Here is a 223,992-nt window from a genome sequence, read left to right on the forward strand (position 1 = left end):
GTTGGGGTGGATGAGGAGAAATTGGAACCCTCATTCATTGCTGATAGGAATATAAAATTGTGCAGCCACTTTGGAAAACAGTCTGAGTTCCTTAAAAGGTTAAACAGAGTTATATGACCCAGCAATTGCACTCATAGGTATCATCCAAGAGAATTAAAAACATGTTTGTAGTAAAAGTTTATACACAGATGTTCATGGAGACATTATTCATAGTAGCCAAAAAGTGGAAACAATCAAAATGTCTATCAACAGATGAATGGATAAACAAAATATTGTATATCCATACAATGGAATATTATTCAACCATACAAAGGAATGAAGTACTGACACTTGGTACAACATGGATGAACCTTGAAAAATAATGATAAATCAAAGAAGTCAGCCACAAAAGCCTACATAATGTATGATTCCATTTATATGAAATGTCCAGCATAGGCAAATCCGTAGAGATGGAAAGTATGTTAATGATTGCCAGGGTCTGAGGAGGTGGGGAGGGAGGGAATGGGAAATGACTGCTCTGGGGTGATAAAAATGTTCTGGAATTAGATAGTGGTGATGGTTGCACAATTTCATGAATGTGGCAAAACCCACTAAATTGTACACTTTAAAATGAAAATTTTATGGTACGTGGATTGTAGCTCAATTAAAAAAACACATGCATAGAAAGAAATCCATGAGACTTATTGTTAGAATACAGTAAAATATAAAAATCTGTAAATTGTGAAATAATTTTGTAAAAAATGTGAAAATAAATTGTACAAAATGTAAAATTAATAAATGTAAAATGTAAAAATAATATAAATAAAAATTGGGAGATAAAAGAGAAGAAATAAGAGTGCTAGTGTCATCATTTTTCAAAGTGGGGAGATAGACAAAACTGGAACATATAATTTAAAATAGAAACATAATGACCACAACTTTAATGTTTTTGTAATCTCTCCTTTAGGAATTGAGGGATATTTTAAGAAATTATCTCTTGAAGTAAAGACACTTTATTTGACTTTCAACAATTCCTTTAGTTTCTCTCCAGTTCCTCTCCAGTAAATTATAATAAAATAAATTTAATATTTTTAAATTAAAAATTGAACCTATAAAATAATCCCATTTTAACAAAATATTTCTATCTCATCTTCCTAATTTTACATCGGCATAGAAAGATGTTTCAAATAATGCTCATCTGTAATTTCTAGACCATGGAATTTGGAGTGATTTTTTTCCCCCCTACTTTCATCCTTTTCTGCTTTATTTGAATTCTTCACAATGGGGTTGTATTATTTTCCCAAAACAATAGAGATAATTTTCTAAATGACTGGAAGAAAATATGCCAAGAGATGCATCCATATCTTGCCTGATCATGGACACCGGAAAATTAGCAAAGTGAGAAGAGTTTTTTTCACTCCTCACGTAATTTATAAGACCAGCTTACCATTGGTGTCAATGCTGGTAACAATTATATATGTAACCAGAGGTACCCTAGAGTCTCTTGCCACGGGTGATCTCAGTAAGATTGACACAGATTCCAGCTCCATGGTCTATAGGCCCACAAAGCTCTCTCCAAGAGTCTGGAGACTCCAGGGGACCGCATGCCCAGTAACATCCTCCTCCAGGGCGCTGGTTCTGGCATGAATCTCTGTGACCTAGATGTGAAACTCAGGCACACACACAGACAACCACCCAAATCACAAAAAGCATTCATGCGTATAATTAGATTTCTTTTCCTAGTTGGTGAAATTTTTAAATACAGAAAAGAACAGAGTAATCTAACAAACACCCATGCCCTCCAACTCTCAGAATTTAATGTTATCATTTTATAGTATTTGCTTCTGATTTTTTTAACCTAGTAGAGTTAAAAGTGAAATCTCCTATGTATACTTCCCACAGGAACACCATCAGGAATTTGGTGTCTGCCCTTCCAAATTTGTTTTTATACTTTTACAGCATATAATGTATCCATAAATGCTTATAATACTGTTTTGTGTGGTTTTAAAATGCACAAAAAATGGTATCATAATTTCATTTTCCACAACTTGTTCTTTTAAGCAATGATTTTGAGATCTATCTTTGATGATATAGACAGACATCTAATTCATTCATATTAACTGTTATATAGTATTTCATCATATGAATATTTATAAATTCATCTATCTAAAGCTCTACTTGTAGACAAGGTTTTTCCAAATTTCCTCTATTACAGACAATGTTGCAAAGAGCAAACATTCTTGTACAAGTTTCCTGGTGCACATGTGCAAGAGTTTCTCTGTAAAAACCTAGAAGTGGAATTGCCAGATGGATCAAAGGGCATGTGCGTTTTGCACTGCACTAGATAAATACTACCAAATTGCTCTCCAAAGTGGATGTGCTAGTTTACACTTCCACCAGCAGAGTGGGAAGCTTTCTGTTTGGCAAGGAGATTTTCTAAAGATTGGATGGGATGCAAATAAACGGGGAAGTGGTTACATAAAGAAACGCAGAGAAGTTCAAAATAACTATTAGGCTCATCTGCTCTTAAATGTCCTTCTGCCACCCTATCTCCATGAATACAGACCCATACCCACTGGGGGATTTCACTTGCTGCTTCAACTCATATTGTTCCCAGTCACGTACCATCACGCTGACAACTTTCTCCTCCCTATCTACTTTTTATGCCTCTGACTCTAGTCTCGTCTTTCTACTTCCTTCATAGGGGCAAAAAATAAATTCCTCCCATTTTCTCAGAGAAAGTTGCTAAATTATCCCTTGTGTTGCTTAGGGCCTGATGCTCCTGCCTCCAGGGCCTGGCATCTGAGTCAATCTTACTCAGATCACCTGTGGAGAGAGACTCTAGGGTACATCTGGGTTACATGTATAGTTTACTTTCGATCTTATCAAGGTGGGTTCTCAAACACAGTTCTCTCTTGTATCAGTTAAGAATTGCTATATAACAAACCCACCAAAAACATAACAGGCTTAAAACAACACTGTTTATTAGCTCATGATTCTCCAGGTCAGCAATTTGGGCTAGGCTCAGGTAGGTAGTATTTCTGGTCTTGGACAAGCTCATTCATGCACTGTGGTCAGCTGGGTGGCTCTGTTTCTGGGGGATGGTTGGCTGTCGGGGGGGAACAGCTGTGACTTGGCCATACATCTTTTATGTTCCAGTAGGCTGGCCTGGGCTCCAAAAGTGAGAGCAGAAGCATGCAAGACTTCTGGAGGCTCAGGCTCAGAACTGGTATGATATCACTTCTGCCTCATTCTGTTGACCAAAGCAAGTCATAAGACCAGCCTAGATTCAAGGAGTGGAGAAATAGACTTCATCTCTTGATTGGAGAAGCTGCAAAGTCACATTCCGCTGGGCATGGATACAGTGGGGGTGGAGGACTACAGGTTGGGTTCTCTGGAAAGCAGACTCTGAGATAGAGATTAACGTGCAGGAAGTTACTTAGGGAGTGCTCTTAGGATCGACACCTGTGGAAGAGAAAGGACTAGAACGGAGCAGAGGAAGAAGCTGAACTATGATGTCAGAACAAAGCCTTCGACTGACCCCATGGGAAAGTGTGAAGCTGGGATAGGTCTTCAAAATTGTCCTGAGTTGGGGGGCTGGCCCCGTGGCCGAGTGGTTAAGTTTGCGCGCTCCGCCGCAGGCGGCCCAGTGTTTTGTCGGTTCGAATCCTGGGCGCGGACATGGCACTGCTCGTCAGACCACTCTGAGGCAGCGTCCCACATGCCACAACTAGAGGAACCCACAACGAAGAATACACAACTATGTACCGGGGGGCTTTGGGGAGAAAAAGGAAAAAATAAAATCTTTAAAAAAAAAAAAAAAAATTGTCCTGAGTTGGGGTAAGAGGACCAGGCCTCTATGCTCCCAAGTTGGCCAATCATTGTATGCAGGCTAACTCAAAAAGGCAGCAGCCAAGGAAATTCCCCAGGAAGGCTTACATTAGGGGTCATCTGCCAACACTACTCCCAGTAGCTGGCAGAATAAATCCTTCATTCCTTGGGTGGGTAGGTGGGTGGCTGGGGGTGTCTGTGTGGAATATCAGAGTACACAACACTGCCACATCCCCCTAAGAATTATTATCCTGATTTTTTTTGATAACACAGTTGTCACTTGTCATATACGTATACATTAAACATTTGTAATTGCTTATTAAAATGTTGCCTAAACTATGCATAGATTTTATATGATCATGATGCCAAATGCCACTCCTTTGAGCTCAGTTTTTGTAGTTTCACTGCTCATTTCTCTAGGTTATCTGCTCAAAACTTTAAGGAATGAGGAGAAACTGCTTTTTCCACCAGAAATCTAGGCAAGAACAATTTCAAACTGTGCTGGCAATGGAGTCACCCAATTGCAATTAGGGTAGAGACATGATATTGTTCTTTGCAGTAGGAGGAGAGAGAGGCTAAGATCTGGGTCATGGAGAGCGGATCTCTTAAAGTGGCATGTGAGAAGCCAGGATGGGAATTTGGCTGGAGGATCAAGTTGTGAGAGGAAAAAGAGAATGAGTGAGGCACGAAAGGATACAGAAACAGCCCCATCAGGGCAGCTCTTGGGATCTGGGCATTTTATGCCTTGAAAAGGCAAGATGCTGGCATTGCAAAATTCCAGAGGAGTCACCAAATCAGAATTTGGGGAGCTAGATGGAGAATTGTTTCCACCTGCAGCAAAGGAGAATTCCCTGTGACCACATAAAAAGTCTCTGCTTTTTGGAAAGAAAAGGTGTTGACCTTTATGTGGAGGCTGACATAGGAACGAACTTACAGGACAGGCCAGAAAGGAAGAAATTAGAGCAATGATCGGCAGGAAAGCCAGAGAGAACCACAAAATGTCAGGGCTCCTCAATTTCTCCTCAGGGCGGAGAAAACAGGGGCCGGCCCGGTGGCACAGCGGTTAAGTGGGCATGTTCCACTTCGGCGGCCTGGGGTTCGCCGGTTCAGAACCTGGGTGTGGACATGGCACCACTTGGCAAAGCCATGTTGTGGTAGGCGTCCTACATATAAAGTAGAGGATGATGGGCACGGATGTTAGCTCAGGGCCAGCCTTCCTCAGCAAAACGAGGAAGATTGGCAGCAGTTAGCTCAGGGCTAATCTTCCTCAAAAAAATAAATTAAAAAAAAATAAAGTGGAGAAAACAGTTCAGCGATTAAATGATAGGACCAAGATCACATTGTGGGTTGTTGGCCAATCTGTTTAGCTCTCCAGATCTACCTTCCACCCACCTCCACCTGGCGATGCTGTGCCCCACAGGCTCACCTGCATGGCATATGTCAACAGGATCCTTTACTCTCTGGCTTTTGTTGGATTTTCCCAATGGGAGTCACCTGCAGGAGACTAGGGGATGGAAGGAAAGAGAAATGAGGGTATTTACTCCCCCAGCTCCCTCTGCACTGGGACCTTGAACTGGAATCATTCTAGAAGACCCTATTCTACAACATCAGCTCTTTCCACATTCCCGTAAGCACTCCCTCTCCTTGTCTCTTCAGGCCTGGAGTCATAATGCCCTCAAGTGTTGCAATCTCTGGGGTGCTTCCCCATCCTTATTGGTTTTCTTTAACGCTTCTTGCACCTTTATACATTCTGCCTTTATTAAACTCTCCTTGATTACTCCATTTGAATGTGCATCCCTTTTCTAATGCAACCCTGATGATACATCACTTGAGCCAGCTAGCTTAAAAGTTTTGATGGATAGTTGTCCCTTTTGTCTGCCCAGACTCAGAAACTCATACTTACGTCTGGCGAATTTCCCACCGTATGAGTCTTGATGAGAAGTGGAGCTTATTTCCCAGTGAAGAATGTGGAAGTGCTAGCTGCTTGCTTTTCCAGCCTCCCTTGCAGCAAGAGTTTGGGCATGTGACCTAGGCTCAGTCAATCAGAGGTACACACCAGACTTAGAATGAGAAGCCAGTGACACAAAGACACAGGAACTGTGGAGAGGCCCAATCTGGTGATAGTGGCCATAGAAGCAGCAATATCCTGTCTCTGGGGTAGCCCAGGCAGGAGGGCCAGTGGCAGTCCCTAGTGTCCACGTGTGGAGTGTTAGCAGGGTCAGAGAGGTGAGCTGAAGGGTGTGGTACTCTGGTGGAGACAGTTTGGTCGTCACTAGACTAGCCCTGTGCTTCTGCCACAGTGGCAGCCAGGTCTGGTTCTCTAGTCTTCCCAGCAATGCTAAAAGCCCTCGAGTATCTTTTCCACTGATTCCTTTTCTGCTTAAATTTACCAGAGTCCGTTTCTGTTGCTTGCATTTATGAATCCCAACTGATGGAGGTTTCCTTGGAACCCAAGTGTGGAGTGCATCCAGGCCTCACAAGAAACCAGGAAACAGCCAGGGGCCACGGCAGCCACTCCCTGCCTCCCACTCTAGTGCCTCAGTGTCTCTCTCTCTGTGTATCCACCACATCCTTCTCCAGCTGCGGCTTTGTCTGAATTCATGGGAAAGCAGTATAGCCTGTTGGTTGGAAAGAGCCCACATTAGCCCCAGAATGCTTAGATTCGAATACTGGATGTACAGCTTACTGTGAGGCTTTGGCCAGGCATCTCTTTCCTCATCTGTACAATGATCATAGTAGGGTCTTCTTATTTATTTATTTTTTTTTGAGGAAGATCAGCCCTGAGCTAACATCCACCACCAATCCTCCTCTTTTTGCTGAGGAAGATTGGCCCTGAGCTAACATCCATGCCTATCTTCCTCTGTGTTTGATATGTGGGATGCTGCCCCAGCATGGCTTGATGAGTGGTACGTACGTCAACGCCCAGGATCTGAACTGGCAAACCCCAGGCCACCGAAGTGGAGTGTGCAAGCTTAACCACTACACCACTGGGCTGGCCCTAGGTCTTCTTGTTTTCAGGACTAAATAAGATAGTATATGTAAAGCTGTCACTATGCTACTTGGCTCATAGTAGCCATCAATAATTGTTGCTACTATGGTCTTCAGCAGCAGCATTATTTTCATCATCATGATTCAAAGCCCTTATGGAGACTAGATAGAGCAGATGTCTTAAACTCAAGTGCCTACAGAAGCCGGACAGGCAACAGGAATAAGTGAAGCGGAGCCATGTATAAGAACACACTGGGAAGGGGCCGGCCCCGCGGCAAGTGGTTAAGTTCGCGCGCTCTGCTTTGGCGGCCCAGGGTTTCTCCAATTCGAATCCTGCGTGCGGACATGGCACCACTCATCAAGCCATGCTGAGGCGGCGTCCCACATGCCACAACTAGAAGCACCCAAAACTAAAAATACACAACTATGTACCAGGGGGCTTTGGGGAGAAACTACGGGCAGGGTGGAGACTATGGAATACGGAAGAGTGTGTGCCTGTCGAGAGGGAACAGCCAATTCTTAGCAGCGGCCATTTATTGCCACATGGAATGTGGGCCCAGTGATGCCAGACTTTCTAATATTTCAAGAGAAGCCAGGAATGCATGTTTTTATGGGAAACTTGATGTTTTCAAACATCAATAATTTAAAAAAAAAAAAAAACACTGTACAGACCAAACAAAACCTTCCTAGGGCCACGATGGGGTGCAGATGCCAGTTTGTGTGTTCTGAATGCAAATCTCTGGGTCCAGTTAAAATTCTAAGGGAAAGAATCTGGTTGGGTCAGGTTTATTCCACTGATTCAATCAGCTATGTCTATGGCCCACTGCCTACCTAGCAAGAAATGTGGTGAAAACTCTCTGGGAAGTAGGAATGAGGTGACGGGCACTATTCAGAGAAGAGAGGCAAGGACTGAAGAGGTTTCCCAAGAGTTGCTCCTCTGTGGATCCCAGGGGTAATGAAAGCAAATATATCAGTAAGGTAATAAGCCCCAGTAACTGCAAACAAGTTGGGGGCTTATTTTTTCTCACATAACAATGTGTCTGGGGGTAGGCAGAACAGGGCTGGTACAAAGGCTCAGGGAGCCAGCCCTGATGGCCTCACAGTTAAAGTTCAGTGCTCTCACTGCTTCAGTGGCCTGGGTTCCTTTCCTGGTCACAGAACTACACCACCCGTCTGTCAGTAGCCATGTTGTGGTAGTGGTTCACATAGAAGAACTAGAAGGACTTAAAACTAGAATATACAATCATGCACTGGGGCTTTGGAGAGGGAAAAAACAAGAGGAAAATTGGCAACAGATGTCAGCTCAGGATGAATCTTCCCCTGCAAACAACAGCAATAACAACAACAAAACCCCAAAGGCTTAGATGTATCTGTGTGATTCCGGACTCCCTCCATTTTTTCACACCTCCGTCTTAGCATGTAGGCTTTTGTTTTCATGCTTGTCACCTCAAGGTTGCAAGATGGCTGCAGCCGTCATCATCATGGCTATGTTCCAGGCAGGGAGAAAAGGAATCAAGAAGTAAGGGATAGGGGCAAGACCTGTGGCCGAGTGGTTAAATTTGTGTGCTCTGCTTTGGCAGCCCAGGGTTTTGCTGGTTCGAGTCCTGGGCGCGGACATGGCACCACTCATCAGGCCATGTTGAGGTGGCGTCCCACATGCAACAACTAGAAAGACCCACAACTAAAAAAAAAAAATGCAATTGTGTACGGGGGTGGGGGGCTTTGGGGAGATAAAGGAAAAATTAAAAAAAAAAGAATTAAGGGATGGTCCCAGAAATTCCCAGCATATTTCTTCTTCTATCTCATTGACCAGAACTAGTTCATACACCCAAACCTAGCCACAAGGTAATTAGGAAGGTGAGTATTTTTAGCTTGGTACATTGCAACCCCAAACATTATCAGGGTTTTGTTTATTGGAAACAAGGAGAGGATAGACGTAGGTTAGGTAATTGGCAGCCTCTGCCACCTCCTCCTAATAGGTACCATGTGCCAGACCCTGGCTAAGCAATGAGGACACCAGGCTAAAAGCCGCAGCATGCACAGCAGAAAGATATAGAAGTGGTTGTGAAACCCAATGCAACTGGGCCTGGTTCCAAAATGAGAAAATCCATTTCTGGTTCCTTATAGCTCCTCCAGACCTCCCATCCCTCCTGACCTGTTCCTGGCCCTCCTGCTGTCAGGGTGGCCCACCATGGCCTAAGTGTGGTGGGAAGAATATGTGATTAACACCAGTAGCGGTTTCAGGAGGCACCCAAGAGATGTTCCAGAGAGAAATATGTAACTGGCACATCTGGTTTATAATGTATATTAATCCCTGACATGTAATTCGAGTAATATATGTAAAGCAAAAAGTCCAAGTGCTGACTTAGGAGCCTTATTATTACCCTGTCGACAGAATTCATGTTCTGTTTGCACAGCGCTCTGAGTCCAGCAACTCATCTAGGGTAGCAGGGAGGAGGCGGCTTTCTGATGGATGCCCGCTGATGGGGATGGGGCATCAGTCAAGTGCTTGGAGCCCCTAGTAGGGTTGGCAGGAGCTCATCATGGCAAAGAGGACTGTGGAACTAGACTGACTTCCGGCTGGGTCTAGGGGCAGATCCATCCCACCCCTCAAAGGAAGAAAGCTAGAAATCTGTGGGCTTTGGGCTTCAAAACCAGTTCTGCCACTGTTACCATGTGATTTTGGACAAGTTGCTTCAGTTCTCTGAGCCTCAATTTCCCAATCTGTAAATGGGAATCAAAGTAGCACTCATCTAATAGAACTGTTGTGAGGTTTAAATAAAAACAAACAACAACAACAAACCAACCAGTACTGAGCATTTACTACGAGCCAGTGGTATTCCAAGTGTTTTACATGTGTTATCTCATTGAATCCTCATAGCAACCTCATGAGGTAGATGCTATTATGAGTCCCAATTTACAGTTAAAGAAAATGAGGCACAGAGAGATGAAGTAACTTGATCAAGGTCACACAGCTAGTGACTGGCAGAGCTGGGGTTCAAACCCAGACAATCTGGCCTCAGAGCACGCCCTTTGAGATACTTTGACAGACTGCTATACTTTATAGGAAGCATTCTCTAAAGGGTAATTCTCTAGACCAATGATATATGATAGAACTTCCTGTGATGATGGAAATGTTTTATAATTCTGTGCTGTCCAATACAGTAGCCGCTAGCCACAGATGGCTATCGAGCATTTGAAATGTGGCTAGCTTGACTAAGGATCTGAATTTTTAATTTAATTTGATTTTAATTAATTTAAATTTAAATAGTCACTGTGGCTAATGGGTACTGTATTGGACATGCAGCTCTAGGCTCCCCTGCCCACTCTCACCCCTGCTAGAGGGGTTTAACTCCTTACATCTGGTGGGCTAGAATCTTGGGGAGATCAGTGGCCTGCCAGGTAGGACTCTAGTAATAGGATTATATGAGCTGAACAAGGAAGATGATGGTTGCCAGTTAGAACGTGTTCTGGGCATCACCATTCAGCACACTACTCCTTTAAGATGAGTGGGCTCAAGATCCCAAGCTGTTCAGAGTCCCTTGGCAGTAGGCTCTAGGATCCTAGACACTGTCCAGTCAATGAGATTATATGACAGACACGGTCCCTACCCTCCTGGAACTGGCAGTCTAGCGGGGGAGAAGGATATTAAACAAATGACTACTCAATTAATTATTTAATAACAATTAATTAAAATCACACCTGAGTGTATGCCAATGTCACAAGTGATAAAATGGCATTTAGAGAAAGTGCCTTGGGAGCCCTCAACAGATAGCAATTAATTGTGTATGGGGCCTTAGGAGACAGATTGGTCACAAAAGCATCCAGAAAGGAGGAGAACCTTGAACTTGCACTTAAGGAGTTGGAGACTGTAAGGGTGATGTGTGCAGGAAGGGCATTCCAGGCAGAAGGAACAGCATGGGCAAAGACACAGAGGTGTGACGATACTGCAAGAGTTCTTATAAAAGAGAGCGTCATGATTCAAGGGACGATGAGAAAGGGATGAGCCTGGAAAGATCAGCTGAGGAGCACGTTATGAAATGCCTTGAATGCCATGCTGAGCTACTGGCCTTTATCCTAGGGGTGAAAAAACTTTCTAAGCAGAGAGCAGTTAGATTTGTTTTAAAAAGCAGGTTAGGCTGTACTGAAGAGTGTGGCGCTCTACTGTTCTCCAGCTGAGTGAAGTCACTGTTTCCATCTCTCCAGTTCCACTCTTGGCCCCTCCAATCCACTTTCCACACAGCAGCTAGAAGAATTTCTTTTTTTCACTTTTTCGTATGGTTCAAAAGCCAAACATTATAAAATGTATATACCTCTCTCACCTGCTGCCTTCCCCATCCACCTCGTCCTACCCACAGGGATTCCTCAGGGAATCACTTTAAGTAGTTTCACGTGTATCCTTCCAGATTTCTCTATGATGCAAATACACTCACGCGTAGGTGCTGTGGTCAATAGTTCCTACTGAGCCCAGCCTTTGAGTCATCCCAGCCTAGTTTATACATACTTTTAGTCTTGTTTACTTATATTTTCAAGTTAACCTACTCTTATTGTTTAAATATGTCTTTAAAGAGGAACATTTTAAAGTATTTTTCTAACGCATATTCTAAGCAATTGCTACTAAAATTTAAAAATCATACTCTTGTACATTTCATCTAAAATCATCTTGTGACCACCCCCTCCCCCACCAAGGAATACATCCCACCTTCTAGGAATCGCTGCACTAAGCTTTTCTTCTGATCACAAGGGTCCCTTCTAACTTTTACATTTGAGAATTTATGAGGTTCCCTTTCCCAGGTTGGTGCTGATGTTGCCCCAGGGGGCCCCTGCTCTCTCATGGAGTTCACAAATTTCATTCTTGTGCAGTGCATTGGGACAGTTAACATTCATGGGAGGGGACTCATGTCAGGAGCTGTGACAGATCTGAGAGTTTACCCTACTTACAGGCTGAGAAGCTAGACTGTTTCATGGGTGCTGGCAGAAGATAGACTTCTGGAGCAGAAACAGGGACTGTATTAATCACAGAGAAAGTATAACCAGAGTGTCAGGCTTATGCTGATTCCCCATGTCTCCCAAGTCCCCAGGAGATGATACGGGTGAACCTTCACAGACAGTGAGTTGTGTTGTAGAAGAATACTGAGCTTGGAGAATCTATCGCTTTTACAGTGAATGGTAGCAAGTCTGCTCTTAGTCTGGAGAAGACATTTCTTCATCCTTCAAGGTTGGTTGCTACAAACACAATGCTGAGAAATGGCCTGGGTAAAGAGTAGTCAGGGCCTTGCATTCTTGGCATATCCAGCAAGAACTTGCATGGCTGTCAGGGCCCATGGATTGCCTCCCTCAGCAAACCACACTCATGGATATCCTGATCACAAGCCCCATGACCCAGTTCAGATAGGCTAACTGACGCCGTGAGGTCTCAGAGCTAAAACTCCACCATTCTCTGCCCCACTCCTGAAAGCATAGCATAAGCTCAGCAAAGGGGGGAGTATTATAGGGTTCACCCTAATTCCACTTAAATCTGTAACAATAAAAGTTAAAAGATTTGCTTACTTCAGCAGTTTAACTTTTATTAGTAAAATAACCCAATTGTTGCTGGACTTCACCAGTTTGCACATTCAAGGGAAATAACACTAATGTGTTGTATCAATTAGCTATCACTATAGTAATGCCACAGAACAACCAACCTCAAACTCTTGGTGGCATATGACAGCATTCAGTTTGGGGTTATGAGTTTCCTGGTCAGCCGAGTGGCTCTGCTTAACTACACAAACTGGCTTGGGTGGTTTTCTCCATGTGTCGCTCATCCTCCTAGAACCAGCGGGCTAACCGGCCCATGGTTCCTCTTCTTGTCATTTTTTACTCACACAGGACCTCAAGCCCTCTTTGCAAAGTCTTCCCCATATTCTCTCTTCAATCCCAAAGTATTAAAGTATAATTAACCCTCAAATGATGAATATGATGGATTCCTCCCACCACCCAGAACAGGGCTTTAGAAAAACTTACACTCATTTTTCTTAATTAACCAACATTTCTTCCCAATAAAAAAAAGAAATGAGGGGCCAGCCTGGTGGTGTAGTGGTTAAGTTTGTGTGCTCTGCTTCAGTGGCCCAGGGTTTTCAGATTCAGATCCTGGGCGTGGACCCACCACCACTTGTCAAGCCATGCTGTGGCGGCATCCCAAATAGAGGAAGACTGGCACAGATGTTAGCTCAGCGACAATCTTCCTCAAGCAAAAAGAGGAAGACTGGCAACAGATGTTAGCTCAGGGCCAATCTTCCTCACAAAAAAGAAGAAGAAGAAGAAGAAGAAGAAATGAAACATTAATTTCAAGTTTAGGCCTCTAAGCTCCCTCTTCTGCCCACCAGGCTGGGGCCTGCTTTTGGAGGAATTGACAAATAACCCCAGTGCTTTAAGTTCAAGCTTTTACATGTATACGAGGCCTTTCGTTTTAGAGGAGATATGTACGGTGTAATTCCTCACGAAGAATGGATCTGTTCTAGTTTTATGGTTATAGAAGGTTATAAAAGATAATAAATTAATTTAGAAATGACTCAGAAAAGAGAGAGAGAATAAGAGTCAGAACAATGGCTGAAGTGTGTATTTTCTTTGCTGCCCTATATAGTTAGAGAGAATATACATTGGGTCTGGGCTTTACAAGGCGGTTACATAATAAGTACCTGACTCAGACTGTTGTGTTATGGCAATACCTTTCCCTTAAAGCTCTTTTTCCTCTGCATCACTGGGGTGTGCGTATGTGTGTGTGTGTGTGTGAAAAGAAGAATTAAACAGGGGATATGTATATTCCTCCCAGAAGGTATCTCCTATATGCTCAAGTCCAGCTATTGGCAGTCATCTCTATGTGGCCCCTCCTCTCTTGTTCCAGCCCCTGCCTGTGAACAACTGTAGCCTGAGAGGCCACTTGAAGGCTCCTCATATTTTCCATTGCTGGGGATATCTGTATTAGTCAAGGATTCTTTGTCGGAAGTGACAGAAACCCAACTTTCACTAGCAAGAAAAGGGAATTTATTGGCTCACATAATCAAACCATGGAAGCACAGGGTGGGGCTGATCTCAGTGATAACCGGATTCAGATATCCAATGCCCTCAGGCTCTTCTCTCTCTCTCTCTCTCTCTCTCTCTCTCTCTCTCTCTCTCTCTCTCTTCTCTCTTCTCTCTGCTGCTCTTCGCTTGTTGGAGCCATTCTTGCCTATTACAGAAGGACTGTCTCCTCAGGGAGGGGGAACGTGGCCTCTGACAACTCCAGAATCATAGCCTTCCAGCTTTAGTAACTCCTGGAGGATAGATAACATCCCCTTAGCTCTGGTGTAAAAAATTCAAGGAGATTTCTCTAACTGGCCTGGCTTGAGTCACATGCTCGGGGCTTGGACCAACCACTATGACTCCATCTTCAGAATAAAGGTGGGGAATACTGGCATGGCCTCTGGGGAAATCATTGGGAACTATGAAACCACTTTAATTTGTATGAAATACAGTGCTCCTCATGAGAAATATGAAGTTGGTACCAAGTCCTTTTCCCAATCTGCGCCTTAGGACGTCCATCTGTACAATAGCAGGGGGTGGGGTGATCTGGAAAACCCTCCCACATGGATGTCCTGTGACCTTGCCATAAAATAACACACTAGTCCAAGAGGCAGCTCCTTCTCACACCTTCTTTGGGGGCCCTCTGGATTTGATCCCTGTGGGTCAGTTTCAATGCCACCAGGGTAGCTGGCCTGGGATGTGAAACAAGATAGCAGCTGCCCATCTCTTTGGGGCAATGTTGCTGGGAAACATGGTTGCTATCTGTGCCTGGGCCCCTGGGAGGGCTGGTTATCAGGCAGCTTCACAGCAATTGTGACTCTGTTTAAAGCTTGGGGCATTCTGACCTTGACACGAGGGTTGGGACTCATAAGCCTTGAGTTCTAGAGCTGGCTCTGCCATGCCATGGATCAATTCACTTCTGTCATCCTTTAAGCTCTCCTCAAGCATATCTCCACTCACCCAGAAGCCTTAGTGAGCAATGTGGAATTATCTGATCACCCCCTGTCAAAAGATTGGCACCTAACTACACTTATTTATTTTAAATTAAACTAAAATGTTTAAGCTATGTATGCATCATGTGTTATGATTAATCTACATTTGAAGTAATATTTTTAATGCACTAATCAAATATTTGTCTTGATAACAGAAGATAAAGGAGTTTCTATTATAATTGTTTATTGTCTATCATCCCCTCCCAAAATACATAACGGATATGACATTTTAAAAATATTAAATGTATGGCATTCTTAGAGTTCCCTCAGATGCAGACCTTAGAACCAGAATTTGAGATCAACTAGTTTATTTGGGGGATGATCCCAGGAAACACTGTTAGCAGAGTGGAGAGAGAGGCAGGGAAAGGAAGGTTACCAATAAATTGTGTGTGATCAGGGAATTTACCACTGTGGGCAACCGGAGCCTAATCCCATGGGGGAACTCTGAGAGGCAATTAAGAACACCCCTCAGAGTTATCCCATATAATGGGTAGCCATCAACTCCCCATTGGTCATTAGTTGAAGGACATTTCTGTGGGCATTACATTGCCAATACTTCTACCTTCTCCAGTGCATGGGCCAAGCGTGCTCCAGTGGCCAGGCCTTTGGGACATAGCTGCAGTAATCATCCTTGGAGCATGGGTTGAGTGCTGAAGAGATAGGGGTGGGGCTCTGGCAGGTGGCTACAGATGGGTTTTCCTTCCTCTAAACCATGATAACCTGGGGTTTCCCACCCTACCACTGAGTCAATGGGGATGGATGGGTGGTCCATATATGGGTCCACATGCTGTCTCTTGGCCTCTTAGATAACAGTCCCAGAGGACAGCACAAGGATCAATGTGTGAACTGGCTGACACCCAGACACCATCTTGAATAGAGGAAGGGGTGGGGGGCACAGAAAGATAAAACTTTTTCTCCAAAGATACTAAGTATTTACTTATGTGAGACTATTTTAAACTGGAAGAGACTGTTCCTGTTAATAATCAGGTTTATATGCAAAGCTGGAAGGAGTGCTGGTACTTTCTCCCAGACAATTAAGTGCTTTAGTAGAGAGCCAGGGTGTGAGGGGCTATTCTCTGTGCCCCACACAAGCCTGGCTGGACTTGTAGAGAATAGAGAGGCTGTCAGAGCACTGGCTAACACAAGGGCTGCACGTGTCCCTTCAATTTAATGCCCCCTTTATTAGTATAAATAATGGCTGAGTCGTCCCTCGTTGCCGCTGTTTCTGTCTCTGTGGCTCATTATGATCGGGGATGAACAATGCTCCTCCGACCCTTTACGTCTCCACAGTCATGGAGTAGAGCTGGATCCCAGGCCTAGCACTGCCCCTTTCTAGTTGGGCGACCTTGAGTGAGTTGCATTGCCTCTCTGAGCCTCAGATTCTTTATCTGAAGGAGGCAGAGCCTTAAGGATGAGGCTTTTCTCTCTGCATTGCCTCTCCTCAGGTGCAAACATATGTGACTATTTAACATTGCAGGCCACAGACCTCTTCACCCACAGGGATTCCCTTAATGATGTGGGTCTGCATGGAGTCAGCCAGATCTGGGTCCAAATCTTAGGTTCAAATTCACTACCTCTTCTTGGTTGTGTGGCTTTAGACAAGTCACTTAACCTCTATGAACTTCACTCTTTCTTTCAAATTAAGAAAAAATATACACACATACATATACATCCCCAGATGCCAGGCATTGGCCTAAGACTGCTGAGTCTGAATCCTGAATCTGTGGCTTGCTAGCTGTATGACCTTGGGCAAGTCACTTAACCTCTCTGCCTCTCAGTTTCTTCATCTGTTAAGTGAGAATAACAATAGCATTTTCTTCCAGGTTTGCTGCAAGGAGTAAGTGAGTTAATAAACGTGAAGCACTTAGAACTGTGCCAGGAACAAAGAAAATGCTGATAAATGTTTGCTGTTATTATGGCTACCTATCTCATTGAAACTTTACAACCCACTCTGGGAAGAAGTCTGACTTTTTCCACTTCTAGACAGAGAGTAATAATACCCACAGCATAGAATGGTTATAATTATAAAAAGTAACATAGGTAAAAAAGAATAGTTAATATTTATTGAATATTACAATGAATCAGCTATTACGCTGTATGAGTCAGAAATGTGCATGGTGGCAAGAAGCAAAAATCAAAACTAACGGTGGCACAAATATACAGGGCTTTATTCATCTTACATAAGAAGTCAGGAGGAGTCCAGGCGTTTTCTGTCTTTCTGCTTTATCATTCTTATCAAGACAATCTTTGTTCTCAAGATTTCAAGATGGCTGCTGTGCCTCTGTGCATCATATCTGTGTTCCAGGCAGAACAAAGTGGGAAGTGTAAAAGACTGAAGAATGCCAGTTGAGATGGTGTCTTTAAAAAAAGTTTTCTCGGGACAGGCCCAGTGGCATAGCAGTTAAGTTCGTGTGCCCTTTCAGTGGCCTGGGGTTTGCTGGTTTGGATCCCAGGTGCAGACCTATGCGCTGCTTATCAAGCCATGCTGCGGCAGGCATCCTACACATAAAGTAGAGGAAGATGGGCACAGATGTTAGCTTCGGGCCAATCTTCCTCAGCAAAAAGAGGAGGATTGGCACAGATGTTAGCTCAGGGCTAATCTTCCTCAGCAAAATTAATAAATTAATTAATAAAAATAAAGTCAAATAAATTTTGTGGTAAGTAACACCAAGCAACTTCCACTTGCATACATTGGCTAGAACTCTGTCACCTAGGTTGTATGGGCAGCTCTACGGGCTAGGGAGCCTAGGAAATCAAGCCAGCCCTCATGGGAAGGGAGGCTATAAACAATTTGGGGGTAGCCAATTCACAATATCTGCCACATATACATTTTCCTATTTAACCTCCACCAAAGCCTCGAGAGACTGGAAACATTCTTATTTCTGTTTTACAGATGAGTAAACTGAGGTTGGGAAAAGTGAGGGACAAGCCCAAGAATACATAGTTCACATGTGGCAGAGTTAGGATTCGAAGCCAGGTCTGTCTGAGTGAGCGGGTCTTGGCTCTTCACCACTACATGATGCTGCAAGAAGTCTACATCCTATAATGCTTGGCACACAGTAGGTGCTTAATAGGTGTTACTTCCCTTCCACTCATGGCCCTCTATGAGGCCCCACTAACTTGAGGCATTTGAGGCCAGGCCTCTGCATCCCTTTCCCTGCAGCCAGAAGAGTGAGAGGGCTGGTGTCCATGGAAAGAAAGATGGCCACTACACCCAAGGCTGCCCTGCTATTCAGGCTCTATGACCTGGATGGGGTGGAAGGAACTGCTGTGTGTGTGTAGGGAAGAGGTGGGATGGGTGGACATCCTTCTCTGACGCCAGCGTAAACTCTGGCAGGACATTTTGAAAGAATGTGGCCAAAAGATTTTAAAACAGCAGGCTGAAGGAGAAATGGATGTATTTTATTGTCCTACACAGTATTTTTTTAAAATTCAAATGAATTCATAACATTTTAATGTTGGGAAACTTCACACCATAACCTATATTTCCTGCCTAAGACAAAAAAAAAAAAGCTGTTCACAGTGCGCCCAGATTTCACACGGTAACACTGCTAGACCTGGGGAGCCACCACCCATCTTAGATGGGCATGTGCTTACCTGCCACCACAGCCCCCACCCAGACTGCTTCCCTTGTCTGTTATCTGCCTGGTTCCTGTGAGCTTCTGAGTTTGTTTCCCCCACACTGAACCACTGGAAAGACAGGCTCAGAGACGGAAGTGGTTTGATTTGTCTAAACTTATACAGCCAACAATGCCCAACTTCAAACTGGGCTACTGTGACTCTCAGTCCAGTGCTCCTTCTACATGACACCTCCGTCTGCTACTGTTTTTAAATTTATTCATCTGGACAAGAGCTATTGCAGTGGGGAATGCAGTAGAAGGAGCTGATTCAGAAGTGTAGGAGTGTGGCAGCTATGCCTCTGCTTGACTGGGGCTGTTGCTTCCCTTCTTTGGGCCTCAGCTTCCCCATCTGTAAAATGGGGGTAATAACAGTTCCACTCTCTCAAGTGTGGGAAGGCTTTGAGACCTCTTTGGAGCTAGGACAGGTTATTGAACATGACTGCTATTATGATTGGAAAAAAGCACCACAAAACTTGATGGTTTAAAACAACCATTTTATTTGTTCATGATTGTGCAATCTGGGCTGGGCTTAAGCGGGCAGTTTTTCTCCTGACTTTGCTGGTGATCATTCTTGTGGCTGCATTCAGCTGGCAGGTTGGCTGATGGCTGGGATTCTGATTCTCTCCATGTGGTCTCTTTAGCCACACTTCTTACATAGTTGTTCAGGGTTCCCAAGAACAAGCACTCCAAGAGGACCAGCCAGTGTGCAAGCATTTAAGCCTCTGCTTGCATCATGCTTGCTGATATCCCATTGGCTAAAGTTTGTCACATGGACAAGTCCAGCGTCAATGTAGGAGGAGACTGCATAAAAGTGTGGCTATCTGAGAAGCATGGTTCACTGGGGGCTATCAAAATAATGGTCTACCACAATTATTTTCATGGTGTCTGACCGATGGCTAGAGTAAGGAGAGTGCATCTTCACCTGCAGGATGAAGTTTGATAGTCCCTGAGTCTCCCTACTCAGAATTCTCTTTCCTGATGAACCTTTGCTTTGCAGCTTTGGTCTGGTAAGACCAAGATTTCAGAAACCAGATTAGGTTTTGACCCCTGGTACCAATCCAAATGATTGAAATGGCTGCCCATGTGTGGAGAAGGATTCCATAGTGGGCAGGGGGACAGAATGTCGTGATTGGCTAGGCCTGGGTCATGTGCCATCACCAGAGCCAGGGGGAACGGGGTGAGCCCATTCTCAACGAATAATAGTAATATTAATAATAGATGACATTTAATGTGTTTACTATGCACCAAGCACTCTTCTAAACATGTTATGAATTAACTGACAAGTCCAGCAACAACTCTGTGAGGTAGATATTATTCTCTGTATTTCTTACATGAGGCACAGAGAGGTTAAGGAACTTGCCCAGGTTCACACAGCTAGTAAAAGGCAGAGCCAGGATTCACATCCAGGCAGTCTGACTTTTGCGGCCACAGTCTTTTTTTTTTTTTTTTTTAGATTGGCACCTGAGCTAACAAATGTTGCCAATTTTTTTTTCTGCTTTATCTCCCCAAACCCCCCCACCCCGGACATAGTTGTATATCTTAGTTGTGGGTCCTTCTAGTTGTGGCATGTGGGACGCTGCCTCAACGTGACCTGATGAGCAGTGCCATGTCCGCACCCAGGATCCGAACCCTGGGCCGCCGCAGCGGAGCGCGCGAACTTAACCACTTGGCCACGGGGCCGGCCCCTTGTGGCCACAGTCTTTCTGGTGGGGACCAAGAATGGGAGTGGAGGTTCACAGGAAGGTCAGATAGTGATACCACAAAGAGGGGAAGATGATACTGTGCAGACAAAACAGTATCTATGACCTACAACCATTCATTCATACTGACAAAAACATTATGTACCATTTAGAGTACAATTTAAAGAACACTTTTATATTCTTTATGTAGACACCTGAGTAATCGGGTATCTTTCTCTCTACTCCAGCTGGGATTCTTTCAGTCCCAGGGTCCCCCAGTTGGATCCAAAGCTAAGTTCTTGGGCAACTTGGTCAAGAATTCCTGAGGTTCAACAGCAAATAAGAACATCTGACCAAGAACTCTTAAAAGAATATGGAGAAGTGGATTTGGAGAAGCAGATGGAGAACATGAAGGGGAATGTGGTGGATGACTTCTACAGAAATGCACCTGGGAGGCCAGCATAGAAGCAAGGTTGATTGAAAAGTCTCAGGAAGTGTGTGTGACACTTCCGAATATTGGAAGTGGGGAGGGGGTGGAAGACTTTGTGCATCTGTCATTTCCTGGGCACTCAATCCTTTTTGAATAAGATGCACTAGAGACGGTTTTTCTCATTAGAACAAATGCCACAGATGCAAAGCCTTCCTTGTTTATATTTCTCCTAATGTGCTTCTGCTTGAGCAAGTGAGCCCTTAATGTCAATTTCAGTTAAAGCCGTTCCCTCTGATATTGGTGTTGCTGCTCAAGGATGCAATGGGGAGGAGAGGGAAGATCATTGGGAAGGGGCAGGGAGGTGCCCCCGTTTGCTAGGAGGCTGGAAGGGCCTGGTGAGGGGGGCATTGGGAGGGAAGGTATGGAATGATTTGCTCCCTACTTAATGAAGACCATACTTCAAAGTGCCAGACTGTTTATTGTTTGATAAAAAACAAATTTGGAGACCTAGGAATAAGGCAGAGAGGAGAGACACGGCTCTGAGGGCTCAGCCAGTGAGGAATGAGAGACACACAACCTTGCATTGACCTATGGAGAGCTTCCCTAGTAACCTTGAGCTGCCAGTAGTAGGGGTGGGGACTGTATGCTCCGAGCCTGCTCTCTGCTGTCATGGGAGTACCCTGATTCTGCCACACGCACTTCCTTCCCTCCCAGCTAGGATGGCTCCAAGCCAGCGGTCTCACACCAGCAGTGTGACCTGAGCTCAGCATGGCAGAGGGATGGAGAAGAGTCTGGGGTAGGTGAAGCAGAGCAAAGTTCAGGGAGAGGAAGAGACAGTCGCAGCCTGCCAACTCTTCCTCCTTTTCTTCCTTCCTTCCTAACAAAGGGAATTCCTTTGTTCCTTTTCAAAGGGAATTTGTGTAGGAAAAAGAAGATACAGATTATGTTCTCCAAGAAATGAGCCTTAGGAACAATTCTCTTCCCTTTGAGAAGCCAGAGCTTTTGTTTTTCATCCTCTTTATTATGAATAACAATGATTAGAAGAGCTTACTATTGCTTGAAGACCATCTATGTGTCAGGGGACACCACACACGTTATTCCTAGTCTTCCCAACAATTCTCAAGGTAAACGTAATTTACGCACATTTTACAGAGGACAAAATTGGGGCTTAGAGAGTTTGAGGAGCTTGTCCAGTAAGAGGCAGAGCTGGGGTTGGAACCAAGGCCTGTTCACTCTGTTTCTGGCTCTGATGTCTTCAATTACTGAACACTTGCGAGGTCCGAGCTCTTGGCTTAAACTTGCCAATGGGTGCATCTGAAATGAGAAATGCCTTCTATTCAAGTCTCAGATATCCATATCGGCAAGGATTAAACAGAGTTTAACCTGCCCTGAACTAGACGTCAAGATGAGAGGGCCCCAGGTCTGGTTCTGCAACTCTCCTGACGGGCAGCTTTCAGCATACACCATATGTAAGTTCCGCTCTCTAGGCCTTATTCTCTATCTGTAAAACAGGCAAGTTGGACTAAATATCTCTAAGGGTTAATTCAGTCCAACCCAATCTGACAGCATTTATGGGGCCTCTTGTCTGACTGTGCTGGAAGGATACAAAGAAGGACAAGACAGGTCTCCATCCTCTAGGTGAGCTGGATGTGTACTCTAATAGTTATAAGTAAAGGGCAATAAAACTTGGAGAGTGGGGGAGCATTTCATTTAGACTTAGCTAGCGGCATGTGTGCGTGGCAGCGGAGATGACATAGGCTTCACGGAGGAGAGAAACGCTCCTTCTCCAACCACATGATTCCAATGGGGGCTGCTGTCTCATCTGTGCCACCTCCCTATCCACAATGATTGTTTAAGAGTGGGCACCTGGCTCAAGCTGGGCTAGTCACAGTACCTGGCCCCTCAGCCATGGATAATTGGTCTAGAGATGAACACTTACTCATGTTGGACCAATCAAAGTCCCTCCCTAAAATTCTGTCCTTAAGACCAGAAGCAGAAAGCCCCAGTCTCTCTGGTGGAGCACCTGAGTTGTGAGTACTGACAGCTAATGCAGCCAAGTGTCCAGGATTGAGGAGAAAAGCTCACAGGCAGAGGGAAAGAGAGACAAGGACTGGGGAGAAAGAGTCCTAGCAACATCCAGTTCCCTGATCCCATATCTTCAATTCTCTGTGCCTGGTTCTCCAGCCTTCCCAGTAGTTCTGGGAGCTCCTCCATACCCTTCTGATAAATTCCTTTTCTGCTCCCGTTAGCCTGAGTTCATTATTTTTTCCTCCTAATTTGCAGCTGAGAACCCCAGCTATATCCTGGGGCTCTGGGCAACGCTGGGGGGCTACTCTTCACCCGGGTCAGGGAGGGCCAAGAGAGGGTTTATTCTCAACCAGGTGGACAGGAGGAGGGAGTGGCACTCCCACTGTGAAAGTGCATTAGCCTGGGAGGCAGGAATCCCTCCCTGTCACTGAAGCTTAGGCAGATCTCTGTACCTTTCTGAGCCTCAGTTTCCTTATCTGTAAAATGGGACTTGGAATAGAATAGTGATTGTCAAACTGTGTTCTGCAACACCCTGGGATTTTGTGAAGGGACCACTGCTTAAGGAGGGCAGTTTGTGGCTGGTGAGGGGAGGACTAGTAGGCAGGACTCTGAGTTCCCCTCCTCCCAGTTCAAACAAAGTCACTCCGCTCCAGCATCTGTTTTATGCATTGCTTTAAAAGAACAGTTGGTGGTTACCGGAGCGGAATGTGCGTGTGTGTGGGAGGGCGAAAGGGGTAAAGGGCAGATTTGTATGGTGATGGATGGTAACTAGACTTTTGGTGGTGAACATGATGTAGTCTATTCAGAAGTTGAAATATAATGATGTATACCTGAAAATTTATAGACCAATGTTACCTCAATTAAAAAAAAAGAATAATAATGATAAAAAAAGAAATAAAAAGAAAAAACAAAGAGGGCTCTATAGCTTAACAGGTTTGAAAACTCCTGGACGAGACGTCTTTGAGGACTTTTCCAGTTCTTCTGATGCGGGGTCGGTGAGCCAAGGAGTTGAAAGAAAGATTTCTTGGACTCTCAAGATCTGGCAGTAGTGCTCTTTTATTTAGAGAATAGTGTGGAATAGCATGGGGACAGGACCCATGGGCAGTCAGGCTGCTGCGTGGGGACAGGGCCCATGGGCAGGAGGAGCCACTGCTGCTGCCCTGAGTTGAGGGTTAGGGCTAATTTTATAAGGTACAGGTATGTGAGTCATCTCTTTACAAGACAAAGGAAAGAACATGAAAAAAAGTTAAAATGGTATCACTGCAGGTGGGGTCTGGTCATTGGGTGATCCCATGACTTTTAGACAAGAATCAAATTGAATTAAGTAAAGGTCAGAAGTTACCACCCTAAATCAGTTACATGAGATTGCCAGACAGCAACCAACTTAAGTTCTTGCCTTCTCCATTAAGAGTTTCTAGGGACAAGGTCATCTCTCTTCTTCTTCCTGGTACAGAGAGGGAGGCATCTTTTACAGATAGAGATTTACCTTACAAATGTAAATATGTCCCAACAAGGGCAAGTACCATTCCCCAGAGCCTCCCTCCCTGTTCCTGTTATGAAAAGCAATCAGCCCCAAACAATCCCGATGCCAAAGAGATATATCCTGGGGTGGCCAATTTCAGGTCCCTACAAGGTCATCCCCCCTTCCTTCACAAATGCAAATATCTCTCAAAGAGCAAGCAAATTCCAGTCCTCGGAGCCTGCTTCTCATCTGCAGTTTTAAAAGTAACCAGCCTAAAATCCTCATCACTTCTAGTTCATGATTTTATGGGTTACAGGAGAAAGAATAACTTTCACAATGATAAAACTATTTTGTGTTTGCTCTATGTCAGGCACTGTTCTGAGTACTTTACATATAATTATCTTATTTTTAAAAATCCCAGGGGCCAGCCTGGTGGCGCAGCAGTTAAGTGTGCACATTCCACTTCGGTGGCCCGGGGTTCGCTGGTTTGGATTCCGGGTGCAGACCTATGCACTGCTTGTTAAGCCATGTTGTGGTAGGTGTCCCACATAAAATAGAGGAAGATGGGCACGAATGTTCGCTCAGGGCCAGTCTTCCTTAGCAAAAAGAGGAGGATTGGCAGCAGATGTTAGCTCAAGGCTAATTTTCCTCAAAAAAAAAAAAAAAAAGAATCCTTACAGCAAGCCTATAATGTGGGGAATTAATTATCCTCATGTTGCAGGTAACAACCTGGGACTTGAGAGGTGAAGTAATTTGCTCAAGAGCAGACAGCTGTAAGTAGTGAAGAGGGGTGTGGACCCAAATTAATTAGAAGGGATGAACTGGCAGCCCACAGGCCAAACCCAGACTTAAGGTGTATGTGTTTCAGGCCAGCACAGTGGTTTTTTTTCTTTTTAATTTTGAATTAGTTGCCAGCACTTAAAAACAAGATGATTTCATACAAAATTTGAACTTAGAGCTTTTTTTCTTTTTAGACCCGGCAACTTGCAACACTGGGCCTGTGTATTCCCACGAGTAGTAGCTGCCTACTTTAGAAGGGGCATGAACTCCCAGCTTGCTACAGACCCCATTACTGCCTATTTTCTTATACCTGACCCACTTTGCTCATTTATGGTATCTGCCTGGCCCTGATTTTGCAACACCTGTTCTAATGACAAGCCAGTGTCTTCCTCAATGACTTCTTCCTACTTATATTCCTCTATCTCCATCTGCTCCTTCTCCAGGTCCTGCTGATTCTGCCCCACCACCTCTCCCTCATCTGCCACTTCTCTTCTTTCATTCACCTGCCTTCCTTATCCGCCTTCATTCTTTGCCTCTGTTGAAGATACCTGTTGGGTCCCTCTACTCTCCCCTTCCTCGAGTCCATCTTCCTAATCCTAGCTCCGGTAGCTCTACAAACATGATTGTCAAATCTCTGAAGAAGGATTCGCCCATTCAGGGTGAACTCAGAGGGAAGGATTAATTCCAGTGGTGGGAAGAGGAAGTGGCTGAATGCATGCCCTGGGGCTCAGACGGCCCTGGGTTCGAAGAATCCTGATTCCTAGACCTACCATCTGTGAGACAATGGCCATGTCACATTTCCTCATCCATGAAATGGAGACAAAAACAGAACCCAAAGTTGAGCCAGATTACTTTTAAAGCTTCTTCCAAACTTGACATTTTATCATTTTAAAGCAATCTCTGCTCAAATCCTTTCAATGATTCCCACCACCTACCAAGTTGAGTGTAGAAACCAGTTTCTCCAGATGCTAGCTCTAGCCTACCTTCTATATCTCATCCTTCTCAACTCAACTCATACCTTGCCCTGCAGAAACCCCTAGCTCTCACATTCCTGCCTTCATATCTGCTATTCCCTCTTTCTGGAATACCCTTCAGCATTCTATAAACAAACATTCCATAAAAATGTGAGGCATTAATATCTCTACCTGTTGAACCCTACTTATCTGTTTTCATTAGGAAATCTATTTTCAAGTTACAAAAACCCGAACTCAAACTACTCAAACTATAAAGATGTATTGGTTCATGGAAAAGTCCAGAGGTGGGGGCTGGCCCCGTGGCCGAGTGGTTAAGTTCGCGCGCTCCGCTGCAGGCGGCCCAGTGTTTCGTTGGTTCGAATCCTGGGCGCGGACATGGCACTGCTCATCAAACCACGCTGAGGCAGCGTCCCACATGCCACAACTAGAAGGACCCACAACAAAGAATATACAACTATGTACCAGGGGGCTTTGGGGAGAAAAAGGAAAAAATAAAATCTTTAAAAAAAAAAAAAAAGAAAAAAAAGAAAAGTCCAGAGGTGGGTCAAGCTTCAGGTATGGCTTTATCAGGTCCCTGACTCTTTTTTTGGTTTGTTTTTTGTTTTTCGGTGAGGAGGATTGGCCCTGAGTGAACATCTGTTGCCAATCTTCCTCTTTTTGCTTGAGGAAGATTGTCCCTGAGCTAACACCTGTGCCCGTCTTCCTCTATTTTGCATGTGGGATGCTGCCACAGCATGGCTTGAAGAGCAGTGCATAGGTCTGTGCCCAGGACCTGAACCCACAAACCCCAGGCCACTGAAGCAGAGCACAAGAACTTAACCACTACACCTTGGGGCTGGCCCCCTCTGGCTCATTTTTTCTGTGATATTTTCTCAGTCTGACCCTTCTCCACGTGATGGTTTTGTTCTCTAGCTAGCTTCTGTCATGGTGGCTGTGATGGTTAACTTTATGTGTCAACTTGACTAAGCTAACATATGCCCAGATAGCTGGTATAACATTCCTGGGTGTGTCTGTGAGGGTGTTCCTGGAAGAGATTAGCATCTGAATTGGTAGACTAAGTAAAGAAGATCACCCTCACTAATGTGGGTGGGTATCATCCAATCTGTTGAAGCCTAAATAGAACAAAAGGGGGGGGGGAGGGCAAATTTGCTCTCTTTGCTTGAGCCGAGACATCCATCTTCTCTTGCCCAGGATGTTGGACGTTGGTGCTCCTGGTTCTTGGGGTTTTGGACTTGGACTGAATTATACCACTGGCTTTCCTGGTTCTCTAGCTTGCAGACGGCAGTTGAGACTTGTAGGCTTCCATAACCGTGTGAGCCAATTCCTATAATAAATCTCTTCTTACATATTTCTATATATATATCCTATTGATTCTCCTTCTCTGGAGAACTGTGACTAATACAGTGGCTAAGAAAAAATTCTACTGAAACTCTAGGCACCATACCCTATACCACACTGTCCAGAAGGCAAAAGAACATCTGTCTCTTCCTCATTCTTCAGCTTTAATGGACCAACAACGGTAGGTCCTTAATAATTAGGAGGTAGGATGCTACAGTGATTCAGCATACAGGCTCTAAAGTTGGACTCCACCACTTACTAGCTGTGTGACCTTGGGAAAGTTAACCTCTGTGCCACAGTTTCCTCATCTGTATAATAGGGATTATAATACTACCTACCTCATAGGGCTGTTGTGGGAATTAAACAAGCTTGAAAAGTGCTTAGCAGAGTGCCTGGCAACTAGTAAACGCTCCACGTTAGCTAGTGTTGCCAATGTATTTCTTCAGAAACATCTCCCATCATGCTGTAATCTCCAGAGATTCTTCTGGACAACACAGTATTCCTAACATTTCTCTATTGAATTCATAGTCATTCATTCAACAAATATTAAATGAGAACCTACTGTTCTAGGTACTGAGGAATGAGCAAAACAGACAAAATCCTGTCTTTGTGGAGATGACACTGTAGTGGAAGGTGAGGATATGAGAGACAATAAACAAACAAACATAATATTTCTGGTGATGATAGGTGCTATGGAGAAAAATCCAGCAGGAAAGGGTGTGAGGAGGTGCAGAGGAGTAGGGTGTTGCAATGTGAAATGTGGGCCAAGGAAGGCCTCTCTGAGGAAGTAACATTTGAGCAGAGACCTGAAAGAGTGAGCCATGCCAATATTTGGGAGGAGAACATTTGGGGAAGACACAACAGCAAGTGCAAAGGCCCTGAGGCTGGCAGTGTGCTTGGCATATCAGAAGAGGAAGGAGATCAATGCGGCTGAAGCAGAGTGAGAGGAGGTGAGTGCAATACAGGGGATAAGGTCAGAAGGGTAGCAGGGGGCAGGTAACAAAGGATCTTATAGGCCATAACATAATCCTCAGCACCAGCAGGGAAGATATCTGTACAGGCAAGTTTTATAACCAAGGCCATGAGCAGGGAGGGGTGAGTGCCTCAACTTGCATGGTGGTGGGGCTGATGAGAGGTCAGAGAAGGCCTCTCAGAGAAGGTAGCTCCTGAGCTGAAGGATGAACAAGAGGCATCTAGGCAGAAGGAGAGGAGCAATCCAAGTAGGGAAAGTGCTATAGCAGAGGGTGCTGAGAAAGTGTGCTGTATTCCCGCAAACATGGTAAGACTGGTACTCAGAGAGGGACGTCAGGAGCCAGGGAGTGGCCAAAAACACAGCAGAGGTTGGTGGAGACCAGATTCATTAACTGGTTGATTGATTGATTCATTCACTCAAGTGTTTATTGAACACCAGTTCTATGCCAGACATTGCACTAGGTCTGGTAACACAGTGATGGACACAACAGCCAAAGATTCCTGGTCTCACAGAACTTCCCTTCTACTGGAGGAGACAGACCAACACACACAAACGGGCAAATAAATGACAAGACTATAAATGCCATGAAGGAAATGAACAAGAGGCCAAACTAGAGGACATCTTTAGGTGGAGTGTTCAGGGAAGGCCTCTCTGAGAAAGTGATATTTAAGCAGAGATCTGAGGTCTAAGAAGGAACCAGAAGTTAGAAGAGGTGGAGAAACAACATTCCCGGCCTTCGTCTCAGTGTCACCCTCTCTCTAATTTGATTTCTCTTCCTTTTGAAGAGAGACACGAGGTCATCCAACAACACGAGGGCACCAAACAACACGAACGGAGCTATAACGGCCGGTCTGGCGGAGTCAGGATTCACTTCAAACTCTGCTCCGTTCTCGGCAATCCTGTCTCTTAGGCAGGTTCTGGGGGAAGCGACGTGAAAAATACAGTCACGAAATCACCGGTTGGACGACGCATGGAGAATTTGCCTGGACAGTTCCCAGCCTTCATGGAAGTCTATCGCGGAAGACTGAAGGGCTCTCAGAAGACCCCTCCGGCTGTTCCGTGGAGGTTGGAACACTGATTTAGGTTATATTTTCCGACAGGAGAAATATTCAGGAGGGAGGACCGCCACCCCCATCAAGTTATAAAACATTTCCTGCACCCGAGAACGGTAACGGTACTTGATTTTAATTTTCCTTTTTTTTTTAAGTGGGAGTCGCACCTCTTCGCCAGACCCACCCTAACGGCAGTCCCTCCGCCCAGTCCCAGCCTAGGCAGCGAAGAGCGATCCTCGTCCAGGCCACGCGCCTGGTTCCTTGAAAGCGAAAGGACCCGACGCTCCTTCCTACTTCGTCTCTTCCACGTCTCTCTGGCACCGCCCCCCCGGCAACCTGTTTGGGCCCCATCTCCAGGCCCCGCCCACCTCCAGCACCACGCCGCGATCCTCTTTGGGGTCACGCCTCCTTCCGGCTCCTCCCCAGAATGGCCACCTTTGGGCCCCCTCCTCCCTGCTCGGCTTCCGGGCCCGCCTCACTCGGTCCCTCCGCAATCTTTCCTCCCTCCGGGGCTTCTCTTCAGCCTGGCCTCCAGCTCCCTCCACTAAGGGTCCCGCCTTCTCCAGCCTCGCCCAGGCCTCCCTCCACCCTTGACTCCTCCTCCGGGGACGGCCTCCCTCCGGCCCCGCCCACAGTCGCTCCTTTCAAGCCCTGCCCGGGCTCTTGGCTCCGGGAGGCTTCCACGGTCGTCCATACCTGTCTCACGCTCCTCTCTTCTCCGGTCTCCTCACCCTCTCAGCCCCGCCCCGCCTCCCGCTCCATACTGGTGTCAGCGGGTCTCTCCTCTCGCCCTCAGTCCCTCCTCCCCGTCAGGCCCCGCCCCGGCCGAAGCTCTGGACTTTTCCAAAGCCAGGTTGAGGGGTGGGGAGAGCCCTTGCGCCTGGAGAGCGGGCTGTGTCAGGGCGGGGCTGTGGACTGCTCGCGCTTGTGTGTCCCCGTGTCCTTCCCCGGAGACAGAGCGGGGCAGGGAGGGCCCGGGGCCAGGGCTGGGGAGGTGGGCGGAGCCGAGCTGAGGGAAGCCGCTCCGGGGCCCCCTCCCCCGCGCGCCTCGGTGGTGCCGGCCGAGGGAAGGACTCGCGGCTGCGGGGCGCGCGCGGCTGTCAGTGCGGTGGGGCGCGCGAGCGGCGCGAGCGCAGGGCGGGCGGAGCTGAGGGGGCGGTAGCGGCTGCGGCGGCGACTCCCGTGCGTGTGCTCAGCTCCTCACGCCGCGGCCGGGGCCGCCTTTTTCCTCCCTCCCTTCCGCCCCCGAGTGCGGCGGCACCGCCTCCTTTCGCGGCGCGCGGCTTCCTCCACACCTCTCGGCGCGGGTGAGTGGGGGCCGCGGGCGTCTCCCTAGGGGTGCGGGGGGGGGTGTTCCTTGTTCCTTTCCGGTCGCCCACCTTTTCGCGCGGGCCGCTGCCTATTTTTAGAAACTCTTTTCTCGGCCATTCTGGAAGTCCCAGGAGCCCGAGTAACTCCCAGGCCCCTTCCTCAGCACCTGCCCCCCACCCGAGCCCGCCGCCCTGGGGCGCCGACCCGGCCCATCCGCGCCCGCTCCCGGCCGCCCTGGCCTTCCCTGCCCGCCTCCTCCCCGCGGGCCCGGCCTGGGCCAGGAGTTGGCGGGGTGGGCCGGCGCCCGCTCGGAAGTTGGAGTCTTTTGTGCTCGCGCCCCGCCCCGCCCGCCGGAGGGAGGAGGGAGGGGAGCGGAGGCCGCGCCAGGGAGGCCTCGGGCGGCCCCGACTCTGGCTCTGGCCCGGTCCCCGGGCTTCTTCCGGCTCTGCCTGGCGGGCTGGGTCTGCAGGCTCCCCGGGGCGCGCAAAACTGGTCCTGCCTCGCTCCCCAGGGGCCTGAGCGCCTCCTCGGCCCCCGCCTTTGCCGGTCCTGGGCTCCTTGCACACCTTGGGCTCGGAGAGGAACAACAACAGGCCCTCGAGCCGGGGTGGGTGCCGCGCTTCACGCAGCCCCCTTCGCGCCGAGCCTCAATTTGCTCCTCTGTGAAAGGGGAGGAAAAGTCGCCTCGCAGGGTGTTTGTGGATTCATAGGGGTAACAAATAATGAGAGAGAAGCGTTTAATACCAACAGGTAACGTTGAATGGACTTAGGAACTTTGTAAGCCTTGTTTTTCGTTTAATGCTCACCACGGCCTTCTGGGGTTATCCCACTTACAAAAGCAGAAGTCTAGGCGCAGAGAGATTAAATAATTTGCACAGAAGTGTAAAGCTGTGGTGCTAGTCCCTGTTATTTCTTTCTTAGTATGAGCTTGTATGATCTCTTAGTGCAGAGGAGGTTTTCACTTGCCCTTGGGTGACACCGTTAGAGACATAACTCCGTTCTGCCTGACTGCTGGATCAGTGTCCACTGTACTATGGATGAAGGCTACGGGAGGTCCGAGGGAAAGGAAGTTACTATGAATTTCTTGCTAGTATTGCCCGTTGTAAGTTGATGGATGCAGGGGACTCCAGCTAGATCTCAAGCCCAACTAAGTTCCCTGGGGTTTTGGCTAACGAAGGCTTAAGTCAGTATCAACAGTGAGGTCCCGTCCTTTATTTTGTTTATGGGAAGTTCCTCCCTCCAAATCTTGCATATTCTCTATAGTATTTAGATTTATAGTTCCTTGTTGGGGGAGGGGGAGCAGGAAGTGGCTCAAGTCAACTGCTTCAACTCCCTGCCTTCAAATAGGGTTTTATTTCTTCTATTTTCAAATAAGGCCCAGAGGGCTGAAAGTGAACTAAAATTAACTTTGGCAAGAGTTCTAGTTTTCCAGTATGTTTGATCCCCGGTGTGAGGAGTGTCTGAAAATCAGACAGGGGAGTTCCTAAGCCAGGTCTTGAGGAATCTCCTGAAGTTTGCATTGGTTTTTTGGAGTTTGGAGATCTGCTGTGCTTTCCCCTTTTCAAGATTCTGGATTCAGGAGTTGTGGTATGTAGGAGCTGGAAGGGGTCTTACAGACCATGCGGTCCAACTTTTTTTAATCTCTTTTTTTCCCTTTCCCTGTTAACTGAACCTTGAATGGGGGAGTTGTCTAAATTCACAGACTGCCTTAGTGTCAGAATCAGAACTAGAATTCCCAGTCTTCTGCCTCCCAGTGCAGTTATATTTTTATTTCTACCATACCTTGCCACCTTTTGAATGGGTACTATATTAACTTATTCATGCCTTAAGACCAGGAATCCTGGGTAAATTGAAATCTCAAGGAAGTTGTTTAGTTCCAGCCACTCTCCACGCCTCAGGTTTATCATTAAAAGGAGGCCAAGTTTTGTGCACAGGTGTACCAGTTCTCATAAGTCATCACTTTTACTATATAGTACTTTATGGTTTATAGTACTCTTCTGTAACCATTATCTGATTTCATTTCTAACACTTCCATGAGGGAGTTCACAGAGTTTTGTTTATATTTCCTTTTTACAACTCTAATTGAGAATTGAGACACAGCAAGGTTAGGGCACTTGCATTACATAGATCACTGAATTAACAAGTGGGGAGGACTGGACACCTCTCATGGGCAGAGGATTTGGTGTGGCATGAACTGAGCCACTCATTGCGGCTCTCTGAGTCTGTTTCCTTATCTGTAAACTCCCACAGGGTTGTGTGGGGACTATGAGAAATGTCTGAAAGTGCATTGTAGAGGTTGTAGCAGTAGGAATAATAGCTAACATTTATTAAGTACTTACCATGTACCAGTCACTGGACTAAGGAATTTCTGTGGAGTATCTCATTTAATCCTCAGCAACTGTATGAATTAGGTACTATTATTATCCCTGTTGTTCAGAAGAAGAAACAGGCTTAGAGAGGTTACATGACTTGCTCAGGGTCAAGTAATTGATGAGACAATATAACTTTAAAGCTGGTGTGCTTTTTTAGTAAAAATATACATAAGATAAAATTTACCTTTTTAACCATTTTTAGATGTACAGTTCTGTAGCATTAAGTACATTTACATTGTTCTGCAGGTGTCACCACTATCCGTGTCTAGAACTTTTCATCTTATCCAGCTGAAGCTCTATACCCATTAAACACTAATTCCCTATTCCCCTCTCCTCCCAGACCCTGGCAACCACCATTCTATTTCTGTCGCTGAATTTGACCATTCTAGGTACTTCCTTTAAGTGGAATCATATAGTATTTGTCCTCTTTTGACTGTCAAAGCTGGCACTATTAGGGCTTCCCTTAACCTCTGGGTGCTCTGTAAATGCAAAATGATTATTAGTCCTCATCTGCAGTAGGGTGTGGCATGCAGCCCAGAGCAGGAACTCAGGCCTGGTTGTACTTCTGATTAAGCTTTCTCTTCCTTTCCCCCCACTCTGTGGATTGAAGTTCCTTATCACTGAAGCCTTTTTTGGAGATCTCTATTCACTCCTTCTGTAGCTTCCAAAGAGACCTCCTACCCTTGAAGTGGACCCCAGGGGACTTTCCACCCTTGCCTTATTTGCACCTGCCTTTCTTACTATCCGCGGTTTGGGCCTATAGGGTTGCAGTGATCAAGAATAGCAGTGCTATGACAGCAGCTTGGATCAGAACTACTCAGGACGATTAAATGGATTACCTTTATGAAATGCTCCCTCTCTGTGCCCTCTTTCCATAAAGGCACACAAGAGGGATTAGCTTTTGGGTTCCTAGAGGGTGTTTACAGATCCTCATTGCTTGCAGGTGGTTAAGATGGAGTTAAATGCTGCAGTTAGCTTTTGAAAATTCCCTTTGGTTTGACTGTTTCCTTATCTATGTATATTTTGGGGGCCTGGGTGGGATGTGGTGTTTATGTTTGTGAATGGTAATTGGAATTTTGTCCTGATACCAATAAGGGGTTGGGGTGGGAGGTGTTCCAGATATGGCTAATAAAGCAACAAGCACAGATGTGAGCATGTTGCACTTTCTTTAAAAATCTGATGGCCCAACATTGCCTGCATGTTAAAGTCCAGACTGCTAAGTGTGATAATGAGGTCAGAGTGTGTTGAATTGTTTATTGGATAGAAACTTGTAGTTGAGGGGCTTTAAAGTCGTTTAGATCAACCAGCCAGCCACCTGACCACCGTTTGAATTGGCTACCTGTTGAGATACTGTTTCACTGGGCATCTCATTATTGGAAAGTTTTCCATTCACTGAACAATTATTAAGCATCTGCCACACACAGTACTAAGCTTGGGAATTTGGGTGTATACAGCCTAGTTGGGAAGACAGGCAAGGAAACAGGCAGTGTGAGAAGTGTTGTGACAGGGACAAGCACCGTGAGAGCACAGAGGAATCATAACTAACCCAGCCTTGGAGGGTCAGGGAAGCCTTTCTTGGAGAAGTTGCCTATTCCTAGACATCAAGAAAAAAATTGACAGAAGCCAGCAAAAGAAGAGATTTGGGCTGTCACAGCGGAGACAGAGATAACACTGTTCTAGGCAGAAGGAATAGCAAGTCTCGATATGGTGGTCGTAATCAGTGAGACTCTTAGCCATATATTATATCTATCAGGTACTATTCTAAGCATTTAGTGTGTGCTAACTCGTTTCTTCCCATAACTACCCTGAGAGGTATGTACTATTATTCCTGTTCTGTAGGTGAGGAAACAGACCCAGGGGGTTAAATAAAAGATTTGTGGATGGAGCATAAGACATGAATGGGTGGATGTGGCAAGGTAGACAGAGTAAAGGCCGAGTCATGAAATGTCCTTGTCCAGCTTGAGGAGTTTGGACTTCATTTCGAGGTGAGGGGGCCATGATCCTGTGTGTATTTTAGAAGGTATGTCTGGCTACCTGTTTGGGGAGTGGATTGGTGGGCTAGAGCATCGTAGGCAAAGAGACCAGTTGGGAGGCTGTTGCAGTAATGCAGGCAAGAGGTAATGGTGTTTCAAATGAAGGTAGTGGGCGTGTGTGTGTGTGTGTGTGTGTGTAGAAAGGAGATGGAATTGAGCGATGAGACACAGTCTCATCTAGTATGGAGGGTAAGGAAGAAATCAAGGATGATTTCTACCTGGTGCAGTTGTATGGATGGGGATGCCTTTTTTTTTTTTAATTTTATTTTTTCCTTTTTCTCCCCAAAGCCCCCTGGTACATAGTTGTATATTCTTAGTTGTGGGTCCTTCTAGTTGTGGCACGTGGGATGCCGCCTCAGCATGGCTTGATGAGTGGTGCCATGTCCTTGCCCAGGATTCAAACTGGTGAAACACTGGGCCGCCGCAGCGGAGTGCCTTAACTTAACCACTTGGCCACAGGGCTGGCCCTGGGGGTGCCTTTTATTGAGGTGAGGACACAGGAGACGAGCACATAAGAGAGGGGGGAGGATTTCTCATGCAGGGTCTTCTTACGTCTGCTTTCATTTTCCTTCTTGTAATTATTGATCCTAGTCCTCTGTCGGGAGGGCCAGAGGAACTGGGATGAGGGAAAGCATGGCACAACAGATCTAGTAACTATCCCTGGTTAAAACAGATGATGTAAATACTAGTTTTGGAAAGGAGGAGATATTAGATCTTAGACATCCAGGCCCTGCACAACTGTGAAGACTGCTTATGTTAAGCCACTTACTTATTCTCCAGATAACGTCCTTTGACACTGCTCTGTATGCTAGTGTGTCTCTCTCTAAGTCACTTCTGCTTACTCTCTACTCCACTGGGGAAACAAAGATGAGTGAAACATAGCTTGAGGAGCTTGCATCCAGAAGGGCAGCAGATCTCAGTAGCTTAGATATGGTGCTGGAGGGAGAGGGTGAGCAGGTCAAGGTGGGACAGGCTGGGGAGGGTCCAGGAGAGATTTTTATTAGGGACAGGAGTCAGGAGATACTGCTCTCTGCTCCAGTCTTTTCATCAGGTGGTAAAGGTCCATCCAGGCTTATTCAAAGGTTTAGGTTTATTCATCTGAGTAATGATGGAAAATAATGACTGGATGACCCCAAGGATCTCTTCTAGCAATAACATTTTATGATTCTAGATGATGATTTAGATAATATACCTCTTGGAGAGGTACTTTCTTTCTTCCTTTCTATCTCCATCCCTCCCTCCATCTCCCCCTTCTTTCTTCATTAGGCAGTGGGTAGGGGGGTAAGAGTGGAGATAGAAGAGTTTTCATATGAGTGTCTATAAAAACCTAATTTTATTCCATTTTAGTTTCATGTATAAAATGTGGTACTGAAGGGGAGAAGATGGCAGCATTAATGTTAGCTGGCTGTCCTACAACTGCCCCTAGGGGCTGTAAGGAAAGTTTCAGACCCATGATGGGGTGCAGCTCACAGACTTTCAGGACTAGAGAGAGAGGGACAGTGAGATAAATTGGGAGCCTAGTCACGAGCTGGAGGGTCATTTGGTCTGGTCTGTGCTGCTAACTCAGTGTGTGGGCTTGGCCAAGCCCCTTTCCTTCTCTGGCCCTATTTCCTCATAGAGTAATCTGAGAGGTTCTTGTAATTTTGTAAAGACCCAAAGGGTAGGAGTTGGGGACTGAAGAAGGATTGGAGGTCCCTCTCTAGTCACCTTCCCCTCCCTGCTTAAGTGAATAACTAGAGACAGGCATTTGCCCAAGTATCATTGTTATCTTTTCTGACTGTTTCTACAGCCCTTCCTTTTTTCTCAGTGTTAGTGTCTGTTCCTTCATAATGGCCTTCATGTGAATAAATACGTTGTACCTCCTGGGAGGAGGGAAGGAAAGATGGGATATTATCCCTGGGTTCTAGTCTACCTCCCCAAAGAGCCATTCAGGCTGTTCATTGCCCCCTGCTCTCTATGCTGAGGTAGGTATGGGGAGTTTGTGGTTGAATACTCAGGTGTTCTGAGATTCAGACACATGTATTTGGAGTGCTCCACTGACAAAAGTGCAAACCTGGCTATCCTCCCAACATGCCCAGGGCAGTTGCACCGGGGAAGTAGAATTTGGTGGGCTTTTGAAGCTTGCCAAACTCAAATTGTAATTACCTAATACTCTCTCAGTCTTGCTGTCTGTAAAACAAGGGGATTGGACTAGATAATCTTTTTTTTTTTTAAAGATTTTATTTTTCCTTTTTCTCCCCACAGCTCCCCAGTACATAGTTGTCTATTTTTGGTTGTGGGTCCTTCTAGTTGTGGCATATGGGATGCTGCCTCAGCATGGCCTGATGAGCGCTGCCATGTCAGCGCCCAGGATCCGAACCGGCGAAACCCTGGGCTGCTGCAGCGGAGCGTGAGAACTTAACCACTCAGCCACGGGCCTGGCCCCTGGACTAGATAATCTTGAATGATATTTTTACCTCTTAACAGTCTGAATTTCCGGTTTTATGGAAGTGGCTTAAGAATTCATCTGTGGAAGGAGAAAAGGGTTTGCTAGAGCATTGAGAGTATCTCGGAGGGTTAAATTCTGGGTTCACAGATACCTTTCAGTATATATAAACAGATGGATATTGCTTTTTAGAGTGGACAGGTTGCTGAAAAATTGCTTGTGAGATGAATTTATCAAATTGTCTGCTGGGTTCCATTATAAACTTGGAGCTGTTGTCCCGTGGGACAGACTTGGAGTCTGAGACAGTAAAAATTTGTATTTAAATATGTAGCAAACTGTTTAAAATATAATAAAGGGAAGATAAAAAACACTCTGAGATTCCCAAACAGTACTAGGTTTGGAAAAACACTAGACCAGAAATTTGCATTTCCTTAGAGCTTTAGCTTTATGAGGTAGACACCTCTACTGAGGCTACCTGGCCCTTGACTTGCCATCTGTAGAGACTGAATAGTTCTGTTTATTTGTCAAGGTAAGAGTCATTGCTTTATTCCAAGTAAGTAGTCTCTTTTAGAAAGCCAGGTTTAGAAGCTTAATGTTATTGGCCAGATTTTCTTCATTTCAGAGGCATTTATCTGATATTTAGGTGTCTCTTGTTTATTTGTTTTAGTAAGGATTTCACTAAGCCTAGTTAAAGGGACTGTTTGCATGATGTCTGTTGATCTATTTGTCTAGTTTCCTTTGTAATTCTTTGTGCTAGTGAAGGCAAGCTCAGCAGTAGATTTAAAAGAATCATTTCCATCACTCATTATTTCTGTAGGTCTGTATTTCCTTTCTGAAAGTTATGATCACGCTACACTGAGAAGTCAAATGTTGTTCCCTGCTTACACAGACCATTTTAAGGCTTTGGGACTTTGTTCTTGCAGATACTGTAAGCTGGCACTGAGACATGATGTTGTTAGTGTAATAATGATAGTTATTCCTGAATCAGTTGAAGACAAGAATAGCTTTTCTTTAGACCTTGAAGACTCACCCTAAATTTATTTTCACACCAATTACAATCAACTCTTGCTAGAATTAGGGTCTTAGGTGGAGATACCATGCTAAGTAGGGTACCTAGGGGCTTTAATGTGATTATGCTTAGAAGTCCAGCTGCCTTCCATCCCTAAGCTCAACCATTCATTCCAGGAATTTGGAGTACCTACTATGTGTTCTCCCTGTGGAGAACATAAAAACCAAGCAAGACATGAATCCTACCCTCAGATTACTTTCACTCTTGAGAGGGAGATAGATATGTAAAACAGATTGTAGCTGCTTCTTACCCTTGCTGCCCTGGCCCAGATATTTGGGTTGAGGGTTCAGACTGGAAATAGCAGAATTGTTGCATGTATCACTAGGGGAGGAGACCTGTTCAAATATCTGACTTCCAGTGTTTAGCTTTATTTTTGGCCTTCCCTCCTTCTCTTCTTTTCTTGTGCCTGTTATCCAGGTATTTATTCTCTGTTGTTGTTAAAGATTGGCACCTGAGCTAACAACTGTTGCCAATCTTTTTTTTTCTCCCCAAATCCCCCAAGTATATAGTTGTATATTTTTTAGTTGTGGGTCCTTCTAGTTGTGGCATGTGGGATGCTGCCTCAGCATGGCTTGATGAGCAGTGCCATGTCCGCGCCCAGGATCCGAACCGGTGAAACCCTGGGCCGCCGAAGTAGAGTGCGCGAACTTAACCGCTCAGCCATGGGGCCGGCCCCTATTCTCTATTGTTGAGGTTTCCAACACCCAGTGTGTAAAGTCAGGAAGGTTAGGGTAGGGACAACATTGTCCTTCAGGTTTGGGAGTCCAGACATCTGCCTAGTGCTTTCTCTATCTGCTCACGTCAGTTGTCTGACTGGCTTCCAGAAAGATTTCATATTGTCTAGCTGCTTCTTTAGGAATGAAGAAAATTGTTTCATATTAAATTATTTTAAGTTTTATTATGCTTAATTTTGAAGTAAAATAACTCTCTGTTTGGCTTCAAGTTGAATTATTTGAGGTGTTGTTCCTGGCATTTGATCAGTTTGTGACTTATAAATTGTGATTACATTGTGGTTCTTTGAAGCCCATTGCCACTGTCTCTGCCAGCTTTCTTTGAACACTTTTTACAGCATGGAGCCCTAAGAAATGGAGAGAACACTGAGCTTACCCTGATCTTGAAAGGCTCTTCCTTTTCCCTCATTCCTACCCTTAACAAAGAAATGTTATTTGGGATGCTGTGTTGTGTTTATGATTTCTTCCAACAATTTAGCATTGCCTGTGAGGTTTAGAAGAAGAGGAAATATGCCTGTGTCTGTCCTCAAAGGTTGGGGACAATGTTGAAATCAATTGGTCAAACTGTATGGAGCCCACTGAGTGCCTTCCTTGGTACTGTGATTGATGTAAACGTGTAAGGCATACTCTTGCTTTTGGGGAACCTGTGGTCTCTTTGGGGAGATAAGATAATCATGAAGAGGTGGCTGATAATAGGGCAGTTTGGCGTAGAGAGGTTGGTTCCTAAGAAGATCTACTCTTGTTCCCTGGCACTAATTTGGCCAGGTAAACTGGAATAAGTCATTTCCTCTCTCTGAACCTCCATTTTCTCAACTATAACATGGGGTTAACATTCTGTATCTTGCCTTCCTCAAAATGTTATTGTGAGGAGCAAGTTAGATAATGTTACTAAAAGTACATTATAAAACCAGATGATGGCATTTATATGTGAAGAATCCACCAGTTATTTGTTAGAGGTAATGGGTAAATGGCAGAGTTTTCCATAGAAGGAGAGATCTTTTTGGGCTGGAGTGATCAGGAATAGAGGTCTGAACCAGCCTCTAGGATTGAGAGAAAGAATAATAGAAGCATTTAGACAGTGGCAATGATGGAGTAAAAGACTGTAAGCACAACTGTTTAGGGGGAACAGTGAGTGAGTGTTCTTCAGCTTCATACGCAAGTCATAGGGTAGGCATATGTTCAGCTTTAGTAGTTATTTCCAGTTTTCAAAGGCATACCAGATCACACTCTCATTAGCTGTGTATGAGAGAATTCCTGTTGCTCCACATCTTTGTCGACACTTAGCATTGTGTTTTTCATTTTAAGCCATTCTGGTTGGCTTGTAGTTCTAGAAGTGAATTTTAAGAACCATAATATGAACTCTCAGATAGGAGTACCATAAAGGGGTAAAGTGATTGGGAATTGCAGAGGAGGTTGAGATTGCTTTATTTGTGGGGGTGTACTGACCAGGGTACATTTATAGAGGAGTGAGCGTTTGAGCTGGGCCTTGTAGGATAAGGATAGGGACCATGTATGATCCCGACCATCCCAATTTCTAATATTTTGACTGGTTGTGCTTATAAATTATGAAACACCAATATTTCTATGTCTGGACTATATTTCCCAGACTGTCCAGAAGCAACATCCAGATATCTTGCCTCATTTGTTGTGCTCCTCTCCTCCACTTTTTCTCTAGAAGGTATGGTCACAGGAGATTTAGGCTGTAGAGATGGAGAGAGTACATTCTGTGCAATAGGAACAACTTGAGCAGAAACACAGATGAGTGACTATGTCGAGTGGCATCAATATTTCTAATGAGCAGAGAGGGGAGGACAAGTCCCATATTTTGGGGCTGGGTGATGCCTTCTCATAGCTTCCTGGAACAGATGGAAAAGGTCATACTGTTCCCAAGCCAATTTGTATTTATTTATTTATTTATTTATTTGAGGAAGAGTAGCCCTGAGCTAACATCTGCTGCCAATCCTTCTCTTTTTTGCTGAGGAAGATTGGCCCTGAGCTAACATCTGTGCCCATCTTCCTCTGTTTTATGTGGGATGTCTGCCACAGCATGGCTTGACAAGCAGTGCATAGGTCCTGCATCTGGGATCCAAACCGGTGAACCCAGGCTGCCGAAGCAGAGCATGTGAACTTAATCACTGCGCAACCAAGCCAGCCCCCAGTTTGTATTTAAACTGCATAGAAGGATGAGAATGACCTCCTTGTGCCTATAAGTACGTCATTTCAGGGAAGGAATTAATCCAACAAGCAGTCATACTGAAGTATGTCTAAAGAGAGTTGGTCTTCTCTTAAAATGGAGGGGGAGAGGGGAACGCCAAAACCTAAAGAGCTAATCTTAGTCTCACAGAGCTCATCTATTACTTGTAAATTTGCTCAGGGAAAAATTGCCATTTCTTTGTCAGCTTTTATCCTGCCAGGTGGACCCTCGCTGGGTGTTTATTTTCTGTAGTTTTACCAAATCACTTTGAAGGCTGGCATGAACATTGATCATGTCTTAGAGCCTTTCCTCTTTGTTCTGTCAGCAAATATTAGAAAATATACCTTAAATAACCTGGTTGGGGAAAATAAGATGGCCTGCCTGCTCCCAGAGAGCAGCACTTTCATGTTAAACACTAGTCAGCTCCTTATCCTGTGTCAGGTCCTGGGGTATTTGCCAGGAGAGACTGCGGGGGTTAGAGCTGCCACTGGGGACATTCACCAGAGGGTATCTAGGCCTTCTGTCAAGGAGGCTAGTCGAGTACTTGATTAAAAATCTGAACTGGGTTCTAGACCTAACTGTGCCTTTCCTATTAATAACAGCTACCATGAATTGGTACCCTCTGTGATGAGTTACCATACTTAGTACCTTGTGTTCATACTAATAAGCTGGTATTTACTGAAGGTTACTATGTGCTAAGCCCTGTGTGTGTGAGAGAGAGAGAGAGAGTGAGAGATAGAAGCCTTTATAATATATACATTTATATGTAAATCTTTTATAAGCTGTTTATATATATAAAATATATCTTATAGTATAAAACAGAAAATATATTAATATATAAAATTTATATTTTATATATAAATGTTTATATATATAAGATCTTATTTATTCTCACCTCAACCTTAAGAAGTAGGTTCACTTGATCCTCATCATATAGACAGGAAATTGAAGACACAAGGTGGTTGAGAAATACACTCCCAGTCACACTGCTAGTAAAGGGAATTGTCAGGATTTAAACCTAACCAATTCTTCTTTATTTTTAATATGGAAAATTTCAAACATATGCAAAATGGACAGGATAGGTTAATGAAGCATGATGTACCCATCATTCAGCTTCAACAGTTATCAATTCACAATCTTATTTCATTTATACCCCTACTTACTTCTTATTCTGTGCTTTGAAGAAAATCTTAGCTATTGTGTTTTGTCCTTAAGTAGTTCACAATGTATTTCTAAAAGATGACTTTAAAAACACAACCACAATGCCATTGTCACACCTTATAAAATTTAACAATTCCTTAATACCATCAAAATCCAGATTGTGTTTACATTTTCAATTGTCTCTAAATGTCACAATCTTATTTTTACTGTTTGTTTGATTTAGGGTTCATATAAGACCCACACATTATAATTGGTTGTTATGTCTTTTAAGTCTCTTTTAATTTATGAGTTCACTTTTATTTTTTTTTCCTTTATTTGTTGGAGGAACTGGTTTGTTTTTCCTATAGAGTTTTCCATGTTCTGAATTTTGTGTGTTGCGTATCTATGGTATGTTTAATATGTTTCTTTATCCTCTTTATTTCCTGTCAATTGGTGGTTGTATCTAGAGGGCAATATCTGTAAATCCTCATGACAACTCTACAAAAATAGGTGTTATTCTTATTTTGCAGATGAGAAGACATTGGGTGACTTGCCCAAGGCCTCATGGCAACCTTGGATTTGAACACAGATGTTGCCTCCAAAGTCTTGGCTCTTTTCCTTTTCACCACTCACCCATTCTGTGAGCTTGGGCAAATCATTTCAAGTTCTCTGGGCCTTCGTTTCTCTGATTGTATAATGAGAGCTCTTACAGTAGTAGTATTTTGTGTCCCTGAGCATTTGAGTGCCTGCCATGTGATGGAGTGGTGCTAGCTGCTGTGGGTGATACTCATGAGTAAGACTGTCTTCAAGGAGCAGGTAGCCAGCCAGGGACTGTAAAGCCATACCCTATTTCAGACATGGATCCTGTTTTGGCCATCATGGGGCTATAGCATCATTAATTCTCCATAGGAGCTTCCTAACTAGTCTCCCGGCATCCTGTCTTTTTTTTTTTTTTTTTTTTTTTGGTGAAGAAGATTGTCCCTGATCTACCATCTGTGCCAGTCTTCCTCTGTTTTGTATGTGGGATGCCACCACAGCATGGCTTGATGAGTGGTGTGTAGGTCTCTGCCTGGGATCTGAACCCACAAACCCTGAGCCACTGAAGCAGAGCACCCAAACGTAACCACTGTGCCATGGGGTCGGTCCTCCTGCATCCTGACTTGCCCTTGCCCTTTTACATGGCATGCTTCTCACTGCTGCCAAGCGCCTTTTACTAAAAACCATTGTTATTGTGTTCTCCCTGCTCGTAAATCTAGCTTGAGGGACCTGGTAAATAAGAAACAGTTTTTCTAGCAATAAACCTTCCCTCCTTGGATTGAGTTACTATTTCAAGGGCAGCTAGTCTTTTATCTTTTCTGTTTGGCAAAAGTATTATTGCTTATGGAAATGCTGAGGGAATCTGGAGATGATAGATGATGGAGTGAAGCATAGGGAATGCCATCTTGATTTGGGGGAGAGCGTACTTTTAGCATTGTAGTGTTCACTTCCAAGGACATCTGACTGTAATGGGACAATTGTGTTCTTTTGCAAAGAAAAAGAACTTTCAGTTGTGGAGTCCAGGGAGAAGAGTTTTAAAGGCGTCCCTTTGAGGAGAACCAAGCTGCTGAAACTTCATCTCACTGGCCAGCCATGCCATTAAAATAAATGCAGTTTAATATAGAAGCGAAGTCAAGCAGAGTAGTGGTTTGGGTCTGTAGTTATTTGGGTGGCAGACAGGTGGCACTGGGGTCCAGGCTGACATACAGCTACTAAAGGTAGTAAAGTCAAAAGTCAAGAGAAGTAAGGTTCAGGGTGTTTGTTTCCCTAGAGTGCCTTGCATATGATAGTTACTTAATATCTTCTTTAAATCGTTCTTTTAAAAAATCTTTGAGGGGCCAGCCCCGTGGATGAGTGGTTAAGTTCACAGGCTCCGCTGCGGCGGCCCAGGGTTTCGATGGTTTGGATCCTGGGCGCGGACATGGCACCACTCATCAGGCCACACTGAGGCGGTGTCCCATGTGTCACAACTAGAAGGGCCCACAACTAGGATATACAGCTATGTACTGGGGGGATTTGCGGAGAAAAAGCAGAAAGAAAAAAACAATTTGACAGTGGATCAAGCCAGAGAAGGCTATGGAATCATGGGTTCTGAAGCTCAGGATCCAAGTGACCTAGGACCTTGGATAGCTCCTTGGAAAAGCAGTTCTCTGACAGAAGTTAGGAGTCCTTAGGTGCTTTCTATTCTGGATCTAATCAGAAGATCTTACTCTCTAGATCAGAGGTTGCAAACTGGCAAATAGTCCCCAGTTCTTCTGCAGAAGGCTTCACTCCCTGAGCCATCTACTCGGGACTCCCTGTATTATGTATGACTCCTTGGGTACTGGCCTGCCCATGTTTTTTTTTTTTTTTTTGAGAAAGATTAGCCCTGAGCTAACATCTGTGCCCATCCTCCTCTATTTTATATGTGGGACACCTGCCACAGCATGGCTTGATAAGCAGTGCATAGGTGCATGCCTGGGCTCCAAACTGGTGAACCCCAGGCCGCCGAAGTGGGGTGTGTGAACTTAACTGCTGCACCAGCAGGCCAGCCCCCAGCCTGCCCATGTTTGAGAAGCTTGTAGCTTGGCTTTTTTAGGATTCTGAGGCAAAGGGACATGGCTCTGATCTTTGGGCAAGCCCTTGGAGCACCAGCCCAATTTGGCAAAACGGTCGAGTTTATAGAATCATGTTCTTCATTTCTCTCCTTCATTCCACATACTACATACTACTTCCTTAGTGACTGGCTTCTTTAGACAGAGTGTATTTGTTCTCCACTGTGTCAAAGTCCACACCGTTTCCTCTTGTCTCTTTGATACCCAAGTCCATTACCAGTTGCTATTTATCACCAGGTTAGCACTTTTTTTCTTTGAAACACTTGGTCACCTATACTCATTTTTGCTCCCTGCTTTGTCTCTATGGGTCAACCCAGCTCTAGATCGAACTCTCTAATATTGAAGGGACTTTACCCAATTACAATGCTCTTAATCCTCTGGAACTAGATGAATTATCTTCATTTTACTCGGAACTTTTGGTGCCCTTATTGGCTAGTAAGTCTGTCTCCTGGCTTGTTTTAGGAGTTCACAAGGACAGGAAACTAGTTAAGGCTCAGTGAACCTTGTCCTTGTAAAGTTGTATTTTTTTGCAGTCTCTAATACACACATGCTGGGGCGAAGTGGGTCTGATGCCTCATGAAAGAAACCACAACATCTAATACGAATCAAAACTGTTTTACCTGTGAGTTAGTACCTAGTCTTTTCTCCTGCTAGCTGCAATGAGCATGAGCTCCTGTGTGTTGAAAGTAGGAAACTTTCTAAGTGACTCTTCTTGTTGCCTATTCCCTTTGGCTTCTTGTAATTACTGTAACATCCACATCCAGTGTGTGGAGTGCCATGGTAATTTCCATGACAACTGATCATGATTTCCCAGATAAAGGGAGGAAGCTAACAAGTGTTAGGAACTTGAAAAGGATATTGGAGTAACTTCTTGTGATGCTAGTAGAATTTTGAGCTGGAGAGGACTTTTCAGCAGTAACTGCCTAATTAAACCTTTTGCTTCTACAGACAAGGAAACAGAAGTTCAGAGAGGTTAAACAACTTGCCTAGGGGGTCACTAGGTTGTGAAATGTACTTGAGAGCCTCAGCTTCATTTTTCTTTTGTGCCTCCTATTCTATATGGCTTCTTTCCATTATATCCCACTGGACCATGAGCTCCACAGAGGCAGGAACCATGTCTGTCTTGTTAAGTAATGTTTTCCCTTTGCCTACCATAGGACATAAATATTTTTTGAGTGAATGGATAAACTGTGTTGGAGTTTCTCAAACTGGGATATTTGGCTGCATATTGGATGATAACATGAAATCACAGGATAAAATATCTATCTTCCTGAAGTGTCAATATACTCAGGTTTTTTTGGAGTTAGATTAGTTTAAATATTATAACTAGTAATTTAAAAGCTTACTCTTACATTAAATTATGTTATGGAATGGATAAGTTAGCATGAACTTTTTAGATAAAATGAGAAGGCTTCAGATAAATTACAGGATTATAATAGGCCCTTTGACCTTTACCCCAGAGGGTCTAGTGTTGCCAGATCTCTGATATTTTTAAGAGAAGCTAGAAATCTAATAATAATAAAAAAAGAGATCTGATTTTAAATGTTGGCACTTAACTCTGAGGTTTTTAAACAAACGTGTTTGGGTCATACAAAACACATCCTTGGGCCTAAGCATCTGTTTGTGTCCTGTGAGATAAACAGGTCTGGGCAGGAACTAAACTTTGGATAGGGCCAAAAGGATGATGGTGTCAGGATGGCTTCCATTCTGAGTCTGGCTCATTCTTGGCTTCAAACTGGCCATAGCTCGGAGTATAAAGCATGAATTTAAGACTTGATAGGTTAGAAAAATTCCCACATTACACATCACCCTCTGTGGGAAGCAGCTTCTGTAAACTCACAGGCTATCTTGGTCCTTAGAGAGTGTCGTGTTTATTCCCCTTGTTTTGCAGACGTAACTAAGGTCCAGAGAAGGAAGCTGAACTTTCCTCTAGCATCCTAAGCAGCAGTCATAGGTCGTGGGCAGGCCCTGCTCCACACTCTTATGTTTCGTGCTTTTGCCTCACACCCTCTTAGGGCATGGAGCAAGGGGCTTCTAGCATACTTTAGGATGGTTGGTAGAGCTGGGTGAACTTCACTTCTCAGTACAGCTCTATCATCCTGAGCAAAGGGAGGGCTGAGGTGGGAATTAGTAATGTGCTCAGCCTCATCTTCATACAGAGGGTCTATTTTTGTCACTAGCAGCAGATTGACCTTATTTTTTCTAACTAGAAAGATGTAGAGGACAACTCAGCCACAAAGAGCCTCAGTGCCAAGATAGACCTGTCCCTCCTTGAGCCTTCCTGCCTCTTCTTTTCCTCTTCTGTCTCCTCCCCTCCAACTCTTGCCTCCTTGAGTGCTACTGCCCTCCTTCTTCATCATTGCCCCACCCTTTTTTTCCCCCTCCCCAAAGCCCCAGTACATAGTTGTATATCCTAGTTGTATGTCCTTCTAGTTCTTCTCTGTGGGATGTTGCCTCAGCACGGCTTGATGAGTGGTGTGTAGGTCTGCTCCCAGGATCCGAACCGGCGAACCCCTGGCCTTGGCAGTGGAGCATGCAAACTTAACCACTACACCGGTCGGCTGGCTCCCCCCCGGCCCTCCCTTTTATCCTTTGTTTTTCTTTCAGTGTTGTCCTTCTCTGTGGGAAATTCTTGTAAGGCCACTGCAGTAGACAGAGTCTGGAATTGGACCTGTTTTCCAGGGTTTTTGAGGGGACTTGCTTTAAAGTAGGGCAACTAAATAAGGGAGATTGGATGTCTTTAAACTGCCTTGCTTTTTCTCCACCCCTACCCCAGGTAAAGCATAAAAATCTCAACTCTGGGCTTAGCTACAAGACTCATATAGTCTGGTGCCACCTCAGTTTACTGCCTTCTTTCAACAGCACAGTGCTTAACACCCAGTTTCCCTGTGCTCCTGCTCAGTACAATGACTTTATTTTGACTATTCCCTCTTGAGTAGAAAGCTCTCTCAGATCCTTGCCCCCTTTACCTGACAAACTCCTATTCGTCATTTCAAACCAGTTTAAATGCCACCTCCTAAATGAAGCTTATCTGATGATTCTATAAGCAGAGTTAATTTTGATCTTCTCTGTACTTTGCTCTACTTCTTGAGTTGTACTCTGGTGATGTATCACACCTGAATCTACTCTCATTCATGAAATTGAGACCTTATGAGCCAGGGGACAGTGTGTTACTTATCTGTGTTTCCCTTGTGTCTCTGTAATAGGCCTGGCACAAATAGTACTTGCAGAATGAATGACAGAAATGTATGTATACCGATACCCAGGGTATAAGGTTGAATGTTGGGGCCCGCCCCGTGGCCAAGTGGTTAAGTTCTTGCGCTCTGCTTCGGCGGCCCTGGGTTTCGCTGGTTCGGATCCTGGGCATGGACATGGCACAGCTCGTCAAGCCATGCTGAGGCAGCATCCCACATGTCACAACTAGAAAGAACCGCAACTAAAAATATACTATGTTACCAGGGGATTTTGGGGAGAAAAAGGAAAAAAATAAAATCTTAAAAAAAAAAGTTGACTGTTAATTGCTACAGGTGAAGTATGATAAAGTGCTCTGGAAGTTTAAAGGAGTTTTTTTCTTTTAAAGATTGACACCTGAGCTAACAACTGTTGCCAATCTTCTTTTTTTTTTTCTTTTTGTTTTTTCTCTCCAAATCCCCCCAGTCCATAGTTGTATATTTTAGTTGTGAGTCCTTCTAGTTGTGGCATGTAGGACGCTGCCTCAACATGGCCTGATGAGTGGTACCATGTCTGCGCCCGGCATCCGAACCCTTGAAACCCTGGGCTGCCGAAGCGGAGCATACGAACTTAACCACTCGGCCACAGGGCCGACACTTTTACAGGAGTTTTTGAGAGAGAACTTCTAACTGGGAGAAATCTTGGAAGCTTCTAGAAGCTATAGCATTTGAATATGTCCTTGAAGATTCAGGAGTTCAGTTTGGCAAAGATGGTAGGAAGAACATTCCAGATGGAGGGAATGGTTGGAGTAAATGCAATGAGGAAGTACAGAGGTTAGGCCCCACCTGCTAATCCACCCATCCCCTCAGCCAGAATTCCTGCTAGAATGTGTGCTAAATTTCTAGGCCAGTCTGAAGAAATTTCTCCTGTGTTTTCTAACTTTTTTGTTTTTTTGTATTCTTCTTCTTTTTTTCCCTTCTTCCTGTGTCTTTTGACCCACTTGCCTTTTATTTTTGGTTTCTTCTCAACCCTTTTCTTTCGTCTTCCCATTTCTCCAGTTCTTTTTTTTTTTTTTTTAAACTTTATCGTTTACCTTTCTTTGCCTACTTTCTTCTTTCTTGCCCTCTTCCCCAGGTAACCCAGGAAATCTGGGCCTTTGGGTTGGGATGTGAATCAGCTGTACAATATTTGACTCCAAGTGACACCTCCCCTTGTGAAGCTGAGAAGTAATTGTGGCATAATTGCTTCTCATCTGTCTCTTATGTTTTATTGGCATTGACTTTTTTAAACCTCCCACGATGCTGGGGGTGTCGTTATCATTTTATTTTTTTTAGTAGTTGTCAGAATGTCAATTTTAATGAGAAGTTTCTGCAGACAGGCCTGCCCTTGAGTGGTATGAGCCTTCAGGCAAAGCCAGGGCTGGATGAGTCAGAAATGCTTATGAATCTGTTTTCTCACACATAAAGATGTCTAGGCTACACGGACACACACACTCCTTCCTATCCCTGCGGGTTTCTGTGCTTTGCAACACATACACACACAATTGAGTCATAAAGGTACGCACATTTCTTCTCTTCCACACACATCCGTACTGTCTCCCTTACACCTTCAAGTTATCTACTTCCTCCTCCTGCCGTGTACCCACACGTTTATCCTCCTATACCCCCGCTCCCACTGTTTTCTGCCCAGATACCCAGAATTGTGTATGCTAAGAAAGTATCTGCCAGCCTGTCTCAGACACCATGCTGTCCACTCCCTTACATATCCACACAAGTCCTACCTTACATGCAGGTACTGACATCTGCCCCCACCCCAGGTCCTGCACTTGAGTATCACACCGTCTCCCACTATTCCTTACACGCCTCTCCATAAGTATTTCTAATCTTTAAAAGAGACAGTTTATTTTGAGACTAGTTTTGAAAGGAAATGACTTTGCTGATTGCCGAAGTGGACTGTTAGGAAGTCTGAACCGTTTATGACAGATCCTTCAACTAAGGCCCCTAGAATAACCCTGTTATGGTGGGGGTGGAGTGAGGCTGGATCAGGCAATAGTGGGTTGCTTCTAAATGACACTCTTATGACCCAAGGTAGATTTGAACCTAGGTCCGAACCCAGTGTTGTGATTTCAGGGCTCATTTCTATTGGAAGATGATCATATACTTAGCAAAAGAGCCAGACCTACTGCATATGTTCCAAATCAGACTGTCTGGGGTGGGGCCTAGAAAACTATGTTTAATCAGTTCCCTGAGTTCTTTTGTTGTATAGCCTGCTTGGGGAACACTTATTGCGAGGAAAGAACTACAAGTAAGAAGATCTGCATTATCTTTGTGTACCATCATGGACAAGTTTTCTTTTCTGGACCTCAGCTTTCTCAACTGTAATGTAACAAAGCTTGTGCTTATAAGGCAGCCCTTCAGCTCTAAAATTTCATGCTGCTGTATGGTGAATTCAGTTTGGGATCCTTTTCTACCACAAAAGTGTCAGTTCTCTGGGTCTACCCTGGGCAGGGCATTTCAGGCTTTGGCCAGAGGCAGCAGAGGCACCCAAGCCCTGACCTTTTGTGGGAAGCACTGACACAGCTCCTCATTAGAAATGCATCGATATGGGCCTGCAGCCAGGTGTGGGGAGCCTGGGAGGAGACCTGAGGAGTGCTCCTAGCTGGGGAGACTCTGATTATCATGAAATGGAACTGGTTACACTTGTCAACCCAACAGTTCTGGTATAGCCGTCTTCCCCTGGGACCAGCAGGCAGGGCTGTCCTGAGCAAATGGGGAAATGGTTAACTTGTATCTACTTTTGATATGTTTTTCTCACCTTTATAAACTCATGCATAGTATGATGATTGGTACCTAGTACAGGCCCCCTCCTCAGGTGGAAAAATCACTTACTGAATACGTACTAAGTGTTAAATATTGGGTTAAGCCACTTTGTGTGTTTATTTCCTGTAACAATCTACTGGGATAGGTTGGAAAAGGAAACGAGCTCAGAGAAGTTCAGTGACTTGGCTGCCCTGTGTCATGTAGCATGTTCTCTGTTGTATTACACTACAACATTTCTGAGTGTTTGCAACACTGATTCCAAGCTGATGAATTGTGTTCTACAATGGCTGTCCCTTACCCTTCTACAGGCTGAACTGGAGCTCAAGCCCTCTCCCTCAAGCTCTTCGAAGACTGGGGGAAATTCTTTAAAATCAGTGGTGAGGAGGATGGGGGGAGATGCTCTGCTTGCTTTTGCTGTCTCATTTCTTTTCCAAGGACCTAAAGCGTGAACAGGTTCTAATGGGAGAGATCAGTCATCATTTGGGATCAATGGGAGGGCTTCCTCCTGCATGGAGTGCAGAGTCAGGTTTCTGAACTGGCCCTGTGCGGGGAGGGGGAAGGGATTCCATAACTGGATGTTTCTAGGCATTGTAGAACCTAAGGGCTTAGCATGTTCAGCTACCAGTATAGTCAGACCAAATTCCCCCTATAGTTGGTCATTCAACCAGTATTTATTGAGTATCTCCTGTGTGTCAGGGCTTGTGCTAGTGCTAAGGATTCCCTGATGAAGACTCAGTCTCTGCCCTGAAAGACCTCACAATCTAGCATCGGAGTCAAATAAGGAAACAAACCACAGTGTTCTATGTGTGTGCCTTACTAGAGGCATGTGCAAGGGACTCTGATTACAGAGGCATGAAGGTGGGCTTTCCTGGGGGAGGTAACTTTGATCTGTGCTTTGAAGGAGGAATAAGAGTTGAGGCAGGCAAGGCAAGGAGGGCACTCTAGACCAGGGAACTAGAACAGATGTCTCCAGGAACTCTTGATAAAGGGGTGGACGTTAGAGCACTCCCTAACAGGTAGCAAATCAGATTGACAGCCCTAGACTTAGGGCTGTAATAGTAGCCATTGAATGGCAGAAACACCAGCAGCAGGTGGGGAGGAGGTGGGTTTATTAGCAGGTACAGACTGAAACGTAGTTTCAGGGAGGAAACCAAGGGAGGAAAGCTGAAGAGCAGCAGCCCTCTGTCCTCTGGTCTAAGACTGCAGAGGTGCTGGGGGTTCTTGCCAGTGGTTTGAAACCTCGTCTGGCCCAGGCACATGGCTTTGCTTCTCTGTTGGCAAAATTTTCTGCTCCACTCAGCCTGCCCCTCCTTTCTGTGTTCTTTTTAAAAAAGAAATTAATGGAATCTATTCAAAATACCCCTGAAATGAAATTACATTTTTAACTCTAATTACCCTAATTAAAACTTGACAGCCGTAATCCTGAAATGGCAGATATGCTAAGTACCCCATGCCTGTGACAAGCTCACTTACCCAGATGGAATGTTGTTCTGTTCTGGGCTTAGGAGAAAAATTCTTTTGTGTGTTTGTTTTGTTTTTCCCCATCAGCAATTTAGTCTTTGGCCTCATATCTTCCCCAAGCTGAGATAGCCATACTTGTGGGCTACAGGCTTGCCCAGGACCCTTAATCTCAGTAGAGATCCCTTTGCATCCAGAGGTGATGCTCCTCGTGATTCTTACCACATATCTTTGAGTTCTTTCTTCATTTTAGGTCAGACTTCACGCCCTTAGCCTTTCCCTGAGTGAAATCCCTTGCCTTTGGTGACCAAGGATCTGTGCTAGAGGGCTGTCTGTTGATCTAGGGCTAAATCTGGATTTGGGATCAGTTTATGGCTGGTATTAAGGATACAGTTTGAGGTCAGGGACAAGGAGCTCTGAAAATAGGATTCCTCTTCCTTCGCATATCTCAGCACAGACTAGAGCCACCTAATGAAATGCCTGGTCTTGGCCCCTACATTAACTAGTTACCTGGCCAGCCCCAAGAAACATGATGGGGAGGGAGAGAGGGCAGCCCTAGAAGCAGACTAAAGGCTTCATTGATGCTGTGAGTCATCTCATGGTTCTGTTAGAATCAAAGTTCCCCATGTTCTAGTGACCTCCTCTCAGCCTAAATGCCTGTTCAGTCAGCAGACACTGGGTGCTATGTTAAGTACTGCAAGGGATACAGAGTTGAATAAGACACAATCCCTGCCCCTGAGAAGCTTAGAATTGTGGGGGAGTGGGGAGGCAGTGGTGGGTGACTGACAGCCATATGTATGACTTATTTTGTAAGGCAGAACAAGCAAAGACTTCTCACAGGTGTTGGCATTTGAGCTTGTCCCTGAATAGGTAATATTGGCGGAGAAATGGAGAGGGCATTGCAGGTGTTAGGGAACAGCATGGGGAAAGGTAGGAAGTTGCCAGGTGATAGCCCACTGTGGCTGGAGTATAGTGTGCAGGGAAGGATTTGGTAGAGGATGAGGGTAGAGATTAAACTTTATCCTGTAGGCAGAGGGGATGCATTGAGGGTACAGGACTGTGATATGAATGCGTATGATGGGAGACAGGATGTTTGAGACAATAGGTTAGAATAGGTGTCAGCAGACTGTGGCCTGTGGGCTGAATCCAGTCTGCTGCTGCTTTTCATAAAGTTATACTGGAATACAGCCACACTTGTTTATTCATCTATGGACTGCTTTCATACTACAGTGGCAGAGTTGAATACTAGAGACTCTTACTAGCCCATAAAGCCTAAAATACTGTCTGGCCACGTACAGAAAGTTTGCTGACCTCTTGAGTTAGAAGGTAATTATGAAAGTTTTCTAAGAAAAGATAAATGTCAGGACTAGGCCTGAAGTGGATTGGAGGTTTGTCAAATGAGACTTTTCAGAAGGGACAGCATGATTTAGTGGAGAATGCCTGCCCTCCCTACCTCTCAAAACTTTGTAATGGTCAAATTTGCTGAAAGTCACCATGGTCACAAAAAAAAACACAGGATGTAGTCAAGTCCTGATTTGCCCTTATTATCTGTGTGACCTTGGGCAAATCATTTAACTTTGCAGAAGTTGAAGTGAAAAAAGAAGAGACTCAATCAGAGTCGCAGAGCTCTTATTCTGCCACTTCAGTATACTTCACCCCCAGTTTATAAGTCTGAGGACCATCTAATGGGAAAGACAAATATCCTAGAAAACCTGGAACATAGTTTGAATTGGGAAGTTGGAGATAGGTGGGCGGAAGCTTTTGAACACCCGGAGCAGCTGGTGTTGTGGGAGAGGGGGCTCATGATGCTTTGAGGACACCCTGTACTCTCCCCCTCCCCTAAGTGCTGGCATTTGTTCTGGCCAGGTTGAACTTATTTCTGCCCTTCAACTTCCAGAGCATATTAGGCCCCTGCAAAACTAAAGGCTGGATGTATTTCTCAATCACTTTTCCCAGCCAGAAACTGCGTAAGTACCACTTGACATCCCTTGTGCGTCTCTCCGTGCCACTACACTGAACTCCCTATGCCTCACTCTTTTTCCTAGAACATTGCATCTATCTAGCCTGTAGGACAGAAAAACCACTAGATGAAGAGGCCACAGTGGTCAGTTCCAAACTCGTTTCTCCCTTCAGCTTACTGTGTGACCTCAGCCAATTTGTTTCATGTTTCTGGCCCTTCTGTAGGCTCCAGTACAAATGACTTTAGCCGCTCCTTGGAATTTCGGATTTCTTCTCTAAGACCCCAACTTCGGATCACAGCCTTTTCTCTTTTTTCTTTCCCCCCATATTCCCCACTCCTTTAAATCTAGAATATTACTATATGCCCACGCCTCTTTTCTTGAAATTTACTACCTTTGTGAAGAGAGTAGTCATATCTCTAGCTGTTTTTACTGGCGGGGTTCCAGGAGTTGGCACTCAGTCTAATTACTGGAGTGGAACAAATCCTGGGGGTCAGGTTCAGCTGATCCTAGAGGTTCAGCAAGGCATGATGTCTCTAGGATGGGCAGTCTAGTTCAGTACAGGAAAACACTTGGCCCTGGGCATCCATGATACAGTAGAGGAAAAAGGGCCAGGTACTGATTGAAGCAATTTACATACTTTTCTTTCATTTATCTCATAATTCTGAGATAGGTGATATCCCTCTGTTACAGATGTGGGAACTTAGTTTTACAGGATCATTCAGTAGACAGTAACTGACTCATTGAGGATACAGGGAAACAACTAACTATTCCCTGTTCCCAAGTAGGGGAGAATGGTAAAAGACACAGACGAGTAATCAGAGTGAGCAAAGTTCTAAGAGGATACATGAGAGAGTTAAGTAACACTGCTTAAGGATACAGTGTAGGCAGCAGAGCCAAGGCTCAAATCCAGGTCAGTCTACACGCTGTTTCTACTATACCATGCTGCCTTCTCTGCAGAAGGGTGGGCAGAGTGGCAAACTCAAGTGCAAGTCCAGGCTGGCAGGCAGTCTCTGGAGAATGGCCACTGGTGGGGAGGCCTGGCCTTGGGTTCAGACCTGGGGCTTTAGTCCTTAGAGGGCCTGAGGTGTCAGGCCGGTGACTAAGGCAGGGGCTCTCATGTGGACCTGGGCCCATTTATAAAATAGAGCACATGATTTTTTGCCCTCTAGAACACGAAGCCTGGTGTTCAGCACTGGCAGTATGTTGGAATACCACAAGGAGCCCCACAGTCAACTCTGTGGTACACAACAGGGAGGAAGGGTTGATATCCAGGCCCTGTGGGTAGGGGATGGGAATTAGGGCTAAGGCTATTTTAAATATCTCCTGCCTGGAGTCAGAATTAGTTTGAGGACTGGATTTGAGTTGCTGAATCCCACCTGAAATGATAGAGCTAGGACAGACAGAGGGAAGAGATTTTAGAGGCTGACAGGAGCCAGTCTTCAGGTTAAAAAAATATGCCATATTAGATTCTACAAATTATTCCGTCTTAAAAACTTAACCATTTTATGCTCAGCACAGCCTTTGCAAATGCTGGCTTCTTTTTCCAGAGATTGTCTTCTTTTAGGCGGGCAGGCTGTGGCTAGCTCTGAGCCCTAGGATCTTTCAGTTCTGCTGCTTCACCTTGAGTCCTCTCCTCTGAAGCCCCCGATAGTGCTAGATTCAATTTCTTCATCTTTGAAATGCAGGGATTGGACTAGCAGACTGATGTTGTAGTATCCTTTACTCAGGAGCTCCTTTATCCACCAAACCTGATGTTCATTCTTAAGGCTGACTCCGGACCCTGCCCTTGGTATCTACAGTTCTCACATAACTGAGCTGAATTTAAAATCCACAGATTCTTTTTTTGCCTGAGCATCTAATTCTGATTTTAATTTTTGGGTAAAATTGGCATTCTCTCTCAGATCCTGGCCTTCCACCCCGGAACCGGAGTTCTTGGGCTGAGGCCGCATGTGCAGAGCATTGTCATTGCTTTTAAAATACCTATTCAAAAACCGATATGTGAACTTGAAACTTTAACAGTTCCAGGCTCCACATTTAGGACACCTCCAAAGTCATTCTGTACTGTAGGAAGTCTGGATGATGTGGGAAGTGCCCTGATTGGGTGTAAGGAGACTGCTGGCCCTGCCACTGACTTTCTTCTGTGACTTGGGACAGGTCCTCTTCCCCACTCTGGTTTTACCACTTCTTCAATAAAGTGATAGGGCCTCTTCCAGCTCTGGTCTAATCAGGGACAGAAAGCTGTCTTCTACACAGTTCAGTTGCAGAGCACTGTCTGGCCTAAGCTTTGGTGTGTTGGTTACAGATTACAAAGCCTTAGATTCTTGCTTCCTACTTAGGAAAGGGAAGGGGAACCATCCAACTGTCTCATTAGCATGGAGAAAAGAAAACAATAATTACTTGTGCCTCCCTTGATGTTTCCTGTGGGCTTGGTTCTTCTAGGGAAGGAGGAGGGGAAAACGAGACAGCTTCAGCTGAGAAAAGAGAAATGCTGTTGGCTGCCCAGAAAATGCAGAGGCAAGAATAATTGTCTTGCATGTCTGTTGTATTCTCTGGACATTCCTACAGGCAGCCTAGAGACTTCTTGGATTGAGTTTCATCATTTATGGCATGTATAATGTTCTCATACATGGACATGGATTGCGCTCAAAAACCCTAATGTTACCTATCATTAAGAAACCAGCTGCCCTCCACGGCCTCCTTTTGCGACATACTGGGCATCCTGACACCTGTCTTTGTTGGGGAGTAGAGGAGGGTTTTACTGAGCCATTTTGTGACTATTTTTATTATTTTGTGAGGTCATCTGTGGAACCCCTACGGCAACACAGCCAGTTAGTTTATTATGCCAGGGCCTAGGCAGCCAAACAGTAGAGCAGGTCACAAGAGTCAAGGTCAGATATCCTTGTGAGAAGGAAGAATCTGGTAGAACTGCAAGACTGTGGGGTTTGGCCAAGGCTGGGAAAAGCAGGCCTCACAAGGATTGAGGCAATTAGAGTTTTCAGGCCAAGAGGTTAGAGGGCAGCTGGAACAGAACTAACAGATAGATTGGCAAGTGTGGCTCATGGAACCAGGGCTGTTTGCTCTGTGGCCAATCTTGTACTCCCTGCTGGATGTGGGCAGTTGTGCTGTGTACCCTCGAGTGCTGGTTGTAGCAGAAGTGGGTCTGAGGCCACCTGCAGGTAAGCTCTGCCTGATTGATCCTGGAGCTCCTGTGCTATGATTATCCTCTGTGGCTGCTCACTTTCTTTGGTTGCCACCCTGGAGGCCTAGAGAACCCAGTTTCCATTTTTCTTCCCCTCTCCCGAGGAAGATAGCACTTGAGTAATACCTCTTTCAGTCAGTCTTCCTGCAGGCCCTGGAGATTGCTCTAAACAGCAAGGATTCTGTAGGGACGTGCTATTTTTAAAAAATTTGTTTTACAAATGTAGGAGATAATTTCTTCTGTCAAAATCTCTCCTTAGTCCCCTGAAGCCCTCCCTTTCTCTTGTCCCAGGCCTTTTGCTTGGCTCCACCCTACCAAAAGCCTTTGACTTTTTCCAGGCCCCATTTCTTCCCCAAATTTTCTCTTAATTCACTTCCTGGCTCTTTCCCCCTAGTTGCCAGCTGTAAATTCCCAGTTTCTATATACTCCTGTGCAACCATTTCCCTGTTATAATTACTACTATTTTTGATGAGGAAGATTAGCCCTGAGCTATCATCTGCCACCAGTCCTCTTTTTGCTGAGGAAGATTGGCCCTGAGCTAACATTTGTGCCCATCTTCCTCTGTTTTATATGTGGGATGCCTGCCACAGCATGGCTTGATAAGCAATGTGTAGGTCTGTGCCCGGGATCCAAACCTGCAAACCCTGGGCCACTGAAGCAGAGCTTGTGAAGTTAACCACTACACCACTGGGTCGGCCCTTCCCTATTATTTTTTTGATGGAATGCTCCAAAATAATAGCCTGGCCCAGGAGAAGGCGTACTTCTTTTCAGACTAACTTGCAGTCATCTGGGCCACAGTAAAGTCCTTCCCAGAAATAGGGACAGTGTACACACCCAGGGCATTGTACATGCTCATTCTTGTGAAGGTGTACCCAGTATAAGGTGTTTTGATCAGGTATTTGAATTCAGCCCATGTACCTCTTATGGCTTCTTGCCTGTTTGTTACAGTCGTAGAACATCTTGTCCTTTAGGGTGTGTTATCCAGTTTGACAAAAGGCCCTGTCTCCTCTCTTAACTGCAACAATGGGCCGAGAGCCCCTTGTTAGGGCCTGGTGAGTCAAGTCTACAACTCTGGAACTTGTTGGTGCACTTGCATTCCACCCCTGCCCATCTTTTCCCCAGGCATGCAAAACCAACAGTTGCTTCCTTAAGTGTAAAATGGGAGAATTTGGTTCATTTCCTAAAAGTTGATTATTGGTGCCTGCTTTAATATGCGGGACGCTCCTTATTTTTGAACACGAGAAAGTGCAAGGTATATAGTAGAAAGAACACAGTCAGACCAGGGTTCCGGTAAGTTCAGTTTCCCAACTGTATGGTTTTAGACAAGTTGCTTTGCTTCTCTGAGGCTCAGTTTCCTGTTGTAAGATGGGGATAATTCTATTGACTTCAAAAGGTTTTTAGGAATAAATGAGAATAATTAAGGCTTTGGGCATCGGGAATGATACATAAAAATGCAAACGTACATGTCTTTCCTTTCTTTTAGGCCTTTTTATTGCTTCCGATTCATCCTTGTGTGGTATTTAAATGGAACAATAATACCACCTATCATTGAGTCACTTATGCAAGGTCCCAAGCTCTAAGGGCTTTCCCATGCTGTCTCATTTATTTCTCCCAAGAACACATTTATGAAGCGGGAACCTTTTTTAAACAAATGTGGAAAACTGAGGCACAAGCTCATGAAGCCAGTAAGAGACAGAGCTGGGATTCAGACCGAGGTTTCTGATTCTAGAGCCTGCGTGTTAACTAATGATCACTAAATTGGTCATTATTACTTTCTTTTTCTTTTCCTGAGCAATATGTGACTTATAGTGGTTCTTATTTTCTCTCTACTTGGACTTGTTGGGATTTGTGTGAATGTAGTTCTTGAGCTTTTTTAGTCTCGGTTGTTGCCTGACTGTCTTTTGATGGAGGTACAGACAGTGACATTGTTAGCCACAGCTCTTCCTAATTCTTTCATTTAGAGCAGATCCCTTCAACTGAAAGGTGGTACAGCCCTCTTTTTTTTTTTTTTTTTTCTTTAGAGACCCTCCCCTCATTCCTTCTTTACTGTTCATGTCAAACCAACTAGATTCAAGCAGTTAAACTTCTTGTCAATCTTGTTTGATTCATCAGAAGATCCTTCAGAAGAGCAGATGCTGTCACTCTCAATTTATAGATATGGAAACTAAGGTCCAGGAAAGTAAAATGACTTGTCCCAGGTCATATGGTGAATTAGAGGTAGAACTGGAACTAGCCTTTAGGTTTTCTGACTCTCAGCCCAGTGCTCTCTACTAATTTAGTAAGAAGGAAAGATATATGTGTATAATATGCAGGGTTAACAGCATAACACCTAGCCCAGTGCCTGGTGCGTAGTAGCCCATGTCTTTCTGTTACCCTGCATTAAGGCATGGCTTAAGTCCTGCTCCTTCCGTGAAGCTTCTGAGGCCACCTCTGGTCAGACTGATTTCTTTCTCCACTTTTACAATACATAGCACTCTTTGAACTGTTAGAGGCTGCCTAATATTGTTAGTAGTCCTTTGCAGGAAATTGACAGAGTCCCACTCTGGGCTGCAAGAAGTCTAAGGTTAAGGACTGTTCTCATTCATCCCTGCATCCTCTATAACCCCTAGCCCAGAGCTGTGACCATGACCAGCTAGGCTCAGGAAATACTTTTTGATTGATTGCATAGAAGGCTTGTATATATACGCAGTGTTTTCCAGCTGACAGAACTGTTAAAGAACTGCCTGGGAGTCTCCCATCCTAACTCTTCCCCTTTCCTTTCCTATCACATTTTTTTCACAAAATGCCTATATTGTAGGCAGGATGGGAATTATATCCCCATTTCGTAGCCGAGGAGTCCGAGGCTCAGATAGCATCCAGATCTCTTGTTAGGAGATAGATCCAGAGTAAGATAAGAGTAGCAGGAATGAGAACACAAATCTTAGCTGACTAGGTCTCCATTCTCCGGAAGCAGTAGGAATCTTTAAAAGAAGGAACAGGAGAACTGTAGTTTTGAAACCTTAGTTGATGGTGAGGGCAGAGCTGGATATAGTCACTGCCAGAGATGTTTCAGGAACATGACAGAGAGGGTGGTGAGAAAGGGTTTGGGATGACTTCATCAATTTGCTAGCCTTTGAAGATTAGGAAGAATTTGAATCTGTACAAACGAAGACCAGGCAGTCCAGATCAGACAACAGCTTAGACAAAACTGTGGGAATACTGGAAAACCCACAGTAGAGGTAAGGCAGGCAGATCATGGCATACCTAGAGAGGGAGGCTGAGGTGACTGGGAACCATGGCAGTTTTTTGAGCAGGGGAGTGGCATTAGGAACATTAGTCTAGCAGTGTGGGCCAGGTGATTGGAGCAGGCTGGGCTGGGGGAGACTCATGAAAGAGAGACTAGGGAAGAGGCTACTATAACGATCTGTTCTTGTCAATAAATTTTAAGAAATATTCCAACAGTGCAGGCAAGAGATCCTGAACCAAGAGGAAGTTGACACAGTAGGCAATAAGGAATGGTTTGGATGTAGAAACTTGTCAATTGTGGAAATGAGGGAAGTGGGGGTTAGAAAGCATGAACATTTGGAGTCTAAATACTTGTGAGAATAGTTATACTATTTACTGAACCATGTAGGCTAGGAAATAGGAGATGAGTTCAGTTTGTTGACATGTTGAATGTGAGGGTGCTGATAGTCCATTTCCCTTACCACTCACCCCCTAGTGCCTCTGCCTTTTTCCTTTGACCTGGGCCTGTAGAGATCCTTCAGTTCCATGTGTTTGCTGCTTTGTTCCAGGCCTGGTGGCCTCCCCACCCCCTGCCCCATCTCTCCACCAGTGTCTTAGAGCAACTGTCATTGTGTCTCTCAAATAAGATGTGCATGTAAGGTGCTTAGCCCCGGTACCTAGTCTATTTTCAAGTGTTCATTGAATGTTAGTGGCTATTTAAATGGCTATTGTTGTGGTTACCATCATAGCTTTGTCATCACAGTAGCTAGAGATTAGAGAAGCCTCTGGAACTACTTGGCTCAGGAGTCTTTCAACTGGTATTCAGTAAAAAGGCTGGACTACAAGTAGGTGGAGAGGATCTCAGGCTTGGGACTCTCAGCCATGTCAGCTAGGACTAGAGAACGTGTTTCTGGTCTTTTTTCTTCTGTTTTTGAGAAGTAGTATAGTGTGTGGTTAAGAGGGCAAGTCCTCGAGGTTGGACTCCCTGGGTTCAAGTTCTAGCTCTACCATCTATTAGCTATGTGACTTGTGCAAATTTACTTAACTTCTGTGCCTCAGTTTCCTCACTAGTAAAATGGGGAATACACCACCACACCAGTCCTTACAAGATTGTCATAAAGATTAAATGAGTTAATACAACTAAAGGGTTTGCAACTGCCTGGCATGTACTATTATTCTCCTTGCCCCAGAGACACCTTTATCCCACATTGCAGATAATAAATAGGAGTTTCTCTGTTGTTCAGCCATCCTCACCCAACAGAGGAGGGGGTGAGGGGAGAAACCTGAAACCAATCTCAGAGTGTTTGAAAGTTTGTTGCACTTGGGTTTCAGGTTATCTAAGCCTAGAGGAACTTGACCCAGGAGTGAGACAGAGTTAGAGTTGTCCAGAAGACCCTAGTTCTGTTCCCAGTTCTGCCACTGACTTCCTTTGATCTTGGGCAAGTCACCTAACCTCTGAAGCTCAGTTTTCTCATTTGTAAAATAGAGAGTATAATTAATTCTTCCACATGTATCTAGCATCTCATTCTTCCAGTACTACATTCTAGGTATATTGACTTTCTTGTTCCTTAAGCATAACAAGCTTATTTTGCCTAAGGCCTTTGTACTTGCTATTCTCCCTCTCTGAAACACTCTTCCCTCAGATCTTTTCAGATCTTACCCTTCACTTCATTCAGGTCTTTGTCCAGTAGTCACCCCTTGGAGAAGCTGTCCCTGACCATTTTATCTAAAATAGACCTCATTCTCACTCCTTGTCATTCTTTCTTCCCTTACTCTGCTTTATTTTTCTTTATAGCACTTAGCATGACGTGAAGTTATATATTTAATCATTAACTTGTCTTTTGCTAGGATGCAGGCATGTGAAGGCAGGAACTTTAAATGCCTGCACTGACCTAAGTTTGTGCCTGTTTTGAGCAGAACCCTGACTTCTCTCTCTCTTATAGGTGAGCCCTGTTCCCAGAGGTGCTGACCCTGTAACCCAAAGAGGAAATCGCTGGCTGAGCTCAGCCTCGGTACTGGTGAGTAAGGGTGCCTGGGCAAACTCAGACCAAGATACAGGGTAACTAGTTGGGGGCATATTTTTGCCCTTAGTATAGATAACTTACAAGTGATTGCTCTCCTACTCCATGTCTAAGATTGGCATAGGCAGCCTCCTGTACTGGGAAGAGATGGTCTGGGATCATTCGCCATGAATAAGGCAAAGCAGGTTTACTTAAGTTCCTTCTGGCTTCTGCCAGCTGCTTTCTGCTGGGGAGTATCCTGGGCCTGGCAGCTAAATCCATCCTCCCACAAGCTCTCTTAAAATGACCTCATAGCCCTTAGAGACTTTCTTGATTTCTTGACTGGAAGGAGATTCTTGACTGTGACCTACCAAGCCCATAGGTTAGCTTTAGAAAATCCTATAGTTTCAGCTGTCCTGCAGAATGTAATTGTGAACGGTGGTGAGGTTGGAATGATAGAGTAATGCTGTGTGAAGGGGAAGTCAGGAGAAGCTTAGAGGGAAGACCACAGATGGTGAGACAGGAAGGGAAGTCAACACATTAAGAACCAATTATGTTGTGGATCTCATCTAGACAAAACCCCATTTTATAGATGAGGGAATTGAAGCTCAGGAAGCTGAAATAATTTGCCCAGGGTTCACACCTAGGAATCCATAAAGCTGATGCCAGAACCCAGGTCAGTCTAACTGTAAATACCAGTTTTCTTCCTGACTTGGCAGGCTTTCCTTAGACTGCTAATCTCCCTCGGATCCAGATTTTTCTTACAAAGTTTATGAAGACAGACCTCCTTAGGGATTCAGGAAGGAGGTCCACTTATTTGAGGGACCCAGCAGGGCAGGCAGGAGTTGTGCGTCCCTTCTGAGCAATGGCATTTCTAGTGAGAGGGCCAAGAGGCTGAAAGATAGGAAGAACCTTCAAGCAGGCAGAGACCCAGGCTAAATAAGACTGGAAGGGGAAGAAAACATCTGTAATGTGTGGGATGCCATAAACACTTTGGCCAGCAAAGATAGGGACCTGGAGAGCTGGATTGGAGTTGGGAAACCTGGATTTTTATTTTCTTTCGACATTTGCCCTTGGATAATCTCCATTTACCTATTTGTAAGATTGGAGTGCCTCCCTCCACCGTCAGTGTCTGTTATGTGTACACCAATCGTGGAGGATGTTGTAGAGAATCAAATGAGAAATGCAAGTTGGAAAGCTTTGTAAATTGTAAAGCAGCATGACCAAAATGAGGGAAAGTGAGAAGGAAGCATTATAAGTATCCCTGGCATCTCAGTCCCTGACCTGTATGCCAGCCCCCTCCCCAAAGGTGTAAAAGGGAGGATTTTTTTCGTGAAATTTGCACTAAATCTTTTCCCATGCCCTCTCCTTCTTCTGCAGGCCCTACCCGATGCTCAAGCTTTCCACAAGGGAAAGAATTCCAGGGCACAGAGACAAAGCTAGGCAGCATTGGCAGCTATAATTTACAGCATGTGGGCTGCAGAGTGCAGGTTTAAATGCACTCACACAGCCTGATTCCAAGGCCACTGCCAGCACAGATATTAAAGCAGTTTTCAAGAGCCCATCCCCAGCATGTGTCTGCACTCACTGATTAGCACCACTGAGGTGTTGCTTTGTTCCCTACTGTCATCTCAGAAGAGGAAGGCTATTCTTGTTTTGGCCCTAGGTTCCCTGCTCACCCCCAACCCTACTCTTCAACTGTGAGTGAAAAAGGCACTTATGCTGTAGCCTCATATCTTATCAGAGGCCATGGTCATTCCAGTTTTCCCACCATCTCTCTCTTGCCGTCGGCCAGTGAAATCGGTCATTCTCTTCACAGTTTGTAACAATAGACATTCTGTTCTTCCCTCTTTCTGCCTGAGAATGCACACAGGAGTCTGTCCCCCAACCGGTGCTCTTGGAATTCACACTCGTCAACCTTCCCTCTTTTCTGAATCTCCAGGATCTTGCTGCCACCTCTTTTTGTCTGGTTATTCTAAAGTTCTGTAGCTTCTGGCCTTTCCACGGCCTCGGTGCTAAGCTTGGGTCTTGTTCTTGTAACAAGTGCTCTGTGAAGAAGTTCAACTATTGACTATTTTAAAATATGAATGATTCCATGTAAGAAAGTGCATAATATAGGGATGTCCGTATAGTAGCTTATTTATCTAACATCCTCAATTTTCCAGAGCCCAACTAAAAAGCAAGAAAGAAGCAAAGCATTGTCATTCTTAAGCCCTTACACAGCACTAATTTATTGCTGTTTTTACATGTTGTTATAACAATTTAGCAATCTGATTTCTAAACATCAGTCAGATTTATAGCAGCATATAAGAAAGGGGGAGGAGCTGCTATATTAACAGCAGCTAGAGCTGAAAGCTAGTAGTAAGGGAGGGGTGAAAGAAGAATGATAAGAAAGAAGTTAAAATGAGTATGGAGGCCATTTAATTTAGGGGCACTAACCCTACAGAAATCTATGTGCTTTAGTAAGGTGGCGCTAGGTAATTTTTAAGCTAGTTCTAGGTTCCTCTTGAAGGCTAGATTTATCAGAAAATGTTAAATTAATTATTTGTGGTGTCTGTTATCAGGTGCTATACTCAATGCTCTACATAAATCGATCTCATTTTCATAGCAGCTTGGGAGGTAGGTGGTAGTCTCATATGAATTACTGAGATTTGGAGAGGGACACACAAGCAGTAATTGGAAGAGCCAAGCTTAGAACCCTGAAGAGTCTGGCTCCAGAGAACTGAGTTTTTTCTATTATCCTACATTGGCTCTTTCCCTTTCACCTAAAATCTTGGTGCTTCTCAGCCTCTTGGGCCACTGGTTCCCCCCCCCTCCTTTTGTTGATTCTCCTGTACAAAAATTTTCTTTTTAAATATTCATTGATGTAGTATTTATTGCGTGTTCACTATGTGCTAGGCACAGTTTTAAGTGTTTGAAATGTAGCAGTGAAGAAAATAGTTTTCTCTCTGTAATTTAAATTCTAGTGGAGGAAAACAGGTAAACAAATGTATACATATGAAGAAAAATAAAGCAAGGCAAGGGAATAGGGAGGGAATTGCATGATGAAAGAAGGCCTCTGTGAGAAAATAAAATCTGTGCAGAAATATGCAGGAACTGAAGTAGTGAGCTGTGTGTATATCTTGGAGAATAACATTCCAGGCATAGAGTTCAGCAAGTTCAGAGGCCCTGAAACAGGAGGATGCTTATTGTGTTTGAGGCACAGGAGGAGGCCAGTGTGGCTAGAGATGAAGTGAGCAAGAGGGAGAGTAGAGTATGGAGAGGAAATCACAATGGTAGACAGGGACCCAGATCATTTAGGGCTTTATTTTGAGTGGAATAGGAAGCCACTGGAGAGTTTTGAGTAGAGGAATGACATAATCTGACATCCATTAAAAAAAAAGTCCCTCTGCCTGATTGCACTGGCTAGGATCTCCAGTACGTTGTTGAATAGAATTGGTGAGAGCAGATACTCTTACCTTGTTCCTAGTTTTAGGTTGAAAGTGTTCAGTCTTTCACCATTAAGTACAGCGTTAGCCGTAGGGTTTTTGTAGATAACTTTTATCAGGCTAAGTTCCCTTCTGTTCCTAGTTTAGTGAGCAGTTTTATTATGGATGGATGTTGGATTTTGTTTATTGTGTGGTTTTTGTCCTTTATTCTACTAAGGCAGCAGTACATTAATTGATTTTTGGGTGTTAATCCAAGCTTGTGTTTCTAGAATAAATCCCACTTGGTCACAGTGTATATCCTTTTTATATGGTGTTGGATTTGGTTTGCTAATAGTTTGTTGAAGATTTTTGTGTCTGTATTCATGAGGGATATTGGTTGGCAGTTTTCTTTTCTTGTGATGTCTTTGTTTGGTTTTGGTATCAGGATAATACTGGCCTCATAGAATGGATTGGAGAGTGTTCCCGCCTCCTCTTCCACTTGAAGCCGTGTGGGCCTGGGCTTCTCTGTTGAAGACTTTTTATTACTAATTCACTGTGTCTATTTTTCTTTGTTATAGGTCTACTCAGATTTTCTACTACTTTTTGAGTTACTTCTGATAATTTTTGTTTATGTTGTCTAACTTCTTCGCTTAAAGTTGTCCATAGTACGTACTTATAATCCTTTTAACTTCTGTAAGGTCAGTAGTGATATACCCTTTTTTATTCCTGGTTTTGGCAATTTGTATCTTCTCTCTTTTCTTCATGGTTGGTTCTAAGGATGTTGACTCTGGCAGAGAGGCAGGGTCCTGAGCCTAAGAATAAAGCCAAGAGATCAAAAATCCAAGATGGAAAACAGTAATAGATTAGGAAACCAAGGTCCATAAATTTTGTTGATCTTTTCAAAGAATCAACTTTTGGTTTCATCGTTTTTCCTAGTCCATTGATTTCTTACTTTAATCTTATCTTCTAACTTAAACTTGCTTTGAGTTTAGTTTGCTCTTCTTTTTCTAGTCTCTTAAGGCTAAGGTCATTTTTTTAAGGCACTGTGCAGCCCATACAAAACTCTTCTTCAGGCTTGACTGACCTGTGGGATGTCAGTTTGCTCCTGATGTAGTGGCCTCTGGAGAAGTATCTGGAGCCTCAGAGAGGACCTAACTCAGAAACAATGGGAGAGACAAGTGGTCTGCAATGTAATGCGTTACTAGCATGAAGAGGGGATTGGGCTAGACCTGTGGCGCTGAGTAGCCTGGATCCTGCCTGTCCTAAGTCGCCAGTGGGCAGGCGTGTGCTTCATGTGGGAGTTGAGGGAGGTGGCAGCAGGAAGTCAGGTAACACATGGAAAGCTGGAGCTCTCCAGGCTTCTGAGATTTTGCCAGAGCTGGAGGAGACAGCTGCCCACCTCACAGGCTTCAGAGCCTTCCAGATGGCTTTGGAGGCCAGTAGAATATCTCTGTTGCCTGTTCATGACTGAGATTCTAAGCAGAGATTTGTTTCCATTAAAGAAATAAGGCTTAAATGCAGATCTCATAGGTAACATTGAGGTTACCTCAATGAGCAATGCCTGGGCTTGCTAGGTACTTATTTGTAGCCTTTAGTTTCCTTATCTATAGACAAGGAATAACAGTTTCTACTCAGCCAACTTTGTGAGGCATGTTTCAAATCAGTGCTACATAAAACTATTAGATACTGTACGAATATAAGGGACTATTAATGTTAGTGATTATGGTGATAGGGACCTAGGACAGAGTCTGATAAGGTCCAGGATCAGTAGTAGTGCATCATCCTTCAAGTTGTGGAGATGAATGTCTGACCAAAGTGGACTTTGTAGCTTAGTAAGGCAGATGGTTCATTGTCTGCCAGTGTAATCATCTGATGACTCCTAGAGAATTCTATGGAGAAAATCTGAGGGAGGCCACCAGAGCAGCTCATATAAGAAGCAGCTGTCCCTGTTCTCTCCCCACCCAGGGATTTTGCCCACATTTTATTACTTTGGTTCCAGAAATAGTTGGCTTTCTTCAGGGTTGCTGTCACGGGAAAGCAGTAAGTTCCAGCTCACCTGGGGGGAAGGAGCAGTGTGCAAAAGGCTCTGAGTCCCTCCTTCCTTCCCCAGTTTTCATTAAAACTAAAGAGGATCTTTCTGTCTCTCTGAAGCAGCAGGCCAGACAGAAGAGGGACTGACAGGTCCTATAGGTCAGATCAGCTGGAGGGCAGTTCTAAGGATGTTGACTCTGGCAGAGAGGCAGGGTCCTGAGCCTAAGAATAAAGTCAAGAGATCAAAAATCCAAGATGGAAAACAGTAATAGATTAGGAAACCAAGGTGCATCGGCAACTATGGTGCTAGAATCCTGAAATGAGTAGAACATGAATAAAGGTGACTTATGATCCATTGGGGCAGATGCAGAAACAAAACAAAACAGAACTATCCTACAAAAGACCACATTAACACAAAAGCAGAAATTGCTTCTTTTGAATTGTCATTTTTTATAATCTGAGTCTCCACTCTCTGCCACTGCCCTCATTGCCCCGCCCCCCTCATCTCCCCAGTTAGCATAATCTGTCAAGAGTTACTGTAATAAGTGCTTAGGACAAGGGACGAAAGTTACCTATGGTATAACTGATGTTTGGGAAGGTTAATTAACTGCGTCTTTCCCACCATTCTGTATATTCTTAGAAACCTTAAGCCATATGATGCTGGAGAAACAGAGGAAACTCTAAAGCCAAAGGTTTGAATCCTTGCTCTGACATTTATTTCTATGTGGACTAACCTCTCTGAATTTTAGTTTTCTCATCTGCAAAATGGAAACAATAATGTCTGTATGGTTGTTGTGATGCTAATAGGAGATGATGAAAAAAATGCCTGGCCTGGATTGGTGTTCGTCCACCAGTGATTGAAATAAATTCTGATACCATGTGTTCAGTATTAGATTGTAGTAGAAGGTGAGTATTGTGACCCAGGCTCTTAACCCTATTGTACTAACTCAACCTTGGGAAAACGTTTAATGCCTGAGTTTCCTCAGCTCTAAAAAGAAGAAATGAGGTAGAAAGTGGATCTATAATTGCTGATAATTCTTCCAGTTCTGTGCCTCCAAAAGGCACATTGATCTGTAGTTCAAAGGCATCAAAGAGTCAAGAGGAAAAAAAAAAGTTAAGAGGAGGCCAAAGGAGAAGGCTTAGTAGCTTCAGTACTACTTAAGGCTGCAGCAGGGATAGTTACAAAGAAAGAGCCATTATCTACAATGAGAACATGTTGGAAGTGTCTGCTTGTTTGCTGCAGGGGCAGTGACCTACCTGTCTAACCCAGCATTTGGAAAAGAAATATCAAAGAGAAGATCAGAATGGCCTGGAAGGTTGGAGACTGAGTAGATAGCAAGTATGAGAGAGACCAGGAGGCATAGGACCCAGTTTGTGCTCTATTAGCCATTTTTTTGGTGTTTGCAGTCAAGCTGTTTCTCTCTCTGCAGCCTCCGTATCCCCATCTGTAAAATGAATTAGTCAGGTGATGTATTCTCCAAGGGCGTCTTCAGGGCTTTCTAAATTTCACTGTCCACTGTCTTCTGGCTCTCAAGTTGTGTTTGTATCCCAGCTTTTGTCCTAGATGTTGAGGATTTCATTTATATGAGAAGGCTTCTTAACTAGCCAGACTTTGTCTAGCCAAAGAGTATTTAGAATGCTCTTGAACCATAATTTCAGGCCACTAACAATCATAAATTTTCAAGTTCAGAAAGGCCTTGTTCCACCTGGTCCAACCCCATCATTTAACACTGAGAGATAATGCAGCAGGGTAGAAAGACTAAAGGCTTTGACAGCAGATCTTGAATTCAAATTCCTACCAGTACTAGCTTAATCTCTCTGAGCCATAATATCATCATGTGAAAATGAGGCTAGTGATAATAGAGTAGGCATATGCAGAATTATTGTTACTTGGAGGAGGAGAGGAAAAAACTGAAGCCTGAGAGATGAAGTCATGTGCTCAGGGTCGAGTTCAGACCAGAACTGAAGTGTCTTGTGTCTCATTCCAGGGTTTACTTCTCCTCTGGAGCCAAGGTCAGTTGTACCCATATGTATGTAATAGCAAAGATTAGTACTGAAAGCAGGTCAGCTTTCTTAACATCTCCGCCAAAAGCCTTCTTAATTCCCTGTGGCGTGTGTCAATAACACAGCCCGTACTTGTTTTAGAAACAAGCTCTTTATAAGCACTCCTGTTTGGTTTGCTTTGGCTGGTACAGGATCCAGATGCTCTTAGCATAGCACAACAGACTCTCCAAATCCGCCCATTCCCATTTTTGAGCCACTCGCAGCTCTGATCTGCTGGCTGAGGTTTGTCCCCAAGTCCTCCCTACCTGCCATGTGAATCACATTCCCTTGTCTTTTGCTATTTGTCCTTTTCTTCTTGGTGGAAGTAACATTTATTGAGTGCCTACTGTGTGGCAGGTATTGTGATAGGTACTTTAAATGGATTGTCTCTTTTAATCTTTGTAACTCATTAAGTTATTAATAGCTCCAGAGGGAAAAGTTGAGGCTCAGTGAAGTAAATGAATTTGCCTGTTGTCACATACCTAGTCTGTGAAAGAACTGGGGTTTGAACTCAGGTCCACCTGACCCCATAGACTCCATGCACTTAGTATACTAAGCTCTTTCCTGAGTACCATACTGCCTCTCTGGCCTCAGCCTTTCCAGGAAGGTAGAGTGTTCAGGAGTGCCCAGGAAGGGACATTCAATGGCTTTAATTTTTTTTTTTAATTTTTTTTTTTTTTTTAATTTTTTTTTTTTAATTTTTTTTTTTTTTTTTTTGGAGGAAGATTAGCCCTCAGCTAACTACTGCCAGTCCTCCTCTTTTTGCTGAGGAAGCCTGGCTCTGAGCTAACATCCGTGCCCATCTTCCTCTAGTTTATACGTGGGACGCCTACCACAGCATGGCTGCCAAGCAGTGCCATGTCCGCACCCGGGATCCGAACCAGCGAACCCCGGGCCGCCGAGAAGCGGAACGTGCGAACTTAACCGCTGCGCCACCGGGCCGGCCCCCTCAATGGCTTTAGTATAATGAGAATATAGAATATCTTTCATGCCTTCAGTGTGTTTTCTCATGAATTTCTGCTCTGCCCTGCCTCAAGCCAACTTCTCCAAGACCCAGATATGTGACCCGGAGATCCAGAGTATTAAATGAGAGGCCAGGTTTCCATCTTCAACATGGAACACCAAGTCCCTGGTGAAAAGTGTACTTGTCATTTTCAAAGTTGAATGAGGGCAATATTTCAAGCAATAAGCCCCTACTTGTATGCCCACCTCTGAAATGCAGGGAGGGAAGACAAAGGGCCTATACATCTCAAGCTTGGTGAGCCTCCTTTAGGGACCTGGCAGGAGAGGAGACACATATGTAAAAGATTTTGGAGTAAGATTATTCTAATAGGTCCTCAAATCTGTACTTGTTTTTCAGTTTACAGAGCACTTTACTTGCAGAGATCTTACTGTAAGGAAACTGAAGACACCTGCCTTTATGTGGTAGAGCCAGAGGCTAGAGTCCAAATCCTTAGTCTTGATAAGGCCAGTGAGTCTAAGCAGTCCCTCAAAGGGTTCTGTCCCTGACCTTGGGCCCCACCTAATCGTCAGTTGCAAAAGGGGCAGGCCCTTAGTCTCTGCCCTTTTTCCTCTGCCCGCTTGTCCCCTCCTTCACCTATTTCTACTCAACTGCTAGGGCCTTCTTAATGAGACCCTCTTCTAGTGATACATTTTGAGGCATAGGGTAAAAGGAGATATTTTTGACTCTGTATTTTCCCCAGGGTCATTTGCTATAAAATGATGGAATTTTAGGATATCAGAGTGGGAAGGGACCTTAACTAACAGTCATCAAGTTTGCAGAGGACCCCTTTATTTAAATGTATATTTTGATATCTGAAACAGAGCTGCTCTGTTTGAAGTGACAGCGAGGGGCCCAGAGTCTACCAGTTCAGCCTCTCCATTATCCTCACCAAAGACAGCCCCTGAGGCATCTACCTTAAACCCGCAGGGTTCCCAAGAACACAGTTTGTAAAACAATACTGACCTAGACCGACTTGCCCATTTTATAATTGTGAAATTGAGTGAATTAGTGGCAAGTCTCCTGACTCTCAGCGTGATGCCCCTTCTGATACACTGAGCTTTATGTCATTATGTCATTTCATAAGTTACCACCTGTTCCACTTAACATCCTATGCCTGGATGTCAGGCTTCTGTTACCTCCTGGCATCTGGCACCTGTAAAGTAGGCAGGCCTATGGATATATGTACTTTGTCAGGGCATAATTCTTATACATATGGTGAGCCCTTGTCAAGTTTTGTCCAACTCATTAATGTAGGAACGAGCAGAAAGAGAACAGCTGAGAAACTGGATTTACGTTGTTAGTGGAAAAAGGATTGCTGAAATTTGATTGCTAAATTAGATCCAAAATTGATTAACGTCCTAATGAAAACATAACCTTTTTTTTTTCCTGCTTTATCTCTCCACCCCCCCCATACGTAGTTGTATATCTTAGTTGTGGGTCCTTCTAGTTGTGGCTAACCTTTTTTTAAAGCAGAGAAATGTAATCTTCATCGCGTGCAAAAAGTGCACCATATCAATTTTCTACACATTAACCTCCAACTTTGCAGAGGGGGTTTTTTTTTTTTTGAGCAAGATTTGTGCTGAGCTAACATCTGTGCCAATCTTCCTCTATTTCGTATGTGGGATGCCTCCACAGCATGCCTGATGAGTGGAGTAGGTCTGTGCCAGGATCCAAACCTGCGAACCCAGGTTGCCGAAGCAAAGTGCACGGAACTTGAAGCCCTTGGCCATAGGGCTGCCCCCTAACTTTGCAGAGTTTTAAACATTTGGGCTCTAACCATTTGTCAAACAAAATTCCATTCTCCAAGAGTAATCAGATGACTCTCAGATGCATATTAACAAATGTTCCAACATGACTTTAAAAGATCAACAGTCATCTTTTTGCCTTACTTTCAAGTTTTGGTTAATTTTCCGTAACGTACCACCACTGAAAATGATTAGAGCCTCTTGTATTGAAGCCAGCTAGAGCTGTCCCAACCCAGGAAGCCACCTTTCTGCTCAGGGCACAGACCTGACTTCTTTGCTGGAGCTTCTGCAGATAATAGCCATCAGCAACATCTTGAGCTCTCTCCTACAGCCCTCCTCACTGGCCTGGAATTTGATGTTTATTAATCCTAGACTTGCCTGTTTTCCTTCCGCTGGGCAAGGAGACTTTTCCCCTACTCTTAGTTACCCTCAGGGCCATTTTGGATGCAAAGAGGTTACAGAGTTCCATCTGGAGGAAGTTTGTTTTGAGCACGGAGTTCTGCTCAGGTAGAGTAGGCAACTGCTGCCATTATGTGGTTTTGTCTCTGAACGTGTTTTGCCCATTCTTCTGATTCCCACTGCTACCATCTAAAGCCAGATCTTAATCCTCTCTCACTGGGACTATTTTAACTGTCAACTAACTTGTCTCCCCACCTCCAGTCTTTGCTGCTGAAATATTACCTCCTTTCTCTCTCCATGGGTTTTAAGATACAGATCTTATTCCTATCACTTCCCTGGTCATAAAACCTTTAGAATAAATCCAGTCTCATTAGCATGACATTCAAGGTTCTGCAAAGACTATTTCTCCCCTTTCTTTCCATCCTTTTCTCCAGCAGTCTCTTCTTCAGGCTCTCTGTTCCTTAGGAGTTCATACTAGTGGGTAGAAATATTAGGGAAACCAGCTTTTGGACAATATGAAGGAAGAACTACCTGATCAAGTCTGCCAGCGAAGGTTAGGAAATGTTCTTAGTTGTAGTGCCATGTTAACATCCAATTTGGTAAATATTTGTGCCAGGTACAGGGATAGGTCCTTAGGGATAAGAAGAATGCAAGCTCATGGTCAGGGCCTTCGGAGCCCATAGTTGGTCAAGGAGGACAGACAGGTAAAGTAGACTACAGTGCTGATCACTATAATGGAATCATGTGGAGCACTTTGGAAACATGGAGGAGGAGAACACTGACTGCCTGAGACATCAAGGAAGGCTTCACAAAAGGTGATATTTGAGTTGGACTTGAAAGATGAGACATTTGACAATTGTGAAATATGAGGTATTTGGCAGTTGTGAAGCAGAGTCTGTAGGTTCTAAGCAGAGACCAGTGAGGACAAAGACACAGAAGCTTACATGTGTGTTTCAGAAAAGAGTAAACAGCCTAATGTAGCCAGAATATAGGATTTCAGGAATGGAGTGTGGTTAGGGTTAAAGTTATCCAAGTAAGTTGGAGCTAGACTGTGTAAGGCCTAATATTCTAGGCTAAGGAAATACTGTGTGTGTACTCTGTTTCACACATAGCATACCATAATGATTCTTGAATTAAGTGATATGTATTTGTCTATTTGTGCATATGAGTAAGCTGTGTGTTAGGATGTGTGTGTGACATTTGGAGATGGTTTTTGAAGATCTACTTAGGCAAACAAATATGAAAAATAGAGCCAAAATGACAGGTTAGACCTAAGCTCATCTGGACTTGAACTTCTGAGATACTCACCAGTTCCATGAACCCATGAATTAATCATAGCATGCCAGAATTGGAAGGACTTTAGGGACTAATAGTTCATCCACCCATCCGTGCAGTTATCCATTCAACAAATGCCCGATATTACTCTTGTAGCTGAGGTATGGTAGTGAACAAAACAAAGACTGGCTTTGTGGAACTTGTTTTAATGGGGGAGACAGAAAATGAGTAAGTCATTACTTATTATATCATTTCATATGTGTTATGAAGAAAGATAAGCAGAAGTAAGGGGTTAAAAAGTGGCCAGGGAAGGCCTCTCGGAGGAAAAAGATCATTTCCAGTTGAGAGAAGAGCAGGACGAGGCCCCAAGGCAAGTGCGTGTTTGTAGAAAAACCAGAAGGCAGGCAGTGTGGCTGGAGCGACACCTTGAGGGGGGAAGAAGCAGAAGATAAGGTCGGAGAGGGGATAGCTGAGGCCAGAACATATAGGGTCCTGAGGTCCATTTGGCCAGTGAGAAAATGAGGCTGATAGCCAAGGCCACACAGCAAGTTAGTAGCAAGGGCAGGATTGGTACTACCCTGGTTCAGCTTCCCTTCTTTTGCTTCCCTGCTGTCTTCTGACTTATACCCAAGATTAAGTTGAATCCCACTTAATTCCTTCATTCTCTTCTCCCTCACCCAGCTTTCTTTCCCTCCCCTTGTCCCCAGGGCTCCTGTCACACCATTGTTTTGTTTCATTTCAGGCTGCTTTGTTTAATCACAGCATTAGTAGCATTTATTTCTCAGACCCACATTTGCACACATGACCTGGTAATAGAATGATTCCTGAAAGTCAAAGCTTGAGGTCTTTGGACATCTTTTAGTTCAACTCCCTGGTATTAGGAACTCAGAGAGGACAAGTGGCGTGCCCAAGGCCACTTATCTAGTTAGTGGCAGAACTTGATTTCCTTAGCCTCCTAGTCTCTGGCTCTCTATTTTCTCCATGCTACCTCCTTTTCTTTAGTGTCCAGCAAAAGGGAGTCAAATTGTGGCCCACATAGTCGGCAAGAGCAGCTAGCATTCAGTGGCCCTCTGCCACCTGCTCTTACTTTAGCTTTCTGTTTGGTTTCTGTCATGTGAATTTACTGTTTTATTCTGGCCAGGGTCTTTGAACTACCACCCTTTGCAAAGACGAGATCTTGCAAAATCCTGCACCCTTATGCTACCCCCACCCTGAGCTGGGCAGCCAGCTCTTAACCTCCAGTCTGTTACTGGGGTTGTCTTTGAAGCCCAGCCCCAGTCTTGTCTCCGGAGAAGCAATGTAGAAAGAACATAGGGTTCGGAGTTGGATATATCTGGATTTGAATCTGGGCTTTGGCACATACTGGGACATAGTAATCTTGGACAAGTTACTTGACCTGAGAGCAGTTTTCTCATCTGTAAAATGGAGATGTTAATACCTGCTTGATGGGGCCACTGGAAAGATTATTTAAGGTATTATATGTATACACCTCAAGCATTCCCTGAAGAGAAACTTCCTTACTCTTCCTCAAAGGCCCATCCTGAATGCCCTCTCCCTTATTTCTGGTTATCTAATAGCTAACACTTCTTGGGTGGGTCTCTATTTGCCAGTACTGTGCTAAGTGCTTTTAAAAAATGCTTATTATTGCACGTGAATCTACATTTATCTCAAAATAAAAAGTTAAAAAAATTTTGAAAAGCACTGATCTCAATTTTTCTGTATTTTTCTTATTCCTGCTGTATGTAGGTAGATGCCAGGTTAGGATTCACTATATACCTGTGTTCTAGTTGTTGCTATTTCTAGCTGTGTAAACTTGGACAGGCCTCTTGACCTTCACCCTTAAGTGTTTTTCTCATCAGACCCCTAAAATTCCATCCCAGAACTGTTGGGAAACTTGACTTGCTTACCTGCTCACCGTGGAAAATGTGCCTCTGTTGGTGACAGTAGCAGCTGCTGGGCTGGCCCTGTGTGACTTGGAGAGGACAAGATAGGAGACAGAGAACTGGGCACCTGGGAGCCATTAGATTAAGGATTGGCAACTCCTCATGAATCAAACAAATGAAAAGATTTCTGGGGTAAGATCCTGGGGGTAGTGTTAATGGTGATTTTATTTGCATTATGTTCTGGGGATAAGGGGCTTGCCAACTCCATTGAATGGAAGGATCAGGAGTGTACAGCCACCCTTGCTTGTACCTGGACAAAAGACAGTGTGTTGGTGGCAAATGTCCAGCATGGTTGTGGCTGCCCACAACCATCTCTGCCATTTAGGACATCAGCTCCTGGCCCTGTGTCAGCACCTGGACAAGGCTGCTGTGGTTTTATAGGAAGATCCCAGTCTCTGGAATTGCACAGATATGAGTTCAGATCTTTGCCTGCCAATTACTAATTGTGTTTTTTTTTTTTTTTAAAGATTTTATTTTTTCCTTTTTCTCCCCAAAGCCCCCCAGTACATAGTTGTACATTCTTCATTGTGGGTCCTTCTAGTTGTGGCATCTGGGACGCTGCCTCAGCGTGGTTTGATGAGCAGTGCCATGTCCGCGCCCAGGATTCGAACCCACGAAACACTGGGCCGCCTGCAGCAGAGTGCACAAACTTAACCACTCGGCCATGGGGCCAGCCCCACTAATTGTGTTCTTTAGGCTAATTCTTACTTTATCTCTCAGAGCCTCAGTTTCTCTGTCTGTAAAATAATGTTGTTAATACCTGCTATTGGGGTGGTTGTGAGAATTCAAAGTATCTTAGGTAAATAGGTGTCACACAATACCCAAGACTTAGTTGGGTGAATGGCAAGTTGATCTGTTGCTATTAGCTCTTTGAACACCAGTATCCTTAGGAAGTAGCAATAAAGTCAAGGCTGCTAATTCTCTTACCACCTCCCCACCCCTCTTAAAAATGCTCTGGACCCCCTCCTCTCATTCTTTAAGGTCAGGCCTCAGAAATGTTGGGTAAGAAGGAGCTTCCCAGGCCAGTCTCTATCTCACCAGGTGGCATATCTGAGTAAGCAGGATTGTTACATAGCAGACATACAGGGCCAGGGCAGGTAGCAGCTGATGAACAAAAGGCTTCTGTCTGTTCCCAATAAATTGGTCCTTGGGGATCCTAGCTTTGAAATTCTAATTGACACAGGAAGGAAAAGATTCATTAGGCTCTGGACTCATTAAAATGCTCTGCTGCTCACCTACGATTTATTCTTGGCACTTCATCAGGAGGAATTAAGTAAACCAATGGTGTGGGAGGCTGCTGACAGCAGAGTCCAGTGTGCCTGGTGCTACTCATGGGGTGGGGATGCTGAGCCTCCCATACTGTGGAGCACATAGCTGGCTTCAGAAGTTCTTCACATGTAGCACTTAGCATGAGTCTAAGTCTCATATATTGTCAGTACTGAAAGGACCTTTTGAGATCATTCGTAGATGATAACTCAGTTATGGATGGTCCACAGAAGGACTGGGGCTTGCCCAAGATCACCACACACAGTAGTGGTAGGACTGAAATTGGAATCAGGCCTCCTAACTTCCAGGCCAGGAATCTTCCCCTGCATCACCTTTGGATTTCTAGCTTCAATGTTTCATTCATTCAACTGTCGACAGATACTTTTGACACATTCTGTGTGCTAGGATTCTGCGATAAACAAAACAGAGATGAGGGGAGAGAGACTACCTGACCCAGTATTAGGGGAAATTAGAAAGGCCTCCAAGACAGAGAGGTGAATAGGAATTAGCTCAGCAAAGAAGATGAGGAGTGTTCAAGGCTGAGAGATCAGTGCCTATAAAGGCCCAGAGACTTTCCAGGAATGGAAAGTTGAGTCTTGCTAGAGTGGAGGGAAGAGATGAGAAGTTAAGATGAGTCAAATCTATGAGGTTTTGGCCACTTTATGGTTATAAGAATCCTAGACCTGGTATTAGGAGTCCTGGGTTCTAGATGTGTTTCTGCTACCAATATGTTGATCATCATTCAGATAATACTTATTTAACATCTTTTAGGTGTGCCATGTTGAGAATTGGGGTAGAAAAAGGCATAAGATGCATGTAGTTCCCTCCCTCAGAGATCTGTCATTTTAATGAGGCAAACAGACTAATGAACAACTCCTATAATAAATCAAAGGAATAATTACCTCTGCTGGAGGAAGTAGAGTTGAACTGTGTGTTACCATTTGTATTTTCTCTAAACTTTGATCACTCACCTGTCAGGTGGTGATAACCACTGTCCCGTGTAGCTCATGAGCTGATGGGAAGACAGCTTTGTAATGACTGGTATTTGTGCAGCATTTTGTGGGTTACAAAACACTTTTCCATTATTAATTAGTTGAATCTTCACCACAATATTATGGCTTAAGAAAATTCTCCCCAATTTACAGATTAGGAAACTAAGACTCAGGTTAAGGCTTGTTCATAGTCTTATAGCTTTCGATTAACAAAAGCTAGGATTATAAACCCAAATCTTGTGCTGTCTTTTGCAGTACAGTAAAGTTTCAAATAAACTTTGAAAAGTCGAAAGATGGCAATGTTTCCGTCCCCAACTTGACTGGCAAATTTCCTTCTCGCTTCACTGAAAATGCAAAGAACATCTCCAATGTGAGAAAAGCAGACATAAGTTGGCTGGGGAGAAAGAAAGGGAGCTTCTTTTAAGGCTTCCCCAGACTGGGCTCTGAACTTTTAAGACCATGTGCCCCAGTGTTCCATCAGCTCCTACTATTCCATCTCATGCCATTTACAGAGTACCGTCTCAACCGTTCTCTCATTGGCTACACATAGCAACTTGCAGGGTAGACAGAGGTTGCTTTACAAGTGAGTAAACTGAGGTCTACAGAAGTTAAGTAATTTTCTCAGTCGCTGAATTATTCATGCCAGAATGAGGGCTGGAATCCAGGGCTTCTGACACCAAACAGGTGCTCCTAAGTCATAGAATGTAGGCTCCTTTGATTCATTTATGCGATTCTTTTTTATTTATTGTTTTTTATTTTATTGAGGTCACAATAGTTTATAACATTGTGAAATTTCAGTTGTGCATTATTATTTGTCAGTCACCATATAAATGTGCCCCTTTACCAGTTCACACAATTCTTGAATATACCTTATCAGCCAGAGACTTTTCTGTACAAGAGAGTCTCTGGTTAGGCTCAGACCATCTTGGTGCAGTGCCTTCCTTAAGAGTAGGAACTTTTCTTATTTATTTCTCTGTCCCCTGCTAGGGCCTGGTTCCAAGAATGCTTTGCTGTTGTTTTTGGACTTAGTCTGCCAGAAGCTGGAGGGAGCAGATGGCCACAGCAATGTGGATCATGAGGGTGTGATCCCAGGCACGGCTGGAAGATGATTTGAGAGCCCTGTAGCCATCTACTGCTGTTTCTATGCCTAGGTCCCTGCCAAGGTATTTTCCATCCCAGAAAAAGTGAAGCTGGCCAACTCGACTCCCATCACCTCCCCTTGTCCTTCCCTTCCTCCCACCCTACACATACTTGTTGGTCTCCTAGATGGATTTCATACAAAGGCTTCTATGATCTGCTGTCCCAAATGACCCTTTAGACCAATTTCCCAGACATGTTCCAAGGTAAGGTTAGAGAATCTAGCCCCACAGCCAATCTGGCCTCTGTTCTATCTATAGGCCTCTCACCAGGCTCCTGCCCACTCTGCTGTTTTTACTTCCGACTCCTTTAAGCAGATTCGCTGCTTAGTGAGACAGACAGTCTGAAGAGTAATCAATACTGAGAAATTGACATGTTTCCTGTTTATCCAAAATCCTACCTGGAAAATTTTAAGGAGCACTGTTTAGGGAGGTGAGTGGGATAAGGACAATTGACTTCCATGATGGGAAGCCCGCAGGAACCTTAAGTATCTTATAAATCATAAAAGGAGATATCAACATTTATTTACAAGGTTTCAGTTGTCTCTCATATTCATATCTTTATACATTGTAGAGCCTTTTCATACCTGTTATTGCCTTTGAGTCTTGGAGCAGCTCTGTGAGGGAAGCAATGCAAGGATTATTATTCCTACTTGACAATTGAGACCAGGGAAGGTTAGTGACTATCTGATAATCAGGGTGACAGTGCCCCAGTCAGAACTGAAAGTTGTGAGACAAGTAATCCTGGGTTTGAAATCTGGTGCTCACCAGTTTGTGGCTGCATAACCTTGGGCAAGTTACTTAACCTCTCCAAGCCTCGGTTTCCTTCTCTGTAATAGGAGGAAACAATGTTTACGTCTTATGGTTGTCTAAGGATTAAATGATATATAATGTATGGGAAGTGCCGGCACAGTAAAGAATAGGTATTAGGAGCTCAGTAACTACAGGTTCCCATCTCCTTGTTTTAAGTATCTTGTATTTTGAGCCTTTGAAAATTAGTACTCACTACAATAAAGTAAACTACGTGTTATAAATTCCTATTTACCAGAGTATCATTTAAGTGCCTCACTGGGTTAAGACAACTGGATTAGAGGGAAGCAGGGATGCTCCAGGCACCTGCCTCTGGGTACTTCTGATACAAATCACAGGGGCTTAGAGCTGATAGGGACTCTAGAGGTCTGTTCTAGTATGTCTTCCTCAGAACAGATGTTAATAATCTGGGAAAAGTCAGATCGCATAATGCGAATTACATTTCTTTACTGCTGACTCCTCAGAGCCTTAGTGTGCATGTCATTCTTGGGGATGGGAGGGGGGAATGGAGTATGCGGAGTTTCCTATTTTTATTTGACCTTGGAGCCCCCTTTCTGAGGAACTCTCGTTAACGTCTTGAGGAACACAGGTCTTCCACAGAAGAGTTCCTGCAACACTGATCTGATCTAGTTTCTCCGTTTTCTGGATGAGGCAACTAAGGTCTGTAACCAAATTTACTGAGCTAATCCATGGTAGAACCAAGTTTAAAGTTCAGGGTGCCCGACTCCCTCTTGGGCCACACCGCTATTTGCATTCCACCATTCTTCCTCTTCTAGCTGGCAAATCATAAAATTACAGAGGGAGGATTCTGCAAACCACTAATCAGAGAGCATTGTCAGAGCGTCAAGCTTTCCATTTTGATGTGTTTATCCTAGTAAGCAGGAAAATGAGGAAACAACAGGCTTAATGACCACCAAATGTTTCTCAACAGCTGAAGGACCAAGGGTCGGGTAATTAGCTCAGTGTATGGAAAGGTGCCTGTAATCCAAAGAGTCTTTAAATCTGTTCTTGGTTTGAGAAGTTTCAGTTGTATTTGGGGGCTCATCCAAGAGGCCCTCAGTGCAATTCCCAATGATGAACATTCTGACACCAGTAACTATGGAAAAGATCCTGAGAGGGGTTTGAAGAGAATATGTCAAATTTCTGCTCTTCCTTTGCTATCTCCACCATGGAATTCAGTGTGTAGGAATGTGCTGCTGGATTTCTATCCAGACCCAGAGGGAGTTGTCCTTGGCATTTGTTGGGGGTATCCTTGCATTTACTAAGCCTTCTAGTTCAGATCCAGTAAAATTATAACCTTTATGTTAGCAAAGTTGTATAGTAGACTTTTGAAAACACATCTGATACTCAAAAGAATTCTGTGACACAGTGGTTATCTCCCATGTCATATGAGGATACTAAGGCTCAGAGAAGTCCAACAGCAAATTAGTGATATGTTCATTGTTGTGTTACAGGTGCCTAGTGCAAGCCTGAAATAGAGTAGATGCCCAAGAAATATTTATTAATTGAAACGTTAGTACATTCCCAGGAATGAACTTCAGGTCTTTGAACACTCCAGTGTTCTTTGCATTAAGCCTGCATGGTGGGGCCCATTGCTCAGCGTCACCATATAATTCAGAGAAGGAGGGCTGAGTCTCACTCACTTTGTTGATTGCTGACAAGGATCGCGGTGTTTCTAGCCTTTGCTGCTCTCTGCTTGGTGAAGACCTCTTACATATTCTCCACTACAGAAAGCCCAGATTCAGCAATCTCTGGGCTGCAGGTTGAACCTCTTTTGAGCCTCTGCTCCCTGTAGGAGCTACTGAACCACAGATACCAGTGGTCCCTAGCTTTGTACTCTGGCCCTCTTTTCTCTCTCATCACTGTCTTGCCTGTCCTTCTGCCCTACTGAAGGGTGAGGAACTTGGGCTCATCTTATGAACACCAACTATGCAGTTCACTTTTAAGGCGTTGCCACGTCAGAAATACTAGGAAACCACTTACAGTCATGTGCTGTATAATGGACATTTTGGTCAATGACGGACCGCATATACAACGATGGTCTCATAAGATTAGTACTATATGGCCTCAGTGTGTAGTAGGCTATACCATCTAGATTTGTGTAAGTACACCTTATGATGTCTGCACAACAATGAAATGGCCTCATGATGCATTTCTCAGAACATATCCCCATTGTTAAGCAATGTGTGACACAGCGCCCACCTAGGATTCTTTTACCTGTTTGTTAGCAGAAATTCACTGAGCATCTGCCGGTTGCCACGGCATTGCTGGAGGCTGGGATCACAAAGATTAATAAGAGTCTCTGCCTTTAAGGAGTTCAGAGTCTAATGGAGAGAGACAGATATGTGAATACAAAAATGCAGCAAATGTTGCTGTGGCAGAGGTCTATAGAACATAAGCAGGGTCCAGAGGAGCGAGTGACTGAATATGCCTGGGGGATGGGAAACAAAGGCTTTCCTGAAGAGTTTCCATCAGGGGCATCACATCAATGGATTTGTGCTCAGAAAGCTCCTTGTGGCCCCAGCCTTCATCACCAAATCAGAAATTGATTCTGGTCCTGCTTTATTGATGAAGCAGTCTCTCTCTTAACCTTAACTTAATGTTAAGAGTGTGATATTTGGAGCCATCTGTTAAATGGGGCCAATAGTAATAGTATTTTCATTTAGAAAATTCCTGAATGCTTAACTTGCTGGTGCATTATCTTATTGAATTCTCACAACAACCTTATGGGGAAGGTACTGTAATATTATTCTCATTTGTAAAATGAGAAAACTAAGGCACAGAGAGGGTAAGTCATTTACCCAGGATCATACAGCTAATACATGGCAAAGCTGGGATTTGAACCCAGATAGTCCGACACTGAGTCATTCTCCTAAAACGGCCTCAGAAAGGGCCATTGTGACCTTGATATAATTTTTACCTCAAAGAGAAGTTGTAAGAATGAGAAGTAATATACTTAGCAATGCATCTACCACATAATAAGCAATTAATAAATCATAATGATAATTTATTATATTACAAAACAGCCTTTCCTAAAGGCTGAGGTGGATTGGACTGCCCTGTACGGATGCCTCCTTCCTGTCTCTCCCAAGTCTGTCCTGGCTTTGTTATCTGTACAGCCTGCTTTTTTGTTTCTTAAAAAGCTTGGATGGGGACAGGGGCAGTGGTACATGGAGTTCAGTTTAGCACATACTCCGTGAGTGAGTACCCACTCTGGGACAGGGCCTATCCTGAAAGGCAGGGGGCGATGTTGTGCTGAAATAGGCTGTGGTCCCTGCCATCCAAGAATTCACAGTCAGTCTAGGAGGGGAGATAGCACAGAAACAGATCATTTTAATACAGTCTCCTCAGATGGATCTTAGGCAGTACATCAGATCCCACTGCCCACGGCTCGTACTGCAACTAGCAGGGCAAGAATGACTTGCTATTAATTGTTGAAATAATCACCCTATTAATATCCTTGTCATCATTAAAGCAGCTGTTGTTAATGTAGGAAGTAGTAATACCTTAGAGAAGGTCAGTAGCTACTCAAAGGAGACTTTTAACATGCTCAATTGGAAAACCCTATTTTATTTTTATGGGGGGAAGGTGGTGGCGTTCCTAAATTGCTGATAGGGCTGAGGGAGTCCTTGGCTTGAGGGATGTACTGTGGAGAAGGATTTATGTCCCTCAAGCCTCCCCTCTGGCCACCCAATGTGCTCCCTGGTTATCACATACTTTATAGCTTATTGTACCTAGGCACATTTTTTTTATTGGCAGAATGAGCAAGAAGGGGGAGGTAGCTCTCTGAGGCAGGACATCTGCCAAGAGAGGCAGTGACTGAGCATCTGTTGAGATTGGTAGGGGCCTTGCCAGGGCAGCAGGGACTTTGTGAATGTGTGAATTATTGCATGAGGTACCACCAACTGATCCATGAGTGTTATTGGAACTCCTGCCATGTGCCTAGCAATGTGCCAGGTGATGTAAAAAATACCCTGAAAGTTCGCTGCTGCTTAGTGAGAGAATACTAACACATAGACAAAAAGAAGTCAGCACAGACAAGATGCTCTGATCAGGGGTTGACTTGTATGGTTCAGTCTCTAAGAGCTATAGGGACTTGTGACTGCCTCCTTACTGAGCACTGTCCTGCATATGGCATAGGAGTGGGTCATGACTCCCGTGAAGTCCAGGCTCTTCAGTGGCTCACAAGGCTCTTTCTGATCTGGCCTCTGCCAGTCTCTCTGCCGTCATCTCCTGCAACATGCAGTCTTACGGCCTACACTCCAGCCAAACCACAGTACATAACGGTTATTCTTTAAATACGGAAGCTCTGTTCAGCTTCTGCAACTTTCCTCTTTCCTAAATGTTCTGTCTCTCATCTGTGTGTGGGCTAACTTCAATTCATTCCTCTGGACAAGATCAGAACTTCTTGATGACGCCTCTTCTCTGAGTCCCTCCTCTCCTTTCTCTCTGCTAAGTGACATGCCTCTGAGTTCCCAAGTGTTCCTGTCATAGCCCTTATCAAGATGAAACATAGATTCTGGTTTTCCTGAGATCTCCACCACTGGATTGTGAATTCCTCTGGGTCAGGGATTGTACTTTGTTCTCTTCTATACTTTGTACAGTGACAGTAATAGGTGCTCAATAAATGACTTTTTTTAAAGAAATGATTTTTTGATAAATGAGTAAATAAATTTTTCAGCATGTTTTTCTTCTGCCTAGGAACCTACAATAACTTCTTTGTGGCATCAAAACTCTGTAGACTCAAAAACGAGTAAACAAACACAGGAGACTATTATCTTCACATATATATGAAAACAACAGTGAGGATTTGGGTTTCCTCTACTGATTAACACCCCCACCCCTATACACACACATTATGATGATACTCGATTCTGGTGAGGTTGCCATGAAAGCAGCAGTCATTGGTGATAGCAGTGTAAATTGGTACAGCACTTTTGGAAAGCACTTAGGCAGTGTATCTCCAGAGCCATAAAAATGTTATACACTTTGACACAGTAATTCCACTTCTGGGAATCTGTCCTAAGGAAATAATCCAATATATAGAATAAACTTTCCCTCAGATGCTATTATTTATAGTAGTGAGTAGTCAGAAAAAGCCTAAATGACCACCTAAACTATGACCAAGCTAAACTATGATGAATCCACTCGGGAAAACTATGAGATATTAAAATTTGTAGTTATAAAAAATGATGATTTAAAACTGTGCAGCAATAAGGACAAATATGTTATAACATATAATATGTTATAATGTTAATTGAAAAAAATTGTTACAGGATTGAGTGAATGATCTAACTACATAATCCAAATATAATGCCAAAGAAAAAAGCCCTGCAAAGAAATAGACAAAGATGCCAACAGTAGTTATGTTCTATAGAAGAGTGGGGGGTTTAGGTGATTTCTTATGGTAATTTAAAAAAATAGACACACTAAATAGTACAAATACTCAAATTATTGGCTAAGAATTTTGAAATAATGAAGGAAAAACGTTAATTTCAGTTTTAAGCAAAGGAGTGATGCGGTGATACTATTCTAGTGGCTGTGTGCAGGATGAATTTGAAGAGTGATATTAAGAATGGAGAGACAGGGCTACCTTCTGAAAATATTTAGGAGGCCAAATCAGCAGGGCTTGGTTCAGTATGTGAATCAGGGAATGACTCAGTATGTGGGGGGAAGAAGTATATGCCTAGTAGTGAACACTGGCTTAGGAAATTTAAGGACTTGTCCAAGGTCACACACCTAGTAAGTAAGCAGTTGATCCTGGGTTTAAACCCTGGTCTGTCTCTGTCCAAAGCCCGTGCTCTTGCTCCTGTAGCTGAGACATCTATTAAAGCTTTGGGAAAACTTTTTTTTTCTTTCTTTCTTTCTTTCTTTTTTTTCTTTTTTTTTTTTTTTTTACCATCTACTGCAGTGTAGAAACTTGTTTAGTGTGGTGTCTTTTTTTTTTTTTTTTTTGAGGGGTAAGGGGACCAGAAGGAGTTAATTTCTTCCAAGATGATCACGGGGAAAAGACTGTAGATACCACAGCTGCTTCTGTCATGATCAGTTGAATTGACTAGTTTAGAAGCTCATTAGTATTGGATGTGTATGCTAGTTGTCTTGGGGGCTGACTAGTTTTTTGCCAAGTTGTACTGGATTTTTGGTTGCTTGTGGTAGAGGGTCTCTTGAACTTAGATATGCGAACGTGTACCATGTTACATGCAAATGAAAATTTTGGTCATTATGCCAAGTTTGTTAATGATGCTGCAGCTCTGGGAGTGAGAGAGGTCAGATTGGCAGTCTCCAACAAGGGACAGTGTCTAAGCAGCTCCCTGAGCCATACAATGCTCCATCCCCATACCTGCCTTGTATAGACTAGTCCAAGAAAAGGTTGTTTTGAACTTAAGTCTATACTTTGGAGTCTGATTCCCAGCCCTTCAGGAAGAACCCAGTTCATACTAACTTGCTCACTGTGTGACCTTGGTCAACTGACTGCCTCTCTGCACTAGGGTTTACTCATCTGTAAAGTGAGTGTGACTTATAGCCCCTCAGAGGATTGTTGTGTAAGGATTTGGTAGCCTTAACTCTTGAAGCGGCTTGTGAGCCACATTAAAGGAGTTGGACTTGGTTTTTGGTGGTAGGAAGAAGCCATTGAAGGGTCTTAAACAGGAGGTAGCACACTTACACTTGGCTCGATAGTGAAGAGGCAGATGCTTAGTAATGTTTGTGGAGTTAACATTGTTACCAGGACGACAAAGGCAGAGTAGCTATGACTATGGCGTCATTCTCAGTGGTCCCCTTTGGGCCAAACATAGGGCACTGTGGGATGATGCTTAGAGCCCTAAGTTATATTTAGATCAGTACCCTGGAGAGAGGTCGACTTTCTTACCTTCTTTTGTCTGACTGTGAGAAATTTTTAAAAAATACGTATATATGCTGTCTGCAGGATCAAGCTTTTGTGGGGCTGTGAGAGGTGGCATTCGGTGTTTTCAAGAAGGATTGTTGTAATGAGGAAAATACTGATTTCACATGAAAGGATTTTAATCAATTGCCTTATACCTGAGGGGCATAGTGCTTGACTGCAGTCCCAAGTTATGCACCATCCACCTCCTTCCGGACGACTGGCTTCCTGCCTGGGTGCCTCTGTCTAGGAAGACCTGTAGCAGGTGTCCACCCCAGGGAATATTCCTGTCCACAGTTACATAGCACATCTCAGGTAACAGTATACTTGTATATGCTGTCTCTTTTGACCCTCACAACAACCTGCACTGCAAGTGGGCAGGGCAGGGATTTTCATCCCCATTTCACAGATGGGAAACCTTGAACCTCAGAGAAGTGAAGTGCCTTCCCAAGTACGTACAGTTAATAGAGGTGGGATTCAGGACCCAGGGCTCCACAGGCAAGCAGGAATCCAAAGCTGATAATCCCCTTATTAGTGTTTTAACTTAGGACGAGGCCTGTTATGGGAGAGTTTAGGCCTCCCACTCTGTGTTCCTCGGAGAGTCCGTCACTTCATCTAATAGAGAAAATGGGAATGTGTACTCTACCATGGCACAGCCTTCTGCAGCCTTATTCAGAATAGAGTAGCCACAGAACGTGGGGGTTCCATCAGAGAGACAGAATAGTGAGCAAGCAGAAGTTTCTTGGAATATTAGCCCTTGAGGCCCCAAGCTCAGAAGGGGAGCCCAACCTGCCTTCTGGGTCCTCAAGGTACAAAGAGGCCTTTCTGGGAGCCTTCACTTAAGGGCATCTTCCTGACCCCTTTGTCAAGTTGTATTCTTTGGGGGCCGCTTAACTCGAGATACTCACTTATGTATTCATTCAACACTTAATGAGTACCTACTCCTGTGATTCCTTTTATGTTCAGGGCACATTTCCAAATACTAGAATTTTGGTGACACACTTGAAGAGACTTCATTGTACGCACAGTATTCTTTCCTTGATCACAATTCAGCTCTAGGGTAATGTTGCATAAACTCACCACCTTCCCTTTCATACTCACAAGGTAAGGTTCTTGCAGGTTCAAACAATAACAATAATAATAGCAGCAGTAGCTAATATTTGCATACTTTCTAATGTGTCAGACATTGTTCTAAATATTTAAATGAATTAAGTTATTTTATCCTCCAGCAACCCTAGAGATATGTATTGCTATTGCCGTTTTACAGGTGAGATAACTGAAGCATAAAGAACTTAAGACACTTCCCGAAGGTTATGTCATATAGCTAGTTCAGTGGCAGAGCGGAAGGCATTTTAGTTTCAGTGGTTACTCTCTTGACCATATTACATGGCCTCTCACATGGAAATAAACATTCAGGCTTTGGCGCCTGCTTGATGGAAGGCCACTAATCACAACAGCAGGTTGTACTCCTCTCTACACTGTGTCATATGACCCACTCAGCTCTGGTTGTGCTGAAAGATAGCACCATGTAAGCTCAGTTAGAACAAAAAGAAGTTTTGTACACTGATGAAAATTTGGCCATGCACCTGGAAGATTCAAGATACACTGTTGTGTCTTGGCACACTGATTAAGAGCTGCTCGTCTCCCCCAGCCAATCATACTCTTGGGTGTATGGTGGCATTCAGAAATGAATGTGATGTCCATCTTGCTCTCAAGAAACTCCCTACAGGGAGAGAGAAGACTGCTGTGTAAATAGCCATGATACAAGACTGAAAATCAGAAATATCAAAAAGAAAATTTACAGCATGCCTCCTCTTCCTGGCTGGTTTCCTCATGTCTTCTGGTGTGGGGAGAGAGAGTCCAAGAGTATTACTCTCTTCAGGAGTATACCTTCCTCTCAGACCCTCAGGCCTCAGGAAGGTTGTTCAGTCCCCTTTAAGCCTAGATCATCTTCCCTTGCAGGATATAGCATGACCTAGAGCATGTTACCAAGATAAATCACCTCCTAAAGTGTTTGGTGGAAAATCCTTGAACTCATCCTTGGCCTGCTTACCCTTCTCTCTCTTGAGAAAAGCAAAAAGGAAAAAGATTAGGATAGTTTTTGCAAATTAGTCTAACACCAAAGTCTAAAAGAAATCAGGCTAAAGGACTTGAAAGAAATTAAATAAACTCTATTCCTTGTTTGCTTTCCTTTTTATAGAGGTTGGCAGGGATGGGTGAGAGTGACTTAGAACTGTTCTACTCTAAGTGTAGTCCACTGAATCAATGACATTTCGCAAACTGTTGCTAGTTTGTGTTAAGCATAGAAATTGAGAGTAAGTGCTTAGAAACCTTTAGAGTAATTGGACGTTTTTATTATATTTTGCAAAGTATTTATCCTTAATGCCTTGAAAGTAAAACCAACAAAAAGCTAGTCCTTCACCACAAATAGTTTTGAGAAGTACTGGCTTATTTAATGTGACAGAGTGAGAAAAAGCTGCAGTCTTCTTGTCTGTAAAATGAGGTTAATAATACCTGCCTCGAATTGTTTTGGGAATTACTTGATGAGAAATAATATTTTGGGATGCTTAATATATGCCTGCATTGTGCGTTGTACTTGTATTATCTTATTTAATCCTCACCACAATTCTGAAATAAATTTTATCATTTCCATTTTTCTAAGGCTTGGATAGATTAGGGGATTTGCCAGAAGTCAAACCTGTAGTAAGTGTGCAGGGGGGATTTGAATGGGAGCTGGCACACTTAACTATGTCATGTTCTGCATAAAGAGCCTGGCACACGGGACGGCTCCCTGTCATTCCACTTTCTCTACTTCGCTAGAGGTCTGGAGACCTGCTTTCTCAATCCGTCACTGACCCTAACTTATTTTTGTGACCTTGGGCAAGTCACTTCTTTTTAGACCTTAATTATCCAGTCTACCCTGAGTGGCACTATGTTTTATTTGTCTTTGGTTCCCCAGCATTTAGCTGGACAGGGCTTGGCATTATAATGGTTATTGAGTACTGAGGCAATTGATTACACTAGATGATGTCTACTTTCTTTTTTTTTTTTTCCTGCTTTCTCTCCCCAAATCTCCCCAGTACACAGTTGTATATTTTAGTTGTGGGTTCTTCTAGTTGTGGCATGTGGGACGCCCCCTCAGCGTGGCCTGATGAGCGGTGCCATGTCCTTGCCCAGGATCCGAACCAGTGAAACCCTGGGCCACCGCAGCAGAGCATGTGAACTTAACCACTCGGCCACGGGGCCAATCCCAGTCTCTACTTTCTCTGAACATCATAGGTTGTTTATACTCTTCCCTTCCTCCTGAGCATCATATTCCCCACTTACGCCACCTGGTAGCATAACCTTATGTTCCTCATATCTGTTTGTGTTAGGCAGTCTTGATCCTGGGTAGTTTGAGGCAGCCCACAGGGTGCCCATGTTTTTACTCAGTTGGGAAATGTGTCTAGGATAGACCCGCCAGGGATAACACAAATAAGGAATGGAAGGGGCTGGCTTACGGAGTCAGAAACATGCTGTTACTCCATGCTCTTACCCAGTGGGGCCTGGGCCTTGGGCAGCTCTGCTGGCAGCCCTGCCGGGCCTGAGTAATGGCTGCAGCCTGGAGCAGGGTTTTCCATGAGCTCCACTGGGGTCTCTAGTAATTGGAACATGGCACCTTCCAACTTGTAATGGATGGCAGAGCGAGAGGGGCATTTGTCACTGCCTGACTTCCCTGTGGAAAAGAGGCTCATAAGTCACAGCTGACAAACCCTTTGATGACTTTTAAACTTCATTTACAGAAAAGAATAGCTATAATCAACCGACAGCAAGCAGTGACTAATCTTGCTACATTATCACTGTGAGGAGCCGGCCCCTTAAGGTGTGGGAAGGGGGAGGAGGCTTCCCTTAGGCTCACAGGATGTGCCTATTGGCTCTCAGACTTGAGAGTATGCCCTCAGCAAGGCGCCAGGAGTTTATGCCCAAAGGATCAGAAAGTGTTAGAAGCTGCGCTCCTGGCAGGTACAGGGCACTCTTATCACGAAGTCATTCTGGGCCAAAGTTAAGAGCACCAGCTCTGGTCTCATCCAGACTGGTCCCAGCTCTGCCATTTCCTGGCTTGTGTAGGACTGAGTTCCAACCCTTAGTCTCCTATCTGTGAAATGGACACAATACATACCATCACCCACCTCATAGCAAAAGACTTACAGCAGTTCCTGGTATGTAATAAGTGCTCAGTAGTTGTTGGTAATGATGGTCGCATGATTAACCCTGGAAGGGCCCTTTGTGGTCACGTGCTCCAAAACCCAAGTTCATGTGGCACATCAGCAGCAAAGTCAGGCCCAGTCTTCCCATGGGGGAGGGAGTGTCAGTGGGAGGAATCTAGTGGAGTGGGAAGAGCACAGGCTTTAGAACCAGACAAACTTGAGGTCTTTTTATCCTGATTATGCTGCTTAATGGACAAATTATTTAAGCTTTCTCTGAGCTTCAGTTTCTTCATCTGTAGAGTGAAGATGATACTTCTACTTATTTCAGTAGATTATGATCAGGATTATGAGAGATTATGCATATATAGCTTCCAACACAGTCCCTGGTATAAAGTTGCCGAAAATTAAATTGTGTGTTCCCCTTTTGTCCCCTTCATGACAAGAATTGTATGCAACTATCAAGGAAAGAGGAGACAGCACTGAAGAAATTCTCCTATTTCAGACTTTTATTTCCAGCCTTGCCCTGTATATGCAAGAGGAAGGGCAGAATAGGGGGAGCAAAGAGGAGAAAGCAGCATGTTTTGTACATTGTTCTTGCCAGGTGTAGCCTCTCCCCATGTCCCAATACCCAGTGGGAATTCATCTTATACACACACTCTTTTTCTAGAGCCTTCTGTGATGCTCCTACCCCTTCTCTGATATCCCAGACTGCTTTGCTTGGGCTGCTTCTGGGGCAGCAGACTCCAGCCAGGGCATGTGTGCTTTGTGGCCACGGTGGATGTCCCCTGCTGGACTGGAGTTCCTTGAGATCAGATCCCAGACCAGTTGCTGGATGAATGAATGAACGATTCGTTTGTTAATTACCACCTAGCCCATTGTTAGCTCAGTGGGTATTTGGCTATCTATTGTGATTGAATTGGTAGGTGGGTGTTTGGATGACTAGTTTTGGCAAAAATAAAGAGGTTGACAATCATTTGTAGGTCCCTAACTTTAACTCAGTATTGGGGAGTGTAGGCCCACGGTTATACCTATCCACCCCTTGTTGCCTTCCCCCCATAACTATAAGGGTTGCTTGTCACAGATGCTAAGCCTTAACCTTAGCCACAGTCAGGGGTAGAGTTAAGATACAAGATGTAGGGAAGATGGGATATATATATCCAGACCACATTGTGGGGAGAGATGACTGAGGCCTCAGCTCTGCCTTCTGTTTCTGCTTTGGAGTCTCCCCTCAGGGCCTACTAGATGCTGATACCAGTGTTACAGTATAGGACCAGAGACCTATGCTATAGCTGAGGGGTGAGTCAGTGGCCCAGCAAGGCCTGGAACTCCTCCCAGCCAGCGTTCTTTGCTTTCTCAGTCCTGTGTGGTAGAGATTTAACAGGCATGGGGAAGGGGCAACTTCATGAAGTTTCTAGATTTGGTTCCTATAGATACTAGGATAAGGGAGAGAGCATGCACAAGCCCCCTACCGTGACTCCCTTATTCTTTGCTGGAGTGTGGAGCATTGGGAGATAACATGGGTAAAGAACATTAGGGCTGGGATGTGGAGGATATAGAGCGCCAGGCTAGATTAATCACCTGTTTTCATAGGTCTTAGGGCATTTGACTTTCTTATGTAAATATACTGGTCCCAGCCAGTATACTGGGCACTTTACACATACTATCTCTAATCTTTACCCTATCCTGGGAAGTTGGTATAATTTCTGATTTGTACTTGAGGAATCTGAGGCCCAGTGAGGTTGAGAGACATGTCCAAGGTTATATCTCATAAGTGGTCGGGCTGGGATTGGAACTCAGTCCTATCTGATTCCAGAGCCTGCGCTGTTTCCACTATTTCATGTGCATTTTTCCTTTGTTATTAGGAAACAAACAGGTTCCTGGAGAGAGGGCTGTCTTAAAAAGGAAGTAGAGGACAAGGCCCATGAGCACTATTTCCCACTATCTCCACAGTGCCAGCACAGAGGAGAATACTCAAGAAATGTTTGTTGAATGAGTGAAAGGGATAGGAGTTGTGTAATAATAAAAATAGGCGTAATCCTCATATTTTTTTTATAGTATTTTACAGATGGAGCAGAATGCTTTCATTTCGATTCGCCTATTTGATTTTTTGTGTGTGTGTGAGGAAGATTGGCCCTGAGCTAATATCCGTTGCCCACTCCCTCCTTTTGCTTGAGGAAGATTGTCCCTGAGCTAACATCTGTGCCAGTCCTCCTCCACTTTTGTATGTAGGACGCCGCCACAGCATAGCTTGATGAGTGGTGTGTAGATCCGTGTGTGGGATCTGAACCCACGAATCCTGGGCCACTGAAGCAGAGCGTACAAACTTAACCACTATGCCATCAGGCCAGACCACTTATTTGATTTTTATATCAGATTGGAAAGGTAATCAGGAAAAAGATTTCTGTTTTCAGAATAAGGATGATAAGGCTCAGAAAAATTACATGACTTGTTGCAGGTCACATAACTAAGAACAGCAGAGCCAGGACTAGGCCTCCTGGACATGTAGCCTGTACCCATTACACTCTCACCAATCCCAGGAGCCGTCAGTGTTCAGCGTGCTGGGAACTGGGGTTTCTCATGGGAATGGGAATTGTCAGGAACTGAAGAGCACTCCTTGGGAAATTAGTCCTGTCTGCCCAGTAATGATTGTTTGGGCAATGCTAATGAGCTGGGGCCTGGCGAGTTTAATGAGATTAATAGATGTTCTGTTATCCCTGGCTGCCTGGTAAGCAGGAGCCTCTGGACCAAGGAGGCCTTGGGCACTCATCAGTCTGATTGCTTAGCTTTCTCTAGAAATAGCCTCCCCAAGACTGATAGCTGTTGTCTTTCAAAACTGCCCAGACGTACCCAGGGTTATCTAAGGGCAGAGATCTGGCCGCAGGCTGGTGTGACACCCCCCCCCCCCCCCCATCCTTATGCTGGAGAATAAGGCCAGAGGTATCCAGCAGGACTGGCCCAGACAGAGGCTCTAAATAGCACTGTAGGGGGCATCAGGACCAAGAGCAGCAGCTCCTCTTTTGAAATGAGCATTTCAAGAAGAGATCTGGTCCTGGGAGGATTTACAGAGTTGTGGGAGTGAGTGTTCTGATGGCTAAGTACCTCAGAGGTTAGGCTGAAGGCTAGACTTGATCCTGATAGGCAGGATTGGGAGAGCATGAGGGGTGACGTGGCAGAATCAGAGCTTTAGTACAGTTGTTGAGACAGTGGCATGTAGAATGTAGAACAAGAATTCTGGATTCAAGTCCCCTAGCTACCCCCTTCACTAGCTGGATGACCTAAGGTAAGTTACCTATCTTTGCTGATCCTCAGCTTTTTCAACTATGAAATGGGGCTAACAATGTCAGGATCAAGGATATAAACTGGCTTCGTTCATTAAAATCCTGTGCAGATGTGAGGCATTGAAGTAGAAAAGGGGAAGGGGAGGACCAAGGAGAGGGTGTGACTGGTTCAAGGTGACAAATTTTCACCATGAGAATCAGTACCCAAAGCATCTCTATGGATAGGTTTTTGGAGTCAAACAGACCTGGGTTCCAGTTTTGGCCTTGCTCTATTAACTAGTTACTTTGCCTCTGAGCCTCTGCTTCCCTACCTAAAATACCTCCTCATAGGGCTGTTGGGAGCATTAAGTAAGGTGAAGTATGTAAAGTCTCTGACACATCTTTGGCACTCAGTAATCAGAGGCTGTTCTTTTGTGGTGATGGCCCTCTGTGGGGTCTCATTTATCCAGAGTTCAGGGGTGGAGTTACCCTTTAGAGCTTTTCTACCTTTACAAAGCCATGTCATTTTACCACATGTTCAGGCTTGGCTCTTGTCGTCCAAAATGTAGCTTCCTTCTGAAATGTTTCAACTGGGAGAAATTACTTGTTTTTGCCAAATTTCCTCTATTCTTGTAGACTGGTGAAGGGCGCTCATCTCTTTGAGCTGTAAATTGCATTTCAAAGCCTGCGTCCCTGGTGGGTTTTAATTATCTCAAGCGCCCAGCTTTTATGCAGCAGTTGTTTCTCCAGCAGGTAAAGGTGAAGGCACTTACTTGGGAGCCAGTCCTCAGTTTTCTCTAGTATGTCTGGTCTGTTGCCTCCCAGCTCTTCACTTTCCTGGGGGCTTGTTTCTCACTAGCCCAAAAGGAAAAATGGAACATAAGAACCTTAGACTTAAGAGTCAGAGAAACCATGGGGTTCTTGGGCCTGCTACTCGCTGTGGCATCTTGGACAAGTCCATTCTCCTCTCTTCCTCAAAGTGAGGGCATATAAGCTCCATGCTCACTAAGGTCCCTGCCAATCTGATGTTGCAGAAGTCTCTGAGGAGAAGTCTGGTTCTCTCTCCCCTTCTCACTTCCCCTACTCCCACCGCCAAGAGCAATGACTCTACCCACCTCTCCTTAGTTCATTGCTAAGCATGGGGCCTCTGGGGGCTACAGGCACCTTGCTCTCAATTACACAGCTAATCTGTGAGATGGAGCTTGGCCCAGGGGTTAGAATAGCTTATCGAGTCAAGCAGCTTCTGCTGAATAGGATGTCAATATTTTCTAGGGCTCCCACTCTAAGCTAGGGAGAAGCTTGGAAGAGCCAATAAAGAATTACATTGGGAAGATTGAGTTGGGGATGGTTGGTCTGTGGAGGGATGTGTTTGGTTCAGAGACTAGAAGAGTATGCCTGGGGACCTCAGCCCCCAAGGACACCCCCCCCATCCCCCACCCCCGGCCTTAAGGCAGGGCCACAGCTAGCCCTTCTCACCACTTTCTGGGACATTATCCTCACCGCTTCTTCCCTAACATTTATTGAGCACTTACTGTGCCCCAGGCTTTGTCAGGCCTGACTGTAACATGTGCAGGGCAGAGCAAGAGAACAGATGGAGACCCACGTAATCATATGTCTAAATATTTGAAGCTTATAAGTGAAGCTAACAAATTGTTAAGTTTATGACAACCTGGAAGACCATGTCTGAATTTAGAGTTCTTGACTTTTGGGGATTCTGTACCTGAACCTAGCAGTTCCGAGTGAGCTATTCTAGGCATGCTTCCTTTTCATTTCCTACCCTCAACTCCATCCCTCACTTTGAGGCGCTTCATGGTAGAAACTCAAGCTTTTCCATACCTACATAGACACCTATCCCCTGGGACTTAGGCAGTACGAACAACAGCAGCACAGCCTACCCTCTGAGGAGTGTGCAGGCCTTGAAAGCAGATTGAGGGCTGTTTAGGCAAGAAGTACAGGGGTTGCATGCCTGGAGCATGCTTCAGGTGGACATTTCTCCTCAGTTCTGGAGATTCCTCACCCAGAGGGGCCACATGCTTACACTTCCTGAGTCTCTTCTCTACAGATCAGAAAACTGACCTTTGTGTGACATGGCTTCTGGCTACCTCTCCTTTGGCATCATTCAGAATGTGCTCCAGTCTGACCTTAACCCTCATCTAGAATGAACCCGCAAATGGCGGTGTTAGTAGAGTAGAGAAGCTTAACTAGTCAGCATAATTATTAGATTTGTAAAGAGCTTCACACTTTGCCAAGTCCTTTTATGTACATTGTCCCAAACCCCAGGTGATGAGAGAAAAGATTGGGTAGGGCCAAACCTGAAGGACTTTGCTCACCAGCCAGGGTGTGAGTACTGATCCCACCATAGCACCAAGCACAGGTGTTCAGCAAATGCTTCCTGCTCAGTTGTGTTAGAGGCTCCTGGCAGAGGTCTGAGGGAACCTACCAACTGTCCTGTCCCTACCAGGTCAGTGGCAGAGCCAGCAATCACCAACAGATTTCTGGACCATCATCCTCTCTTCTCCTCTTTCTGTCTTGGTCCCCACCCCAGGCCTGGTTGGTTCCCTTCAGCCAAAGCAGGGGGCATCTCCCTGGGCCAAAACTTAATGGCTTTGAGCTGAACCACCCAGGAGAGAGTTATCTGATGTCCGTGGAGGAGCCTCACAAACTTCTTATATACCCATGGATGGACAAAGAATTAAACTTGAATGGCCTCTCATCCAAATAGGAAAGGGATTGTCAGAGAGAACTGTGAGGAATAGGGAACCCAAGGAACCCACATACATTAAGCATTTCCTGCTACATATGGACACTGTGTTACGTGTTTTCATGGGTAATCTCTTGTGTCCCTCACTGCTTAATAAATGTTGATTGGATGCAAAGGCAAACTGAGTAACAAAAAAGAGTCTGTCCCTTCCGGGCCAGGTACAAAGCTGGCACTTGCTCCTTCATCAGTAGCAGTGCCCTCTCAGTCCCCTTCCTTTACTTAGGATGGTGCACACTTCACCCCAGTCATTCCATGGAGCTACTACTGCAAGCCTAGCCGAAGAGGCATGTTCTTCCTCAGCATCGTTCTCAGGTCCAGCCTATGGTTCCCTTGCAAACAGTGCCATCTGCTGGTCAGAACATGCCATATTCCAGGCTGTGAGGATTGAGGAGAAAAGGATCTTTTTCCCAGTGAGACAAAAGATACAGATTTCCCAGCTTATACTCAGCTCTTCTCTAATTCACTGAAAAAAGCCCTGTCTGCCCAAAAATGTTAGGTAAATAGGCAGGTGTTTATGGTTAGCCGAGGCTGATAAAAGTTTTTATATATACTGTTTGGGGTCTTTAGCACTTTCTGAAATAGCCCTAGGATGGGATATTGAGACAGGAGTGCTCCAAAAGGGAGTTGCACCAACCCATGCCAATGAGCAGAAGACTGGGCCAGGAAGTATAAATGCCAAGGGTTACTGTTAGGCCTTTCCTGCTGAAATTGAGCCTCCTCTTCTGTTCCTTCTGGAGACATGACCAGATGCAACCTGTCCAGGGAAGGGGGTAGGAGCAATTTGTACAGCCCTTTGGGGTAAAAGACGTTTCCAGAGTGTAGAGAGCAAAGTGTGGACATAGTATCATCTCTAAGCAAAGAGAACAAAATTTGAGTAAGTATAAAAAATGGGTAACTCTAAAAAATTAACTTATTAAAAACAATTTTCAGATAAATATGCTGACTTACTATAGTATTTAAATTGGCTTTAGCTCTGGGAAGGAAGGTGATAAAGTCGAAGAAATGGTCTCTAGGACCAACTGACCTGGGTTTGAATGCCCGTTCCTGGCAAGTTAGTGAACTTGTTTGGAGTCTCTTTCTGGTAAGATATGGATGGTAGTAATAATACTCATGAGGTCTTGGGATTATTCAATATTGTATGCCAGCCGTAGCCCACAGTGAGTGCTCTGCTCAGTGAGGCTTATTTAGCTCACCTTTTTCTAAATGGCTGGTATCAATAAAGACAGCCATAGCTTGGTTCATGTCTGAATCAGACTGAGCAATTTTCATAATAGGGTATTGTTCTAGAGCAAACATTCCATGCAGTTACCATGTGACCTCTTTGCCATGGCTCCACATTGAAGGAAGATAAGAAAAGCTGTGGAAGATCTTAAAATTTAGATCTTGAATAGGGTAATGTTTGAGATGAGCATTAAAGGAGTGAGTTTAAATGAATTGAAGTCAAGCAGACCATGGTTCAAATCCAAGTTCTGCTATTTACTAGCATTGTGACCTCTAAATATATATTTCCTTTCTTGTAAAATGTCCTGGTTCTGCTTATCATGTCAGTACTAAATGAGGGATCATATGTAATCCACCTGGCATGAGGTCAGCAGCTAGTAAGATGAGTAAAAACAGGGAGGCTGGATGCTGTAGAGGTATATGTGGGAGAAGGCACAAAGCAATCCAGTTTAGCCAGGATATGGGCCATGGATAGCCCTTGAGCCCAACCTGGGGGTCTAGCCTCACAGTGGCTCTCTCTTTTCAGGTGGTCACCATGTCTTTGAAGATCCAGACAAGCAATGTAACCAACAAGAATGACCCAAAGTCCATCAACTCTCGGGTCTTCATTGGAAACCTCAACACAGCTGTGGTGAAGAAGTCAGATGTGGAGACCATATTTTCCAAGTATGGCCGTGTGGCCGGCTGTTCTGTGCACAAAGGCTATGCCTTTGTTCAGTATGCCAATGAGCGCCATGCCCGGGCAGCTGTCCTGGGAGAGAATGGGCGGGTGCTGGCCGGGCAAACCCTGGGTAAGTGTCTCTTCCTGGCCCTACTCCTGGTATTCTCCTGAGCAGGTGCTGGCCTTCACTCTGTGGCTTCTCTCTTAGCCCCTTTTCTGTTTCCCTCACTACTACCTACTACCCCTGTCTGAGATGTTGTAACTTAAATATAGACAGTCCCCAACTTAGGATGATTCGACTTATAGTTTTTCAACTTTACAATGGTGCGAAAGCAATATGCATTCAGTAGGAACTGTACTTAGAATTTTGGTCTTTTCTTGGGGTAACAGTGTGATGGTGTGATACTCTCATGTGATGCTGGGCAGCGGCAGTGAGCCGCAGCTTCCCATCAGCTATGTGATCACAAGAGTAAACAACTAATACATTTACAACCATTCTGCACCCATACAGCCATTCCATTTCTCACTTTCAGTACAGTGTTCAATAAATTACATGAGATATTCAACACCTTATTATAAAGTAGGTGTTGTGTTAGATGATTTTGCCCAACTGTAGGCTAATGTAAGTGCTCTGAGCATGTTTAAGGTAGGCTAACTTAAGCTATGATGTTCAGTACGTTTGATGTATTAAAAGTATTTTTGACTTACACTTACACTGTTTTCAGCTTATGATGAGTTTGTTGACATTTTCAACCTTCAGTAAATATTTTCAACTTTATCGGGTTGATAAAGTCATAAGTCGAAGAAGATCTGTAGTTATAAAATCACTGCCTGTAGGGGAGAATTTTAGAAGCTTCTGGAAAACACTCCTTGTTCTGTCCCTGCTTTCACAGTGACTCTTGACAAGCCTTGTGGTTCCACTTAAATTGCAGTTTCCCCAGAGAAAGGGAACAGAGTGGACTAGCACAGCCTATTACATTGGGCTACAGATGGCTTAGGTTAGAATCCTTTCTGAGGGCCATGAGGAGGGTCTGGAAGCACAAGGTGAAGCAGGTGCCCTTGCCCTTGGTGTTATATACATGTGTTGTAGCTATGCTGGTACTCTACCTTGGAGCGTGTATAGTGTTCGTGTATGTGCAAATATGTCTGCATATATGTGATTATTTGAGAAGGGATATGTATATATGTATTCTTGAATATGTGGTAGGTGGATGTAAATGAACATGTGGAGGATATGTGGACATACACCTTAGAATGTCTATATATGTAGAATGTGTGTCAGAATATACTCGAATATGTAAGCAAATATGCGTATATTTATTTACCAAATATTTATTGAGATTTTATGCTAAGCGCTGTTCTAGGCATAAAGATATTCAGTAGAATGTTTGCATGAAATGGCAGTGGCTAATTTGTGTATGGGCAGTTTTATATATGATGTTGGAGTCAGGTCTGAGTGTTCTTCAGTATATTATCTGTGGGTGACCATGTGTGTGACAGTGTGTCTCATGTGTGTACTTGAGAATGCATATATGTGTGATGTACGTGGTGTGAGAGTGATATGTTTGTGAGTGAGCATGCGTGTGTCTGAATGTATATGAATATGTAAATAAGCACGTCCATGTGATGTGTGCGTATGAGTCTAACGTGTGAAGACTTCTGCTCTGTTGGCGGTATTAGTGAGTAAGGTCCATGTGTACATCATGTAAACACAAATTGCTGTGCACACGCATGAGGGTGATATGTGTATGGGCACCCTGCTGTCTTGCCAATGTCTGACTCTGCCTCCTCCCTCCACACAGACATCAACATGGCTGGAGAGCCCAAGCCCAACAGGCCCAAGGGGTTGAAGAGAGCGGCATCTGCCATATACAGGTGGGGCACTCTGTCTTGTCTGTCTGGGTGGGATTGGTCTCTCATTTTACAGAGGGAGTGAATACTAGTCGTGACGGTGTGCCCAGCATAAAATCTGGGGAGGCATTTGGAGATGAGGGCCTATGGAGAGTGGGCTGAGTGGCCATCCCTAAGCCCTGGCCCTCTCCCCTTTGTTTCCCCAGTGGCTACAGCTTTGACTATGATTACTACCGGGACGACTTCTACGACAGGTGAGCAGGGGAGGGGCGTGCCCAGGCATGAAAACAGCCAAGCTGGAAGGGTCCTGAGAAATTGCTGGTGCAGCCCACTCAGTCCTCCAAGTGGGAACTGAAGCCGAGGTGTGGAGAGGCATCTACCCAAGGCTGCTTCACAAGTTGGTGGCAGAGCTAGGACTAGGGTCCAGTTCTGCAGGTGCCCAGGCCAGCACTCCTCCCACCCCACACTGTCTCCCACCCCACACTGTCTCCCACTCTCTGACCGCCCTTCCTCCTCGTAATCCTGGGGTATGGGATTTGATGGAACTGGACAGCTGAGGGATATACAAATGTAGCAAGTTTGGAATACTAAACAGGATGCAGGGTTGGGTGCAGGTAGTTTGAGCCGTCATGCTTCTGCTGTTCAGTCTCCGTACCTCTCTGAGGTGCCCAGCCAGCTGGAAGGAACCTCAGAGCTCAGGCTGAGCCTCTTGGCCTTATATTTGTAGCCAAGAGGCCAGCAGCCCTTTGGAGGTCTGAATTAGTTCCTGGTAGCCTATGTGGCCCACCCTCCACCCCCAAGCTTACCCACACCTACCCTTGAAGCTGTGGGCTGCACTCCATGATACCAGTTACATTCTTGAGTGGAAATCATGGTGGGTTCTGGCCCAAACTTATCTTCCTCCCCCACTCCTGCTTGGCTTGCCCCAGGCTGTCCAGGAAGAATAGAACATCTCTGAGCCTCGGTTTTCTCACCTGTGAATGGTTTCAGGCGATAGTGCAGCGTAGTATAAAGTGCCTTAGCCTGGGAGACAGAAGACCTGGGTGCTAATCTGAGCTCTGCCACTGAATGGATTGTGTGACTTTGGGCAAATTCCCTCCCTGTGTATGAAATGGGCATGCACCAAGTGATCCCTCAGGGTTCCTCCAGCTCGGGGATTCTGTGGTTCAGTGATTCTGACCAAGGCCAGAGCCGCCCCCTCCCCTTGGGGGCAGAAATTCAGGGTCTGGAAGTGGGTCCATTACCAGAGACTCTCTGTCTCCAGCCATCACCACCCCAGGGCAGGGGCTCCCTGAACAAAGGAGTGCCAAGGCTTGGGGCATTGAATTGCTCAGTGATGGTAGGTTTCCTGGCTGTCATCAGGAAAGTGATCCCACAGTGTACCCCCAGGCTGCTGTTCCCTGCAGAAAGGTAGTAGCAGTAGATGTGGTGAGCCCTACTGAGCCCACGGAGCTGCTGCCTGATCAGCAGGAAAAGAAGCCCCCTCTGGAGGGGGCTGGGTGATAGTGTTGAGGGGGCAGCATACAGTCTGGGAGCCCAGGGGTCTGCTCGAGTTGCCTAACCTTGATAGTTGGGGGGCCTCTTGCCTTTCATCTCTAAAGAAAGTAAGAAGGATGGAGTGATTAAGGGGGCCCAGAATGAGGAAAGGGTCTTGGATTCCAGCCTCGTGCCTCTGATGTCTTAGGCCCCTGAGCTGAGTGTCTCAGTACCCTGACCTTTCACCTATCACACCTAACCAAGTTTTTTTAACCAAGTTCTCTCATGGTCTACCCTCATAGTGACCTTGAGGTGGAGCACAGAATTTGGGGTAGCCATCCTCATTAGGCAGATGGGAAAACTGAGGCTCAGGCAGGCTTAGGGATTTACCCCTACACCCAAAGCTCTCTTTTCTCAGTTGGGGGTTTGTGTGGCTTTAGAGAGATTGCAAGCTCTTTCCAGAGATTGGGGTGGCAGTTGGACTGAGCAGAAGCCAGGTCCAGTAATAGAGCAGGCCTAGGTGTCTGGGTGATCTAGGGAAGGCTCCTTTCTGGGGCTGGTCTCAGTTTACTCCTCTGTTGAATGGGACTGTAACCATTATCACAAGCCAAATCCTCTCTCCTTACTTGGCCTGGCTGGTAGGAAAGATGGATGTAGTGAGGATCCTAGCAGCTATTAGGGTCAGGAAAGGCCTTCCTATTTACCCCCTAGGGCTTGTTGGGAGCCGGCAGAGATGCGTAGTGCAGGCTGCCCAGCCGTTAATCAACTAGACATGTATTGGTCTAGAGTCACAGTGCCACCTGGTGGCCACAGGCCATGCTGCAGCCTCTGGCCCATTTGCCCTCACAGGCTCTTCGACTATCGGGGCCGCCTTTCACCTGTGCCAGTGCCCCGGGCAGTCCCCGTGAAGCGACCCCGGGTCACAGTCCCCTTGGTCCGACGTGTCAAAACCACCATTCCTGTCAAGCTTTTTGCCCGCTCCACAGCCATCACCACCAGCTCAGCCAAGATCAAGTGTGAGTGACTGTATCTTCTTCCTAGATAATTTTTATTTTTGTAATTAGCAAAATAATAGAATCACATTTTTTTACATTGGAAAATAGATAAAGGAACAAATCTCCCACAGTTCTGCAGCTCTAACACAACCGAGTGAGTATTTTCATGCATTTCTAAGAGGAAAAGGCTGACGTTAGAGGAGGAGGGGCTTTGGTTGGGCACAGAGTCCAGTACTATGATGTGGAGCCCAATGAGGAGATGGTGTCATCTTTCTTCTAATAAGGACAAGGACAGGTCTACACAGGCCTGCTACTCCATGTTCACTCGAGTGCACGTGCTGCAATCAGGCACCTGATTTATAATCAGGAAATCTGATTATAAAACAGCCACATTTACACACCTTGAAAGACACCACCCTATAACACAAGCAAAGACACATATGCTTGCTCAGGTGCACACCACACACCTGTATTCTTATTCATCCCCAGTCCCTTTCAGAGTTGAGAAGTCGGGGAAAAGATACAGGTTCAGAAGAGTGGGCTGGTCACTGTAGGAATGGCTTCCAGAAAGTCTCAGGGGGAAGCCACAGGCAGCTCTAGCCTTTTCCCTGTCCAGAAAAAGAACTGTGGACAAGGACAGTTCCGACCACTGGCCTGCCTTCCTAGTTGACAGCATGGGGCTAGGGTCTTGTGTTAGTGTCAAGCTCCCAGTCTCCATGTGACAACCCTGTACTCCCTTCACTCCCAGTAAAGAGCAGTGAGCTGCAGGCCATCAAGACAGAACTGGCACAGATCAAGTCCAACATTGATGCCCTGCTGGGCCGCTTGGAGCAGATTGCTGAAGAGCAGAAGGCCAACCCAGGTCAGCTTCCCAGGGGCACAGGGTTGAGTGTGGGGAGGACAGTGCCCTGGGCAGAGAGGGAGCTGTGACCTCCAATCCCACCTGCACCGCGCTGAGGCCTAGTTTCTGCTAAGGTACTGGCCTCGACACCTACCCCAGGCTGAGTTTTATTCCCCTGTTTCCCACCCTTTCACCCTCAAGATGGCAAGAAGAAGGGTGAAAGTGGTAGTGGCAGTGGCAGCGGCAGCGGCAGCGGCAGTAGTGGTGGCAACAGTCGGCCACCAGCCCCCCAAGAGGACACAGCTTCTGTCGCAGGCACACCCCAGGGAGAAGCACAGGCTCGAGACGACGGTGATGAGGAGGGGCTGCTGACACACAGCGAGGAAGAGCTGGTGAGGGCATGGCTGGGAGGGGCAAGGACCAGACTTGGCACTCCTAGTTACAGGAGGGCATCAGAAGAAGGGGGAACCTCTGAGCTGGTTGGCCCCACTGTGAGCTCCCTCCTTCCTCCTTCCAAGGGGTTCTAGTCCTGTGAGGAAGAGGGAGAATGACCAGGGAGTAGTTGTCTCTTTCAGCCGCCAGTCAGAAGTCCCACTGAGGACTGGGACAAACTTCTCTCAAGCCTAGGGTCCATTCTAAACTCTTCCATGTGAGTTGGAGAAGGGAAGAGTCAGGGGCTCAAGGGAGCACACATGGTCTGCAGAGTTCCAGCGAGCAGGACTGGGATTACTTGGGGAAGCCACAGGGAGGTGGGTATCTACTCCACCTGAAGATTTTCTAAAAGCCGTTGTTGCCTGAGCATGATACAGGCGCTCTCATGAGGGGGCGAGCTCCCAGTCTGTTATTGGAATTCTTCAGAGTAAGGCTGGGAAGCCATTTGTCAAGGAGCTTATGTTAAATAGGAAGGTAGACCAGATTCTGAGTGTCTATTTGTTGTGTGCTTACTACTCATTTACCTAACAAACACTCACTGAACACAAGACCCTGTAGTCCACCCTTTATAACTTCATTTAACTTTAGCTTCAGCCCTGCACTGTGCAAAGTATTAGTTTTCCCACATTTACCCCATGAAGAAACTGAGGCTCAGAGGAGTTGAGTAGCTTGCTCAGGGCCTTATAGCTAATAAAGGCCAAGCCAGGATTGGAGCTTGGACTTCTTCTCTGGGTCTGGAACTTTCTCCTTTTCATCACTGCTGAGTTCTGGTGCAAGGATGAATGGGCTCATGGCCACAACAATTAAGAAGTTCGCCTCCTCATGCCCAGCTTATCTCTCCTTCTTTGAACCTAGCTTGATACTTCACCTTACTCTTTCAGGCATAGTAGTCTTTGTAAAGGCCCTAATGAAGGCTTAGATGCCCCAGAAATGGGGAGCCCACCAGTCTACCAGGCTTTTAGCTTGCTCCAGTCACAGAAGGTCTTTCTATGCAGAAGTGTACCCTTGCCATGTCTGGAACTTCCTTGACTGATCTTTTCTATCTCCTAAGGGGCCTTCACACAACTGTGTTGGGATCCCAAACCTGCCTTGTTTAGACTGGTCCCATAGTCATTCCCCTCGGCTGTCTCTCCCCCTTTCTGAGTGTGGTCTCCAGATGTGCTCTAGGCCCCAGGGCAGGACTCAGAGCTTGCAGTCAGTGATGTGTGGTCTCTTGTTGCCTCCTCTCTATCAGGAGCACAGCCAGGATACAGATGCGGAGGATGGGGCCTTGCAGTAAGCAGGTATGGGGGGTCCTGGTGGGCAAGGGGTGAAGTAAAGTGGAGGGCATGTAATGAAGCAGACCTGGCAGGGTATCGCTGTGCCCAGCAATGAAGGCTGCTTCATCCTCATCCTGCCACACCCCTTTGTGGTTGGGGTTTGGTGGGCTTTGGGAACAGGAGTCATGAATGGGCTAGCTGGGCCCATCCAGCAGGAGTTTCCTTGGCAAACTCTGAGCCATGTTGCCTGTCTTTACCCTTGAGGAGCTCCGAGTCTGGTAGAGGAAGACACAGACCATTCCCTCCCAGTGTGAGCGGGATGATAGGGGCTACAGAGCCAAAGGTCAAAGAGGGGTGTGATAGAAGAGGTGAGGTGTAGCTGAGCCTATTCAGGATTGAGGGAGAAGCATCTGAGGGAACAGCCTTAGCTGAGGCCCAGAGTTCTAGCAGTCCTTGACGTGTGGGAAATGGCCAGGTTCCTCCTGTGGCTGCAGTCCCAGCTCTGCATAGTAGGGAGAGAGAGCTGTTCATCATCAGAGGGTGATGACTGTGCCAGGCTTAGGGACTGGGATGTGATTCTCTTGGGAGGAAATGCCCTGTATGCCAGAAGCTGCCCCAACCTGATTTGAACTCAGTCTTGTGTGGCCTCAAAGCCCAGTCTCTGGCCATTGTGTTCACCACCCTGCTCTGTCCCACCCTAGAGGGAAGCCAGGCCACACCAGCTCTGCCAACTCTGCCCCATTCCTTTGGGGGCCATGTTCAGAGTAAGGCTGGCTTGGGTGGAGGAAGGCCTCCACCCAACAGAGGTGTCTTTACACATGACACATTCATGCTCTGAGATACTCCAGCAAGGCTTCCCAGACGGTTAAGTTTAGGAAATTCTATATGTGAAGTCTTTCCTCTTGGAGCTTCGTGGTTTGTTTTACCAGGGAGGCTAAATTTTACCTTGTTAAGTCTGTTCACAGGTAGAGTGTGGGGCTCACGTGAGGAAATGGAGGCTCAGGGGACCGAGACTTGCCCAAGATTGCATGGCCAGAAAATTATGAGGCCAGAGCCAGAGTGCAGGCATATATATCTGTCTGCAAACAGCAAACACCATTCCACCCGTCCTTCTTCCCAATCCCTTAGTCTCTTCTTTGTCTCTCTCTTTCTCAGCCTGACAGGAGCGATGGCCACCGGCAGGAGAAGGGCATGCACTGTACCAGGCCTCAAGCTGGGCACCCACGCCTGGATTCCACCCCCAGCGGGTCCCAGAGGAGAGCTGGCAGCAGGCACCTCCTCCCCCACACATCCCAGCCAGTGCCACAGCCTCTGCAGGTGGAGTTCTGGCCTTGTCTCCTCACGTACTCTCCCTGTCAGGACTGCCCAGGCCAGAGGGCAGAGCACAGAGGTTTCTCCACACTCTGCTTCCCCTCCCCAGGACACTCCCAGGCTTGGGTTTTTTCTATAGGTTTGGAGAGGGGGAGCCACAGGGAGGGGACTCTGACAATAAAGAGATTGGATCCCAACTTGCTCTGAGATGGGATGGTTTGTGTTTTCTGAAGAAGGTACCCTGGCTTTCTTGTCCAACCAGAGATCAGGTCTGCTGTACCCGCTTCTGTTCGCTCCTTCATTCCTCCCTTCCAGGGAGTGTTGTCTAGGGTGCCTAATACTGATCCGTCTGCGCCTTGGTTTCCACAAATAACGTAGAGATAAAAATGGCCAGTAGGGTTATTGGGGAGGGTCAGATGTGCCAGTGCCTATGAGAACACCTTGGTGGTTGAAGTGCCAAGCAGTTGTGACCCACTTGTCAGGCAGTAGTAGGTCTAGGTGTCAGCTTCTCTAAGTCTGATCTTTCCCGGTTCTAAAATGATTCTACAACCTGCCGCTTCCTCCCCTTCTCTGTCCTGGTTTAGGGCACTGTGTTTTTTCACTCAGGCTTCATCCACTCACCAGCTTCCCAACCTCCAGCTTCTCTTTGCCCTATTTCCCACAGGCCAGTGGCCACCACAGTGTTATTTCTGAATCCTGTCCCTTCCCTGACTAACTTTTCACCATCAGGACAGAATGCCAGCTCCTAAATGTGGGGTACATGATCCTACTTGCCCTGGCCTCTCCTGTCTTTTGCCCCCACCTCTCTTTCCTGACCCCTACACAAACCTTACACCACAGCCACACAAAACAAGCCCTTTGCTCTTATAGGCAGCAAGAATTAGAGCCTGTCTCCAGTCACTTCAAGCAATAGGAAGTTGGTATCAGGATATATGTGGGCTGTCTGCAGATATCCTGGGCCACCTGTCTAGACATTTGCTCTGTTCTCTAGCACCTGGCTAGGTTCCTTCAACGTCCACTTCTGTCTTAACTTCACCCCTTCCCCTTTATTCCTCACCACAAATTGATCAATTTCCCCAATTGTAAGTCCCCAAGAGAGAATCAACTTCCACAGCAAATCTTTTTTAATCACTCATAGGTTATAAGTACCCTCCCTGGTCCAGTGAACTGGATGATACAAGTGTGGCCACTTAGCCTAGTCTCATTGGTATGGTGCCGTGGGTGGGCAAGCACCCAGAAACATGCTGTTACAAGCCTGGCATGTACTCTTCTTGCTCCTACTTTCTCCACCTGGGAAGTATCCACTCATCATTAAGCCACTGTTCTAGTGTCACCACCTCTGAGAAGTCTCCCCGACCGGCCCTATTGCTCTTCGAGAATTGTTTATTCTCTCCTCTGGACAGCATTCTCCAACACAGGGAATGAAATCCCATCATCAGAAAGGGGTTTGGGCTCTTCCTTCCATCTTGACATGTTCTTCAGGCCTGCTAGAATCCTTATTGAAAATCCCCAATTTCAAACCAACGCGTCTACAACATAGCCTCCACCAAACCTCCGCCTGGGCTTTGGCTCCAGGTTTTGGTAGAGGATGGAGCCTGGGCTTGGGACAGTGCTCAGTGCTCAGTCTCCCTAGGGAAGTCTTTGTTGTCTCATGTCTCCCTCTCTGGGCAGCCCTCCTGCCTGCCATTGGCAGGCCAGCAGTCTGAAGCCCAAGTGTGGCTCTGTGTTCCCAAGCTATGCATGAGCCTGACTAGCCAGCCCCAAGGCAGTCAGAGTTCTGGACCCACAGCTGAGCCAAATACTCCCATCCTTGCTTGGCCATTACCTGTTGGTGTGATTTGGAGCAATATTTCTGCCCCTTCGGAGCTTTAGCTGCCTAGTGAGATCACAGTCCCCATATGTCTGCCTGCCAGGGACCCTAGGCAGCAAGGGGAGAAAGAGTAGAGTCTGAGGCTTTCAGTCTGAGAGATCCAGACCTGGGGTGAAAAATAGCCCTTGGAACTGGGCTGGGACCTGGCCCAACTTGGTCAAAACGAAAGGCTTCAGTCTGGACAGGCTAAGAAGGTGTCCAGAGGAAGGGGCTAGGTCCACAGGGAGTGTCTCATCCCTCCTTAAGAGCCCTTGGTGGAACATACCCCTCCAGTTCCTGAACCTCTAATCTTCCTTGCTGCCGAGCAGGTCAGAGCCCAGCTCTAGCAGACCCACTTGTATACCTGGTCAGGTCTTCGTGTCCCCACCTATTCAAGGACTTGGGCAAAGTCCAAAGAAGGGGTTTTGGAGCCTGATGAACTTCACACTGAGAGCTGGCACTGTGTTCTTGTGTCCCCAGAGCCTAGTGCTCTGTGCACGTTGCACTGTAATAACATTCCCAGACTCTACAAGGCCCCACTCAGTAGTGCTTGACTGAGGCACTCACTTTTCAGAGCTTAGGGGACAGGTAGAACAGTGGGGGCCGTGGGCTTCCTTAGTATGCTAAGCATAGAGGGTCATGAGAAGAACAGGGAAGACCCCTTCCAGGACAGGAAGCATCTGCCCTACCCAGAGACCCTGCTTAATCACCCTGGTGCCAGGACATATCCTGGACAGAGTGAGAATGGAATCCCCCTCCAGCACCCCAGAAAAGCTGCTGAACTACTAAAGCCCCTGGGAAAGCTCACAGTTGGCTCCTGAGCCTTGGGAGGTTCACATCCACAAAATCCTGTGTCCACATGCCCACCCTCTCTGTCTTGGGTCAGGAAAGATTTTCCATTCCATTGCTCAATAGTTATAATTTTTGTGTCCAACCTCTGAAAACCAAAAGGAGATGGTGAAGAAATGTGATACCAGATTCTGCTCAAAGGACCAATATTCTCTAGATGTTTTCAAGATGTGAAGCCTTGTTTGTCGTCCTAGCAGCCAGCTTGAAGGAATATCCCAGCCAGTGCGTTTACTGGGTTGTGTGCTGCCAATAAGGTTTGTGACCCTGGACAAGTCTTTCCTTATCTGTATGAGGGGTTGGCCAAATCAGGGATAGTAAATGGGCCTTATATCAGTTCTTAACTGCTAACAAACCACCCTGAAATTTAATACCCTTAATAAACCTTTGTTAGCTTCCTATTCTTTGGCTTGGCAATTTGGGCTGTGCTCATCCAGGTGGTTCTTCTACTTAGCTGGACTCTCACATGGCTGAAGTGAGCTGGCAGATTGGCTGGGGGCTGCTTGGTTCCAGGTAACCTCACCCACTTGTCAAGTGGTTGACTGGGCAACAGGGGCAACTAGCCCACGTGTTTCCAGCATCTAGCAGGCAATACAGGCTAAGCCCCTATACGCAAGTGTTCTTCAAGCTCCTGCTTGTGTCATATTTATAAGGTCCCAGTGGCTAAAGCAAGTCGCATAGCCAAGCCCCAATTCCTCTTAATTTGAGGAGCTTCAAAATAAGGCCATAATTTGTTTTTAGTCTATCTCAGGCCTCATTTCACTTGCCATTTCAGAACATTTAGTAGCAGCTGCTGGAGTGCTTTTTGAGGATTTGGAGCAGTCTTTAGTATTAGGAAATAGTAACATGATAATTTGGACATGTTTTTTATGGGCAAGGAATTGAAATGTGGTTGTGTGAGTGTAGGTATTAGCCAACCCTGGCCAGGTTATATTCTTTCCCATAAGGACATCATATACTATTCACGGGGCCATCTGACAAGACCACAGAAATACAGATGTAGAGCAGGGTGAAAGATTCTGAGCCAGGCATCCTGGGTTTGAATCCCAATTGGGCCGTTGATTAACTTTGGACAAATTAACCCCCCCCCCCCCCCCCGCCCGCCATGGACACATTCTTCATAATGGAGTTATCCCATAATAACAATAAACCGCTTCCTGGTGTAGTGTGAACTTTTGGTTACAAGTAATAAAAACTGAACTCAAATGTGCTTAAGCAGGAGAAAGTTTACTGTTTCACAAATTGAAAAGTCCGGGGGTAGATATTCAGACCCAGGGCTTCAAGAACTGCCATCAGAAATTTCTCTATTCCTCAGCTTTGCTTGCTCTGTTGATGTCGTTCTCAGGCAGGTTCTAAGTGGTGGCAGAGGGTGGGCCACAGGGCCTGTGAGAGCAGAGGAGGAGAAGGGAGAATCCCCAAAAGGAAAATTTGAGTTCTAGTGCTGGAAGAAAGGAGGCTTGGGTTGCCAAAAGCTTCAGGTTTTCATTATGTGGTTGTGCCCATTTTATAGATTTTGTAGATGCTTCTAAAAAGGACATGGCCCCATTGGCAGATGGAGTCTATATCCTCTCCCCTTTATCTAGACTCTGTGGCTTTTTGATCAATAGAATACAGTGATGATGGTGATGCTATCTATACCAGTCTCCCAGTCCTGCTCTTAAGAACTAGCAGTTTCCACTTGTATCTCGTGACCCAGCCACTCACTATGCCCAGGCCACATGGAGGGGCCATGTGTACATGTTCCAGCTGACAGCCATATCAGCTGTCAGACTTGAGTGAGGAGGCCTTCGAGTTGCCTCCAGCTAAGCCACTAGTCTGATTGAGAACTTAGTAAGAACTGCCTAACTGACCCCAGTCAAAGCTCAGCACCATGAGGGATAATAAATGATTGTTGTTGTTTAAGCCACTTAAGTTTGGAGTGAGTTGTTCTATATCAGTAGATAACCAGAACACTAACAGACTCAAAGAGGTTAAGTAGCTTGCTCTACTTTAAGGGGACTGGGTTAAGAGTATAGACTTTGTGTTGAACTGAGTTCCTTTCCACACTATTTGTTGTTAAGCAAGTCACTTAATCTCTCTGAGCCTCATCTTCCTCATCTGAAAAAGAAAGGAGCACATCCTTATTATGACAATATTTAATAAATGAGAGCACTTACTATTACCTAATCCAGATTCAGGTGATTTTTCTCTTAAAAAATAAAAGAGCATAATTTTCTTTACTCTTTTTGTTTTCTACTTATTTTTATACTCGCCTTGTTCCAAAATGTATTTCAGGCAGCTTACAAAGAAAACGTGAATAGAATATTGTAAAAATGAGTCAGAGGAAGATAATAGCAAGAAGAGCTCTTTTTGGTGTTCCAATGTCTGTGAGTTATTGCAGCTAAGAGTAGTGTGTTGGTCTGGTCACTAGGCCCATGGGGCAAGCCCTGCTGGCCCTCCTGCTTGTACCAATGAATGGACACCTCCCTCCTCTGACTGGTGAGTGGGCCCCTGGTGCACAAATACCCCTCCCTGCACCTCTGCCTGAGTGCACCTCCTGTGGGAGCCCAGATGATCAGGGTGTCTTTCCACAAAGGTACAGCAGACAGGTCTTGTTTGGGCAAGTGCATGAGTTTGGCTCTTCTAGGTGCACAGAACAGAAACTGACAGGGTTACCTATTCTTACTTTCTCACTTTCTGACCTGGACCCCAACTCTTCTCCACCTTCCACTTCCTTCTAACCCTCCCTTATCCCTCAAACCCTACCGTCAGCATCTCCTCTACCCCTTACACACCCCAATGCCCAGATCTCTTGACCACACAGGGAGCTAAGGCCTGAGACTGTCTCATTCATCCTTGCCCATAAGGGTTTTAAAAAGGAATATGTGACTTGGTTAACTAAATAATTATAGAGCAGATGCAAACAATCCAGTCCAGCATCTACCTTTGTGTTCTTAATTACGTATACTCCACCCTTCCAGCATTTGACTTTACAGAAAGAGAGATATAACATATATGTATATATGTTAGCAATTCCTGGGTGCTGTCCTGAATTCTTTAACACAGATTGCATTATCTTATTGAACCCTCACAACAGTCTCACAGAGTTGGAGATAACTCATCTCATATTGCAGATTGGGAAACTGAGACTTTGGGTTGAATAATTTGCCCAAGATCATGTCATTTGGAAGAGGTGGAGGCAGGACACAAACTTAGGCAGTCAGTCCCCACATGCCCCTGTCATAAATAACTGTGTAATTCCTCTCTCGATTCTTGTGACAACAGTCTCTCCTGGCTTTCCTCTTCCTCTGGACACAGTTTCTTTTGCTGACTCTTCTTATGCCAGCACCTCTCCACCCTCTTTAATTTTTCTCTCCAGCTTCCTGGCTGTCCGAGCCCATGGCTTGAGACTCCATACTCATGCCTCCACAATCTCCACCTTGAACTCAGTCCTCCCCAGGAGCAGCAGGGGATATATACAGGTGCCTATCTAATAGCTGCACTTGGATCTCTACAGGGACCTCAGTTGAACCCTGCCCTGTCCAGCCCCCAGTCTGTTTTTTTTCACGAATCCCCCATCTTGGGGAATGGCACCACTGTCCACCCTGTTGCCCATGTTAGCGTCTTCCACTCCTCTCTAATTGTCAAATCATGTTAATTTTTCCATGGTATGTCTTGGTCCTAACCCATTTCTCATCCCACTGCCTTAGGTTAGGCCCTTTTTATTTCTTGGACTTTTGCAGTAACCTCGTAACTAGTCTTCCTGCCACTTACTTCCCATCAGTCTTTCCTGTTCACCACCATCAGTTATTCACTGCCTAGTGGAATTCCAGACCCCTCAGCATGGCATTTAAGCCTTTCAGGATCTGCCCCCTTCCTTTTTCTTCCCTAACTGGCCTCTATTCTCAAGACACATGGGATTAATTGTGGAAAGAACTGTCTGGCTTGTGTGCCTTTACATGTGGTGGTGTTGTCTCTACCTGGAATGCTCTTTGTCTTCTCCCACTGGCTAACCCTCATTACCTTTATAGCTCAGCTCAGAAGTTGCCTTCTCAAGACACCTTCCTGACCTGAGTTGGCATTGGCCCTTTCTGTGTGCTACTTCTGTCACAGCTTTACCAGGTTATATTTACAACTGGTTTGCTCATCTGTCATTTCCACTAGACTGTAAGTGCCTGGAGGGCAGGGACTGCTTTTTGCTGCAGGCATTCAGGTAATAACTTTTGAAAATGACAGTCATGAGAGGCAGCATTGCAGAGGCAGAGCACAAGCTCTGGAGCCCAAATGCCTGGGACTGCATCCTGCCTCCCTACTTACCACATATGTGACCCCTTGGACGAGTTGCCTATCTTCTCTGAGTCTCCATTTCCTTATCTGTAAAATGGGGATAATATACCTACCTGAAAGGGTTGCTGTGCTGATTAAATAAGGCATTTTTCCTAGTGCACTGGTATGTCTGGGACTCAAATGAAGCACTCATAATTCTCAAAGGCCAAAATAGTTACAACACTGAAGCTGTTGCCCAGTATATGATTAGGTTTGGCCAACTTCCCATGTAATATTTTGGCTTTGATTTGATTTCTGGCTCATTTAAAAGCTCATGAAAATCTGTAGCTGACAAATATAAATTAAAAAGATGCCCATTAAAATGGTGGTTTTTAATAAGAGCAATATCCATTAATACTTACCCCTTAGAACAAGGGGTTCTCCAATGGCTTCAAAGCCAAGCTTAAATCAAGGGGCAATGATTACGAGCGTTCAGGAATATTTTATGTTATCAGGGAAAGTGTGAAAGGACAGGAGCCATGGCAGCTACAGGGGACCCAGCAAGTGTTTGGTCCCTTCTAAGAGTAACACCATTAATGTAACAAAGCTCCATGGACTATGCCTCTGTTGCAAACCCTTGGGAGAGTTTGATGCCCCTATAGGCAAGGGTGGCAGGGTATATCAGGATCATTTTGAGACAGGCAACCATCCCAAGAGCAGTCTTTACAGGAAGTCAGTAAACCCAGTGTTACCATAAAAATGGAATGACAGCTACAGTCTTCAGGATTTGTACACTCGGCAGGGCTACCTTTTGGGAAAAGGGGATATGCTTACAAGTACTACCAGCCATAAAGTCTCCTGCCCTCTGACCCTGGGAATTCAGCCTAAGGGAACTATTTAACAGAAGAAATAGTTCCATGTGCTAGGCAGGCCTGGGTGAAGCACTTTACATACACCGTCTCACCATCTTTGAGGTAGGCATTTTCCCATTTTATAGATGAGAATACAGGATATAATCAATGGCAGAGGACTGCCACTCCAGACTGTTCAAAACCCATTCTCACAGCATTATCAAGAATTAGCAAACACCCACCATTAGGGTACTGATTTAATAAACTATGGTATGACACGGATGGACTCTTAATGGTTTTCAAAAATTCTGAAAACTGTACTAACTTGGAAAAATGCTCTTAATACTAAAAGGTTCAATGGTGGTAGGATTCTGGGAATTAAAAATTGTAAATTATAAATTCATCTTCTCAATTAAAAAAAGAATACTACATGCTACAAAGCCCAACTTCTAAGAACACAGTGCAAAATCTAATGTTCTGTTACAATATGAAAGCTTAGTGCTCCCAGGGCAAAGGATCTGGATAGGGGATGCCAGGACATCACAGCAGCACTTCTTCCAGGCTGTCCAGCCCACCATCTTTTCTGCAGAACACTTATCCTCCAAGATGGTTGCAGGGAGAAGGGGCTACAAGTCTGCATATGTTATGCTCCTTTTAAAGAAACTCATTTAAATACTGGGACACCTACAACTTGCTAGGCACTGCTTGCTCTCAGCACTAGGGAGGCATGAGTGAACAAATCTCTTAGCGCCTACGTTATTGTGGGCTGGGGGAAACAGTATTTTACATGCAGTGGGCAGGGGCCTCTGAAGTGTGGGAGTGAGCCAGCAGGATATCTTAGGAAAAGCTTAAGCTTTTCTGTAGGTGGAGTTGTGGGCAGTAATGAAGTCAAGAGGGTTGTCTAAAGAATTAGACATATAACTGTATGTTTACGTGCTCATGAAAATGCACATCAGCATACTAAAGACTTTCCTTAGGCAGTCATGGAACCTGTTTAGTCTAAAACTTTACCATGGAACCCTTCTCCGCCCTCCCGCCCCCCTTTCTTTGCATAATTAGGAAGACTCCTCAACAGTTTCCAAAGACACTTTGGAAATGGTGGTCGGTCTGGTTCCCTTCTCACAACCAGAAGGTGGCTCTTGATCAGAAACCCTCAATTGCCTTTGCTTTGTCACTCTATAGAAGGTTCCTTCCAGCCGAGCTGTGGTTAGTGTGAGGTAGTAGAGACAGAAGAGTGATGCTACTGGGAATGGGTAACCTAGGGCAACTCATCATTTTGAATGGGTTTGATATAGAGTCAATCCAATTCTAACCAAATACCTCAACTGGAACTATCTTAAAGGGTCAGGATCAGTCCAGAGAATCTGTTTTGAGAATGAAGTTAAAAACTGGGGTTGAAATTGCCAACATAACTGTATGCCAACCTGTCACCAAACTGTAAAGTCCTGTGTCTTCTCCTAAGGGGTCCCACTGAAGTAAAGAAATGAATGAAATACACATACATACACGCAAAAGCAATGGAAAGTTAATTACACAAGAGGCACTGATCCTTGCTTTATTCACGCAGTAACATCCAACATTGGGAATTGTGTGGGTGTGGATACAAAAGACGGAAGATGGCATCATAAACAGCAGTTGAGTTCATCAGGGCAGTGGTGGCAGCTTAGCCAGTGTGTGGTCTCCTCAGGACCTACTGAGTTAAAGGGAATGCTCTGCTCTCTCCACTGCTTCATGGCCAAGGTGCTTTACAACACTTGGCCTGTACCTCAAAATTAAGGGTCACAGTGATTAAAAACAACATAGTTAAGACATTCAGGGCTGAGTGACTGCTCCTGGGCCACTTAGTCTGGCAACAAGGAAGTGAGGAGCAGCACTATGCCCTTATTCTCAAGAAGTGCGTGCAAGGCAGATCACAGTAGACACATAAGATCTTTCCCCCTGTGCTCAATGGAGAAATACCCTTCTTCAGAAGGCAGAACTGGAGGCACCCAGAAGCACCACACAGGCAGCATCACCTCTTGGTTTCATGGTCACATTCAAAAGCTACTTTAATAGAGAAAATAGAAAAGCATTTGTGGTGGGCCTTTTTCAAACCTAAAACACAAGTTGGGGAGGAAAAAGAATGATGCTTCCTCTAGCATCACAATGTGGACTCAGAAGACTTCTCTGTACTGCACATGCCACATTGCTTCCTTGCCAACAGATGCCCAATTAGGGTTTTTCTTAGTGCCAGTTACACGACACTCCTAGAGGCTATGTTTCTAAGATTCTCTTAGTGGCCAATAAGGAAGAAAATTCGAAGGAGTGAGGGTACCTAGCACCTTGTCTTCCCTCATGTAATAGCTGGCGGACTTGGCAGTGAGGTAGTAGCAACAATCCTCACATAATGAAAAGAATTCAAATCTATGCAGTCGTTCCCCAGACACTGAAAACAGGCTGTCCTCCCAGATCTCTTGCTCCAACCACCCGTCATGTGAACCTGTGTCTACTTTATGTATCTCAAGAGAAGCTGAGAAGGAAAATGACTGCCTAGGTGAAGCGCCTGCCAATGTCCAGTTTCTCAGGATAAGGATACAGAGACCTCACTAGAGCTCAGGCACGAACTGTTTTGCTGAATTCATTAAGCACAATTTTTATAGAAAAGAAAACTGAAGGACAAAACAAATTGAAAGAATCACTGTTATAATAACTTTAATTTATCTTGCATTTTACAGAAGTCTATGAACGATTTTAAAAAAGCACTGCCTTACCCCATCATGTTTCTCTGACAGTTGTTAAAGTAGGCAATGAGTATGTCAACAGCTTGAGCATCGGCATCTTGCAAGGATTTCAGACCAACCAGCCACACACCAAAGAACTTGGCAGCTTTGCTATCTTGATTTTAATACAATGGTATATCCACTCTGATGGTAAACCTGTCCAGCGAAATCTCCACAACACACTTTGAAAAATCAGTGGTGATTAGCAAATTAGTTAGCTTTGGCACGGAGCTGTGCTCGCTTGCCCGTGACAGCCTGGAAGCCGGTTTTGATGCTGGCAACTGAGCATCGAGAATGACAAGTTTCACACTGTAAGAAATAGAGTCGGGTGTCCTTTTGCAGGATTGTGTCTGGTGATCGGCAAGTGTGACAGGTGACATATTCCTCTGCAGGAAAAGCAACATACAGAATTACCTGGTGGCCACAGTGAGCCAGAGGTTTCTTCCCTCTGAAACTCTTCTTCTGCCCTGAACTCCACAGGCCCAGGCTGGCACCCAAACCAGGGAAGCTTAGCTAAACTTAGCAATTCCAGGTGTAGGAAAACAGAAACTGTCTGCTGTGATGCTTCAGGTACTAAATCATGGGTTGAAGAAAGACTCCAAATGTCCAAGGAGGCAGGGACACTTGCCAGATGCCTACTCCTGGTTCTGTCTACAGGAAAGCCACTCAGAGAACCTACTAGCTTTTCTAAGTGGAACAGACTTGCAAATTTTAAGTGATTAGGAAGATAACAAAGGTGGGCCGGGCCTGAATAGAGATAGATTTCGCTGACTTAGCCTTCGGCCTGGAACCAACCAACAGCCTCGATCAGCTGGGCCTTCTTATGAAATCCAAACCCCTCTCCCTGCACCCCTAATCAGCCACCAAGAGCCACCTTCCTGCTTCACTATCATTTTCCCTCATCTTCATCTTTTAAGGCCTCTTCATCTTTTCCAGCTTCATTACAAACCAATGGCTCTCCTCAAAATACCGCAGCCTGATGAGAACATTTCAGTCATGTGTTAAAATTAAATTATACACTTACTGATATATCTTCTCAAAACATTTTCTATCTGTTTCTGTTGGAATCTTCCTTTGATTACAAGTTGGTTATTACCATCTATAGAACCACTGTGAAAGAAAAAAAAATTTCCATTATTATTTTTTCCGGTAAAGAACCAAATTCCAGGATCTTTACTTTTTTTTTTTTTTTTTGAGGAAGATCAGCCCTGAGCTAACTGCTGCCAATCCTCCTCTCTTTGCTGAGGAAGAGTCGCCCTCAGCTAACATCCGTGCCCATTTCTACTTTTTATATGTGGGACGCCTGCCACAGCATGGCTTGATGAGTGGTGTCATGTCCGCACCCAGGATCCAAACTGGCGGAGCCCAGGCTGCCGAAGCAGAAAGTTCGCACTTGACCGCTGCGCCACCGGGCTGACCCAGTAATGTTAGTTTCTACTAAGAGCTCAGAACTGTTGTAAAGATTGAGATGGTACCCAAAAGTGGTTGGCACAGTGTCTGGTACACAATATGTGTTAGTCATCACCATTAGGCCCTAAGTCTACATTACTTATTTTTAAAGGGACATTCGGCTTCCTAGCACTTATGGTCAAACTCATTGGGATGGGTTTCATGGGATCCTGGACTCCCTGAATGGGTATGGACTGACTCAGTGTGCCTTCATGAAGATAGGAAAGTAACTATTTAATTAGGGATCCCTGTTTCAATGTTTCTCCTGTGCCACTCACCAACTTAAAGCTGTATTCCATCAACAGCCTATTAACCATTTAAAAAACAAATTCTGACCTAAAAAAAAAATGGTTTTCTCTGAAATCTAATATTTGCTCCATAAAAAGACCCAAGAACTCCAATTAATGACAGGAAACTCTAAACATGGAAGTGCCGTGGTACTCATTTTGGTACACAAGCAGGCCTGTCAGATGAGCCACTGCTAACTCTGTTCCCTGTTCCCAAGCTCTCCCATAGAAATGAACTGATTTCTCTCCTTCACTGGCCTAAAAGTTCCTGATAATCAGGTGAATGTTTTCTTCTAAGCATATTACAAATCCTTTTCAAGTTAAGAGAAGTTCTTATAAAATGTCCAATAATACTGTATATAAATGTGAATATAGTTTCTTACCTTGTACCCAATTCAGCCAATAAAAATGCAAGGAGATGTTTGGGCTGACGATGTAATCTAAAAAGAAAGTGGAATATATAAACCTTATCTTTCATGGAAATCTAACCAAACTCAAAAAACCATCCTATTCAGTTTTAATCTGATTACTCAGCTTTTAGGTGAATTTTAGTGCATAGGTCATCAAACTCTGAAATAAAGACATATATGATACCATTTATTTACATTTTAAAGCTCATAAAATAATCCTGCATGTTATTTATAAATACATAAATCTGAGTAAACGTCTAGAAACAAGGACAGGAAAGGTAAACAAGAGGATAACATTTTCTGGGAAGGAAGGTGAAGAGATCAGAAAGAGACACACAGATGGCCTTGGTTGTAACTGTAAAACCCTCTTTTTAAAGAAGTAAAAAGATCTGAAGCAAATCTGTTAAAAGGTCAAAATACACCAAACCCAGGCAATTGGCTCCTTGGGTGTTTGTTGTGCTAATCCCTGTTTCCTGTTTGAAATTTTTCATTAGAAAAAAAAAAAACCTAGAAGTAATTCATGGTAGCACAACAGCAGAAAGATTGAAAACAGCTTAAATATCCACTAACTGGGGAGTGTTAAATAAATTTCCATTCTATCCTGCTTTTAGAACAAAACAAGTCTCTACACACACAAAAAAGAAGTACACATATAAAGTGAAAAAAACAAATATAGAGCAATGCCATTCAATATTTTCACTTTTTAATTCTACTCACGTGGCACTGTCTGAACTTGTTCCAATAATGAGATACCGCTATTACAATTTTAAAAACCATTATTTTTTCCCAAAATGTAATGAGTGAGGATTGGGGAAAATATAATAAAACAGGTAAGCTCCTACATTGCTAGTGGGAGTATAAATTGGTACAAGCTTGTTGGAAAGCAATTTACCAATGTTTGCCACAAAAATATCTATTCCTTTTGACTCAGCAATTTCATTTTGGGAATTTCTGCCCTAAGGCTCTATTCTGAGTTATTGCCAAGATACATGTACCAAGATATTCCTTGAAGCTTTGCCTGTGATAATGAAAACCTGGGAGCAACCATGTCCAAGTAAGGAACTGTTAGAATATGTTGTGCAGTTACTAAAAACATTTATGAAGACTATTTAATGAGATGGGTAAAAGTTTCATGATATACTAAGAGAAAAAGAGTTAAAAACTAGTATGATACCAATTTATTTTAAAATATTTATATGTATAAAACTAGCTAAACATAAAAATATTAAATGATGATTACCTATCTCTTAATGGTGGACTTACAGATGATTTCTCATTTTCTTAGCATGTCTGTATTTTCTAATTTTTCTATAACAAGCATATACTACTGTTATCTTCAGCAAAATAAAATGTAAACATTTTTAATTGCCTATAAGCAATGAAAACAATGGTTATTTCCAGGTGGTGGAATTTTTACTGGTTCTCCTTTTTTGATTGATTTCCCTTTTATGTGCAACATCCGTGTATCACTTATAAAACTGAAGAACCAACAGTAAATAAGGTCAGTTGCCCTAAGGAACCTGCTAGAAAAGCTGTAGCTGAGGAGCTCCAAGAGCCAGGCCCAGACAGTGACCTGGGTTGAGACACACATGGAATGTGATAGTAATTAAGAAAGCTAAGGGGCCAACCCCATGGCGGAGTGGTTAAGTTCACATGCTCCACTTTGGCAGCCCAGGGTTTTGCCAGTTCAGATCCTGGGTGTGGACATGGCGCTGCTCATCAGGCCATGCTGAGGCGGCGACCCACGTGCCACAACTAGAAGGACCCACAACTAAAATAAACAACTATGTACTGGGGGATTTGGGGAGAAAAAAAAAAGAAGATTGGCAACAGTTGTTAGCTCAGGTGCAATCTTGAAAAGAAAGCTAAAATCTCATTGATTGTGTCCTGGCAATGACCATCCAAGGAAGAGGCATGCCAAATTAGCTGTTTTCCCAGGGCTCACTGGTTGCACTTGCTTGGCATGCCCACCCCTGCCTGATGAGCTATCCCCCGTCTCTGGGCTCCCCAGGCTCTGTGTGAGGACTACACCAGCCTCCTCACTCTTCTCTCGATCTAGTTAGGATCCACTCTCATGGGTCAGCATGAGTTGGCTTCTCTCACCTCTGGATGCCTGATAAAACAAGCCCTGAGAGGTATGAACGCAAAGAAGTGACAGACTTAAACTCTGACCTCCCTCAATCCAACCCTGAGACCTGTGCATTCTCTCTTTCTACCTGCAATAAAGTTCACAATAAGGACATTTAACATTTACTCTACTGAGAATCTAGTATTTGGGATGGAGACTCTCCATGAACAAACTTACAGTTTACAGATATCTGTAAAGTTGACAAAAGAAGTTTTCTTGGTTCCTACTCGGACGACCTGTGGAGGTTTCATGACAAATTTCCTTTTCTCTCCAGCAACCATATCTGGATTCTTTTCCCTCATGATGTTGAACACTCGATTCAGTAGCTACAGAGATAAAGTAGTATTCATGTACATTCTTACTAACTGCAGGAGTATAAAGTTCCCCCTTGAGTCACTTTGCTTTAGCTTTAAGTCAACTTCACTTTTTACTAAATATACACACATATCACTACACGTTCTGGGAGTTCCTTGAGAGCAGGGCTCAATCCTCAACAAGGCTCTGGTCCATTATGGATGCTCAGCAATTCCTTCTTCAAAGTTAAATGAATGAATGAGCCCCTACTAATTCTGCTGTTTCTATGGGAAACTATATGATACATGGAAAAGTAAGATTCAGGAAAGCCCAAACGAGCAAATAGGATATCCTGGCCCCATATTAGCCACTCCCTCTCTCCACGGCCCCCCTCCCCCTGATTCCAGTGGGTTTCATGTCCTCAGAAGTTCACAGATTCAGATGGAACAATGTGCACTATAATGATTACCCCACTCTGGGCAGTCTGCCCCATAGGTGGGCATCAGGCAATGCTGTGCACTGGCTGTGTGACCTCTCTGGGTCTGTGTCACCATCAATCTGTACTTCAATGGTCCCTCCAATTCAGGGAATATTTATCCTGATTTTCTTTGAGTTCTACTGAACAACTTAGCCCCTTTTCATAATAGAATCTATCTTACCTCCTCATATGTGTAGTCTCTTTCTGAGCCTGCCCAAGCAGGTCCTGTCTGGTTACTAAATGAGATACCATCATCTTTTTTGCTGTCTTCATCTTCTAAAGCTACAGATAACAAAGACTGTAAGAATGAGGGGTAGGCCCTGATACAGTAACAAAAAGCGGGAGGGGGGAGAGGCAGATCAAGAGAAATGAAAGCTTCAAAGACATTTGACTTCTCTCCCACAACTGCAATTGCAACAGCCTCAAGCATAAAGGCATCAAGGCCCACAAACAATTCCTTATTCCTTAAAGACAGGGATGTTATGACTTTCATAAACAACCCTTAATAGAGACTTCTCTAATTAGGAATTTGTGATAATACAGACATACTGAACTGTTTCTTGATTTAACAAACACAAGATGAAATAATGCATTGGGATAATTAGGGAAAAAAAGGTCCAACTGTTTTGAAGCACTTCGGAAACATCCACATCCATAAAAACCCATCTGCTGACTACACTAAAGTTCTCGAAAGATCCTACAGCACTTAGAAACTAATAAAAACAACAGTTTTAATAGAACATTAAAAAAATTTTTTTTAACATTTAAAATTCAGTTATAGTAATTTTCCCAATAGCCTGAATCAGCATGTTTTTAACATAATCACAATTGTCAAATTCTTACCCCGTGAAATGTTTAACTGTCATTATCAAGTTAGATACTATTTCCTTTTAGCTTTCATAATCAAGTATTGGAAAGAGAGGTAAAAAAAAATAAAAAAGGAACCCACCCATCAAAGAGACTAGGCCAAAGACAGGAGCAACCTAGAAACAAGACTGCGCAGCCCCATTACCTTCGTCTTTCTCTAGTATTTCATCCTCATCTGGGAACTTGACATTCTTCTTTTTCTTCTTTTTATTGCCAAGCATAATGTCAAGGTCATCCTCTGGTTCAGCTGGTTCTTGAACATCACTTTCAATCTTAAGATCCTAAGAAATTAAGATGAGAGTCTCAACGTTTTGATACTAGGACTATATATTTTTATTTAAATGACATGGATGGGGACATCATTTTCGAGGGAAAAAAAATCAAATATTCAAAACTGAAGTTACAGATATGAAATGTCTCTCACAGGTGAGCCAGCCTGGCTCAGAGAGTCTCTGTCATTTAAACTGGAAATTCTTCTACACACTTCTGTGGGATTTTCTCCTTTCTTTTATCCATCAACTTTGGGATCTTATTATAATCACTGTCCATGTTTCCAAACCAGGCCACTGTCAGAATCATCTGGGAAACTTTAAAAGATTCTTAAATCTTCTGATTGACAATCTTTAGCAAGAAGGTGGTTCAGGAGCATTTTAAAGAAGTTTCTGAGTACTCTGATGCAGTCAATGGGAGAGTTTTTTCCTCCTGACACCAAATACGTTGTGTTTTTCCACACCAATTCTCTAACTGTCCAACACTAACTAGGTGACCTACAACTGAATTTACTCCTGACACTACTCGGAGTCAGTGACAGACTCCACAGGTTTAAAAGCTCAGTCCCACAAGACTGTCCTCACTTCAGAAACCAGTCATAAGTGTAGGGTTCCCAATTTACCCTCACTTATATCCAACTTGGCTACAAATTCAGAGGTTCCCCCCAACCTACTCCCAGGTTTGATAATTTGCTAGAATGACTCACAGAACTCAGGAAAGCTCTTTAAACTTTTACTGGTTTATATAAAGGATACAACTCAGGAACAGTCAAATAGAAGAAATACACAGAGCAACAAAAGGAGGGGGAGGAGGGTTAGTGTACCACTCTCCCAACACCCTCAAGTGTTCACCAACCCTGAAATTCTCCAAACTCCCTCATTTAGGGGTTTTAATGGAGGTTTCATTGTGTAGCTGTGATTGATTAAATCATCATTGATTTAACTGATTTAACGCGAGTGGGGAGAAGAGTTTCAATCCTTTAATCATGGCTTGATCTTTCTGATGACCAGCTCCTATCCTGCAGCTATCCAGGAGCTCCCAGCCACCAGTCATCTCAAAAGATATTTTTATCAGGGGCTGGCCCCATGCCTGAGTGGTTAAGGTCGCGCGCTCTGCTGCAGGCGGCCCAGTGTTTCGTTGGTTCGAATCCTGGGCGCGGACATGGCACTGCTCATCAAACCATGCTGAGGCAGCGTCTCACATACCACAACTAGAAGGACCCACAAGGAAGAATACACAACTATGTACCGGGGGGGCTTTGGGGAGAAAAAGGAAAAAAATAAAATCTAAAAAAAAAAAAAAGATATTTTTATCACTCCAGAGATTACAAGGGTCTTAGGAGCTGTGTGCCAGGAACTGGGAACAAAGACCAAATGTTTACTTTTCATCATACCATGGTCAGCCTGGCACCAGACTGTGAAGAAGTCTTTGGGCATCACTTCAATAGATGACATCATGAAAGAGGGAAAAGGCAGAACCCATGAAGAATTAGGGTCACATGATGAATGGACGGAGAGGAGGTAAAGCTTGATTCCAAGATTAGTTGCTATAGTCATTGATGTAACTAGGGCATATCACAGCCTAGAAATGAGTCATAAACACCCCAGAAGAGCAGAAAGGGCCAGTCTCAGTCTCCGGCCTTCTAACCTTTCCCTCCTTTCACCAGCTTATCCAGCTCCCTGCCCTGAACTGTGCTGTCAACATTATCTCTCAATGTCTATTTTTGTGTGCCTACATCCTGAACTACTCTGACAATGGCTACAGTAATGTCAGAAATCTATCAACAGAAAAGTTTAATAGCCGGGAGTAAATGAAGCTCAGCCTTGAAATCTCACATCCAGCTTTGTAGTCTTAGTGCCACACATGGCCATCAGAGACCAATCAGCCCACGTGTATTAGCTAGATAACACAAAACAAGAAATCAAATACTAACCTGGTTTGTAAGACAACAGTCAATAAATGAGAAATTCAGCTATGCTGAATATAAACTAGCACACACCAGCCAGCTTCTAGTCTTACACTTTTATTTATTTTACCCGAGTAAGCTCTACTTCTAAACTGAGGCTAAGACCTGGTAAAAGGCAGAGAATAGCATGAAGTGTTTTTCAAGATTTTTCAAAAGCTGTGATGGTCTCAAAATTCAGGTGGGAGTAACCCAAGATCTTAAGAAAGCTTCAGCTTCAACTTAATGTCCATGCTTTGGCTGATGAGGATACTTGTAACCACTTCTTATGTTATAACTTCAATAGCAGAAAAAAAAGTATCCAAGCCCTTAAAAAAGTAGAGCTTCTAAGTGACTCTTCAGGACAAAGCTACTAAAGGAGCTAACCAACAAAACTTTGCCAAACAAGACTCTCTGTGGCACATCTTTACGTGTCACCTTGTTATTCAGGATATTTAGACCTCATTTGTTCAGTATAATCTGAGCATTTCTCTTTCTCAATTTTCCTGTAATAGAAGGGAGAGAAGAAAATCCCCAAACAGAGAATAAGACAAATCCAGATAAAATCATCTCGTTCTAAAGGACTGAAAATTATCCCTGAATTAAAATAACCCCTGAAAACAGGGAAAATATATTATTTATTTCACTACCCTAGCAATTAGCACACAATGCCTGATTCACTGTAATCACCAATACATATCAGCTGAGTTAACCAAGTCATCAAATTGTGACAGTTTCCAAAACTCAATGAATTACTGTATACATTTCCTGCTACATGCAGGATGTACCTTATTTACTTGAGTTTGAGCAAACTAATTACCAAAGAAAAATTTGAGCAGAGGGCACAAAATGAGACACTTAGTGCATGTGTATGTGTGTTCTCACTCTTATTCTTTGTCTTTCTGTGTATACATAAAATTGCTATTATCCTAGGTTTTACAGATAGATATGTAAGCTCTGCTTAAGATGCCTGGATAGGGTCTTTAAAATGGTAGCTCTAAGTGAGGGAAGAAGAGACTTTCAGCTCCTTCCATCTATCCTCCTATTTACCTACCTACTCACCCATCTATCTACTCCTTGGTTCAGACGAATTTTGAGATATTTGTATTGGAAATTGAGCCTGTAATAAGACAATCACAGGGCCTCAAGTCCCTATAAGATCAGAGAACTCCACAAAACCAGCCGGAGTGCTCTGGTTCTCCCACAGATCGGAAGATCATCAGCCACCAGCCACCAGGGGCTGGGGTTCATTCTTTGCTGTTCAGAGGTAAACACAAGTTTGTGTATCTTCAACACACTACTACAAGTTTTACAGAAGAAACCACAGGCATATTTACTCCACAGGATTTCTCATTTACAGAAATTTCTCTCCTGAGTCAATCTCAGTGTGGTTAATGACAAGGGGCATTTTATAATCATTTTAATGGCACACAATACAATGTGTAAAACTTAAATTTACATTCCTTTGAACCATAATCCCTTTAAGATACCTCATCAGACACAATCCCAAGAAAATGACCTTCACAGTGGTGATTAAGTACTTAACAACAAAAGCAAGGCTAGGAAGAGATGAGACACAGAGGAAGAAACATCAGCCGTTAGCAACCTTTCAAGAGGTTAAATTTTACCTTCAATAAGAAAGCAATACTACCTTTACACCTTCTTCAGCTTCATCAATATCAAATATCTTTTTTGTTTTTTTCTTCTTTTTCTTCTGATTAAAGAAGTTCAAGTCATCTAGATCATCAGAAGCATCTAAAAAAGACATAATTGAGATTATCTATTATTAACAACAAATAGCAGAAGGCAAAGCATCAAATTTTGAGTTAAACCAATGTTTCAGCTGGTTTAATTACCGCTTAAGTAATCAAGCCACCAGAATAAAGAGACTTGATATTAATTAGTACAGCAGTCCTTCCACAACCATAAAGGTTATGGCTCTGAAAAACGTAAAGGCAAGTCAACTCAAAACTTTGTAGGAAAAATCTGGTTAGGGGGCCATGTTGGGAATAGTCATTTAGTAATCTGACCATATCAGGCTTTAGTGTTCAGAAGACAAAGTCAGGGTTCTAACACAATTTCCAAGACTCTCTAGCTTTACCTCTTCACTTCTGCCTACCCTCCCATCTCTCATACCTTAATCCCTGGTTCCAGCCCAAGTGAACTATGTACTTCCACTTCTTAGTGCAGTGTGTGTGGTCTCTACCTCCAAGCAAGCATATCCATGGCTCTCCCATATAGCTCTTACTTCATCTCAGAGGATCTTGGTTAGCAGTTACTTCTACCAAGAAGCCTTCTCTAAGCTTATCCTTCCCTTCCCCCAATTGGGTTAGGTGTCCACTAGATGCTTCCATAATACCTTCTGTCACTCCACCAGAGGTACTTCTCGGCTTGCTTATCTGTCTCCCTACTAGATACTAAGGCGCTATGCCTTTTTCACCTAATCCTAGTGCCTAATTCACTATAGTACTGAATCAATCAACAAAAGGCCTTATAAAGTACTTCACCACTTCTTTCTTTCTTTCTTTCTTTTTTTTTTTTTGGTGAGGAAGATTGGCCCTGAGCTAACATCTGTTGCCAACCTTCCTTTTTTTTCCCCCCCTCCCTAAAGCCCCAGTACATAGTTGTATATCCTGGCTATAAGTCATTCTAGTTCTTCCATGTAGTATGTCATGACAGCATGGCTTGATGACCAGTTTGTAGGTCTGTGCCCTGGATCCAAACCAGTGAACCCTAGGCTGCCAAAGCATAGCACGCAAACCTAACCACTTGGCCATGGGGCTGGCCCCCTCACTTCATTAACATAACGCTACGATATGCATAAAATGAAATTTTATCCACCATTAGTGAGTGATAATGGGTTCTGTTCAATAAGTTTTCTATTTGTTATACACTAGGAATATTTTAGGATCCCTCTGCTACAAAGTTTTTCGAGGAGCTATTTACGAATTCATTTTGTCTTATTACAAGAATATTTAGCTTTCCAAGCTTGTTTTAAACATGTACAAGATGCTTAGGACACGGCAGATGCTCAATGAATGTCAGCTCTCTCTATCCTCAGCATAGCATCTTACATTCAACAGACATAAACTATGTTTACTGAATCATTTATTTCTACTAGTCAAATGATGTCTAAGCACAAGGGTAAATAACTATCAATGATGTCCAATCCCAAACATTTTAGGCTATAAATTTAATCTCTTCTATATACTTTCAGACTTGCTAAGACACAAAACTGCTTATCTTGGCTCTATTTCTTTCTGTCTACACTCAAATACAATCGCCATTAAAACTGGAGAAGAGACTTTACAGGTTAGACAGGAAAACCAGACCTGGAACGATGAGGTTTTGTCATCTCTGCCACTTGTGGATTCAGTGGGAAATTCCCTGGAAATCTGGTAAGGTCTAGCGCACACAGATTATTCACTACCTCACCTTCACTAGAACAGCCTTATCAGGCTGAGAGGCCACTGTACTAATAAAATCCAAAACATCAAGGGAAGAGAACCAGGTCTCCCAGGACAACAGTGACTCTCTCACGTCTACCACTCACCTTTTTTCCTACTGTCCTCTTCGTCAGCTTCTACATCTTTGTCCTCAGTTGGCTCTGGCTCCACTTCTTTTGTTTCTGAGGGCTGGGTTTCTTCTGTCTGGGCATCCCCTTCCTCATCTAACATAAAAGGCTTCTTCTTCTTCTTTTTCTTCTTGCTCATAGTAGGATCAAAAATCATCTGCTTAAAAGAAAATAAAAAAGAAAAGTGGACCAAGTTATTGTTTTTAATGATATTCACATTCCAAATATGCTGTACCCTCAAAAGGCATACTCTTAAAAGAGTATTTGATGAATTAAAGTACCAAAAAGGATTTTACACACACACAAAAGTCCATCTAACCTTCCTTATACTTAACCTTAGTATTAAACATAGCAGGGGAGTGATCCTGAAACATGTGCACATGCCTTTCAATTTGTAAACTATCACAAGACAGCAACTTCACTTTTAGTTTCATGAACAAATTTGGAGACTTTATGAATGAATCACAGAGTTTAGGGGAGGGACCTTAGCAACAATCCATGCTACACCCCTCACTTTATGGATGAGAAAAATCAATGCCTAGGTATGTTACATATGTTTTATTTAAGGTTGGCAACTTGGGGTTGCCACACCAGGAGACTTGACCTGATAAAAATTTTTTTTTTTTAAATCTTACCCTGAAGTTCAGATAAACCTTTAAGGAAATCCATCTGCAACCCTGCATACAGCAAATCTCTATCTGAGTAAGAGAAACTTCTATACAACCTTTTACTCTGCTTTTCGTTTCTGGAACATTAAAAGTTTTTCTGGGTTATTTTTATCTAGCGTCCACTAGAGAATAAGTGAAAAACTAATTTATAACTTGTAGACTATCTGTTTGTACTGATCACTTGGAGAAAAATACAGGTAAAGTTATTTTAGATATAACAGTTTAAACAACGTATAGGGCAGATGCTAGTAGAGTAGAAACAGCAAGAACTCGAACAGACCTGGATTCAAATCCCAAGTATTTTTTTTCTCTAAGACCTTTAGCACTCTTTGTCCAAATTCTACCACGCTTAAATTTAGCATTTTGCCCAATGATCTGCTATGACAGTGTGGTGAAGTGTTTAAAAGCACAGGTCTGGAGCTCAACTGATTGAATTCAAATCCTAGCTCTGGGTCTTACTTGTGTTACCCTAGATAAGTTCTTCCCCTCTCCATAAATGGAGATCAGTAGCAGAACCAAAACCAAACCTCACAAAGTTACTGGGAGAATTAAATGGGGAAATAAATATAAAACACTTGGCACAGTGCCTGGCACAAAAATACTCAATAAACATTAGCAATTATCATAATTTATATAATACTTCACAGTTCACAAAAGCATGGTATCTCTTGATTCCTATCACAGAATTTCATCAACTCGAAGTGACAATTTCTAAGACATATCATGAAACTCTCAAAAAAATTCCCTAAATTGATTCTAATTCACTTAAATTTCTTTATGTCCCAACTACATTATGGAAACTGAGCTACACTGAAACCAAACCACGGTCCGTAACAAAGTACGGTAGTTATCGTCTCACCCAATAGAGAGGGATCTGCAAGACATTCTGGAAATTGATATAGCCTCATTTCAAAGTTATCCTCTCCTACCTTAACAAGAATTTAATTGTATAAATGAATAATTCTGAAATGCAGTCAGTCTGAAGAACATAATTTGGCAAACTGAAGAGGACAGAAGAGCCAGGAGAAAGGAGTTCCCCACTCCTGACCTACTGATCCTTGGGTCATCCTACATGGAGTGTTGCAATCTGTTCCAGGGAGGTATCTACAGTTCATCCTCCTTCCTGAAATATGGAGATTTGACAAAAGGACAGACAGCACTCCAGTTACTATGTTTGGTTTTCTCGTAGGGCTTACAATTCATTTATTGTATTTTTTTCAATATCAAGTTCCCTGGAATATTAATGATCTTTTAACTAACATTTAGCAAGACAAACCAAAGATGGGAGAGATCCTGAAATCAGAGGACAACCTCACAATTGCTTCTTATCCTTTGAAAAACATTCATATTTAGGTCTCCAGGGAAACAGTTTGGTTGTAACCTTGTAAAGGATAATAAATATGCAGGAATTATACACTGAAATAATTAACAACTCTCTCAATTACTGTCTCTGGATCTTTAAGACATATACTCATTGCCTCATTTTATTCATACCACGCGGCAAAGTAGCATTTAAAAATAAGGAAGCCAGGGATCCCAAAGCAATGCCCAAAGCAGACCTCCTGCAAACCACAAGGCCATATCAGTCTCGACTAAAAACAAGTGTTTTTTAAAGACTTTCATATCTGACAAATTACCACATTCCAAATGTTCTGTTTATGAGACTAGTTTGGACTTGAGAAGCAAATAGTTGCTGACAGTGCACTTGTGGAAAAACCACAGAATCTCTTGAGCTATTTTTTTTTTCTTTAAGTCCAAAACAAAGCCTTCAAAAGCAGTTTTCCATTTTCAAGTTCCCATGTTGGGTTGGGTTGGAGGTCAGGAAAAGGGATACCAGCAAAAATCATCCTGCCTATAGCCTAAGTGCTTCATCAAATTGGAGGCCTACTTCCATCCACCAAACCTTACCCAAGACGCTAACTTTATGGCCACACCACACCCAGAAGGCAGGTGTGAGTTAAAAAGGAACCCAGAGAAGCAAGGTGAGCATGACAAATGCTAAGTGTTGTCATCTCTGGGTGATAGGAGTCTGGGAGATTTTTATTTCTCTTTGTATTCTTCTGTGTTTTGTAAACTTCATACAACACATATTCCATCTTTAATCAGAAACTTTTTTAGTTTAAACATTCTTTTGTAAAACACCTTACCACGTTGTATGAAAACCCAATGTTCAGACACCTTGTAAATAGGGCCTAGTAATAAGCAATAATCTTAGCTACTGACAGCACTTTAAAAAGTGGTCTGAAAAAATAATAAATGCCTGCAGATTAGGGCGTTTTTCCTTACTAGGGGGCACTCATATTTCTAGGATACTGTGTGTGTGTGAGGAAGATTGTCACTGAGCTAACATCTGTGCCAATCTTCCTCTATTTTATGTGGGATGCTGCCACAGTGTGACTTGAGGAGCAGTGCTGGGTCCCCACCTGGGATCCAAACCTGTAAACCCTGGGCGGTTGAAGCAGAACACGCAAACTTAACCACTTACGCCACCAGGCCAGCCCTTAGAATACTGGTTTTTAAAGGTCATGGTTCCACTAAGTGAAAAGAGGTTATGTTTTGGTGAGTTTCTGGCTTAATTACCAGATTTAAAAATAAATGTGTGCAGTTTACTTTTTGTCAATTATACATTAATAAGCTGTTTAAAGAAAAAAAACAAAGAAATATGAAAAAAAAAGATTTTTTAACAGTAGGTTATTTAACTCTATCCTGTCCACTAGACATGTCTACTTCCACTCTGTGGAGTCCCTGGCAGTTTCTAAATAATTTCCATTGGGCTGGGCCTGTGGCGCAGCGGTTAAGTTCGCATGTTCCACTTCTTGGCGGCCCGGGGTTTGCCAGTTCGGATCCTGGGTGTGGACATGGCACCGCTTGGCAAAAGCTATGCTGTGGCAGGTGTTCCAGTTATAAAGCAGAGGAAGATGGGCACAGATGTTAGCTCAGGGCCAGTCTTCCTCAGCAAAAAGGATTGGCAGTAGTTAGCTCAGGGCTAATCTTCCTGGAAAAAAACAAATCATTTCCATGTTGATCCTTACAAGTGTGTAAAGTAGTCAGGAGTTAAGGAGTGGCCTAAGAATACTTATCTAGTCCACAGCACCAGAGGAACTGGAACCTGTACATACCTCTAGGGTGGAAGCCTAAGGCTGGAGTTCTGGTACCACTAACTTGCTATGTGATCTTGGGCAAGTTAACCTCCCTGGGCCCTAGTTTCCTGTCTATAAAATGAAGTCAGACTGGTAGACCTGAGAAATGCCAAGCTGCTTAATACTTTATTGGCTTCCCAAGCCCTCTGCTGGCATGTTGATTCTGCCATCCCTGCTTGACACAATCCTGTTCACCCTTCAGTAATGCTTTCATATTCCACTTCCTTCAAAAACTGATCCAACTGCTAAAACCAAATCCTCCAGCTCCCCAAATCACTATGTAGATGGCTCTATCTCTACCTCCTGTAGCAACTAGTGGTAGATTTCTTACTCCCTCACGACACTTGTGAACATTTTACCATAGAAACCACGCAGAGTAGCACCCCACAGTACCGTGCACTACATAGGTACTTTGTTAAAGGTTATGAAAAGCTTAGAAAATGGGTAGAAACAAAACAAGCATGCAACACAGCCACTCTCACAACTTTTTTACAGTAGCCCAGAGCAATGTCTTCCATGACCTCCAAGCAAGAGCCACCTACCTCCTTCAGATTCAGTTTCTCTCCTAAGAGAGCAAGCCTCTTAGTCACCCAGATGAAGGCAGTATTCCACGGACCTGGAATTCTACCACTGGCTCAGCCACTTCCTATTTGATCATGGGCATTATACAACTCTCTAAGCCTCACTTTTCTCATCTTTAAAATGGGCATAATGTTAATACCTATCTTACAAGGTGGTTGTGAGCATCAACTGAGACGCTGGCGTCTCCTCCAGAATAAAATCCAAATTCCTTAATTTGGTCTTCCAATCCCTCCATGAACTAGCCACTACCTACGTTTTAAGGGATTAACTCTAATCAAATTGGAGAATATTCTACTTTCTGTGAGCACACTTCCTTGCCCTGTGATCAGGCCTTTCCACTACTTGAGGAAACTCTAAACATCGTTCAGGGCCTACCTCAAAAGCCAACGCTCGACAAAGCCTCGATTTCTCCCTCTTCCATCTCTCCAAGGCCCTACAGGCCAAGCACTCGAAGTTTTTACAGATGTGACTTATGAATTCAAGAGTTTTTTCCCGGTGGGCAGAGCCGGCCGGTAAGCGGTAGCTCCCCCCGTCCGTGTTAATCAATACCTACTGATAGCACTTAAAAATCAAATTTCATTTTAAGCTGTTTGGTTTTACATGAAGCGGGGTAAATCTGGTCAGAAGGGATTTGAGGAAATTTGCTGAGGTTCGAGTACGACGGTGGAAAAAGATCCAGCCAGCGTCGCCGCGAGCTCTGCGCTAAGGCAGCCTCAGGGACTCCCGCCCGAAAACTTTCCGAGGTTAGTCACTTTTCGAGGCTGAAGGGTCTTTTGCTCTCGCCTATTTCCCTCACCCCTTGGTCTTTTTAAGAAATAACGCTCGAGATGAGAACGACGAGGGATATCAGCCAGGGCACCCCAGCCTGCAAAGTTTCTATCGAAGGCGCCCTACCGGAGCCGAGGGAGGCTCCTCTGGGCAGCCCGGCGCCCGCCGAGGAGAGGTGGAGCTGCGGTGTCACATCTAAAGGAATGCAGGGGTCGCCAGCCCCAGTCTCGTCGGGTTGGAGCATTAACCAGTCATTCGGGCCCCCTTCTGGAAGGGCGGCTCAACGTGCTCTCCATTCCGGAAACGCCGGCCACGGGAGGACGCCGGCCTCAGCGCCGCCGCCCTGAGGAGAGTGGGGTGCGGCCAAGCCCGCGGCTCCGGAGTCCTCGCCGGCTCCCCCGCTCCGGGCTGCCTAGGCCCGGCTGCCCCACATGGCGGCGGCCGGCCGCTAGGCCGCAGGCCCGGTCTCCCAACTGGGGTGGGTTCGGCTCCCCGCCTCAGTTCTTAGCCCTAGCGCCAGGGTCGTGCCCTCACCTCGTCCCCGGACATGGCTGCGGCTCGAGCGGGATCGGCAGGACGGAAAGTCGGACGGGTAAGCCCCAGGCCCCAGCGGCAGCGCGGCTCCTGCCAACAGCTCTCCCACCACCGCACTAGGTTCTTGCATCAGCGAAAGGGAACGACACCCCGCCCTCTCCTCTCGAGCGTTGGAAATGCGCCTGCGCAGCTCCCGTCAGGGCGCAGGCGCGCGGAGGAGCCGACCGAGCGTGCTCCGTCTGGCGCGAGTTACCAGGCGACGCCGCCGCGCCCTGCAAGCCGGGACTTGTAGTCCGCCTAGAAGAGGCGGGCAAACCCTCGGGGGCGGCCCAGCGACCCGCGCGCGTGCGCGACGTCTGAGGAAGCCGGCGGGGGAAGTTCAGTTTTGCTGGTCGCCGCTCTTGCCTCAGTTTTTCGCAGAGTAGGGGGTCTGCGCTGTGTTGCGCTGCGTGTGGAGTGAATTCGGGGCCATTTCTCCTGGGTTGGGGCGGTAGGTAACAGAGTAATATGAAGACGTGGGGCTTTTGTTTCCCTGCCGCTATCTCCACGTTACCTACCCCTTTGGGGTGTTCTGGCGTTTGAGGAACTCACCGTTGGAGCTAGAGGCGCGCACCTCACTAAGGGGTTGTACTTCATGAGAAATTTAACCTAATATGCTGAATTTCAACTTGGGAAGTCAGAAACCAAAAGCCTCTTCCCTGTAGACTGAGGAGAGACGTTCCCTGAAGAGAAACGGCCTGGCAAGAGGCAATCTGTCGGGAAGCCTCAAAATACTCGTTTACGAAGTCTCTGCTTGAACGCGATGGGGGCATCGTGCAGTTTCCCTTGAGGCATAATAACAGCTGCTTCCCTTTAAGGGCCCCCCACATTGTCAGTGTCCTCCAGCCAGAGACCACCAAGAACACCCCTGTAGCTGAACAAAGTTGGGCGTCAGTCTCCTTGCAAGGGAGGAAGGCACACCTTGAGGAAGCGCGGGCCATCTCAGGAAGAGGGTGCTGGAAAGAATTTACAGGATTTGGGCTGGTGTTAGGTGATTTGGGGGAGGGTTCAAGGAATCAGTCCTACTCTCTGCATTGGATGCTGTTAGTTGGAGGTAATTCTATGATGGGGTATTTTAATAATTCTTATCTAAAAAGGAGAAGAACCAAGAGAGGCTAAAGCTATGATTGGTTAAGAAGCAACAGTCCCTCATATTAGCCAGGATGGGGGGGATATTTGGTCTTTTTTGTGATTGGGCCAGTGTTCTTTTTTGTTTGTATTCAGACATGATTATGGAGTGGTTTTGTTTTTGTCTTGGTCCCTCCTGGTGTTCTGTGAAATTGTTTACATTCAACACGGCAGCACATCCTAGCTGATAGTGCCAGCCCAGCTCCCACTATCGGACTGCTTTTCTCCTCACTGTGCTTCATGTCACTTAATATATGTTCTCTGCTTTAGGCCTCAAAACAACTGTGTGAGACAATCCACAAATATTTAGTACTCTCCCTTGGTTACTAGTCCCTAAACTAAGCATGGCAGGTGAAATTAGGTCCCTGCCTCCAAGGAGCTTACAGCTTAGTGAGAATGATATTTCCTTAACCTTTCTTTCCAGATGAGGAAATTGTGTTTTCATGGCATTGATTAGTCCAAAATGATACAGCCAGCAAAAACAGAGAACCTGGGGATCCAAGTTCAGAGAATCTGATCCCAGTGGCTGCCACTTTACCACCTTCAAAATCTGCATCCCTAAGGAGGCTGCACTGCTTCCTCAGTAGTACTCAGCTGCTGATACCTGTGCTTAGCTAAGTTTCTCACCAGCAGCGCTATTGACATTTTTGGTCAGGTAATTTTTTGTTGTTGGGAGTTATTCTGTGCATTGTAGGGTGTTTAGTGGCATCTCTGGCCTCTATCCATTAGATGCTGGCGGCACCCTCCCCCTGTGACAACTAGTAATGTCTCCAGACGTTACCAAATCACCCCTGTTTGAGAGCCACTAGTGTATACCATTTATCTCCTCCTGGGTCTCTCTCTGAGAGGTAACAAGTATTTGGGGCATGACAGTCCCCAAATCACTTTGAGTGGGGAAGCCTTGAAAAGGAGAGAGGGAAACAGTTGTGGCCTAAGTTTTTGAAAAGCATGTTAAACTAGGAAAACGAAGACTGAGACAAACAAAAGACAAGTGAAGTGGGGAAAAACAAAGGGAAAAAAAAAAAGTAATAGAGGTGGAGAAGAGCTCGTAGGAAATCACCCTTAAGTTACTCAGTTCACACTAACAAAGTTAGTTCACACTAACAAAGGCATACAAAGCCTTTTTTTTTTTTTTTACCAGAAACACTTTCTAGAACATATTTTTCTTATTGAGATCACATTGGTTTATAACATATAAATTTCAGATGCACATCATTATATTTCTACTTCTGTATAGACTGCATCATGTTCACAACCAAAAGTCTAGTTGCTATCTGTCTTTGTACACTGACACACAAAGTCTTAATGAGGCCTCATTTTACCTCCACTCCCTGTCTGAGAAGTGCTGATATGCGTAGCAAACAGTCTTGACCACTTTTGTAAAAAGATTTATTTTTTACAAAATACACAGCTTGGTATCAGCTGTGACCTCCCTGAACTGGCTACCTGCAAGAGACTTTCCTCAGAGATTTCAGGCATCCTCCAAGGTAGCAGTTTGTTTTCCATGGAACTCCAGGATTCCAGGAGAGCTGGCAAAAGTCAAAAAGCAATGGTAGCTAAGCTTTTCCAGGTTTTCCAAGAGATAGGTCCTGCTTAAACTAAGCTAATAAGAGCATCAACACAATTAATCCCTTGTATTTTTCTAACCTCTTTCATCTAGAAATCTCTGCAAAACATCCAGACATTTATTAATTTTCTTCTCATAGTGAGGAAAAGCATTGTGATTTTCCTGTTTTATAGATCCAGAAGCCAAGTTATGGAGTCTGCAAAAAATAATGAGAAATGCAGAAACGGACTACTGGAATCTTTACTCTGGGCCATTCTTGATGCTCAGTACCACCCCAGATCTCCAGGTGCTCAATAGTAAGCTAATGATGATAATCCTTCAATTGTATACTAAATTTTATGTTTTCATAGGCTTTAAAATATTCCATAGTCTCTTCACTTAACCCATAATATTAGCAGACCTTTAGAAGCTATGACTTAAACCAACTTAAATAGTGACAATACTTGAATTAGAACTCAGATCTCATGATTCTTAGTCCAGTACTCTTTCTACTTGGTAAATAAGCCCATACACCCATGTAGGTGATATTTAACTTACAGAAAACATAATTAAGACAGAGTTTCTAATCCATATAGAAATCCAGACCTATTCAATCATTTTCATCTATGGACACCTCATTACGTGGGGTCTTTAAGAGTTAGCTTTGGGCACAGCGGTTAAGTGCACATGTTCCGCTTTGGTGGCCCGAGGTTTGCTGGTTCGGATTCCGGGTGCGGACATGGCACCACTTGGCAAGCCATGCTCTGGCAGCTGTCCCACATATAAAGTAGAGGAAGATGGGCACGGATGTTAGCTCAGGGCCAGTCTTCCTCAGCAAAAAGAGGAGGATTGCCAGCAAATGTTAGCTCAGGGCTAATCTTCCTCAAAAAAAAAAAAAGAGTTAGCTTTGGTGAGAAAAAGAGGAAAGTCACTGAGATATTAATGAAAAGCGTCTAGTAACTCTGAAATTAAATTTATCTTTGGGTTGATGTAGTGGATAGAAGGTATAGTGAGGCTCCCCCAAAGAAGTCTTGAATATAGTTAATCTTTGAGAACTAAACTAGTAGGAATGAATTCTTAATTATTTGGTCATATATAGAAATGACTTATGAGATAATGTGTCACTGAGGAGATTTAGGAATCACCAATTCTAAGCAAGTTCACCAGGCTATAGTAATGAAAATCCTGTCTCCAAATCCCATCATTAGGTCAGTGATTCCGAATCCCTATTTCCAACCCAAACCTCTCTTCTGAGTTCCAGCCTCACATATCCAAATGCCTACTTCTCTACATTTGCTTTTCTGACAGAGACCTAAAAGTTACTGTGTTTAAAACAGAACTCTGGGTATTTCCTACTGGAGGTCTTCCTTATTTCAATTAAGGCCACTGCTCTCTACCCAGTTGCTTAAGTCAGAAACCCAGGAATTAACTTGATTCCTCCCTTCTCCTCACCTTCATCCAATTCATTATCAAGTCTTGTTGATTCTATGTCCAAAATAAATTTCAAATCCAGCCACTTCTTTCTTCACTGCCACTAGCCTAGTCCAGATGATTGTCATCACTTTCTTGGATACTGTAACATTCTCCTTTTGCCCTTTCCTTCATAACATTTAAAACAATTTGTTTAATTTATTGGTCAGTTGATCACTTGTGATTTTCATAATCTCACTTCACTATTAGAATGTGTATAAATTCCTTGAGGATAGGTAGAAAATCTGTCTTGTTCACTCGGATATTCCCAGCACCTAGCAGAATGCCTGGTTGTCATAGGCACTTGGTAAATATTTGTTGAATTAATGGATGAAAATCCAATATTTTCCAAAATTTTAACACAATTCCTTACAGTGATATAGTTGAAGTTGGAGCTTTTATAATTATATATGGTAAAAATGACTGAAGCTAACATAATTAAAATCAATTGTATTACAAATATGTCTGAAAGAATGTGTTAGAATTGAAATGGTTCCCCTGGAACCCAGAGAGAAAGGAATCTGCCAGGATTTGGCTATGTTTTTTTCATCCAGCAATGTTCAGGATAAAGAAATCATAATTCCAAAGAACATTGTCAAACTAGTCATTAGAAGGTACACTTGTTCTAGATCATAGATAATTTCTTAGGCTTTACCTGTGGCCTGAATGAAATGGATCTTAAAACCATTCAGTTCTCTTTTTTTTTGATCATTCACTGAACAATATTTTGATTATCAACTTAGATTCCCTGGTACCTTTACACTGGCAAGAAAATGCTCTGGACAGCAAACACAAATACTTTAGTCACTGAAAAAATATATTTCACATTAAAATGTAACTCTGTGAGAGCAGGAAATTACTAATCACAGCCGTGTCCCTAGAACCTAGAACAATGCTTATTTAGCAAAAGTAGGTTCTTTATAATTGATGAATGAATGAATATGTATTAGTAAATTAGAATTATACTTTGTACCACATTCTCTTATGAATTTGATTATTGTGAGTCAATCCTTAAGTATCTGTTCCATGCTAGAGGCATTAGGAAAATTAGATTTCTGATCTTGCAGGCCATATACGAGATCCTGAACTCTGGTGTTCCACCACAAGGGTCTGTGAGATCCTATTTGATTAACCAGTTGACTTCCTTCTCTGATGTCTCCTTCTTGGTTCTCTGTAACTCCAGTTCATCCTCCATCTAGCCTGCAGAGTTTCCTTTAAAAAAAGAAATCCAATGCTGCTTCCCTGACTAAAAATCAGTTAATTCTGTTACCTTCAGAATAATCGTTATCCACAGTCTACTTCTGCAGCTCTCTTCACTACTCTACTCTCTACCTTTCTTACTACTCTCCATCATGTATTGTAAGTTCCAGCCACACTAAATTACTTAATATTTCCTGAACATGCTGTTCGCCTGGCTGGAATGTCTGTTCCTCCTCTGCCCAGCTGATGAACTCCTGCCATCCTTTAAGATCCAGCTTAGATGTTACTTTTTAAAAGAAGACTATGATTTCCTTCGGGGGGAAAAAAGCTATTTCTTTCTTTCTATTTGTCTTCTGTCTTTATTATAGTCCTTATCATATCATATTGTAGCTATCTTTGAGATCCTGGAGGGCAGGATCTGTATCTTACTTATCTTTCTTTGCTTCCGCACTGGATAGCACATGTTCATGACTACGAAAACCTATATGGGATGATAAGTAGGAGTGCTAATAACTAACTTGGCTTCTTGAACCAAGGGAGAAAGGAAAACTTCCCAGCTGTACTTTGCGTGAAATAATTGAGTGTGAACAAACCCTGGAAAGAAATCTGCTTTAGGTACTCCCTTTAAGTATCATCAGTCTACTTGACAGATCAGCAGGCTCTTAGAAAGGAGTAATTCAGTGCACCATGTACACACTCAGCACCTTAGATTGTCACTAATCGTTGCCCATCTTTCTCCCTTGCTCTTGAGAGACTTTGTAACCTCAACGCCCAGCGCAGTGTCTAGCACTTATTAGGAGCACAATAAATGTTTGCTGAGAGGATTCATGAATTAGTAAATGAAATAGAAAATAAATTACCTCCTCTTTTCTCTTGGATAATTTAAATCCTCCCTTTTGAAATGTTTGAGATACCACTTGCTCTTTAAAGCCTTTTCTAATCAGCCCAGCCTACTAAAATTTTACCTTTCTCTGTCTTCATGTAATACTTATCGTTTAGACTATGCCAGTTTGCATTGTTATTTATTTTTAAATGCATATGTCCTTTCTTTCCAGCTAGATTATAAAATCTTTGAGAACAGGGATTTTGTGTACTGTTGCTTCCTACAATGTCTTAAATCTAGTAAGATCTTAATGCTGTAAATTTTTGGTAATGTTACCTAGAGTCACTTACTGTTTTCTCATCTTTACAGAAGACTCTGAAGAAAACCATAACGAGATACCACCTCACACCCATTAGAATGGCTATTAGGAGAAAAAACAAAACAAAACAGAGAAGGACAGGTGTTCGCAAGGATGTGGAGAAATTGGAACCTTTGTGCACTGTTGGTGGGAATGTAAAAGTTGTAAAACCACTATGTATGGCTGTTCCTCAAAACAGTGTGGTGGTTCCTCAAAAAATTAAAAATAGAATTATTATATGATCCAGCAATTCCACTTCTAGGTATATACCCAAAAGGTTTGAAAGCAGAGTCTTGAAGAGATGTTTGTACACTCATGTTCATAGCAACATTATTCACAATGGCCAAGAGATGGAAGCAACTCAAGTGTCCGAAAATAGATGAATGGATAAACAAAATGTGTTATGTACATACAATGGAATATTATTCAGCCTTCCTAAACAGGAAGGAAATTCTAACACTACAACCTGGATGAATCATGAGGACTTTGTGCTAAGTGAAATAAACCAAAACGACAAATACTGTACGATCCCATGTATATGAGGTGCCTAGAGTAGTCAGATTCATAGAAACAGAAAGTAGAATGGTGGTTGCTAGGGGCTGAGGGAAGAGGGAAAATGGGGAGTTATTGTTTAATGGGTACAGAGTTTCAGTTTTGCAAGATGAAAAGAGTTCTGAAGATTGGTTGCACAACACTGTGAGTATACTTAACTGAACTGTACACTTAAAAACAGTGAAAGTTGAAGTTTTTGGTTGTTCCCCAAAGACCAGTGAATCCTGTGGAAGTCACTTTTTCACATGTGCCTTGATTTCCTCATCTTTAAAAGCCTGCTCAGCTTCTGGGTTTATGTGCGGATCAAATAGAAAACAAAACAGAACCCAACAACTCTTAAGATAATTTTTTGAGTAGTCGTTTTCCCAGTATTCCAGTGTCCCTGATCTCTTTTTATATTTATTACAAGTTTTGCATCTTATTTCATAACAAAATATTCCTAAAGATGCCCCAGCAATAACGTGTTACAACTTCAAAGGATATGTATCCTGAACTCTCAATTTGGGCTGCTCATCTTATAATTTTGTCCTGGGAGAACAGCAAATAAACAGCCTTTATGAGGATTATCAATGACCTAAGGTGCTAATTACTAATGTGGTTTAGCACTAATTGAGGAAATACAAGCTCAGAATTTTCATCTGAGCATGAGAAAGGTGGTTGCAAATTAGGGGGATAAGAGGAAGAATTAACATCTGCTGAGTACCTAAATGTCAGGCTCTATAGCAGATGTTTTACATGCATTATCTCATTTAATCCTCACAACAGCCTTGTCAGGTTAATAATATTATACTCATTTAATAAGTGGGAAAAATGAAGTTCAGAGAGCTTAAGTCATTTACCTAGGATCACACAATGAATGACAGAGATGGAATTTGAGTCTAGATCTGTGTGACTCTGAAGCCCATACTCTCTCTACTCTGTTACACTGCCTCTCAAAGAATATTTGACTAAGCCTATTTGTAATCGAGCTAATAATAAATCATATATATTTGATTTATATTTGTACATTTATGTCAATTATCTTATTGGTCATTACAAGTAAGATAAACTGTATAGGGATGACTATCATCACTTTACAGATGATGAAACAGATGGAAAATTTAACTTACCTACTATCAACCAACCAATGACTGATAATAACAGGACTTGAAAACAGGTACTGCAATTCTCAGACCCATGGTTTTTCCACATGCTAAATGATGAAACTTCCCCAGCCCTCTTGCTCTATTCCACTCCAGTAATGCTGACAGCAAGGCTTGTATTCTCCAGGCAGGATAACAGAGTTGATTTTTGGAGGAAACTTAAAATTGAATAACCCCAGAAAAAAGATCTATAGATACTGATACTTAAGGGTCCCCCAGGAAAACAAATAGGTCCCCCATCCTGCAGTGAAACCCACCAACTGATAAATTCTTCCTGTTAACACAGAGCTTCCAAATACCTTTGTAGTGACTCACTCTTAAATATGAAGGGACAGCAAAGTTGAGATAAACCTCCACCAAGAAAGACAGCATCAAACATAAATGGAAAAAAAAAATCTCAGAAGAAAGAGAGACAATATAGAGAGCAGATGAATATTTTTAAAAAAACAATAAGCATCTTCTGAGAGAGAATATAAAATAGTACATCCATAAAGCAAAGGCAAGATACTCCAAAAAAGGAACAATCAGACAATAATAGCTCTGGGAAATTAAAAATATAATAACAAAAATAATTCACAGAAGTATTAATCTATAAAATTGAGGAAATATCTCAGAAAATAGACAGAAATGGAAAATAAGAGAGAAAAGAAAAAGATGAATCCCTAAGGCCCAACATAATAGGCAATAGGTGTTTTAGAAATAGAGGGAAGGATATTATCAAAAAAACTATGAGAAGATCTCTGACAACTGAAGGACATGATTTTCCAGATTGACAGAGCCTGCTAAGTGCCTAGCATAATGAAGGGAAAAAACCAAAAACACTGTGGCATGTATCATGACATTTCTAAACACAAGGCATAAAGAGAAGATGGAAAAATCTTGATGATAGGAGGTAATGAGGGAGTAGGGAAAGGGAAATGGATTACTTATAAAAGAGTAGGTAATAAGAGTAGCATATTTCTCAACATTAACACTGGTGGCTAGAAGGCAATGAAACAATGCTTTCACACTTCTGAGAGAAAATCATTTTCAGCCTAGAATTCTATACTAAATCATGTTATCAGTTAAGTGCAAGGGTCAATTAAAGATATTTTCAGACATGCAAGGATCAAAAATTTACTACCCCCACCCCAGCTTTTCCTAGGATACTACTGGAGGATGTACTCTACTGAAACAAGAAAGACAAACGTATAGGTGTTAGGAAACAGGGCATCAACCTAGGAAAGAGGTAAAGGAAAATCCCAGCATGACAACTATACAGCAGACCTAAGGAGGGACAGTCCATGCTGAAGGAAGGAGTGCTCCAGGGGAGTGTTTCCAGTGAAACTGATAGAGTATCTGACATGTTTGACTGTGTTGAAAGTAGTTTAGGCATTTTTACATTTCTGCTGGGGAGTCTGGAAGAATTAGTGATAATGATGTAGAAAATTTGGCAAACAAAAAACTAAGGCAATTATGAATTCCAAGAAAATAAAAAGTTGTAAAAAAAAAATGGAAATGTAATTATAATACAACTAATTGATCCAAAAGTAAACCATACTTATAGAGTCATAATAAGGTTAACGTGAAACATTGATTGAATTTAAAATATTGCACTATAACAATATTGGGAGGCCGGAGGGAGGGAAAGTATAAGGTTTTGGATCTTTGTCTTTTGTATTAGGTACTGTTTAAAATTTATAAATCAAGAACTAGCAGTATAAATATTTTATTTGGAAAAATGTTGGTAAATATGAGAAGAAAACAAGCAAGTAAAAGAGTCTGTGAGGGGATTTTTTTTCAAGACTCTGTGTGTGTGTATGTGTGTGTGTGTGTAAAAATACTCTCCTGCTATGTTTTTTATATATGTGAGGAAGATTGGCCCTGAACTAACATCTATGCCAATCTTCCTCTACTTTATGTGGGATGCTGCCTCAGTGTGGCTTGACAAGCAGTGCTAGGTCCACACCCAGGATCCGAACCTGCAAACCCCAGGCCTCCATAGTGGAGTGCACGAACTTAACCATTATACCACCAGGTCGGCCCCATGATATATTTTCTTATGAACCTTTTAGTTCCACCTGATTTCTTTTTCTGCTTTTTCTTCCCAAATCCCCCCAGTATATAGTTGTATATTTTTTAGTTGTGGGTCCTTCTAGTTGTGGCATGTGGGATGCCGCCTCAATATGGCCTGATGAGTGGTGCCATGTCCACGCCCAGGATCTGAACCGGTGAACCCCTGGGCTGCCAAAGTGGAGCACGTGAACTTAACTACTCAGCCACGGGGCTGGCCCCTGATTTTTTTTTTTTTTTTAACTACATGACTTTTTAAAGTATTTACATGTATTACCTTGATAAACACTAAAAATATCAGAGAAAGAGAGTAGAAAGGAAGGAAGGGAGGGTGGGAGGGAAGGAGAAACACAATCTTTAGTGTCCATCCAGACCTGTGATAGAAAGTGACATTATCGGGCTACCTGGTAGCGCAGTGGTTAAGTGTGCATGTTCCTCTTTGGCACCCTGGGGTTTGCCGGTTCAGATCCCGGGTGTGGACATGGCACCGCTTGGCAAGCCATGCTGTGGTAGGCATCCCACCTAGAAAGCAGAGGAAGATGGGCACAGATGTTAGCTCAGGGCTAGTCTTCCTCAGCAAAAAGAGGAGGATTGGCAGATGTCAGCTCAGGGCTAATCTTGCTCAAAAAAAAAAGAAAGAAAGTGACGTTATGAATTTTCTTTATAGAGAAGTCCTGAAGGAATACTAGAAAATAATAACCCCAGGTGTTTGAGAAGAATAAAACCCTGACCATTTAGGCCATTTTCTTTGAGGTATCAAATTTAGTTTGGGTTGTCACAGTACTTCCCCTCCCAAAAATTGGAGAAGTAAGGTGAAATGCTAGAGCATTGCTGTCTTAGTTCTAGTCAGTCTTATTAGCTGATTTTTTAAAATTGCGGATTAAATGAATATCATAGATCTTCTGGAATCTCAAAAAGATGTTATGCTCAAGATTAATATCACAAGACTGTCTTATATATGGAATTAGGAGATTTAGGTTAAGGTCCTCTGTGACCTTAGCTATGTTATTGTTTCTGGCCCTCCCATTTCTTCTGTCTACTGCAATGAATAATGTTCAAAAAGAAATACTTCATGCTAAATCCCTCTAAAAGTAAATATACTGCAGTGTACTTATTAGGGATTGATTAGTCTCCTCTATTAAACTATAAGAACTTTAAAAGTACCAATTATATCTTTGCCTCTGAAATTTCCCACATATCCTATTATTACTGTTCTCTTTTTCTAATGGGCGCTAAATAATGTTTCCAGAGAGGTTTATTGACTGGTATTGTGAAGAGAATGTTTTCTCTTTAAATGTTCCTACAATTCCCTGTTTAGAAAAGACAGAAAATTCCATATGCTCCAGGAAAATTCTATTTTCATTGTTAAATTTAGGCCTAAGTTGGAGCTAAACAATAAAGTAAAAACAAAACAGTCTGTTTTCTTCCAAAGAAAGAGTTCCTTAATGTTTTATATTTTTATAAAAAGGAAAGACTTTATCCAAAACACTAGAGTACCCCAAAGATTTGGTAAATTTAATTCCTATTATTTCTATCCATGTTCTCATGAATATTAACAGAAGAATTTGTAGCCCATCTAAAAAAATAAGCTTGAAAAGATAAAGCCTGATGAGAGAGATCTAAAGAGTTTTTATGATCTTGAAAAGTATAAACAGAGTGAGGCTTAATTTGTTCAAAAATACCTAGAATATTAGAACTTTAGATCACCTTTGGAAATTTAAAATATACTTTAGGAAAAAGAAAATGAAATAAAAGTTCCCTCTAGAAAATGGATCTTAAATTTATAAAACTAACCATTTCATATATTTTGGAACACTATAGTTTTTCAATTAAAGCTATATTATTATAGCTAATATTTATGGAGTACTCCCTTTTGAACACTAAGATCTTTAATACGTTATCTTATTTTCCCATTACAAACAACCCTGTAAAGTGGGGACTACAATTATCCCCATTTTACAAATAAGAAAATGGGCTCAAAGGGATTAAATAATTAAGTATCATATTCCAGATATGATCTGGTCAGTTCCTAGATATAATACCTCCTTTTATAGTAGCTGTATCATACTGCTGGTTCAGCCTTTTAAGATATTTTTTTCAGTCTGGGTTTCTGTTACTTATCATTTTAGTGATATCTCATATCTCAATGTTATACATTAATTTTGTAGGCATAGATTATATGCTTTTTTCTAGTTTGTTGTTTAAAAAAATGTTGACGGGGCAAGGCCACGAGTGACCCATTACTATAGACCTTTGTCCAAGTTCACATGGTCCTTCCGTCAACAACTATTTAGCAACTACAAATTCAACTAATTGTTCTTCTCAAGTAGCATCTATTTCTCCTTTGTATCCCCACCGTTCCCATGAGATAATCTGTTAAATATGAACCTGAAATCAGGATACATCATACCTAAGGGAGGATGTACTTCATCTAACTGTTCACCAGCCATATCCGTAAAAGAAAGGTAATTCATTTGGTATGACTTGTTTTCGTTATCTCGTGCTCATTTCTCTATTTCACCTTTCTCCAAGTGTTCACAAATCATCTATTTAATTTTAGACTGTTGCAAAGAATTAAAGTCACTAACTGGGCTATTGTTTCTGGAAATCACTTTTTCCCTACATGTAAAAATTCGGGCCACTTTTGCTTGTCTCTAGACTCCTTACTGTCCTTGATTTCCTGGTGATTACTGACAGTAAATCCACAATTTCATTGATAAAATCTTTAAGAACTTTGGAATGAAATTCTAAACTATAAAAAATTGGGCTCCTTTGAAATGACCAAGGGCTCTCTTACTATCTTCTTTCCTAAACTGTACTTCAATTCCCTCTTAATGGTGTTAAACTCATTTCAGTTTAAGATTGTTCTTTGTGGAGGCATCTGGCTCAGTGGCTTTTATTATTCTCCCACATGAATAATAATTTCTTGGCTTCTTTATTTCTACCTCCCTCTAAATATTTCTTCTCAGATTCCTCATTTCTCAACATATAGTGTTACTTCCTTTCTATTAGATAACTCTTCTAAACAAAAAATACTTTTAAATAGCCTTCTTCTTCTTTTTTTTTTCAAGACTGGCACATGAGCTAGCATCTATTCCCTATCTTCTTTTTTTTTTTTCTTCTTCTTCTCCCCAAAGACCCCCAGTACATAGTTGTATATTCTAGTTGTAGGTCCTTCTGGTTGTGCTGTGTGGGATGCTACCTCAGCATGGCCTGATGAGCAGTGCCGTGTCGGCACCCAGGATCTGAACCTGCAAAACCCTGGGCTGCTGAAGCAGAGCATGTGAACTAACCCCTTGGCCACGGGGCTGGCCCCTAGCCTTATTCTTTTTGAGAAATCTTCTCTTTTATTTCCCCAAGGTTCTACCCAATAACTTCAGTAAGAAATAGTCTCTTTCTTCTTTGAACCTTTATAGTACTTTTGCTTGCCTTCTTTACATTATTTGTCATCATTATTTGTTCTCTCTAGCATTAGAGTTATCTGTATTCATTTCCTGTTTACTAGAATCTAAACCTCTTGGGGACAAGAACCAAATTTTCTTTGTGTATTCCATTGGGTTTAATGCCTTGCACATAATAAAAGCTCAATGAGTGTTTATTGAATGAATGAATGGGCAAATGAATAAATGGAGTCCTATCCAGTACTGTGCTGGAGTCTGCTGTTATTGGTTTCTGAATGCTAGTTGTTAAATTTTTAGGAATTTTGCTAGTAGGCTGTTAAACCATTGGCAATTTGAAAATTGACTGCAGTGGAAGTATTTACACCAGTGTTTTGATACACAACAAAACAGCTTTTTTCCTCCAGAGAGCTAGTTATTATTAAACATCTATATTATTATCACACACTTACCAGCACACCACTGGTCCCATTCCTCCACACTAGAAAACTGTGTATACCTCTAGGTGTTAAAATTAAACCTAAAATTAAAAATCTGAAAGCTGAAAGACTTTCTAAGCCATCTTTTCTAATTCTAGCATTTTACAGATGAAGAAATTGAGATCCAGAGAAGTGAAGCAGTTTGCACGTGTTACACATCTAGGTAGAACCAAAGCAGAAACTAGATTCTAACTCTTTAGTCTTCTAGTCATTTCTTCCTTTAACACCACCACATTGACTTCATTTTTGTGTTGTTTTACCCTTGCTTTGTTTCTTGGGATAGCCTCAAATAAGGCTGTAAGTATTGTTCTAAACATAATAATTGTTAAGGGGTATCAGTGAACAGAATGCAGCTTTTTCTACCCTTCTGTTCTTTTTACAGACAGATTTAAGTTAATGTATTTGTGTTAGAGAAAGAGCAAATCCTGTGCCTGACTGTTACAGGCTAAGAAAAAAAATTGTTTTGCCTATAATGTTTCTTTATTGGCTAGTTAAAGAAAAAAACATATTTACATTGTTTTATTGAATAAATGGAGATTGCATTTTATAAAAATGCACTATATGAAGCTTAGGAACAGGTTTGTAAAATTTTTATTGTGTGGTCCCCAAGAATGACTGTGAATGCCATGCAGTGACAGTTTTGTCTCTTCCACTGTGGCTGCCCAGTAATATCTTCCTCATTGACCTGCCCTATTTTCTAAAATTCTCACCTTTAGTTTGACTATCTGATATCAAGGTATTTGTTAAAATGCACAAGAGTTACCTAAGAGGAAATGTACACGTGAAAAAATGTTAGAACTCTAGAGGAGTAAAAACAGGACAGATATTTTGTGATTTTGAAGAGATAAAGGTGATAAAGACAGACCCAAGATAATGTGGAAATTTCTATTAGGATAGGTAGGACAAGCCTATCTTTGGTAATTTGTCACAAGTTAGAACCTGTGGCAACCAGAGGATAGCATGAGAATATTGGTCATAATCAGTGGATTTACTGGAGACTTCAGTGAGATCTTGGAAATATGGTTAACTTCTGAGAGCAGAACTAGTAAGAAATAACCTATGCTTATCAGACCTTGCTTGGACTATCATCTTTAGAAAATTTGTAGAAAAACTGGAACACTTTAAAGGGAGAGGATAGGTACTAGAAATCAGCCTTCAATAAATATTAATTGAGCACTTATTATGTGCCAGGCACTATTCTTGACATTGGGATACATCAGTGAACAAAACAAAGATCCTTGCCCTTGTAGAACTTACATTTTTACAAGGCTGGGTAGACAATAAACAAAATAAATACTGACTATATTATAGTTTGTTAGAAGGTGAAAAGGGCTATCACTAGAAAGAAAAAATAGACTAGGCAAAGGGAATCATCTCACTAATATCAGGAAAAGTTGATTGGCTTAGAGCAAGAGAAGGTCGAATGATGGTAGTAGTAGGGAGAAGATTCTGTAATTGTCTTAAACTATCAGAAAGCTGATCAAGTAGAAAAGATTTAGACTTTCTTGGTGCGGCACCAAGACGAGGACCAGTGGGTAAAATTTACAAGGAATCAGGATTCACCTGAATATGAGGAAGAATTTTCCCGTAATCTTAATAGTACAAAGATGGAATGGACTGCCCTAATAAGTAGTATATTCTTATCACAAGCGATGTTTCAATCAGAGGCTGTACAATTGACAAGGACATTGAACTCAGGATTCTTAAAGATACTGTTACTAAATCATCTTTAAGGTTTCCTCCAACCTTGGAACTCTCTGGTTCTGCAAAGTTTTTTGGTTTTGTTTTTTTATATAGATTTTTGTTTTTTTATATATAGATTGAAGCTTTGTAGAGATGAAGTGGAATGTAGGGAAAAGAGCACCCAGATAGCTCTATTCCTTCTGTGTATAGACTCTTTGTGCCCTTGCTTCTTCATCTATAAAGTGATGATAATAATGCCTACAATTGTTGTAAATATTGAAAGGGATACTACTTGTTAAGTACTTTGTACCATGCCTAACATACTTGGCAGTGTTCAATAAAAGGTGGCTATATCAGCCATGGTAGGCTGGGTTATGCCCTGGTGACAAACAGCACCCAAATCTCAATGCCTTACAGTGACAGTGGTTTACTTCTCACTCCCACTATTGTGGACTGGCTGCTGCTCTGCTCTTTGTCTTTACTTCAAGATCCAGGCTGTCTATCTGAAACATTGCCTGTCTTATGGAAGAGGGAAAAGAGGTAAGCAAACTACTCACTGGCTCTTAAAGCTTCTGACCAGAAGTCACACGTGTCACCAATTTTATTAGAGCATCTCATGTGGTGTAGTGGTTTTCAAAATATGTCCATAAATTCTTTGGCACTCCTCCCTTCAGAAATGGAGCCTAATTCCTCTCCCTTTGAGTGTGGGCTGGACTTAGTCATTGCTTCTAACAAATACACTATGGCACAAGTGATGATGTGTGACTTCCAGGACAGGGTCATAAAAGGCATTGCAGCTTCTACCTTGCTCTCTTTCTTGGTTTACTCACTCTGGAGGAAGCCAGCTGCCATGTGATGAGGACACTCAAGTAGCCCAGTGGTTAGACCCATGTGACGAGGAACTTAGGCCCTTCACCAATAGCCAGTAAGGATCAGAGATCTCCTGCCAACAGCCATGTGAATGAGCCCTCCTAGAAGAAGATCTTCCTGCTCCAGTCAAGCTTTCAGATGTCTGCAGCCCCAGCAGACATCTTGACTGCAACCTGTGAGAGACCCTGAGCCAGACCACCTAGCTAAACTGCTCCCAAATTCTTGACCCACAGAAACTGAGATAATAAATATTTATTGATTTTTACTGCTAAGTTTCGGATTTGTTATATAGCAATAGATAGCTAGTATTCGTGGCCACCTCTGAGTTCAACAAGACAGAATATATAATCCTCCTGCAGAGAAGGGTGTAGTAGTGAGAGAAACTGGAATATTTACTGAACAGTAATATCTATCACAGTAGCTAAAATATTTTTTATTGAGGTATAACTGACATAATATTATATTAGCTAAAATATTTAAATGTAATCCTCCATGCATTCATTAGACAAATGTCTGAAGCAAGGAATAAATCATATAACCTCTGCACAATTACTCCCTTTTCCCTATCATATTGTCCAGCAAGTTCCATAATGAACAAATAAGGCAATATTTTAAGTCTGGGATCTGATACTCCCTTTCTAATCCTTATCCCCTTCTAATTCCTAGAGTTATAGGATTGTCAGATTCCATTCTTTTCCTTGCTTTTGATCCCTCCATAGTCCCAAATCAACCAGTTCAACAGTTGAGATTTCTAAAGAAAGACCCTGTAATTCAAGTTACGTAGTCTCTAGGTTTCCATTAAACTATTACCTTTTTTTCATTATTCATACTAAGGATTTTCTTACAGTGTTATTGCCCAAATTATTTACTGTCATCCTGACCATCTGTATGACATTGCCAATCATTTTAATTTTAGCTGTTCTCGTGAGTGTGAAATGATATCTTCTTGTGGTTTTAATTTACATTTCCTTGTTGAGTATCTTGTGTTCTTTTGGCCATTCATATACAGGTATACTTCAGAGAAATTGTGGGTTTGGTACTAGACCGCCAAAATAAAGTGAGTCACATGAATTTTTTGTTTTTTCAGTACATATAAAAGTTATGTTTACCTTACACTGTGGTTTATTAAGTGTGCAATAGCATTATGTCTAAAAAAAATTGTACATACCTTAATTAAAAAATACTTTATTGCTAAAAAATGCTAATCTTCATTTGAGCCTTTAGCAATTCGTAATCTTTTTGCTTGTAAAAAATGCAGTATCTGCAAAGTGCAGTAAAGTGAAGTGCATTAAAACAAGGTATAGTGGGCTGACCCCGTGGCCGAATGGTTAAGTTCATGTGCTCTGCTTTGGTGCCCCAGGGTTTCACTGGTTTGGGTCCTGGGCGTGGACATGGCACTGCTCATCAAGCCATGCTGAGGTGGCGTCCCACATAGCACAACTAGAAGGACCTGCAACTGGAAATTGCAACTATGTTTTGGGAAGCTTTGGGGAGAAGAAGAAAAAGAAAAAAAAAGATTGGCAACAGATGTTAGCTCAGGTGCCAATCTTTAAAAAAAAATAAAATAAATGAAACAAGATATGCCTATATCTTCTGTTATGAAATGTCTCTTGAGTTATTTTGTTCATTCTTTGAGTTGCCTTCTTATAATTGAGTTGTAAGAGGTTTTTTTAATGTATTCTAGATAGAAATCCTTTGTCAGATATATATGTTGCAAGTATTTTCTCCCAGTCTCTGGCTTGCTTTTTCACTTTCTTAAGAGTATCTTTTGGGGGCCGGCCCAGTGGCGCAGCGGTTAAGTGCACACATTCCGCTTTGATGGCCTGGGGTTTGCTGGTTCGGATCCCAGGTGCCAACATGGCACTAGTTGTCAAGTCATGCAGGCATCCCACATGTAAAGTAGAAGAAGATGGGCACAGATGTTAGCTCAGAGCCAGTCTTCCTCAGCAAAAAAAAAGAGGAAGATTGACAGCAGATGTTAGCTGAGGGCTAATCTTCCTAAAAACAAAAAAAAAGAGTATCTTTTGAAAACAGGTTTTATTTTTTTATGAAGTCCAATTTGTCAATTTTTTCTTTTATAGTTAGTGCTTTTGTGTCTTAAGAAATCTTTGACTATGTCAAGATTGCAAAGATTCTCTCCTATGTTTTCTTTTAGAATTAGCAATATATATTTAACTCACTCTATAGAAGGAAGCTAACCTTTAATGTGTGCCTACAATGTACCAGGCCCTTTCACATACTTGGATCTGTAGTGTGATTGTAGTCTTCTGTATTAACTAAATATATCAGTAATCTTTTTACGTCTCTTTATATGAGATACAGAGATACATAGAAACAACTAATTGTGTTGTCATAGAAATTTTATCTTTATATAAATAAGGAACCTCATGTTAACTACATTTGTGGCTGACAAGTGGAGGACCAAAAACGTTGGAATAGATGGGAAATTATTTTTTAAAAACCCAGCTCTGAAATTGCAAATGGGATCTGGTGAGAATGACAGTAATAACACCTGGCCCTTATACAGAGTGGCCAGGGATAGTAAACGTCATATATTCTCAGGGTGATAGGTTGAGAAAGTTCCTACAGGGGCCGGCCCGGTGGCGCAGCAGTTAAGTTCACATATTCCGCTTCTCGGCGGCCTGGGGTTCACGGGTTCAGATCCCAGGTGCGGACATGGCACCGCTTGGCAAGCCATGCTGTGGCAGGCGTCCCACATATAATGTAGAGGAAGATGGGCAGGGATGTTAGCTGCGGGCCAGTCTTCCTCAGCAAAAAGAGGAGGATTGGCAGTAGTTAGCTCAGGGAGGACCTTCCTCAAAAAAAAAAAAAAAAAAAAGAAAGTTCCTACAGACCTGAATTCCAGGATAAAGACCTTGAAGACTGTACAGCCATAGCTGAGATGACCATTGGATAAGCCTTGCAGAAATACCCTGCTCCCTCAACCCTCTCACCAGTTAACACTTGATTGGTCCTGAGTCTGGGTCTGAAAAGTGAAATGAGAATGAAGAATTCAGACCAGCAGCATCTCCTTCTTGTCAGCTTAAAAAAAAATTCACCTGTTTTTTAACCGTCAAAATGAGTTTATTCAGGAATAGACAAAAGAATTGCAATTCAGGATGTGCCTACTATGGTGAACTGTAGGCAAACCCAGAGAATAAAGGAGGGGAATTTGCTTTTATAGGGAAAAGGGGGGAGTAGGGAGGAGCTGTTCTAAACAAAAATCAATTGGAGGAAAGTAACACTTCAGGGTGGCAATGGCTTCTCATTGGCTGAGCTGTGGTATTTCTCATTGGCTGGGCAGTTGCCAGGGAGAGAAATCTTCCTTCAGTAGTAAAGTAATTGTACTTCCTGTTGAAGATGCAAGCAAACTGTCTCTTCCTGCTTGGAGTAATTGATGATGTATGATAAGGCATGAGAGTTCCCTTACAGGCCCTCCCAGCTCCAATTTAGTTGAGGTTTCTCTTATTCATTTCACATTTACCCTTTTGACCAAGATCTTTCTGCAAAAGCATCGCTGATCAACAGTCATGTTCTCTGCACATAGTCGTCTTGTCTCTCAGTGTCAGGAAGGACCTTTCCTGGTTGTTGTGTCCCATGTTGGAGGCAAGGTGCATAGTGATTGGAAACTATTTTAGGCCACATTTGCATAACAAGGAAGGTTAGGAGGGAGAACTCTCAGACATTTCTCATCTAAAGTCCATATTTTTCCAAGTTTATAGTTATTGGAGATCATATCACAGTGCTGAGCCAGCATCACCTTATTGGGCATGTCATTTTTACAGAGATTCAATAGGCAATAGGTACAGAATCTTGCAATAAGTATACAGAGTAAGATTAAGAGCAATACTATAAGCCCAGTTTGCAGGATGGTTCTAAACCAGGAGCCCAGACCGGAAGGTAACCAGCTGAACAAGTTAAAAGACAGCAGATTGTTAGGTGAAATTTGTTGTAACCATTGTGCTTGCTCTTTAATCTTATGTAATTGGGTTTCTACTTCCCCAGACGCATTTATCCACATGCAACAGGAGGTGTTCGGCATTGCACAGACACTTCCTCGCTCAGCAAGTAGATAATCAAGGGCTATACAGTTATCCAAAACTACCTTGGCCAGTGAGTTAAGTGACCATTGCTGAGCCGAAATTTCTTTGGCTATAGACTCAGCCAACTCTTCTAGTGTCAGGGAGAGATTTCTGATCATTTGTTTGTTGACACTCCTGTCTATGGGAAGAAGTCACTCTGGTCCGCGGGAAGTTCTTGTTTAAAGTAACTATGGAGACTCACTGGGAGAGACCAATGAGAAGTCTCTTTTTGGTTATACAGAGAGAACAGGACAGTGAATACAGCAAGGGACACTGTCCTAGTATTATCCAGCTGTCAAGGCAATGAATTGCTCAAGTATAAAGGCCATTACTGAAACCTCCATAGATGAAGATATAAGCAGGGGGTGTACGTAAGTCTCACGCATAAGTGATATCATCTATAGACTTGTTCATCAACATAGAGGCATTAGCATTATATAACCAAGGCTCAGATACTATGTTGTTAAATACCTAGAGGTTGCCTAAATACATGAACGTGTTAAGAAATATACGAACGATTCAACTTATTTGATGGTCCCACAAAATTTTTCATACAAATATTCAAAAGATCTTGTTTTCCCCTTCCAAGGTTAGGTTAAATTAAGGTAGGAGACAAGTTTAGGTGGGCTTAGCACCCTGACTTGGTAAAATGGGCCAGCAGAGCAACTTAGATGAACAACAGCATCTGGAATCCCAGTGGAATTATTTTTAGGGTGAACTAAGGCATGATTACTGCCTTGGACAGACTGAGGTTTCTGATGGCAAATCAAATCAGAGACGTTTCCCCCTTTTGCAAGGGATTGGAAAATGTGGCCAAGAGCATGGTCCTTCCAGGAGAAAGAGGGAGAAAATTAAGTAAGAAACAACAGTAGGCAGAAGGTATACAGGCCTGGTCCAGTCATCTTGGGAAAGCTGTCTGCCTCAGATGTTGGCTGCTTCTCTTCCTAGTCAATTTGATTTGGAGGTCCCTAGCATTTGTATGGGACTAGATGTCAGGTGGAGCCTTCTGTAGCTGTGAGATGTGTACACAGGGCTCTTTGAAGTTTGGCTGCCATCTGGGTAGTGAGGAGGACCTGATATAGTCTCTTCCAAGGAGATTTCAAGTGCAGTAATTTGGAATACCATAGTCCGACATTTAAAGAAACTAGAAGAATTTAGGATCCAATCTAGCTTACAGGTATATAACAAAAACCATGAAGACAGTTAATAGGACTAGAATTTAATATCTACAAAAGCACATGCATAAATTCTTTCTCTACAATCACCCCCATTTTTATTAATGTTAATTATAGTAAAACTAATTTGTTTGTATTAGACTTGGCCTGATTATTTATATGAATGTAGCAAGAATAGTGATTAACCATGTAAATTAGTTTTTAAGATTGCTTTGCTGAAACCTTGGAAGTGAGGTAGTAGGCTGATTTTTCAAGGCAGCTCCTAAAAGCTGTCTGGTCACTTCTGAGTCTATGTACATCTTTCTTTCTTTCTTTCTTTCTTTTTTTCCTTTTTTTTAAAACTTTTTATTAAGATTATGGTAGTTTACAACCTTGTGAAATTTCAGTGGTACATTATTGTTAGTCATGTTGTAGGTGCACCACTTCATCCTTTGTGGCCTCCCCCCACCCCACCTTTCCCCTGGTAACCACCAATCAGTTCTCTTTGTCTACATGTTTAACTTCCACCTATGAGTGGAGTCATACAGAGTTCGTCTTTCTCTATCTGGCTTATTTCACTTAACATAATACCCTCAAGGTCCATCCATGTTGTTGTGAATGGGACGATTTTATCCTTTTTTATGGCTGAGTAGTATTCCATTGTATATATATACCATATCTTCTTTATCCAATCATCAGTTGCTGGGCACTTAGGTTGCTTCCATGTCTTGGCTATTGCAAATAATGCTGCAATGAACATAGGGGTGCATGGGACTTTTGGAATTGCTGATTTCAAGTTCTTTGGATAGATACCGAGTAGTGGGATGGCTGGGTCATAAGGTATTTCTATTTTCAATTTTTTGAGAAATCTCCATACTGTTTTCCATAGTGGTTGCACCAGTTTTCATTCCCACCAGCAGTATATGAGGGTTCCTTTTTCTCCACAACCTCTCCAACATTTGTCACTTTTTGTTTTGGATATTTTTGCCATTCTAACAGGTGTAAGGTGATATCTTAGTGTAGTTTTGATTTGCATTTCCCTGATGATTAGTGATGATGAACATCTTTTCATGTGTCTATTGGCCATCCATATGTCTTCTTTGGAGAAATGTCTGTTCATGTCCCCTGCCCAGTTTTTGATCGGGTTTTTTGATTTTTTGTTGTTGAGCTGTGTGAGTTCTTTATATATTATGGAGATTAACCCTTTGTCGGATAAATAACTTGTAAATATTTTTTCCCAACTAGCGGGTTGTGTTTTTGTTTCAATCCTGTTTTCCCTTGCCTTGAAGAAGGTCTTTAGTCTGATGAAGTCCCTTTTGTTTATTCTTTCTATTGTTTCCCTCATCTGAGGAGTTTATGTGCATCTTTCTTAAATATGACATTCTAGTCAAAGGCTTGCTAATGCAGCCAATATTTCCAGTTGTGTCCTGTTACAAGGAGAACAGACCTTCACTGATCCCATGCCAAATACATATATTGTCATGAAAAGAAGACTTAAGACTTTCCAAATTCTAGAAGGATCAAGTAGAGAGAAAAAGATAAATGTTTCAGCCCTTGTTGCAAAGATACACTTTACCAAATTGCTGTAAATTATAGATAGCTTAAAGAAGGAGAAAAAAAGAACTCCTTTACATCTGGAAAAGAAAACATTAAAGCAATGAGTCCTCCACTTGAGTTCCAGAACCTCCTACCCAGTTCAGTGTTATGATCTTAAAGTTATCAAAACCTGTATTCTAGAGTACTTGTCAGAGTTTTTTCCGTGAATCTTTTTAAAAATGAAGTAGATTTGTAAAAGCATCAGAGTAAAACAATAACTGTCTGAAACTCACAAAAGACTTTAGAAAAAGGCAATGGGTAAATGTAATTGGCAAGGAAATTGGGGGATTTTTGTGGCTTACATTTTAGATAGTAACTGGAATTACAGGTAATAACATTATATTAGGAATTTTAGAATTTTAGACAATTTCTAGAACACTTTTTAGTAACATTCATCCATGCAATATAACCTAAAAAGATTTATTATCACTTACTCAGCCATGTTTCTCATGTAATTTGACATACCAAATAAGCCTAATTAGGGTAATATCTCTCTTTTTATGAGGAGAGAGAGCAAATCTTTGGAAATGTTTCAGGTGCCCTTTGGAAAATCCCAATGTTACATTGAAGTTGAAAAGACTTCATTTAGAATTTGAATATTTTGGGAAGCTTGTCTAAACTACCAAAAGGTTTGGACACTGATCAAATAGGATCACAGATCATTATGAAATAATACTTCAGTATCTATTTGGCCAAAGTAACAATAAAGGATTTCAAAGGCAAATGTAAAGGGTTACATAGTTGTAAGAAAAACAACTCCTTTAATACTAAAAAGAGTCAGTTTTCTTAAGTAATTAAAGTCCTGAAAGAAACAACAGTGTAAATTTTTTTGACAAAACATAAAATCTCTGTTTTCTTGGCATATTGCTTAAAGGTAAAGAAACGTTTGCTATCTGTTATCAAAAGCAGACCAATAGCCTAAGAAAGCCTTGCCCTTTGAGCAGAAAAGAAAGCCAGATTTTAATTTTGCATCAGCTTAATTTTGATATTAAAGCATTCATTCTAACCTTAGCTAGTCCTGACTGTGAATAAAATTCCAATTTGTCCTATGTTTTCTTCTTTCCCATTCTGAAATAACCAGCCTCTCCTTAGGACAAAATTACTTTATTTTCCCTCAACAAAATGCATATCCATTCCTCATACCTTCTTTTATTGAAGCATACGTCCTACTATCCTTGCATACAGAGATGTTTCCTTTTGATTTCTAGTAGCTTTAATTACATATGTAAGAATTCTTAACCCTTAGAATTCCCAATTCCTAGTGAAAACTAAGAAGTAAGCAATTGTGAACTATATTAGCATTTTGTGACTTGGCTAATTTGTATAAATACCTTTTATAAATTTCTAGAAATGTGCCTTTTATCATAGAAAATTTCTCAGCATGGCATAAAACGTGTTCACTAATAGACTCAAATATCTTAGTTTCTCTGCAATAGGAAACCAAAAGTGAATAAACCCATATTTGGTAATTAATGTTCATGTTATTTGGAAATGATTTAGATATTCATAATGACCATCCATTATTTAGTTTAACTTAGTATAAACTTTTATCTTATTTACATTTATTTAAATTACTTGCTTTTAACAATCATGCTTAAACTAGACATTAAATAGTGAACCATCATCTTAAGTTACTTTATTGCTGGCAAATTTTTTTTCTAGTGAGGAAGATTGGCCCTGAGCTAACATCTGTTGCCAATATTCCTTTTTTTCCCTCCCCAAAGCCCAAGTACATAGTTGTATATGCTAGTTGTAGGTCATTCTAGTTCTTCTACGTGGGATACCACCACAGCATGGCTTGATGAGCGGTGTGTAGGTCTGTGCCCAGGATCTGAACCAACTAACCCCAGGCCACCTAAGCGGAGCACACAAACTTAACTACTTGGCCAAGGGACCAGCCCCTTGCTGACAAATTTTGTGTCAGAGATAACATGAGCTTAATAAACCCAGGTGGAATGAAAGTTGTATGTCTGCATTATATTTAGCATTGATAACACTAAAGACATGCCTGTTTTTTATTTATACCAACAACCTTAAGCTAGCTTTCATTTACTAACGATTAATCTTAGATCACATAAACTTGAAAACATTTGGGTTAATTTCCATTATATTTCTGAGGTTTAAAAATATTTAATTTATACGTGCTTAATTTCAAGCCAATTAAATAGGCCTTTTGACAGATCAATTCTACCAATACCATCCAGAGGTACAATAATATCACATGTCTGTAACATGTGAAACTGAACCTCTTAATCTCAAATTTGTGTGCCTGATGCACAGTAAGACAATCACTGAGACATTGGTGCTTGGAGATGGAGAAAAGTTTATCCAAATAGGACAAAAACAAGAAGGCAGGAGGATAGGTTCTCTCAAATCCACCTTCACAAAAGAAGAAAGCAGGGAGTTTTTATAGAGCTAAGGGGTTTGGCAGGAGGAATTTTGGAGAAACAAAGGGGTAATCTGTGTTTCTTTCACTACAGATAAGTCCTTGGGCAATCTGACTATTTGGTGTCAACAGTAGCTGGGGGCTGGTTATCCAGTGATAAAGGAAGGCATCTGGTGAAAAAGAAAAGGCATTCTTTTTCTTCTGTGAAACAAGCTCATAAATCCTTGTGACCCTTGAGTCACTCCTCAGGTTAAACAAGAAAAAGCAAATTAACAAGATTAATTTCTTTTCATAACAAGGTTGAAAGATAATCTTATTATTTGCAGTAACCCTCAGGTACACGGCTTCACATACATACATACATAGACACATAGACAGTCATAAACAGAAATCTCATAACTTTCATTTTAAAACTTTAGTTATGTCTCAGGTCCAGTAATATAAAACTCAAAACAGTAGTTGGATCCAAATTGTGTTTCTGGCAGATGAACTAAATCAAGGTTGCTTATTCAGATGGCCAAAGTCTTTTACTAAAGATTTTTATTTGCATGCTGTAAGCATCCTTTTAGAGCTATTTTTGTAGTCAGTTTGCCTATTATCAAAAGTCTAGGGTAGTTACTATTTAAATTTTTCCCTCTAGTTGTTTATTTGCTCCAATTAACTTAGAAATAGTAATTAGGGGTTTAACATTTGAATCCTCAGAGAGTCTGATTTTAAAGGGGCAGGTTTTTGCAGAGGGGAAGAGAAGAAGATGGCATCATGGGCAGATCCTGAGTACAAGATAGCTGCCAGGGTGGAGTCTGAGACAAGATGGCTACCAGGGGGGAGTTTGAGACAAAGGAGTCTGGGAAGACAAACAAGATGGTGCCTGAGACCAAGAAGAAGGGAGAAGGGAACACAAGGCTTCAGATACCATTTTGTTATCCCTCAGTTTTTTAGCTGTTTTGGTTAATTTAGACACAATATCTTGTAATGAGGTTATTATAGAGCTTTGTGCACATCCAGAAGCCTCCACCTACCAATAAAAATAGTCATACCGTTCATTTTGCTTAATTTTAGAGCTGCAATCTTCCAACTTGGTTTTAATAAAAGTGAGTTTGGGGAGATCAAAAGTGCCCCATAATAGCCACAGTAATTCTGAACTGCTTTTGGTTTATTTGGCCTACTTAGTTAAAAATGCATATCTGGGGGCGTGACAGTCAGTGACATGGTGGAGTGAGCTCGCCCGGGACTCTCTCCCCTCCAAATTACAACCCAAAGGAGCAACTGAATTCCAATCAAAAGAATCCTAGTAACACAGAGATCATCAGAGACCCACAGCAGCCAAATGACCGAGGGCAGAGAGGCTGGAGCCCCGCTCAGAGGAGCTGGAATGGGGTAAGAGAGATCTTCGCTCCCTCCCCTAGAGACTGGGATGGCTGCTGGGGGTGAGGGAAAGAGTGAGGGAGGGGCCTCACATCCACAGCATCGTCCAGGACTCCCACAGGCCTGTGTAGCAGAAACCCTCTAATGGGGGAAAGCTTTCACATGCGGGGACCCCATCAAGCCAAGGCCCCAGGAAACCAGAGAGCAAGTGCTGAATGGAATCCAGGTCTGCACGAGAGAGAAAGTGCCCCTCCTCCCCCAACCCACGCTGCGCACCGCCATCATGACTGAAGGCAGAGGGCTCAGAACGTGTGGCTGTCGACCCCCATCTAGTGGAGACAGGCTGTAACTGCAACCAAATAATAGCATTATTTGCAAAAACCGCTCCTCTACCATCCAGCAACTTATAAAAGCTCCAGTCTAAAAGGAAAATAATAAAAACACAGAATTATGTCCTGAGGACTTGGAAATAGGTAAACTAAGTGAAAATGAGTTCAGAGTAGCTATCATCAAAATACTCAGTGAGGTAAAGGGAAATATAGAGAAACAAGTCAACAAGTTCTGGAGTTACTTCACAAAAGAGATTGAAATTATAAAGAAGAATCAATCAGAAATACTTGAGATGAAAAATACAATGCATCAGATAAAACAGAATGCAGACTCCCTGAATGCCCGTGTAGACACCATAGAGGAGAAAATTAGCATAATCAAAGATAGACAGGCTGAATGGCTCCAGACAGAGGAAGAAAGAGAACTAAGAATTAACAAAACAAGAAAATCTCTGAGAAATAGCTGACTCAATGAGAAAATGCAACTTAAGAATCATCGGAATTCCTGAGGGCATGGAAAAGGAAAATGGAGCAGAAAGTGTGCTCAATGACATAGTAGCAGAGAACTTCCCAAATCTAGGGATTGAGTGAGAAGTGTGTGTGGAGGAAGGTTTCAGATCTCCTAGATTTGTCAATGTAAAAAGACCTACTGCAAGGCATATAGTAGTAAAAATGGCAAAAATGAATGACAAAGAAAGAATAGTCAGGGCAGCAAGGTAGAAGAATATAACCTACAAAGGAACTCCTATCAGACTTTCAGCAGATTTCTCTACAGAAACCTTACAAGCTAGGAGAGATTGGAATGACATATTCAAAACTTTAAAGGATAAAAATCTTCAGCCAAGAATACTCTATCCAGCAAAAATATCCTTCAGATATGAGGGAGGACTTAAATCCTTTCCAGACAAACAAAAGCTAAGGGATTTTGTAGCCACAAGACCTCCACTACAAGAAATCCTCGGGAAGGCCCTCCTACCTGAAAAAAGAAAAAAAGGGAGAAAGGGGTCACAAAATACAGAGTAGGGAGACTAATAGATAGAACCAGAATAGGATAGCAAATATTCAACCATAGCATTAGGATAAAGGGAAGGAAATCACCAAAGCAAAGACAATCTTATTGCTCTAACCACAAACTCACAACACAAGTTGGAATAAGAGATGAAAATAATAATTTAGGAGGGGAAGAGGAAAGGGATTGAATCAGTTTAGGCTAAGGAAGTAAGAGGCCACCAGAAAATGGACTATGTTATACATGAGGTTCTGGATACAAACTGCAGGGTAGCCACTAAACTAAAAAACAGAACAGAGACACAAAACATAAATAAGGAAAAAGCTAAAAAACCCAGCATAAAAAATTGCAGAAGTCAATGGGTAGGCTAAAACACTCAGGATGAGAAACAAAGGAAACACAGGAAAACTGGAAAATGAACGACAGAATGATAGCATTAAGCCCTCATGCATCAATAATCACCCTCAATGTAAACGGATTGAACTCTCCAATAAAAAGACACAGAGTAGCAAGATGGGTTAAAGAACAAGATCCAACAATTTGTTGCCTCCAGGAAACACACCTCAGCTCCAAAGGCAAACACAGGCTCAGAGTGAAGGGTTGGAAGACAATACTCCAAGCTAATAGCAAACAAGAGAAAGCAGGTGTCACAATACTTATATCAGACAAAATGGATTTCAAGATAAGGCAGGTAAAGAGAGACATAGAGGGCCAATACATAATGATCAAAGGGACACTTCATCAAGAAGAAATAACACATAAATATCTATGCACCCAACACAGGAGCACCAAACTTCATAAAGCAACTATTAACAAACCCAAAAGAAGATATCAAAAATAACACAATAATAGTAGGGGACCTCAACACCACACTCACATCAATGGACAGATCATCCAGACAGAAAATCAACAAGGAAACAGTGGAGCTAAACAAAAAGCTGAGACAGTTGGACTTAATAGACATATATAGAACACTTCACCCCAAAACAGCAGAATACACATTCTTCTCAAGCACACATGGGACATTCTCAAGGATAGACCATATGTTGGGAAACAAGGCAAGCCTCTACAAATTTAAAAAAATTGAAATAATAACAAACATCTTCTCTGATCATAATGCCATAAAGCTAGAAATTAATTACAAGAAAAAAGCTGAGAAAGGCACAAAGATGTGGAGACTAAAAATATGCTATTGAACAAGCAATGAATCATTGAAGAAATTAAAGAAGAAATAAAAAAATATCTGGAGACAAATGAAAAGGATAACATTCCATACCAACTCATATGGGATACAGCAAAAGCTGTATTAAGAGGGAAATTCATTGTAATGGAGGCACATCTTAACAAAGAAGAAAAATCCCAAATCAGTAATCTTAAACTACACCTAACTGAATTAGAGAAAGAAGAACAGACAAAGCCCAAAGTCAGCAGAAAGAGAAAAATAATAAAAATCAGAGCAGAAATAAATGCTATTGAAATAAAAAAGGCAGTAGAAAGGATCAATGAAACAAAGAGTTGTTTCTTTGAGAAGATAAATAAAATTGACAAACCCCTAGCCAGACTACAAAGAAAAAAAGAGAGAAAGCTCAAATAAACAAAATCAGAAATGAAAGAGGAGAAGTAACAACAGACTCCACAGAAATACAATGGATTATAAGAGAATACTACAGAAAACTATATGCCAACAAAATGGATAACCTAGAGGAAATGGATAAATTCTTGGATTCCTACAATCTCCCAAAGCTTAGTCAAGAAGAAGCAGACAATTTGAACAGACCAATCACAAGGAAAGAGATTGAAACAGCAATCAAAAGCATCCCAAAGAATAAAACCTCAGGACCAGATGGCTTTTCTGGGGAATTCTACCAAACTTTCAGAGAGGATTTAATACCTATCCTTTTCAAGCTATTCCAAAAACTTAGGGAGGAGGGAACACTTCCTAACACATTCTATGAGGCCAACATCACGCTGATACCACAGCCTGACAAGGACAGCACAAAAAAGGAGAACTATAGTCCAATATCGCTGATGAACATAGATGCCAAAATTCTCAACAAAATTTTGGCAACCCGAATTCATCAAAAGGATCATACATCATGATCAAGTGGGTTGTATACCAGGGACACAGGGATGGTTCAACATCGCAAATCAATCAATGTGGTACACCACATCAACAAATTGAGGAATAAAAACCACATGATCATCTCAATAGATGCAGAGAAAGCATTTGACAAGATCCAACAGCCATTTATGATAAAAACTCTGAAGAAAATGGGGATAGAAGGGAATTAACATAATAAAGGCCATATATGACAAACTGACAGCCAACATCATACTCAATGGGCAAAAACTAAGCGCCATCCCCCTGAAAACAGGAATGAGACAAGGATGCCCTCTATCACCACTCTTATTTAGCATAGTACTGGAGGTTTTGGCCAGAGCAATTAGGCAAGAGAAAGGAATAAAAGGAATCCAAATAGGAAGGGAGGAAGTGAAACTCTTGCTGTTTGCAGATGACATGATCCTATATATAGAAAACCCCAAAGAATCCACTGAAAAACTTTTAGAAATAATCAACAACTACAGCAAAGTTTACAATTTATCAATTATCAATTTATCAATTTACATAAATCAGTAGCATTTCTATACTCTAATAACAAACTAACAGAAAAAGAACTCAAGAACACAATACTATTCACAATCGCAACAAAAAGAATAAAACACCTCCGGGTGAATTTAACTAAGGAAGTGAAAGACCTATACAATGAAAACTACAAGGCTTTTCTGAAAGAAATGGATGACGACATAAAGAGATGGAATGACATTCCATGTACTTGGATTGGAAGAATAAACAGAGTTAAAATGTCCATTCTACCTAAAGCAATCTACAGATTCAACGCAATCCCAATCAGAATCCCAATGACATTCTTTACAGAAGTAAAACAAAGAATCCTAAAATTCATATGGGGTGACAAAAGACCCCGAATTGCTAAAGCAATCCTGAGAAAAAAGAACAAAGCTGGAGGCATCACAATCCCTGACTTCAAAACATAGCACAAAGCTACTGTAATCAAAACAGCCTGGTACTGGTACAAAAACAGGTGCACAGATCAATGGAACAGAATTGAAAGCCCAGAAATAAAACCATACATCTATGGACAGCTAGTCTTCGACAAAGGAGCTGAGGGCATACAATGGAGAAAAGAAAGTCTTTTCAACAAACGGTGCTGGGAAAACTGGAAAACGACATGTAAAAGAATGAAAATTGACCATTCTTTTTCACCATTCACCAAAATAAACTCAAAATGGATCAAAGACCTAAAGGTAAGACCTGAAACCATAAGGCTTCTAGAAGAAAATGTAGGCAGTACACTCTTTGACATCAGTATTAAAAGGACCTTTTTGGACACCATGTCTTCTCAGACAAGGGAAACAATAGAAAGAATAAACAAATTGGACTTCATCAGACTGAAGAACTTCTTCAAGGCAAAGGAAGACAGGATTGAAACAAAAAAACAACCCACTAACCGGGAAAAAATATTTGCAAGTCATACATCCGACAAAGGCTTAATATCCATAATAAAGAACTCACACAACTCAACAACAAAAAATCAAACAACCCGATCAAAAACTGGGCAGGGGACATGAACAGACATTTCTCCAAAGAAGATATACAGTTGGCCAATAGGCACGTGAAAAGTGGTTCATCATCACTGATCATCAGGGAAATGCAAATCAAAACTACAGTAAGATATCACCTTACACCCATTAGAATGACAAAAATAACACAAACAAATAGTAACAAATGTTGGAGAGGTTGTGGAGAAAAAGGAACCCTCATACACTGTTGGTGGGAATGTAAACTGGTGCAGCCACTATGGAAAACAGTATGGAGATTCCTCAAAAAATTAAAAATAGAACTACCATATGATCCAGCTATCCCACTACTGGGTATCTATCCAAAGAACTTGAAATCAGGAATTCCAAAAGTCCCATGCACCCCAATGTTCATTGCATCATTATTTGCAATAGCCAAGATGTGGAAGCAACCTAAGTGCCCATCAACTGATGATCGGATAAAGAAGATGTGGTATATATACACAATGGAATACTACTCAGCCGTAAAAAAGAACAAAATCATCCCATTTGCAACAACATGGATGGACCTTGAGGGAATTATGTTAAGTGAAATAAGCCAGATAGAGAAGGACAATCTCTGTGTGACTCCACTCATATGAGGAATTTAAACATGCAGACAAAGAGAACAGATTAGTAGCTACTGGGGAAAAGGTGGGGTGGGGGTTGGGCACAAAGGGCAAAGGGGTGCACTTACAACACGACTGACAAACAATAATGTACAACTGAAATTTCACAAGTTTGTAACCTATCATTAACTCAATAAAAATTTTTAAAAAAATGCACATCTGGGAGCCCAAAGTTCTTAAACATAAACTCAGCCAGGGGCCCTGAAGGAAGGTTTCCCTTAGAACATTTAGATGACTGGGAACTCATTTCTGGAATTTCTTTGAAAATCCAAGAAAGTTGCTAGAGTCCTAGCCCTGATCCCTAAAGGAATTTAAAAATGAAAGAACGCTGCTGGATTCCCAGCCCTGATTCTAAAAGAAATGTGAAAACCAAAGAAAAACTCCTGGATTTCCAGCAATCCCGAGCCCCAAAAGGAACTGTGCTCCTTGAGAAAATAACTGAGTACTCACCAAAGATGACACCTTGAACCCAAGGACAGAGCTTTGAACGAGGAGGACAAATTCACTCCCCCAAGAGGACAAAACCATTCCCCATTCCAAATAAAGTCAGAGAGCTCAAAATGCAAGGAGAGTGGAGTGCTGAATCTAAGAGGTGATTCACCAAACCGAAATCAGGCAGCAACTCATAGAAGTGATGAACACAAGTGTCTTGGTGTAGGTACCTCGCTCAGTTCTGGGGTCACTGTCTCTCAGAGGTCACCTCCTTTGGATCACACTTTTCTGACACATATTTGTGAATTTGAAAAGAAAACTCATAGGGCTGGCCCTGTGTCAGAGTGGTTAAGTTTGCATGCTCTACTTCGGTGACCCAGGGTTCGCCAGTTCAGATCCTATGTGCAGACCTACACATTGCTCATCAAGCCATGCTGTGGTGGCACCCCACATAGAAGAACTAGAATGACTTACAACTCGGATATACAACTATGTTCTGGGGGCTTTGAGGAGAAAAAAAAAGAGAGGAAGATTGGCAACAGATGTTAGGTTAGGGCCAATCTTCCTCACCAAAAAAAAGAAAATTTGCATGTTATTTTATCTTCAAAATGAGTTTATTTGAGAATAGCCAAAAGAATTGCAATTTGGACATGCATGCTATGGTAAACCATAGGCAAATCCAGATAACAAAGGAGGGGAGCTTGCTTTTGTAGAGAAAAAGGAGGGTTGGGGGCGGCTGTTCTAAGCAAAAGTCCTTTGGAGGAGAGTAACAGTTCAGGACGGCAACAGTTTCTCATTGGCTGAGCTGCAGTGTTTCTCATTGACTGGGCTGTTGCCAGGTAGGGAGAGAAATCTTCGTTTAGTAGTAAAGTAGTTGTACTTCCTGTCAGAGATGCAAGGAAGGGTATTTCTGTTCCTGCTTGGAGAAATTGATGATGTATGATAGGACCTGAGAGCTCCCCTACAGGCCCTTCCAACTCCAATTTAGTTAAGGTTTCTCTTACTCATTTCACATTCTTCACCCTTTGCTGGGGTAATGCACAATTAGAGGTCGGAGAGAAATGTGAAAAAAGAGAGTTCCAGTACCCTGGTAACCTTACCTCCCCTCCAAGTAGATCTAAGTTCTTTACACTTCAGCTCTACTACTCAGATTCACAAAGAGAGCGGCTTTCTTTCTCTAAGCTTTCACCTTTCTTTCCCTATCTCAGAATGGAGTCCTTCATCCTCATTTTATCAATTTTTGACTAGTACCTCTTTTCCCTCTCCTGCCTCAACCCGAGAATTCACACAGAGATAGCTTGAAACAAAGCACTGGACAGTTTATAGGCATTAAAAAATCCCCTTTCAATTCCAAACATGGCCTTGGCTTTGCTTATTCAGGTTTTTCAAAATGGAAATTTATGCTGTTTTTCTGGTTATAGAGGAAATAAAAGCTCATAAAAATGAAATAATATAGAAATAAAAAATGAAAGTCCTTCAGAACTTTTATTATGCATATATAAATGCACACACATATGTTTTTACAAAACTGGCATCATAAGATGCATTCTAGTTTATAATTTTTTTTTGAGGAAGATTAGCCCTGAGCTAACATCTGCCACCAATCCTCCTCTTTTTTGCTGAGGAAGACTGGCCCTGATCAAACATCCGTGCCTATCTTCCTCTGCTTTATATGTGGGATGCCTGCCACAACATGGCTTGACAAGCGGTGCCATGTCCGCACCCAGGATCTGAACTGGCAAACCCCGGGCCGCCGAAGCAGAACATGCGAACTTAACCCCTGCACCACCGGGCGGCCCCTATAATCTTTTTCAATTAAAAAATTATGGTCTTGGACCGGCATTCATATTCCTATATCTTTGTGGACTTACTTGATTATTTCATTGAAATAAAGAAGTAGAATTGATGGGTCAAAATGTGTGACATTCAACATTTGGTAAATTATTGCCAAACTGCGTTCCACAAAATGTGAATCAGCTTATACTGCCACTGATAGTACAAGAGACTAACTCCTCACAAATTCACCAACAGTGGTATCACTAATCATTTAAAATTCTACCAATATGATAGGTAAAAACTTATGTCTTTTTATTGTTTAATTGTATAATTTAATTATCAGTTAGGTTGAGCATCTTTTTTATTTTGCACATTTACTGGTCATTTATATTTCTTCATAAATTTTCTGAATATGTTCTTTATCCAACTTTCAATTTGAAGGTTCAGTGTTTTTCTTATTGATTTAGAGAACTCCTTAAAGATCATTGCATTAACCAGTTACTCATATACGTTGCATGTATTTTCCCCAGTTTTACAATTTTTTTTATTAAGGTTATAAAAGTTAACATCCTTGTGAAATTACAGTTGTACATCCTTATTAGTCATGTTGTAAGTACACCACTTCACCTCTAGTGCCCTCCCCCAACCTGCCTTTCCCCTGGCAACCATCGATCAGTTCTCTTTGTCCATATGTTAACTACCACCTATCAGTAGAGTCATACAGAGTACGTCTTTCTCTGTCTGGCTTATTTCACTCAACATAATACCCTCAAGGTCTATCCATGTTGTTGTGAATGGGACGACTTTGTCCTTTTTTATGGCTGAGTAGTATTCTATTGTATATATATACCACATCTTCTTTATCCAATCATGAGTTGCTGGGCACTTATGTTGGTTCCATGACTTGGCTATTGTGAATAATGCTGCAATGAAGATAGGGGTGCATGGAACTTCTGGAATTGCTGATTTCAGGTTCTTAGGATAGATACCCAGTAGTGGGATGGCTGGGTCATAAGGTATTTCTATTCTTAACTTTTTGAGGAATCTCCATACTGTTTTCCATAGTGGCTGCACCAGTTTGCATTCCCACCAACAGTGTATGAGGGTTCCTTTTTCTCCACAACCTCTCCAACATTTGTCACTCTTGGTTTTAGATATTTTTGCCATTCTAACAGGTGTAAGGTGATATCTTAGTGTAGTTTTGATTTGCATTTCCCTGATGATTAGTGATGATGAGCATCTTTTCATGTGTCTATTGGCCATCCGTATATCTTCTTTGGAGAAATGTCTGTTCATGTCCCCTGCCCATTTTGTAATTGGGTTATTTGATTTTTTATTGTTGAGTTGTGTGAGTTCTTTGTATATTATGGAGATTAACCCTTTGTCGGATAAATAATTTGTGAATATTTTTTCCCAATTAGTGGGCTGTTTTTTTGTTTCAATCCTGTTTTCCCTTGCCTTGAAGAAGCTCTTTAGCCTGATGAAGTCCCATGTGTTTATTCTTTCTGTTGTTTCCCTCATGTGAGGGGTTATGGTGTCCGAAAAGATTCGTTTGAAGCTGATGTCAAAGACTGTGCTGCTGATATTCTCTTCTAGAAGACTTATTGTTTCAGGCCTAATCTTTAGGTCTTTGATCCATTTTGAGTTTATTTTAGTAAATGGTGAAAAAGAATGGTTGATTTTCATTCTTTTACATGTGGCTGTCCAGTTTTCCCAGCGCCATTTGTTGAAGAGACTTTCTTTCCTCCATTGTAGGCCCTCAGCTCCTTTGTTAAAGATTAGCTGTCCATAGATGTGTGGTTTTATTTCTGGGCTTTCAATTCTGTTCCATTGATATGTGCACCTGTTTTTGTACCAGTACCATGCTGTTTTGATTACTGTGGCTTTGCAGTATGTTTTGAAGTCAGGGATTGTGATGTCTCCAGCTTTGTTCTTCTTTCTCAGGATTGCTTTAGCGATTCGGGGTCTTTTATTGCCCCATATGAATTTTAGGATTCTCTGTTCAATTTCTGTAAAGAATGACATTGGAATTCTGATTGGGATAGCGTTGAATCTGTAGATTGCTTTAGGTAGTATGGACATTTTAACTATGTTTATTCTTCCAATCCATGTGCATGGAATGTCTTTCCATCTCTTTATGTCGTCATCGATTTCTTTCAAGAAGATCTTGTAGTTTTCATTGTATAGATCTTTCACTTCCTTGGTTAAATTTATCCCAAGGGCATTTTATTCTTTTTGTTGCGATCGTGAATGGGATTGAGTTCCTGAGATCTTTTTCTGTTAGTTCGTTGTTAGCATATAGAAATGCTACTGATTTATGTATGTTGATTTTATACCCTGCAACTTTGCTGTAGTTGTTGATTGTTTCTAATAGTTTTTCTATGGATTCTTTGGGGTTTTCTATATATAAGATCATGTCGTCTGCAAACAGCGAGAGTTTTACTTCTTCATTGCCTATTTGTATTCCTTTTATTTCTTTTTCCTGCCGAATAGCTCTGGCCAAAACCTCCAGTACTATGTTGAATGAGAGTGGTGAAAGTGGGCACCCTTGTCTTGTTCCTGTTCTGAGAGGGATGGATTTCAGTTTTTGTCCATTGAGTATGACGTTGGCTGTGGGTTTGTCATATATGGCCTTTATTATGTTAAGGTACTTTCCTTCTATACCTATTTTATTGAGGGTTTTTATCATAAATGGATGTTGGATCTTGTGGAATGCTTTCTCTGCATCTATTGAGATGATCATGTGGTTTTTGTTTCTCATTTTGTTAATGTAGTGAATCACGTTGATTGACTTGCGGATGTTGAACTGTCCCTGTGTCCCTGGTGTAAATCCCACTTGATCATGGTGTATAATCTTTTTGATATATTGCTGTATTTCGTTTGCCAAAATTTTGTTGAGGATTTTTGCATCTATGTTCATCAGTGATATTGGCCTGTAGTTTTCCTTCTTTGTGTTGTCCTTGTCAGGTTTGGGGATCAGGGTGATGTTGGCTTCATAGCATGTATTAGGGAGTGTTCCATCTTCCTCTATTTTCTGGAATAGTTTGAGAAGGATAGGTATTAAATCTTCTTTGAATGTTTGGTAGAATTCTCCAGAGAAGCCGTCTGGTCCTGGACTCTTATTTTTGGGTAGGTTTTTGGTTACTGTTTCTATTTCTTTACTTGTGATTGGTCTATTCAGATTCTCTATTTCTTCCTGATTCAGTTTGGGTAGGTTGTACGAGTCTAGGAATTTATCCATTTCTTCCAGGTTGTTCAATTTGTTGGCATATAGTTTTTCATAGTATTCTCTTATGATCCTTTGTATTTCTTTGGTATCTGTTGTGATTTCTCCTCTCTCATTTCTAATTTTATTTATTTGAGACTTCTCTCTTTTTTTTTTAGTGAGTCTTCTCTCTTTTTTTTTTAGTGGCTAAGGGTTTGTCAATTTTGTTAATTATTTTGAAGAACCAACTGTTTGTTTCATTGATCCTTGCTACTGTCTTTTTTGTTTCAATATAATTTATTTCTGCTCTAATTTTTATTATTTCCCTTCTTTTACGACTTTGGGCTTTGTTTGTTCTTCTTTTTTCTAATTCCGTTAGGTGTCATTTGAGGTTGTTTATGTAAGATTTTTCTTGCTTATTGAGGTGAGCCTGTATTGCAATGAATTTCCCTCTTAGGACTGCCTTTGCTGCATCCCAAATAATTTGGTACGGTGTGTTTTCATTTTCATTTGTCTCCAGATAATATTTGATTTCTTCTTTAATTTCTTCAATAATCCATTGTTCAGTAGCATGTTGTTTAGTCTCCACATTTTTGGCCCTTTCCCAGCTTTATTCTTGTAGTTGATTTCTAGTTTCATAGCATTGTGATCAGAAAAGATGCTTGATATTATTTCAACCCTCTTGAACTTATTGATGCTTGTTTTGTTTCCCAAGATATGGTCTATCCTTGAGAATGTTCCATGCGTGCTTGAGAAGAATGTGTAATGTGCTGTTTTTGGATGAAGTGTCCTATATATATCTATTACGTCCATCTGATCTAATTTTTCATTTAATTCTATAATTTCCTTGTTGATTTTCTGTCTGGATGATTTGTCCATGGTGTTAATGGGGTGTTGAGGTCCCCTACTATTATTGTATTGCTGTTGATGTCTCCTTTTAGTTTTGTTAATAGTTTCTGTACGAATTTTGCTGCTCCTGTGTTAGGTGCGTCTATATTTATAAGTGTTATGTCATCTTGGTGGAACATCCCTTTTATCATTATATACTGCCCCTCTTTGTCTTTCTTTATCTGTTTTGCTTTAAAGTCTACTTTGTCTGATATAAGTATGGCAACAGCTGCTTTCTTTTGTTCATTATTAGCTTGGAGTATTGTCTTCCATCCCTTCACTTTGAGTCTGTGTTTGTCTTTGGGGCTGAGGTGTGTTTCCTGGAGGCAGCATATTGTTGGATCTTGTTGTTTGATCCATCCTGCCACTCTGTGCCTTTTGATTGGAGAGTTCCATCCATTCACGTTTAGTGTGATTATTGAAACGTGGGGGCCTACTGTTGCCATTTTATCACTTGTTTTCCGGTTCTTTTGCATTTTGTCCTGATGGAGATCTGTTACTTTGTGTTATTGTCCTTCTGCTTATCTCCTTTGTTCTGGATTTTGTAACCCCTTTCCTTTTTCTGATTTTTCAGGAATGAGTTTCTTCCTGAGCATTTCTTGAAGAGGAGGTTTTGTGGTGATGAACTCCCTTAACTTTTGTTTATCTGGGAAAGTTTTTATTTCTCCATTGTATTTGAAGGATATTTTCGCTGGGTAGAGTATTCTTGGCTGCAGGTTTTTGTCCTTCAGAGTTTTGAATATTTCATTCCAATCTCTTCTAGCCTGTAAGGTCTCTCCTGAGAAATCTGCTGATAGCCTTATGGGGTTTCCTTTGTAAGTTATTTTCTTCTGCCTGGCTGCCCTTAGTATTTTCTCTTTGTCATTGACTTTTGCTAGTTTCACTACTATATGCCTTGGGGTTGGTCTTCTTGCGTTAATAAAGTTTGGAGATGTATTGGCTCTGTCACATGAAGTTCCATCTCTCTTCCCAAGTTTGGAAAGTTCTCAGCTATTATTTCTTTGAACAGGCCTTCTGCCCCCTTCTCCTTCTCTTCTCCCTCTGGTATACCTATAATCCTTATGTTGCATCTCCTAATTGAGTCAGATAAGTCTCGGAGAGTTTCTTCATTTCTTTTTAGTCTTAGTTCTCTCTCCTCCTCAGCCTGCAGCATTTCTATATTCCTATCCTCCAAATTGCTAATTCTGTCCTCCATGTTATCGACCCTACTGTTCAGAGAGTCCAGATTTTTCTTAATCTCCTCCACTGTGTTCTTCATCTCCAGTATTTCCAATTGGTTCTTCTTTATAATGTTAAGCTCTTTTGTGACATAGCTCCTGAACTCATTGAGTTGTCTATCTGAATACTCTTTTAACTTGTTGAGTTTATTCATAATGGCAGTTTTGAAATCATCGTCATTTATGTTATAGATTTCATTATCTTTGGGATTGTTTTCTGGATGCTTATCATTTTCCTTCTGTTCTGGAGATTTAATATATTTTTTCATACTGCTTGATGGTGTGGATTTGTGCCTCCTCATAGAGATAGAGTTTAGTCGCTGCTTCCACTTGTTGCGACTGGTGTGGGGGGGGGGCAGCTGTTTAGACTGCACCAACCAGGAACCCTGTCAGCTGTTACTGACTGGGCCTGGACCCCTCCTCGTCATCACAGTGGTCCTGTGGTGTCCCTCATTGGTTGTGGGGGCAATCACAAGGGGGCCTCAGGCTGCTGGTGCCTACTGCTGCAGCCCACTTAGACGCACTCCCTCCTTGTGGTCTGCAGCGGTGTTGTGGGCTTTCCCATCAGCCAGGAGCAGGATCACCTATAATCACCAATTTGTCCCTAACAGAGCCCACCAGATCACACTTGTCCACTATAGGTCCCAGCAGAGCTATGGGTATCTTCTGCAGTCTGTTGTTAGCTCACCTAGCTGTGCTGCTTTTGCCCCAGGGCCTTCCCGCCTTGCGATTGCCAGTCGGGACCTCTCCACTAGTGCTGTGCAGAGGCTTTCGCTGAGGCTGCTGTAGGAACCTGGACTTCCCCCCTGGGCTATGTAGCCGTTTCACCGGAGCTGTGCTCTGCCCCACTCCACTGTCACGGGATCTCTGGGAGCCCCTTGCCTTGTCTGGGACATGGCCAGAGTCCACGGACCTGGTGGTGGCTTGTAAGCTGCTGCCTTGTGGGGAATTCTGCTCTAGGGAGCTTCCTGGTGTTCCGAATGCTGGGCGGAGCCTCCCTGCCAGTGGCGAGCAGAGGCCCTCCCTGCTGGAGGGTGCGGGATCCTGGAGTGATGGCCCGGGCCACAGAGCCACGTGTTGGAGCTCCACCCAGTCCCCAAGCACATCCACGGGAAGTCTGGGCACCCCCTGCACCGACCCGTGTGCCGGAGACCATGAGCCCAGCAGCAGCTTACAGTCTGGTGCCGTGCCGGGGAATCCGTCCACTGGGAGCTTCCCTTTGTCCTGGATTCTGGGTGTGGCCTCCCTGCTAATGGCGAGCAGAGGCTTTCCATGCTGGGGAGGTGCGGGACCCCAGAGCCTTCCCCTGTGCCACAGAGCCAGGCGATGGAGCTCCAACCGTTCCCCAAGCATGTCTATGGGAAGTCTGGGCGCCCCCTACACCACCCGTGCACCGGAGACCGTGAGCCCAGCAGCAGCTTGTGGTCTGGTGCTGCGCCAGGGGACCCGCCCACTGGGAGCTTCCCTTTGTCCTGGATTCTGGGCGTGGCCTCCCTGCTAAGGGAGAGCAGAGGCTTTCCCTGCCGGGGAGGTGCGGAACCCCGAAGCCTTCCTCCACGCCTCAGAGCCAGGTGCTGGAGCTCCAACCGTGTCCCCAAGCACGTCCACGGGAAGACCGGGCACCCCCTGCACCAAGCCGTGCACTGGAGACCGTGAGCCCAGTGGCAGCTTGCGGTCTGGTGCCTTGCCAGGCCCGTCAGGAGCTTCTCTTTGTTCTGGCTTCTGGGAAGGGCCTCCCTGCTAATGGCGAGCAGAGGCCTTCCCTGCCGGTGGGTGCAGGACCCTGGGGATTCCCCCTGGGCTTAGATGTGATCACGGGGGGCTTGGGTAGGGCTGTTGTCACCTGTTTCCACCGTCGCTCTGCTGGTGAGTGCACACTCCTGCCCTTGGTGTGTGGCAATGCTATGGGGGAGTCTGCTGGAAGAGAGCCTCCTGCAGGAACTAGGCTGTCCGGGAGTCGGGGGTCGGGGGTCAGAGAGTTTTCACCCATTTCCACCTCCTCCTGGGGGGAAGTCCGTCCACCTTCCTATGTGTAGTAGCACGAGACTTTTAAGCATCTTGAGATGCTATCTGGATATCCTTTGTTAATCGGTGAATGTCCAATTAGTTGTAGATTTGACGGGGGAGAGACAAAGAAGACCACTCACTCTGCCATCTTGGCCCTGCCCCCCCCCCCAGTTTTATAATTTTTTAATGCTGTCTAAGATATATTTTTCCATACAGAATTTTTTCTGTATTCAAATCTGTCAATCTTTTTTTCCTTTATGGTTTATAGCCTTTGTATCATTGCTCAGGTTTAAATAGTGGGACCAAGAGTTTCTTGTGCTCATTCCCTTTACTCCACATTCTGCATAAATTAAATATAAAATCCAGACACTTCAGCAATGCCATCTACTTCTGCTCACCAGTTCTTCTTCTATTTACTCCTAGGCCCATTTTCCTTTTTCATAAAGTATATCTTTTAATAGTTCCTTCAATGAAGATCTGCTAGTGGTAAACTCTCTTCATTTTGTCTAAAAATGTCTATTTTATCCTCATTTTTTTGTATAATAATTTAGCTGAATAAAGATTTAAGTTGACAGTTATTTTCAGTCCATCCTTTGAAGATATTATTCCATGATCTTCTAGATTCCATTGTTAATCTTGAGGAATCTGTTGTAGTGTGTTATTCCTTTGTAAATCAACTGATTTTTTTTTGCTCTAGTGTCTTTTTTTTTAATTCTCTAATGTTTATTCCTTTTTTAAAAACTTTTTTTGAGATATAATTCATATAACATAAAAACTTATTGTTTTAAAGTATATATTTCAGCAGTTTTAGTATATTTACCAAGTTGTGCAACCATGTCTGGTTGTTTTAAATAATTTTTATTATGAAATAAAACACAGATACAGAAAATCACACACACTTACATGTATAGCTTAATGAATTACTATAAAGTAAACTTTTTAATCAGTACACAGGTCAAGAAATAAAACTTTGGGGGCTGGCCCCATGACCGAGTGGTTAAGTTCACACACTCTACTTCAGCAGCCCAGGGTTTCACTGGTTTGGATCCTGGGCGTGGACATGTCACCGCTCATCAAACCACGCTGAGGCAGTGTCCCACATACCCCAGCTAGAAGGACCCACAACTAAAAATATACAGCTATGTACCGGGGGGCTTTGGGGAGAAAAAGGAAAAATAAAATCTTAAAAAAAAAAAGAAATAAAACTTTGTTAGCTCCTTATCCCAAATTACAAGCACCTTTCTCCCTCAAAAATAACCACTATCCTGACTTTTATAGCAATCATTTCCTTGCATTTCTTTGTAGTCTTATCACCCGTGTGATACTACAGTTTAGTCTTGCTTTTTTTAAAAAAAATTAATATGTCTTTTTTCTTTCCTCTAGGTCTTAAATCTCTTTTAATTTATAGTTTCATTCTTCATCCCTTTCTTTTCCTTAACATTTATCTGTTGATGAACCTGGTCTATTTTACTTGTAGAGTATGCACAGTTTGAATTTTACTAATTGCATATTCAAGGTGCAGTTCCACATTGTCCTATGTCCTTTGTATTGCCCACAAATTAGGAGCTGGATGCAGAGGCTTGATCAGATTCAGGTTTGATTCCTGTGATATGACTACACATTATGTGTGGTTGCCTGGTTGTCCCTTTTTTATGTGATGTTAGCAGTCATTGATCCTCTTTGCCTAGATCCATTAATCCATTGGGGTTAGAAACTGGTGATTTTCTAATCCTTTCTTTTTTATTTATTTGCTGAAATACTTCTGTAAAGAGGTGCTTTCAATTATCTACTGTTTACTTAATGACATAATTCATAAAGGCAGGATAAATGCTTGATTCTTTCCCTTTATTTGCCAGTTTTCAAGATAATTAATTGGTTCCCTATCATACTCTGAATGTGACCTTTTTAAAAATATCACTATGAGCTCAAGGATTTAATAAACTTTAATCCATTACACTTATTTATATAGACACTCCAGTTGTCCCATTTTTGCCCAGTGAGAGCTTCTTCAAGTTGTTTCCTGAGTCTTTTTGACATTTCCATGGTCTTTGATAGCTTCCTTGCTAGAGTATGACAAAATGTTCCAGATTCATCTTGTACTTTCCTGCCCTAGATCTAGAACCAGCTCTGTCTCTAAGATATCCTAGTTTCTTTTTGTGGGAAATGGTATTTCAAGATCACAACCTGGGCATTTAAAGATTCTTATTACTACTGGGTAGGTCATTGTTTCTAGACCTTCCCTGGTTGTGTTAAGCTCTTCCCTTAGTTTTTGATAATTTCACTGCAGTGTATCTAGGTATGGATTTAGGTTTATTTTTATGCTCAGTATCCATTATGCTTCCTAATTCTGAGGTTTTTGTTTCTACATCAATTTTGAAAAATGTTTAACTTCATTAGAAACTCCAATCAGTTTTCTAAAGTGGTTGTATAATTTTGTACTCTCATCCACAATATATGAGCATTCCAGTTACTCCACATATTCACCAACAATTGGTATTGTCAGTCTTTTAGTTATAGCCATTCTGGTGAATGTGTAGTGATATCTTATTTTGGTTCTTATTTGCATTCCCTAGATGAGTAATGATATTGAGCATGTTTTCATATGTTTGTTGGCCATTTGGATATCTTTTGTGATGTATTTGTGCAAACTGTTTGTTCAGGTTTTTAATTGAGTTGTCGTGTCATTCTTATAAATTAGTAGGGGTTCTTTATATATTCTGGATACAACTCCTTTGACAGATATATGTGTTGTGACTGTTTTCTCCCAGTCTGTGCCTTGCCTTTTCACTTTCTCGATGGTGTCTGTTTATAAGCTCATAGGCTGACTCTTGCCTATTGTAGAATATATAATTTTACATTTTGTAAATTTTTAAATTACATTTTTTAATTTTTAAGAGCTCATCTTTGGCAGGGCTTTATCTGTGTGAATGTTGTGTGATCTGGGTTGAGGTTGGCCCTTCTAGAGGGATTTAGTATTTGTTCTTGTCAAATGCCTCAATGTAGGACCAATTTTTTACTTTAATGTTTTGGCTTAGAGGTCATAAAAACATGTAGTTAGTGTAAATATGATCCTCAAACCCACCTGAGGATAGGCCTATGGTCACAAATTCTTGAGGGAGACTTTTTTTCATGCAGAACAAGGCTAAAACAGACATTCTTCCGTGTTATTTATCTATGATGGTGGAAAAATTCTGATTCATTCTTTGACTGAAGATCCCAGTTTTTCCTGGGCATCCTGCTTTATTTTCTATCCATGTTTCTTTTAAAACACCAGGTCCTTGATTACTGAGTCAAGCAACGTCTTCCACTCCCCCATCTATAGGATCAATTCATGTCTATCCTACAGTTTTAGTTCTCTCTTTATTTTTAGTCCCTGGACTTAAAAAACAAAAAAGAGTCCCTGGACTTTTGCTCTCTTAGGAGCTCAAATGTGCGTTTAAAATAATGCTTGTGGTATTTTAGTCAGCAATTTTAGGTGTTTCATAGCAGAGAGTTTTCAGAAAATCTAGACTGAAATATTGCTGGAAATACAATGCCAAACATTTCTATACCCATCTAACTATTCCTTTTCTCACTTCTTCACAGTCTCTTGGGAGAAAATATGTAATAAAGATGTGAGGACCTCTCAAGTCAACAGCGACTTACTTGGTGCCTGAAAAGTCAGAACAGCATAGCATAATTTTCCTCATTAAGATTCTCTTTAGGGGCCAGCCCCGTGGCAGAGTGGTTGGGTTCACGTGCTCTGCTTCAGCAGCCCAGATTTTCCCTGGTTTGGATCCTGGGCGCCAACGTGGCACCACTTGTTGAGCCATACTGGGGCGGCATCCCACGTGCTACAGTTGGAAGGACCCACAACTAAAATTACACAACTATGTACTGGGGTGCTTTGGGGATTAAAAAGGAAAAATAAAATCTTTAAAAACAAAAAAAAGATTCTTTTTAATCCTTGAGGACTTTGTTAACATTTGGTTTTGCTTAATTTCACCCACACCCTCTTTTTCTCAGAAATGAGCATTATGGGGTTCTAATGCCTTCTTAAACATCAAGTAGATCTTAAAAGTAAAACAGTGATGGACTGAGTGTGAATGCATCAAACAGGGATTAAATTAAATACATGTGGATTTAATAATTAGCAGCAAATCTCTTCATAATTAAAGAAATATTTTAGGATAATGTTCAAGACGTTAGAGAAATGCAAAATGTTGCTGGATTGTATGGTCTCAGCTTATAGATTTCCTCCAAAACGCTGATGTCACAGCCATAGACAAGATAGTCCCAATCAGGAAGTGAAAAAGTATAGCAGTTTCTGACACATAGTGAGCTTTTAAGAAATTTTAGCTTAATCTCTATTGTCCAAGTGTTCCAAACACCTCTAAACTTATGTCAGTGGAAAAAATTTCTTTCATACCTGCCCTCAGGAGTCTAGTAGAGGAGTCAATGTGCAAACAAATGAAAGCAATAGAATGTGCAGTGTATAGTGCAGAGAAAAAGAGGGGCTAGTACTTGCTACCTAAAGCAATCTAGAAAGGCAGCACAAATGATCCTTGACCTGAGTCCTAAAAGAAGAGTTGTTTGCCTGCTGGACCATTATGCGCAGAGGGACAGCATGTGTAAAGACTCAAGAGGTGGGAAAATAGCTTGGAATTTTTAGGGAACTGCAATTAATTTGAGATGCCAAAGTATTGTATAAGAGAGGGGCACAGTGAAAGACAGGGCTGCAGAGACAATTAGAGGTCCAACCAAAGAGGAGTTGGGTTCCAAGGATATCTTGGGTTTTATCCTGAAAGATCAGTATTTTGATTATTATTACAACAGCTCAGCACTCACTTTATATATATATATTTAAAATAACTTTTATCAAAGCATACTTTATATACAATAAAATGCACCCATTTTAAGTCTACTTTTTGGTGACTTGACAAATTTATACACCTATGTAACTATCACCACTCAATCTATAGAGTTTTACCATTACCTCAAAAAGTTACCTTGTGCCCTCTTCTTGTCAGTTGCCCCCATACACACACAACTAGGGAACCACTATAGATTTCTGTCACTATAAATTAGATATGTCTTTTCTAAAGTTCTATTTAAATAGGATCATACAGGGGGCGGCCTGGTGGCACAGCGGTTAAGTTCACACATTCTGCTTCAGTGGCCTGGGGTTCACTGGTTTGGATCCCAGGTGCAGACAGGGCACCACTTGGCAAGCCATGCTGTGGTAGGCGTCCCACATATAAAGTAGAGGAAGATGGGCATGGATGTTAGCTTAGGGCCAGTCTACCTCAGCAAAAGGAGGAGGATTGGCAGCAGTTAGCTCAGGGCTTATCTTCCTCAAAAAAATAACTAAAAAAATTAAAAAAAAATAGGATCATACAGTATATACTCTTGTGTCTGGCTTCTTTTGCTCAGCATGAGATTTTTGAGATTCACTCATGTTTTTGTGTATAGCAGTAGTTCATTCTTTTTTATTGCTGAGGTTTTATTAGATTTAGATACCACACTTTGTTTATATGATCATCTATTGGTGGACATTTGAGTCGTTTCCAGTTTCTAGGTATTATAAAGCTGCTATAAAAATTTGTGTACACGTCTTTGTCAGCACTCACCTTAACATTTTTTGCAGCTAATACATTTGTCTGGAAGGACCCTAACAGCCCACCACCACTAGCCAGATTATCTGTGTGTGTTTCTGGAAGTAGAGGGAGGGCAGCATGGAGAATTTGTCTCAGGCCTGGACAATCGTAGTACCTCATTCCTCTGCAACAGTAATTGGTCGAAGAAGCAGGCATGTGACCCAAGAATGTTAGTTAATCTTTTCCCAGAAGAGAAAAAAAAAATCTCTTTTTCCACTGGAGTTGCTAAAACGAGACTACATAAGCTTGAAGTTGCCACATCTTTCTTCCCTGGTAGCATCGAGGAAGCCCTTCTGTAGTAGGAGAGAACAAAAATAATGCATAAGAGGAATTGAGAGGAGGGGGGAGAGAGAAAGAGAATCCCTCCCTCCTCCAGGACTTACTTATGCCTGACAGGTTCATCCACATTTAGACAGACTAGGGGATCCAAAGAAGCTATGAAGAAGAAACTAGAGGCCAAAGGAGAAGGACATGGGGGAGACAGCTGAAACTCATGAGTCATGTTCTCAATGTTCTGAGTTCCACAGTGCAAGTCTTTTCTTAACTTTGAAATTAGATAAGGAGGCCTGAGGTCTTGCCAAAGAGGGGTAAGTTGACTCCTCACTGTGTGCAAGGAGATCACTAAAACAGAGAGTGGTTTCCCTACTACTCTTCCCTCTCCGCCCATCCTCAGTTCTCTTCAACAGATATGTGTTGATATCTGCCTGTGCATGGACCAGTGTGATAGAGTCAGGGGCTAAACAATGAATACAACAGTCCCCCTCCCGGGACATCACACATTAGTAGAGGAGGGATAACTCATTCAGCCTGAAGGGGAGGGCAGTAAGGAGCTAAGTCTTGGAGGATAAAATGAGTAAGAGAAGGCAAAGGTATAGGGACAAGAAAGATTTAGTGTTCTGGAGTATATGATCAAAGACAGGGAGTAGCCAGAAATACAGTCATGTGTCACTTAACAACGGGGATGCATTCTGAGAAATGCATTGTTAAGCAATTTCGTTGCTGTGTGAACATCGTAGGGTATATCTACACAAACCTACATGGTATAGCCTACTACACACCTAGGCTACGTGGTACTAATTTTATGGGACCACCATTGTGTATGTGGTCCATTGTTGACTAAAACGTCTTTATGCGGTATATGATTGTAAGGCTGGAGAAGGAGTCATCGGATCATGAAGGACCTTGAATGCCACACTAAGAAGTTTACATTTATGTTGTAGGCATTGGGAAGTTGCATTAATTTTCAAGGGCTCCCATAACACAGTACCACAGATTGAGAGGCTTAAACAACAGAAATTTATTTTTTCACAGTTCTGGAGGCTAGAAGTCCAAGATCAAAGTATCGACAGGTTTGATTTCTTCTGAGGCCTCTCTCCCTGGCTTGCAAATGGCTGTGCTCTCTATGTCTTCACATGGTCTTCCCTCTGTATGTGACTGTGTCTAAATTTCCTCTTCTTATAAGGACACCAGTCAAATTGGATTAGGGCCCACTCTGATGGCCTCATTTTAACTTAATTACATCTTTAAACACCCTATCTCCAAATACAGTCACATTCAGATATACTAGAAGTTAGAACTTCAACATATGAACTTTTGGGGGACACGATTCAGCCCCAAACAGAAGCCATTGAAGGATGATAAGAAGGGAAGGGCATGAACAGATCTGTACTTCCAAAACATTCCTGATAATAGTGTGGAGGGTGGACTGAAGGCAGACAAGACCAGAGGCATGAAGGCTTGTTAGGAGGCTTTTGGAATTGTCCAGGCAAGAGATAGTAAGGACCTGAAATAGAGAGCCTACTCTCAGACTGCTGCTTGATTAGAGTATAAGTCACCTCTGGTTGGAGTGGCCTATGAGCAGTTGATGACTCTTCCCACTAGGACAAATTCTGCTATGTAAGATGTTTACGCACATTTGCTTTGGAGGAGAAGGGTACGTGGAATGAGGCAGTACATGAAGGATTCTGGTTTTATATGTGGTTATAAAACCACATCTTGATTTTATAAATAGCTCTCTAAGTTTAGATCATGTTCCTTTACTTGTCACTGTTTCTATTCCTATTCCTACTCTTGATATGGAGATTTATTTTTTATATGTTGGAAGACTACAAATTATGGAGTTGGGGACTAGTTAGAGCCTGAATTTTGGCAATTACTAGATGAGTAACCTTGGGAAAATTATTTATTTATTTATTTATCTATTTATTTGCAGTGGAAGATTTGCCCTACGTTAACATCTGTGGCCAATCTTCCTCCTTTTTTCTTCTTTTATGCCCCCAAAGCCCCCGTACATAGCTGTGTATATTTGTAAGTTCTTCTGGTTCTTCTTTGTGAGCTGCCGCCACAGCATGGCTACTGACAGACTGGTGTTGTGGTTCCACGCTTGGGAACCGAACCTGGGTCCCCAGAGCAGCGCACCAAATTTTAACCAATAGGCCATCAGAGCTGGCTTTGGAAAGTCGTTTTATCTCTCTGAACTTCACTTTGGTTATATGTAAAAGGCGGGTGATAACAATAATATCTATTCACAGGTTTTATTGTAAGAATTAAAGTCTGTTCAGGTATAATTTAAAACTATCATAAATGGGGCTGGCCCCGTGGCCGAGTGGTTGAGTTCGCACGCTCCGCTGTAGGCGGCCCAGTGTTTCGTTGGTTCGAATCCTGGGTGTGGACATGGCACTGTTCATCAAGTCACGCTGAGGCGGTGTCCCACATGCCACAACTAGAAGGACCCACAATGAAGAATATACAACTGTGTACCGGGGGGCTTTGGGGAGAAAAAGGAAAAAAAATAAAATCTTAAAACTATCGTAAAGTAATAATTGATAAACCATTAAAAAAAGGTAAATTAGATCATGAATGAAAAGTATCTTGTAAAGAGCCAAACACTTGTTATTTATTCTACTTGGTACCCCCAAAAGATATTTTTACGTCTATAGGTGGGAGTGGGAAGCAGATATTCTTCACCAAGCATAATAGTGGCTATGATTTATTGAGTTACCTGCTATGATCCCTACATGGGGGCCATAGAGTACCTCCTTCTTCTAGAAGGGGATCCCAGGCTGGCAGTTAAGTTTGCACATTCCGCTTTGGCGGCCCAGTGTTTGCAGGTTCAGAACCCAGGTGCAGACATGGCACTGGTTGGCAAGCCATGCTGTGGTAGGCGTCCCACATATAAAGCAGTGGAAGATGGGCACTGATGTTAGCTCAGGGCCAGTCTTCCTCAGCAAAAAGAGGAGGATTGGCAGCAGATGTTAGCTCAGGGCTAATCTTCCTCAAAAAAAATTAAAAATAAAAAATAAAATTTTAAAATTAAAAAAAATAGAAGGGGATCCCCAGGTCACAGGAGTTTGTTGGGTAGTACTTGTATCAAGATCTGACAAAAATATGATTCTCTTTTGGGCTATTTGGATCTGATTACCAGGAAAAAAAATGAGGTTTGACTTCAGTAAATGCTAGAATTTGAGGGGGCGTGTTTAATATCACTAAAACAAAGGGAAGGGAGCAAATAGACAGAAGGTGAGAAAGAAGGGGTGAAAGCCACCAGAGGCAATATGAAAACAAAAGGCAAAATCAGAAAAGAAACTAGAAAAGGAAAAAACAAAGACTTTTCCCAAATGTCTCTTATTTCAGACTTCTTATTCATTTCTCATTTCTTTGGGTACAAGAACCTCCAGGGAAAGGAGAGGAACTGTTCTTTTTAATATCATTTATGTATGCGTCTTGTCCATGTCAACTCCTTATTAATAACACTGTTGTTACAAAGAAATGATTCCTGGAAATTTTGACTTGGATTTTTTATTATGTATAATAATTAGTATTTCTGTGATTTATATACCTCACTCAATGCGAACATAGAATATGTGTCCCCTTGACATAAGATTTTATTTAAACTTTTTAAAAAGATAATTTAGTTGATTAAACATATAATGCTTCTAAAAACTATGCCTTAGGGGGGAATGTTTCTTCAAAGAAGTATGACATATTTTCACATGAGAAAACTTTTTCTAAAACTTGAAACAGAGTACTAGCAATCTTCCTTAATAATCCACCAAATTCTCTTATAAGGAAACTAGAAAACATGGCAAGGATTGGTCCCCTGAAGAGATCAGGGATCAATTATTCATTCATTTAACAGATATATATTGAACATGAGGCTTTTTGTCAGGGACTAAGTGTAGAGTGGGTGAATACAACAGACATAGACCCTTCCCTCATGGAGCTTCAGTCATGTGAGAGAGTTAGATAGTAAATAAATACATAAACATATAATCAACATACAATTACAAATTGTGATAAATTTTATGAAGGAAAATAACAAGTTGCTGTGAATGACAATAACAGTTGAGACTTCAGATTTAGATTGGTGAGGAAATGACATTTAAACTGGAACCCGAGAGATAAGTAAGAGTTAGTCCTGAGAAGAATAAGAAGAAAGTAGTCTAGGCAGAGGAAATGACACGTTTGCAGCCCTGAGACAGGAAAAAGTTCATCATGGAGTTCGTCAAAGCAGGCTCATGTGGCAGATCTCAGGAGTCTAGTTCAGGCAAAGCCCAGTAAAAAAGATCTTCTCTGGGGGCAAGCACGGTGGCATAATGGTTAAGTTGGCGCGCTCCGCTTTGTTGGCCCGGGGTTTGCAGGCCTGGATTCCAGGCGCGGATCTACGCACCGCTTATCAAGCCATGCTGTGGCAGGCATCCCACGTATAAAATAAAGGCAGATGGGCACAGCTGTTAGCTCAGGGCCAATCTTCCTCAACAAAAAAAGAGGAGGATTGGTGGTGGCAGATGTTAGCTCAGCGCTAATCTTCCTCAAAAAAAAAGAAAGATCTTCTCTTGCTTCTCTTGTCCTTATAGTTCATGCTAATTGTTAAGTGTCTTAGGTATGGTCAAGGCTGAAATAACTGCTAACACTTGAAACAGAGCTAGCTATGAGATCAGGGCTAACGCTGCCCCTGGTGAGAACAAAGAGATTCAAGAGAAAAAATCTAACTTAAGGATCTAGCATAAACTTTATTTAGCGTATCATCACAAGTGGACTACTTAAAATTTAAATGTTTGGGTTTTTCTTGACACTCCACCATAGTTTTTTTTACCATGAATTTTTCTGGTGATCTGGTGACTTGTGTAGTTCCTGTGTTTCCTATTTCTGTTATGGCTACTCCTTCTGCCATCACCACCTCTGTGGCATTTTTCCAGGCCAGGCACCTTGAAGCCACCTTTGACTCCTCTGTCCTTTGTCAAGAACAATAGATTCCACCTCTACAGTGTCCCTCTAGTGAGTTGCCTCTGGTCCATTCTCATGGCCACTGACTGTGCCAGGCTCTCTTTCTCAGTTCCTTCGCTCCAACCTCATCCAGCTTGGTCTATTCTTCAGGTTACTGCCATGTTAATCTTCCTCAAGTACTGTTCTAATTCTGCTCCTTTGTCAGCTCTGACTATTTGTTCTATAAATGAATTCCCATAAAGCTGATTCACCCTTAGGCCTCTGAAAGCATCATCTTTAAGGTTACCTCCACCTTTGCTCTTGTTCTAGCTATATTACTTCTTCTCCATATCCCTCACTCATCTCTGGCCATCCCACTCCAATGGTCTTTCAGTGCTTTAGGGCATTCTTTTATTTATTCATTCATTCAACAAATATTTTTTGAGTGTCTATTATGTGTCAGGCACTGTGCTAGCCACCAGAGATACACAGTGACTAAGATAAATACAGTCTCTGCCCTTATGGAGCCCACATTTCCACAAAAGCATGGTAAAGGTTCAACCAAAGAAATATATCAAGCCAGAATAAGACAGGAACATTTCCCTCACAGCAGATTAAATAAATTCCTGGGATCCTTCAAGCTGAAAGGCTGCATTTGAAATTATTTTGGGAAGCTAGTGGGCCACAAGTTATTCACCTCTGGTCTAGTCTAGGGTAGTAAACAGAAATAAGATTGGAGAGGTTAAGACCAGTTTATGGAAGTACTTGAACACCAGGCTAATGAATTTTAAACACAATTTATAGACAAGAAGGAGGCATCCGCTTTTTCTGATCCTTCCTGAAAATTCAGATTCTGAAGAACCGCCAGCTTTCACACCCAGATTTTTTTAAACAAAACTGGAAAAGGTATTACCTGTTAATCTTTGCACTTTTTCGATTGAATAATGACCTATGCTTGAGGTTACTTCTTTTAATGTTTGCATTTTAGCCAGCTTTTGTAACTTTATACCATTTTTTTCCCTAATAGTAAGATCAGAGGCAAAAGAAATGTCAGAAATCAGAAAGTCAAGCCATAGAATTCCATATTGACTTTCTTTTCAGGCAGACCAAACTGGAACCTCCTAAACTTGTTCCCTAGAACCACTGGCATCAGAGCAACATGTGTCTTCCTGGTCTTCTCTATTTCTGTTGGCGTCTCTGCTTTTTCTGGAGTAAGCAGTCTCTTCCAGGCCCCTGCCAGCCACTCCTCTGAGGGGAAAGCCCAGGAAAAGCTCTCTCCTCTCTGTCTTTACATGCCCTTTCCCTTCCTCGGCCCAAGTCTCCCAGGTGGTCTATTTGGTGCATTTTAATTAACATTTAATGACATGTTCATACCATAATCCTTCTTAGCTAGCTCTCTTTGCCACTTAAACTACTTAGACTGATAATAAGGAGATTTTGAAAAGAACCTTGTTGAAATTAATCCTTTTTTCTTCTAACAATATTACTGAACCCATAGACAATTAATTATGAGCACAGACATATGACTTCAGCTTGGCATGGGTTTACATACACATCATGCTTTATAGTTATTTCCGAACAACTTCCTTTCTACTTCCTGCCCATACCAGAATTCCCACATGGAACTTTGCTAGTCACGGTACAAGTAGAAATTTCTCAAACTATGTTCTATTGTTATTCCTAACTTCTGGGTTTAAAATGCCCTCTTCAGAGCCTCTCAAACCTCAGCTACTAAGGCACCACTTTGAAATCTGCTGAAAAAATGTCCAAACTAGCCATTCCTTTCTCTGTCATACAACTTGGTTCATCTGTTCTCACCATACTCTCAGTCCCTTTTCAAGTCTTCTTTACAACTTTTTCTAAAAATGCCTCTTAACATCACCTATGAAACACAGAGCTATATGTATTTTGTTGTTCTTATTGTTACCTTCTTTCAAATATTAGAATAAATACCAGTTAGGACAAAAACCTAAAACCCAGTTATATTTTAGTTATCCAAGCCGTAGACAGACTAGAATTAGTCACAACCCATACACAAATCATGTATGACTGGGAGAATAAGGCCGTTTCAGCACAAGATGAGAGGCAGCAGTAGAAAGGATGGAATTTTGTCACCTATTCCTAAATTTAGGCTTCTTTTTCAAGAGAACGTTTCAAGAGAGAAGCACGTTTCAAGAGAACTCAGAGCATGATTGTCCTGGAACTTGACAGCAGGGCTGCACTTCATCATTCTGGGCAGCTCACATCTGGGAATTACCATAGGAAAGATATCTTTGTGCTATCCCTCTTCTTTCTCATAGACATCTGCTTTGGAGGGAATATTTGAATGGAGTAAAGCTTCCACGCAAGTAGGGGAAGCCTAGAAACAGAACACTTCAAAGTGCAGACCATATTTCTTTCTCTTGATGTATTGGATTCTATAAGATTTAAGCTTTTTCCTCTCTGGAAGCTGGTACCAGTTTTCTCCCTTGTAGAAAAGCTTTAGCTCTTTAAAGGAATGTAGAAATTCACTTTGACTGGAAAACATCTGAGGAGAACAGCTGGTCTTCAAGATAGGAAAAACATTTGTCAAATGTCCTTGTGCCTCCTATGGGGTAACTCTGAGCTATTGACAATTTCCTCCTTCTTCCTGCAGCTGAGTCAAACAGGGATTAAAGGACAAACACAGTCCCAAAAAGGAAGGCCCCATAGAAAGTTGGGGTTTTTCTTGCTTTCTAATCTGTCTTGCCTTGTCTTCCCTCCTCAGGCTTGCTGGAATCTGACTACTTTAGGGTTAAGGGTAGTGAAGGAAGTATAGGGTAACTTGGAGCTTCTACTATTAAACTCTTTTAAAAAATATGCTGGGGTTGACTAGCTGCTCTTCTCGGCAAAAAAAAAAAGTCTCTAAAGGAGTATGTTGATTTGAAAGGTATACTCATCATGTTCCAGGAATAGCTTACACTTTTCCATGCCCTCATCCTTTAATAGGAAGTTCAAAATTAAGGAATCAGTACACTCATATTTGTCAATGAAAACTATCCCTGGCAGGTTACCAAAAATATGGGCATAGGAGTAATGTTTTAATTGCAAATAACTCTTCAGATATGCAAGAAAAATCTATTCTTCTGACTCATATAGTGGGATATGAAAATCAAATTTGTCCCTTAAGAAAGACAGAATTAGAATTGACAAGGTCATCTTCTTTAGATTTAGGAGGTAAATGTTTTAGGTCTGGACCCAGTTTAGCACCTGATCAGTGTAAACAAGGTCAGGACTCCAGAGTAGAGAGAATGGCCTAGGTATTTCCTAGGTCATTTATTTATGAACTGAGTTTTCGACCCTTCTCATTATTGGTTGTGCCCTGCCCCAAAAGTTTGATTTTTTTTTTTCTGGTCCTTTTAGAGCATGATTTCAATTTTCTATTTTTTGATCTACCAAAAATCCTCTAACCAGACTTAATTCTGTTAGCCTAACAATATGGGGAATTCAGAGGATTAAGCAAACTTACTTCTCAGGCTTTTACCCGTGATGTCTTCTATCCTCTAGTTCCTCTCTTAAATAATGAACCCCTCTGCATCCTTCTAGATCTCAATGGTTTTTCCTCTGGGAAAGTGTCTCTGACATTCCCTTTGTGCTACCAACCAGTCCTTCATACTTTCCTCTATTTTAACACTTATCAAGCTGTATTTCAATAGTTGTTTATTAGACAGGGAATTCCCTAAGTGTAGAGGCTCTCATTCATCTTTATATCCCCAAACACTAGTACTTAAGTGTCCATTGAATGAATGAATGAACACACAAATGAGCAGGTGAATGGAAGTCGTTCTACTAAACAAAACAAAACAAAACAAAACTTTTCTCTTAGGTCACTAATGACCTCCAAATTGCTAAAATTGCTAGAAGATAAGTTTTTATCCTTATCATGCTTGACCTTTCTGGAACACTGGACGCCACAGACTACTTTTCACTTCTTGAAATTCCTCTTGTCTCTTTACTTTAATGACAAATCTCTCTTGGCTCTCTTCCTCTTCCTTTTCTTCCTTCCTTCTCTGTGTACGCCTAAGTTTTCTTTGTTGACTTTTCCTCCTTTGCAGCACCTTAAATGTTAGAGTTCTCCATACTTCTGTTTCCACCTGCTTTTCTTTTTCAGTACATGCTTCCTGGATGACCTAACCAATGACTTCAGACTCCATACTCACGCTTTTGAAATCTCTGCCTCTACTTCATTTATTCCCTCTGAGCACGTGAAGAATATATTCAGCTGTCTATGTCCACAAGGACGTCAGCCTTAATATGCCCTAAACCATACTCCTTATCTCCCATGTCCTGTTTAGCCCCAGTCTATGTTTTTATTCATGAATCCCCAACTTGGGGAACAATACCATCATTTCATCCATGTCAACATCCTCCATTCCTCCCTCTCTGGTCGTTTATTAAGTCATGTTGATATTATTTCCATGGTATGTTTTGACTCTAAGTCTTGTTGTTGGAGAGAGAACCAGGCAGTCTCCCTGAACTAAGAAGCTGGAAATCTGGGAATGCCAAGGCAGCTAGAATTCGCAGAGCAGGGTTCTGAAGAGAACAAGCCTGCACAGAGAACACTCCAGAGATCTGCAAAGAGTCTCCCTTGAGTCTTCAGCTAAATACTGATCGGAACACGAGTTAGAGGAAACAACCTGAGGCTGGGGCAAGTACCACTAGAAAAGAGCAGGAGGAACAATCCTTGGAGTACCAGCCCCAACAAGGTAAAATTCACAATGTCTGGCATCCAACAGAAGTGGTGAGAATGCAAAGAAGCAGGAAAATATGACCCATAATGGGGAGAAAAATTAATCAATAGAAACAGATCAAGAATTATACTGAATATAAAATTGTTAGATAGACATTAAAACAATTGTTGTAACTGTGTTCCATATGTTTGAGAAGCTAGAGGAAAGATTGAAAATGTTAAGTAGAGACATGGAAGATATTTAAAAAGACCTAAGTATAACTTCTAGAGGTGAAAAATACAATATTGCATATGAAAAATACACTGGAAGGGATTAATATTAAATTAGACATTGCAGGAGGAAAGACTAAAGAACTCGAAGGTATAGCATAGAAGCAATCGAAAATTAAACACCTACAGAAAAAAGACTTAAAAATTTTAAAAAGAGAGTCAGTAAGCTGTGAGACAACTTCAGGTAACCTAATATATGTGTAATTGGAGTCCCCAGAGGACAGAGGAGGATACAGGAAAAATATTTGAAGAAATAATGACTGAAAAATTTTCAAATTTGATGAAAACTATAAACTCATAGATCCAAGAAATTCAACAAACCCTAAACACTGAAAGCATGAAGAAAACTACTCCAAGGCACATCATAATCAAATTGCTTAAAGCTGGTGATAAAGAGAAAGTCTTAACCCCTGTTCTTCATCCTCCCTGCCTTAGGTTAGGCCCTGTTCATATCTTAGCTGGACTTTTACAACAACTTCCAACTAATCTCTCTACCTCTAATTTAATTCCCCACCAGTCTTTTCCTCTTCATCACTAGCAGAGAGTTCTTTACCACTCACTGAATAAAATCCAGCTCTCTTAGTGTGGCAAATAAGGCCCCCTTAGTTTGGCATATCTGACCCTTTCCTCTCTCTCCAACCTCATCACCTCCTCCCTCTCCCCGGCATCTGCCCCCAACCTCTAGCCACATGAAAAAATTTGTGAAAAGAGCTGTCTTGTCTCTGGCCTCTGTGCCTTTGCACACACTATTACCTCTGCCTGGGAATGCCTTTCCTCTCCTTGGTTTATTAATCTGTGATCCCCACTAATCTCTAAGATTTTGGAAGGCAGAGACTGTCTTTCTTCTCTACAGTGCCTGATACATAGCTCAATAAATATTTTCCAGTGAATGAAATTATCATTTAAAATTATTTTTATTTAATAACAGCCCAACAATCTGGGAAATCTGTTGTTATGTACCCATACATCAAGACCGAAGAGAAACTATCTTTGTTTTCAGAAGCCAGAAGTTTCTTCTCAATACAAGGTGTTGCTGCTTGTTGATACATTTGTCATTGGCCTCATTTAATTTTTAGCTCGTTGAGGTTCATGAAAAATTTCAACAGATGATTGTGTTTAGAAAGAAGGCTACTAAAATGGTGTCATTTGGCACAAATAGTACTCACTAATATGCTGCCTGAGAATGGCTGTGTTTTCTGGGTGTCTTAAATGTGTGGCAATTTCTTTTATGAATGAACATCCAACACGTCCCATTTCCACAAAAAATATAGGTGCTCTTTTGATAATTGTCAGGAAAGAAAATCACTCAGAGTGTATATATACTGCCTACAAGCAATTAGGAATATTTTTTACACCTATTCAGAGGCTGTCTACATAGATATTATGGCCTCTTTGCAGACACCGGTGGCCTATTCACTGCCAGTGGGCTTGGGGAACACGCCCTTGTGCAGGGAGAGGTCATAGACTAGGGCTTTGTAAAGTAATAAAGTTAATGTTTAAGACCACCTGTATGGAGGTAAGTAGCAATATGGTTTTACTAAATTGTATTTAAATTAATTGTATTGGAATTAATAAAAAGTGTTATTAACTTTTTAATTGAAGTGTAGTAATATACAACATTATAATAGTTTCAGGTATACAACATAGTGTATTTTATTAACTTTTTGAAATCCCAAGTCTAGCTTTAATATTCTTCACATGAGAGAGTTTGGGAACCCCGTATAAGCTAGTCCTAATTTTATTTGTTAATTTCTTCAGAAAAATTTACTAAGTATTCGCTATATACCAGACACCATGCCAGGTGCTAGAGATACAGAGATGAATAAAACAATCCCTGCCATTAAGGAGCTCCCAGTCAAGCAGTGATTCTGAAATGGGATCTGGGAAGGCATTTACCCTTATATTAAGATATACTGTAGTTTTCAAAGGCCAGTTATTAAAGTAACGCTCTATCTACTCCGATTCTGATTGTGAGAGAGAAGGGTTTTGCTCTGTGCTGTACATGGAGACCCACTGGTAGTATGAGAGACCAAGATGTTATCCCCAAATTATAATATTAATGGCCCTATATAAAGGGTACTGTAAGACTACTCAGTTTTAGTAGTAGTAGTTAGGAAGTGTCTGGTAAGCAGTAGAACATATGTATCTTGAAAGAAGTCTCAAACTCTGGAGATATTGATTAAGAGATATCAAGTTATATATGGGAATTGAAGCACTGAGAGTAGGTGAGACCACTCAAAGAAAGTATATGAAGCTGGAGGAAAATAATGAAGTCATCATCATCATCATCCAAACCATTCACTGAATGATTTTTACTGTGTGCTGGACGTAGTGCCAAGTACTTTATATGCATTATCTCATTTAACCTTCACAAAAAACTTATAAGTTTAGTTGCTCTGGAACTTTTGGAAATGCTAACGTTTAGGAGGCTGGAAGGTAAGGATGCTCTATCAAGTGGGTCTGAAAAGGAGCCAACAGAGAAGCAGAATGAGGAGGGAGTGATGTCATAGAAACTAAAGCAAGATATTATTTTGAAAAGGGAGCGGTCAGCAGCGCCACATGCTGCAAAGATGCCAAGGAAAATGAGGAGTGCAAAGGAGCCACTGGTTTGCCAATTCAGAGGTGAGGGTGACTTATAGAAAGCATTTTCAAAAGAGTAATGAGGGAGGGATGAAAGACATATTACAAAGGGTTGAGGAAAGAATGTGATGTGCAGAGGAGAGGCAATTAAGAGGAAAAGTTGAGCTGGAAGGGGAAATGGAGTGGAACTTGAGAGGGGATTGGTAAGGAAAGGGAGAAAAGAACAAATAGAAAAAACAAAACTGAAGAGCTTAGCCAGTGTCCTCTTCCAGAAACAAGGTAAGTATAGAAGAGAGAGAAAAGATGGGGCAAGAAGGTGTGACCAAGAGGTCTAGCGGAAGGGTGGGCCTTGAAGAGGGAGAGGGACTCCTCTTTTAGTGAGGTTGAAAGAAAGGAGAAGTAGAGGAGATAGAAAGAGCCTAGAGGAGTTTACTACTAGGGGGTTCTGTTTTGTTCTTAAAAGGAGGAGGCAAAGTCACCTGAAAATTAGGTGGGCAGGGGCCTTGAAGAGAGCGAGAAAGGTTGTAATATGGAGCATAGCTACTCATATTCAAAACGTACTCTGATCTTGCTGAAGACTTTAAATCAGAGTTGAAAAATAGGAGAAAATATATCCTAATAGCTCCTCCTTTTCTTTTACAAAAAACCATGTGCCCAAACTCTCTAGATGCATCCCAACCTTATATTTGGGGTATGGGGTTTTCTCTGTGGGGCGGAACTGAAAAAGGTGGTGTATAGAAGAGTAAAAGAGGAGGGTAAAATGTGAACAGTGCTCAAGAGCAGGTTATACACACTTCAGAAATGCAGGGAAAGAATTAAAATAGCCAAAAAACCAAAATGTATATAGTAGATCAGATGCATTCTAAATGTGTCCATCAACAAATTTCTTGGCAATTTACCTCTGAGTGGGAGAGATCTAAGCTAACATATTCAGTCATTTTGGAGGGCAGAGGTGATTTCTCCAGGGGTGTTATTTTGAAATCAAAGCAAAATGTCTAATAACAAGTAACTATCTGTAATGAAGAACATGTCCATTTCAAAGTATCACTTGAAATGAAACAGACATTCTATTAGAGTATTTCTCAGAGTGTGCTCTGGAGAACAACTACATAGGCGGGAGGGGTGGTTGGGTGTTGGGAGCAGGTGAGGATAGAGGAGATTAGCATTGTATTTTCTTGGATCCTATGTCAGATTTAGTACATTAGAATCTCTGGCTTGGAGCCTGAAATCTAAATATTTTACAGATGTTCCAGGTAATTTAAAAACTTTTTATTATGGAAAATTTCAATCCTATACAAAAGTAGAGAATAATAGAATGAATCCCATTGTATCCATCACACAACTTTAGCAACTCATGGTCTCTTCTGTGTCTCCTATAGCCCTGCCATAGATTATTTTGAAGTAAATTTTATTATTTATTGTTATTTGTCTATCATATTGTTTCATCTGTAATTATTTTGATATTTTATCACTAAAAGGTAAAATGTCTTTTTTAAAAATCATAATCATAAACCATTATCATACTAGATAATTCTTGGTTACACTAAAGATCTACTTCAATCTTTGAAAAATTATGAGATTATGCCCACATTTCCATCCACGGTTCCAAGGAAATATCATTCCCCCACAGGCTCAAGATTATGTTTACACAATGGCAAATAGATGTTTTAAATCATGAATGGATGTTGAATTTTATTTAATTTCTTAGATACATATTAGATGATTATACAGTTTTGAATTGCATTAATAGTTTTTAATGTTGAACCATTCCTGTGGTAAAATCCTTCTTGATTGTGAAATTGAAGTTGATTTGTTTATATTTTATTTGGGATTTTTGCAACTATGTTCATGGATAAGATTAGCCTGTAATTTTTTTTTCTTCTCTTACTGTCCTAGTTGGATTTTAGTTTCAGGGGTATGCTAGTCTCATAAACTAGCATGATGTATCAACATGTTTAACAAATTTTTCACCATTGCTTCTTATACTCCCTTGTTTCCTTTTCGAATCATTTTTATTCTGGTATGAGTACTTTCCTTAATAGTTCTTTTAGCAAGAGTGTTTTGGTAGTAAATATTCTAAGTGTCCACAGGTCAAAATACATTTATTTTGCTTTTACTACAAATTATAGTTTGTCTAGTTATAGACTTTTAGGTTCACCCTGTTCGTGGAGCCCTCTGGATTTCACCAGTTCTTAACCCACTTTTACGTTAATTTCTCAGTTCAGCATTCCTGAACTACATGGGCAGTAGGAATTTGAACCACACGGCTAATGTAGTGCCTGCCTGAAGATCTAGTTTCTCTCCAGTATCTATTGTCTATCCACAGTCCTTCCTGGCTGATGAGCCATAGTTTCCTTGTGAACCCAGAGTACCAGAAATAAAGAGGTAAGCATGTAGCTACTTTGCGAAACAGCTTGGCAGCAACTCAAAATGTTAAATACAGTTACCATATGAACCAGCAATTCTGGGGCCGGCTCTGTGGCCGAGTGGTTAAGTTTGCGCACTCTGCTGCAGCAGCCCAGGGTTTCGTTGGTTCAGATCCTGGGCACGGACATGGCACTGCTCATCAAACCACGCTGAGGCGGTGTCCCATATGCCACAACTAGAAGGACTTGCAACTAAGATATAGAACTATGTACCAGGGGGGATTTGGGGAGATAAAGCAGAAAAAAAAAAAAAAAGATTGGCCACAGTTGTTAGCTCAGGTGCCAATCTTTAAAAAAAAAAAAAGTGAACTAGCAATTCTATACCTAGATATCTACCTAAAAATGAAAACACATGTCCACATAAAAACTTGTAGATGAACATGCATAGCAGCATTATTCATGATAGACAAAAAGTAGAAACAACCTACATGTCCATCAACTGATAAATGGATAAACAAAATGTAGCATATTCATATAATGAAATATTATTCAGCCATAAAAAGAAATGAAGTACTGATACATGCTACAACATAGATGAACACTGAAAACATTATGTTAAGTGAAAGTAGCCAGGCACAAAACGCTACATATTGTATGACTTCATTTGTATGAAATATACAGAATAGATAAATCTATAGAAACCAAAAGTAGATTAGTAGTTGCCTAGGGCTGGGGAGTGGATGAAGGGTGAGGGGGATGAGAATGAATGTTAATAGGCGTAAAGTATCTTTTGGGGGTGATAAAAATAATCTAAGACTAGATTATCGTGATTTTGCAAAACTCTGTAGATATACTAAAAAGCATTGAATTCTACACTTTAAACCTGGTGAACCTTATGGTAGATAAATTATATCTCGATAAAGCTGTTAAAAAAGAAAGAAAAAAAGAAAGAGCTAGAGCAGGAGTTGGCAAACTTTTCTGTAAAGGGACGGAACATAAATATTTTAGACTTTGTGTGCCATGTGGTCTCTGTCAAAACTACTCTGCTCAGCTGCTATAGCATGAAAGTAGCCATAGACAATACTCAAATAAATGAGCATGGCTGCATTCCAATAAACTTCATTTACAAAAATGGGTGGTGGGCCAGATTTGGTCTGTGACTGTAGTTTGCTAACACCTAAACGAGAGTGGTAAGAGAGAGCTTAAGTCATGGAGATATTGGAACCAGTTATGGGCCACAGACTGGAATTTTAACAATGCCACTTCAGGAGATGTGTGGCTTCAGCTTGGGCTTCAACTTTTTTTTTTTTTTTTTACCGTTTTGATATTCATTTCTAGTACCTGAGGATTTCTTTTTCTTGTTTTAAAAATCAACCATGTATTTAAAATGTATTTTTGTATTTTATCTGTTATTTGTCTGTGCTTAGAAAGGGCAAGGAGACTTCCTGCCTCATGTTAGACTACCAAATTGCCCAAAAGTTCCATATATGCTAAACCCCTGTCTCCCTCTCCAATCTCACCTCTTATTACTCATTCACGCTGAATAAATTTTAGCCACACTGGCTTCTTTCCTGCCTTAGGGCCTTTCGTAGCTCTTCCCTCTGCTGCTAAATCTTCATATGGCTGGCAACTTCTTGTCATTCGAGTCAACTATCATTTAGGCCTTCCCAGACTACTCAATCTAATTTGTTCCTCCTCACTTGCACAGTCTATCCCACTGTGTTGTTCTGTGTTTTCCATAGCAGAGTCATTAGGCAGGTGACTTTGTTTCTGCCCAAGCTCTGGGTGGGTGCTTTTCTTTTGGCATTCTGTTAATGAGTGGACAGTGCTAGCTGGGCCTCCAGTTTTCACCACTGTGTGTACCGCTTTTCCTCCTATCTTCCCCTGGCTTATATTCAGCCCTAGTTCCTATAGGTTGAGAGACTTTGGCTTTCACTTGGTACTGTGGGTTCCTGGGTATTTGTTGTTATTGTTTGAGGGAAATGTCTGGTCCTTGAATATTTTTCCTCTTCTTATTTTTAAGCAAACCTAAAATTAAAAAAAATACATATAATATTATGTAAAAATAGTATATTATAGTATATATGATATATATTATTATATATTATATATTTTATACATAAAATTTTATCTATTATTTTAGGGGTTCATAGCAGAAGAGAGGAGATTACAATATATACTAAATCTAACAACTTGACACAGAAGTCACAGATAGCTATTTATAGAAATTTTTTTAAAATAATGAGGGGCCGGCCCTGTGGCCGAGTAGTTAAGTTCACGTGCTCCGCTGTGGAGGCCCAGGGTTTTGCTGGTTCAGACCCTGGGCGCAGACATGGCACTGATCATCAGGCCATGTTGAGGTGGCGTCTCACATGCCACAAGTAGAAGGACCTGCAACTAAGATATACAACTATGTACCGGGGGGATTTGGGGAGATAAAGCAGAAAAAATAAATAAATAAATAAATAAATAATGAAGTGATGTCCATAGCTGCCATTGATCTTTTTCAATAAGTAACTTAACTCCCTTGATGAAATACAGAATTCAGACCCATCTAGCAACAACAGTAGGGTTTCCCTTTCTTCTCATAAGCTGATTGGGGCTGACTAACATAAACAGTCTGTTTCTATGGCCTTAGACCCCACTTTCCCCTTTGCTACTTTCTGAGGTATTGCAGGCTACTTGATTGACAGCTGCTCCTAGCTGCCCTCCACCACTATTTGACCCATCTCCTGCCATTCACCTAACTGTGAACATTCACAGTCTTTTCTTTGCCTCTACTCCCCACCTCACTACCCTCCAACACACACGCTCACACAATGTAACACCTGATTCCCTGCTTTAATTGCCTTCCTCTTGTGCCTCCAACACACACACTCACACAGTGTAACACCTGATTCCCTGCTTTAATTGCCTTCCTCTTGTGCCAGAAGTTGGGTGGAGTTAGTAAGCAAAGTATTGATGACTTGTGCCCAAGTGAAGTAAGCAGTCCGTTTTACTGGGGCCATGTATGCAAACTACTACTTTAATTTGCTTTACATAGGTGCTCCAAAAGTAAATTGCCTTCCCTAAAACAGAAAATGCAGTTATAACCACATATACTTTTATTGTGTAAATATATCCTATCGCTTTCTATATTCTATAAAATGCAAACGTAGCACAAATTCTTTGGGAAGATGAGGAGCTGAATGGTTCTGAATAGTGCTGCATTGATCTGTTTCTTAGTTAATGGGCACATTTGTACAATAAATATTTTCGAGCACTTACTGTGACCAGCTAATAGTGCAAGGTCTAAGCTGCTATTTCAGAAAGACCTCAAAAACAGTTGTTTACGGGCTGGCCCCATGGCTGAGTGGTTAAATTCCTGCGCTCCGCTTCGGCGGCCCAGGGTTTCATCAGTTTGGATCCTGGGTGCGGACATGGCACCACTCGTCAGGCCATGTTGAAGCAGCGTCCCACATGCCACAACTAGAAGGACCCACAACTAAAAGTATACAACTATCTACTGGGGGGGATTTGGGGAGAAAAAGCAAAAAAAAAAAAAGAAAAAAGAGATTGGCAAGTTGGTGGCTCAGGTACCAATCTTTAAAGAAAACAAAACAGTTGTTTAAACAAGATAGATGTGTATTTCTCCCTCATGCAAGAACCTGGGAGGCAAGCATTCCAGCAAGGAAAGTGGATACTGAGAGACGAAGCAATCTCTGCAGTACCAACCTTGTACCAGGTCTTGCCGTGAGCCCAGGGACAGATCCAGGTTTTGTGGATCCTGAAGCTTATACAAACTTGGAGGCCCTCTTTAAGTAAGGGGATATAGAATGATAAACACAGAATTATGTGCAGAGACCTGAGCAAGTGAAGGTCCGTGAAGTGAAAGTTTACTTAGCTTTTTAGTAAATTCAACCCTGAGTAGGCTCTGGCCCTTCAGGCAAGATTTGCCTAGAAAAGACAATTAGAGACCTATATAAGCTGGTGTATTGTAGTCTTGTAATTGACTAAATGGTCTGAAGTAATTTCAGAATATTTTGCTATACTAAGGGCTCTGGATGGTCATGAAGGATGGAGAAAAGGGAGAGAGGAGTGTTTATGGGAGTTATCCATAAACGCTTCATAAAGAAGGTATAGCTAGACTGTAAAGAATGAGTAGAACTTGGAAAGGCAGAATGAAGGGAAGAGGCTGTTCCTGGTAAGGGATCCACATATGCAAAGTCCTGAAGGCAGAAATGAGCAGAACATTTGGGAAATGCAGGCACATTTGGACTGGAACTAGACTTAATGTTGGGAAACTATAGAAGTTTAGGCAAAGACAAAGGGTGAAATATCCTGCTGAGAAGCAGGAATGAGTCTTGTGGATTTGGCTAGAAAGACTACGGGTGGGCAAACTATGGTCAGCAGGCAGGCCAAATCTGGCCCACCTCCTTTTTTTGTAAATAAAGTTTTATTGGAACACAGCCATGCCTACTTCTTTGCATATTTCTGTGGCTCTGCTTTTGCTTTCTGGCAAAAGTAGAGTGGACTAGTTGCCACAGAGACCTTACAACCCGTAAAACCTTTACAGAAAGTTTGCTGGTCCCTGAGATACACAGCAAAAACTTGATGACAGTGGGATTGTAGAGAAGGACTGATTATCAGTTTAATCTAAAGTTGTAAGCTGAGACTGATCCAAGATTGAAGATGTTTTCAGAAGCTTTCACACCTAAATGGTGAGACTTTTAGGTCAAAGAACAGGGAAGTATAAAATCCTTTAATAAGGAAGAGAATTAGTTTTATTGGAAAGCATTTTTAAAAATCTGATATATTTACAGCTTCTTAAATAAAGCTCCAAGGCAGGTGTAGAAAACTTTAATTGAAATATTTTCCTAGTTTGCAGAGAATGCGCCTTAAGGGATAATTTAGGTTGAAGTGAGTCTGGTCTTGCTTTAATAGTTGTTGCATGATTGTTTGCTTTTCCTGGTGTTCTTTCGTTTCTAGATCTTTCAAAACCAGTTAGGGCCAATTATCTTCTGTGCAATTAAAATCAAATAGTTTGTGCAAAGCGGCTCTTAAATGCAGCTGTTTCTCTTTAATCTTGGGCATTTTTAATAGCACTCTTTCACCTCCTAACTAAAGCACTCTCATTCTATGATTGGGGTATTTGCAAATTAACATTCCCAGACAACTTTTTGTATGGTTTAAACTTTTTTTTTTAAAGATTTTATTTTTTTCCTTTTTCTCCCCAAAGCCCCCCGATACATAGCTGTATATTCTTCATTGTGGGTCCTTCTAGTTGTGGCATGTGGAATGCTGCCTCAGTGTGGCTTGATGAGCAGTGCCATGTCCGTGCCCAGGATTCGAACCAACGAAACACTGGGCTGCCTGCAGTGGAGCGAGCGAACTTAACCACTCGGCCACGGGGCCAGCCCCAGGTTTAAACTTTTTTGAACAGTATCTTCTCCCCTATGTTGACAGCCCAGAAGCACCCTCAGGTTCAATAAAGTTTTTTTTTTTTTTTTAAAGATTTTATTTTTTCCTTTTTCTCCCCAAAGCCCCCCGGTACATAGTTGTAGATTCTTCATTGTGGGTCCTTCTAGTTGTGGCATGTGGGACGCTGCCTCAGTGTGGCTTGACGAGCAGTGCCATGTCCGCGCCCAGGATTCGAACCAACGAAACACTGGGCCGCCTGCAGCGGAGCGCGCGAACTTAACCACTCGGCCACGGGGCCAGCCCCAGGTTCAATAAAGTTTTACTTTTATATTAATTTTTCATTTTGCCCATGAACATACAGCAGAAGAAACAGGCAAGATTTTTTAAAGCTAGGGAGTTGTACCTAGAAAATAAAAATATAACATTTAAGATGATGACAAAATGTTCCCCCAAATAGTTACTTTTGCTTATTGACATCTGTGCCCCCAATTCCCACATTTTCACTGTCAATTAACATTTATTGAAATCTTACAGTGTGCGTGACAGTAGAGACACAAAGAAGACCTCCTTCCTGCTCTCTTTAGAGTCTTAAACTTTTGGTCACAGGACCTCTTTACACTCTACAGAATTTGAGGATTTCAAAGAGCTTTTGTTTATGTGAGTTTTATATATCAATATTTATCATATTGAAATTGAGAATGAGAAAATATTTAAATATTTATTGATTGATGTAAAAGTAACAATATGCTTATTACAACTTAACATATAATAACATAGTTTTATTAAAACTATATTTTCTAGAACAGAAAGTTGTGAAAAATGGCTAAAATCAGCCAGGAGGACCTGTTTTTCAGGTTTTTAAAACCTGTGTCTTTTTCAGTATACTGAATATCCTTCTTAAACAATGCATAATCTCCTTTAAAATTCCTCCATCTTGAGAAGCCCTGCAGCAGAATAAACTGCCTCAAGGATACATTCACGCCCAGCAAAGGCTATCCAGATGGTCTTAAGGAAGCATTTTTATATCATATGTAAAGAGAGAAACATGAACATTATGGCTTTACATTTGCAGATGTAAATGTAAAAACATTTACAAAACTTGGAATGTGAATTTTAGGATCAATTGAGAAGGCAGAATTTTTAAATATACTTAGTTTAACCACCAGATTTCTCTCACAGTAATATTAGGGTTGTACAGTTATGAGAGGACCAAGTTTATCTGTGCCATTAAACACAAATATAGCAGTTTTATTCATAATTGCAAAATCTTGGAAGCAAACAAGATGTCAAAAAAGTAATGAAAAGACTTTTTTGAAATGAAAAAGATTTACATTTCTGTGAATCTCTTTAATGTTTGGCTTAAAAGACAACTGGATTTCCATGTCTCAGTTCTGCATTTAACCTGTTGTGATATCACATGGTTTTGTAGCATCCCGAAGATTCCACTTGTGAAAGAATCATAGTGCAAAAGGCAAATAATGTCTTAGTATTATTTTGAAAAAAATTTGTTTTGAGGAAGATTAGCCCTGAGCTAACTGCTGCCAAACCTCCTCTTTTTTCTGAGGAAGACTGGCCCTGAGTTAACATCCATCCCCATATTCCTCCACTTCATATGTGGGACGCCTACCACAGCATGGCTTGCCAAGCAGTGGAAAATGTTTTTGACCTCATGTACCCACTGAAAGGTTCTCAGGGACACCAAGGGTCCTTGGATCACACGTGGAGAACCCCTGTTCTACGATGAGAAAAGGAATCTATATATGAAAAAGAAAATGACAAAATAGGCAGAATATTTCAAGTGACAAAGAAAAAGGATTTCAGAATAGAAAGCTATAATAACACTGGGAAAGGGAAAGTTAGGGCAAGGAAGGAAGAAAAGGCTTTGGGAAGTAAGTAGGATTCGAGCTTGGCCTTGAAGGAATCATAGGGCTAACGTGGAGATCTTAGAAGGGGGCTTTCCAAAGGAGTGATTGAATAAAGCTACCAGCAGAAATAGCAGCTGTATGCAGGAAGCAGTAAGGAAACCAGTTGGTTGAAGAGGAAGATTTGTCTATCAATAAGTGAACATCCTAGCTCTTTATTCTCTAGGGAGAATATTTTCATTCATAAAATCAGATCAAGAAGAGCAGGATTCCTCCTCTCAGTCAGTCACCACAGCCTAAGAGGAAGGATATGTTAGGAAGTGTGCTGGGTAGATGGAACTAAAAGCCACTACCATATGTGTAGAAGAGCAAGAGAAGACAGAGTTGAAAAAGAGCTAGGGCCAGCCTGTAAAAGGCCTTGAATATCATACCAAAGAGTTTAGATATTATCCTATGAGCAACAGGGAGCCACTGAAAATTTTGATCAGACAAAGAATATAATCCTTGAATTTATATAATCCTTGTTATTTTCATGGGTGGGACCATGTCTTCTTCATTTTTGTATCCTTCAGTGTATCACATAATAGCCTTATATATAGTAGGCTATCAATAACAGTTGAATTGTTGAGTGATCAGATCCATATAAATAGACTTGTAGAGGTGGTTCACAGGACAAAGACAGAAGGTCATTGTGATACTTATATTCCTACTCACTTATTCAGTAAATATTTGTTGAATGTGACATATGTACCAAACACTCTGCTGAGAATTTGAGATTCAGAGATAAACATGTTATAGTTCCTGCTCTCTAGGATTTTATAGTCTAGTGGAAAGACAATCAAGAAATCAGTTATCTTCTGTTTGATAAAGTGCCTTAAGGGAACACAGAAGCGGGCTGCCTAATACAGTCCTAGAAAGTAATGGAAATTTCCCTGTTATTTAAAAACCTCTCTTTTATATGCACAAATACCTGACCTGGCCAAAAACATTGCTAGCAGTTTTAGAAATGAGAGAAATAAAGAACTGTGTCATTTCAGTCGCAAGGGAGAGAAACAAGACGCATGATTTAACTCTCAGAGCTTAATGTGAATAAAAAATGAGTTCTGAAAAGAGGTAAAACTGATTCCACTTATGTGCGACTCATCTCCACTGCCCATCCATCCCACTGAAACTGCTGAGAGCTATTCTAATCACACTTCTATCCGTGTTCACAAAATGAAAGAAGAAAGAAACAGTGAGCACCTACTCTATGCAAGGCAATGTTCTAAATACTCTGCATATATTATTTCCTTTTACTCTCATTAGAGCATTGAGATCATTACTATTATTATAGCTCCCTAAGAACTTTACTCAAAGTCTCAAGACCAGTCCAGGAGACCAGGCAGGATCGAAGCCCAGGTCTGACGACTGTGCCATGCTACAGCCTTTTTGATGAGAAGAGATTTTGGGGCTGGCCCCGTGGCCAAGTGGTTAAGTTCATGCATTCTGCTTCGGCGGCCCAGGGTTTCACCAGTTCGAATCCTGGGTGTGGACATGGCACCGCTCATCAAGCCATGCTGAGGTGGCATCCCACATGCCACAACTAGAGGGACCCACAACTAAAAATACACAACTATGTACCTGAGGGCTTTGGGAGAAAAAGGGAAAAATAAAAAAAGAGAGAGATTTTGATTCACCATAAGTGAAAGAAAGAAAACAGCCTCGGCAAAAGGATGGGAGGATAGAAAGAAAATGAAGTTGAAGGGGAGCAAAATTCATTGACGCCACAGTTTTGCCTATGGCATGTCTCGGCTCTTGATTATGTGGGAGAATTAATATGAAACAGTGATCAAACGAATGTTATTCATTGAGTTACAAGAACACAATGGGGACAATTTAGGGTATGAAATTATAAGGTCATTCTAATTTAATCATTTCAATGATTAAAATAATCTCTACTCTGTGGATTTGTGGGTACTACAGAAACTTCATGCTTTGGGGGACAAGATCCATTTTCCCAACTCCTACTATAAGTCATTTGAAGAAAGCTCCCATCAAAATAATACAAATTTAATTCTTTAATGGATAATAATGAGCCCAATTAGTTTAGAAACGAAGAGTACACTCAGTTCCAACACAAAGACTTCCTGAAGGAAAACTTTATTTTCTCCAAAAGCAGAAGCTTCCAAAGACTTTAAAGCCTCCCATGTCATCTGGCATGATAGTTTCAGCCAGTTTGAAAGCAGCACTTATGGAAGTCGCAAGCAGCCAGGGAACCTGGGATCTAGTATGGTTTCTTTGAAACATTGGGCAAGTGATTCCATCATTCAAGTATTAGTTTATTCATCTGAAAGGTCAAATAATTGTCTTTGTCTCCCACACTAGGAATGTATAAGGACAAACAGAAAAGAAGAACTCTTGGAAACGTAGAAAATAAGAGGTTATTTTCATTTCAAATAAATTATTTAAAACATTTGTTTCAACATATTAGACTCGTACTAATACGAATTGCTCGTTCATTCACCCATCTCTATTTCCAAAGTAGTCCAAGCCACCATCACCTCTTTCCTGGACTCTGGAATAGATTCCTAACAGGTCTCTCTGTTTTTATTCTTACCTCCTCCCCAGTCCATTCTCCAGCCCCCAAACTTATCTTTTCAAAATATGAAATAGGGTTTTTCACAATGACCATAATGGAGTAACTAGTATTTGATTAGCCCTTCCACAATTAAAAGTTCCAAAACTGGACAAAAATATAGGAAATAAATGTCTTCAGATGTTGGACATATACAACACAGGACTGTGATCCCTGAGAGAAGGGAAATGAACAATGTTAACCTCATGATTGCTCTTGCTTTCTGCTTGGAGGTAATTTCCAGCTACATCACAGGGAGGGGGATCAAACAGTTTTGATCTCACCAAGCTGAGGAAACAGAGATTGGAATTCAAAGTTATGAGGTAGTTGGGGTTTGTGGGGCAGAATACTATAGAAAAGAGATCTGTTCAGAGAAGGAGCACTACAAGTCTACACAAGGATCCCCTTGAATCTTTGCTACTTTTGCTCCTAATACTAAACTGTTTAGCTGCACATGCATTGGGTGAGATTCCATGAGATTGAGCAAAGAATAACTATCAAGGAAATAACAACTACCAGCGATCACACTGAGCTGGGAGATGTTCAAGCTCCCACAAGCCAGAGTAAAGAGACATTGCTGAACATCCTGAGCATTCAGTAGAGACCTCAGAAAAATCTTGCCTTAGGAATTGCAATAACCTGGCAATAGCATAAAGGTAATTCTAGATCCTCTTTAACAAAAGTTAAAAACATGCGTTAAAAGGATCAAGTTGATCCTCCAGGAAATTAACTACCTGCTTAAAAAAAAAAAAAGACAACAAAATCCAGACACTTGACAACATAATATTCATAACATCCAACATACAGTAAAAAGTTATTATACAGGGAAAGAATCAGGAAAATGTAACCCACAACTAGGAGAAAATGACTTGATAGAAACAGACCCAAAAATGACAGGATGATGGAAATAGTAGACAAGGATTTTAAACAAGCTTTTATAACTATATTCAAGGACATAAAGGAAGATGCAAACATAATAAAGGAGATAGAAATTCAAGAACTGAAAACTAAAATATCTGAGGATTTCCACTTCCAGGAAGATGGAGTAGATGTACTTTTCTCTATTCCTCTCACTAAGTACAATTAAAAACACTGGGTATTACATATAAAACAAACATAAAAAGACTCTGAAAGATGGAGAGAAAAAGGCAGACTGCCTAGTGACCTCGGAACCTGAGGAAAGACACAGTGTGAATTACCTTGGTTTTCTGTTTGCCTCATATATCCCAAACAATTACTATGAACAAGAGAGGGTAAATGTATGTGAAGGGAGGTAAAGTTTCTACACTTCACCAGAACTGGTAAAATGAAGACACCAGTAGACTGTGATGTCATGTATACATAATAATATACCTCGAATGACCACTAAAAACTTTCCCCTAAGATAAGGAACAAGGCAAGAATGTCTTCTCCTCACCGCTCTTATTCAACGTAGTGCTAAAAGTTCGTCAGTACATTAAACAAAAAAAGGAAATAAAAAGCATACAGACGAGAAAGGAAGAAATAAAATTGTCCCTATTTGCATACGACATAATTGTCTACATATAAAATCCCAAGGCATCTACAAAAAAAATTCATTGAACTATTAAGTGAGTTCAGCAAGATTACAGGATACAACCATACGAAAATCAGTTGTATTTCTGTGTACTGGCATTGGACACGTGGACACAAAAATCAAAACTACAATACCATTTATAAATGCACAAAACAACAACAATGAAAAGAACCACTTAGATGTAAATCTAACAAACCATGTATAAGACTTGTATGCTAAAAACTACAAAATTGTTAAAAGAAATCAAAGATCTAAATATATGAAGAGACATAATATACTCATGGATTAGAAGACTCAGCATAGTAAAGATGACAGTTCTCAAATTAATATACAATTTAATTCACTTTCTATCAAAATATCACAAGTTTTTTTGTAGAGATAGACAAGATTATTCTAAAATTTATATAGAAAAGCAAAGGAACTAGACTAGCTAAAACAATTTTGGAAAAGAATGAAGTGGGAGGAATCAGTCTACCCAATGTCTACATTTATTATATAGCTAAAGTAAATTTCTGAAAACTAAAAATAATGAGAAAATCTTAAGACACATTGTATTATCTTAAGACTTGTACTATAGGAAATCATAAAGGAAGTTCTTCAGGCAGAAGAACATGGTTCTATAGTATGAATGAAGAACATCAGAAATGATAAATATGTGGGTAAATATAAACAGTTTTCCCTCATACCTTAATTTCTTTAAAAATAATCAACTATTTAAAGAAAAATAATAACAACGTATGGTGGGATTTATAACATATTTAGAAGTAAAAGCTGTGATAAAGGTACCAAAATGCAGGAGGAGGGAAATGGACATATTCTGTTGCAAAATTCTTGTTATACATAAAATGGTGAAAAAAAATTAAAAGAATTGGAAGTCTAGAAATAAACCTATGCATCTAAGGTCAAAATCAATTGATTTTTTTTTTTAAGATTTTATTTTTCTTTTTTCTCCCAAGGCCCCCTGGTACATAGCTGGGTATTTTTAGTTGTGGGTCCCTCTACTTGTGGCATGTGGGATGCCACCTCAGCATGGGGTGATGAGTGGTGCCATGTCCGCGCCCAGGATCCGAACCGGCGAAACTCTGGGCTGCTGAAGCAAGCACACGAAGTTAACCACTCGGCCACAGGGCTGGCCCCAAAAATCAATTGATTTTTGACAAAGGTGCCAAGACCATTCAACAAATGGTACTGGGACAACTGGATATGCATATGCAAAAGAATGTAGTTGGGCCTATAGTTCACATCATATATAAAAATTAACTCAAAGTGGATCAAAGACCTAAATATAAGAGCTAAAACTATAAAACTCTTGGAAGGACACAGACGAAAATCAGCATGACCCTGCGTTAGACAATGGTTTCTTAAATATGACACCAAAAGCACAAGCAATCAGGGAAACAATAGGTAAATTGGACTTCATCAAAATTCATTAAATTTTTGTGTTTCGAAGGACATGTATAGAAAGTAAAACAACAGAATGGGGGAAATATTTGCAAATGATATATCTGATAAGGATCTAGTATCCAGAACATATAAAGAATTCTTACAATTCAACAATAAAAAGGCAAATATCCCAATTTAAAAATGGGCAAAGGATTTGAATAGGAATTTCTCCAAAGAAGACATACAAATGGGCAAAAAGCACATGAAGAGATGCTCAACATCATTTGTCATTAGGGACATGCAAATCAAAACCACAATGAGGGTCAGCCCAAGTGGCCTGGTAGTTAAGTTTGGCATGCTCCACTTCAGCAGCCCAAGTTCGGTTCCTGGCCGTGGACCTACACCACTCGTCAGTGGCCATGCTGTGGTAGTAACTCACATACAAAAAGAGAAAGATTGGCAACAGATGTTAGCTCAGGGTGAATCTTACTCAGCAAAAACAAAAAAGAAAAAAACACACCACAATGAGATACAACTTCATACCTACAAGAATGGTTACCAAAAAAAGACAGGGGCCAGCCTGGTGGCATAGTAGTTAAGTTCCTCCACTCCACTTTGGCGGCCTGGGGTTCACAGGTTTGGATCCTGGGCACAGCCCTACACACTGCTCATCAAGCCATGCTGTGGTGGCATCCCACATACAAAATAGAGGAAAATGGGCACAGATGTTAGCTCAGGACCAATCTTCCTCACACACAAGAAAAGAGGACAATTTTTGGCAAGGATGTAGAGAAACTGGAACCCTCATACACTGCTACTGGGAATGTAAAATTGTGCAGCTACTGTAGAAAATAGTTTGGCAGTTCTTAAAAGAGATAAGTGTAGAATTACCATATGACTTAGCAATTCCACTCAAAAGTATACACCCAAGAGACTTAAAAACATATGTTCCCACAAAAACTTATACATGAATATTCATAGCAGCATCATTCATAATAGCTAAAAAATGGAGACAACCATCCATCAACTGATGAATGGATAAATGAAATGTGGTATGTTTCATACAAAGGAATACCCTTTAGCCATAAAAAGAAATGTGAAGTACTGATACATGCTACAACATGGATGAGCCTTGAAAGCATTATGCTTAGTGAAAGAATCCAGACACAAAAGGCCACATATTGTATGATTCCATTTATATGAAATGTCCAGAATTGTTGAACCCATAGAAACAGAAAGTAGATCAGTGGTTGGTGGAGGAGGTCATCAAGAGGACATGACCACCAGTTGACCCACGAGCTGGAAGGGCAGTTGGAGGCTCCTCACCCCCCTCCCTTGTCCTTGGAATGTGCATTCCACTTATCTTCCCCATGCTAGAAGCTGCCCAAAGACACAGCTTTGAGATAGTAAGGTGTTGAGACCACCTGGATGGTGTAAGGAACTGATCTCAGGTAAGGCCTCTATATATACTTTAAGATTCTGGCCTTGAGTGCAGAGATCTACTCACCTTGCAGCCGTCCAAGACAAACCTCGTAACTTAAGTTCCCTTGCTTGTTAAACCTGCCACCTATCAACCTGGAGTGATCGCCTCTTTCTTTGATCTCTCCTTGCCCTTTGTGTACAGGGCCAGTTGGTAAACCAACAGTGATTGACAAGGACAGAATGAGGGGGAAATGGGAGCTAAGTGCTAATAGGTAGGGTACTTATTTTGGGGGTGATGAAAAGGTCTGGAATAGATAGTGGTGATAGGTACACAACATAGTGTATATACAAAAACCCACTGAAGTATACACTTTAAAACAGTGAATTTTTGTTATATGAATTATATCTCAATTAAAAAATGTTTGAAAAATAGCAAGATGATATGCTTAAATCTAACCATATCAATAATTCATAAAAATAAATGGACTGAGATAGCTGAAAATAGTGATGATCACTTAGCTACTTGTCTCACAATATTTTCTCCAAAAACAAATAAATAAATAAATAAATCTACCCAAAAGTCATACCTTCAGCATAACTTAAAGACAGAGAATTCTGACATTTCAAAATAACCATCAGAAGAAAAAAAGGCACCAAATTCTAGCATATAATTGCCCTTGTTCCCACCATACTCCTGCCTTGCTGTCAGGCTTTGTGGTGAGCAGACAGATGGAGAAAAACTGGGGAAGAGAGAATAAAGGACCTAATGATGGGGCCAAAGTTTGGTCTAAAACCACCCACTAAGTCTTAAAATTCCAAAAAATATCCAGGTAAATTAAAAATAGATAATTTAAAGGGGAAGTCTTCAAAATACATAGCTTCTGGCGGTGGGGGGGAGGCGAATGGCAAAGAATGAGTAAAGGATGACTGAGTCAAGGATGGACTTTTTAATACGTGGTATTGGGACAACTAGATAACCATTTGGAAAAAAATAAAATTAGGTCTATACCTAATGGCATATGTAAGAATAAACTCCAAGTGGATTAGAGATCTAAATGTAAAGAATGAAATCATGTACTTGTAGAAAACATGGGTAAATTTCTCTTTAACCTCAAAGTAGGGAAAAGTTTCTTAACTATGACAAAATCCAGAGCAATAAAAGAAAAGATTGATAAATTTTACTACATAAAGTTTTTAAAGTGTTGCATGGTCAGAAAAAAATATCCCATAAAGTCATAACGCAATTCATATACTGAGTGAAAATATTTACAACATATACCACAGACAAAGGGCTAAGATCCCTAGTGTATGAAGAATTATTAGAAATTGTATGGCAAAGGAACAAAAAACCTGAAAAAAAATGAGAAAAAGAAAAATGAGAAACAACATAGACTTCACACATACATAAAAGATATAAAAATGGTCCTCAAATGTATGAAAAAAATGCTAGCAGGTCTAAATTATTTCAAAATAAAAAAAGATTTTAAATATACAAATAGTATGGTAGGCAGGATTCCATGACCTTAGCCCCTTAGGTATTTTGCAGATGTAATTAAGATTACAATCAATTGGCCTTAAAATAGATATTATCCAGGTAAGCCTAACCTAATCATGTCAGCTCTTTAAAAGAAAAGAATTTTCTCCTTCTGGTGGCAGAAGGAATCAGAGAGATTCAAAATGTAATGGAGATTTTGCAGCTGGCCTTGAAGGATTCTGTCACTACCGTAGTGTGAGCAGGCCACAAGAGAAGTAGCGCATGAGACCTCCGGGAGGTGAGAGGAGCCACCATCTAACAGCCAGCAAGGAAATGGGAAACTCAGTCCTATACTTGCAAGGAACTGAATTCTGCCAACAACCTGAATGAGCTTGGAAGTGAACTCTTCCTTTGTCAAACCTCCAGATAAGAACACAAGCAGCTGAAACCTTGATTTCAACCCTGTGAGACCCTTAGCAGTGAACCCTGCTATGCTATGCCAGACATCTGCCATATAGAACGGTGAGCTTCAAAGTTTGTGGTGATTTATTACATAGTAATAGATAACCAATACAAATGGACTCAACATACCAACGTCAGATTGGATGAAAAATCAAAACCAAACTATATATTGTTTATAAGAGATGCACATATATAAGAACAGAGAGTGAAAAAGAGGCACCATACTAACAGTAACCATAAGAAAGCTGAAGTGGCTATATGGATATCTGATAAAGTAGATTTCAGGATAAAGGAGCATTACCAGAGGTAAAGAAGGACATTTCTTAATGATAAAAGGGTCTATTCATAAAAAATTTATATACAGTATATGTGTATTCATATAATAACAAAGTTTCCAAATATATGAAGTAAAAACTGGCAGAAAGGAAAACGTAAATATGCAATTATATTTAGAGCTCTCAACACCCTTCTTCTGGTAACTGATAGAACAAGTAGTCACAAAATCAATAAGGAAAACATGAATAACACAATATAAACCAACTGGACCTAATTGACATTTATTGAACTCTCCACTCAAAACTAAAGAATAGGGGCCAACCCCATGGCATAGTGGTTAAGTTCGGGGTTCTCTGTCTCAGTGGCCTGGGTTTGTAGGTTTGGATCCCAGGCATGGACCTATGCCACTCATCAGCCATGCCGCGGTAGCAACCCACATATAAAGTAGAGGAAGATTGGCACAGATGTTAGCTCAGAGCTAATCTTCCTCAAGTGTAAAAAGAGGAAGATTGGCACAGATGTTATCTCAGGACTAGTCTTCCTCCACAAAAAAAAGAGAAAAAACACCTGAAGAATACACATTCTTTTCAAATACATCTGGAATATTCATTAATATAGACCATACGCTAGACTATAAAATAAATGTGAATACATTTTAAAAATTTGAAATAATACAGTGTATGCTATCTTACCTATTATATACCCACAATAGAATTACATTAAAAATCAATAATGAAAAATTATCTGGAAAAATCTCCAAATATTTTGAAAATAAGCAAATATGCCTCTTACTAATCCATGAGTCAAAGAGGAAATCAAAAGAAATCATAAAATATTTTGAAGGGAATGATAATTAAAACCACATGTTAGAATTTTGGGATGTGGTCATGACAGTTATGAGAGAGAAATTTATACCTCTTAAAACCAATGATCTAAACTTCCACATTAAGAAGCTAGAAAAAAAGAGAGCAAATTAAACCCAGAGTAAGTAAAAGGAAGGACATTATAAATGTAAGAATGGAAATCAGTGAAATAGAATATGGACAAAAATCTGAGAAAATCAGTGAAATAAAAAGTTTTTTCTTTGAAAAGATTAACAAAATCGATAACCTCTAGCTAAACTGATTAAGAAAAAACCCTCAAATTACTAATATTAGGAATGAAAGAGAGGATATCACTACAACCCCACTGAAAAATAACCAAAATAAAAAATTCACTGGTGATCTAAATACTAAAATGGAGATAACAGAGGAAAGAGTCTGTGAAGTTGAAGATAGATCAATAGAAATTCTTCAATCTAAGCACAGAGAAAAAAGGATTTAAAAAATAAGCAGAGCCTCAGGGACAATATCAAAGGGTCTAACATTTGTATTATTAGAGTTCCAGAAGAAGAGGAGAAACAGTGTAGTGCAGAAAAAGTATTTGAAGAAATAATAGCTAAGAACTTCCCAAGTTTGGTGAAAGCCATTCACTTACAAATTCAAGAAGCTCAGCAAACCCCAAACAGAATAACTCAAGGAAATCCATGAAATGACACTCATAATCAGACTACTGAAAACTAAAGACAAAGAAAAAATTACTGAAAGCAAACATAGTAAAAATAACATATTACTTATAGAACTATGATTTGAATGGTTGTGGATTTCTCATAGAAACTATGGAGGCCAAAAGGAAGTGATGCAACATTTTTAATGTACTAAAGGAATGTCAACATGGAATTCTATATCCAGAGAAAATGTCCTTGAGAAATGAAGATGAAATCAATTCTCAGATGAAGGCAAACTAAGAGAATACATCGCCGGTAGACCTGCTCTAAAAGAATTACTAAAGAAAGCGCTTCAAAGAGAAGGAAATCATACCAGAAGGAAACTGGGAACATCAGGAGTGAAAGAAGGACAATAGAAATGGTAAATATCTGGGTAAATATAATAGACCATTCTTTTCCTCTGAGTTCTTTAAAATGTCTGATGATTGAAAGCAAAAATTATGATATCTTGATAGGATTTTCTATGTATGTAGATGTAATATATTAGACAACCACATCACAAAGGGAGGAGAGTAAAGAGACTAATATAGTGATGAGGTTTCTACATTGAATTGGTAAAACATTGATTGTAAGTAAGCTGTGAAAAGTTAAGTATGTATATTGTAATCCCCGTAGCAACCACGCACAGAAAAAACTTACAATAAAGAAAAAAAAAAAGCCCACAATAGATGAAATGGAATATGAAAAAAATTTAAATAACCCAAAAGAAGTCAGGAAAGGGAAAATAGAGGAACAGAAAGAGAGGAAACAAGTAGAAAACAAATAATAAAATGGTATACTTAAATCCAAACATATTAATTATTACATTAAATGTAGAAGGTTCAGATGTACCAAGTAAAACACAAAGTTTGTGAGAATAGATTTTTTTAAATGGCCCAACTATATACTGTCTACAAAAAAAGCTCATTTCAAATATGATAATACAGCTAGGTTAAAGTAAAAGCCTGGAAAAAAAGATATAACATGCAAACACTAATCGAAAGAAATCTGAGTGGCTATATTAATATCAAGACAAAGTACTATTTAAGAGATAATAGTTAAGAACTATGAAGTCTCAGAACAAAGAAAATTACCAGGGATAAAGAGGGGCATTACATAATGATAAAATGGTCAATTCACCAAGAATATATAACAATCCTAAATGTGTATACACTTAATAGAGAGTTTCAAAATACATGGAGAAAAACTGATAGAATTGAAAGGGAAAAATAAATAAATCTACAATTATAGTTGGAATGTCAACACTCTTCTCTCAGTAATTGATCAAACTACTAGATAAAAAATTAGTAAGCATATAGAAGAACTCAACCACATGGATCTAATTGACATTTATAGAACACTACATCCAACAACAGCAAAAGACTTTTTTTTCAAGCGTATGTGGAAAAAATAATCAGGTGTACATGGAAATTGTAATCCAGATAGGCCATATTCTGGGTCATAAAATTAACCTTAACAAATTTAAAAGAATTTAAATCATGCAAAGCATGTTATCTGACCATAATGAAATTAGACTAGGAATCAAAACCAGAAAATTTCCAAACATTTGGATATTAAACAACATGCTTCTAAGTAATCAAAGCTCAAAGAGTAGGTCTCAAGTGAAATTATAAAATATTTCAAACTGAACAAAAGTGATAATACAACAAATCAAAAGTTTCAGAACATAGCAAAAGCAGTGCTTAGAGGGCAGTTTATACCATCAAATGCTTATATTAGAAAAGAAGAAAAGTCTCAATTGTATAATCTAAGCTTGCACCTTTAGAAAGTAGAGAAGAACAAACTAAACCCAAGGCAAGCAGAAGGAAGGAAGTAATAAAGAAAAGAGCAGGAATCAATGAAATTGAAAACAGGAAAAACAAGGAAACCAAAAACTAGTTCTTTGAAAAAAATCAATAAAATTGGTAAACTTCTAGCAAGACCGACAAAGAAAAAAAGAGAGAGAGAAAATACAAACTACCAAAATCAGTAATGAAAGTGGTTATAGACTTTTAAAAGATAATAAAAATTACTGACATTTAAAAGATAATAAGGGAAGACTATGAACAACTCTCTGCACATAAATTCAACAACTTAGATGAAATGGACTCATTCCTTGAAAACCACAAACCTCACTCAAGATGAAACAGATAAACTCAATATTTCTACACCTATTAAAGACATTGAATTTATAATTAAAACCTACCAAAAAAGGAATCTCCCATCCCAGATGTTTCACTTTATATACTGTATTATTCTGTTTTTATGACATTTTCAAAAAGACAAAAAACTATACTGATGGATGGAAAAAAATGAATGGTTGCCAGGGATGAGTTAGGGATGAGGACTGGGCAGGGAGCATGACTACAAAGGGATAGCAAGAGGGAATTTTGGGGGGTGATGGAACTGTTCTGTATTCTGTTTGTGGTGGTGGTTACAAGAATCTATTCATGTATGAAAATGAACTGTATACGCAAAAGTCAGTTTTACCGTATGTTCACCTTAAAATTTTTTTTGTAGAACCAGGACTCCTTGGGCAAATGGCTGATTCCAGAGCTGGGACACAGGAGGTACAAGATTAGCTTGGAACATCTTGTTATGCTTTAAAGTAAGGAATTACTCAGAATAAGAATGGGGGCAAAGGAGCCAGCTTCAAGGAGCTCCTATTGACCCTATCTGAAAATTTTAGCACAGAAATATTGAGGACTGTAATGAATAATACGCCATTAAAAGCAGAAATCTGTGAATCTCAACTTGTAACAAATAAACAGACAAATAAATAAATAAGGGAGAGAGGACTGTTGCTACATTAGAATGTGTAATGCTTACTGCTAAATGTGTAGGGAATGCTGAGGTTGTGAAATTACCATTTTGCAGCCATCATAACAAAGATTGATTCAGGCAAGAATATCAACAAATATTAAATCTAGGAGCAAATTTTTATGATGTGCAGGATATTTGCATGATCTTAGAGTGTGTCCCCATAAAAAAGTTGTTTATTGGTTGCCAGGGAAAAATTAATAACTCTGCAATGGAGAAATCACACACCTTGGCTGGGTGATCACAATTAACATCACCAATAAGGGGAAGATGGCTATTTTGTGCCTCTAGATATTAAGCCCCAAGGAGAACATACAGCATTTATGTAGTAATCTGATCAGAAATGCATAAACTGAATCTAATTATGAAGAAACATCAGACAAACCCAAAATGTTTCTATTTGGGGGGATGTTCTATTTTTTAAAATGTCAATGTCATGAAAGACAAAGAAAGGATGTGGAAATGTTCAAGATTAAAGACTAAAGAGCTATGACAACCAAATGTAATACGTGATCCTAGACTGGATCCTGTGCCAGAGAGGAAAAATTCCATAAAGGACATTATTGGGTCAATTAAAATTGGAGTGTGGACAATAGACTAAAGTATTATATCAATGCATATTTGCTGAAGTTGGTCAACATTGTGTGGTTAGGTAACAAGAGATCCATATTCTTAGGAAATACATATGGAAGTATTTAGAGGTAAAGGGCCATGATGTTTGCAACTTATTCTAAAATTGTTCAGAAAAAAACTGTGTGCGTGCATGTGTAAGTGAGTGTGTGTGTAGAGAGAGAGAGACAGACAGTGAAAATGATAAAGCAAATGGATAAAAATGTTAATGGTAAACATAGGTAAAGTCACTATAAATGATTTTTATACTATTTTAATTTTTTTAATTTTTCCATAGATTTGAAATTATTTCCCCCCAAATTTTTTAAATTCTGTGCTTCAAAAGACATTGATAAGAAAATGAATAGGCAAACTCTAGCCTAGAAAATATTCACAATACACACATATATATGACAAAAGACTTGTATATAAATAATTCCTACTCAATAATAAAAAGACAAACAAGCCCAATTTAAAAAGTGGCAAAAACTTGGACAGTCACTTCATAAGGGAAGATATACAGATGGACAATAAACATATGACAAAAATTAGGGGGCTGGCCCCGTGGACAAGTGGTTAAGTTCGAGGACTCCCCTGTGGCGGCCTGGGGTTTCACTGGTTGGTATCCTGGGTGCGGACATGGCACTGCTCATCAGGTCACGTTGAGGCGGCGTCCCACATGCCACAACTAGAAGGACCTGCAACTGAGATATACAACTATGTACCAGGGGGAATTTGGGGAGATAAAGCAGAAAAAAAAAACGATTGGCAACAGTTGTTAGCTGAGGTGCCAATCTTTAAAAAAAAAAGAAATACAAATTAAATCACAATGAGATACCATTTTACTCTCATTAGAATAACAACAACAACAAAACAAAAAAGACAACCTGTCATTGCCAAATGTTGGTGAGGATGTGGAGCAAACAGAACTCTCATACATTGCTGATGGGAATGTAAAAATGATTTGACCACTTTGGTAATCAGTCTGAAGTTTTTCATTCAATTAAACGCACATCCACCCTATGTCCCAGAAACTCTACTTTTAGGTATTTACCCAAGAGAAATGAAGATATAACCTTCACAAAAAGACTTGCACAAGGATATTCATAGCAGCTTTATTCATAATGGACAACTCAATTGTTCATCAACAGATGAATGGAGAAACAAATGGTGGTATATCCGTTAATTGGAATATTACTCATAAATAAAAGAAAACAAGTTCCTGAAACACACTGTGGATGAACCTCAAAAACATGTTGAGTAAAAGAAGCCAGACACAAAAGAGTTCGTATTGTATGATTCCAATATAAAGTTCTAGAATAAGCAAAACTAATCTGTGGTGAAAGAAATCTAAAAGTGGGTATGAGGGAGGGTGAGGAATGATTGGGGAGGGGCTTGAGGAATCATTCTAGGCTGAAAGAAATGTTCTATATTTGATAAGGAATAAGTTACCCTGGCATGTGCAATTTTCAAAACTCATCACACTATGCACATACAACCTGTATATCACATTGTATATAAATCATATCTCCATTTTTAAAAAACGAAAAAAATTAGATTATGTTACTACCCTGTTTAAAACTCTTTGCTTCTTGTTGCTAAGATCCAAACTCTTTACCATGGCTTACAAAGCTCTGCATGATCTAGTCTCTACCTGTCTTTGCAGTTTATCTTGCATTCTCTCCCCCTTGTTCACTATGCTGTAGGCAGACTGGTTTCCCTTTTGTTTTTCAAACATGCCAAGCTCTTTCCTGCCTCAAGATTCTGGTACTTACCTTCTCCACTGTTTAGAACACTCTTTTCCAAGTTCTTTGCATATTTGGTTCATTCTCATTCTTCAGGTCTTAGCTCTAACATTGCCTCCTCAGAGAATGCTTTCCTGACCACCTTGTCTAGAGTAGGTCCCTTGCAATTACTCTTTGGCATTATCCTCATTATTTTCTTTTTAGCACTCTCATTATTTTCTATAATTTTGTTTTTTATTGTTGTTCATTATTTGTTTTTCATCTCCCTCGATTTTCATTGTACAATACTGTATTCTCATTGCCTAGCATAGAATCTGGCACATAGCAGGTACTTAATAAATATTTGTTGGATGACTAAATTGTTCTCTGAGGGTAGAAGAAGGGATAAGGTAATTCTTCATTAAATACAGAAAACATAATTAAGGAACATATGTCTTCTATCCACTTTACCTAAAGAAGTATTACACAATTTCTTGGATTAATCTGGCACATACACTGGGAAAAATTATAACTTTAAAGTGCTAAAGTTTAATTAATTTTATAATAGAAATGAAATTCAGCAAAAAATTAATGGAAATTTGGAATATAAAATTCTAATAAATGATGTTAACAATGTGTTCAAACTTGAAAAAGTAAATATCTTGAGAAATAACAAAATGTCATCTTGCTCCAGATACAGTCACTGAGGGACGAAGAACTCACCTAAAATAACCAATATTACAGATGTCAAGAATCATGAATTTGCAGAAATATCTTATATTTGTGTCAATCATTTGATTCTCCTAGTCATTTGATAAACAAGCCAGAGAATGTCTCTGAATCTCACCAAAAAAAATGGGTTGCCAATTGTTGATGGAAATGTGAAATAGCCTGATATGTTAGAAAGAGTGCTGGGTACGAAGTCAAAAGACCCCAAGTGTAGTTCACAGTTCTGCCGGTAACTAGCTGAGTAAATCACTTAACTGTTTTGGGCTAAAGGTTTTTTTTTAAATATGTAAAATGAAAACTTTATACTAAATTGTCTCCAAGAGCTCTTCCAATAATAAAGTTCCGTGAGGCAGAAATGGAAATTAAATTGGAGATGCATTGCCTAGTAAAGGTCTCCCATGTCCAACATGGTCATATGTGCTCAAGGATAAAAGATAGAAAGTATTCAGCATGGTTATTTATCTTATTAGTCCTTAGAGAAAGAACAAGGCCTCCCTGGAGTAGTTTTCACCAGAGGAATAGCTCCTCTGGTGTCTAGAAAGCTTCTTGGTTGGTGAAGGAAATGACGTCATAAACTCCAGAATACTATCAGGACAGCTTTCAAATCCAATGAGATGACTATACAGGGCAGTAAAAGAAAGAAAACTTACAAATTCTTTTGTGTGCATCACACTCTGTGCTAATTACTTTATATAGCTCTCTCATTTGCTCTTTATGTATGGTATAGGTTTACTGTTCCCACTTTTTGTTGTTGTTTTGTTTTTTTGAAGAAGATTAGCCCTGAGCTAACTACTGCCAATCTTCCTCTTTTTGCTGAGGAAGACTGGCCCTGAGCTAACATCTGTGCCCATCTTCCTCTACTTTATACGTGGGACGCCTACCACAGCATCGCGTGCCAAGTGGTGCCATGTCTG

The 223,992-nt window shown here is 42.0% G+C and overlaps 2 protein-coding genes and 3 long non-coding RNA genes across 23 annotated transcripts; 2 read left to right on the forward strand and 3 right to left on the reverse strand.

Moving 5' to 3' along the window:
* Positions 1-2,946: 2,946 nt before the first annotated feature.
* On the reverse strand, positions 2,947-5,515 carry LOC139078052 (uncharacterized). Its single transcript, XR_011530778.1, has 2 exons — positions 5,237-5,515; positions 2,947-3,387 (listed from the first exon to the last, which is right to left on the reverse strand). It is a non-coding gene; the product is annotated as an uncharacterized lncRNA (long non-coding RNA).
* A 16,045-nt stretch (positions 5,516-21,560) lies between these two features.
* LOC139078053 (uncharacterized) lies at positions 21,561-30,137 on the reverse strand. The gene is made up of 2 exons (XR_011530781.1): positions 29,864-30,137; positions 21,561-21,874 (listed from the first exon to the last, which is right to left on the reverse strand). It is a non-coding gene; the product is annotated as an uncharacterized lncRNA (long non-coding RNA).
* On the forward strand, positions 30,120-108,263 carry RALY (RALY heterogeneous nuclear ribonucleoprotein). Of its 18 annotated transcripts, none has more exons than XM_070588051.1 (10): positions 30,120-30,474; positions 62,828-62,902; positions 99,767-100,031; positions 101,704-101,776; positions 101,959-102,006; positions 104,078-104,244; positions 104,972-105,085; positions 105,266-105,456; positions 106,731-106,779; positions 107,911-108,263. In XM_070588051.1, the coding sequence occupies exons 3-9, from the start codon at positions 99,776-99,778 to the stop codon at positions 106,773-106,775; spliced, it is 894 nt and encodes a 297-aa protein (XP_070444152.1). In that variant the 5' UTR covers positions 30,120-30,474; positions 62,828-62,902; positions 99,767-99,775; the 3' UTR covers positions 106,776-106,779; positions 107,911-108,263. The 18 variants fall into 18 exon arrangements, with proteins under 18 accessions (XP_070444152.1, XP_070444160.1, XP_070444146.1 ...); XM_070588045.1 differs by having other exon boundaries at positions 30,202-30,474; positions 104,042-104,244; XM_070588053.1 differs by lacking the exon at positions 30,120-30,474 and adding an exon at positions 30,802-31,085.
* Positions 108,264-118,531: 10,268 nt separating this feature from the next.
* On the reverse strand, positions 118,532-136,248 carry EIF2S2 (eukaryotic translation initiation factor 2 subunit beta). Of its 2 annotated transcripts, none has more exons than XM_070588044.1 (9): positions 136,008-136,248; positions 130,295-130,472; positions 128,393-128,496; positions 124,675-124,810; positions 123,844-123,944; positions 123,068-123,216; positions 120,736-120,792; positions 119,641-119,726; positions 118,532-119,002 (listed from the first exon to the last, which is right to left on the reverse strand). In XM_070588044.1, exons 1-9 carry the CDS (start codon positions 136,020-136,022, stop codon positions 118,827-118,829), a joined length of 1,002 nt encoding a protein of 333 aa, XP_070444145.1. In that variant the 5' UTR covers positions 136,023-136,248; the 3' UTR covers positions 118,532-118,826. The 2 variants fall into 2 exon arrangements, with proteins under 2 accessions (XP_070444145.1, XP_070444144.1); XM_070588043.1 differs by having other exon boundaries at positions 130,295-130,475; positions 136,008-136,230.
* Positions 136,249-136,346: 98 nt separating this feature from the next.
* On the forward strand, positions 136,347-144,120 carry LOC103564767 (uncharacterized). The gene is made up of 3 exons (XR_548157.2): positions 136,347-136,497; positions 138,915-139,037; positions 142,583-144,120. It is a non-coding gene; the product is annotated as an uncharacterized lncRNA (long non-coding RNA).
* The last annotated feature ends 79,872 nt before the right edge of the window (positions 144,121-223,992 follow it).

Source organism: Equus przewalskii, chromosome 21, assembly GCF_037783145.1.
Source record: "Equus przewalskii isolate Varuska chromosome 21, EquPr2, whole genome shotgun sequence".
NCBI classification, from domain to species: Eukaryota; Metazoa; Chordata; class Mammalia; order Perissodactyla; family Equidae; genus Equus; species Equus przewalskii.

Excerpts from the sequence above, each read along its gene's own strand:
- EIF2S2 (XM_070588043.1), bottom strand. Across the intron at positions 123,945-124,674 it reads AATACTAGAGAAAGACGAAG|CTTTAGAAGATGAAGACAGC; the intron begins GTAATGGGGCTG and ends TGTTATCTGTAG. Across the intron at positions 123,217-123,843 it reads GAGACTACACATATGAGGAG|CTACTGAATCGAGTGTTCAA; the intron begins GTAAGATAGATT and ends TTATCTCTGTAG.
- RALY (XM_070588045.1), top strand. The coding sequence starts at position 99,776 with ATGTCTTTGAAGATCCAGACAAGCAATGTAACCAACAAGAATGACCCA. Across the intron at positions 101,777-101,958 it reads GCGGCATCTGCCATATACAG|TGGCTACAGCTTTGACTATG; the intron begins GTGGGGCACTCT and ends TTGTTTCCCCAG. Across the intron at positions 105,457-106,730 it reads CACACAGCGAGGAAGAGCTG|GAGCACAGCCAGGATACAGA; the intron begins GTGAGGGCATGG and ends CCTCTCTATCAG.